Source organism: Felis catus, chromosome F2 (genome assembly GCF_018350175.1).
Source record: "Felis catus isolate Fca126 chromosome F2, F.catus_Fca126_mat1.0, whole genome shotgun sequence".
NCBI lineage: Eukaryota > Metazoa > Chordata > Mammalia > Carnivora > Felidae > Felis > Felis catus.
In genome coordinates this window covers 14,627,064-14,915,421 of record NC_058385.1, presented here as the reverse complement: position 1 = coordinate 14,915,421, position 288,358 = coordinate 14,627,064, and the positions used below count along the sequence as shown (strand labels likewise).

General features: G+C 36.9%; 2 long non-coding RNA genes and 1 pseudogene across 2 annotated transcripts; 1 reads left to right on the top strand and 2 right to left on the bottom strand.

The window, feature by feature from the left end:
- Window positions 1-31,540: 31,540 nt before the first annotated feature.
- On the bottom strand, window positions 31,541-36,885 carry LOC109491367 (annotated as a pseudogene).
- Window positions 36,886-94,932: 58,047 nt separating this feature from the next.
- LOC123383241 lies at window positions 94,933-226,100 on the bottom strand. Its single transcript, XR_006592794.1, has 4 exons — window positions 225,835-226,100; window positions 225,363-225,708; window positions 187,892-187,969; window positions 94,933-95,506 (listed from the first exon to the last, which is right to left on the bottom strand). It is a non-coding gene; the product is annotated as an uncharacterized LOC123383241 (long non-coding RNA).
- On the top strand, window positions 187,743-217,055 carry LOC109496014. The gene is made up of 2 exons (XR_002151779.3): window positions 187,743-202,027; window positions 216,759-217,055. It is a non-coding gene; the product is annotated as an uncharacterized LOC109496014 (long non-coding RNA).
- Window positions 226,101-288,358: the final 62,258 nt, after the last annotated feature.

Sequence of the window (288,358 nt, the reverse complement as noted above, 5' to 3'; positions counted from 1 at the left end):
GTGGTGCTTGACATGGCAGTAAGAATAGCTTGTCTGTGACTTCCACTGTGAGAGGCGCTGGGGTTTTGTTGGTCAGAGGGTGTATTTTTCAGTTATTATGACACAGCTTCTGTATTTGAATGGTCTAGTTAGGTTTAACCTACACACTCTGGCTGTATATATGGATTACTTAACACCTAAATTGTATCTTTAAGAAATTTTCAAAAGCAGAAAGGGGAAAAAAATAATGCCAAGTAGGTTTTCCTTCAGGGATCACAGAAACAAAGCTGGAACAAACTTCTAGGGTTTATTCTATTGGCTTAGATATAAGACCGGAGCATCTCAAATTTCCTATATGCATAATAATTTTTTTCTTTTGAAAACCTTGCCCCTGAAAAGAAGCCCTGAAATGGTCACAGTAAAGCCCCTTTTGAAGGACTCTCAGCACCGGTCAAGGAACAAACAATGCCAAGGGGCAAGGTCTTTGTTATGCAGGAGGCTGCTGGCCATTTCAGAGCAGCTCTGGGTGTCAGGGAACCCGGCTGATGACAGATGGTGTGACTGTCCTTGCAAATTTTTCACCTTAAAATGACAGCCTATGTGGAAATACCCTGTAATCATTGGGGAAGGATACTCTAAAAGCCTCTTGAAAATTACATAAAGGGAAACAATTTTTATTTCAGATACAGTTCTGGGTTTTTGATATTTAAGAAAGCTTAGATGTGTATGATGAAGAAAAAAGAAAGAAGGTAAATGTGTCAGTTCAAAGGGCCGTTCCTCTACACACAAAGTAATAAATGGCAAAAAGAAAAATAAAATATAATCAATACCTTTTCAGATTCGATCTTTTAAGTGCATATATTGTTTAGTTTGGTATACTAAGTCAGTTAACCATATAGTCTCCATTTTGGATGAAAGACAGTCTTTAGGGAGATTTCCCAGTTACATCCCAGGCCAGATGTATAGTACAAAATTAAGCAATAAACTGCTTCAAGCAGCTTGCTTCAAAAGTTATTATCAGTATATGGTTGGAAGATTAAAAAAATCTTTCTCCTTTCTCCTTTTGTTCTCACTAACTCTACAAAGGAAGATGAAAATGGGGAAAGAATGCTATAACTTTAGCAGCAGTTTTGTAGTTCCTGTACATCTTTTAAATTTTTTAAATTATGTGTGTTTGTTCAAAATCATCAAGGAAATATTGCTAAAATTCTGAACGACAGTGAGGGCTTTCTAGCTTATACACTCTATAGATTTCCAATGATGCTCAGCATCACAAAATTAAGATATATTAAAAAGGCTTGGTTAATTCTGAATGCAAACATTGTTTTAGGTTGGTTTTAATGAAAAAAATCATAGCTGTCATCTCTGCTTCACCTTCTCCTTCATGTACCATAATTTGTTCACACAATACCAGGCGATCTCAAAGTCTATGTGAAGGAGCAGAACAAGTTCACAACAAAAAAAATCAATAGTTCATTATTTTTTGACTTAATTATTTGTGTGTTCCTTTAGCAACTTTGTTAAAATTAGAAGACTGAAAATTAAAACAATATTGAGATCAATTCATTAAATTGTTGGTTTATGTTCTTAAATGAGATTTTGCTTTAAGCTTTGTGTAAGGAAGGTATTGGTTTTCTTTCTATAAAATATGAGACAGTAGCAGTTACTAAGGGAGGTGCACTGTTAATGGGGGTGAGTGCCTTCCCCACATATCCCAGACTGGCCAATTTTATAAAATACATTATTTGTCCATCAGTTACTTCTGCTGTAAATCCCCATGATAACTGAAGCCTCCTGTGGTTCACTATCAGGATTATGATTCTTGAGGTATGGATGGAGTTTAGCTGTATTTTGTAGTTTACTATCTTATTTTTAGGGAATGTAAACATGACTAAATTTGGGGGACTTGCCTTTGACTGACAGCTATGTTATGAAAATGTAAGGAAAGGCAAGGAAATAGGAAAAAAAAGAAAGAAGAAGAGAGGGATGAGAGGAAAGGGAAGAAAAGGAAGAAATTCAAAGGCTTCCATACAGATATGGCCAGTACCACTTTAATTTTTTAAACAATGTTTGAAGCTATTTATTTACTGATTTTAAGAGATAAAGAGCACATGAGCATGTGGGAGTGGCAGAGAGAGAGAAGGAAAGAGAGAGAGAATCCCAAGCAGTCTCAGCACTATCAGCATGGAGCCCGATGCAAGGCTTGATGTGGGGCTCAAACTCAGCAGTGGTGAGATTGTGACCTGAACCAAAAACAAGAGTCGGAAGCTTAACTGACTGAGCCACCCAGGCGTCCTGAATTCCACTTTAACGTATAGGAATTCTAAATTAGCCATTCTCCTCTATATCTAGTGTGGCCACTTGCAATATATATAAAAATTGTGAAACTGTCTCCCAAAAAGCCTAAAAATTGTCTTCAGAAATGGTCACCTCATGTCTTTTCCCTACATGGAGAAGTGTGCTCAGGTGACAAAAAAGGACTGGGAGCTCAAAGCTCTGCTAAAGCTCACCTTACTGTCTGTAGCTCACTCCCATCCCATTTTCAGTGGTCTTGTTATCTTTCCCGTCATTGTCCAACCTTCTCTATCCAAAACGCAGTACATTGTTCCATGTGCCATCAGTTTTAATATGTTAAAACTGTTATGAAATTTGCTAAAGTTGAAGTGTGCTATTTAGATAAATTTAAATAGGTTTCTCACATACGATACTTCTCAGAACTCTTATGTGTTGAAGTAGATTGTGAATGGCAAAACTGAGGCTGTACTCTGTAGAGTGTTTCCAACTTAATTGGCCATCGAGAGATACTTGACCCCATTCTGGAAACAGCTCACTGGAATTCTGGTCCAGGGACACTTGGGGGAAATTCTGACTTGTGTCATAGTGCCCTGAAGTTATACAACAGAAGTGCCTGAATAAGGGAGGGGAGCTCAAAAGAGAAGGGTGGAGACAAGCTTCATCTCAGTCCTGGTCTGAAAACCTAGTCTGACTGCGTTCGCTAAAGGAACATCATGCACACAGAATCAACATGTGTTTGTCAGATAAGAAGCCCCAAAGTAGGTACCCACTTAATACCTAGTCACTTAAGCAGTCTTAGCTGTGAGATCAGCTAACTCTGTCAGGCTTTATTTACAGTTATAAAGAGTAAATTATGTTCACACAAGCACTGTAAAAAATGGCAAAGCACTAATACCAATTTAAATTATTATTGCTGGATGCAGTCATAGAGTGAAAAAAAGCACAGGATTTAACTTTGTAAGTTTGTGATCCAGTTTTGCAGTTATCAACAGGTGTAACCTTGGGCAAGTTGTATGATCTCTTTGAGTCTAAATTTCATCATCCATAAAATGGGCATAATCATGTCTCCATCAGAAGCTGTTGAGAAAGCCAGATGAACATTATGTTTCAAAGCTAACATCATGCAAATGTGATACACACAATTCTGTTAAGGTTTCTTGCTGAGAAATATTCTTTTGGGCCTGACAACTCCTGGGACCCTCCGAGAAGATGCTTAAAGTTCCTTCTTATCAGGCTTCGAGACTTTAGCCCTACTGCATTTATGAAAGAACATTCAAAAAAGTAATAGGGCCTGAATAAGGAACTAAGATTTTAGAAGTAAGGAAATAAAGAAGTAGCATAAATGGGAGTCATCAAAATAACCTTAAACGCTATTAACCACCTGGTAAAATGCTCTGAAAATGGCCAAATATTCCTATCTGAGAGGATTTAAGTCTTATGCAATTATTTGAGAGAAAAGCTCTATCTCATTCACTCTTTCAAAGTTCCCTGTGTTGCTTGTATGACTTCACCAAAAGACTAAGGAAGATGAATAAATGCTATTTAAATCAATCACTTAGATATCATGTGATACCATGTATTATGTGCTTTTATATTTAGACTTGATTGTATTTGTTTCCCATTAGTCTATGGGGAAACACAGAATGCACCCTTCATTAGTAATATTTGTTGTAAACTGTGAAGGGAAGAGCCTCCTTTGCTGCTCCAGATTGCCATCTTTCTTCACACTCCCGTGAGTAGGGAGATGCAAACTGGGCTCCAAGGACATAAAATGCACATGGGAGAGAGAATGTGAGACTTGTTAACAGTCCCATAGAAGTGGATTCTCAGTTTTATTTTTTCGTTTAGATGTCATACACAAGTTAAAAATGTATATCTTCACAAGAGTAGATTAAACATCCATACAATTAGAAATGGACAATGTTATCAGGCTTTTCCTCCTCAGAGCCTATATGCTTGTTCCCATTCCTGAGAACACTGATATCTCCCCTGGAGGCTTTCCCTGCTCCTTTTTTAGTCTTGGCTCAAATGTCAACACTTCAGAAGGGGTTTCCTTGACTACCCTCTCTATTCTGCTCCCCACCACCTGATCCCTTCTAGGCTTTACTTACTGATTACATGTTTACTTTTGATTATTTGTTTGTTTGTTTCCATACCAAGCACTCTTTTCTTCCCCTGGAAACTAGGTAGGTATTTAAAAAATTGTTGAGGGGCACCTGGGTGACTCGGTTAAGCGTCTGGCTCTTGATTTCAGCTCAGGTCACGGTCTCAAGGTTTGTGGGTTTGAGCCCTGCGTCAGGCTGTGCTGACAGTGTGGGGCCTGCTTGGGATTCTCTCTCTTTCTCCCTCTCTCTCTCTGCCCCTCTCCTGTTTGCGTTTTTTTTTTCTCTCTCTCTCTTTCACAAAGTAAAGAAATAAACGTGAAAAAAATTGTTTTAAATTGTTGAATAAAAATGTGTACAGATTTGGACTAACATTTTTTTATTATTTTGCTATATGATAATTAATAATTGCTGAATATGCATTGCACTAAAACCTTGGTTTGTGAGCATAATTTGTTCCTGAAATATGCTTGTAATCCAAAGCACTTGTATATCAAAGCAAATTTCAAGAACCATTGACTCAGTTGTGATCATGTGATGTTTGTCATTGTGTGCTACTCATGTGGCAAGGCATCACTCCTTTATCAAATCAGAATTTATTAAAAATGTTTGCTCATCTTGCAGAATACTCACAGAACAAATTACTCTCAATCTAAGGTTTTACTGTATATGTATTAAGTATTATGTGTTCGACATCGTTATGAGCCTTTTGTTATGTACAATTTCATTTAATTGTAAGAACAACTCTATTAGTAGATACCACTGTTAACCCCACTTTAAATCTGCATTTTTATTAAAGAAAAAGAACTCTATAAGGTTCAAAACATTGAATAATGATTTTTCCACTGAATAGTAGTATAATCTTGGACAAGCAACTTAATTTTACTATCTTAGTTTCTTCATCTGTAAAAATAAAATATTAATACCTCCCACTTGGGGCTTTCCTGAAGATTGGCTAGACAGGGGCACAGGACTTCATCATCAAGGACAAATTGCTGTGCAGAAAAAATGGGTATTCTTCCAATGTTTTGATTCCTCTACTTTTCACCCTGTTCCCTTCATGATATCATTGGAATTTGCTCAGTTTCCAGACAGCTCACTCCTGGTTACAATCCTATTATAAAACACAGCTAAGATGGTAGGAAAGATTCATCTGGGTTAGATATTTCTAAATATAAAGAACTGCAAGCTCTGAATGAGTCCTACCTGGAGTTGACCTTTCATGAGAAAAATGGGGAGTTAAGACAAGGTGAAAGCTTCCCACCATGGAGAGATTTCCTTGAGAATAGAACTCCTAGACTCTGTGCATGACTGGTATCCATGAACTGGTAGACAGCATACATGAAAGGCCAGAGGGAGCCAGGCAGCAATAGACAAGAATGAGGCCCTTAGAGCCTCCTGCCTTTGGCTCAGATTTCCTAATGTCTTATGTATTGAGATTATGGCTATAAATTTAGCAACTGAGCAATAGTGCAGAACTCAGAAAGTTAAACTGAGACATTAGAGCTCAGTTGGTGATAAAATGTATACAGCTTAAACATATTTATATATCTGAATAAATATGTATATATATGTATGATATTATATATGTATGTGTGTGTATATATATGTATATATATGCATGTACATATCAGCATACATGTGCCCACATATTTAGAAAAAATAGAATTAAGAGAAAAAAAATGAACTTTCCCAGGATCATAAAGTTAGTTTGTGGCAGGCATGGGATTGTAATCTGTGTCTGTCTGCCTCTAATGCTTGTTCTAGAATATTATACTACCATTTGTAGTTTATAATTCCACATATACATAGAGTTACAGTCACTCTTTTTTCAGCATTTTCTCATTGTCATGTGCTTATGCTTATGCTGTGTCATATAAGCCTTCTAATTAGTTTACAATATAGGTATTTTGAGGTTCACTTTACAAATGAAAAAATGACTTTGAAAAGTTTATCCAAGATTGCATAGCTGGTAAAAATCACACTCTCAAAGCCAAACCATGTTGTTTCTTATCCCAAGTCTTAACCAGGCTTTCTTTTTCATTTTTTTTCCTTTCCACTATGCTGCTGCTCCTAATTTACTAACTGTAGTGTAGATCTGAACTGAAAACATGTTTTTGTTCTTAATGTTCCTTCCAACATGATGGAGCCTACTTACTAGTATTAATCACTCATGTTGTTTTCTTTCTAACCACATACAGGTATTTGATTTAATGGTATAGTGGGGAAATGTTAAAAGGAAAAAAAAAAAACCGAGGTCAAGCAGTTTCTATATAAACTCCACTGTCTCTTTACTATTTGGCTGCTTTATAGTAAATCAAATCCATTTTATATAATGAAACCTGTCTTTATTATCCCATTATAGCTGCCTTAGAAAAGAAATCATGTGTATGCTTCAGTTTGGGGTCATTTGTAATTATAAAAAGATATACAGGAAAGCTATGTACTTCTCGGATGCTTTTAAAATCTTCTCCTTTGGTTGTTCTGCACGTTTTTACTGTTTTATAAAGAAAGTGTTGGAAAGCTGTGTTTTTATTGCCTTGATGCCTTTAATAGTACATACTGTGAAACTAAGCTGGATACCTGATTGATGCCATTCCTACCTGTCTAGGAAGATAATGATCAAACATCGAGGGGTCTGTTCTCCAGGTGATGTGTGCATGGAACTCCCATTAATGTTAATGGGAGTCCTGCAGCTAAGCACAGTGACTGGAGACAAGAGGCTGAAGGTGTGGTAGGTCCATTAATACTTCTTTCTTTCATAGCAGCTGGTTGGAATATAAGTGGTAGGCAGTCCTTTTGGAGCTAACGATCAGCCATATTTAAAAAGTGCTGCTTGTGCAAGATACACAAATGTATTGTCAATAAACTCTTTGTATGGAGGTATATTTATGCTAAATTTTACTATACAAAAAGTGATCATATGACATGCTTGCTTTTTTAGGTAATGATTTCATACTTCATCTTCCTCAAATGGCTGATTGTAAGTTTATAAAGAATGTTGATAATTAGTGCTTAATTGAAAGATACCAATACAAAATTTAAGAGCCCAAAAAAAGGTAGTTTAAAAAGTTGATGACAGGGGCGCCTGGGTGGCGCAGTCGGTTGAGCGTCCGACTTCAGCCAGGTCACGATCTCGCGGTCCGTGAGTTCGAGCCCCGCGTCAGGCTCTGGGCTGATGGCTCAGAGCCTGGAGCCTGTTTCTGATTCTGTGTCTCCCTCTCTCTCTGCCCCTCCCCCGTTCATGCTCTGTCTCTCTCTGTCCCAAAAATAAATAAACGTTGAAAAAAAAATTAAAAAAAAAATAAAAAAAAAATAAAAAGTTGATGACATATAATGATTAAAATCTAGACAAGAAAAGTATAATACACAGAAAATATGAAATTTCATGCTTAGGCTGAATTATTTAAAACTATGACTTTTTAGGGTACCCAGATGACTCAGTTTGGTAAGCATCCAACTTCGGCTCAGGTCATGATCTCACGGTTCATGAGTGCAAGCCCCCCATCGGGCCCTTGTACTGACTATGCGGAGCCTGCTTGGGATTCTCTCTCTCTCCCTCTCTCTGCCCCTCCCTCATACTCTCTCTCTCTTTCGTTCTCTCTCTCTCTCTCTCTCAAAATAAAAAAAATGAACTTAAAAATGTAACTTTTTATATGCTCATTGTAAAATTCATTTTAATGGTTGTATAATGTTATACCGGGTAAATCTTTCAAAATGTGTGCTTACTACTTATGTTCCTACACATTCATAATTGTTATGCTTTTCAGATGGATTATTCTAGTTAGTAGTGACTCTTTTAATCCCTAATAAATGTCTTTTGCATTTAAGTCTACTTTATTTGATACGTATATGTAAATACACATGAGCTTTCTCTTGGTAGTAATTGCCAACTATGCTGTTTTCATCCTTTCACTCAGAAATTCCTGATGACAATATGCTTTTGGTTCATCTTTTTGTATATAAAACTAGACGTTGTTAGTTGAATGTGAAAATATCTTTTAAATAAACATATTATATAATACTTGATAAATGAAGAATAATATATTTAATATCTATTCATGTTTATATAGATTTGTGTTATACATATATTTATATAGGCATACTTTTCCAAGAATAATACTATAATGAATACTTGTGAATTCAGGTATTACCAATTCATAATAAATGAATAAGTAAATAAATAGCAAGTGGAGAGTCTATATCCATGGAGGGAATGATGGAGAGGGAGTATTGGAGGTCAAGTCTCAAAAGATACTTTGACATCTGGTTGTCAGAGGCACTGAATACTATGCAAGGAATGTGGGCTCAACATTAAAAGCATTGAGAAAGCATTACAGTTGGGAACAGAGACAATGCAATCAGATTAGTGTATTTCAGCTGATATTCTGATGTTTGTATGAGATGCACTGAATTGAAAGATGGTTGTCAGTCATCAATTTTGATATATAAGTGATATTTGAGGTAGGAGATAATAAGGGCTGGAAAAGGTAGAAATTGGAGTGAAGACAAATTTTAATTGAGAAATATTTGAAAGTGGATTTATAGGCATTGGTGGCCACTTAAATGGAGAGGGAGGAAGATTTAAGAAAAGTTTTAAGAGAGAATGGCATCTTGTGAGTTGTCAAAACCCAACGGGTAGGTGAAGTACCACAGAAAAAGTGAAGAGATCTGAGGACAGGATGTGGAGGAAAACAGATTGTGAGGTTACTGAGAAAGAAAAAAGGGCATGTGAAAATGGATAAGGAAGAGTTGGTATCTGAGGTCTTTTGATTGCTTATTTCCTATGATGAAAACATTTATTTCTTATGGATCTTAAAAGTAATGGTTAAAACAGAGATTACACTCTATTGTTGTAGATAAACAGTTGTGTCGGGCTTTAAGCTACCTGAGTTTAAATGAACCTGTAGTAAATAATAAAGATTGTTGATAGCCACAATATGAGATTGATATATCTCAGATTAGATTTGAAAGTGCTTTGAAGAGTATATACTTGTAAGAATGTAGGCTGATATCATCAACCCAGTTTTACTTTTCATAAGAGGTCATACATGAGGTGCCTGGGTGGCTCAGTTGGTTAAGTGTCCATCTTTGGCTCAGCTCAAGATCTCATGGTTTGTGGGTTTGATCCCTGTGTCAGGCTCTGTGCTGACAGCTCAGAGCCTGGAGCCTGCTTCAGATTCTGTGTCTCCCTCTCTCCACCCCTCCCCTGCTCATGCTCTGTCTGTCTCTCTCTCTCAAAAATAAGTAAACATTAAAAAAAATGTTTTTTAAAGGTCTTTATAAGAGGTCATACAATAAACTAGCAGTAGAATGGTGCTAGGCTTAGGAAACACATAATATATATTCTAAATTAACTTAGATACTTGGAGTATATCAGGCCATAAAGATAAGCTACATATTAATCCAATAGTATGGAAGCTTCAACTTGATCATATTTTTAAAAAATTCAGTGTGATATGGGATATATTTTTTAATTGTCCTACCCACTTTTTTTCAATTAATTAAAAAATTTTTAAGTTTTATTTATTTTGAGAGAGAGAGGCATTGTTTGTGAGTAGGGGAGGAGCAGAGAACAAGAGCAAGAGAGAGAGAGAGAGAGAGAGAGAGAGAGAGAGAGAGAGAGAGAATCCCAAGCAGGCTCCACACTGTCAGCGCAGAGCTCGACGCGGGACTCAAACTCACAAACCGCGAAATTATGACCTGAGCCAAAGTCAGACGCTTAACTGACTGAGCCACCCAAGCACCCCTGTTCTACCCACTTTAAATGCATCTGTCATACAGTCTTGCCTTATCACAAGCTGGAAATTATGGTGGCAGAGTGATATTTTTACAGTCCAGTTAAAAAAGGAAATTACTAATTCAACCCTTTTCTGATGATGGTTAGCTGCCCAGGGTCTCAGTGGTTTCACTTCATTTAACATGAAGAAATATAAAACTGGCAAAAAAAAATTCCATGGAGGGCCCATTCATAATTGTTATTTTTTTTAAAACTTAATAAAAATCTTTATACTCTATGTAAGGCCTTTAAAATATCAATATTCTTTTCTAAATAAGCACACTAATTTATGTCTCATTGCAGAAGGCTGTAAATTTACTTTTTCCTTTATGTGTGCACTTGTTTTTGTGCAGTCTTAAAGAAGCCATAATATCATTTTATCTAGCCATTGTCAAGGGTTAATATAATAAAATATTAATAAAGCACTTATGAGATTCTTTAAATCAATGTTATTGTACTGTAATTCACATAAAATAAACTGAACACACCCATTTTAAAGTTAATACTTTGGAGAGTTTTGATACATGCATATACCCATATAACTACCACCCGAATCAAGATACAGTACATATGATTATCCAAACACTTTTCATGTCTCTGATGCCCCTTTCTGGGTGGTCCCTCCAGCACCCCACTCCCTCAGGTAATTTTGATCTGATTTCTATCTCTATATATTAGTATTGCTTTTTTAGAACTTCATATAAATGGAATATCTATGCTTTAATGCTTAGCTTCTTTCACCCAGCATTTTGTTTTAAGATTCATCCATGTTGTTTATGTATCAATAGCTTATTTCTTTATACTGCTGACTAGCATCTTACTGTATGAATGTGTCACAATTTGGACATTTAATTTCCATTTTGTGATGATTGCTAATAAAGCTCTGTGAACATTCATGTTCTAGTCTTTTTGTGGTTAGGTTTTGCTCTCTTGAATAAACACAAAGAGGTGTGATTTTGTGGATTCCTGTAGCAAGTGTATATTTAATTGTATAAGAAACTGTCAAACTGTTTTCTAAGGAGATTAAAACCTAGTAAAATCCAAGGAGCAAATTTTTCCAACAGAAGTCCTGCTCCTCACCAACTCTTGGTGCTATCAATTCAAAACATTTAGGCATTCTAGTGTTAAGTAAAGATAAGTCACTGCAGGTTTAGATGTTTTTTTTTTTTTTATTGATTTTTAATGACATTGAACCCTTTCTCATAAGCATATTGATAGTTTTTATCTCTTTTGTGAAGTATCTGTTTTATATTTTTGCCCATTTTTATTAAATTATCTTTTTATTTTCTTTTTCTTTTTTAAAAAAGTTTATTTATTTTTGAGAGAGAGAGAGCATTCAAGTGGGGGAGGGACAGAGAGAGAAGGGGACACACAGAATGGGAAGCAGGCTCCAGGCTCCCAGCTGTCAGCACAGAACTCAACTGTGGGGCTTGAATACATGAACTGTGAGATCATGACCTGAGCAGAAGACAGATTCTTAACCAACTGAGCCACCCAGGCTCCCCTTAAATTGTTATCTTTTTATTATTGAGTTGTGTTTACATGTATTCTGGACACAAGGTTTTTGTTAGGTATATGTATTATTGATATATTCTTTCAAGTTGTGTTTCACTTTTACATTTTCTCAATAGTGTCTTTTGAAGAACAGGTTTCCAGTTTATCATTTGTTTCTTTTGTGGTTTGTGTGTGTGTTTTTTTGTTTGTTTGTTTGTTTTTTATTTTTTGTTTTTTTATGTTCTGTTAAAGAAGTCCTTGCTTATCTCAAGGGTGCAAAGATTATCTCCTGTTTTCTTCTTAGAAATTTTAACTCTTTAGTTTTATGTTTTATTCTATGATCTGTTTTGAGTTTAATTTTGTGTATGGTGTGAGACAGGTTTGATCTTATTGGATATTTCATTCCAGTTGTTCCAGAAACATTCTTGAAAAGATTAATTCTTTACTCATTGTATTGCCTTGAAATCAATGGACTTATATGTGTGGGTCTGGTTTTGTCTTTTCATTCTGTTGTATTGATATATATGCTATTTTTATGCCAATTTCACATTGTCTTGATAATTTTAGTTTTATATTAAATATTGCAAGTCTAACAAATTATTCATTCTTTTTCAAAATTATTTTAGCTATCCAAGGACTTTTGTATTTCCATATATTTTTTTGGAATCAGCTTTGTAGAATCAGTTCTACAAAGAACCTGTGGCATTTTAATTGGGATGACACTGAATTTATATGTCAATTTGGGGAAAATTGACACCTTAAAATGTTAGTCTTCCAAACTGCAAAAAGGTATATTTCTCCTTATATTTAGGCTTTCTTAATTTTACATGACACTGTTTTGTAGTTTTCAGTGCATTTGGGGGGTCAAATTAGCCATTAAATATTTTATACTTTTAATGCTATTGCAAATGGTATTAACATTTTTTTAAGATTGTTTATTTATTTAATTTGAGAGAGAGTTAGAAAGCGAGAGAGAGAGAGAGAGAGAAGCGGGGAGGGGTAGAGAGAGAGAGAGAGAGAGGGAGAGAGAGAGAATCCCAACCAGGTTCTGCATTGTCAGCGCATAGCCTGACATGGGGCTCGAACTCACCAACCATGAGATCATGACCTGAGCCCAAACCAAGATTCAGACGCTTAACCTACTGAGCCACCCAAGTGCCCCATAAATGGTATTAAAAAAAATTCTGTTGTCTCATGCCATTGGATTTAGAAAACTTTGATCAGACTGTGTTACTCCTCTGCTCCAAAACTTTTAATAGTTTCTGAGTTCACATATTAAGAATTAAATTCCTTCAGTGAACTAAAGGATTTAACCCCATATAATCTTGCCTTTGCTACTCTACTGGTTCCTTGTCCTTCCTGCACGAAGCATAGTGGCTTTCTTGCTCTTATTTAAATATACCAAACACTCTTCCACCTAAGAGACTTGCTCTTTTTTCCTCGAAACCTCCTGCCTGTATTCACACAGTAGAGATGCTCACTTTCTAGGAGGCCTTCTCTGACTATAGCATATAAAGTACAGCCTTCTCCTCTTCTCCTCCTCTACTTCCTGACTCCATACCCTCACTTGATTTTGTTCCACGGCCTCACATTCTCTATATTTATTTGACTATTTTTCCATTTCTTGTCACTTCCACCAGAAGCTCTTAAGGAAAGAACTTTGTTTTGTTCACTGCTGGAATTATAACAGTGCTTGCATTTTGTAGTTGGCACTCAATAAATCCCGCAATGAATGGCCTGATAATGAGAATTATTTCAACTCTGAGGGCAGAGATCAGATTGCTATGGGTTATAGGGTGACAAGGCAGTAGAGGAAAGGATGGCTAGTAAATAATAGTACTTCTCAAGGAGGCTTGTTTGAAGGGAGTATCTGGGTAAAACGGAAGCCACTTGGGGATTTGGTGGCAAAGGAAGACTTCAGTGCTCATTATTTTAGCTATAGAAGAGATTTAAGCATGTTTAGTCAAAGAATCCAGGAAGTTCTCTTAATAAAATCAAATGAAATCCTTAAGTTTCCAAAGTTTCCAAATGAAGGGGGAATTTCCACATAAGTTAGAGCAATGGACCCTGCAATTTTAATATCTAACTCTTGTCAGTCTTCCTACTGGAGCTGCTTGTTTATCTCTGCTGGCCTTGAGGTGTGTGTGTGTGTGTGTGTGTGTGTGTGTGTGTGTGTGTGTGAATGCTCTTCCCCTTGTGAACTGGCCAAAGTTTAAACCCATAATTGTTCCTTCAGTGTCACCAGCTGAGACAAGGATAGTCAGCATAGGAAAGCCACGGTTCTCAAACTCATTTGGGATGGGACAACTTCAAGGCTTGGAACCAGAACAATTTATGATGGAATCCCAATTCTGTCTTCTTAAATGTGGGTTTTAAATCTCTGAACCTCAGTCCCCATAGGCTTTCTATAGGCTTTCTGCATAGAGCTATTAAGAGAATAAAGTTAGATATTACATGTAAAACAAAGTTTCTGGCACATAATAAAAACTCATTAATTGGTGTTCACATATATCACTCATTTTGAATGAGCATTAAATTCTGATATAGTTTTATCATTCAAATTTTGACCTGGCATACATATTTAATTATTTATTGCTTAAAATTTAAATTTCTTTAACATGTTAATATGATTAACTTTGTAAACTGAAGCACAATATAAAATCAAAAGCAACATTTCCATTTAAGAAAGCAAGCTTCTGACTTTAATAGGGCCAGGTATTTGGAGTTTGTGGCTCATACTTTTAAAAATATTTTTCATCTGTTTTGTTGCCTGTTAATGACACTAACATGTAAGCAGGAATAGGTACCAAAAATTTAAGATAAGCATTAAGGTCAACAAAACTTAAAATCTAGAACATCCTATTCATCATATAATTTTTTGTCATTTTAAAATAAAAGGTCATAATTTTTTGTTTTTAGTATTCCAGCACAAAGCCCATGAGTGTATTGTGGTAGAGTAGCTCAGTAGTCCCCACACTCTAGCATGCATCAGAATTACCTGGATGATTTGATAAAACATTCCTGGATCCCACACAAGAGTTTCTAATTCTGTAGGTGGGGAATGGAAAGCACAAATTTTCATTCCTAACACATTCCCAGGTAATGATGCTGAAACTGGTTTAGAGACCACACAGTTAGAACCACTGGTGTGGACTTAAAGCAGTGGTTCTCAAACCTGGCTGCACGTTAGACTCAACTGTGAGCACCCCTTTGGGTGAGTCTGAGCCCCACTTCTCTCTCTGACTCTTGCTCACTTGCACCTACTCTGTCTCAAAAAAACAAAAACAAAAACAAAACAAAACAACAACAACAACAACAAAAACTATAGATGCCTGGGTCTTACACCAAAGGTGTTGATTGGTTCTGGAGAATGTTCTGAGCAATAGAACTTGTTTTTTTAATATTGATTTATTTTTAAGAGAGAGAGAGAGCGCACAAGTGGGGCAGGGGCAGAGAGAGGGGAACAGAGGGTCCCAAGTGGGCTGTGCCCTGATAAGAGTGAGCTCAATGTGGGGCTCAAACTCATGCACTACAAGATTTTGACCTGAGCCAAAGTCAGGTGCCGCTGAGCAATAGAATTTTTAAAAGGTATTGATTTGATTTTTAATTTTGAGAACTATTTCTCTTGTTTTTTTTACTGTTGTTGTTGTTCTTTAATGTTAGGCTGTTTTCTTATATGCCTCTTTCTGATGATATACACATATTAAAAATCTACTATGGGCAAAGTGTTATGTTAGTTGTAATATAAAATATGAAAGGAGAAGGTAAGTCTTTGTCCTCAAGTAGACTACAATCTAATTGAGGAGATTAAACGCTATGGACATGAAAAGTTAACTAGAAATATGAAGTGTCTGGGATTACTTCTGCCTGGTAAGATTATAAAAGACTCATGTAATACAAGTGAATTTAGTATTTCAGTTCTAGCTAACTGAAGCTTTGAAGATATTTGATTTTTGGATTTTAAGAGTATAACATTTAAAGAGAGATACCAATAAGAGGAAAGAATTGCTTAGTCACTCAAATATATTAAAATATAATGAATTAATTTTAATGATAATAGTAATTATGACATAGTTTCTGGCAAAGACATCAATAATTGAAATACTATTTTTAAAAAGTATGTAAAATAATTCTTTATTGTGAATTTCCAGAATATTCATTTATATTTTGTCTTACAAAATGGTCAATGTGGCTTCTTTTTCCTGTGTAATTTGGAGTTAAATTAGCACATTTGGCTAGAAGTTTGTGCTAATGATGCCAATCTAATTAGTTTGTTCCCCCATATAAACTAGGTAGCTTTGCTTTGTTTTCTATCCCAAATTGCACCCCAGTGGCCATTTTGAAATTGTAGGACATTTTTACACAAGGATGTCTTAACAAGGAAATGTGGATGTATTAGTGAAATCCGTAAACTTTTTTCAAATAATAAATGTGCTTTGCTTGATTGATGCCGAGTCAGTCATGTAATCTTCACGTGTTAATTTCATCTAGTTACCTGTCTGCCTCTTCATGTGGCATCTCTTCGTGGGCACCCGGTAATGTGAAGCTTATCTGGGTGACCCACAGCTCAGCTGGCAACACTTCTGTGTTCTATTTAAGGCTATAGTTAAAAACTATTGTGCAAACTTTGTCTCTTGAGAAATGCCATGGCCTGTTTACTTTAGAATTCACAGGTCCTGAGTTTTACAGTATATTAGTGGATTTAAAACTTAGAAAACCCATTATCCTCATATGCATTCCTTAATATGTATACCTAAATGCTTTTTTAGAATGTAGTGGATGTCTAATTCATGTCTCTGAGGTTGCACATCATACTCCTTGTGTTTTTTAATCACTTCATGCTTTAACAAATTAAAAAGAGTGGCAGTACTTTTAGTAATCTCACCATACCATAGTAACAAACCATTGTGCTCTTAAACTGGATGGAGAAGAAAATAACTCAGTTATAAACAACACAAAAAAAGAAAGAGGGGGACTGCTTTAAAATAGCCCTTGTTTAAAGGCTAATGTTGAAAGCTCAGAAAAGGAGAGAATCAACCACTTAACAGCCTTCATTCCTAAAATCTTGAAAGAAACATAACCTTCTCCCAATATTTTTAATATACCACATGTGAGTTTTTGATATTTCATGGAAACAAATTTTTGGACAGCAATAGTGATAGCAATAGTATGCCAAGGAGTGGGAAAATATGGGATTCATGCTGGAGTCTGAATAGACAGAGGACTTAGTAAGTGACTGAATGTCACAGCATCAAGGATGATCCCCCAGGATTCTGTCTAAGTAAGAGCATGGATGGAGTTGCTATTAACTGAGATGTGGAACACTGGAACTGGGCAGTGATAGATCAACACTGTTTTTGATATAAGTTTGAGATCAGGAGATCTCAGTTTGGCAGTTGGATTAAACATTGAGCATATATCTCAGCTGGATATATAAATTGAGGATTTGTTGGCAAGTGGATAGCATTTCAAGGCATAAGAGTGATGACATAATCTAGAAAATATGCTATGGGTTGGATTGTCAAGCCTCCAGATTCACAAGTCTCCAATCCTCTCACTTCCCATTTCCCTCTAAAAAGAATTGTGGAAGCTTAACTTTCAGTTTCTTACAATGTGGACTTATTTGGAGATAGAGTCTTTATAGAGATCATCAAGTTAAAATGAGGCTATTAGGATTCTAATCCAATATGACTGATGCCCTTATAAAAATGGGACATTTCAACACAGACACGTGCTAAGAGAGATGGTCATGTGAAGATTAAGGCAGAGATCGGGGTGATGCTTCTCAAGCCAAGGAATGCCAAAGATCGCCAGCAAACCACCAGAAGTGAGAAGAGAACAGATTCTCCTTCATGGCCCTCATGAGGACATTTGACTTCTGACCTCCAGAATCATGAGAGAAACCACCCAGTTTGTGATACTCTGGCAGCCCTAGCAAACTAATACAGAATGCATATTCAATGAGAATATAAAATATTTCAAAACTGAGCCCTGCTGTGCTCTGATATATAGAGAGAAGAAAAACCCCTAAATGAGGCTGAAATTGAGAGGTGAGAGAATTAGGAAGAATTACAATGGTGTGATGTCATGAAAGCCAAGAATAAGGAGCAAGTCTCAAGGACGGATTGGTCAACTCTCCTGCATATTACTAACAGACAGGCACTGTGTCTTTAACGTGGTATTTGGTTCTAAAATGCTATGATTCTATGGGGCAGCTGGGTGGCTCAGTCAGTTAAGCGTCCAACTCTTGGTTTCAGCTCGGTTCATGATGTCATGATTAATGAGTTTGAGCCCCTCACTGGGCTCCGCACTGATAGTGCAGAGCCTGCTTGGGGTTCTCTCTCTCCCTCTCTCTCTCCTTCTCTCTCTTCTCCTCCTCCCCAGCTCATGCTCTCTCTCTCTCTCTCTCTCTCTCTCCCAAAATAAATAAATAAACTTAAAAAAAAATAAAATTCTATGATTCTATTATTTGCTTTAGGGTAGAGGTTGATCAAGGAAGAATAAAGTCATTTTTTTTGTTTGTTTATAAGTTATAGTCCTAAGAGCAAAATCACAGGGTGTCTGTCTGTTTGGCTCAGAGCTAATCTATCTTCTCTAGAGACCCTGAATGATGTTTTCAAAATTTTATCAGTAGATAACTCTAATTCTGACACCAATTCCAATGTGTGGGTTTTCCAATACCACCAAGTAATTCTTTGACACAGCAGGGCTACAAGGCAACTCGATTCTGACCCTATTTACCTGTAGAAAGCCTCTGATCCCACAGGGTAAGGGCTCACCTCAGTCCCACAAGACTGTCTCCCACTTCAGATGCCAATTCCAAGTTGAGTGCTTCTGACCAATTGCCTGTTGGAGTCATTTAATTCGCTATAGCAGTTTACACACTCTGAGAAACATTTTACTTACCCGATTACCAGTTCATTATAAAAGAATATAATCGGGGCGCCTGGGTGGCTCAGTCGGTTAAGCGTCCGACTTCAGCTCAGGTCACGATCTCGCGGTCTGTGAGTTCGAGCCCTGTGTCAGGGCTCTGGGCTGATGGCTCAGAGCCTGGAGCCTGTTTCCGATTCTGTGTCTCCCTCTCTCTCTGCCCCTCCCCCGTTCATGCTCTGTCTCTCTCTGTCTCAAAATAAATAAACGTTAAAAAAAAAAAAAAGAATATAATCATGGGCAGCCATTTGGAAGAAATGCACAGGGCAAGGTGTGGGGGTGGGGTACAGAGTGTCCAGGCTCTCTGAAGACACCATCCTCCCCAAACCTTGAAGCTCTCCAAAAGTCTTGCTTTAGGGTTTTTGTGGAGGCTTCATGACATAGGCATGCTTGATTACGTCATTGCCTGCTGGTGATTGAGCTCCATCTCCAGCCCCCCTCCCCCTCACTCCCTCTCTGGAGGATGGTGCTGAAAGTTCCAACCCTCTGACACAAGTTTGGCTTCTTTGGCAACCGGTTCCCATCATTAGGTTACCTAGGGGCTTTCCAAAAATGACCTTATTAACATAACAAAAGATACCTTTTCTGCTCTAATCTCTTAGGAAATTCCAGGGATTTTAGGAGCTCTGTGACAGAAATGGGGATAAAGACCAACTATATATTCTTTACCATGAATCACAATAGCACAATAATCTAGTAATTTGGTTCAAAACTAAAAAGTGAAAAGTCCCCTTCTTATCCTTCCCCGAGTCATCCAGTTTCCCTCCAAAACGGTACCTGTGTTACCATTTTATTTTGTATGCTTCCTGAGATACCTTAGGCGTATACAAGTATTTATAAAAAAATGTGAACATGTATATTCTCCCTTCTTCGTAATACAAAAAGTGGCATGTACCTTACTTTTTCCCTTGATAGTGATGTGGGGAACAAAGGCAAAAGAAAAAAAATTAAATTTCCTTACAACTTAACCATTGAGAAGTCCTTGAGATAGGCAGAGTGACCTTCCTCTAGGAACTCGACTGCTCTCTCTCTCTCTTTCTCAAAAATAAATAAACATGAATGAATGAATGAATGAGTAAATAAATAAATAAATTCCTTTGGAAACTTCCTTTTTCTCTACATCCCCAAGATAGATGGTAGCAGTCATCCTCCAAGCCTATGGCCTACTGATATACATCAGAAGCGTCTCGTGACTAAGGTTTTACTAGACAGTAATAAATTTCTAACAATAGTGAGCCCCTCAAGGTCCTGGAAAACTTGCTTCCAAAATTCCTTACAGACTTCTGCTTTACCTAACTCCCTCCCAACTTGAAAGTATATAATCAGTTGCTTCTCATAATCCCAGAGCAGCTCTTTCTGCCCGTGGGTCCTGTCCCTGTGCCCTAATAAAAGCACCATTTTACACCAAAGATGTCTCAGTTCTTTCCTGACCATTTGCTCTGAACCCCACCATTTCTACATCACTAATAGATTTCCAATTTCTTTCCTTACCAGTATACGAAGAACTGCCTTATTCTTTTGTATAGTTGAATTACGTTCCAACTTCTGAATATAATTTTTCTAATCAGTCCCTCAGTGGATGAATAGTATTCTGTTGTGAATATTCTTGTATATTATTTGAATGTGATCAAGTTCATCTGTAGGATAAATTCCTAATAGTGGAATCGCCATGTCAAAAGATGATGAGGTTTTAATTTTGATGGCTAGTGTAAAATCGCATTGTGTATGGGTTTCAGCAATTTGAATTTACACCATCCAAGTAAGAAAGAATCTGTGTGTCCTATACTCTTACCAGTGCGGTTGTTACCAAATTCTTAATGCTTGTCAAATTGGTCAAAAATGTCATGTTAGGATAGTTTGAATTTGCATTTTTCTAATTCTGAGTAAAACTGAACATCTTTTTTCTGTTGAACCATTTGCCCATTTTTTTTTCTACTGGGTGGTTAGTATTTCTTATAATTTTGTAAAGAGAAAATTATATATTAGGGAAATTGGTTCTTTTTCTATGATGTGAATTGCAAAATTTTCCAAAGTTGTCTTTTTTTTTTTTTTTACTTTGCTTATAGTTCCCTCCACCCCCTCATGGACTGTTGATTTTTACAAGGTCAAATTCATCAACCTTTTCCTTTGTAGGCAGGCCCTGCTTTTCTATCCATTGGGCACACTTTAGACTATGGTGTAAACTGCTCTTGCCTTAACCTCAAATCATACTATGATATTAACTGCACAGAGTTGGGATATTAAATGCTTGTTAATATATGCCATAGAAGTTCTAAGAAATCACTATGATTCCTTAAGTCACTTAAGATTTTTCTCCAATCTTACTTTAGTCTTAAAGATGGTTTGAAAAAGGAAAGAAAGTGGAAACTGTAATTTAATTCTGATATTACTTAAATAAAATGGAACTTAATGGGGATGAAATAAATAAAATCTTAAAACATATTTGTTAGGCATAGCTAGCATTCCAAGTGTTGATTTTTTTCTTCCTTTCCTCTGGTGTATATTAAATTACATGTAGCCAGCCAATTTTTTTTTTTGGTGGTATTATGAAAAGATAAACAAATCTCTTCAGAAGTAAAATTTTAAAAAGGATTCCATGAAGAAGTCCTTTAAATTATCATTAAATTTGAATTCTGATATAGAATCAAAGTATATTTTTGTGTGTTTTCTTGTTTTTTCTGACATTCTATTTAAAACATATTGTAAAATAGGTAATATTAACAAGAAAAACCCAGGTTAGGATTGCTTAACAGTTCACTCCATCCTGTTCATATTAAAAGAACTTTGTTGTAACATGTACTCGTTATAAAAGAAAAATGATTTCAGGAACCACATTTATATGCTGACCAAAGTCAGAAGTGAAAGATTAACCCTAGAAGCAGAACAATTGTCCTGTGACTGAGAATGAGGCAAGTAGAACTGATATTTGGTGGGTCCAGGAGGAAAGATGTATCTTAATGCTTAAAGGGAGAGTTTTGCAAATGATATCTGATAATGTGATTTTTTTTATCTGGATGGAGGTGAAGAATCCCTTACTGTCCACTGGACTCTTCTTTGATAATATTTAAAGAGAGGTGGATTTTGCTAAATTTGTCCCAGGCAGATAAAAGGGAAGAGGACAAATGACCAGAATTTATATTATCTTATACTTGTGTGCTCCTGCTTGTAGACTTGATTGGAAGAGTTATTAAAAAAAAAAACCAAGGCTTTAAAAAAAAAGGGTTAGATACAAGGCGAAGCATAAATTCCAGACAAACAAGTTCATTAGGTCTCTGTGGGTTTAATTCACTAGAGGTTTGAGCAGATCAATGCTTTTGTTGTAAAAGGTATTTAAAACTCTATGTGGTTTTGGAAGCCTGTCCTGATGTGTAACACATTACAGTGTCTGGCAGAAGAGGGTGAGCTGGTTCACTGACTTACTGCCTGACCTTGGCCAAGTCACTCTACTGACTGTAATTCTGGCCACTTGCAGAATCCACACAAAGGGACACATTCCATGTCAGGGAGGATTTTATAGAGCCAGACTTTACAATTAGTTTAAGTTAGTCAAAAATTCTTTTGCACAAACTTTTGTTTATACAGTCATGTATCTGCTGACGGGATCCATGTAACTTTGTCCATTTTGTGTTTATGGATACAATATATTTCACTATATTTAAATTCATTATTTATTTATTTGTCCTGAGAAGTTTATACTCAGGTTACTGCAAATAAAAGCTGTAGCTTAATTTCAACAAAATCTGTGTTAAGATAAAAAGAATTGCCCTATGTTACGAATGACTCCATTTAAACATCATACATTAACTCTATGCAATTGATAGAGTTTAACACTTTATTTGCTACTCCAGCCACATTTTTTTCCCACAGAAGAGCAAAAAACGAATGAATATTCACACTTAACTTTTAGCTTCAGGCTAAAATGTATTATGCACCATATTTTGGTTTTTAAAAATAATCACCTTGTCACAGTTCAATGGCAAAGTGAAGTCAACTCTGTCAATAGAGACAATTTGAGGGGGAAAAAACATTCTTCACCCCCTTGAGTATCATTTCATTTGAATGCTCCTGATTTTTTACCTGCTACTTTTTTGGGAATGCACCATGGGAAAATATAATGAAGTCTAAAATACCATACACTGAAAACTCATCTTTGCTGACAGCAGATAGCTGACAAGTCCTGGTGTTCTCATACATTGTCCCTATTTGAACACTATATTTTATGTACCTAAAATGCATGTCTAGAAGGTTGCTTTTAAACTCCACAAGCGCAGAAAAAACCTGGATGCCCATATGTCTAACAATGTATTGCATGAATATATTAACACCATCACAGCACCAACTGCTTTCATTGTTTTGCTATAAATGGGATCATAGTCAGGATATACATTACTTAAAGGGTATTTTTCAACACATCTGAGAAGAAAGCAAAATCATTTGTTAAAAAATATTTAGGCAATAAAAGAAAAGGAAATAAAAGTAGTAGACGTTATCTTTAGTAGAAGACATTGGCAATTGAATACAGCTGACATGATTATTTTTTTGACAAGAGGGTGATAGGGTTGTAGAGGTTTGTATTCTATTATTTTAGAATCTACTCTCCAGGAAAGACCTGAATGGTTTTCACAATTTTGTGTTGATATTTTAGAGGCCAGAGACTTTTCAATTTGCCTTTGTCTAAAATAGAGTAAGAATAAATTAAGATTGTTCCTTAAGAAAATCAAGACATCTTTAATGACTTTAGTGGTTCAATTTTCCTATTATTATTGTTATTATTATTGTTATTATTCTGAGACCAAAACCTTTAAATAAAGAATTGTTACTACTCTGGCATATTTTCAGATAATGCAGAGAAAATATGAATAAGTAAATCAATGAATTAATGCATAAGAACAAATAGAAGAATTCCAGGGTCCTTCTACAAATTATAGAAAAAAAAGATTATTCCTCTTATGAATGTGAATATCATTAATATAGGTTTTGCTTTAATATATATATTTTTTTGCCTGGTCTTGGCACTTACGAAAATCACTTAAGCTTTCGATGTTTGGGATGACGATGCTCACAGGACTAATGGTGTCAGGCTCCACCTTCTGAGAGTGATATCCTGAGGTCGGAAGAGAGATTTGTAAAGACTTTGAGCTCCCTAGAAGAAAAGCTGCATATGAATTCAAGTGGCAGTCACTGCCAGGACTTAAATATACTACATCTAAGAAAATCTTTGGTTTACTCTTTTCTTAAATTTCAGGAGAAAAAGTTAAGAAAACTCATATTATGACAGGAGGCAAAAAGCCAGAAGTAGTTCAAAATGGTTGATCCAAGAAAGAAATTGTATTGAGCTGTGGTAAATGAGCAGGGTAAGAATAACTTCAGTGAATTTCACAAAGGTCAAAGACAGCTTTGAAGACGAAAGTCCCAAGCTGTGTTCTGTAGCTCCTCATGAATTTTTTGGTGTAGAATCCCATATATGTGGACCAATTTTTTCCTAGTGGGTTATAATAAAAGCCACCAAGGCAAGTGTGGGCAACTATACAAATTAATAAGTATATCCATAGATAGATAGCTCCATAAATGCCAAATACATACACATGTGAGAGACAGGTACAGTTTGTGATTTTTTTAAATTCCATTTTACAAACTTATAAACTTTCTAGACAGAGTGAGAAAGATATGCAGATAGTATGAGACTGTCAATGTGAGAAAGATTAATGAATGAAGAATATTTTTGCCATGGTTTAAAACAGTCATCAGTTACATGTCATTTAACAAAATCCAGCTAGGTAGTCAATTATAGACTTTGCTCATTTCTTTACATTGTGTCTCCTTTTTCTTCTAAGACGGTTTATTAACAAGATAAACTCCTTGTGTTATTTGAGAACAAAGGAGGTGAAAATCATATCTCGCTGTGTGCCTTGTGTCTCTTTTTAGTATCACTAATGCCTGTGCACAGTGTTTGGGGATTAAGTATTTTTTATTGAATTGAACTGAGTGCTGTCCATATGCTCAAGAAATACCACCGAGATGGTTTCTCAAAGGGAAGGTTATGCAACTTTAGTAGCAGCTTAAGAGAGGCATGGACATCCTTTAAACTATTAGGGTAACTATGGTCTGCATTAATCAATACATAACAATGAAAGGTAATGGTATACCTGTTCTGGGAAGACCATATTTGGAGGAATGCATCTATTTCTCAATCATGCATTTTGGAAGGTCACTAGTGTACGATGTAGTTGGAGAAAGGTTTGAGAAAACTGGAAAAGTTCAACCTGGAGAAGCCTTCTGGGGCATTTTCTTTCTTTTAATTTTGTCAGTTTCTTATGAGACATGATTATATAATGTTTTGTGGCTCCAGAGGAAAGAATTAAATGAGTAGCTACAGTTAGAGAGAAGCACATTTAGTTGTATCTAAGAAGGAAATTTTGATTTTTCAATATTTTTAGTAGTTAAATAAAAATAAATACATAATTCCTTCTGCTATTACCGTTTTATAAATGTAACAATGTATTCACGCTAAAGTAGAACAGACATAATCTCATAGTAGAGGATATTCTGTTAATATGAATAACTTTAACTTTAAGAAAAACTCAGGGCATTCTTCTTATTTCTCTCAATTTGTCATGGGCCAATAAAAACATCATGATTGGCCCTGATCTAAAGACTAATTTTGGGAGCCATTGGCCTCAATTCTGTGAATTCAATGCAAGGGCAAAAGACAACTATTGGTAGTAGTTTTAAATCAAATATTTGAAAGTTACTTTAGAGTATGAAAACATATTTTATCTTTTATTAATGGCTAAACAAAATATTAATCCTTCTAGAAATGGAAGAGAAAGATAGGGTTAAAAAAAAAAGTCTTCACTTGCGTAGAGCCCTCTAAAATGCATCTGGCTATTTCTTCTCTTTGCATTAGGCTCTATTTAGATGTTGGTGCAAATTGGTTAGTGAAATGGACTTTTCTGCTTCCTCATTTTCTCTTCATTCTTTTGATGGGCCGACTGGTTTCAAATATCATGAACTATAATGATAGGCCATAATTTATATGTCAGAGTTAGCAAACTCTAGATGAATGGTCGTAAGAATGGCAGAATGTAGTCAGTATTTTTCAAATGTCCTACAGCCTTTTTCAGCTTAAGAAAGAAATGTGAAGCTATACAGAGAGCTAATAACTTCTTCCACTGGAAAGTAGCCACCTTTCTATCCAATTGTAACTAAAAGAAAATGTATTTAATTTACTATTTCAATTTACAGAAGTGCATCCACAGCCCAGACCTCAGTGTAACATAGAGTATATATTTCATTTCAGTAAGGAAAGACTGAACTGAATCAATATTTGAAGGACCTGGCACTGTATGGAGGTCAACAGATTCTGGATCACTCAGACAACCAGGCTATTGGTCTGTTGGAATGCCTGAGTATGTGTTCCTCACTCATTGCCCTACATATTTAAAAATGACACACCTGTGAGTGTTATTATCTGAGTGCACAAGAGTCCCTATGAAATCTGATGCATAATCAATTCCTGGCCATCGCCTCCATCATCACACATGCAGCTTGCCTGATGCTTAAAGCAGAGTCATTAATTTCAGAGCCTTACTCTTTAGTTTCTGGGCTGAACAATTCCCATATTCAAAACAATTCATTTATTTCCAGATTGCAGGCTAAAGTAACCTATTGGAACAATGTAAATAAAGTTCTAAGTTTCTTCAAAACATTTCTTTAGAAGTATTCATGCCCCACTTTTCTTTTCTTTTCTTTCTCTCTCTCTCTCTCATTTTTTTTTTGAGTTTCCATGAAGTTCTAGGAATTTAAGTAGTAGCAGTATTACTCACTACCTTTGTTTAAGCACCCCCAGAACCTTGGTTTCTGTTATGCACTCAGTCAGTCAATCTTGTTTCTGTGTTAAAAGTAACGTACTTTTTCCCATGGTCATCACAAAAGTAACATAGTGATTCCAGCGGAAAAAAAGATAATCACTGTTATAGAGGATCATCCCAAAGCCACTGCTGATAGGAATCTCCTTGCTAAGTTAAGCAAAAAGAAATAGCACAAAATGAGTCTTCTATAAACAAAGACATTCTGAGATCTAACTTAGAAACTTAACTTCAAGATCAATCCTCCATCATGGTACCCTGTTTTGTATGTGTGTTTTGTTTTTGTTTCTGTCATCCCATCCCCCAGTTCTTCTCAAAACTTTCCATATTCTCAGTAGTGTGTGTGTGTGTGTGTGTGTGTGTGTGTGTGTGTGTGAGAGAGAGAGAGACAGAGAGACAGAGAGACAGAGAGACAGAGAGAAAGTGTGTTTTCTCCCTTCTTAGAATCAGTTATACCATAGCATTCTGAAGGGCAGTCTGAAATATGTCATTGGAGTTCAGGGACATGATCAAAGTCGTCTATGTAAAAGTTTGTGAAAGGCGTGAGGTAGTCTGAAGGAAGCATTCCATGATTCTTTCATGGTTTGGCACTGGAGCTCTGTGATAGGCATCCAGAATAGGATTAGCAAAAATGAAATTGTCTCCAACTGAAGGGTGTATACACTTACTTTCATCTTTATCTTAAGACTCATTACTTTCTGATATTGGCTAAGGTATAGCCACACTGTTGTTTGAGTGCCAAACAAAATAATGTGCTAGCTGCTTAGTAAGAAGCCTCAAACACAATCATGTCTAGAATGGAATTTTATTGCAAAGTAATTTCTAGGCATTTATTTGGAATGAAAAAGAAATATTCTAATAAGTTGTTAAAAATATCATTTTAAATTGTTATTTCTTTTTTGAGAATATTTTGGTATTTTGGACATTTTAGCTGATCTATGTCATTTTCCCTTCAGTTTAGGAAATTTTCTAAGATTTGAGGCATAATTTCTTATAGCAGATGCTTCTCTTTGTTTTCAAGTAAGGCATTTGGGTATTTCAGGAGAATTTTTTATTATGCTTAATCACTTTCATGCTCATTTGATTCTAGACCCTAAATAGACTCTAGTTTAATCAATGAGCCTTAGGCCAAAAGAACAAATGGAATATTAAATCTGCACAGACAGAGAGGAATGGAGAGACCGATTAAGAAGATATGAGGAACTCACTCATCAGAAAAGATGAAGAATGGATTAAGGCACTATCTGGAGAAAGTACTAGAAAATTACCATTGTGGGGTCAGTAGAAGCATTTTTGCAGTATTCTAGAAGCGCTTTTGTTCTAGTAGGAAAATAAGAGTCTATATGGCAGAGTCACTTCTGTGGCCTTACTCGCACATAAAAATTAAAATTCCAGAGATAACCTACCTTATTTTTATTATTTCTAGACTATAATTAGGCTGGGAGATAAATTAAAATATAACTATCTAATTTTAACTATTTTACAGATGTTCCAAAAATGTCTTTCTCTCTCCTAAAAGATTATCTTTTTATATATGGAAATATTTAAATAGATTATAATTTTTCTTTTACGTATAAATTGGTTACCAATTGTTAATTTCTTTAGCATTGTGAATCGATTTGAGAAGCTCAACGAAAGGTTTGGACCCTGCCCCAGATAAATGCTTACATACTCATACAATCTTAGAAACAAATTTATGGCCTTTACAAAATGCTTGAAGTTCATCCATGAATGTGTAAGAAGCCCTACATTAGAATAAGATAAGATTTCAGGTTAGTTGACAGCTTATCATGCTTATCATGACTGAAAAAAGTTTTCTTGGTGAAAGAAGTAAAAACAGCTGACAAGGCACACAATCCTGGTTGTAATCTTTAGAAATGATTGAGTTTATTAGCTAGCCTGTAATGAATGTTCAGGGTTTTTGGAGTTTCACCACTTCAGTTTTAAAGTGAAACTTCACTGCTATCCTATGCCGCATTTATTTGAGAAGTGAGAATAATTACCAGTGTGCATTCCAAATAGAGTCCAAGTTAATTTCTATTAGTGACAGGATGTGCAATATCATATGTAAACAACAACAACAAAAGACTACCTAATTAAAAGATTTCAGAAGGAGATTTCAATTTTCTAAATGTTGGTGCTCATACTAAATAATATGTCTCAACTGAGCCAGCTTATATCTTTGCCAAGTTTCTGTCATTTGGCAGGTTGTTCCAACATTTAAATTCAAATATTCAATGAAAAGAGCTCTGAAGAAAGGACATTTTTTTCTGAATGAACAGTCTTACCTGCCATCTGTGTATAAAATGAACTCTTGCCCCACCCCTGTTATCATTGGACAGCCAGTCATTAAAAATTGATTGAGTGCCCACTATGTGCTAGGTATTGAAGTATAGCATACAATTTTTATCTTAAAAAGCTGTGGTCTACTGAAGAAGCAACTAGGGTTTAGTGTGATAAATGTTATCATGGGGCAATATGGGGCAATCTAGGTTCTCACACTTAGTTAGAGAAGATTTATTGATCCTGAGCATGTCTAAATTTAGACATAAAGATGAGTAGAACATAGGATGAGCAACACAGAGGTATTTGGAAAAATGAAGGTAGAATGGGAAAGTGACTTTGGGACCTAAGAAGAAGATGTAACAAGTTTAGAGTACAGAAAGCTAAGGATTTTGATTCCAAAAGCAATGTGAAACTAGTAGGGAATTGTAAGCAGAAGAATGACATACACTATTTTGAAATTTAGAAACATCACTCTGTAGTAGAAAATAGTTGGAAAGTTGGATGCCACTGAAAAATTGTAGGTAAAAGATATTGGTGACCTCAGTAAAGGTAGCTAATGGACAGGAATGGAGTATTAAAAGATTCATCAAAATTAACATGGGAACAATTGTGGGGGAGGGGGAGCAAAGAGTAAAAAATGACTCCCTCACTTCTGTTTTATGTAACTTGGTAGTTTTAACTTCTGTTTTTATGTAAATGGTAGAAAAATTTACAGTGAGTGGCAGAGGTTTTAGGAGGAAAGAAGATGAGTTCAGTTTGAAGTATGTTGCATTGTAGTTGAATATGGAAAATCCACAGAATGTCCAGTTAGTAGGTAGCTATGTGGACTTGACTTAGGCTATGTATGTAGGTGTGGATATTATTCATATAGACACAAACAAATTATGGTGTAGAGAGGATGAGATCAACTAGGGAGAATGGAGACGGAGAAACAGAGACAGCGATTGGGATTGAGAGAAGGCAGGGAACGTAAGGGAAGAGATGAGATGCAATCAGATTTGAGGACAGAATTCCTCAGATGCCAAGTCTGTAAGGGATGGTGAAGAAAATGAAGGCTTGGAAGAGGCGGCAAGCAAATGTAAACAAATCTACCTGGTTGCCCGGCTGCCAGGGAAAAGAGTTCATCAAGAAGGCAAGAATTACCAGCAGTGTCAGATCCAACAGAGGTGTCAAATCCCAATTAAAGTACAAATGAAAATGAGTCACTGGATTTCTTGACAAATGTCATGAACGTCCCGACAAACATGAGCTTCCGAGAGGAAACTCAATAAAGGTAAATGTATAAGCTGAAATGTTGCAGTTTGAGAAATAGGAAATGAGGAAGTGAAAGCAGTGAATGGAAGCTACTCTCTCAAGTAGATGGCTGCTAGTTGGAGGGCAGATACCGTTAGACAATGCTCACTTAAAAAAATCTCCTGTTTTGCTCATATGAGCTGCACTTTTTCATATATGTTAAACAAAATTCTACCAGCTATGTATTATTGTTAAACTAGAATTAATCCACTAAGCATAGGTTAGAGATTTATTAGGCTTGGTATATTTTATTTTCCTTCCTCCGTCAGGAAAATCAGCATGTTTGCAATCACTGTGAATACTATTTGGCTTTTATTTTCATGTGTAATGTCAAGTATGGGTATAAGAGTCAGAGACAGATAAAAAGAAGAGAAACCCAAGCATATTTCTCTTGGGTTTGGATCAGCTGAGGTTCTCCCTGAAGGAAGGAAGGAAGCTTATTAAAATGAAAGTGCCTGTTCCCTTTTAATTATTATTTCAAAATGTCAGATCACTGGCTTGAAGGCCTGACTAGCTGAGCATTAGCCCTTGAAGCAGTCAAAAGGCACAGGGTAAGAAAGTAAGTTCGAGTGTGATGAAATCTCCCTGTTCTATTGGATTCTAGCGGTCAGAGCCATGGTAGCTGCCGTGGTAGAGAGCTGTCCCCGAGAAAGTTCAGCAGAATCTGGGTGCCAGTGCATTTCTGTATAACCCACCATTAGCTTAGTGTGCAAGATACTGCATATCAAATTTACACAGCACAAGGATTCTGATCATAGGTCTTTCATCTTTGTGAGGGGAACAATGGACTGAATTTTGCATCCAATGTTGACCTGATACTGTAAACGTGTAAGTTGCTAAGTTAAGAAATTTGTCAGACTCACGATAATTATTTTTAAGCATGTAGTGATTCTGATTCATTGGTCACCTTGTTGAGAGTGCCATACCATGCCATGACAGCAATGTACTGATAAGATAATTAGGTGAAAATTCTTTGATCATTTGAGTTGAAATAAGGGAAGTGATCTAAAACATTTCAAAAACTATTTTCAATATACTTGGTTGAATTAGTATCTAAATTTGCTAACTTATCTAATATACATCATTATAATGGCATTTACTCGTCTCTATTTAGCTAGCAATTTCCTTCCCAAGTTATGGGGGATGAGGCTGCACTATAGGAGTTAGGAGGTTGGGATCTAGAATCAGACAAGCTTAGGAGAATTTTTGTTCTCGTATTGACTAGCTGGGCAATCTTGAGTGAACTGCTGCTTTCCTCTGTGCCTCAGTATCCTCATCTATGAAAAGATGATAGGAATGGCAGTTCTTGCCTTGGGATATTGCGGGGACTGAATGAGGTGACTCAAACCTCGATGTAATAAGCATTCAGTGAGTGTCACTGAGTCTGACTTTGGTATTTGCTGCATGCTCTGATTCCCAACAGTTCATAAATAAGTTACCTTGCATATCTCACAGGTTGAGCTGGGGGAGCAAGCAAAATAGCCATAGCCTCTGAACGAAGGAGCAGGGCAGCTTCACACTGGGCAGGCGCACAGGAGGACACGGTCTGCCTCTTGCTTCAGCTGCTGCCAACTCTCCCCAGCTGTGCGTACAGATGGGGCTCCTCTCTCCTGCAGTGACGGGGCTCACATTGGCACAGGCTGGATTGCTTGTTGCTGTATGTACTCCTCTTGCTGAAGTTGCTGGGCCAGCTCCAAGTCGCTAAGGCCCAACAAGCCAGGTGGCTGCTCCCACTTTTTGCTTCCGGCCAACTTGCTCAGGGAATGACTTAAGTTCAAGTCAGAGTCACAAAAGCAGCTGTCACCACCCACATTGTGCAACTTTCCCACACAACTTGCTCCTCCTATGCAAAGTCCTGGTCGGTGACCATTCGGTACAAGCGACTTTCATGTTTAGTCAAAGTTTAGAAAAAGACACTAAGTTCACTTTCCTGGGCAGCTGCCATTAGCTCACAGAGACTATTGTAAGTCCTCGCTGTGTCTTAGCGGTCTCCAGGAACTCTCTGCAATCAGGCTTTCTGTTAGGAGGTTGGTGTCGCTGGCGTACTTGCAGGTGAAGATCTTCTCTACCAGCTGGTTATAACGCACTTTCCAAACTGCACTCACAGCCTCAGAAGTCCGGGGATCAACAAGCTAGCCATGGTATAGATATGCCTAGCAAGTCAAAGGTCCTGCACTCCGATGCCTACTCAAAATCTGAGACTCCTGTGAATCACACATTGCCATCCAGACCTGTGGCCAGTTTAGGCAGCATTGTCACTGCACTGTCCACACTGCTGAAAATAAAGCTGAAGTCCCTCTGATTTTTGGGGATTGGTGGATTGGAGACCATCTCCGGGATGAGCTAGTGGAGCTCATTTTATATAAAGATAGTATCTTTACCAACAATTGTTGTTTTGGGTTTTATTGGCCCTTACGATGTGCTCAAAGAGTTCTTTTAAAGTAATGCTTTCAATGACTTTTTAAATAATCGTCTAAAAAATGTTATATTTTGATATAACTTATTTTGATTTCTAGCCTCATTATCTTTCACATTACCTTTAAAGTATAGTGAAGTGAAAATATTTAACATTTGAGAGAGAAAATAGAGAATATTTCATCTTCTGCTATAGAAACTAAAATACATGTGTGTATATTTATGTATGTGTGTAGACAAACACATACATATAGACATATACACGTGGGTTGTATATACATATATGCACATGCATACAGACATATACACATTTATGTATATGCATACATATGTATGCATGTATATATGTGTGTAAGTAAATTAACGTTATAGGCATATTTTATGCTGCGTGAAATAGAGGTTTTCCCTTATATTTTAACAATGGAAATGTATAAATTTTAAAATGGTAAAACATAAAAAGACAAAGTGACTTACTTAAAAGTAATTATTATCTTGGACAATAATTTTATCTTCTTCTGACAATTAACACTAAAAGACTTCAAATCCAGGATGCCTGGGTTGCTCAGTCAGTTAGCAGTTAAGCATCTGACTCTTGATTTTGGCTCAGATCATGATCTGAGGTTTGTGACTTTGAGCCCTGTGTTGGGCTCTGTACTAACAGCACAGAGCCTGCTGGAGACTCTCTCTTCCTCTCTCTCTCTCTCTCTCTCTGCCCCTCCCCTGCTCTCTCTCTCTCTCTCAAAATAAATAAATAAACCTTAAAAAAAGACTTCAAATCCATCTCGATGTCACATAAGTTATGTATGTGACTAACATATTCTGTGTTTCTCCTGAAGGAAAAATAAAAGAATCTCTACATAATCTGATACTAACTTCATAATGGGCTCAAGCGAAGGAAATGTGAGAATTGGCAATTCTGAATTTCATTGTTATGAAGTTTGCTTACTCTTCTCAGCCCCATATAGTTAAATTTCACTATTGAATGTTACAAAGAATTTGATTAGAATAATTGAAATGACTTTTTTCTATAAAAATATTGTCGACAATTTTTAATCACCTTCGACAAAAATTATTCACAAATGTACATCAGACCATCATCAGCAGAATTTCAGTAAAGACAAAAAAAAAAAAAACCTCTGTGTGTGTGTGGGGGGGGGGGTGTGGGTGTATGAGTGTTTTAATCCATTAGAAGATTTAGTCTGGTCTGCCTGACATAAGGGTGATAGGTTTCTATCTCTTAGTCTAATTAACACCTTTAATCTTTTTTAACGGTTAGGCATTCTCTCTTTGGTTTTGAGGCATGCTAGAGATAAAAGCACGGGAGGCTGGAGGTTAATCCTTCCTGTACTTTATTTCTTAATTTCTGCCACAGGGATTCCCTTTCTATCATGGCTATTTATTCAGGAACCCTGATGATATGCTTTGAGTAAGAGACAACAGATAGTTGGTTTAGAACTATCATTCAATATTCCTTAGATATCAAATTACAGGGGCTGTAATTAAGAGCTGTTACATGAACACAACTTCAATTTCTTATATGTCTTTTTTATTATTATGTCTCAGAAATGAATCAAATTAGTGCTTTTAGAATTGATATTGAAACCAGATAGCACCATACCTTGGATTATTCTAGCAAAAAGGTAACAATGGTGGCAAACACCTCTCAGATTTAGTTAATTAAGGATGTTATAGATAGATACTAACATATCGATGATGATTTGCCTTTTCTCACTAAAATGAAGAGTGTTGAATTTCCTAGTATTGATAATAGAAATCTATTAACTCAAATTTGGCAATCAGTGCATAATAGAGATTTGACTTGTCATTTTAGAATTAGGATTTTTTAGGGTTATATCTTAAGTTTTTTTTTAAGCTTATTTCTTTATTTTGAGAGAGACAGAGAAAGAGAGAGTGAGCGGGAGAAGGGTAGAGAGAGGGGGAAAGAGAGAATCCCCAGCAGGCTCCGTGCTGTCAACACAGATCCTGATGCAGGGCTCAAACCCACAAACCATGAGATCATGACCTGGGCTGAAACCAAGAGTCTCTTGGATGCTTAACCAGCTGAGCCACCCAGGCTCCCCTGTGATTAATATGTCTTACATAAGGTAATGTTTTGACCATTTGCCCCAGAAGCTTTAACATCGTTTCAAGACAAACTTTTTTTCAGAGTTTTTGAAAATATACTGAGATTTTATTTGTAAAAATGCATTCTTCTTCAAAATATTCCATTTGGAATTTTAGGCAAACTATAGATTTTTAAATATTTTCAAATTAATAAAAATCTCTTATATGACTTGCGATTTCAGCTCAAATATTATATACTTGATATATATACTTATATATCTTTAACAAATTTTGCTGTAATTGAATCAATGTCATCTCTTCAGAACTGTAACTGAGGAAGAGTTTTTGAAAATGGACCATTTCTTGAAAAAAAAAGAATTAAAATATTCTCAATTTGACTAGAATTATTAATGTAATATTCCTGTATTACACACAAACAGATTCTAAAGATCTTTAAATAAATTTAGGTAGAAAAAGCCAGGAGTCAAGGAGTGCTAATTAAATATTTAAAAATGGACCTGGGTGGCGCAGTCGGTTAAGCGTCCGACTTCAGCCAGGTCACGATCTCGCGGTCCGTGAGTTCGAGCCCCGTGTCAGGCCCTGGGCTAATGGCTCAGAGCCTGGAGCCTGTTTCCGATTCTGTGTCTCCCCCTCTCTCTCTGCCCCACCCCCGTTCATGCTCTGTCTCTCTCTATCCCAAAAATAAATAAACGTTGGAAAAAAAAATGGGACAAATTCCCTGGCGAACGTACAAATATAGGAAAATTATAAATTAAAGCACTTTCAGAATTCTCGATTATGAGCTATTTAGAATGTTTGGTAAAATATATGTGTGGAATACATTTGCAAAGAAAAGTATAATGACCAGCTCTACCCTTACTTCCTGCTAATGAGCAATGTGTTTATATTATGCATATATGACTATATAAGGTACAATATATTGATCTAAAAGAGATTTACTTTCTTTCCATAACATTCTCTTTAGTGATTTGTGAGGGAAAAAAAAGAATGATGAGTAATATAAGAGTGGTCTAATGAATTTGTGCATTACCTGCTTTGTGTCTTCATAAATGTAACTTGCCCAGTACAAATAGATGATTAGCATTCATTCTAAATTTTCTTTACATTTTTTCGGACTAGCAACTTATGTGCTTATTGAGGAAAATCTAAGTACAAAATGAATTTTTTTTTGTCCTGTCTCCTCTCCTGCCATTCTACTTACTAGTTACTTGTTCTTGACCAGAATAATAATTGACCTAGAGTAACTGTTGAATTCCGCATCTTTAACTGACAAGTGAAGATAATGTCTGCTTTAAATATCGTGTTGTGTGTAAACTAAATATAATGTTTTTCAAGTTCCTAGTATACAGACTGCACTTAACAAATATTAAGCATGCCTTCTCATTTGAGAGATTTCCTATCTTTTAAGTAGCTTCGTTCATATCACATAACCTAGTTTGATAGTTAAATGGCTTTTGCAAAACCAGAAAACCATGATTTAAATAAGTATTACCTTTCCCAGGGAAGATTGCCTTTGTTCTCCTTTTTACTTACCTTCATTATTTTTATTTATTTCCTTTTTAAGTTTATTTATTTATATTGAGACAGAGAGAGAGAGAATGCCCATGTGCACACATGAGTGGGGAGCGGGGGGAGTGTCAGAGAGAGGGAGAGAGAGAATCCCAAGCAGGATGCACACTGTCAGTCCAGAGCCCCAGGTGGGGTTCGAACTCATGAACCATGATATCATGACCTGAACTGGAGTTGGATACTTAACCAACTGAGCTGCCCAGGTGCCCCCTCATTAGTTTTCATTTTTATTTTTAAGTGTCTGAACGAAACACTTTGCTATCTTTCCAGCTTCTTTTCCTTTTTTTTTTTTTTTTATAAATCATTGTCTCATAGCACTATAGCAAATTAATCTGCAATAGAAAGCAGAAACCACAGCACATGTTAAGTCTGCAGGGAAATTAGATAGTGCAGTTGGATGTGTTGTAGTGATGTGGGTCACCCACAAGAATAAACCTTTGTGCTCTACCCCTCACTGTCCTGTCAGGAGCTAAAAGACCTAGCCCCTGGCTTTGTTTCCCTTTGGAGGTTTCCCTCTGGAGGCCATCTTCATGGGAATGGTCACACACATGCAGGAAGGTCCCATTGTTGGGGTTTAATGCTTTGCTCTCCAGTCTTGAAATTCTTGAGAATTTTATCTGTAAATTTACAGCTTGTAAGTGAAGTGATATGGGACATTGGAGCATATGGCCAGAACTTAGAGCCTGGCTCACACACTCTGCTCCTCCTCAGGATGGGTTCTCAGGCCAGCTCCCAACTCCTTGTCCTCTGCTTCCTCAGGCCCTGGGCCCTCCTCCTGCCCCTCTCCCATGACTGCTGTTGCCCTCTGCCTGGGGCAGCCGCTCATATGAGACTCTCATTTCTCTTTCTTGCTTTGAGCTCCATGGGGCCTGGGCAAGGACTTGGGGTGGGCTGGGATAAAGGGTGCCCACCGATGTTTCAGGGCAGGCAATGGCAGCAGCATCCCTGCTCCAGTAGGTGACTCAGTGGTGCTGATCCTGCCACTCATGGTCCAGGGTCCAGGGGCACAGTGTGTACAGATGTAGGAGTTCCAATCTCTAAGGATGCCGGTAGGTCCTGTCTATGTTGGGTATCAGTGGTGAGAAGGGGAGGTTGACTTCCCTGTGCAGTCAGGTCTGCAGGTCTGTCAGATGGCTTTAGGTAGGCATCCTGGAAGTGGTGGCCTGCATGCCTATCAGGTTCAGGTGGGGTCCCTGGGCTCCTGCAAGGGTCTGTACTTTGTGGGTGAGTATTTCTATGGCAAATGAGTGTGACATTAAATAACAAATAAAAGCAACGTGAGAGGTCAAGAAAGAAACCCCAGAGAAAGGGACAAGTTTTATATTTTATTACCTTTAATGACATATATATATATATATATATACATTTTTTTTTTTTGAACAAGAGATTTTCATTTTTCACTGAGCTGAAATTACATAATAGGTACTACCTTTTGGGTTGTTCTCTGAATCTTCCATTCACCTTCCCTCCCTGTTCTCTCTTTCAACCCAACCGGTTACTTTGAATCCTAGCCAGAGAGAGCTGATCTGCTGAGGGTCATGTGCAGCTACATTGCCCTGTGACTTTGCATGCCCTAATGGTGCCTGAGTATTTGTTCCCTAAGAAACAGTGCCTTGAGTCAAATGCTAACTCCAAAATTATAGTAGTAGTTCTAAGGGGTCCTTAAAAGTGTATTGGAAATATTCACGCATATTCCTACCTTTGACCTCACCATGCTAATTCTTAATGTTTGTCATTTATTGTTTTTTACATTTAATCAATATTTCTTGATTGCTTACTAAACACCATGCACTCTGCCAAGTACGGGGGTACATTCATTTATGCAACAGCTATTTATTGAATGTTTACTAGACTCAGAGCTCTATTCTAGAGATTAAGGATACAGTGGTAAACAAGAGAGCCAAGACATTGGTTCTTGTGGAGTTTATATTTTAGTGGAATGAGAAGCAGTAGACAGACAATAAACAACTAAATAAATAATGTCCAACTTTTATAAAGTTTAGCAATATTTAGAGATTCCTGAATTGTTTGAATTTTTAAATTACTTTTATAGACTAGTGCACACACACACACACACACACACACACTTGTTCTTTTAGTTACTAGAAAATATAGATTGATTTTTCTAGCATGAGGGATTATTTTTTCTATGTATCCTGTATTATCAATAGCCAATGGAAGTTAGTGATAGATATAACCAATAAGTCCCATGTGTCTCAAGGAACACAGGTTAAGGAAGACAAAAAGCTTGAGCAAATTATGAAAAAAACATAGGTATTAGGCAAAGAATTTTTGACATTAGTTTGTAGATCATATAAGACACTAAAAATCTGGGGGAGACATGGTTGGGAATGAGACTTCTTAAGAAATTAACATAGTGGTAATCTATTTGGTGGCTTGGCTCACATAGAAAGTAAAGGTGAGGGATCAGTTATGATGCCATTGAAACTACACAATTGTTAAGTGACAAAAGTTTGAATTAGGACAAGGACATTTGGATTAGACATAAAATGTGGGTTGACATGATTTGGGATGGGTGCTATGGAAGACAGAAGAATAAAAAATGACTGACATTTTGACCCTCAGTGATAAAGAGAAGAGTGGAAACTTTCACAGAATCAAAGATGATGAACTTAAAACAACAACGACAACAACTAACTAAAAACCAGTGTGAACCCCTGGCATCCCACCACCCAATGTTGTTAAAAGCTGGAACCTACCATTTTCCCTCTTCACTAGCTCCTTGACTGTGTCAACTCAAAATTTGACAATGTGGCTGACAGTCCCATTTGCCCTAAGAGGCCAAATAGCATTCACTGTCATTGCAAATAACAGCATTTCCTCAGTGAAGGTTGAACTAAATTACTTTAACAGGGCTAAATTAAAAATCAAACATGTTGATGCATTTAATGTGAGGCACAGAGGACACAAAAGATCATCAAAAATGAGTGACAGTATTGATTGTCATAAACAACCCTTCATGGAATAAAATAGATTCAGTGCTGACCCCTTGAAATGCAGTTACCCTATTTCTAGTATATTTACTCATAGGTTATATAATTTAGGAGAATTATTTCTTTTTTGGCCATACTTTACTTTTAATGTGTTACCTTAACCTTTCTTTTCTTACCACAATCTATTTTTCTCTTAAATGAGGATAGTGGTGATAATAATAATTTCATATTAAAGTTTAGAATTATATGAAAGCCTTTCACTCTTTTACATTAAATGTATAAAATAGGTGAAATATATCTAATTATACTTGCTTCACAGAAAAAAAATCTTATGGATTTTAAATATGTTCTGACAAATAACTTGGATATTATGAAGCAGCAACATTTTTATGACTCTGCCCAACTTTTACTTATTTCCATCCATTTTATAATGGAAGTATGTGCCATACCTCTGCCTTAATATTTCAGAAGTTTGAATTCTGTAAAACAGCACAGGATGGTCTCTTAATTTGGTTGTGTTATAAAATATTGGAAAACATCACGGGATTATCTGAGATTTGTTTAGATTAAATTTTTACAGAAGACCTTCTTAGATTATATCCAACAATTCATTTCTAAGAAAATTGAGATGAAATTAAAAGAATTTCTGGCAGAAACTCTGGGCATTAATAGAATTCATTATTGAAAATTTGGTGGTCTTCTTTCACAAATTTATAAAAATGTTTTTAATATGTATTATTTATTTTCATAGACAGTTTCCCCAACTACTAGAATAACATGTTATCATCATAAGGCTCTAGGTAGAAGAATTTAAGAAAATTTCTACATACAGTGTCAAGCTGTGGAAAGTATTGCTCCAAGAGTTTAAATATAAACAAGTACAACTTGGTTTCATAAATTTGTGATTGATCCAGCCATAGTAGGGTATTATAAGAAGTTAGAAGTATTTTTTAAATAAATGCCTAAGTCTTTTATGTGTTTAATTACTATAAAATGTGTTAATCATGCTTTCCTACCTAATATCTGAATTGCAGTACTGGGTAGGATATGAAGCAGATTAAGAGTTCTTATTTTTTTTCTTACTGTATATTCAAAATGTAATTCAGCCCTGGCATACAACATTGCATGAATCATATCCCCACTCTTTAGCCTAATATCCCAGTAAATCCATAATTGTGCCTCCAGACATTTCTGCCAACCCTACAACAAATATATCCCATCTTTAGTCCATCAATTAATTACTTTACCCAAGTTTTCTCTCTAACACATGGATTTGATTATATCCCTCCTATGCTTCAAAGCTATGTCTATAGAATAAAATTCCTTTTTGTGATATTCAAAGCCCTTCAGAATCTGGCTTTGGCAACCATTTTATTCTTTCAAAAAATAATTACTACACCCTTACTCATGCTGGAAACTGTGTGGCATCAGGGTTTCTGGGGACAGGGGAGGGGAAGACTGGTCTCTGCCCCCATGTAGTACATCGTGAACAAGCAGTTACAATCCAGTATGGTCAGTGCTTTATACTTGTGCATATGTAAAGATCAGCTCAAATTGGAATGGTGTCCAAGACTTGTTTAATGTTCATCAGAAGGAAAAGAAATGAAAGGATCTTCTGGAAAAGGCAAATCACTTACACAAAATTGTCAAGGCATTACCAAACATAATGTGCTCCAAGAAAGGCAAATAGTTCCATACATACACTGGTGGGTAGGGTTTCAGGAGAGCCTTGGACAGGTAGGATGTTGGAGGGAATGACAAGTAGCTTTCTGTTCAAAGGGATGTGGTCTTTATCACTCTATGGAAGGAATCAGTAAAGGGTTTTTGAAAAGGTACATGAAAGATTGTCGGTGGGGAAATAGAACAAAGGAGAATATACAGAATAAAATGAGGATCTGTGCAGAGGCGAGCAGGTAGTTGAGCTAGAAGGTGTCAGCTGACAGGATATAAAGGCAGGGCAGACCAGTGTAATGTAATAAAAGCAGCATTGTCATAATTTCATGATGAGGAGAGGGAAAAGGAGGAATGCAAGATGACCTCTCTGTTTCCAGCTTGTGCAAATGGGTCAATGCTGCTATAACATTCCAAGAAAGAGAATGCAGAACCAGGAGGAAATCTGGATCAAAGTAAGGCAGAGAAGAGATAAAAAGATTGGTTTGGATCCTGTTGAGTCTGAAGTCCCACTGGGGATGTGAGTGGAAATGTTGTACCATATGTTACTGGGTAGAGATGCCTCTAGTTCAGGAGATAATTATGAACTTAACTATTGCTCTGGGAATCACTGGGAAGCAGCTGAAAAGAGGCAAAAAGTGGCCAGTGATAGTTCAGAAGCCATATTCAAGACAAATTTTTTTTTCCAGATCCGATTTATAGGTAAATTTGGTGCACCCTTTATTTGTTCCTAATTTTCTCTCCTTTTTCTGTTTATAAAGTCCTCAATGAATTTGCTCACTTTTCCTTTTAGACACATTCTCCACTAGCAAATATATTGCAGCTGCTACATGATGTATCAATGAAGTTTACAGCTATCGGGTTAAAACAAATTGTTAGGATAAGGTTATTATCATAAGGTTATTACTGTAAGATTATTATCATAACTTTTAAAAGTGATAGCATATTTTTGTCTCTTGTTTAATTAAGAACCCATCTTATGATGACCTTTTCCATTTGAGTTGCAGCATTCATTGAAGGTGTACTAATTTTACAAAACACACCTTCAACACATTGTAGCCCTCAAGTCTTCACTACTTAAAGTGAGAAATTTACTTCAAATGCATATAGTTTTTACTTTGATAATATGCCTGAATTATGGTATGTATTTATTGTTACTATAGATTTATTCTTTGTTCATCTCCTTAATGTTCACTACCACGTATTAGTCTCTATTTGACCCAATTCCACAACTACTTCAGTTCATTTACTTGAACGCCCTAAATCACCCACAGTGTAAAAAGAGAAAACAATTCCAAGGGATTAAGCTAAAGTTGATTTTAAAAAATAGGTAACTACACATCAAATTCTCATTCATAAAATCTAAAACTTTGGTAAATTGCTCTCAGGAGATATAGACAAAAATTCAAATCTCACTGGCATTCAGTGAAGAGCAACATGAACATTTTTTGTAAAGATAAAATTCTGATAAATATTCTAATATTTTCACAAAGACAGCGTCATAAATAATAACATTATAAACATAGTATCCAAATACAAAGAACCCACAACATAAGATATATAAGTGTAAATAGAGGAAACTATATTTCTCCTTCTCTAAAACTACCTAATAAATCAGACAAACAAGGAAACACTTCAGTGATTCTTACATGTGTCACTTCTTTCAGCCATGAATCAAAATGTTACACAGTAACATTTATCCTTCAGTAAAAGAGCAGTTTTAGGTTTACAGATAAACCAAAGAGAAAGTACAGAAACCTAAAGCTGGTGACGGATGTTGAGTTTTAATTCTTTCTTAAGACCTATATAAAGTCTGTTGATTTGTGTGGGCATCCATATCAAGAAGATTTGAGGCATTGCAGAGCTTTGCTCTTCCTGTGCTTGATTTGGCCATCATAAAGAATACAACTTCTTGAACTCGGTCATCCAGGCTTCCATGGGCTGACACTACCATGGAATTTAGGAGGAAGACAAATGATGCCATAGAAGTAAAACCCGAGCTTGAGTCTAAAGAACAATGCAAAGAGAGAAACAACTTATATAGGACCTTTCCCTGCAACATGAGAGCATGTCCCCGTATGAGAGAGAGGACTAGACTCAGGGAAATTGGACTAAACTTGTCTCATACACTCACCGTAAATCCTTTATATATGTGATGATTATTTGCCTTTCAGAGTTTATTTTGAATTTTTAGGGAAGAAAAATTATTCTGTGTGATAATGTAATGATGATACATGACATTATTCATTTGTCAAAACCCACAGAATGTACAACACAAAGAGTGTACACTAATGTAAACTCTAGAATTTAGTTAATAATAGTGTGTCAATATTGGCTCATCAATTATAAGAAATGTACCATACTAATGCAAGGTTTTAATAATAGAGAAAAATGTGTGAGGGAGGAGAGAGGCATATTGGAACTCCATACTTTTTGTTCAGTTTATGTGTAAACTGAAAATTGAGCTTTTTAAAGAGTCTATTAATTAAAAAAAAATCAAATCACTCTCTGTGAGAATCCAAACTCAAAAAACTGTAAGGAAAGAAAAAAATTACCTAAAATCTTACAACTCAGAGATAACTGCTCTTAAGATTTTCTTCCTATTTAAGTTTATTAATTTTGAGAGAGAAAGAGCATGAGTGGGGCAGAAACAAAAAGAAAATCGGAGGAGAAACTCTCTTAGCACAGAGCCCGACTCAGGGCTCGATCTCACCAGCCATGATGAGATCATGACCCGAGCTAAAATCAAGAATCTGACACTTCACGGACTGAGCCAGCCAGGCGTCCCTTACGATTTTCCGGTCATCATTATCCATTGTCTATTTCTGTCTCTCTGTGTCTCTCTCTCCTTTTCCTTATCCTCTCCCACTCCTTCTCTACCTTTTTCCCTTGCATTTTATTATTTTTCAGAATTCAAGGTAGAAACAGAAAAATACTGCCCCTGCCTGTGTTTTGCGCCTGGTTCTGCTTCTTAATAAATGTATGGACTTAGGCAGGTTATCTAACCACTTGTACTTCAGTTACCTCTTTTGTAAAATAGGAACAATTGCAGTTTTTACTTCATTGGATTGTTGAGGGGATTGGACATAATACTTGATAAAAGCTGATCTCGCTGCCTGGGGCATAATGAGTACTTATGCTATTCTCTTACTCCTTCATATTCTTATTCTTAATACAGTGTTATTCCATGTCAGTGAGATGGAGTATGTATCATCATTTTTAAGGCGGCCAACTCCATCCATTATTTTTTATCAATCCCCTTTTAATGAACACTGAGTTCATTTCCATGGGCACAGGAGCATGGGTGGCCTTTATATTATGCTGTAGTAAAAATCCTGATCCATGAATCTTTATTGATTTATTATCTCCTTAGAATAAATTTCTATTCATGGAATTGCTGAACTCCCAATTAATTTTAGGATCAATTACCTTTACGTGGTATATTTGGCTCTCCATGAACTTTCACTTACCTGCTTCTCCAGTTTCACCTCTGAGCCGCTGCTTCCATTCCTCCTTCACCTTCCAATCTTACTGAGATAACTTGCAGTTCCTCCAATGCACTATACCCTTTTTTTCTTCTTTGGGCACTTGCATAAATTGCTCCCTTTGTCTAGGACATAGTCAGCATGCTTTCTCTTCATCATCTATTTTCTTATGTATATTTCTTACTAGACTGCAAGCGTCATGAAAACATCTATTTCTGTCTTTACAGGGTGTCTCATCTCACTTTTGACACCAACGGAAGTAATGCTTCTGGTGTTCCAGACCAGAAATCCCCTGCTGTCCTGAAACAAATTAAGATCCTGATTTAATTATCCATATAAATGAGATTTTATAAAAATTGGTGTGGTTATGTTGTGTATATCTCACTTACCAGTGTAGCTTCCCATGGCTTATTGAGACTCTAAAAGCAGCACATAGTTTCTGGCCCAGAGTAGGATCTTGGATTTGGGAGGCTCCGTTCTGTAAGAATTTATGCTAATAATCTACATGTTTGTCTTTATATTTACCGCATCAATTTCTCCTGTTCTTGAACCAAAGTCAGCATCAGAAAGACCATGGTGGGGATGGCTTTCAAAACTTTCTGTCTTCCTTTCTCATGTGTATGAGTCCTGAATAATCCCTAGGACTGTGAATATGATGAATTTTATTTTTGTGATGAGCTTGTCTTAAATGCCACAGTTGACCTTAAAGAGATTATCTGTGTGAGACTTAGCTAATCACAAGTCCTTTAAAAGCCAAGAGTTGTCTCCATCTGGTTGTAGAAGAGGAAGTCAGAGATTGGATGTATAAGGAGTTGACACACCATTACTTACTTAAAGATGGAGAAACCATGTGACGAGGAATTTTGATGATGTCTAGCATCTTAGATCAGCCCCAGACAGCTGGGAGCCAGCAAGAAGACAGAAACCCAGTCCTATAACTGCAAGAACGATATTGTACTAATAACAGAAATGATATTGGGACTGCATTTTTCTTGAAGCCTCCTCCATGAGAACTCAGTTTATCCAACACCTTGATTCTAGCCTTGTGATATCATAAAGCTCAGCCAACAGATTTATACAGTGATAAATGGATGTTGTCTTAAGCTAATAATTTTGTGGTTATTGTGACACACTAGAAAACGAATACAGTGGAGGTGAGGAGCAGGAGTGGAAAAGCAGAATAAGTGCCCAGTTGTCCCTGAAAAATATCTCCGGTTCCTATTTTGAGAATTCTTGAGAGTCCATAAGTATTTGTCCGGTGAATGAACAAGAATCACATCAGTGGGGGACATAATAAAGAAGACACACACTGGGAAAGAACTATGGCCTACAGTGGGTGGTACCAAGGCTCTGCACAGCTACAGAACCCCTGATTTCCTCTCAACTGATGATAAATGACAAGGTTCTACTCATGAAGCTGATAATTGGGAGCTCGAGACTTTTAACCTCATTTTTTTTTTTTTACTTTTAAACTTAATGACTGTTAAAAGTTTTCTTTATTGACTAAAAACATTTCTGCAACTGTGTAAAAGATGTGATAGGGACTGGGATGAGGAGAGAAATCCCCTCTCCAGTAGCGTAAGGTATTATCCTGAATACCAATGCATGTTAATGGTAGGGAAAAGACCTCCCCACTGGTAAGGGAGTCCTCACCTAGTAAGAAAGTAAATTAAATTCAAAGACTCAGAAATATTTGTTAAATACTATTAGACATATAGCAAAATAAAAAAATAGGCATATTTGTGTACTTGAGAATACATTTATAACCATAGATTGGAAAGAAAGAACTAAGAGAAATATCTGATGCCTTATACCAGAGGCATGAACTAGCTCACTAAAGACATTATTAAATAGTCAGGGATTTTGTGATCTAGTGGTCAAGCCATTGGTGGCTTGAAATCAGTCTTTTACTTTTTTTCCAGCTCTACCAAGATATAACTGACATATAACATTATGTAAGTTTTAAGGTGTATAATATGATGATAGAAATCAGTCTTGTTGGGAGTAATCAGCAAACACTATAAATCAGGGCTTTTTTTGGAAAAAGTTAAGCCGTCAGCACCCTAACACTTCACTGCTTTGTTTCCATATAATGTGCCACGTGCCTTCCATGTCTAACTTAAAATCAAATGATTGTGCATAGGTAATTCAGATGCTAGTAATATGTAGATGGCGTAAGTACATTCTAAAGAAATCTCCAGTCAGAATTAAAATGACCTGAGGATGGAGTTAGTTTGGGGGAGGGGGGGACTTCTTGAGGGTATTCGTATTCAGGCAGGACTTCCTGTGTCAGCAGTGAGGGAAAGAAAGGGATTTCCAGATAAGTAGAGAAGTATTATTCAAATCAGAGATGTGAAAAGAGCAAAAAAATCATAGTGATATGACTGCATGGGTGTATTCATTTCATTTCCTATCACAGTTGTAACAAATTGCCACCAATTGGCTTAAAACAATACGAATTTATTATCTTACTGCTCTGAATGTCATAGTGAAAAAACATGGGTCAGCAGGGTTGCATTCCTTCTGGAGGCTCTAGGGGAGAACTGTTTCCTTGCAACTTTGGCTTCTAGAGGCTGCCCACATTCCTTAGATTGTGGCACACATCACTTTGACCTCTGTTCCCTTTGTGGCACCTTTTCTCTGACTCTCCTGCTTCCTTCTTTCACTTAGAAGGACGCTTGTGATTACATTGGGCCCAACTGGATAATCCTGGATAATCTCTACATCTCAAGAACTTTAATTTAATCATGTCCACACAGTCTCTTTTGCCATGTAAAGTAACATATTTAAAGGTTTTGGGATTTAGGCTATGGACATCTATCTTTGAGAGGCTTGTTATTTTGCCTAACACAATGGGTAACACTGGCCAGTTGATTATGGGTCTTACGTGGCAGACTGCAGAGATTAGAGATTTATTGATATAGAGCAAGGGAGTGATTTAGTGAAAATAGTATTTTAATAAAATTAATATTGCGACAGCTGGCTCATCAAAACTGGAAACAGTTTCTGTAGTAGATTATTCATAGTAATCTATGTAAGGGTGATTAGAGCGTGCACTAGGGGCTAGCACTATTGTTAGACTTTGGCGTGGATGGATATAAAAAAAGTTATCTGCTTTTTCTAATATATACGTAACAGCTTTTTTGAGACAGAACTCATATCTCATACACCTAGTGCATTTGAAGTACATCATTCGATGGTTTTTAGTATATTCACAGAATTTTACAAATATGTGGTCTTTAGTGACTGATGTCCTTCATTAGGCTTGTTTTTAATGTTCATCCGTCCTGTAGCATGAATCAGTTTTTTGGTCTTTTATTGCCAAGTAATATTCCATGATATAGAGATGCCATTTTTATTTATCCACTCATCAGTTGATAGACCTTTGGGTTGTTTCCATTTTTGTGCTAAAGTGAGTAATGCTTTTAGGAATGTTTGTGTACAAGTTTTTGCATGGACATATGTTTTCATTTCTCTTGGTATATACCTAAGAGTTGAAATGCTAGGTCTTATGGTGACTATGTTTAGAGGAACATTTTGAGGAACTGCCAGCCTAATTCCCAGAGTTGGATGCAACACTATACATTCCAACCAGCAGTGTATGAGAGTTCCAATGTTTCATTCCCTTGCCAAATTTGTCAAAATATGTCTTTTTAATTTTAGCCATCTTAGTGTGTGTGAATTGGTATCTCATTATGGCCTTGATCTGTATTTTCCTAATGACTAATGGTGTTGAAGGGCTATCATTGTGTTTATTTGGTCATTTGTATATCTTCTTTGGAGAAACAGCTATTCAGATCTTTTGCCCATTTCAAAATTGTGGGTTATTTATTTTTCTACTACTGAGTTGTACATTTCTTTACATTCTCTGGATACAAATCCCTTATCAAATGTATTATGGAAATATGTTCTCTTGTTCTGTGAACTGCCTTTTATTTTTCTTGGTGCTATTCTTTGAAATACAAAAACGATTTAATTGAATGAAGTCTAGTTTATCTATTTTTCTCTTCTCACTTTTGCTTTCATGTCATATTTAGGAAGACTTTGGCTAGCCGACGTTCCTGAAGATTACTCCTGTATTTTCTTCTAAGTTGTAACTCTTACATTGAGGTTTATGATACATTTGTATGGTGTGAGGCAGTGCTCCAGCTTTATTATTTTGCACATGAATACTCGGTTATCCCAACACCATTTGCCAACAAGACTATTCTTTCACGATTGGATTGTCTTGGTACCTTCGTCCAAAATTAACTAAACTGTTCATGTGAGAGTTTATCTCTGGATTCTCAATTCTGTTGCATTGGTTTTTGTGTCCACCCTTATTCCAGTACCTCACCCTCTTGATAACTATAGCTTTGTTGAAATTGTGAAGTGTATCTTCCAACTTTGTTCTTCCATTTCACGACTTTTGCCTATTTTGGGTACCATGAATTTTTACATGAATTTTAAGAACAGCTTGTCAATTTCTAAAAAAGAATACTGCTGAGGTTTTCAGTGGAGTACATTGAATCTGTAGAACAATTTGGGGGAATATTGCCATTTTACCAATATTAAGTTTTATGATCCAGGAACTCAGAATGTCTTTGAATAAATAAATTCAAATCTAAATAAAGATCTTAGTTTCTTTCAACAGTGTTTTTTACTTTCAGAGTATATGTTCTGTCTTTATTTTAAAAGTTTATTCCTGGGTGGCTCAGTTGGTTAAACATCTGATTTCAGCTCAGGTCATGATCTCACGGTTTGTGGGTTTTTCCCTTGCATCAGGCTCTATGCTGACAGCTCAGAGCCTGGAGCCTGCTTCAGATTCTGTGTCTCCCTCTCTCTCTGACCCTCCCCTGCTGATGTTCTGTCTTTCCCTGTCTCTTGAAAATAAATAAATGGTAAAAAATTTAAAAAAATTATTTCTAAATATTTCATTCATTTTGATGACATGATAAATGGAATTGTTTTTTCTTAATTTCATTTTTTGATTGTTCATTTCTAGTGTATGGAAGCATAAGTGATTTTGTATATGATGTGAATTCTGAAAGTATCTAGAATTCACTTATTAGTTCTAATAATATTTTTAGCTGCTTCCTTATGATTTTCCATATATAAGATCATGTCACCTGTAAGATTAAAGAGTTAATCTTAGTTTTCTTTTCTAATCTGGATGCCTTTTATTTCATTTTCTTGCCTAATTGACCTGGCTAGAAACTTCAGTACAATGTTGAATAAATGGGCTGAGACAGGACATATTCTTGCTTCCAACCTTAGGGAGAATTCTTCAGTATTTTATTATTAAGTATAATGGTAGCTTTTTGTAGGTGCTTTTGTAAGGTTGAATAAACTCCCTCCCATTTTCAGTGCATTGAGTGTTTTTATCATGAAAGGATGTGGGTTTTGTCAAATGATTTTTCTGAAACTATTGAGATGATTATCTGGCTTTTGTACTATTTTCTATTAATATGATGTATTATATTAATTGATTTTCAGATGTTAAACCAACTTGCATTTCTGAGATAAATCCCACTTACTCATGTTGTATAATCCTTTTTATATGTTGCTAGAATCTATTTGCTGGTACAATCAATCCTCATTATTTGCAGTTTCCATATTTGCAAATTCACTTACTCACTAAAATCTACTTGTAACCCCCAAATCAATGTTTGTGGCACTTTTGTGGTCATTTGTGAACATACACAGAGCACTGAAAATTTTGTTAACCAATGTGCACATTTCAAGTTGAACTTGAAAAAGACAATATTCTTTTCTTTTTTAAAATTTAATTTTGAGAGAGAGAGAGAGAGAGAGAGAGAGAGAATGCGTACAAGCAAGTGGGGGAGGGGTAGAAAGAGAGGGACACACAGAATCCAAAACAGGCTCCAGGCTCCGAGCTGTCAGCACAGATCCCAATGTGGGGCTCAAACCCACCAACTGTGAGATCATGACCTGAGCCAAAGTCAGATGCTCAACGGACTGAGTCACCCAGGCACCCCGAAAAAGACAATATTCTGCTTTCTATTTCATCTTTCATATTTTAAACAAGTATCCTTTTGTGGCCTATTTAGTGTCATATTTTCCATGCATTTGTGCCATGCATTTGTTGATGATTTGGTGTTTAAAATGGCTTCCAATATTAGTTCTCAAATGCTATCTAAAGCTTCTAAGTGCAGGAAGGTTGTGATGTGGCTTACATAGAAAATGTTTGTTAGATAAGGTTTATTCAGGCATGAGTTATAGTGCTGTTGGCCACGAGTTCAACGTTAATGAGTCAGCAATATATATTAAATAAAGTGCCTTTAAACACAAACACACATAAAACAAAGCTATTATTGATCAATTGATGAAAATGTTGTGACCAGAGGCTCTTGAGAACCTAACCCTGTATTTCTCTTATGAGCAATGGCTCACTATTCACTTATTCAGGGTTCTCAGTGACTCTATAGAACATAACTTCTGCAAATAGTAAGACTCGACTCAAAGGATTTTTTGGAGAATTTTTGCATGTTTATTCACTAGAGAGTTAATTGATGATTTCTGTTCTTGTGATGTGTTTTTATAGGTTTGATATCAAAGTAACCTTATTAGGTCCTAACCTAATGTACTGGGACATGTTGTCTCCTCTTTTTTGGAAGAGTTTGTGAAAATTTGTTATTAATGTTTTATCTATCTATCTATCTATCTATTTACTTTTAGTGCTTGGTAGAATTCACCAGTTGGTGGGGGGAGACTGGATATTGACTTCACTTTGTAGAAAGTTTTAAAATTTTTAATTGTGCAGAAATTAGAAAATTTCTAATTGTTCAGAAAAAAGTTAAGATAGCAGAATTAAGATCCTTAGAAAGGCTAATTTATAGCCTTTGGCTGGTATCTGGGAACTTGGATTTGGGGAGGGTTCCCACCATTCCCAGAATTGATAAAGAGTGGCTCACTCTGCTTTACCTATTTGTGCACACAATGTGGTTTATGCTGAACACCTGCATTTCTTCTGGGAGTCTAGAATTTTGATATGTACTAGGCAGATGCTGTCTAAATGGCCAGTCCCAGGATGTTGAGTCTCTCGTGAGCTTTCATTAATCAGCATTTCATGTGCGTTGTCACAACTTTTTATTGGGAGAATTAAGCATGCACTTTGTGACTTCCATGAAAGATGACCCTTGGAAACTTATGCCTTGTTTTCCTTGGACTTTGCCACATGTACTTTTTCCCCTTGCTGATTATGTTTGGTATCCTCTTACTAGCCGTGGTATCCTCATAGCCACGGATACAATCATATGTTGAGTCCTGTAAGTCCTCTTAGTGAATCACTAATCCTTAAAGTGGTCTTGGAGATCCCCAATTTTTATTCAATCTCTTTACCTGTTGAAGGCTAATTCAGGTTTCTTATTTCTTTAAACTTCAATATTTTGTTTTTATTTTTCAGGAATTTTTCTATTTCATCAAAGTTAACTAATTTATTGGCATATAATTATTCATAGTATTACTTTATAATCCTTTCTTTCTGTAAGGTTAGTAGTAATGTCCCCTCTTTCATGCCTCCGTTGAGTCCAACTAAAGGTGGTCAATTTTGTGGATCTTTTCAAAGAACCACTTTTTAATTTCATTGATTTTCTCTATTATACTTCCATTCTCCATTTCATTAATTAACACTCTAATTTTTATTATTTCTTCCCTTCTGCTTGCTTTAGGTTTAATTTTTTTTCTTCTTTTTCTGGTATTTTAAGATAGAAAGTTAGCTCACTGATTTGAGAACTTTATTTTATTGTTATTTTCATTGTGAAAAGGTCTTTATATATTATAATTGGATAACTATAAGTTAATATTTCTATTCCTATCAGATGCCAAGTCCTGTACACAGCAGCAATGAAATATCCCTGAAATTAGTTATCTTACCAGTTACCAACACTCAAGCCCTGCCATGCTATTTTTTTAAAGGAGATATAATTGACATATATTATTTTTAAATGAATAACATAATGATTCTATATACATATATATTGTGAAATGACTACCACAATAAGTCCAGTTAACATCCATCAGTATACATAGTTAACAATTTTTTTTCCTTATTGATGAGAACTTTTAAGATCTGTTTTAGCAACTTTCAAACACACAATACAGTATTTGCTGTAGTTATCATGCTGTACAGTATCTCCCCAGGGCTTATTTATTTTATAAGTGGAACTTTGTACCTTTTGATCACCTTCACCCATCTTTCCCACTCCCAACACCCACCTCCGGCAACCAGCAATTAATCTCTGTATCTATGAGATTTTTATTTTTCCCCCAGATTCCACATATAAGTTAGATCACACAGTATTTGTTTTTCTCTGTCTGACTTATTTCACCTAACATAATGTCCTTCGAGGGAGCATTTTCAAGCTAATTGATTCTTTTGTCTGTTTAAATCTATTGTTGAGAATTTTTAGAGAATTTTTTGTTTCAGTGATCTTGTCAACTCCAGAATTTCCATTTGGTTCTTTTTAAGTTTCTTTCACTTTGTTGATATTCTCTATTTGATGAGACCTTGTAATGATGCCTTCATTTACTTAAGGGTGATTTCCTTCAGTTCTTTGAACGTATTTATGATGACTGCTTTGAAGTCTTTGTTAAGTCTGACAACTAGACCCTCTCACAATTAGTTTCTATTGCCTGCTTTTGTTTCCATGTGTAGGTCACACTTCCCCATTTCTTTGCTTGTCTCATAATTTTCAGTAGTATGCTGTAGCAACTCGAGATCCTATCTGCCCTCCTCTTAAGGGCTTTTTATTGTTGCTGTTTGCTTGCTTGTTTGATTGTGGATGTTCCTGAACTATTTCAGTAAAGTCTGTTTCCCCATAATATGAAGTCTCTGGTGTCACTCTTTAGTGGGTACAAAGTTGGGCATGCACAGTCACCCTGAGATGACAGTGGTTTTATCAGGCTGTCTTAGACTTTTCTTATTTTTCTCTGGTCACTCCAATACTAGGTTACTCTAATTGCCAACTAATTGTGCTACTGTTTTTTATGACACTCTGGAATCAAAGTGCCCACACAGGCCAATTAAATTTGAATCCCTTTACAGGGATAGTTTTGAGACCAACCTTTAAGGTTTATTCTAATCCCAGGAGAGCTCTTCCTATTTTTCTCTCACCCTGATTCTCTTTTATAGACTAGCTGGTGTTAGGTCTTGCTTGTTGCTCTCATGGATTTCTTAGCCTCTTCTTACTGATTACTACCAAAATCTCCATTAGTTTTGAGAGCAATCTTAGGCTTGAACTTTAGTTCCTTTAAGAGAGATCCTTGGAGGTCTCTGTCATGGCCTGCCTCTCCCCTTGGAAAAAATATCTGAGCCACTGCTCTAGAACTGGAAGTGGAGACGGTAGCCCACTTCTTCAGACTGACATTCCTGCTTCATTGGTGGGGTACTAAGGAGGAGAAGTAGCCTCTTGTCTTTCCCACTCATCTTTCCCCATGTGAAATCTCCCCCGTATAAGCAACCTGGGGTGTTAAAAGGATATTATTGTCAGTCTGCTATATCTGGGGTAAAACATCTGACCTACAAGTAGGGGGCTTGGTGGAGAAAGGGAGTCCTTGAACTCTTAGATGCAGTCATTTGGAATTTAGTTTCTATAAAATGGAGCTAGGGGAAATGAGAAATGCTGGTGGCCTGCCCCTTCCAAGGAGCTATCATAACCCTTGACTAGGAGCATGGGGGAGTGGGAGTCCTATCTTCTTGGCCATCCCTGCCCAAGTAGACCTTCTGTCATGCTGAGCTGGGAGTGCGAGAAGGAGGGAGACAGTAAAGGCTCAATAGCCACAGACTCTTGTTATTTTTTTTTGTCTTTATTTTTTTTTAATTTTAAAAATCTTTATTTGTTTTTGAGAGCGAGAGAAACAGAGTGCGAGCCCGGGAGGAACAGAGAGAGAGGGAGACACAAAATCGAAAGCAGGCTCCAGGCTCTGAGCTGTCAGTACAGAGCCTGACGTGGGGCTCAAACTCACCAATTGTGAGATCATGACCTGAGCCAAAGCAGGACGCTTAACCAACTGAGCCACCCAGGAAACCCCCGCCGCCCCCCCCCCTTTTTTGGTCAAATCTACTGTTGCAGTACATTTTCTTGAAAAAGAAATGTTTTTGGATTTGTTGTAATCCCTGGGACAGCTTCTAGATATTTAAAGTTCTTTCGTGTATGTGTATAATTTCCATCAGTTGTTTCACTACGGAGGGGGTCTGCAGAGCATCTCTCACCACCATCGCCAAAGTGGTCAACCCTCAGTGTTAAGAAACTTGCGCTGGTATTACTTTGGAATGAAGGAAACACAATATGAGACAGAAGAAACAATAGTTGAATAACCTTGAGTAAATTATTGAACCTCAGTTTGGTCACCTGTAAAAATGCACATAATAAGAGTTCCTACATCATAATGTTATTTTATGAATCAAAATTAGACAGTGAATATAAACATTTAGCATAGTGCCTGTCACACCCCACATACCTAAAAAATGTGGTTGAGCAACTGAATGAATAAACATTTGGAATGGAATAGGTGTCTTCCTTGTTAATCAGTCCTGCTTACAGGTCATGTTCCCTCCTTCTTCCCTAATGATCACCACTTTGCAATTTTTATCATTAGATTATGCCAATGTCACTGTTTGTAGTAGTCATCTCTACACCACACTGGGTCACTGTCATGCTCTCTAATATGCCTTCTTTCATAGTTCTTAATGATTTCAATGTCCACACAGGTAAACTTTTTAATGCTTTGTCTCCTCAGTTCCTTGACTTTCCCCCCACCAAATGATGGTGTTTCCTTCCCTACCTGAACCTTACCTCATGTTTATTCCTTTGACCCTTTTTTCCCAATCACAATGACTCTCCATCAACTCTATTTTAAATATCCAACTTCTGATTCTTAACTCCTATCTTTGAGTCACTACCCTTAAAATCCCAACTACAACATTTCTCAGTGCCACTGAGACCTTGTTAGCATCAACCCTGCCAGCTTTATACTTTCCCTCATCTCCTAATAATCTTTCATTTCTTCCATACTGACCTTAGATTTTGTATTCAATCATTGTAATCTCTCCTTTGCATATATCATCAACCCTCATGGCTCTCTTGTTTCATCATATTATCCTGATGAAACTATAACTCTAGTAAAGTAAAACTTTCTGTGATGCACTTATAGCTATACCGTTCGATGACATGGAATACACGGCTATGATAACTGATCTCACTTTAAATTAATTATCAATAGCTTCAAGGGAGTTTTTAATGTAAGCATACTATATTTTCTTCATCCACTCTCCCTTCCACTCTCCTGGATGATTTTTCATGATTTCTTCTATTTCTTCAACCTGCCAATACCTCCTCCTTCATTCTTATTTCCAGCTGATGTCTTAGCATTCCCCAACAAATGCTATTGTTGGAGCATTTTAAAGAGAATTTCTGTAAGTTCCTAGTAATGCATCATCCACCTAAGAGTACCTATACTATTATATTCCAAAGAACCTCCTTTTACTGTGTTCATTTATGTTTCTACCCAGGCTCTGTCTCCATCTGTGCATAAAGACCATACTCTTTTGCCTGTTCTGGATTTCTCCATACTTCCAACAACATCATGTTTTTTCTGTCTCATTGCCATATTGGCATACTACTAATTCACTCATCATAACATCATCACTTGATTACACTTAGTTCTACAGCTGTGTTCCCAAGTTTTACCTTTATAAACAAAACTTCTCGAGGAGTTTCTCTGTCTGCTGTTACCAGTTTCCTTCTTGCCTTTCTCTTTTGTATTTACTTTAATCAGGTTTTTCTCTCCTAGTCCATGGGAATTGCTTTTGTCAAGGTCACCAAAGACATTCATATTGGTAATTTTAATTGCCAGTTTTCATATTTGTACTATCTGTAGCATTAGACACAACTGATATCCTTCTCCTAGAATCACTTTTTTTCTCATAATGTCCATCACTTCTCTGACATGTCTGACTACTTCTCAGTTACTTTGCCGGTTCCTCCTTATTTTTCTGAATTCTATTCTAAACTCTAATTCTTTGACCTTTTTTTTCCTACCTTTATTCACTTCCAAAGTCATATGATTTTCCTCTCATGGGATTTAAATACCATTTTTATATTTATGACAACAAAATTTGCATTCTGCAGCTGGGATTTTCCTCTTAATTTCAAATCTATCAATCCAACTGCCCAGTCAACATAACATTTATCTATCAGACAACTCCCACAGAAAATGCTTCAAACCCTACCACTAGCATGCAGTTTCTTCTCACTTACCTATATTGGTTAGTGGTGGTGACATATTTCCAGGCATTGGATCAAAAACTTTGGTATTAATCTTGATTCCTTCTTCTTATGTCTGGTCCATGGTTTCATCATCTCTCTCCTGAATCATTACAGCATTTTTAAAATTGATGCTTTAGCTTCTGCATTGGTCTCTGTAGTGTATAGTTGACAGCCTTTAAAATTTTAAGCCCACCCCTGAGATTTCACATATCCCTTCTTTGCTTTATGTTTTCCCGTTAACACTCATTTCCATGATTTTAATGTTTTACTGTTATCCTGTTTATTATCTCTCTCCCTCAATACCAGACAGACTGCATGAGGGCAGGTAATTTTTATTTTTATCGTTTTCACTACTCTATTTTCAGTGCCTTTAGGAATGCCTGGCATATAGGTAGAAGTGTGAACAGTTCTTTTTTTTTTTCTTTTTAAATAAATAATGAAGGGCCCTATAATAAATTTTGGAGAATGGAACAGGAGAGAAAGGAGGAAATAAGATGTCCAGGAGGCAAGAATTTTGGTATAGAGGAGATAATTAAAACACTTGAATGGAAAAAATATGTAAGCGTAGAGGAAAGTCAGCAGATAGACAACAAAGAGAATCACTAAATTGGAGCATAGAAAGAAGAGGAAGCCCAGTTTGTGAGACATACAGAGAAAAAAAATCACAGACAATATCATGGAAACTAAAAATGAGGTAAACTGTATAAAGTGTAGGGGAGAATTTGAAGAGGGTCCGAATAAAGAAATTCAATTCCATTAGAAAAATGATTTAATTGAACAGTGTCAGGATATTGATGGGTCCATAAATCAGATGACAGGAGATTAAGGAAGTAAGGGATGCTTGTAAGAGCAGTGGGGTCTGGAGGTAGGTTGCTTGTTTAAGGATCTTAGCTGTAAAATAATGTCAAATAATAGGACAGTGATTAAAATGGATCAGTAGTTTCAAATAGGAAGAATTTTCAAGGTTTTGGAAATTCAAACATATTTCAAGGAGAAATAAGAGTTAAAGAAAAAAAAAACTAAAATAGAGTGAGCACTAGTAGGGATGTGGTCTCTTTGAAGGATGGATCCCATCCAAGACAAAGGAGGTCAGGTTTTACTCTGAGAAGGGTGGTGGTGGTGGTGGTGGTGGTGTGTGTGTGTGTGTGTGTGTGTGTAAAGGGCATCATGGGAAGGGAACTGCTGTGTGAAAGTGAAAACAGTGAACTAACGGCCAAAAGTACTCTTAGATATTGATTAGAAAATTCAGTATAGGGAGAACATAGTTTTAAGTGTCTAATATTAAACTGACATTGTGAGTTGCCTTTCACTTTGGTGGGGGCCTCTCATGAAGTCAGTAACTCTGACTCTCAAGTAACCAATACGTGTGCATAACTCTGCAAGCATGTAGAGAGATTTTGTGGTCCGTGCACACATGATCCAAAGAGTCCGAAAGCTCTCAGGCTGTGAGTAGATGTTAGTCTGAGGCAACCACGATCGGTGCTTGCTTGGTTAATAAAGTAGTGGGGTTCTCCCTCTGGACTGTCTGCTCCAGGCAAACTCCTCCTTTGACTCTGCCTGAGGCAGGCCTCAGGTCTGAATATAACCTGGGAGGAAAGGAACTGCTTGAAAGCCCTGGTTCCACCACTTTTATTTCTCTGATCTTGCCCCCTTAACCTGCTGGTGCCCCAGGTTTTTGTAATCTGTACCTTATCTTCCTCATTGCCCAGCCTGAGAGCTTAATGAGTGAGTAGTTTTTATAGTATCTAAAAAACATAAAATTTAAGCACTGCCGATGTGGGTTAAGATGGAAGATTACTCAGTTTATGAAAAAAAAATCCTAGTGATGATTGTGATGTTGAATATGCTGATTTACTTCCAAAAATATATTTGTTCGTTTGTGAGTTCTGTCGCAGTAGTTATTTTAATACAAAATTGAATGCTATTCCTGGCTGGGTAGAAAAAAAGGCTGGTCTTTGAGGGGGTCAAGAATAATATTTTGTGGTGAAGACTGATGTTGGTTTAGTGCAGTCCATTCATTGTTATTACTATTGTTATGTTATGTAAATAAAACTGGCCTTTCTCTTCAGTGTGGTGGTGTCGTGGATTTAATTAAATTTGAAATTAGGGAAGGGCAGGGAGGCTTATCAGTTTTAAAGAAATTAAAAATGGGTTCCAACAATTTAGAGTGTAAAGCATTGTCGTCTGTTTAAAGTTAAGATATTAAAATAGGTTCTTTAATCAACCACTGTTGTATTAACAGATTCAATCCATTAAAAGCATTCAATAGAACTATATTTCCTACATAAAATTATCCCACATCAGCATTGCTGCATGGTATGGAATTGACCAATGAAATGAGTTTTACTTAATTGAAGGTCAGAATAATTCGGATTTTTGAGTAGGATACAGAAATAGTTTCTGGTCAGCTATAATATCTGGAGTAATCTCAAGTAACATAGTGGGATAATGACCATTTTGCTATTTAAAATCTTTCTATTAAAGGCAGTTTGGTTTTCAACTAATAAAAATTCCCTTTTTTTTGGTGGTACTTTTCTGAGTTGAGTGTTTTACCTTCCTGGAACATGGAGTTTCTGTCCAGAAAAGGAGATAAATGTGGGGTTTTTTGTTGTTTGTTTGTTTGTTTTGTTTTGTTTTTGCTTTTTGGGTTTTTTGTTTGTTTGTTTGTTTTTTCACTTGAGCCCAATGTCGGGGCATCTGTGTTCAATATTCAGTACTTACATATTAAATACAGTTCATTCATTACAGATTATTTGCCTCCCTTTCTAATTACAGAAGATTTGTACCTAGTGAAAAGTCATTATTTATAATCTTTGGCCTATTTAGTTAGGGCATTAGTTAAATCTTTATTCTTTCATATTATGAGGAAGTAATTATGATAGAAGAAAGAAATGCTGATTTAAAAATAGAGGCATTCTTACGTGGTTTTTTTATGGGAACAAAAGGGTTTTAAAATAGTTTTAGTTTAGATTAATTCATAATGCAGTGTACAGCTAAGAAAAGAGTTCATGTTTGTGATTAAAATGTGAAAAATCCATAAGCACTAACAGTGAAATTATGATGCCCAGTTGATCATGCAAATTTGACTTCACTGGAACTTTTGTGTATTCCTATAAAACTAAAAAGACAGTTGGTCATATCAATTATAGTATAAATAATGATCAGTATCAGCTGAGTACAGCCAGTGAAATCCATTGTTCAGTTAAGAGAGCTAGCGATTTTTAATCCACATTATAAGAACTATCTTTCTTTCATTATAGTTCAGTAACAACCACTTTATTTTCTTTTTTAAAAACGGCCTATGTTTATTTTTTCACAATTAAAAAAACATTTTCAACATTATTTAAAGTAAAAGAACAAAATCTGGGATTAAAACAGAAACAGCTGCCCATCTGTCCCATCCCCACACAATTGTTCCAACTGACAAGCACTTATTCTGAGACTTTATTTCAGCAAATGTGGAAAATTGTGCATTTGCAAATGACTAAAAAATCATACTGATATGCTGGTAGCATTTTATGCTGCCTCCTTCATAGATGAAATATGGTATTCTTTTCTTAGAAAAAAGAGAGAGACCTTACTGTGTCACGTGATTGATTGCTGTAGAGTTTTCCTTTAAAAGACATATCTGACAACACAGAATAGCAGATTGCATAGATGGTATTCATACTGTTCTGCTTTATAACAGAAAACTTGTTAGTAACGTACATTTTAAAAATGGGGATTGTGTGTTGGGAGCAGAACAGTGTTGCAAAGGTAGCTAGAAAATAGGCAATGTGCAGTTGTCTTTTGGAGAAAGCAATAATATGGCTACTAGAAGATTTCTGAGACCGTCTGGTATAAATTCCAGCCTCTGACCATGTGACTGAGTCTAAAATCAGCAGAGGGAAAATTCCTTCTGTGTTAATATATTTCCGCTTCAAACATTCTGAATAGACAAACTCACCTTGCCGGGGTATCTCATGTATGCGATTTTATAAACAGAGGAAAATTACAGAGTCCAAGCCCCAACTTGAAGATAAAGTGTTGAGGATATAATTCCAATATCTTGCAGGTACATGCGCATGCCTTGCTTTTCAACATGCATATAAAATGGCTACATGTAGAAAGGCGTTATAACCATGGTAATTGTCGGGATAAATGAATACCGAATGTAAGAATTGTCACTATGACATGTTTTACACTACCTACATGTTAAAAATCCTTTTATGCCAATAATTTGCATAACATGCTTAGACAAGCATATGTTGTCCCTCAATTTCTTAAAAAAAATGACCCCAGTTAACAGTGCAGTAAGAAATGTCTTCATATTTCATTATACACAGATAGTGTGAGCTATGGACGATCTCACACAAACTAGAAGAAAAAAGAAATAAGAAATTTAGAGAACCGTTAAACTGGTAGCTTAACAGCAATGAATATATATACATACTTTGTTTATATATGTATATGTACACACAAACACATATACATATATACATATATATTGCAATTTTAGGAATTTATCCTTATGAATATCCTTCGTGTTCTGTTTCTTCTGAAGATAATTCCTGCCTAGATGATCAAAACATACGTTGAATATTTATATTTGCAATACTGTGACAGTACCCACTTGATGTTTAATCTGAAAGGTTTAAATCTATTAATCTAAGTATCTATAACCAGTACAGTAGTTTTCTAACACATACATTAAATCCAATTGTCAAATATGAAGAAAAAACAGGCTCTGGAGATTCTTGCATATTTTTAACAACTGATAATCAGTTTATTAAAATAATTGGTTTAAGCACCCGCAGTGGTGACTTTAACCTCGACCCCTGGCTCTATCACCTATCATGTACTTTTATTCCAAATGTCACCTGCTAAAAAGTAAGCATGTTACTTTAATAGACCTACTCCGGTAATATAAAAGGTGTTGTAAAAAGACTTTCTGCACAGCAGTCCCGGCTAGCTGTGCTGCAGTGAAGCCTTCACACAGTCTGCAAAATAGCACAGCCGACTTATGTGCTTGGAGATTCACGCCCAGTGGAACAGCTGCATTTACCTTCTTCTGACTTTCACTGTTTACCTGAACTGCAATATAAAAGTGCCATTTATCAACTTTAGTTTGACGTTGTACACCACTTTAGTTGAAGAAGGGTAGCAAACGCAAATAAAGACTTTTATCAGAAATAGGAGCGTCAGTGTCATTACTTAATAGAATGAAATATCATGGGGATGAGAAGGTTGACCTAGATACCATATTTTTGCCAGAGATTTTCTATATAATCACCTGAGAAATAACTAATGAAATATAGGGAGGTAGTTCTGTGTTTCGTACATTTTGTTCTCAGATATTTCAAAGCTGGCTTCTTACTGCACAGATTTTGGGTCAGGTAAACTCTGTTGTGAGGATTAAAATGTCATATAAGGTATATAAAGGACCTAGTTGCATACAACACAGAGATTTTTTAATAAATAATAAATTCATTCCCCCCTTCACCACTTTGGATTTATCTGGAATCTTGTAATTGTGACACCTGTAATCCTTAGATTTAATTCAACAGTACTAGATTTTGTGTGAATTCCCCTTTTCTTCTAATGAAGCTTTGACTTGTAAACTTCTCACTAAAGCTCTCAGTAAACTACCTCTTTCCTAAATAGGGGTCATCTGGATAAAGACTCATGAGTGATCCTTCTCTTCCCCTCCACTTGGGATGCGAGCAGCAACCATCCCCACTCCCCATATTACTCCCACTCTACCTAGATACCCTGTGTGAATCAAGTATATCTTTGGGGGCGGGGGCAGGAGGCTGAGATGAGATTCATGGAACTGAATGACGAGCTGAGGAGGAAACATCTTTTCAGTAGCTGTTCTCAGACAGCTGAGGTAGATGTTACCTGTTTCATATGTCCTAGGCTATGCTCCATCCATCCTATATGCCTATATTAAACCAACAGATGTCAGCGTCAGGAAGCGCACCAGCAGTGTTAACTCCTTGGCAAGGCTGCAGATAAATCAGTGGAAGGTACTTTGTTTGGTACCTATTTTCGTACTTCACGATCAGTTTCTGTATAGTCAGAAAGAAAGAACTCTTATAGTGTGTACACTGGTATATTAATCTACATTATTTTCCTTCTTTGCTGTAGTAAAGATAGAGAGTAACTGGTTGGATTGAAATGAGTATCTTCTCTTTAGGATCTGCTATCATGTGGTAGGTCAAACAGCGGACTAAGCGTAAGGTTCTTGGGGTCTGGTATCATCACGGCCTTACCTTCTCATTCAAGGCAAGTTGCTCACACTTTCGGAGACTGTTCCCAGCCTATAAATTGGGTTAAAATAGTGTTTTTAATTGCCCGGAATACTGCCTCTCACATAAAATATGTTATAAATGGACAGTGAGATATTCTATTAACTCAATAATCCAGGCCCTTTCAGCCTTTTTCTTATAAAAATTCACATATATATTTTCACATATACATGTACATACACACATACATCCTGATTTAATATTATAATACTGTATACTGTACCTTCCTTTTGTTTCCTTGACAATAATATGTTGTGGCTGTAATACAACTTCAGTTTTAATTTTAGTATAGTATTTCATTATAGGTATACACTGGGATTTAATTAATTGTTCCCATACGGGTGAATGTATAGACTGTTCTTAATTTCTTATTATTACAAATAATGCTGCAATGACATAATCATGCCATCCCAGTTTTCCATTTTATTTGCTTATGTTTGTCTTGTTTTTCAAAACACAGTTTTTATGTAATCAAATTTGTCCACATTTTAATTTTTCTTTGTAGGTTTTATGACATCGTTAGAAGGCTTTCCCTAAAGCCAGTTTATAAATATTTTAGACATCACTTTCTATGGGTAAATTCATGATTGCGTTGATGCAAAATGAATTATTACTATGTATATTCTCATTATTATTGTTAAGTGGAAGAAATGAGGAAGAGATCCCACTTTATTTTTTTTTCCAAATGGCTAACCAGTTGTTCCAATATCATTACTGAATAATCTATTTTCCCACTAATTTGAATATTTTCTTATATACAATTGCACTTATTTCTGGATTGTCTATTATATTCATTTGTTTTGCTAATGTTTGCACTGGCACTACACTTTTCAAAATACTGCAGGTGTTGTGAATAAAATCATTATTTATCAATTATTAACATAAGGATTTCATAGGGAAAATTCCCAGCTAAAATTGTGCCTGGAAATATTGGTTCTGTGATTTCAGGACTTTGAATAATGTCTGGAAAAGGTAGGTAGGAGCAATGAGAAAAGTAAAAAAAGGTGGGGGGCTGAAGAAAAATATAGACGAGTAGCGTTGCAATTCCAAAGGCAGTTGGAAACCACATGTATATTGAGGTACTGACTTGTACTTTCCCATACAGCACGGTGTGTATTTGTATGAGTGTGAGGAAGGGATATGATTGGATTGTTCCAGCACTGATATGGGCTCAAAGACACCTACAAAAGGCTAAGTAAAATCATGACCTATGGGGCCGATGCTAGTTTCAGAAGGACAGAAAACCAGGAGAACACTGACATGTTGGGAAAAGAAGAGTCTCATCATGACATTGTAGGTGTTGACAAAATTCAAGAACATGTTCAACATAACTGAGAGTAACAGAACTGAGTGGGTAGAGTCGTGGTCAGAGACAAGAATATTGAAGCTTATGTGGCTGTGACCAGAATAAGGAATCCATTGTTCTTTCCTTTGTGCTGCCTATTTGTATACAAGAAACCTATCAGAGGGGTGAGATACAGCTTGGATAAAATGGGAGAATAAAAGCTTTATGGACAGGGAAAGTATAGAATTCTTCTGCTGTAATAGGCAGGAAAAGGTTTAGAAGAAAAGGAGGGCAAACTATATGTTTTTAAAAACGAACTCGTATTAGGATTTGGTGCATGAGCAATATACTTAATAGAAAAGGGGGAATGGCAAGCATTTTGGAAAAAAATAAAAGTGGACCTGATCTAAAATGTGGTGCAGAATTATTGATGATATGGCAGGAGGAGAAAGAGAAAGTGGGTATAAATATTTGAAAGGAGTTCTTCAAGTTCAATTAAATGCTTAGGCAAGTCCCCAAATTAAATTAGATGCCAAGAAATAGTTGGCAAGCAAAGTGTAGTAATTAAGTGCCATAGGGCCAGGAAGTGCTGAGCCTCACCACATTATGCCACCTTTTCGTGGCCCTGTTCACCATTCCGTAATGGGAAACTTAGTAAATGAAACAAACACATCAAAGTCCAAAATGGCACAAAAAAAGATAACTGAAACTAGATACTAAGGATAAACACAACTGTGGCCAGAGATGTGGATTCCAAGGACAACTTTGCATTGGCCAAATGGGAATTTACTCTCTTGTATAAAAAACGTGCCAGGCTCCTGGGGTCCAGCCTGAATGAAGGAAGATGCAGTGTTCACAGATGAAAGAAAAGCAGACTGTAAGTTAATAAGCTATTCATGTCCTTCAAATAAAGATATCCATGGATTCATAGCCTAGGCAATAACAAGAGTTTCCACCTTTTAGTATAAGTTCTAGCAGACAGATACTGGGTTCATGCTGCAGGCTAGCTGGAAGCTCTAAAGCACCGACAGTATAGGCCCATTCTCAGATCGGAACGTAAATATCAGCATCTCGAAATATCTAAGAGCTCCTACCAAAGTTCCAATGTTAATTCACTATTTGTAAACTCTGTAAATACATATATTTCACACATACTTTGCCTTTATTTTGATTTGGATGTTATAATGGGGTTTACAAATTAACGCAAGCAGTCCCACCTCCGAGTCATTTATTTTGGTGTTTTATATAGTTGTTTTTGTATAGTAGAGTGGCCTTTCTGGTGGAGTTGAGGAGGGATTAAACAAGATTGCAATTGGCAGAGGGAAGTAACTTGGAATTTATTTGTGCCTTAGATCAGAGTATCTAGCAGACACGGTGAATTACTTCACCTCTAATGGGTAGCATTAGTTTCACTGTTTACGAACACAAAGAGGAAATTGTAGCAGCTGGAGGACATTTCTATTGCCACCCAAGCATTTTGCAAGGATCAGAAACCAGTTAACCCGATGAATTAGAGTTGTACGTATTATAAAAAGTAGATATTCAGAAATTACTTTTTACTTATTATTAAAAACCAGTAGAGGATCTACAGCAGAGCAAGTCCTATGCATCATCGGTATAAAATAGGAAGTGTTTTTCTTTTCTTCCTTTTCGGAAGACAAATGATTGCATCCATTCACACAACGTCTTTTGGATGAAGTAGATATAGGGACCATGACCTCTAATTTAGAGATGTGCGAGTGGGTGCAGAAAGCTCTCTGTGAACTGCCCAAAGAAGTGCAGCCAGTGGCAGAGCTGAGACTAGAGCCCTGCTACCCATTTAAGTGTTCTTAAAACTGGCCCTCATTCCTTTATACTCCTTAAGATATATATTTTTTTAATGTTTATTTATTTGAGAGAAAAAGAGAGAGTGAGAGTGCATGAGCGGGGGAGTGGTAGAAGGAGAGAGACAGAATTCCAAGTAGAAAGAATCCCTCTGTGCTGACAGCACAGAGCCCAAGGTGGGGCTCCACACTACAGAACGTGAGATCACGACCCGAGCCAAAATCAAGAGTTGGTTGCTTAACCGACTGAGCCACCCAGGCGCTCCCTCCTTAGATTGTTAAAGCCTAAATGGTCACTGGAATATAATTCTTTTATAAAGCAGACTGGACTATTAGAATATCATAGAAATTGTAATATGGGATTGCTCTATACTTGATAAATGTCACCACATCACCAACAATATACTAAATTTCAGGTTATAGCCTCAAGTGTCTTTAACTGAGTTGCAGAAAAGCATAGCAAGCAGAAAAGTTTTCCAATTTTATAAATGACAACCAAGAATACATGTAATAAGTTTTGTAGAAAAATTACTTTTGAATGGCATTATGTGTTAGAGAATTTTGCCTAAATAAATAAATTATCTGTGAAATGGGAATAAAGCCTATGACTGCTTTGCTTTATATAGAGTGAGGATTAATGAATAACCCTGACAGACTGCTCTAAAATGATTGGAAAAGACTTGAAAGAGGGATTCAGGGTATTGTCAAAACACTAGGATTAATGGGGAAAGAGATTTTGTCCAAGAGGAAATGTTAATTTATTTATAATTTAAGTAGTAAATCCAGAAGACACTCATGTGTACTCTCCATTAGAACCACATCCTAAATATAAGGTTAAAGCAGTTTTAGTTCATCTCCAAAGAGAAACAAATAAGAGAGAAATTTAAATTTAAGCAATAGAGATTAAGACTAGATATTTTTAAATCTCATTACTTCACAATCTGCTAATTTATAATTTGTTATAGCTCAACCAGGAATGGATTGAGCTTTAATGTAACACTTATCCTTTTTTTTTATTTTTTTTAAGAGACTTCCTAATTAAGTTAATAAACAAAATTGTTCTGTTCTTCTGAAGAGAAATATTTATCTTACTTAAACATTCAGGCTGGTTTTAAGTAGCTTAATAGTACCTACTGGCTACAAATAATAATTCTTCAAATGTTCTTTCTAACAATCCAAACATTTTGTAGAATGTCTGCTTCTCAACACTTTGTTTCCTAGTATTTTTTTTAAATTTTTTTAAATTGTTTTTTATTTATTTTTGAGACAGAGAGAGACAGAGCATGAACGGGGTGGGGCAGAGAGAGAGGGAGACACAGAATCGGAAGCAGGCTCCAGGCTCTGAGCCATCAGCCCAGAGCCTGACGCGGGGCTCGAACTCACGGACCGCGAGATCGTGACCTGAGCGGAAGTCAGCCGCTTAACCGACTGAGCCACCCAGGCGCCCCTGTTTCCTAGTATTTTTATGTTAGTACCTGTAATTGAAAGTCATTCAATTGCCTTTCAATTTTTAATCATAAACTTCAAGCTTTCTAGTGTTCAAACTGACCAGTCTCCTGAGAATCCAGCTTTTCCATAACAAGTCTCATACCTTCTGCTTCTCTCCCAGCTTTTCCTAATGGGCTCGGTTTAGACCTCTTGATCACTCAAGTAGATTACTGCAAGCCTTCTGTATGTCATAGTTTCTCTGGCACAGACACTGTATCTCACTGGTCTCTCTCTCTCAGTGTTCATCTCAATACACTGTTGCCATAATATTTGGAAATGGCAGCCATTATTACTACCTTAAAAAGTTCTTTAATGATTCCCTTTTGCCCAGAGAGTAGTTTGACACCATCATCATGTCATGCATAAGGCTCCATGCCTCACCCAAGTGTTCCTTTACATTTTCATCTGCTAGCCACAGACTCCATTCACAGAGCTTACACTGAGGGTTATTTGCTTTTCCTGGATCCCTACCCCTTCATTTTTCATGCTTCATTTTCTTTTCTTTTCTTCTTTTTTCAAACTGGTTATTCTTCTAGAAATGCCTTTGGTTGCTATCCTGGTCTTTTCTACAAATAGGTGAAGAGTTCATGTATCCAGATACATTCAAGCTTTACCATTTCTGTGTTGACTTTCTCAACCATTGTTTTTATGCATGCCTCTTGAACTTTGTAAACACATTGGTAAATAATAATGATAGCAATGTTTATGGAACGCTTTCACCAGTCACTTCATGGATTATCGATTTAAAACTCACCACAATTATATGAGAATGATCCATATTAGCTCCTGTCACTGATGCAGATCCTAAGGCTTAGAGAATGTAGGTAATTTGTTCAAGGTAATTTGGTTAGTAAGTGAAGGAGCTGAAGTCAGATCCATGCGCTGCTATCATACTGCCAATGGTATTCATTTGTTTTAGGTCTACCTCTGCATCCTAAAGCAAACTCGGAGAAAAGAAACAATGCCTCTCCAGTATTTTCCACACCCAGTAGACATTGCAGAATGAAATATAAGAATATAACAATAATTAAATTGTGACAGGAACAATTCAAAGATGTACTGAAATCATTAGTAATGTGATTGTAAGATTTATGATTATGGTCATCCTTGGCTTCCTACTGCATTTGTAACATTTTATTTTAACAAACGCCACATCTGGTTTTCTATCCAACCATTATACCTTGCCTTTACTTCTTTGCCAGAAGAAGTCTTGTTTGGACAAAGGTGTGAAGGGCTATATAGTTTAGGAGAGACTTCAGGAGTCAATACTAATTAGTCTAGGCCAATCAATTATTTCTTCTTTGCTGGTGATTACTTTAGGAGTGAGCATGTGATACCATTCTAGCTGGAAGAACTAATGTTCCAGGAAGTTTCTGGGAAGATTTTATTACTCTTAATAGGGGATATAAGAAAGAGATCCTCACTTTTGGCATTTGGATGTGTGCAGTGATGTGTGTCCTGGTACTCCTGTAAGCATCTTTGATCACAAGGGGAACAGACTCTGCTAAATATTACAAAAAGGAAAGATGGAAAGGGTATGGGTTGTTGTCCTGTGTTAGATGCTGAACTAGTCAATTCTGGATCTATTCCATTTCCAGACATTTTATGATGTGATGATACATTTTCTTTTCTGCATATGTTACTTGATTTTTTTTTCTAATTATTGGCTCTTAGTAGTTCCATTATAAAATGCCTAGGTGTGGTTTTTTTGGTATTTATCCTATTTGGTTGGGATTTTGGGGTGACGTATTTCAAAAATTTTGGCAAATTCTTGTCTATTACCTCTTCAAATATTCTTTCCAGCTTGATTTCTCTCTTCTCTCTTTCTGCAACTCCAATTATTCATACATTACATTGTTTGCTGTTGTTTCACAGATATTAGATGCTCTGTTCTATTTTTTTCCCTCTTTGTTTTAGTTTGGATTGTTTCTGTTGGAAGTGTCTTCAAGTTCACTTATTCTTTCTATTCTGTGACCCATCTTCTGATAAACTCATCAAATGATCCCTGATTTCTGGCATCTGATATCATGGTTTTTATTTCTACTTTGCCCATTTGGCTCTTTCAAAAAATGGTTTCCACAGCTCTGATGAAATTTATTCTCTATTTACTTATATTGTCCACTTTTCCACTTTCATTAACATATTTATCATAATTATTTCAAAGTCCTTATCTGATCATCCCAATATCTATTCCATTTCTGTATCTGCTTCTATTAATGGGTCACATTTCCTTGCCTCTTTTTATGTGTCATCTTTTTTATTGCATGCAAGGAATTGCATCTAAAAAACGGTAGAGATTAAAGTGAATAATAGTAAGACTCAGAAGCATGAAGATTCATTTTTCTTTCAGGCCACTAGGGTGAGGGGTTGAGTCAATCTAATCTCTAGATGAGCTGAGATTGTTGTTACTATAGTTGGATCCAATTCAACATTGGCTTCACATGATTTGAGATGGAGATCAAGACATTTCTTTCAGCAGGACTGGAGATCTAAGCACCAGGAGACTCTTGATACATCTTGTGCTTTATAGTCCACCCCAAGTTTTCAAGCCATGTGACATCTCATGTTCACAGCAGGTTACTACTTGGTTGGGTTATTGTTTGTATTCCTAGCTCTCCATTGTTGATCCCAGCTTTTTGTGCCTCAGGACACTGCCCCCCCACACCTCCCCCTCCTGCTGCCATGAACCCAGGTTTTGGAGGACTAAAGGGGTAGATTCTAGGAAGGCCTGAATTACCTTTCAGGAATTTTCCCTCAGTTCTTTAGCTCTGCTCCCAACTTTGCTGGCTCTGCCTGCCTGGTCACCAGGAAGTCGTCCCTCTCAGTTCTTCTGCTCTCCCCCAGCCCTGGGCAGCCACTGATTCATACTCTGTGGGGGATGGGATTGCTCACCCTGCTCTTAACCTCCTTCAGGCTTTTGGCTGTACTCAGTCTTATATGTGTACTTAGGAAAGGCCTACAGGAAAGAGTTTGTGGGTGGGTGCAGATTCTGTATGTGACTGTTACCCACTGAATTCTAACCTGTCATGCCTGTCCATATTGACCTTAAAAGTTTCTAAAAATTACAGTGATTTCTCTTTACCTTTGTCCTTCTTCCTTCACTGCTCCTCCAAGAATGACAGTGGTTGTGGGAAGAGCTTGTCACTCTCTACATTTCAGTTACTTGGGTTTCTTTGCATCCTCATTCTTTGCATCATGATTAACACACACACACACACACACACACACACACAAAGTTATGACTGTATAGATTATCTGGGTTATTCTCATTGTTAGGATGGAAGGACATTATCCTGTAACTGTCTTTAACCTAATTGAAAGCAGAAGTCTCTTTAAGACACTTTTAATTGAGTTTTCTGTTACTTGCTGCTGAATTTAGCCTAATCAGATCTATACTATATTTGAAATTGTTCTTCAGGATGAGAAAACCATAGATCATTTAAATTACTTTTTTCCTCATTGTAAAATTAATCTATTTTTGTGGGATGCCTGGGTGGCTCAGTTGGTTAAGAATCCTACTCTTGATTTCAACTCTGGTCACAATCCCAGGGCCATGGGCTCAAATCCCACATGGGGCTCCATGCTGGGTGTGGAGCCTGCTTAAGATTATCTCTCACCTTCTTCCTCTGTCCCTCCCCACTTGCACACTTGCTCTCTCCGTCAAAAAAAGAAAGCAAGCTAAACTAAACTACAATTAACCTATTGTTGATATAGAAAATATAAAAAATACAGAAAAACCACAGAGGAAAATTAAAATTACCCATAGTCACTTTTCATAGATATAAGCATTAATATCATTTTGTTGTATATTTTTTCAACTTTTTGTAATATATATCTATTTATCCATAGCTTAAAGCAAATGTGCACTTTTATAAACTGCTTTCTATTTATGCGAGACTATATCACACACATTTTCTGTATTATTAAATATTCTAAGAGCATGACTTTTAAAGCAGTATTATATTTTATGATTTTTTCAAAACTTTGTATTTAATCAATTACATATTATGGGGCATTCTGAATGTTTCAGATTTCTCACAATGCCAAATAGCCCTGTCATGAAAACTCTTCTATTCTGGAAACTTGTTGGTGGCTAATCCTGCACCAGTTGTGAAGTCCATGCCACTGTTCTTTCCTCTGCCACTGCTCTTGACTCTACCACACACATTACTTGTAATGGAGCAATAGGAAGCATACAGGTCAAAGTAAAAATGAAGATCAGGGAGTTTATTATGGTAAAAATTAGGACCTAGTCTAGGAGACCAAAGTGTAAGGAGTCAGCAACTCTGGAACTCAGTATTTTTTATTACTGCAAGAGCATCCTCATTGCATTTTTCAATTGTGGTCTGGTCTCTATCTAATTTATCTAATCATATTATTCCCTCTGTTCAAATCCTGTAGTGTCTTTTTATAGATTTTAATAAAAATCAAACTCCTAGCTTGCTAGGCCAGACCGTTCATGATTTTGTCCCTGCCTCGCATGTTGGCAACATCATTGGCCAATAGACCAATATAGACCTTTAATCCAGTGAGCTTCTAGTTTCCCAAACAAATGTGCTTAATTTCTCTATGCATTTACCTATGTACTACTAAATGCCTCAAGTATCCTTCCATGTCTCATGCCAGTTGTTATTCTTGTTAATTTCCATTCATCTTTCGAAAGCTCCAGCTTCATCTTTATTGGAAATACTTGATAATTCCTCAAACTAATATAGATTCCTTCCTTTTTGGTGCTCAAATATTGTATTCATACACTTATCATGGTACCAATTATACCATAGTACAATTTCTAGTTTTGTTTTATTTTTCTTTGCATAAACACTGGTTTTGTTTTGACTTTATATTCCCAGCACTTAGCACAGAGCCTGGATCCTAGCAATTTCTTGGTCAATGTTTATTGGAATGCTATAATAATGGTAATATATCAATCAGAAAAAAAAGTGAAAGTGCCTAATTACCCAATCACCCACCCTGACCCTCTCACCTCAAGCCTTCCACGCATCAGTAAGAGAGGCTACCCACCATTTATAGAATTGTTAGGACCAAAAATCAAAAAAATCATCCTTGATATGTCTTTTCCCTCCATAATCATAACTCATAACCTCCATTAGCAGGCCATGTTGGGACAAATGTATCATAACTCTAACCATTTCTCATCCTTCCATCATTGCTATCCTACACCAAGCTATTTCTTCTTGTCTTGGCTTCATACTAGTCTCCCTCTGTCTCTTTCTTTCTTTCTTTCTTTCTTTCTTTCTTTCTTTCTTTCTCTCTTAAATATTTTTATTTCTTTTTGGTGGAGAGAGAAAGACAGAGCATGAGCAGGGGAGGCGCAGAGAGAGAGGGAAACACAGAATCCAAAGCAGGCTTCAGGCTCTGAGCTGTCAGCACAGAGCCCGACATGGGGCTCGAGCCCACAAACTGTGAGATCATGACCTGAGCCGAAGTTGGATGCTCAACCGACTGAGCCACCCAAGCGCCCCTGTCTATCTCTATCTCCCTCCCTCCCAATTTCTCTCCTTTCCCTTCTTTTCTTTTCTTTTTTTTAACTCTAACATTTCACCACAGTCTATTCTTTACATAATACCTGGAGAGCTCTGTTAGAAATGGAAATCATTCCATAGTTCTCCAAACAGCTTTACCATCATATTTAGGATGAAATTCATAGTTTTTGCCAAGCCAACAAGGTCCCACATAATTGGCAACTGCCTCTCTCTCTCTCTCTCTCTCTCTCTCTCTGTCATTTCAAACACTCCCTGCCTTGATCTTTCCTGTCTAATTGTCCTGATTTTTGTACAGTTCCTCAATACATGCTAATCTAGTTCTCACCTGAGGGACTTTGCATTTGTTGTACTCTTCTTCACACCATTCAGGTTCCTGATCAGAGGTTACCTCCCCAGTGAACTTGAAGGGTCCTGTTGCTCTAGCCTCCATCCTACTCCCTAGTTTCATTCTAATCTTATCTTTATCTTCCTCTTATCTTCCTTTGTTTTCTTCATGACACTTATCCCTAGAGACTACATCATGCATGCATTTTGTTTACTTGTGTACCTTCTGACTTTTCACCATAATATAGGTTCCATGATTCCACAGGCTTTGTCTTGTTCACTGCAGTATTAATGATAAAAGTTTACTGAACATATAAATTAAGGGATGCATTTCATAGTCTAGGTTCTATTTTTTCTATACTTTTTATATGCTGTTTTATTGGAAGATCTTCCCAACTGTTATGAACATGATTCCCTGGAAGAAATACATAATACATCACAATATATACACTCAGAAACCTACACATAACTGATAAGTATGTCTCACAAAACAGTACTTATCTTTACTGTATGAAATGCATTCTCTTTTTTCTGTTCTTTTTTTTTTATGTTTATTTTTGAGAGAGAGACAGAGCGCAAGCCAGGGAGGGGCAGAGAGAGAGAGGGAGACACAGAATCCAAAGCAGAGCTTCGAATCCAAGCTGTCAGCACAGAGCCCGACGCGGGGCTGGAACCCATGAGCAGTGAGATCATGACCTGAATCTAAATTGGACACAACCAACTGAACCACCCAGTCACCCCTCTTTTTTCTGTTCTATTCTATTTTTCATAAAACTGATTTTACTACTGGGACACCTGGCTGGTTCAGTCGGTTAAGCGTCCGACTTCGGCTCAGGTCATGATCTCACAGTTCGTAGGTTTGAGCCCCACATCGGCTCTGTGCTGACAGCTCAGAGCCTGGAGCCTGTTTCAGATTCTGTGTCTCCCTCTCTCTCTGCCCCTCCCCCACTCACGCTCTGTCTCCCTCTGTCTCAAAAATAAATAAACATTAAAAAATTTATTTAAAAAACTGATTTTATTACATAGAAATGGATTATAAACAGGGTTACTACTTATGGCTTTGCAAGCAGTATCTGCCAAAGAGGTTATAGCCATATTCATGTATCTATCTGTATGAAAGTAAGAGTGTAAACATATGCGCATATTTGAAAGTGTTATTACATTAAATTTATTTTCAGAGTAACAGAGTTACAATAAAACATAAATTTAGTAAAACATTTCCTAGAAATTACGATTTTTATTCAACTAGCCATTTCTTTTGAAATATTGACTTAGCTTTGAGACAATATTCATTTTTTTTAATTGGGTTAACCATAAAATTAGTTAAAACTAAAAATGATTAAACACAATATTTTCTACATAAGGAAAACTGTTAAAAACAGGGAAAATGTTTATAGTTTTGCTAAGAAAATATGTGCGACAAAAATCTAAAAGTAAATATAAGAATAAATGAAAGTCATTCTCTTGAGTTCTGATCTTGGCCCCTTTGGACAGGAGTCCAACTCCAGGAGTAAGGAGATAGGTGTACCCTCTCTGTGAACTTGTCTTTAGAATTTAAATCTGGCAGCAGGGGGAGTACACATTTAGGGGCTCTGTGGAAAAATGGCACTGATGAAGGAGGGTCAGAAAAGTTGGAATTAGGTCAAGGAATTATCTCTGTATCTTTCTTTTTTTTTTAAGCCTGTAAATTTCACTTTGATTTGTCATGTTCATTCATCTTGTTGCATTTCTCAGGCAGAACACTGGGGAACAGCAAAGAGAATTTTATTTATATAAATTAATGTGCTAATTAGCAACAGTCTCACAGCTCTTGGAAAATTGCCATTTCATTTTATTGCGCATTAAAGATTGGGTATCCCAACCCTTGTATGCCATTGGAAATGAAGAAATAACCCTCCTAAAATATTTTTGCCTCTCCAAAGGGAAATGTCAAATATAGTGGCCTCATGCTCATTTTCTGAGTGCCTCCTAGTAGCCTATTTTTTTTTTTTACTATTTGTGCTTTTTCTTTAGACAAAGAATCTTTTTCTTTTTTTATGTTTATTTATTTTGAGAGAGGGAGAGTGTGTGCGTGTGTGTGCGCACACACACACGCACCCTAGCAAGTGAGGGAGGGGCAGAGAGAGAGAGAGGGAGAGAGAGGGAATCCTAAGCAGGCTCCACACTGTCAGCATAGAGCCCGACACGGAGCTCAAACTCACAAAGGTAAGATAATGACTTGAGCTGAAATCAAGACTCAGACACTCAACTGACTGAGTCACCCAGGCGCCTGTCTCTCTCTCTTTCTCTTTTTTTAGCTCTTACATCTTATTATATCAATTAACAATTGCGTTTACATATAAAATAGCGTATGTGTGTATGTGTAGCGTGAGTGTGTGTGTGTATCCTGCTATATCCAGAAAAAAGTATTATGCTAACAAACAAATAAACCATGGAAAAATGCATAAAATATGAATCTCAAAGGCTGGAATATTTTAATTAATATTTAAAATTTTTGGATGCCATCCCTTTAAAGGATGAGTTCCAGAAGGTTGTGTGCTGTGATCTATCCATATTGAGCTGAACGATCTTCATCAGCTAACTGGACTTTTTTTCAATTTGATGATTGCACAATGAGTGAAATAGTTACATCCTTCCTATTTCAGAGTAATATTTTGGGAAGAAATAAAAAGTGCTTCGGCTTTCTTGGAATATCTCTGAACTTTTGTAAATTCAATGATATACACTTGAGATATTCACTACCACCACATATACCAAAAAACTCCAACTGCACTAATATGTGTAAGCATTGGTTATTAATTAATGCATCATTTAATACTAAATTCATACAAATGTCCTCTTTGTTTCTGTCCATCCTTCTTATATTTAAGATTTAGAACAGCCGGCCTGTTTTCTATTTTATTTTGTTTCCTTCAAATGCTGCTAAAGGAGGATTTGTTTTTTTCCTGCATCTCTTATGATTCCTTTCTAGCAAAAGAGGCGTAAGACTGGTTTTAACAGATAGGTAGTTTGTGAAGTTCATTTGTGAAATTTAATCACAAAATAGGCTAGGCCTTCTGGAAAACTCTACTCCTGGTTTTCTTCCCACAGGAAAATCTCAGTGACTGCTGACAAGGATGTCCTATCCTTTCTATCTCCTCTACGTCTTCGAAGTTGAAGAAATGTTCTTGGGTTGAAATAGCTTAAATTGTTCTTGTGTATCCCAGAAAAAGAACAACAGCATTTTGATGATCCTTTTTATCTTCTGTGAAATAGAAAGAACACCAAAGAAAATGTCATGCAAAGTGTAGGGGATGAAAGCAATGATTGTGGAACATAGAAGTGTTACATGTTGCCATAGGGATATAGGATTATGAGGGACTCAGCAGAATGCAAAGAGGGTAGGTATGCTTCTTAAATGGCCTGTTCTCATTCCCCTTCCTGCCAAAAAAAAAAAGGAAAAAAAAAAGTTCCAGAAAGGTGAAAGTATAATATAGTATAAAGAGCACTACAGCAATCAGTGTGTTACGTGACCTTGGTTCTGGTCTTGGCCCTCCTGCAAAAGAGTTACTTCAGTTCGGGCCAAACTGTGTTATTTTACTGGCACAGTGGTCTTTCACCTGTTGAGTGAGAAGGCTGGCCTCAGGAAGTCAAGTCCATTCCAGTTTCATAATTCTGTAGCTGTATTTTTATTTTTCAGAGACTATATAACCTGTTGACAAACCTCTACACACTGGCTATTGCAAACCATTAAATAAATTATGAAAAGCAACCGTGGAAAAGTCTGCAGTGTTAAATTAGGCAGAATTCTCCAAAAACATTATATAATGAAAGTGGTAAGGTAAACAAGTAGTTTGGTAACTCTCAACAATTCTTGTGTTTAAAATATTCTGGAGTTGAAATAAAGCAGCTCCCATCTGTTAATATCTATGTGCAGTATATAACATGTTTTACTATGAATGCTGTCCAGGGAAGTAAAAACAAAGGAGATCTTACAGAAGTGATAAGTGATAGGCTAGCAGCTTTTTAAAAGCTATTGCATACTTTATTCTGTTTTAAGTCTTTTCTCTAAAAGCCAATCAAATGAGGACTATTTGGGAACATCAGCATTAGCTCACCAGACAATGGCATTTGCATCTTGAATTATTCTATTAGATTCTAACCTTGGCACAGTGTAACCCTTTTGCTGAAATATTTATAATTGCCTAGTAACATGGGAAATAAACAATTTATTCCTATTATCTGTGTGCATGTTTTGATACAGAAGAAGCAAACTGTGAATGACTAGATACTAATAAGATCAAGGAGTGTCCCCAGCTTGTCATAATGGCTAGTAACAAATATTTGCACCAAGCCTTGGTTATCCAAATATTCCTTGTGAAGAGTGGCTGAGTGGATTTGATTTCTCTAACCTTGCAGAATCATTTTATTCTATTGTTCCTGTGATAGATATGGAGGGTAATGCAGTCCAAAGCCTCCAGGCAATGCATGAATTGAATATTTGCTATTTGTGTAGCATGTTGTTTCTGAAGCATCTAATTTGGGAGTGATTTAGTAAATACAATCATCGAGAATGTGGTGATGTTTTCCCTTTAGTTTTGCACAGGGAATTTTGAAAGAGTCTCCCTCCCCCCAATCATTTGTAAGAAAATGAGAAAAACAGCCTAATTTAACACTTGTATTTTGAAAAATGAGATGAAAAGCAAGATATATGTATTTTTGGCATTAGGGTCACCAAGTTGGAGGGGAGAAAATAGTTTCAACTAAATGCATGGATCCACATTATGAAGTAGCCACAGTAAAAAAATTGAATGTTTATTTTTGAGAGAGAAAGAAAGAGAGGCTGTGTGTGCAGGAGAGGCAGAGAAGGAGACAGTGGATCCCAAGCAGGCTCCGTGCTAATAGCAGAGAGCCCGACGCCAGGCTTGAACCCAAGAACCATGAGCAGAGAAGTCTGACGCTTAACTGAATGAGCCACCCAAGCGCCCCTAAAATAGCTACATTTTTATGTTTACTCTCATACCACCAACAGAAAAACCCCGAAATTGTTACACAAGAGTGCTAACACTACCTTACTTGGTTTAAAAAATCATCTTTGCAGGGCACACATGTATTGCTACGGACAGTATCTGCAAACCTGAGCTTAGCATCAAAAAGAAACGGCTTTATTGCAAGTCAGAGCTGCTTGAATTTAATGAACTAATATTAAAAAGATTCACATAATTTATCTCTCACCGTCTTTCAGCTGGAAAGTATTCATTAAGGAAAATATGTGCTAATGTTAGCAGCATAAACAGAATTCCAAATAAGGAAGAACACAATGAACATACTGAAAGCCCTGTGCTTTCCTGAAAGGATTCACTGCTTACCTTGTCCCTGTGGCAGTGGGCCACCCCCATCACAGCCACCCAAGTCCCTCACTGCCATTACTTTAGTGCTGATGAGGGCTCCAAAGACGAGCCTGTTGCTGGCTTTCATGACACTGCTCATAGTGAGGGGATGCTAACTGCTTTGGAAAAGTTTTGAATCAGTTCCAGTTTGGTGATTTCAAAGCTTGATCTATTTTAGTATTGACTTCCTTTTTATTCCCTCTAGAAAAATGGATCTTTGAATTATTAGAAAAAAAAGTCAGCCTAAGTGAGTTCCAAATCTCAATCTAAATAGCATTGAAGCAGCTAAATACAAATAGATCAAGAAAAAGAGACTATATTTTTCTTTCTACTACCCATTGAGTAGGGGGTGTGTCCTAAGACATATTAGAAAAATTCTTCACATTGCACGTGGCACATTTGCACCAATAAACTAAGTGACCTTGAGCAAAGTCTCATTCTCCTTCAGCGTCTTGGTTCCTCATATACAGAATATGGCATTAGATGAAATTGTTGCTAAATCCCTTCTTACTCTGAAAATTAACTACTAATCAATCATATTTTTATAACTTTGCCTGATAATGTTTGATATTATAGGAAATGTATGGGAAATCTGAAGGAACAGGGAAGCTTTGCCTAAAATGTTCAGAAAATTCTTTTTTTTTTTTTTTTTAATTTTTTTTTCAACATTTATTTATTTTTGGGACAGAGAGAGACAGAGCATGAACGGGGGAGGGGCAGAGAGAGAGGGAAACACAGAATCATAAACAGGCTCCAGGCTCTGAGCCATCAGCCCAGAGCCTGACGCGGGGCTCGAACTCATGGACCGTGAGATCGTGACCTGGCTGAAGTCGGAGGCTTAACCGACTGCGCCACCCAGGCGCCCCAGAAAATTCTTGAGTCATAGAGAAGTTGTTCTTAAAGTTGGCTTTTAAGCATTAATGGTTAGGACATGAAATAGCGTATTAACAAATTATGAAGATTTTCACAGCACATTTATAAAGATTATCCTCAAGTGAAATCTGTAGACTCCTCCATTTAAGTAAAATAAAGCAATAGAGAATTAAAAAGAATTAAAATATTCCACATATTTACTTTTTAAAATATCCAAACCTACACATAAGAAATTGGCCCAGGGGAATATATTAATCGATTTGATGGCTCCCTTGCCAGACAATGTCCTATATAACCTATGGACATTTACCAAATTTAAGTTAGTCAGTAGATAAAATGTTCATAATTGTATATTGATAAATCTAATATTACCAAGGGTTTTTTTTTTGTTTCTTTTGGAGGCTTTTTTGTTAAATTTATTCTCCACAATGCATTGAAATATATTAGTTCTTTCATATTCCAAACTTCCCTGGTCAAAAATAACAATTTCTCCCAACAACACATCCTGGAATAGGAAGAGGGGGAGAGAAAATAAAATATTAGATCTTATAATGATTTTATTTTACAATTAAAGTTAGTTTAGTGTACCTTTTAATCCAGCTTTTTTTCTGAATTGATTTTAACCCCTAAGTAAGAGATTATTCATATAGGAAGCACTAATGTGATTTACAGTCACTACATTTAAAATTTTGTAATTGTATGTTTTGCAATAAATAGATGGTGAAAATTAATTTTGTGGAAATGTTTTAGATGCCACACATCAAAAATTAGAGACTCGGAGTGCTATCCTCTTCAAATAGTAGGGCTCTTAAGCCAATGAGTGGGCATTGATCAAAATAGTACTGAAAGTAATTTTTGGAATTTTTTTCACAATCTGTGACATGTTCCTTAAACTACACAGACTGCCATCAAAATCTGAAAACGTTTTTCCTTGGAGAATTATTTTGGTTCGAGAAACAATGAGAATTCATTCCAAGTCAAGTCTAATGTATAAACTGAGGATCGTATAATGCCATTTTGAGGATCTAAAATAATGATGCTAAGATAAAAAGACTGACCTTCTTGTGTGACTAATAGAAGAAATGTCCAAATCAAGGATTCTGTAGGCAAAACCCAATGAGTTGGAACCAAGTGTAAAATCTCTCTGTATACAAATGGCAAACCTGGGAGAAAATAATCAACTGGCTGGGACCCAAGCTTCAGACTCTAGTCTTGGTCCAGTTTCTAACTACTGAGTTCATAATTTTTTTTCTCTTTCAAGATACAAATGCAGGAAAAAAACATAAAAGTGTTGCCATAAAGTAATGAGTATATAGTATATTAGAAAGTAGCCAATTAGTATGGATAGACCCAAATGTGTAATGTCCTTCAAATGGGCTGGCTATCTTGGAGCCCATACATCCAGTTCACCAATACTACTCTTTGTTAAAAACTTATTTTGAAGCTCCTTTTTAGAATGATCTTCTGAATATGTTCATGAACCACACAAGAAGTTTAACCACATGGTTATATCACCCAGTCTCTTGTAATTTTTCTCTTCTTTTTCTTCCTCTTCTTTACCTAAAACAAGCCAGGTCATGTATCTTTTCACCAGTATTGTCACTGAATGATAACACAAATCCTCTCAATACACAATAATTGGACTTCATTGCAGATTTGTAAATAGGACGTCCATCAGGAGAGTAATTTTAAAGAGAAGAATGGTTACACAAATGGAGTAAATACAGACTCTTGAGGTGATGCCTTTGAATGAAAAGACTGATTTGAAAATGTAAGTTTGGGTCTGTTGGTTAGATTGATCTCAAACTTTATACTCAAACCTGATATGTTTTATACCATTTTGGTACCCAAAGTCAGGAGGCAATTATATGGTGCACAAATGGAATTTGCCAGTGGAATTGCTTATAGCATCTTAGAAGGAAGTAACTAAATGGAAAAAAAAAGATATTTAGTGAGTATTTTTAAAGGATTGGATATGTTCTACTAGATTAAGACATGAATTTTTAATTCACACATATGTTCCCTTAGAAAGACAAAGATTATATTCTCAAGGAATTAGCCTCATGTGAAAACACTAGCATTTCAAAGAGTTCTATCACATATCCTATGTGAGATACAGGGAAAAGTGGGAAGTGGAAACATTCCTTGAAAAGTTCTAAATCTATGAGGGATAGAAGGTAATTAAATTATCCACAAAATAAAGTTTAACTTCCTGGTACAAAGCAAATTGGAAAAGAACAATCTCCTTTTACACCCCCAAGGAAAACAGGAAAAAACATCTTTAGTTTTCACTTTCCTTCAAATTTAGTAGTGCACATTCTTCAGTTTGATTATTTGCTGGGGAAAAAATGGAAACTATTACTTTTTTCATTAAGTGAAGAATGAACACTGTGTAACTTTACAAAATGAGGGTTGCAATAAAATGGATACTCAAGCTTAGACCCTTCCTTTGTGTTTGGGTTCATAATTTTTTCTCTGCTTTTGCATGTCTGGAACTCACACAATATCAACTGTATCCTAATTTTAGATAAATTAATACATTACACAATCTTCTTAACAAGCAGAGATTTGATTATTTTTTTCATATTAAAATAAACCAGCACAACAATTAAAAAGGCACAGCATAGGACATATTTATTTTTTATAGAATCATTTAAATTAACCCTGTTCCCCTTTGCAAGCATGGATATATCAAACCATATTTCTAAATATATCCTGAACACTTTGCTTTCAAAATAAACTCCAATGAGAAAGAACACAATTAATACCTCATTTAGATCTTTAACATGCACACACTATATATTTTGGCTTTCTAAAGTAATGGAGTCAGGATCATTTTATAGTTTAAACATGTGAGAAACATTTGACACTTGTAATCAAGGCTTCAGAGATGCCTGCGTGTGTTATTTTAAATACTTTCTGCATCTGTGATCATTTCTACTTCTCCTTAGGCATGAAGCTTTCCTGCCCATCGTTCCCTCTCTCTCTCTCTCTCTCTCTCTCTCTCTCTCTCTCTCTCTCCACACACACACACACACACACACACACACACACACACACTGCATCCCCCAAAGTAAATAAGATGATCAATTAAGCAAAATAACTGTTCAATTAAATACAAAAAAATCAATCAACTTGTTAAATTGATCATTACACTTATTTCAAGATATTCCACCATATCTTCAGCATCAAGTCATTTCAGTCAATTAGAATGATCAGTGAAAGGGAAAAAAAAATGTTTGCCCATATGCCAGAAATCCTATGTAATAATGACTAGAGATTGTGTTGGTTTTTCGACAAGATGTTCCTAAATAACTCAAAAAAAAAAACTATTGATATAAATGCGACCATTTTGCTTTCTTTGGGGGAATTATTTTAGTGAGAAAGTTGGCAAGGAAAAGAGATCTTGATGTTACCTGAAATATTCTTAAGTATACTAAAATGGGCACCTTGTTCACACACCTCATTGCACATTCTCCTCATTATTTCATTTAGCCGTTCCTGTGACTTTGATTCTCACTACAACACTTTAAGGTGAATGTATATACATCACACACAAATATCATCTCAGCATACAAAACAACAAGGTTATCTGAAACAAATATGGAATTCATAGCTATGTGTCCTTTTAGAATGATATTTGCAAATGGTCACATTACACATCTGTGATTTGCTCCAAATAAATTTAAGATGATAGCATTACCTTTTTAAACCTGCAGATTCTTCCTTCTGTAAGCTTTGGCTCCAGCAAATCTCAGCTATTCTTATTACAGCCCTTTCTCACATGCTCCCAAGTGAGGAACGATTTGCAAAGCTTTTTGGCAAGGCGTGTTGTTAAAGCTGAGCTCTTCATCTGATAAACATTTTCGCTATAATACAGTGGTTTTTTTTTTTATTTTAATCTTTTGTTTTAAATAACTGACAAAATTTTAAACTATACAAAGAAAAGAAAAAAAAAGCCAGGGGTAATTATTATCTTCACCAAAATATTCACCATAATATCATTCGAATAACAAATTTCCTTTCTTGCTTCCATACAAGTGGTCTAGCTAACATTTTCATATGATTGACTATCCTATAACCTTTACAGTTTTGTTTACAAAGGGCATACAGTGATGTGGGAATGTTCTAATAACATGCTTTGGAACAAAAGAGCCAAATGCCAATTATATGAAATTTTTAATATAAATTTTTATAAGAAGTAAAATCCTAAGAGGAAAAAAAAGACTGGAAGGAAATATTTTAAAATATATCCAGTAGTTGCCTATGGTTGTTAGGATTGTAGATAATTTATTTTCTTATCACACATTGGTCCTATTTTTCCAGATTTTACACAATGGGTTAAAAAAGGAAAAAAAATAATTACGAATGTGTTTATCTTTGAACAAAAAGGACTCAGTGAGAAACTTTTCAAGTGTTACTTCTCTTGTAAAGTCAAGGGAGTCATAAAAGCTTTTTTTAAAGTCACAAAAAAGTTTTCTTAACAGACTCAAACAATTTGAGTAGAGGCTAGATCATCTGTGTGATTTAAAGCCTCTGCGAGCAAATTCCTAATTGTATGGAAAATTGTATCAACCAAATACTACCAAAGGAGAGTGTGTTCATATTTTAGAATTCTTGTTTGACAATGCCATTATTATCCTGCGATAGTTTTGTTATTTAACCAAACTATTTGTGTCACAATTTAAAATTTTTATATACAGCTAAAGATAATTTTAAAAATACTACAGTCTTTTCCCGGCATATACTTAAAAAATTCCTAGTTGACCAGCAGAATTCTCTCTTCCTTGAATTACATTCTACACTTTTCTAATTTTGAGGTATCATCCGTATATTTGGTAAGCAAATTGTTAAGGGACTTTTTTCAAATAGAGATAATAGTATTTTGGGTTTTTATATGATTAGCAATTCTTTCGATACTACTTTCATTAAAAGAAATCAAGGTCTTATGCCAATTTAATTTTTTACAGGAAAAAAAATGTTACATCAATCTTCCTCATACGTGCTTCTTGATTCTTTTACATAGACTAAAAGGGAATTTCTAAACGTTAAGTATTGATTATATTGTTTAAAGGCATACATAATAATTTAATACTCTCTCCCCAAATTGTATGCAGAAAGTAGATGAAACCTAGAGAGAAAGGCAAGTGAAAATGTTCTGGGGTTCATTTGTGTAGTGTGTACTCAGCAATTTTAAAATACTAATTTTGTTCCATTTAATGGTAAAGAAATATTTCTTTCCCCTCCTTTGCCTAAAGGTCATCTGTAATTGAAGACAAGTTAGCAACAGTCCAGAGGCTGAGTCTGGCTTTGATCTAGGTGTCCAGCCTTTCTAAGTGCAAATCATTCTGGGCAGAATGGGAGGAGTCACATCAATGAATTGGTTGCCTTACTAAAGGTTATCAAGATCCCCTCTTCACCCTTCCCTGGCCTCCTCCCTCTGCCCACTCTTTGTGAACACCTCTGCATTTCTGTAGCAGTTTGACTTTGTCTTGCAGAAGTTGTATTCAGGTATAACACTAAGTCTTAATTCTGTTCTTCTTTATTTATTCTTGGTTACCCCGATTTTACTCTGAGATTCATGTTGTGTGTTTTCATCTCCAACCACCCTTATCAAATCATTTAAAATATATATATATATATATATATATGGCATATATATATATATATATATATATATATATATATATGGCACATGTTATTTGATTTTGGATAAGCAGAATATTCTCATGCTCAAAAAAAGAGTATGATATCATTTGTGATTCATTATAATGCTTTCATTCAAGCTTTAGGGCAATAACATTGATACTATGGGTTTTCTTTTGAAATAAAAGGAATAGCACTAAGTGTTCTGAATTAGAATATATCCTGGAAAATGTTAAACCCATACATGTATGGACCTTTTTGGAAATGTTTTTATTTATAAAAAATTAATAAAACCGGGCAAAAGATTAAAGTTATTCTAAATAGCCTTTTACTGATTATTTAGGCTGCCTTGTACAATTTGAAAACTTGGCAGTAATTTTATCAAACCTCTTATAAATCATTGTCAGAGTAATGTTGAACAGTCATTTTGAATTACACTATATCCAATTATTTTTATAATCAAATATTTCATCAATTACAACATGCATTAATCTTTTATCCCATTTAGGTAAAAATAAGTGAGCTATTTCCAAAAGCATTGCTTCTTGTAGGTGATTTTGCACAGCCAATTTATGTTCATAGAATTTTGCACTTTTTCCTATTACACAAACATCTTTTCATTGAAACATTGATAGCTTTACTTTCAAGTTACCTACTATTTAATAAACTAAATGTATTTACAAAACACTTTAAATATTTTTCTAAACTTAAAGACATTAAGATGCTAGCCATATATTTCTTTCAAGTGATGTCGTAAAGTTGTAGGGCAAATTCTTTTGGAGAAGAATACATTCTTGTGACAAATAGTTACAGATGCTTCTATTTATTTCTTCAGTGATTCAATTGTCTCAAAGAGTTTAGTACAGATACACTAAATTTTGCATTTCAAATGTCTATAGAATTTTTGTGGTATAAAGTGTTTACTATTGCCTCACTAGAATGACAATATGTATTTTTTATATTACATACCTTTCTTTTGGGGTAATTCCATTTCCTTTAACACACTGATTCTGCAGCGTGTTTTAATAATGACAAGACTCTAATTGCTCGTCTGTCTGTACTATGTGGTTAAGATAAAGTGAAATATAATTTAATGGAGCATTGTGTGTCAACTATACTTCAATAAAAAAGCAAAATATAATTTGAGTATATGTTGAATGGATTTAGTTTATAGGTTTATAATTTTTGCACTATTTACTATCAGTGTGAATATTTTTCTATTATGACCTATGCTATGATCACTTTTGTGGTAGCATCATGAAACACCAAAATAAGTTTATTGCCTTTAATCAGTTGTGTAAAAGCAAACCTCAGGGTACATAGAAAATAATTATATTTATACACGACTCTGTACTTATTATATTTATATATAATTTTTGTTTTTAACATTTTAATAACAAATTCTTTTTAAAAATCTATCAACATAGAAACATGCATTTACTTTTTTAATCATGGCAGGACCATTTTCCAAAGCACTGTATCTTACAATTGAACCCAATATTGCTATTGAATAATATTAAAGTTAATAATTGAAAATAAATTTTCATTTTGAAAAATTCCCTGCATTTTCCTATTTTCTAATAAAATATTATTTCATTTTTATGGCACCATAATTAATCACCTTTGCCTGTGTAGCCTGATCATATATTACACGTGCTTTCCTGCAAATATCCAATTCTAATGCTAACAAATAGAGAAGGATTTTGAGTGTAATACTTTATCCCCAGGAAAAATTCTTCTTGGTTTTGTCTGAATGTCATCTATAAAGCAAGAGATGGTTATTTTCCCAAACATGTGATCAATAAGTGTCCATTTTCATATCATTGTTAGTAATAGGTGCAATCTCATTTAGGAGCAAGGCCATTTTAATGTAAGTGTATCCTAGTATAAAAAGGAGCTTGTCACACTCCTCCCTAAGAGTGAAGGATTTCAGTTCCCCTTTATGCAGACATTTGCACCTAGTATTTTCCAATTCTGTAATGCAAACATTCACGGAGAGGTTAAATACAATGTTGGCTTTGCAATATGTAGCAGAAGAGCCGCACGCATTTTGCACAGGCTTCGTTGAATTTAACCCTGGGTCAACAGACATGTTTAAATGTGGACTTGAACACAAATGATGTCTACCAAAAGAAAGTAAACGAGTGTGAAGTTTTTACAAAATGTCACAATTGATATAAGAGCAAGATCTCAAAGCGGGGCGTGGGGGGTGTGGGGAAGGTGGGGAATGATGTTCCAAAATCACTGGGTTGAGCGCATATTTCATCATTTTAATTTGGTTACTATACCGAATCACAAGTAGCCAAATTGGAGTGACAACTATCCACTAACATCCCCTCTCCTACGTTCCTGATCTGTTCTCTCACTTTCCACCTCTTCTGTTTCCAGGCAGTTGTACCATATGAAACTGACAGCAATTGTTCTGATTCATGGTTTAGGAGGAGTAGCTGATTAATCCCATGTCAGCAGTCTTGACCCTATGTGGAAAATAGAACCTCAGACGGCCCCCTCAACAATCTATCAGGGAGTAGAGTGCTGTTGCTTCCTTGCTCTCAAATGTAATGAAAGTTTAGGGCAATACTGAACAGTGATTTGATCGCCCCCCACCCCTTTTAACCTATGTTTCAAAAGAACATCCTGGCGTGGGGTGGCAATGTAATGAGGGGAGGGAATGAACGATTAAGATTCCGAGGCGAAATCTTATGTTTCCAACTATTTCATTTGCGTTTTCCACGAAATGCCTTGAAACATGTTTTTTCCCTTAAGCATAATTACGGATTAAAAAAAAAATAGCCGGTCGTATGTGTTTCTTTCAAATCTTTACGTTTTCAACCTAGCCACTTATTTTCCCCTCCAATGACTATAGAATGTTCTTCCACCTTTTAGGGAGAGATCTAATTGTATTTATTAGAAAATAATTGCAAATAAACTCCCAATGTTAGAGCCACGTGCAATATGACATGCTCAATTTTAAAGAAAAAATGTACATGTTTTATTTTAAAAACACAAAAGACAAGCTTTGAGGAACCAGTTTGATGTTTAAGATCACATTTTTTCACAAAAGCCCTAACGTGGGCATGGATTTCTGCTATGAATTAGGAGAAAACCTAAGACTCTGTATTATGTTCTTGGAACTTACGATTAAAATAAAGGGATGAAGTGGAATTACATCTTTTTAAAAGGGGACCGTGTGCACGAAGGCACTAATGTGTGAATTTTATTTACTACTATAAAGCAGATTGAAATGCCAAAGCAACTTGAAAATCTGTCAAATAATGCTAAATCTTAAAGCACAGGGTGCTGTAAATGGTGGTCACACCGTCCAGGTCGGATTTTAGTATTGGAAGCCATGCACAACTAGTAAAAGAAAAGAAAAAAGCCCACGACTACCCGGCATAACTAGACACAGCTGAAACGTGCTGAAATCTTCCTGTGCAAACTGCATAATGGCACTTCCAACGGCCCCTTTCTGTCACCCGCCGTAACCATCAAGCCCCGATTCTGCTGCAGGCAGGTGAACGGCCGCAGAGCACTTAGGGGTAGCTGCCTAGAATTCTGAGGCAAAACACATTTGTACAGTTTTTCCTTGGACAATAATAAACAGTACTTTTTGGTACGTTTAGATTTTTCCCAAATACCTTTGAAGCGAATTAGGCCGGATTTTCTTCTGCATCTTCCTAGAGTGAAGGTTTTATTTTGACCAAATCCTTCGCTATCAACGTGCAGCTCTTTGATCAAATAACATTTGCATTTCTGTATGGGGTAGGGTTTTATGTTCTTTTCATACATATTGTCTACTACGTGTATCCTGTTGGTTTATGCTAGTCACCATTTAAAACACTAGGTACCAAGTGTTGCCTTGTGAACACAATCCATATGTGTAAGCAGAAGACAATGGAATAGTGCAGTTTAAAATTCAGGATTAATAGGTCTTTTGAATGAAACATATTTTTGGTGTGAGTATTTTAAACATTATATGTTCAGACACAAAATGCAGTATTTTGCTTCTTCAACACTCCGTCTTCAGATTAGCCCTGTCTCCTATGTTTTAAAAAAAGGAATGCTTCTCAAGGCTTTTCTTCAGAGCCAAGCGCTCTGCACATCCCCGTCAAGGTGGGTAGATTTCAAAAATAATAATAAAAACAAACCGCAGGTCACATTATGTTGTCCGAAGTGTTCCTAAACACGAGGTCCCAGTGTTTTCGAAAAAGTGTCTTTTGAGGGATCAGCAAGCACCTGCATTGTCTCCAAAAATGGAAAGAATTTCTAAGGGCATGCGTGTGAGGTGATCTTTATCTTCATCAGTATTTTTTTTTTTAAGATGGCAACAATTTTTTTCTTTGCTGCAAGGAGAAATGTTCTTGTACTTTCCCTCAAAAAGCTAGTAGAAAACAATGTTCCCTTTTTCTCCGGTTTTGAAGGCATCTTTCCGTAAAGAAATAGCAAAAATCCTGTCTGCTTCGTTTATCCATGTGTGGCTATTAAGACTGTGCGGATCTCTAAGGCATACAAACACCTTGTCAATAAAGTAATAAATTAAACAACTGGCATTAAAAAAAAAAATCTTCCAGCGAATTTTCTCATTAGCAGCCAACTATTTTGGGTGCTTTCAGGCTTAGAGCTTTAACATTTGGGGAGATTTAAATAATACAGGCTTTGGGTTTATGGAGAAGTATAACAGACATTGAGTGAACTCATTCATTTTGTCATTTTTAAGAAGAATATTTCAATTTAACTTAGTTTCTCTTCAAAGAACAACAGCTTTATTTACTAGGTTTCACATAGCACATTCTTCTCAAAAATATGATTTAAGTTTGCATCTTGAAGCACTGTGAAAGCGTTCATCAAAAATAAAAGCTAAGCAGAATACAAATTACATATCCCTCAATCAGAGAGAGTTTAGGCTCTAATGTCAAGAATATATTATTGGAGGGGAGCCTTTGCGTGTCTTCACTAATCGGATGGTTCTTTCTGCTTTTCCTCACCTACCGAGTGAGGCAGCATGTAGTATCGATGAAGAAGCTTGATGTTTCGTAGATAATATGGTTTGGAAGATGCTGTTTGTGAGCTTATTTGCTTCTGTGTTGTGTTCATAAGCAGGAGAATATAATTCATTTCTGCATATCTGCTAGACTGGACAAATCAAGGTGACAATCCGTGGTTAGCTCTGTCAGGCCCTTTGTCCCACTGCTGCTGTGAATGGAAGTACAATGGAAGCAAAGTGGAATATGTAAGAGTCCAGCTGCCTTGTTGTGACAGCCCAGTCCCCCCATTGCAGTGTCAGCTCATGTTTGTGTACCGGTAGCCAGGCCGTAAGATGACAATGCAAATTGTGTGAAAAGTCTTCTAGAAGATAACAAATCATGTTGGGGGTTGAGGTACAGGAGGAGAGGAAAAGGGGAGGTTGGACACATGTCTTAGAAAAATAATGACCCGTAAAAGGTTATATTTTTGGTACAGTGATTACATTCAAATGCAAGGCCCTTATCCCACTTCTGGCGTGTGTCTCAAAGACGCAGGTAGTCGCTTACACTTGAATCTATCACACCATTTCTGCGTGCAAGGTTCTGCATTAATGTTACTTTTAGGGCTGTTTATATTTCATTTACGCACGCAATTAATCATCTTTACTGTGTTGATGCTACTGGCGTCAGCAGTGTGACTTAATTAAATTTGAAATTATAGTACAGTAAATATAGGCTTCCAACTAGCCACTCCAAATTAAATGCTGTGGTCTATTTCTTACCCATGGTGTTTTCCAATTTAAGTGTTCATTTGAAAGGTTACATTTCAGACTGAAATCCGTTTTTTTTTTTTAACTTAACTGTTGCTAAACTAGAATAGCTCTCTTTCAATGAACACTTTATTCTACCTGTTATCTATATTCTTAGTATGTGAGTGCAACGCCATCTGTATTTATTATATTACCTTTAATACTGATCTGATTAGATACCTAATGTTCTTTAAGGAATGTTTTCACCCCCTTAAGACATTTCCCTCTGATACGTCAGCCCTGAGCTGCTTTAAAAGGTCTCGCCTCCATTTTGTTTCAGGCTGGTAATCAAGCAATTAGCCCACAAAATGGAGGTTCTCAGCTCTGCTCTATATACCGGCTCTCAGATGGGTGGCTTTACCTGTCTGAAAGCTCAGGCAGCACGGTTTACTGTTGATCTTGTTAAATTGGCCTCTGAAGAATGTTCTTATGATGTCACATAAGTGACTCTTGCTTAGAAGAAACCTTAGTTGCTTGAGACCTTTATGGTATTATCACTAGAGAATTCTTCTACCTGCAAGACGTGCACATCTCTGTTCTTCTTGCTTGATAGAGTGAACATTTAAACCATTTACTCACAAATTCCAGTGATATAGTGCCAAGCTCTAAATCACTGCTAACTTAATTTCTTTAAATGTTTATATATTATGTATTACAGTCTTCATCAGACAGTTCATAACATGTCTAGCAAGGCATCTGACCAGAAATGCAGGCACTCTCCCATCATATATACAATACAGGGTTTGAATACTAGCAAATTTGTCATCCGTAAAGTGCAGCACAGGACCTGTGTGTAAAAAGCACAAGTCCCCCGCCCCCTTTTTTTTAATGCAGTGCTGCCTTGTCTGCACTTTTTGAAATTGCATATTTATCAGTTCATGAATTATTTATGAGATTGGAAAAGTGGGGGGGGGGGTGGCGAGAGGATGAGGAAGAGCATACAAAAAAATGTATGCTTGAAATACTTGGGGTAGAGATGCTTTTAATGTGCATGCTAGCAATTCTGCTCAAGGATAGCTGTATTTTGATTTTTTTCTGTATGTCATGGTTAGATTCGGTGTTGTATATCTTGGTATCTAAAAATTGTTATGCTGTGTTGTCTACTTGCTTTCCGAGTAAATTCAGAAAAGTGCAGTTGTTTAAAATTAGGTGAAATAGGGACTCAAATGAACAGAATGTTTCAAAACTTTTGAAGTGTAGAGTATTTAATAAATTTTAATCTTTTGTCTGTCAGCCTCTTTTGTCAAGAAAAAGCTGACAGATTGAGGATTAATGAAATGTTTCATAAATTAGAAATGAAACTATCAGCAGAATGTCCAAAGTAGGACTCAAACATTGCTCGGGCAAGAGCTTTGGGCCAGTAGAATAGTCCATTCTTAAATCCAATCCCTTTTCAATCACCTGGGGCGAAAATAAACCTCTCATATCCACTGGCCGAAAATGTCTCTTCTGCTTCTTTCATTAAATAAACGTCGTGTACATGTTTTTAACATGTCGGTATTTTTCGCTTTTATTTCTTAAAAGCAAACTAAACACAGAAGGAACAAGAAAGAAAAATCTCAGAAGTGCCTTTAAAACCAGGAAACTCAATGCTAAGAGTACCATTAAAGAGTATAAACATTTTAACAGGTAAAATAACAGCAAATATAATGTGGGATCGTACGTCTCCTATTCCCAGAGTACTTTATGGTGGGGGTACATGTGTGCTGGGGTGGAAAGTATGTGTGGGGGTTATTGGGACAAGAAGGGGTGGCGTATTTAGGACCATGCGGTAACCTCCTATTATATGCCACAATATAACATCATGATGAGTCACCAGTCCCCAAAACTAGCCTCACTGTTAAAGATAAATGAATAGTGTGATATTAAGTTATAAAAACACCGCTTTCTTGTTCTTAATTCCCACAGAATTTTTTATACAAAGCATGCAACACAGGAAACGTGTTAGCCGAAAATAAATAAAGAATGTGTGATGTGTTGAGCCCTGAAGATATGCTATGGTAAAAAGAAAAATATTTTGTGTGTGTGTGGTACGTGACAAACTCTCCATTTTGGGTTCAGAAAAATCCTGATTTAGGTATTAGCAGGTTAAAGTTGAAACAAGAGGCCATTTAATTCTTTCTCTGGCCATTCTATTCATTTGGATTTCTGCGTGGCTGTTCTGAACACTCACCTGAAGTACCTTCCCTGCTATCGACCAGAGATATATAATTTGAAAGTGGGCTAGGAGAGTGTATAAAAATGTTTAGCCTAATCACTCCCTAATGACAGCGACTTATGTCCTTAGTGCAGTCGATTTGTTTCCTGGGTTTTAAAAGTAGATTATTTCCATGGTGCAGGCTTAGTGTAAGCTGTTGAGAAACTACAAGGCCTGCACTTCAGCCTGAGTTTGGGACGTTCGCCAAGGGTAATCTGATTAAAAGGGCATTTTTTACAACACTGTGCTGCTTTGAAAATTCTGTGCAGCCCGATAGAGTGGGGGCCAAAAAAAATTGCTTTTTGAAGATGAGTTTTCTTGAACCAAATTAAAAGCCTGATGATTCTCTTTACCCTAAGTGCAACGGATAAACAAAAGTCCTTGGTAACACATCTGTTACCCACCCAAGTCATTCCATGATCCAGTCGATGCAGCTGTTCAGCTGGCTTTGCTTTTAGTCACCTGAACTTCTGACATAGACGCACCGCTCTTTAGCCCCAGGTCTGTGCAGAAGTATGAAAGAATAAGGTTCTGGTTCTAGTTTTGTGAGTGTGGGGCCTGCATCGCGGTCTGTACTGAGAGCCGGTAACAGTTATGGTTACCTGAGAAACTTAGCGGGTCCAAGTTGTTAAAAAGTAATTATCATATCTCAAATCTTGCGTGTCTTTTTAAAAGATGGAATATAATACTAATGAGATATGTCATGTTTGCACACATCAGACTGCACTCCAAAGACCCTTTCTTGCATCACTCATTTTATTGAAGTATTTTCATATTCTTCCGTGGGATCTAAGTAGGCAGGTTAGATAGATAACTGAATCTGTTCCCATTTTCCGAACATACCCAGGGTAGGATGCATAGGAAACTCCTGTGGGAATCCATCCATTTAAATAGCATAGGGCTGTTTGCACCAGAGCATTTGTATACATGGCCTACAGATGAGTATTTGGTTTCTGTTGCTTCTTTAAATGTTTATTTATTTTTGAGAGAGAGAGAGAGGGAGGGAGGGGCAGAGAGAGAGGAAGACACAGAATCAGAAGCAGGCTCCAGGCTCGGAGCTGTCAGCCCAGCGCCCGACACGGGGCTGGATCTCACAAACCACAAGATCGAGACCTGAGCCGAACTTGGAGGCTTAACCGACTGAGCCACCCAGGCGCCCCTCTGTTGCTTCCTTAATAACTCACTCTGCTAATGGAACTTATTGCATTTTGACTTTGTTGGAGGGGCCTTTAATAGGCTTCTGCTTTTCTCCCCCCAAATCAAAGCTTTTCGAAATAATGGAAATGTAATGAGATGCCATGACACAGTTCTAAGAAAAACAAAATACATTTTAATTCCATGCACAATTGGTTCAGCAAATGTGCCAGGCACTGCGTCAGTGCTATATAGGAATCAGTTCCTGCCCACAAGCTGATCATACTCTAGTGAGGGAGAGATAGTATGATGCAAAAGGAGTAAGCATTCTATTTAATCTAGAAACCAATTGCTGAGGGACCAGAGAGGAGGGAACAGAATTACTTCTTGAAAGAGATTGGCATTAGTGAACTATTGTTAAAAAAAAAAAAAAGTATTCCTTTCAAGAGTGGAATGTGTTACAATTCCCAAGTTTTTCCTATCACAATCAAAACTAATGTCAACGAAAAGACATAGACGAGGTCATGTACATACTTCCCAACATTTTTTTCTTTTTTTTTTTTTTCCTTTTTTCAACGTTTATTTATTTTTGGGACAGAGAGAGACAGAGCATGAACGGGGGAGGGGCAGAGAGAGAGGGAGACACAGAATCGGAAACAGGCTCCAGGCTCCGAGCCATCAGCCCAGAGCCCGACGCGGGGCTCGAACTCACGGACCGCGAGATTGTGACCTGGCTGAAGTCGGACGCTTAACCGACTGCGCCACCCAGGCGCCCCCATACTTCCCAACATTAAGACCTCTTATTTGTCTGGCAAAAGCTTTCCTACATCTTAGTGGTATCCTAAAACATGTTGGATTCTTCTACATTGCATGTTTCTAAATTCTGCAGTCTACATTTTCATGGAAATAAATCCCTGAGCATGTTGTTCTCAGTAAATATAAAAAAATGGTGGCATTTCTTAAAATATACTTTCTAACTTTTGGTAACATGGAGAGAATGTGCTGAAAACAACTTGAGTCAAAATAGAAACCCAGAGACACTGCAAATTGAATTAGGCCTTCTCCCACGACAAACATCTATTGCATTTCTTTGTTAAAGACGACAGTTTTTCTTCTGAGCTGTCTTTAACTTCCTGGGAACATCACGAGAGAATGGTTGAGGAGTGTGTGCTATGGTAAAAGATGGGTCGGTGACAGAATATGGTGTTTCCAAAGAAACCCTTTACAGTTATTAGTTCATGTTCTGGGAATCAGAGCAAAATTCCCATCTGTGCCAACGGAGTTGTCCTTATGGATTCAGAGAGCATTTTATGGTCTTTCTTCCCCCTGCAGAATAGAAAGGGTAATTTGACTCAGGCACATTAATATGAATGGCTTGGAGTTCTATGATTGAAGATTTTTTAATACTAGCTCTAACGTCAGCGTGTAGGGTAGAAACAGTGCTCCAGGGTGCGAATGAGCCAAAGTACATATTCCTGTGACCAGAGAGACAAAGAGAAATTATTTTATTCTGTAGAGGTATAGGTAAGAACGAAGAGGTGTTTTCTCGCTTTCTCTGTATTTGGCATGTTATTTCCGGAGCAGTTTCTTTGAAACCTTCTAGGAACAATTGACCAGGAGAGGTCATAGCTCTACTTAGCTGCCTGTATAACCCTTTTGTAGTACCAGTGATGTTTGTTAATCAATTTTACCCTTTGAAGTTCCATGGTAGATTTTTTTTTTTAATTTTAGGTTTTGGATATCTCTTTAAGATTTTTGAGTTTTGTGCCACTTAAAATGAGATATTCATGTCAGGGAGATGTCCTGCTGTTCTAGGGAAGGGAGGGGGACACCATTAAAAAAAATCTTGATAATCAAGGCCACCTGTGATCCTGCGCTGCTTTCTGGAACACAAAGGCACCGAGGAAAGCTGTTCTCCAAACCAAAGCAAAATTTCTGTGATCCACAAGACACTTCAGCCTCTTCCTACTAAGAAAGAAAGAAAATCATACTACAGCAGGATCAGCTGCTCTCTGTTCCTTCTTTAAAAAAAAAAAAATCGAGGTGGTTGCTATTTAACACAAAGCCCTGTGACCTTAGTACCGTGGCTGCTTTGAAACACCGAACTATTTAATGATGCAAATTACAAACAGAGGGAAAACATCAGAAGAGTCTGTCTGGAAATTAGCTTGTTGGACTGAAAATTAGCTAGCTTAATCGAACTTGCAGGACTCAGATTTTCTCTGCGGATGCCTGGCTTGGAGCTTTGGTCCATTTGCATTATCTCACTTCTCAGTAGAACCCTTGGAATTGTTGAAAATTAGAGACAGGAAAAATCTATCTTCTATTTCCATGATTGAAATGACCAACCGACTTCTTGGATTTTTAGGAAAGGCCTTATATTTTCCGAATAACGTGACATTAGATGCTTGCAAAATAACATGACATTAGATGCTTGCAAAAAGTCAACCTAGAAAAATTAAATTACGACTGTATTTCAACAATTCCTAAAGTGCTGAGTCAAATTGTTTTTTTCATTCTGAAGAACTAGGATGAATCATATATGTGTTGATACATATTACATTTTTCTTTGGTTTGAGGACATGGTAACAACATGACCCAATTCATGCAGAGAGAATCCTTGTAAACATTGAATCTAGTCAAAGACTTCAAAGACATGCTTAAAACATAGGACTATGTTTGAGGCTTATGAATAATTCCAAAGGTCAAAAAATAGTATCATGTAGAGATAACAGCATCAGGTCATCAAGGTCTGTATTAAGAACGTTAGTTCTTAAATTAAGGGAAGGACTCAACAACTTTAAAATCATGATTTTATTTTCTAAGAGCCATTTCTTTGAATAGCTTCAGAAATATTTGTGCTTTCATATTATTTTGATAGATGAAATGACCATTTTTAAAATAATATCAAAGAAGTGAAAGTCCTAAACCATTTGCCAAGCAGATCTGCTTTGTGTCCAGCCTAGCAATCAAACGTCTCTCTCTGAATGAAAAACATAACATACATAAATGATGACACCCAGTACAGTATATCCTTTAATTAAAAAATAATCTTTAGGTGGTGAGGTATAATTCATTATAAAGTAGCCTCATGTCTGCCCCCCCAACATGTAAATAAGTTTAACTTGAGAAATGTAGTTCAGAATATAGTTGGAAGCAATGTAACACCAGAGAGACCGTGGAGAGAAATGTACTGTTATCATAATAAAATAATATTGATGACTTTAGGCAGAATTCATCAAAAGGAATTGATAAATATTTTTATCATTTTTCTATTTTAAAAAGTAAAATATGCCATTGTTTGTTATTTATGGACTTTAAATTTTAATGAAAATCTCTGGTAATAGTTTCTGAATTTCTATTGAGGCTACTGACAGTTCATAAACATGTCAAATTTAGTTATTAGGAACATAGTGTAATTCCTAACTTCTTATAGGATGGGTAATGTATTCATGTTACAACTATTTTAAAAGAGCTGACATTATTTGAAAACTTGGTCCTGTTAAATTTTTAAATTGAATGTTTTTCAGTGATGAAATAGCCCATAGGCTTTCACAGAATGCCAGTACCAATCACACCAGGTAGCCAACGAATTTAATTGTGATATTCTAGTCTCTCGTAGCTAAAGTGGTGGTAATTCTACTTCTGAGCAATTTGTGCAAACTAAACAATAGATATTTTGGTTAGTATTTTGGAAAGTGTTGAATAACATTTACTAGCTCTTATGAAATTCTTATAAAATCCTATTTTACAAATTAATGCACAAATCTTGCTTGCAAAAACTGATGCTACCAACATCCGCAGTCTGTGGGTAACTAGCCCTTAATATTTTGAGTTGTTTATTTATTTACTTTGATGTCTTTAAAGGGATAGAAAGACAAAAGAGCAGTGGTTCTTAAAGAAAACAGACCGTGAAACCGGTGTATTAAGTCTGAATTTCTTTGACATGTACAATCTACTGTTTGTTGATTGCATACATCCATGGTTTCTGGTTTCATTCTCTTACAACTATGATAAACACCCAATACAAAAAACAAAAAAAAAAAACACCACACAGTTATTTAAATAAGATAATCCCTTATGTCTCTGAAACTACATTCAGGGGATGATAAAGTGTCTTTTCTTTCATTACTGCTTAGGGTCAATTTTTTGCAGTGCTACTCAAATTTGGGTGCTTGGTTCCCAACAACGCTCATTTTGAAATCTGAACAATTTTCTGAAACTATTTCACCTCTAGAAGGAAATTACCCAAGATCCTCTGCCTTCACCTTCCCCACTGCTCTATCCTCTATCCTTTGCTCTACCTCTCCAATTTTCTGAATAGGTGAATACATTATCGCCTGACTCACTGTTTAAATCCATTGCCCTCATCTAACTATTTTAATACATCAGCCTTAAGTTTTATCATCCCTGGGGAATCCTTAGACTGATAACATAGTGGTCATGCCAACAGAAGAATGGTAAGGCACAGAACCATTATCTTTATTCTATGAGATATGATTTGCCCTGTGAAATTCACATGGGTTCATACATTTTTGTTATTATTCTATTTCGTTGGCCTTGATTCTTCAGCATTTGGTGAGCAGAGCCCCGGCCTCATGAGTTAAAAGCATTGAATATGTCCAGTGACTAAGCTAATTCTGAAGCCTAACTTGTTTACACAAAGAATGAGTTACAATGGCATCTATATCTATCTATATCTATATCTATATCATCTATATCATCTATATCTATATCTATCTATATCTATATCTATCTATGTCCATATCATCTATATCTATCTATATATGTCTATATCTATACATATCATGATATACTTAGACGGCATTATTATATGTGTATATATGCCACTGTAGGTGAACTAAATGTATTTAGTCCACGCTTTTTCATAAAAGGTCTCACGTGCATTAAAACTGCTAATGGTTTTTAGGCAGAGTATGTATACATTTGCCAACGGGGGAAAAAATCTTCCCTTAAAAGATCATAATAGTTGGTAGCTTTTAGCATCCATGTTGATAGATTCTGAGTGACTCGTCCCCAGAAGGTAGTAGCTGAGGGGAAGGGGTCAGGACGCCCTCCCCTCCCCCCCTTTCTGTGCCGAGCAGCCGGCCGCCCTACCTAGGGACGTGGCGCAGACCTGCAGAAACGGCCCCTGTGCAGCACTGGCACATCCATCCTGAGCCCAGGCTGTGGACAGCTCCTCCGTGGAGAAACAGCTGAGGACCGCACAGCCCTCTTTCCTCCCCCTACCCTCCATCCCCTGGCTACGTTCATAGCAAGCTGAGCTCTGAATGTGAGCCGTGATGTCTGACATTCCTGCAGCAGAGCCTGCGGGAAGAAACAATATTGGGTGCGTGTGCGGGGTGGGAGGGCACAGGAGATCGGAGGGAGAGATGGGGTGGCTGGCAGAGAGGCACAGGCAGGAAGGAGTTGGGGCGCGGGTGAGGCTGATCTCTTCCCACTAGATTCCCCCTTGATCTCAAGGCGGAGAATAGAACTGCCTATTAATAAAAGCAAATCCTATTTAAACACGTTGCCTCCTCCACCGACTAGGACTTTGGGCTTCAGGTATCAGACTCCACTTATCATCGCCTTAGGTGGGTTTCAAAGGCCAGCAGCCCACCAACATTTTTTTTTTTTTCCTTACAGAATTGTGTTTTCTAGAAGGCTTTCCCATGTTTACTTATTCTGCCACCGCCAACAGGTCATTTGTGTTTCTGGCATACCATAGTCATTACATAAGAGTAAATATTATTAACAACAAGAATAGGAATTCGGAACTACTTTGCCCACATGTAAAATTAATGCCCTCCTTCCTGCAGGAACAATGAAAGCTTGAGAGGCTTATATAAAAAGTGCTACAGAACGGTAACACTAAGCATTACTGCGATCAGCATCCTCTTTGTTAAAGAAAAAAAAAAAAACATGTAAGAAGCAATGAGCAAAGAAAATGCTACTTATTGAAAGATAGGTGACACTTTAGTCAAATAAATTCTGTATATTCTAAACTCTTAACTTTCCAGCATGTGATTTCCCAAGCAGTGACTCTCACTGAGCATCTTCTAATTTTCTCAGTGTAGGCATCACTTAGACTAATTCAGCGGCAGCGAATGCATTGAGTGTATACTTTCACCCTTCATAAAAAGATCTGATGGGAGGCAGACAGCCAGAGAGAACTTCAGGGATTTGGCAAAGGCGAGGACATCTCCTAACCTATCCCGAATTCTCATTTTGAACATGTAAAATTTCAGTCACTTAAAAAAAAATAAATTTAATTATGTGTAGCTCAGTACTTTCTTCACAGTACTGGTACTAGAAATAGTTTAAGAACAAACTGTTCTGGGTTTTATTTTTACTGGATCTGTAGGTAAGACTGCCAAAACTGTCACTTAAAAAATGTTGTTTGCAACCAGATTTTGGAGTCCTCATTTCTGGTTCAGAACTTTGAAAATAGCAGCCAAATGTTTGGATACTTGTTCAATTGTGGAGACAAAAATTCCAGGACAGTCCAAAGCATTCTTATCTCTAAATGGAAATAATAATAACAACAACAACAATGACAACAACAGCAATAATAAAGAGAAGGGAGGGAGGGGAGAAGGGCAGAAAGGAAGATAAAAAAGCAACCTCATAAGAAAGTTACAAAAACACTGTGCTTTGACCTACTTTGGAACTTTTCCTCTCTACCAGACTATATTTTCAAAGACAGAGTCAGCTTCCTCACAGAGTAATATGATTATTCTTTCATGGCACCTTAGAATTCCAGAAAGAAAAGACCTCTGGGGTCACCTTGACGTCTCCCGCCACTGCAGGCTGGAGTCGGGCCTCGTGGATTGCGCCGCGTGATGCATTACAGCAGGTTCAGATGTTAATGTAGCTTCCATGATTAGAAGGGGGAAAGATTTCTTTTATAAATGAGGTTTTGCAGCTACCATTTCCAAATGACTCAGCCACAGGCACGGGCTCTACCTTCCTCCTGCTCTTGCCTCCCTCCCACTGCAAACAAAAGGAACGGTACTCTGAACATTTTTTGTTGTTCTCTGGGTTGCTCTGGTTGGGCAAAGATCATCATGCTCTGATTTAGTGTTTTCAAATAAGTGTGCCCTCTGTTGCAGCACTCTATTGAGAGACAACACAGCCCAAGCGGGAGAGTTCAGCATGGCCACTAATAAAACACAAGCACGGCTTTGTCAGGCCACGAGTGATTACTTGAACAAGTGCCAACGAAGAAACCAAACATTAGAGCTCAGCGCTTCAGACCCTCAAGACAAAGGGCCAATTGACTTTCCTCATTAGTTTTTGTGCCAAACATGTAAACACAGTTTCCTCTCTATCTTTGATGCTCAAAACATGCCAGCTTGTTAACATCTTGGGTGGTACTGTGGTTTATGAGGCCATAAAGACTATTATGTTGGGTTAGGTATTTTTTTTCTCTTCTTATTGGAAAAGATTGGCTTATCCTATTTAATTTTTTTTTTTAATGAAAGCAGAGTCTTTGGGGCACTACTCACGTATCACTCGTCCTGTTGATTCAAATATAATAACCCAATAATGTAAAAAGAAAAAGAAAGAAAGAAAGAAAGAAAGAAAGAAAGAAAGAAAGAGAAAGAGAAAGAAAGAAAGAGAGGGAAAGAGAGAGGAAGTAGGAGAAAGAAAGAAAGAGAAAGAAAGAAAGAAAGAAAGAAAGAAAGAAAGAAAGAAAGAAAGAAAGAAAGAAAGAAAAGAACCTCAGAGAGACATGATCCTTACTATTACCTGCTGAATGTATAGGGTAGAAAGTCTGTTACAAATGTTTCAAAAGGAAAACCTGTAAATATGTGACTGTGAGAATGAGAGTAACGAATCCTGAGGACTGACGAAGGAGAGATATTAATGGTTGTTGAGCCAAATCGAAGCTCTGTGTTGGGGAGACTGACACCACACCTCCTCAACCATGCTCTTTTAGTCATATCAGTATCTCAAGCTCTCACTGTGTTATTTCAGCTGAGATTTTTATTTCTCGTCTCTTCCTGTTCTCTATCGATGTTGGCTTTCTTTCATACCTGTGCTTGTCAGTACTTTACACCTCTCTCCCTCTTACTCCTGACTTCTCAGGCCAGACAATGTAGATGTCTACACATGTGTTGTCACTTGTGTGGTCATACAGAAAACACTCTTCCCAAATTTGTCTTCATAACCAGGCTAAGAGGAGCAAAAGGCATTGGTGTGAGTTGGTCAGAATTTTGAATCTCGGCTCCATGAGTCAGTTGTATTAACCTCTTCAATGGAAAATCATTTTTCACCTGTTAAGTTGACCAACACCAAAATGTGAAAACACAACAGATTGCTGAGATAATTTCAATTGTTACAGACTCTGTGGATAATTATTTAATCATATGGATCAATATTAAAAATGCACATATCCTTTGTTCAGCAATTCCATTTCTAGGAATTTATTATACAGGTATACTCACACATATGTATAAAGGCTGATACTGTATGTAGCATTTTGTTTGTAACAGAAGGTTGGGGAGGAAAAAAATTGTAAATGTCTCTCAGTAGGGGACTAGAGAAATTATCTAACTAGGTTTAGATAAATTATGGTACATCCATACAATGGAAAACTACACATCTGTAAAAAATAACATCACTGATCATCAGGAAAATGAAATTAAAAACCACAATAAGATATCACCTACCTGTTGGAATGGCTAAAATCAAGAAAATAAGAAACAACAAGTTTTGTCAAGGATGTGGAGAAAAGGAACCCTCATGTACTGTGGGTGGGAATGCAAACTAGCACAGCCGTTGTGGAAAACAGTATGGAGGGGGGCACCTGGGTGGCTCAGTCAGTTAAGCATCCAACTTCAGCTCAGGTCATGATCTCACAGTTCATGAGTTCGAGTTCTGCATCGGGCTCTGTGCTGACAGCTCAGAGCCTCCAGCCTGCTTTGGAGCCCCTCCCTGATTCATGCTCTGTCTCTCTCTCAAAAATAAATAAAACGTTAAAAATAAAATCAGTATGGAGGTTCCTCAAAAAGTTAAAAATAGAAATACCATATGATCCAATAATTCCATTATTGGGTATCTACCCAGGGAAAATGAAAACGTTAATTCAAAAAGCACACACCCCATGGGGCGCCTGGGTGGCGCAGTCGGTTAAGCGTCCGACTTCAGCCAGGTCACGATCTCGCGGTCCGGGAGTTCGAGCCCCGCGTCGGGCTCTGGGCTGATGGCTCGGAGCCTGGAGCCTGTTTCCGATTCTGTGTCTCCCTCTCTCTCTGCCCCTCCCCCGTTCATGCTCTGTCTCTCTCTGTCCCCAAAATAAATAAACGTTGAAAAAAAAAAAAAAAAAAAAAAAAAAAAACACACACCCCTATGTTTAATGCAGCATTATTTACAACAGTCAAGACACTGATGCAACCTCAATGTCCATCAATAGATGAATGGATAAGGAAACTGGTATGTATACACAATGGAATATTACATAGCCATAAAAATGATGAGATTGTGCCATTTGAAACAACATGGATGGACCTATAGTGTATTATGCTAAGTGAAATAAGTTGGCCAGAGAAAGACAAATATCATATGATTCCACGCATAAATGGAATCTAAAAAAAAAAAAAACAAATAAAAAAATAAAAAAACAGAATCAGAGCTATAAATGCAGAGAACAAAATGATGGTTGCCAAAAGTTGAGTGTGGAAAGTTGGGCAAAATGGGTGAAGGAGAATGGGAGATACGGGCCTCTAGTTATTCAATGAGTAGGTCACGGGAATAAAAGGCAAAGCATGAGGAATATAGTCAGTGATACAATAGCAATGTCATGGAACAGATGGTAGCTACACTTGTCGTGAGCATAGCATAATGTATAAACTTGTCAAATCACTGAGTTGCATACCTGTATCACTGTATTGCATACAATACACACAATTGTAACATTGTGTGTCAACTATATTAAAAAAAATAAGATTGCTGCTATTCTGCATGTATTAAAATCGAATTATCCCCAATTTATATTTTTAAGTGAAAGAGCAAGGTATAAAATAATGTCTATAATAAGGTAACATTTGTGAAAAAATACATATATATACACATACATATGCAGACATATGTTCACATATTTTTGAACATGAATAACTGGTAAAAGGAATTGGCTCAGATTATAGGGAACCTGGACTCAGGATTAGATCAGGGAGGGAGATTTATGTTTTACTCTACAACTTTTTGTACCTTTTGACTCTCTTATAATATTCATGTATTCCTTGGTCTAATGGATTAAAATACATGTTTTTTTTTTTTAGATACATGGTTTTAAAGCATATCTTAGAGGCAATACTTAAATTCACTATTAGCTATTAACAGCATTATTAAATGGCTTAATTTTATTGAATGGTTTAGTGGTTAATAATTAAACCATTATTAAAATCTTAATATGTTATTTTATCCATTAATATAAACTGGCTAGTGTAGACTTTTCTGGAAATGGGACTGAATTTTGTATATTTTGACATGTAAAAAGTGATTACAAGTCTTGATAGCACAGCAAAATGAGCACCTGGAGGAAGGTGTATGAGTTAGATACTGGGTGAACAGGAAAGGGACAGAGGGAGAATCACTGGAAGCAGAAGTAAGACCCCTGAAGACACAATTTGATACGATGCCAACCTTGGCCAGAAAAGCTTAATACATGTCTAGATGTTCTATGAGGTGAAGGGGTTTCAGGAGCCATCCCTAAGCTTTGCAGCAAGTTTAGCACTAAGGAAGGTGCATTAGGTCTTTTGGGCCACTAGGGTACCATTTAGAGTAGCGTACTATCATTGCAGCCAATGGTCTAGAAACAAACGATTTCAAAGTAATGACACCCCAGTGGCCTGGGAGAGTTAATGTGCCTCCTAAGTGACTAATTTACCATTAGGGAGTTATTTAGCCTCTGGGGAAGATAGAATTTGTTCTCACAAAGGCAGAGTAGTTTACCAGATAACACTGAGAAGTATAACACAATAGAAGCATGTTCTATTTTGACCCCTTTGTAGATTTGTTCTGCTACCTTGGCCAGACACTTAACATCTCTTTGTTCTGGTACATCTGTGAAACAGGGGCCACGGCTCTTTATTCTACCCAAATCTCAGGCATGATACATGGATTGCTAAATTAGCACCTCCACAGGACTTGAAGGAGAGTGGCAACCTGTCATAGAGCCCAGAGTCATGTTCTGGGAATCAGGTGACCAGAATTCAGTCCCGAGAGTGATACGTAGCTCACTCACCTTGGATATTGTTCCTAATGTCTCTAGGCCCAAGAATCCTTATTCGTAAAATAAGATCAAACCTAATGACCTCTAATACCTGTCGCAACTCTAACGTTCATGAACTTTAGCCAAATACCTAAGAAATAATTGATCAAATGGAAGAGCTTATAAAACGTACAATAAAATTTCAGCATTTTCATTTTATCTCAAGTTCTTCTATCATTTGGGCAATAACATGTACCAAGAATGTAAAATTTAGAGAATATGTCTTGACCAAAGGAGATAAATATGAGTGAAAAAAAAAAAAAAAAAGATGGTGCCTATCGGTGATAGATTTCTTATTCCGTTTTGAAAGATGGGGCATGTACTCTTGAAAAAGGCAAAAGCGGGGCGCCTGGGTGGCTCAGTCGGTTAAGCGTCCGACTTCAGCTCAGGTCACGATCTCGCGGTCCGTGAGTTCGAGCCCCGCGTCAGGCTCTGGGCTGATGGCTCGGAGCCTGGAGCCTGTTTCCGATTCTGTGTCTCCCTCTCTCTCTGCCCCTCCCCCGTTCATGCTCTGTCTCTCTCTGTCTCAAAAAAAAAAAAAAAAAAAAAAGTTAAAAAAATTAAAAAAGAAGAAAACTTTATTAAAACATATCCAACAAGACAAATGATATAAATAATCCACAGCCACATTAAAAAAAAAAAACATAAAAAAATCAGGTGTGGTTAAACCAAGAAGGCTTCTTGGAAGATACAGAGAAAAGAGGATATTTGGGTTGGCAGAGTAAGGAAACAAGGTATTATAGCGGGGAATAATTAATATGCGGAGGCAAGAATTTGAGAAGGACACGTAATATAAGCAGAATAGTAAACAGATTGCCAATATTATAGTAAGTATTTGGCATAAAAGATTAATAAAATATTGGAATGAAGAAGTTAAGGATGTTATAGAAGTAAAAGTGTGTTGATAAAAAAGCGTAACAATGATTACAGAGAGAGGTTTTTATGTGAAAATATCAAAAATTTAAGGACAGTAAATGTTTTGGGACAGAATCAGGCCATGATAAAAAGGTCTGTGTAAAAGAAAATAATTCATCAAGGCTGAAAGCAAATTCAGGGAGTCCACCACCAAACAAATACAGGTTGATTATTGTAATTAATAATGTTCAGTGTGTCGCATTGTGTTTTCTTCTTCCTGTCTAGAATACTAACAAACAAAAAAGTCTGGAAAGGATTTTAGACGAGATGAAAACAATATGAAGTTAAAGAGAAGAAACATTGTTTCAAATTTTCTACAACCTGGTAAATTTTAGAATCTCATCCAGTGAGGAAATACGTTGAAATTGACATTAAAATATTTAAAAATGGTTTAGAGGAATTAGGTCACCATTTCTCTTCTAAGGATGAGATTGAATTGCAAGAAAAATAATAACATTTTATCGTATGTGTTATGTTTTATGCGTTGGAATGAACATCCTTTAAGAGATTATTCTCTGATAAGCGATTGTCTCAAATACTTATTTCATCTTTCCAGTAAACCTGTTGTAGATGCAAAAAACCACAGATAAAGGGCACCTGGGTGGCTCGGTTGGTTAAACGTTTGACTCTTGATTTTGGCTTGGGTAATGATCTCACGATTTGTGGGTTCGAGCCCTGCATCAGGCTCTGCACTGGCAGTGCAGGGCCTGTTTGGGATTCTCTCTCTCTCCTTCTCTGTCTGCCCCTCCCATGTACTCTCTCTCTCTCTCTCAAAATAAATAAAAAATAAACCTAAAAACATTTTTTAAAAACCACAGGTAAAATTTCTGAAAATATTCCTAAATAACAAAGCTCTTATTCAATGTCTTGTCAGCACATAAATTTGCACAACACCAAGCACAGACAGCCCAGACTCCAGTGCTGTGGTTTACAACAGTTTTCCTGCTTCAAAATAATTTTTTAAATCAATTTATTTATTTTGAGAGAGAGGGAGAGAGAGAGAGAGAGAGAGAGAGAGATGGGAAGAACATGTGCATACGTGCATGAGCAGGAGAGAGGCCTAGATGGAGGGAGAGAGAGAATCCCAAGCAGGCTTATGCTGTCAGAACAGAGCCTGATGTGAGGCTCGATCCCATAAACCATGAGATCATGACCTGAGCCGAAATCCAGAGTCAGACGTTTAACCAATTGATCCACCTAGGTGCCCCTCAAAATAATTTTTTCTATAATCTCCTTTCGGGCATTTAGATATTCCAAGTCAACATTGTTGTAAAGTTGAATGAATTCGCAAAATACATTAATACAGACCCTTTTGAAACAGGGAACACAAGTGAGTGTGCAAATGGCCTGTACAGAGCCAAAAGAGATGCTATGATGCTCACATATAAAGTGTATGGATTTTACTTATACTGTCCTTCAGGTCTCACTCAGATACTGCTTATTCTGATTGCATGATTATAATCACTCTGTTTGTATATACTTATTTCTATCAGCACCACAGAACATGTAGAATAAACATTATCAGGAGAAAGGGGCTGCCGTTGGTAGGCACACTGCCAGCAGTGGCCTGTGAAGGCTGTGGCCCAGGACAGAGGAGGAGGCGCAAAACTATAGAGCCACAGATCCAAAAACTTGAATCGATGCAAGCCAGGACCATTAAGTGAAGGAGCAAATTTCTCTCTAGAACTCACTAGCTCTTCAGGGCATGATAACATGGGCTATTTTACCTCTGTACAATAACTGATAGAAATAATGAGCCTGAATTACAAAGAATAAAATACATTATGTTAAGTGCATGTTAGATTGATGAACATACGGAGTTGGAACCAAAAGAATGTTGTATTTACAGGGATTAAGAATCAGCTGTCCAGAAAATTCGGCTGTTTTGAAAAGCTTAGTTCCTTGAGGTTTTAGGTTGCCAAGGTTTAAATATAATATACCTTTTTTCCTGTTCTGTGAAAGCATTGTTTGTGATATATGAGCAAAATCTCTGTGCCTTGAGTTTGGAGTTGAGTTTTGCTATGTAACACATGACAATTTTCTGTATTTAGGTTTAGATCTTCCCAGGTGAGTAATGGTGATAGCAATACCTCCCTCAAAGGGATGATATACCAGTTAACAAATGATGATAAAAAAATGTAAATCACACTTAGAAAGTGTTTATTATGTGCCAGTCTCTGTGCTAAGGCTTTTTAATTTTTTTTAACGTTTATTTATTTTTGAGACAGAGAGAGACAGAGCACGAACAGGGGAGGGGCAGAGAGAGAGGGAGACACAGAATCTGAAACAGGCTCCAGGCTCTGAGCTGTCAGCACAGAGCCCGATGCAGGGCTTGAACTCACGGACCGCGAGATCATGACCTGAGCCGAAGTCGGCCGCTTAACCGACTGAGCCACCTGGGCGCCCCTGTGCTAAGGCTTTTTATGTGTTAACTCAATACTCACAACTATGTCAAGTAGGTCTGTGAATATGATCCCCAGATTACAGCTAATAAAATTGAGGGTTAGAGACATCACATAACTTGTCCAAAGTCACACAATTACGCAGGGGCAAAGCCAGGATCCAAATTCACATGTTTGGGTTCTGATGTTTACTTTTTAAATCACTAATCTCATATGAATAAAGACTAATATGAAATAGTGCCCAGCATAAATTTGACTCCAACTAGCTTCTTCTGCCTTTCCATTTCCCTTCTATAAAAAGTTAATACTAAAGCAGGGAGCAATAATTTTATATTTCTAATCACTGTTCTTTTATTGATGCTATGGCTGTCTCTTCTGCTGTATCTCACCAAGCAATGATATGACTCTGCATTGATTACTTATACCACTCTTGAGTATGTATTAACTATGCAACTTCTTTGTGCTAGGCACCAAAGAGTAGAGACCCCTCGTATATGTTCTGGTCTTTGAATTGGATGTGACCCGGGGGTGAGAGGGCACAATTTAGAACTCTCAAGCTTCCCAGTTGACACTGCCTTCACAGAAAGGAAAGAAATTCTGTCCATGGATATTTGGGGGTTTTGTCTAATACAGGGGATACTCAGTCAATAGAAGTATGAAACTCTCCATCTCGTTTTGACCATGATTTTCAAATGTGTACTTGATTTATTGCCTATAGGTTAAATCACATAGATGCTGTGAGAGTACATTATTATACAATAAAGGACTGCTTTGAAGGAAAATTTAGGGAAAAACGAATAAGAATTATTGGTGGGGGAATCTTTAAAAAACATGATTAGTTTTGGGCAGTTCTTGGACTGTTTGGAGACAGCTTAGAGACTACAGAGATGAGTTACCAATAACCTGACTTTGGGGGTTTGTGTAATTAAGTTAGTATAGTTTGGCCCAAACCCTTGACCATTTTTCAACCAGTCTTCATGAGGAAGCATTTCTTAGGATTATATATTCAAGTGATTTTGAAAGAAATTATACACATGAAACCAGATACACCATTGAGAATCATGTAACCATCTGTCTCCTAAAATAAATATATATAAATACATATAGTTATAAAAGAAATTTGAACACTTGACAGAACATTTGGAAAAGAAGGAAGAGGAGAGGACAAGAAAGAAAGAGAGAATGAGAATCACTTCAAATTTTAATATCCTAGTGAAAAAACTTTAGCAATGTGTATTTTCTTCCAGCTTTTATTCTAAGTACGTATGTGTCACCAAGTTACATGCATAATATAAATGCAGTTTTGTGTCTTGCTTTATTAATCAGTTTTCATATACACAGGCTCATACAGGTTTTAAGGCTCATACCTTAAAAACCTATATTAATAGAATTAAATAAATAAAATTAATGATTGATGGTTTTATTCATTTTATTCCTTTTAAAGATTGAATAACACATACTTCCCAGATAGTCTAAGAATGCAAAAATTAATAAAGTTGGTTCTTTAAATCAAGTAACTTATAGCTTTCTTTTGGAGGAAAATAGACATATAATCAGGGAAGTACAATAGAATTTCATAGGTACAATGGTAGATTTATGCAGAAAGTAATTTGAAAAAAAAAGGAAAATGGTCAATTTCTTTTTGGAGAAATGGCCATAAAATGCTTTATTTTAAAAAGTTAATTTTAAAGGATGGTTACAAGCTCTTTAGGCTGAAATGCTGGGGAGGAGAAGAGAATTTGAACTTTCATGCAAGGAGATAACATGAAGAAGGAAACTGAACATGTGGCATGTGCAAGGCAACTATAGTCATTCCCAGAGAAGTTTCTGATATGAGAGGGCTTGCGAAAAAGAGGTGAGCGTAATGTAGGCAAGGGCATGATGAGGAGGTCTTATGAAGTCGCCGAAAGGTGCAAGTCACCTTTAAATTTGAGTAACGTCGCTCTGGTATAAATGCAGCAGGTGGTTGAAGGGAAGCCCAATGAGAGGAAGACTGGTAGTGAACTATGGTTATACTGGGCTTCAGATAATGACGGTGAAACTACAGAGGCAGCTGGATGTGCTCATATGGAAGAAGCTAGAGAATTATATGAGGAAGAAGGGAGTGGGGCTGATATTACAGTGTGTGGGATAGGTATTGAATATTCATTTGGAGCTCAGGAGAAACCTGAGCTAGGGATAAAGGTGTAAAAGTCATCAGAATGTATGGAGAGTGTTAAAATTGGGCTCCTCCTGATTACAGTTTGGATTGAGGGTCAGAGGTGAGAAGAGTAGGTGTTCAAGGGCTCACAGACTCCTACAGAAAACATGGCTCCAAACTGGTTTTCCCAAGTTCATTCATCAACCACTTCCAGACTCTATGATAGAAGAGCAAGTATTTTTTATACAAAGATTAGACAATGTAGGATTTCTTTGAGGGAAACCCTAAGCCAAGCAAGAGGAACTTGGAGGGTCTGGCATGTGTGTTTTCAGTAGTGGCTGCTACTTAATTCTCACTAGAACGTTGTCCGACAGGGATCCTCTGACTGGCAGGATCATTGGTTATCTTAAAAGGAACCCCTCCCCATGCTACAACATGGATGAACGCTGAGGACATTACGCTAAGTGACATAAGCCAATGATTCCATTTATACAAAACACCCATAGTAGTAAATTTTATATAGGCAGAAAGTAGAATAGTGGTTGCCAAACACTGCAGAAAAAGGAATGTGGAGTTTCAGTTTTGCAAGATGAAAAGAATTCTGGACATGAAAGGAGCCTGCTTAAGATTCTCTCTTTCTCTCTCTCTCTCTCTCTCTCTCTCTCTCTCTCTCTGCCTGTCTCCCCCTTCCCCCCCTTGCATTCTCTCTCTTTCTCTAAGAAAAAAAAAAGAACCCCTTCCAATAAAAATAGATCATAGCACAAGATACATTTGAACTTCCCAGATGTAGAAGCTAGGACTAAGAAGTGAAGAGGCCGTGGAAGCGTGCTCACATGGCCTCGTAATAGACGATTGTTAATTTTTCAGGAATTTTGTGAGTTAGTTGTTAAATAGGGCTATTATTAAAAATGATAGAAACTTAAATCATATTGGTCGGTTTAAATTAAGTCAATTTCATTAAAAAGAAAGCTAACGCATATTCAAAACTCATTACTTCCTTTTCATTTCATTACATTTTTACTATTACCTATTCTCTTGTGTTTATGATGGAAATGCTGTAAAATTCTGTGGTACCCTGCAGTTAGTGACATCACATTGATATCTTAAAATCAGCCATGACAGGAGTATATGCATCCTGGAAATCAGAATTTTTCCTCCCGGAGAGCCAGTTGGTAAACTTTTCACCAAACTACCACTGGGCATAGTGCATCTCAGAGAACTGTGTATTTCTAGCAACTAGAAGTGCTGTCTCTAAAGAACAAATAGGTGCTCCAACAGAGTTAGTATTCAAGCATCAGCCTCACGCAGAGGGCACCATCGGATCTGCTCTTTCCAGGAAGATCTCTGTCCTTCACCACTGGGCCCATCATTAGCTCTATCCTTTCTCAGTGGTTTAGGATATTTTAACATAATTTATCTATTTCTGTATACAATAAATTTAGGATGCTTTCAATGCTTTGCTGTTTCAAATAAGAATTCAATATATATTTTCATGAGCATAGCTTTTTCTATAGCTTGGAATTTTTGAAGGAAAATTTTTAGAAATTGCATTAGAGACTATAGATGTTTTAAAATTAACACTATTTTTGTAATAATTAATTATATGTTTTCTAAATATTTTGTACAAAATTGGGTTATATTATATATTGCTCTTCTGTCATTTGTTTAATGAAATTTGTGTTGTATTTTCTGACATTATTTCATATTTTGGGGGATATTAATACATGGTAGGGAAAGTCACTCCTCAAAATACCTTGTTTCCTTTTATCTTTCCTGACATTTGTAAGCTATATATTCCATTTAAAATTCGCTGAGTGGTTAACTTGCCTTTTAATAAAAGTCACTTTTATCATAAAAGTAAAACATGTGCACCATGAAAAACAATTACAACCCACAAGGTGTTAGTGGAAAGAAAAGCTTCAATCCCTATACCTCCAATGTCCCCCTCTGACACCATCAATCTCAATCATTTTTGTGTTTTTAGTTGCTCTGGTGGCCACCACCACAATTCTAAATCATATGGTTCTAACTCTATGTCTTACCTTTTCAACTTTAAAGCATTTATACTTTCAATGCACTGAAACTATCCCTACAATTGTTAGTTACATAATTATTTTTTACTGTTTATGGATTCTTTCATTCATGGTGTTAAATGATGTTTAAAAGCTTTCTATCTTATTTCATAAACCAAAATTATTATATAAATATTATTTTTCACAGAACAAGGCGCCTGCTGGGCTTGTATAGAAGGAATGTGATTCCATGCTTTTATATCTCTGTTCCTTGAAAATGAATTGTGTTCCAAGCATCAGATTCAAGTGTAATCTTTTTATGTCTGACCAACAATTGCTCATTGTTCTGCCACATGTTCATTCACTTCATATTAGACTATGACTTTACTGAACAACTTTTTCCCTAGAATTTGTAATTTCCGTTATTTTTTTAATTGGCAGAAGAAATACATGCTTTCTTCACCGTCTTATGGAGATCTTCCGGCATTTTTTTTCATACACCATTTTGAATAAAATCCATTGTCTTTTTGAAAGAAAATCCTTGTAAAGCCTTTGACGATTCCCTCTATTTGGATCGACTGCTTTTCACTTCTATTGTACAGCTGATATTCTAGGAATTGTTTTCATCATAGAGTAGTTGCATTTTTTTCCTCTGAGCTCATGTCTAACGGCTATGTAGTAAACGTTTAGCAATCTACATAATTGTAAACTATAATTTCTTTCTGGAACTCCTCTTTCTTGTGACATATTGGCATTCTAGATTGATGCATATTCTTAAATACATGTTTTTAAATTTCTATCATATTTTCCATTTCCCTGTCTTTTTGCTCTACTTCAAAAGTCGCAAAATTAGATTATAATGCTGGATCTGGTGGACAGATGTTATTGGGTTGTATGGATTTTTAAAAATTATGTAATTACAAACATTTAAAACTTAGCAGATTTCACATCAAAACCTGCAATGCTGGCTTCCTCTCGAACAACAACAGGCTTGATAATCCACACAGATTTGGATGTGAATAGTTACGTTGGATGGTATGGTAGCTGCCATGGATTTTCTCTGCACGAATGTAGGTAAATTGGGCTTTTGTCAGAATAGCAGAGCTGAGTCTGAGGTCTGTGTATTTGCCTGGGGCGAGTCCACCTGGAGGTTTCATGTTTGGTCAGCAAGCAGGAGCCAGCTGCACCTCAACAATGCCAAAAGCAGGCATTTGTTTTAGGCTATCGAAACCCACACCCAGCTTACCTTTCCCTAGGCAGGGTTTTCTACTTCTTTTACAATGTGGATCTCAAGTGCAAGCCCTGCGACAGCCAGTCTAAATTTCAGAAGACAAGAAGAGAGATGTACCTAGTTGTTTGACATTGGTTTCTCCTGTCACCTGAGTTTCCTGCTCCAGTCCTGTTAGTCCAGAGACCCTTTTGAGTTGATGTGACTGCTGTCTCGTTTTGGTGTATCTTTCAAAAACCTGCTAATTTTGTTTGTTTGTTTGTTGTTTGGTGCTTTTTCTTTCTTAAGTGGGAAAGAATTCTTCCCAACAAAGTGTTTATCCCAGTCCCATTTTTTTGTTCATCTGGGTGCTCATTAAATCTCCTTTTCATAATGCTGGCCAGAGGGCTGGTCGATATGCTCTGCTCCTAAACCAATTTCCAGCATCAGCACACATTTATCCTGTGGATTCTATAGCACCGAGGTATAATTTTCTCCTATTCCCATTGCCTGGATATCTTGCGCTGATGTAATGGAGTTTATGAGAAACTACAGTCCCAGGGATGCCCTAGTACCAGGACTCCTCCTATGCCATTCAGCTTCTAGTAATTTACTCACTTGGGATTAGGCCTCTAAACATGAAACCTTGCTATGACCCCTGCTCTCAACCCTATCGTTTGGTAGGAATTATCCTCTCCAAATATATGTGAAAAGAAAGTTTCTAAAAGGCAAAGGCAAAAACCTACTGATCTCAAATAGTAGTAGAGAGATGGTCAGCCATGTTTTATTTCTATAAAAATTGAGTGTCTGGGGTAGAGATTGGATGGGGGCATCTCAGGAAAGGAAAGATACTAGATTTCATCATCTTCCTTTAAACTTAATTTCTTCTGGGGTGGGAGTATTACAAATGAGTCATCAAGTTTCATTCTAAAATGATGTGGATATAAAATTCATAAAAAATTTTCTGGTTGTGTCCACCAGTTGGCTGTCAGTAGTTTTTGGTTTCTTTTTCTTTTTTTTTTTTTTTAGTTTGTTTGTTGATTTAGTTTTTTGTTTTGGTTTTTGCTTATGCCCTGGGTATTTTTTAGTTATGAAGTGAAAGAGACTGAGCTAAGTGCCATTTTTTAACAGATATCTGTTCAAATCTATGGTGAACACAGTTATGAATTTTGAACATAACCAAGTAGTTTCCCATAGCAATATAAGAAATATTGATTTCACAATGCTCACAAAGAAGTAATGATTATATTTACTTCCACTGATTTAAAAGATTAAAAGAATTTTATTCTTAGGAAAAATCTTTTATATAAGCTTCTCATGAAATAATGATACTAACTTTTCCCCATATTTTCTGTTGTATAAATACATATTTTTAGTGTGTTTCCTCAACTTTGTTACTTATCAGAAGTCACTAAGATTTAAACTATTTCTGCACAATGTAGTATTTAAGTGCAAAGGGTTAGAATCAGCAGGGGTGAACATGGGCTGTGATATTAACTAGGTAACCTTGCACCCATCACGTAACCATTCTTAGCATTTGTTATCTCACTTGTAAAATGGGGGTAATAGTATTACTTTTGTCATAGGACACGTGGATATTAAGTGAGGTAACACAGGGAACTTCTTAGGACCAAAATAAACACCAATATACACCAATGTTTGGCATTATTATTCTTATTTTCTTACTTTCTAATTTCTTCAGTATATTTTTAGCTTGGTACAAACTTCTCAGCAGTTTCACTGCTGAGAATACCTCACTGCTTCCTTCAATCTTTTCTATAATATGATTTTTCCTATTTAATTATTTAATATATATAGGGTTTATTTTAGGATGAGGTTAGAATCTTTAATACCACCCTTTCTCAATCTTCCAAGTATGGAGCTTTTAAATACTTTATAGAATATTATTCTTCATATTGATGTATTATGTTAATTTCATTAAATATTAAATTCTTACAAAAATAGTATCATCTATGTGGTCTAATTATTCTGATCCGTTGAAATGTCTATTCTTACCTCAGGGTCAAATTTTTCAATTACGGTAGCTTTATAATATGTTTGATTACTTAATAAGACAAATTCTATTCGATCTCACTAACAGATGTGGAGGCCTGAATTCTGGGTCGAATGTAGGGTGTCTCCTACTTTTAGTTGAATAACATGGAGTAACCAACAATTAAGCCAAGAAGCCTCATCTTGTGTAGAGGCTTAAAAGAAAGAGAAAGGAAAAAAGACAAAACAAGATAAGCTATTCAAGTTTGACACAAGCCCATGGGGTTAGATGGAGAAAAGCAGGTAAATAGATAAGAAAAAGAGAGGAGTCAAAACTAAGAATCAGAGGTATATCCAGGAGAAATTACAAGCGTCAAGAAGAGTAGCTTAACACGCTTTTCAGAGCCTAATATTAGAGAGTGAAGAGCAGTTAAAAGTGCCAATAAAACTGGACATTGCCTTTCTACCACGCTGCTTCTTTTTAGGAAGTTCAGTGTTATTTGTACTTGTTAATTTTCTAACTGAACTTTAGAATCTCATCTTTTCCATTTGTTGGCTGAATGGCATTCCCAGTCACCCACCTCTCTAACTCTGCATTCTCATCTACAAGGTAGAGACAATGAAGTCCACCTGTAGGGGTGCTTAGATGAAAGCAACATACATCCCGGGCAGTAGACATTAAAAAGACAGCAAAACAACAGCTTCAACACAATAGTTCATCTTTTTGCTTTTATTACCTTTTTTTTGTATCTAGATAAAGGAACCTGAATCTCAAACCAAATGGCAAAAGTAACCTAATTCATGAAAAAGAGGGAAAGGATTTATTTTTCTTTCTCAACCCACTATCTTTGGGGTTGCAATCCTCTGTTCTCTCCTATGTCCACTCTTACCGCAAGCTCATATTTCAGATCAAAATGGCCAAATCCAGACAGACCTACTCTGCTGCCCATCATTGACAGTTGATCATCGTTTGCTAGACCCGGGAAGAGCAACAGTTTTGCATGCTTGAACTTCTCAGCAAATGATTGGTTGGGGGCTTCTCTGACTAAAAATTTTTCAGGAGTGTCAAAACTATGAATGTGAGCCTCCAAAATCATTGGGAGTGGTCAGAGTTGGGACCCGAAGGTCATAATCACTTTATCATCAGATCATCAGTCCTTGGGTCCCTTCTGTCGCCTTCTCTCCATGGGTCAGAGGCAGGACTACCCAGTTCCAGTCAAGAGGCACATGCTCAGAACTTAGTTTGTCCAGTGGTTATGGCATTCCGCTTTTACCGATATCACTTTGGTTAAAAATAACCAAACAGTAATTTTACATTTGCTTTCAGCAAAGCTATAAGAAGAAACCCGTACCTGCATAATTTATAGGGGAAGGGATAGATCGATTGGTCTGTGAACAGCTGCACGATCTCACAGTATTCGTGTGATGAGACATTTGGTTTGTGCTGATGTTGGTGGCGATGGCATTGCAGTTACTGAACACGAAGGCAAGATTTTATTGAAATTTACTGTATTCTTTGGTCACAGTGAATAATCACTCAACCCTTGAGCGGGTCCCGGCCAATGTGAAAATTGAACTGAGAGCACAAGTGCTTGGCAGTAGAGTTCATTATTGTAACTTCCAGGTTTACTTCAGACCATGTTCTTGTCATTTAAAGTCTGATGGAAGAGACAAGCCAAAGATCCACTTTTCTCTGTTTAGAAAACAATGCTGCATAGCATATTTTATAAATAGATTAGAATGGTTACCAATATGCAACAAATGCTGTTCTTTGTGTGTTCAGGATTTTTCTAATACAAGCTTAGAACTGTGCCAGATCAACACACCAAATGTTTTACCAACTGCTCAAAGGGAGTGATGCTGTCTCCTTTTGGATCACTTAGTTTGGAACCTTTATCTTAACTCTACCTTTAAAAGTAACACATATAGTTAGTTCTGTGACTGTATTTTCTGATCCAAGAGTCAGTGAACATGAGCTGGTGAGAACTTGTATAAATTAGAGGACAAAATGATACATTTTTATTGATGTGGACTATTCCTGAAAGTGACAGCTGGGCTGTCATTTTTACTCTGTGTCTAAGTTTCTCCATGTGTAATATGAAGACCATAATGCCATTCTCAGTATCTTAATGAAGTATTTACCAGATTAACCAGTTTATTACTGATAATGAATGAGAAATCACTCCATAGGAGAAATTGAAAAACATGACTAACAGAGAACAGACATGGGGAAATGTATAATCAAAATAATCTAACTATTAAGAAAAGAACACTGAAAATCTATTGATTTGATTGTTGATTTCATTGATCACCTTGTTGAAGTATATCAGTATGATTATACACTAAAGACTGAATCATTAGATCATGTATGCATTTTTTTGACAGTTAAGTTTTGTATTAACGAACATTGGGGTTTTACTGGAAGTCACTTTTCTTTCGATGAAGGATACACTGTACATTGACAGCCTTCTACAGCAAGGGTATTGAGGTCTAACAGAGAAAACATCTAATTAAAATAATAGTATATAGAAAGTTTTATGAGATCATGTGGTTTTTTAAACATCTGTATATACTGTTGTCATGGCTCTTGGATATTGCTTTGTTACCTTCTTATGGAGATTTTTTTTTAATTTAAACACTGTAATATTAATTGAGTACCTACTATGTGGTACTCAGAATAATAAATGCTGTCATTTACCCCATTTGATTTGAATGAACAATAGGACATGTTTACAAGTGAAAAGACATGGACAAATGTGTCTAATTGTGCCTTTTCAAAGATGCAATGGGGCAGTAATATATTTGAGTTCTGAACTAATCAATCACCTAGAACACAAGGCGAATTTTGATTAGTCTCATGCTTAGAAGCCTCTTTTAAAATTTGCAAGCTTTACTATATATTGGAATTCCAAATATCATGCTGTTCTTCCTACCTTTGTTCTTCTGCACTGATAGTTTTTAAAATGAAAGCCCTAATCTGTATTATATAGGATCATTAATTTCTGCATTTTACACTTGAGCAACGGCACTCTGATTATCTGCTGCAATGAAAAGTAAGCAGCCCTGCTTTTGCAGACTTAATTACCTACTGCAGGGCCTTTCTTTTACCCGTTACCACAAACAGTCTGGAAATGGGGTCAAAAGCATGATTAGAAACCAAATTAGCCACTGAATCCAGAAAACAAACAGGGAAACAGATCCAATAAGCCACTCTGATACAAAAATCAGTTTCCTATCACACCTGGGTTTATCCAGAGAGTCTCTTAATTTCGTGTTCTTTACAAGAACAAAGCCACATAACAAAGGCTGTCCAATGACTTTTACGTCTGAGAAAATAAAATGAACTTAATAATGAGAGAGAGATCAGTATTGTAGGGGATCAGAGGCAGTCCAGGTAATAGGATCTTTTAAAGAATTTGATTTATAGGTTATACAAATGCCTCAAAATACCTACATAGTTTTTAAAAATTGATCCTTAGATTTTACCTCTAAAAAGTCATAAAATAGGCAATTTGTTGGTTTATAAACTAGTTTTACAGTAGTTTAAAAATAATTAACATTAGTCTTGATTTCTTTTTGTATATCTGTCCTTTATTTTTAAATCTCATTATGTACAATTTTATGGGTGTTTTCTAAGGCTTGTCAATTGATATGGCAAATTCTATCCATTTAGTGTTTTCCTTTAATCCCACATAAGTTCTAAACACACTAAAATGCCAAGAGAAATTTGGAGGTATTTCCTAGCTATGTGGAAAAGAAAGATGTCTCATAGATTAAGGTCTTCCTTTTCAGAGAATTTAATGGACAGTAATAGAATTTTATAGCATAAATGAAATGCTGATCAATTTATATTAACAAAGATAATAGTGTTTACTTACAATATTGATAGGTACAGTAACATGATGATCTAATTTAACAGATTGTGTGGCAAAATGAATATTGTTTAAAAATATACATAAAATGCAACAGGAAAAAAATGATAAACTATTTAAGGATCATACAGGGAAGTGAGTCAATAAAAAACATAGTTAAGATTAAGAGATCATTCAGTTCCATTTTGAGTTTGCTTATTTGAATATATTGTACACAATTAAATGCAACTAGCCATGCTAGCTAAAGTTTAAATATCAAAGCTAATCCTGTTTTATTTAGAGGATGGATGTTCAGAAAAGCAATAGTTTAACAAGATTTACTTATCAGTAAAAAGTCTTCACTAAAAATCTGACTATGTTTGAAAGTCATTGTTTATATATTTCAGGTGGCTACATATCTGTAACATACAAACAAGTGTTCTCACACAGTCACTTATAGCTTTTTAACCATTATCTATAAATCCCAATTTCCCTTGCAAAAATGAAGAAAATACATAGTTTTCCTTAGGATAGCTATTCCTTCTCTGAATTTATGTCCATTTCAATTGTATTTTTGTGTAATCTCTTTAACCTAGTCATACCAGGGATGAAAAATCTTACACTTTATAATGAAGATATCACATTTTCTTGACGAAAGAAAAGGAAAAGTTTGAACAGTTGTGGAGTGAATATATGGGAAATATATTGAATAGAAACAATGAACTAGGTCACAAATCTTTTCCTTTAATCAAGTTCTTTTATTCTTTTTCTTTTGGGGGGTATGTATTGGGTTAGGGGAAGGTTCTTTCAGGCTGCATTGTCTAATAATTTGATAGATGCTTCCATTTTGTGACTGCAGCCTTGAGTAAAGTGAAGACTGAAAGCTCACTGAATTAGTTTTGAAACAACCTCAGAGATGGTCTACTATTTCCTGAGTTTTCAGAAGATATCAGTAAAATATAATGTCCAGGCATTATTGAACTGAGGACATTTTTCAAGGAGAAAATGATCTCATTGTTACTAACTCATTTCTCTAGAGCTATTTTCTCTCATCAGGGGACCATTGTCCAGTGAGTATAATTTTGGAGCAAGAGAGCCTTACAGTCTTACACCTCTGCTACCTGCCTATTCTTATTCTGAGAAGTTCTGTCACAAAAATTCAATCAATCGATCAATATTTATTGTCTGCTGAGGCAATTTGTGCTTGAATGATACAAAAGAACTAAAAGACCTCAAAAAGCTTACAGTCCAGTTGAAAAGACTTAAAAAATAACAAGATTCATAACACAAAACACATTCTATCAAGGTGAGCTAGGGCACCTTAGAGAGTATAAGCTTTGGAGCCAGGCAGATGTGGACTAGATTCATTCTTCCTCATATGAAGCCTGAGAGCTTACACAAATGAGAGGTTTTTGAGACTCTGTCTTCTCACCAATGAAATGAGAGTAGAATTACCCAACTATTCCATTCCAGGAGATTTTTTGAATATTAGAAATACTACATTTTTAGCACCTGGCATATAATATGTGCCAAGTACATAGTTGCTAATTATGACTATGATTGATTACTCCTAGGAATGCTGTATATAAACACATTATACACATGCATGTGTTCTAGCTACATATAAAGTGGTTAGAAAGGCAAGGAGACTGAGGCAAAAACACACCGAAATTGCAAAAACCTAAACAAGTAGTGATAAGTGAACTGGAAATTCACAGGATTGAAAAGCAGGCTAATTTGGAAACAGAAATGAAAAGCAGGATTTAGTAGACAGTATAAAGAAAGATTCAGAGAAATTTAGTGGTAATTTAGATACAGGTACAAGAAGCAAAATAAGCAATGATGTAAAAGTGAAAAAGCAGCAACAATGTAAAATTCACAGTGTTTGTCATTCAAGCAAAGATTACTAGGCATACAAAGTAGGAAAACACAGCAACATAATAAGAAAAATAATCAGCCAATTGAAACCTCCCCAGAATTGACATTTGTTATAATTGCAAAGATTCTGGATATTATTCAGATTGAAAAATAAATTGCATTTCTAAATACAATGAGAAATTAGGTAAAAAATTAAGAGACAACATTACTTAAAATATCAGTATTTTAAATACATGGGGATAAGTCTAATCTATTGGAGGTAGCACTAAGATAGTACTGTCATGTAATGGAATAATCTTCTAGGCCGATTAGATTTCCTATGGAATAATATTAATTCTGATCCCTATCTCACGCCATATACAAAATTTAATTGCAACTAGACTGTAGATCTATACATGAAAGTCAAAAACATTAAGCTTCTTAAATATAGTATATCTCGTCATAATCTGGAGTAGGAAAATATTCCTTAGAACATTATTTATAAAGGAAAACATTTGACAAATCAAATTAAATTAAAATTAAGAATGTTCTTCAAAGAGAATGAGAAAAAAAATCACAAAGTAAAAAATATTTTCACACATACAACTACTAAGAGGCTCTCACCCAAGGTATCTCTTCAAGTTATTAATAAAATATCACAAAAGAGAATAATATGCAAAAAACTAAACTCATACTTCACAAAAAGGCTATCCAAATAACTAATTAATACACAAAAAGTTTTCAACCACAGTGATCATCAGGGAACGACAAACGAATACTAAAACGAAATATCACTATATACTTACCAAAAAAGCTCAAGTGAGAAAGATGACACTAGAAAGAGTTATTTGGATAAGTAGGGCAACTGTTGCTCTTATACACTGGTAGCGGGACTATTAACTGGTATGATAACTCTGGAAGACCTTTTGAAGTTATCTGTTAAAGTTTAACAGGTGCATAACCTAGTATCAACAAGTGTAATCCTTATTATATATGCAACAAAAATGTGTGAAAATTTTACCAAAAGATATGCACAAGAATATTCAAGGCAGTGTATTTGGTAATAGAAAACAACCAAATACCTTTTTCCACAGTAGAATAGATAAATAAATTATAGTATATTTATAAAATGGAATATGACAAAGTAATGAAACAGATGAATTGCTGTCATATGCAACAACATGGGTGAATCTCACAAACATAATATTGAGTGAAGGAGGTCAGAAAAAAAACTATGTGTAATATAATATCAATTATACAATGTCTAAAACTTATAAAAACAAACTCTAGTGTGTGAGAAGAAACTATTACTGAAGGCCAGGGTAAGAATCATCCGAACAGTACTCAAAACTCACAGAGGGCTGTGAATGGTGTTCATTCACACAAATTAAGCTGGAGAAGCTCCTAATTCACAGAGAATTTGGTAGAGTACTTAGAACGATTATGCCTAACTCTTTGGGAATAATTACCTTAGACTGAATACTGCTCTGGATGTGCTTCCTGAATCAGAAAAGCAAAACTCAAAAGAATAAAACTGTTTCCAAGTAACATAACTATATCCTAAGGAAAAAGACTCAAGAAAATTTATAAGATATGGAAAAGTGCCAACACTCAACGATGTAAAATTCACGATTATCAGGCATGCAAAAAGTAGGAAAACAAAAGCAATAATAAGGAGAATGATCAGTGAATTAAAACTGCCCCCAAACTGACACAGATATTCAAATTACCAGACAGGTATGTTGAAAGAGTTATTATAATTGCATTCCATATGTTCAAAAGTTATGTAGAAACATGGATGTGTAAGAAATATTTTAAAGAAAGCAATTATGTCTAAGATGCAATCGACACTAGGAGGATTAACTGCATAGTAGCTGTTGCAGAAAGAATGATTAGTGAACTTGAAAACATAGTAGTAAGAAACCCTCCAAATGAAAGAGAAAAGAGAAAAAAAATAGATATATTTCCTATCTTAGAGAGAGAGTGTGTGTGTGTGAGTGGGGGAGAGGGACAGAGGGAGACAGAGAGAGAATTCCAAGCAGACTTCACAGGAGCCCAATGTGGGGCTCAATCCCATGACTTTGGGATCATAACCTGAGTCAAAATCAAGAGTTGAACAGTCAACTGCCTGAGCCACCCTGGTGCCCCTCAAAATAATTTTTTAATAAGAGAAAGAACACCAGTAAGCTGTAGGATAACTTCAAGGAGACTGACTAATAGATGTATAGTTACATCTTCTTCTTCAGTGAAGAAAAGAGAGGAGGACAGAAAAAAGTATTTGAAGAATAAATGACTGAAAATCTTCCAAACTTAATCAAAACTATAAATCCACTTGGATATAAAACTATCCGAGGAACTCATTAACTTAAAGTACAGGAAGTGTAAGTAAAACTATATCAAGGCACGTGAAAACCAAATCACTCAAAACCTATAATGAACAGAAAATCTAAAAAGTAGCCAAAGACAAAATAAATGCTACAGAGGAACAAAAATAAGAATAATAGCAAATTTCTCTTTGGAATCAATGCAAATGAGAAGACAGTGGAGCAAAATCTTTAAGGTACTAAAATGGTAGAACTGTCATCCTAGAAATTATACATATATATGTATGTATATAATACACATATATACGTAGGTTTTTTTGAGGTAAAATCCACATAACATAAAATTCACAATTTTAACTCTTTTAGTAGTTTTTAGTATATTCACAATGTTATTCACACTTCACCATTGTCTAATTTCAAAACTTTTCTATCACCCCAGAGGATCCCTATATGTTTGAATTCTCCCTCCCCTTTTCCCACTAACCTACTGTCTGTCTCTGAAGATTTGCCTATTCTGAACATTTTATATAAATAAAATTATATAATGTGTGGTCTTTTGCATCTGGCTTTATACACTTAGCACAATGTTTTTCAGGTTCATCAATCTTGTAGCATATATTACTACTTCATTCCTTTTTGTGGCTGAATAATATTCCATTGTACGGATATATCACATTTGTTTATGCTTTTATCAGTTGGTGGAAATTTGGATCGTTTCCACTTTTTGATGATTATTAATAATGCTGTTAACATTTGTGTTCAGATTTGTAAAAAACAAAATTAATATTTGTTTATTTTTGAGAGAGCAAGAGAGAGACCGAGCATGAGCAAGGGAGGGGCAGAGAGAGAGGGAGGCATAGACTTTGAAGCAGGCTCCAGGCTTCAAGCTGTCAGTACAGCGCCTGACGCAGGGCTCGAACCCACAGACCATGAGTGGGATCATGACCTGAGCCAAAGTTGGACGCTTAACTAACTGAGCCACCCAGGAGTCCCTGTGTACAGAGTTTTGTGTGATACGAGTTTCACTTCTCTCAGTTGCACATCTAAGAATGGAACTGCTGGATCATAGGATACCTCTATGTTTAACTTTTCGGGAATGGCCAAATTATTTTCTGGAGAAGCTACACCATGTTACACCTTAACCAGGAATTTATGAGGGTTCTAATTTCTTCACAGTTTGCCAATTCTTGCTATTTTCTATTTTGTTGATTATAGCCATCCTCATGTATGTGAAGTGGTACATCTTTGTAGTCTTGAGTTGTATTTCCTTAATAACTAATGGTGTTTGACATTTTTTGTATGCTTATTGGCCATATGTGTATCTTACTGGGAGAAATTTCTACTCAAATCTTTTCTCCATTTTTAAGTTGGGTAGTTTGCCTTTCAATGTTGAGTTGTAAGAGCTCTTTGTGTATTTTTGATACTAGACATTTATCAGATATATGATTTACAAATATATTATTTCATTTGTGGGTTGTCTTTTTACTTGTTTGATAGTGTCCTTTGATGCACAAAAGTTTTAAATTTTTATGAATTCCAATTTACCTATATTTTACTTTTGTTGCTTGGGCTTCAACCTAAAACTCTTTGCTAAGTGAAAATAACTTTTAAATTAAGATAAAAAGAAGATGTTGTCAGACATAAAAATGTTGAAAGTATTTGTCACCAGTAGATTTGCCCTCCGAAAATTTAAAGGAAGTCCTTCAGACAGAAGAAAAATGACATCAGATGGAAATATGTATCTACACAAAGGAACAAAGAATATCATAAATGGTCCCTGCATATATAAATGTAATAAAAACTTTTTCTGATAATTTAAATTCTATTAAATTAATTGGCTATAAATAATAGTGATAGCAATGTATTATGGGACTTATGTGAATAAGTAAAATGTATGAAAAAATGGGATAAAGAACAGTAGAGGAAAAACAGAGAAATAATATTTATATATAAAGTGGTATAATATCACTTGAGGGTAGACTCTCAGTTAAAAGTGTATACCGTGATCTTAAAGCTAAGTTTAATAATAATAACAATAATAATAACAGACGTATAGTGATTGGCAAGCAAAGATAACAAAATTGAATCATAAGAAAGAAACAATTTAAAAAACGAGAAAAGTAAAACGGAAATAAAGAAAAGACAAATATAAAAAATATGAAATTGGTATACTTGATCAAGCCATATGAGCAATCGCTTTAAATGTAAATAGTCTAAGCTCTATAATTAAAATCAGAGATTGTCAGCATGGATTACTAGGCACAAATATGTGCTGCTGCCTACAAGAAATAAGTGTTAAGTATAAAGATACTTATAGGTTTAAAGTACAAAGATAGAAAAAAATTATAGAATGTTAGTGCTATTCAAAAGAAAGCTCTGGTGGCTATTAATATCTTTAAAAAGTGGGGCGCCTGGGTGGCGCAGCCGGTTAAGCGTCGACTTCAGCCAGGTCACGATCTCGCGGTCCGTGAGTTTGAGCCCCGCGTCGGGCTCTGGGCTGATGGCTCGGAGCCTGGAGCCTGTTTCCGATTCTGTGTCTCCCTCTCTCTCTGCCCCTCCCCCCGTTCATGCTCTCTCTCTGTCCCAAAAATAAATAAACGTTGAAAAAAATAAAAATAAAAAGTAGATACCAGAGCAAGGAATATTTGTTAGGGATAAACAGTGCCTCATGATGGTGCTTTAATTAGGTCAAATCACCAAAAGTACATAAATATCTAAATACTTACGTTCCTAAGAAAAGTTTTAAAATACATGAAATCAAAATGGACAAAATTGAGAGGAGAAAGAGTCAAATCCACAATTATTGTCAAATGTTTAAGTATCCCCCTCTCAACAATTTATAGAACAAGTGAACAGAAATTTGTAAGGATATAGATTTTAATGACACTATCAACCAATGTAACCTAATTGACATTTATAGAACAATCCACAAAACAATAACAGAAAATACATTCTTTCCAAGTGCACATAGAGTATGCATCAGGAAGAACAATTCCTGGACTATAAAACAAGTCTCCATAAATTAAAAAAGTTGAAATCACACAACGTATGTTCACCATAGTGAAGTGATACTAGACATGAATGGCAGAAGGAAATTTGAGAAATTCATAAATATGTGGAAATTAAATAGCATACTTCTAAACAACATATGATACAACAAGAAAGAAAAATGGTAATTTGAAACATTTTTTGAACTGAATGAAAAGGAAAACAAACTATATCAGAATTTATAGGATTTCACTAAAGAAATAATTAGAAAGAAATGTATAGCAATAAATGCCCATGTTATTGAAGAAGAATAATCAAATTATGATCACAGCATTGACCTTGAGAAACCAGAAAAGGAAGGACACAGACATAAAATGAGAAGTGAAAAGGAAATAATGGATTAAAGAGTGGAAATTGATGAATGAAAAAGCAGAAAAACACTAGAGAAAATAAATGAAACCAAAAGTTGGTTCTTTGAGAAGATCAATAAAATTGATAAACCTTTAGCCAGACTAAGGCAGGAAAGCAGAGAGAGAGAGAGAGACAAAGGGACAAATGACCAATATCAGGAAAAGATAGAAGTGGCATCATTGAGGTTCTGCAGAAGGCATGCTGATAAGGAAAGGTTATAAACAACTTACTGCCTATAAATTCAATAACTTAGATGAAATGGCTTAATCTCTTGGGAAACAAACAAACAAACAAACAAACAAAAAACCCACCACAGCTCACTCGAGAAGAAGTAGATAACCCGAATAGCCCTATATCTATTAAGGAAATCAGGTTTATTGTTTAAAACCTTGGCACAAAGACAACTGGAGGCTGAGACAGTTTTACTAGTAAATTCTCCCATCACATTTAAATAAGAAATCAGATCAATTGTACCAAATCTCTGCTAGAAAATTGAAGAGCACGAAATACTTTCCAACTCACTCTAAGAAGCCAGCATTATCCTGATTCCAAAACCAGAAAAGACACTACAAAAAAAAAAGATAACTAAAGACCAATTTTCCCCATGCACATGTATAAAAAAATAGAACAAAATTTTAGTATATCAAATCCAACAATAACTCAAAAAGATAATACCTCATGATAAACTAGCATTTATCCTTGGAATGCAAGCTTGAATTTACATTTGAAAGTCAATCAATGTAATCCACCATATTAAAAATAAAGAAAACAATCCTCCCAATATGTGTAGAAAAATAATTTTAAAAACTCTAACATCTTACTAATGAAAACCCTCAGAAAACTAGGAATAGAGGAAAATTTCTTAAAAACCTACAACTAACCTAATACTTAATGATCAATGACTGAATGATTTCCCCTTGAGATAAAGAACAAGATAAAGATGTGTATTGTCACCACTTCTATTCAACCATTCTAGCCAGTATAGCCAAGAAAAGACAATAAGCGCATCTCAACTGCAGCAGCAGAAATAAAATAGCCTTTATTGACAGACATTACTGTCCACGTAAAAAATCTAACAGTATTTACAAAAAAGTTACTAAATCAAATAAGTGAGTACAGTAAATTTGCAAGATATAAAATCAATATATAAATATCAATTGCATGTTATGTACTAGCAATAAAAAATTACAAATTTGATTTTTAAAATACTATTTACAATAGTTTGAAGAATATGAGTGGGGATAAATCATAAAAGCTGTGCAAGATTCATACACTAAAAAATCATTGTGAGAGAAGTTAAAGACCTAAATCGAGAGATGTACCTATGTGTTCATTGATTATAAGACTCAGTATTGTTAAGGTGTCAGTTCTCCACAAGTGGATCTTTAAACTCAATTCAACCCCAGGCAAAATTCCTTCAGGTTCCTTTGTAGAAAGAAAAATCTTACATTAAAATTCATATGGAAATGAAAAGCACCTAAAATAGCCAAAACAACTTTCAAAAAGAAGTTGGAGGGCTCACACTATCTGATTTCAAGCTTATAAAGCTACAGTATGGTATTGGCACAAAGACAGAAAAATATATCAATGAAACGAAATAGAGAGCCCAGAAATATACCCACCTATTCATGTACAAATAACTTTTAACAAAGCTGCAAAGCCAATTTAGTGGAGGATAGATCTTTCCAACAAATGTTGCTGGAATGATTGGATGTTCATATGCAAAAAAAAATATTGACTTTTATCTGTACTTCACACTATATATACAACAATTAATACAAGGGTGCCTGGGTGGCTCAGTTGGTTGAGCAACTGACTTTGTCTTAGGTCATGATCTCATGGTTCGTGGGTTTGAGCCCAGTGTCAGGATCAGGCTCTGTGCTGGCAGCTCAGAGCCTGGATCCTGCTTTGGATTCTGTGTCTCCCTCTCTCTCTGCCCCTACACTGCTCATGCTCTTTCTCTCTCTGTCTCTCAAAACTGAGTAAACATTTTTAAAAAGTTAAAAATAAGCAATTAATACAAAATGGATCTAAATAGAAAATCTAAATATATTATAATTGTGGAAGAAAACAGGAGAAAACTTCTGTGATTTTGTGTTGGGCCAAATTTCCTTAGCTATGACACCAAAATTACAATCCTTAATATAAGAAATCGATAAATTGAACTGATTAAAAATTAAAATTTTATGTTCTTTGAAGGACAGATATAGACCATGAACATACAAATCACTGATTGGGAGAATACATGTAGACGTATTTGATAAGGAATTACCTCAGGAATTTATTAAAAAAATTTTTTCCAAACTCAAGAAAAAAATTAAAAATAAACAAAAACATCACCAAAAGAAAATACATGGCAAAGAATACATGGAGAGATGTTCAACATAATTAGTCATTAGGGAAATCCAACATAATCAGATACCACTATATATCTATCAGTATGACTAAAACTAAAAAGCCCAATCATACCAAGTGTTAGTGACAAAGCAAAGTGACTGGAACTCTTACACAATGCTGATGAGAATATAAAATTATGCATCTACTTTGGAAAACAGTGTATCCATTTCGGAAAGTCATACATACTCTTCCTATACGATCTAGCCATTTTATTCCTAGGTATTTACACAAAAGAAATGAAAGCATATATACATGCAAAGATTTGCACATAAATGTTCTTATAAGCTTTATCCAAAACCTAAAAACAACATAAATGTCAAATAACTTGAGAACAGATATACAAATAAAAACATGGGATTATTTATGAGTGTTGGAAATCTATTAATCTCAAAATAATTATTCTAAATGGAAGAAGCCAGACAAAAGGAAATACATATTATATGAATTCATTTTTACAAAATTCTGGAAAATACAGACTAATTAGCATAACAGAAAGCACATCATTACAATGGGAGACAACAAGAGGCATACATGAGGAATCTTAAAGGGTACAGTGGATATGCTTATTCCCTGATTTTGGTTATTGTTTGACAGATATATACCTATGTGAAAACTTCTCAAACTGTGCATTTAAACATGCGCAGTTTTGTTGTATCAAATATATCTCAGTCACGTGGTTAAAAAATTGAGTTTACAAATTGGGTGGAGAAATGGAACAGTATGAAATATATGAGATAGTTCTCAAAGAAAGTAAATTTGAAAGCATAAAACTGTAATTTTATGTCAAATACATGTAATTACACAAAAACATTTAATTTAATTTAAAAAGAGGAACTCAAAAGCAATAGCTGGTTATAGTTTAATAAATTAAAGGCATTGCATAGGACTGAATGATTACTTAAACCTTTAAAATACATGATTCACAATAAAATATAATTTTCATAACACTGTGTCAAATCATTTAACATTAAATAAATGAAGCTAAATTTGTTGGAAATATACAGAGAAGGAATGATAAATAATCGTAATACTAGATGTTTATACTCATTTTGCAGTCATTGGCAGTTTAATTAAATTATAACAAACGCAAGATAGGGAATCTAAAGTATGTAATTAATAATGCTGATCTAATAAGCATATATTCAATTCTATAATCTGCTAAAAAAAGTGCCTTCTATTTAAGTGCTATATAACTTGATTACATAAATTACTAAAACTAGACAAAATACAAACCATATTTTCCAATGACAATTTAGCAAAGCTCATACTGGTTTTTGAGAACCAACTGCCAAATTTTCAGAAGTTTTACAGCCATTTGAAGTCAGTTGATAGCCTGAAGTCAACCAGACTGGGAATATTTACACCATAGAAATCAGCACACCTACATATCGAGAGGCTTTCCCCACCTCGAGAGCCACTTATTTTAAACAAGTAAGTGAATGAATCAGGAACTTAGAAGAAATAAGGGTGATACTAGAAGAAAAAGAAAACTTCTCAAAATATTTGTCAGTATTCTCAAAGAGAAAAGTGAAGAAATATCCAGAAAAACCGTAAGAATATGAAAAAAAAATAAAGAGCACTCAGAAAGCAAGAAAGAAATCTTGCAAATATGCTAATTGAAATGAGGAACAATCAATGGAAGTGTTGCTAGATATAGTTAAAGAAGTTCCTCAGGAAGAATGTCTAAATGACAGCAGTAATTAAAGCATTACTCTAGGTTTGTACCACGTGACTTACTGAGAGAACAGAGCAAATGTGAAAATATCAAGAAGAGTTGATATTTCTATCAACTTCTATCAAGAACTTCAACTTCTATCAAGAAGACACAAGAAAAGTTTTCAGAACTCTAGAACATGCCTTTTCATTGAGTTTGCCAAATGTTCAAGGCAATAAATGAAATGCACACACATACATGCGTGCTAAGGCATAGCACCGAAAACTTTCAGTATAATTGAAATTAAAGAAAATGCTTCAAGTTTGAGGAGTAGAGGGGTAGGTCATAGGAAGAATAAAGAAACAAAATTGCATTGCGTTTCTTAATTACAGCACTGGAAATTAGAAGAGACTGGAGTGATGCCATCACAACTCTAAAGGAAATTTGTGTTTTATGTTATTCTGGACTCAACCAAACTACTAAATGTGATCAGAGAACAATTAAGCCTTTTCAATAGATATCTATAAAGAATATTTCCACAGACTCTCAAGAAGCTTCTACAGCATGAGCTAAAACATGAGAGAGTAAACCAGGGGCAAGGGAGACATCAGGTCCAGGAAAGAAAGGATCCCACATGGGAAGAAATGGAAGGGAACTCCTAGAATGAGTGTTGTACAGACAAAGTGGCTAATCCTAAATGAAAAAGAGGACAGAAACTTCCAGCAGGGATGAGATCAAAATTTATTAAATCAACAAATAAAGTTATAAATGATATTATTTATAAATAAAGTTATACTATTATAAATAGCTACAATATCTATGTATGATGTTATATTATTTAGAATTATAGAAATAAATACCAGAAGATAGGGCTAGAGGGGTAGAAATGATTGCCTCTATTGGGTTACAGTGGGACAAAGTGGAGGAAAAGATGCTACTTTAAATTTTTTTTTTTGAGAGAGAGAGAGAGACAGAGACAGAGAGAGAGAGAGAGAGAGAGAGAGCGAGCGAGCAAGCAGGGGTGAGGGGCAGAGGGACAGAGAGAGAGAATCTTAAGCAGGTTCCACTCTAAGCTGGATCTGACATGGGAGCTTGATCCCACTATCCGGGGATCATGACCTGAACCAAAATCCAGAGTCAGATGCAACCAACTGAGACACCCAGGTGCCCAGATGCTACTTTTTATTATAAGACCTCAGTATTTTATAGTGTTTTAAAATAGATACATGTATTACTTTCAAAAACACAAAAAAGTTAATATCAAAGCCCACATAGCCATTTCTAATTAATAAAACCTATATTCCATTAATGACATGTGTTTTAACAGGGAAATATCAAAGCCACAGTACTGTGTTAACTGAAACGTGTGTATATCTGAATCATGTCCTTGTTCAGCACTTCAGTTACCATGGAGTCAAGCAAAGCAAGTACCCACCTCCAACAACCATTTCATTAACATGGCACCATGCACATCAGATGCCTATACCAATGATAATAAGTCCCATTCAGAAATTGATTCTTTATTACTATTTAGTTTCCTAGAAGGATATGTTTTCTCCCCAATCCATGTAATCAACAATTTTAGAAATTTCATTTGGAAATAAATTCCTTTAAGAATACATAGGTCTTAGAAATAAACCTAGAAGATTCCTGCCTTGTCACAAGTAACATAATATCTTTCCTTGAGGAATCTTCTGCGTACAGTCTTCAGTGAAAATAGGGCACTTGGAAGTGCACTGATGTGTGAAAATCAATTAAAAACACAACTGAAGTTTTAGGATTTTGTTTAATTTAGTTTTAGTTTTAGATTAGGGTTCAGGTCAGTTCTTACTTTATCCCTATCAATTCATCCATCAGAAATTATAATTACCTTTTTTCTAGCCTTTAATTACTTTTACCAATAATCTGTGTAATATTCAAGATGGTTTAAATTGTATTATCCAGAAGAAAATGTTTAATTCAGAGTGATTAGTCTGTACAGTTGATAACTACATTGTTTTCCCTACAGGGAAGGGGCATTTGTTCAAGATAAAGAGTTTTAGCACAAGCAACAAAGTAAATCCATCGTACATCGTATGAAAGTGTGAAAAAAAACCTTAAATATCATTAAATAGAGTGAATAGAGTGTGTATGTGTGTGTGAGTGTGTGTGTGTGTGTGTGTGTGTGTGTGTGTGTGTGTAAAGAAATTGATACACTGAAGAGTTTAGGTATGTTTAAACATTACATTCTTATATGTCATGTTTTATAAATGCAGTTATAAGTTTTTATGGTTCCTTGCTACTTTTTAATACAACTTTAATGCAGTGTTATTAAGAATAGAGATAAAAGAGTTTTTACACACGTATACACAGCTCTGGTACCACTCCCACAATTGACACATGGAACATTTTTTACCCCCATGATTTATCTTATGCCAATCTGCAGTCAACCACACTTCCTCCCACCGCAAACAACCACTGTTCTACTTTCTGTCACTCCTGGTTAGTTTGCCTGATCTAGAATTTCATATAAATGGGATCATAGAATATGTATTCTATTTAACTCCTTTTGTTCAGCATAATGCTTTTGAGACTCATGCATGTGGTTACTTGCATATCAATAGTTTGCTCCCTTTTACTGCGGAGCAGTATTTCATTGCTGATGGGCTTTTGAGTTCTTCTGAATTTGGGCTATTACAAATAAAATTCCATTGAACATTTGTGTATACATCTTTGTGTGAACAAATGTCTCTATTTCTTTTAGATACCTAGGAGTCATATTACTAGGTTATATGCTAAGTGGGTGTTTAACTTGCAAGGAAACGGCTAATCTGTTTTTCAAAGTGTGGACTGTTTTATACCACCACCAGTAATACATGGAGTTCTAGCTGCTCGCCATCCTTGCCAATACTTGTTATTGTTGGTCTTTTTAAATGTAGCCTTTAGTGTGTCCAGTGGTAAATTGCTGAGGTTTTGATTTACATTTCCTTAATGACTACTAGTGACTAATTATATTCACCATCATGTTATGTGCTCGTGGGCCATTTATATGTCCTTTTTTTGTAGAGCGTCTGTCCAAATCCTTTGCACATTTAAAAATTTGAGTTGTTTATGTTCTTACTGAGTTGTAAGACTGCTTCACAGCTTTTCTGGATAGAAATCTTGTCAGATATCTGTTAACAGTTTCTTTTTGTCTGAAACATGCTTTTTTATTTTCATAAAGGTGACCTTTCTTAAGAGACACTTTTAATTTTAAGAAGTCACTTAATATATCCTTTTTTTTTCTTTTATGGCTAGTGCTTTCTATGTCCTCCTAAGAAATCAGCCTACCCCAAGGTTGCAAAGACTTTTCTCTTATGTTTTTTCACCTATAAGTTTTATAGTTACAGCTTTTAAACTCTTTTCTCTTGTAGGTTTCTTTCTTGACATCTTCCAATTCCGTACTATGTGCAGGCAGCTTACTATTCAGCGAAAGATGCATTCTAGAAGCCCCCTGTGCCATTGTCTGATGCTCTTTTTCTGTGTCTCTCCATGCTCTCAGCATTCTACTGTTCAATGTCCAGCCACCTCTGGCTCCTTGAACTTCAATCTGTCTCGTCAACTTAGTTTTGCTTGCAGTTGCCCTCCCTGTGCCACCGTCTTTAAGATGCCCAAGGCAGCAAGCTCAGGGCTCAGCTCTTGTTATTCTCTTTTCTTTGATATCACAGTCTGAAAACTGTTGTTTGGGACATTTTGTCCAGTTTTTTAACTGTCCACAGTGGGAAGTCAAGTTTGCTTTCAGTAACTTAGTCACAGCCACAAATGTAAGCCCTGTTATGACTTCCCACCAGCCAGGCAGGTGGGCTCATAAATAAAAATACATGAAACATACAGCGGGATGAACAACAAATATTCAAAAACACTTGATATTCTTCAATTCTTACATTCCTAAATGATAACCAGCATCAGAAGGAAATAATATGAATACAGTGATAATTTTAGGATGTTTTCCAGGTAAAAAACCAAAAATATTGAAAGATGTGACATTCATATTCCAAAAAACTACGGTCATTAAATGAAAAATAATAAAGCTGTGGGAATTATAATATGTACAATAATACCAGAGTGCAATGTACTTATTCTCTAGATAGTATTAATGTTTTTTATAAACTCTCATCAGTCAGCATTGTGATAATAGATATATTAGGGCTGAGGTGATTATTAGTTTTCCTTCCCATGATGTAAGAAGGCACCCTGTGGTTACCGTAAGATTTGAGCTGGTTGCTACTTCTGATTAAAAGGCATAAAAAAAGTTTGAAAATGCAGAGAATTGATGTTAGTGAGGGGAAGAAAGAGAATATTGTAAGATTTTCCATGTATGTACTTGTGGCTGCCTGCTTATTCAAGTGATTTGGATGAATTAATCAGTTTCTTCAAATTTACCAGCCAATTTAATCTAACATCTGTTTTGACTACCTTTTTATCACTAAAATTTGACTGTGAGCATCCAAGTATAGTTTTTAACATTATGCAGAAATGGTTGGATGTCTTTTCAACCTTAGATAGCATATAATCTATTTCTCTGTCTCATTTGCATTCCCCAATCCACTCCGTTAATTTAGTCTCTTTGCAAGCATGTGAACTTCTTCAGGCCATTATGCCGTGGAGTAACAGTGATGAAATATTTAGCAAATTCTGTACTAAACATCCACTTTGCTGTCTAAATTCAATGGCACTAAAAAGAATTATTATTAATTACAATGACCTCTGTTAGCAAACAATCAATATAGTAAGATTATAGCAATAAATAGGTTGTATTGGACACTTACTAATGCTGCATACTCTGCCTGTATTTTCTGTCTTGTGTTAATTCATTATTTTCACATTTATAGCTGAGTACCTGGAGCTCAGAAGTTAAGTAACTTATCCAAGCTGTCACACATCGTAAGTGACTGAAGCTAGGATTCAAACTTAGACTTATCTCACTCTAAGTCCAATGGTTTTTTTGTTTGCTTGTTTTTAATGCCATATTGTTATTTTACCTGAGTTCTTGTGGGTACAATTTGATTTTAATGAATTATCTTAAAGGGCCTAAGGGGTTCACATGAAGAAAGCTATCAAACATTGATATTTTCCAGGAAATTTACTCAAGGCTTGGCGTGGAAATTTCCTGGAAAATATCAATGGATATTTTTAATATCAATTCCATTATAATCAATGGAATATAGAGGTGCCTCTTCATCTTATCTAATACAGGAAAGGAGAAAGCATGATACAGCTGCACTTAAAACACTGTCTCCCTGTCCTTCCCACACTGCAAGCTCTTGCCTTCAAGTGTCACTTACACTCTGGGTTACATACTCCCAGTTATGTAATGATATTGCCAGGTGGTGAAATTTATATGTATATTATATAGATATATATAATATATATTATATATGTGTATAAAATATTATGTATATAATAGATAATATCTATCTATCTATATACATATATATAACATATATATGTGTGTGTGTATATATATATATATATATATATATATATATAATAACTAGGAATTTATTCCACTTCACTAAAATATATTATATTCTTTACTGTGACTTGTTCCTAAGATGAAAGGTTGCTTTAATGCCATGTCACTATCTGAAAATAGGAGAAACATTAGAATTATTTCATTGCCATCTTGGCTACCATGACTTTGGATAAGTTACCAAATATTCTCCTTCAGTTCCTATATTTTGAATATGAAAAGAATAATTCTCCTATTCCAGTCAAATGATATGTCTGAACAAATGTGATTCAAAGGACTAAGGCTTTCTTCAACAGAGCTTTGAAGAATCCCAAAACATATAGGATCTGGGGCCCTGCCTATTAAACAGTTTGAATGAAAAACTGAATGGCAAAATTGATGGGCCCATGAGAGGTATGATAGTTTATGGGGGAAGATTTAGAATAATAGGTAGAAAAGAGGGACTTAAGTATTTTATTGTCCATTCAGTGCACATGAAGATTCTTTGGGGGTACCCAGACATCATTTTGTTCATGTTCTCCATTGTCACAGATACTGTCTCTGGCTAATTTCCTCTTTCTCACTTGGAGAAAAAGGTAGAAACACTGCTATTATCTGAAATGCTATGTCCTTTGGAACATGTGTTTATTGAAACAATATAGATCTTCTTAGGTCTGCAGTTTCCTGGTACCAGATATCCAGTACTGGTAACATCATTACCTATGTTGGTTCTGCAGCCTTGAACAGAGGCTTCCAGTGATCCTTTCAAAGGTTGTTACAACGACCACCAATGCAAGGAAATATAAATGGTACTTTCTTTTTTATCATTTTAAATTTACCACTCAGAATTTTATAACATAAAGTTAAATCTTTTGTCTTAGGTATATCTCTTTTTTTAAAAAAATATGGCTGTTTTTTACTTACATTTTTACCTTTCAATAAGCTTTTGTCTTTTGGCTAAAGCTTTTAAACCACTTATGTCAATAGTTGCTATGGACACATTTGGATGCATTTCTAAATTATAACCTGGTGATTTTATTTTTTTATTACTTTCCCTCGCTATCTCTACTTCTTTCTTCTTTCCTTCTTTGCCTCTTTTGGATTTAGTTAGTTAGTTTTCATTTATTTATATATTTTTCTCTCCATTCTAGTTCTTTTTCCTGCTAGATGGAAAGTTATATATGATTTATATTTTTCTGTGAACATCCTCCAAATCTCTATGGGCCCATTTACCTCAACAAGATCTAAATTTCATTACTATATTTTGTCTTCTTCCAAATAATACTTAGACACCTGAATTCCAAGGGTACCTGGGTAGCTCAGTTGGTTAAGCATCCAACTCTTGATTTTGGCTCAGGTCATTATCTCACAGTTTCATGAGCTTGAGCCCCACATCAGTCTCTGCGCTGACAGCACGGGACCTGCTTGAGATTTTCCCTCTCTCACTGTCCCGTCCCTTCCTTGCCTGCACTCTTTCTTTCTCAAAAGTAAAATAAAAACAAAACAACACCTGAACTACAGTTATTCCTCTCCTGACTCATATGCCATCATTGCCTAGGATTTCAGTTCTGTATGATTATGTTTTTGTACGCAGTCAAATTTTTTTTATTTACCTATCATTTCTTGCATATCAGATATTCTGTCATTGTTTTCTTCGTTCTATATTACATAATGTAGACAAAATTTGGAATTTGTTACAGATTGCATTGTGTCCCCCAAAGAGATGCTGAAGATCTAATGAGGGTACCTCAGAATGTGATCTTATTGAGAAATAGTGTCATCACAGATGTAATTAGTTTAAATGAAGTAATATTGGAGTAGGATATGCCCCTTATTCAATGTAACTGGTGTTATTATAAGAAAAGGAGACACTGGCAGACACAGGAGAGGAAAACACCATGAGATGATGGACAGATAGAAATTCTGCAGCTAACAAGCCAAAGAATGGCGAGGATTGCCAGGAAACCATCAGATGCTAGGAAAAGGCAAGAAGTCTTCTCTCCTACAGGTTTCAAAGGGAGCAAGGTCCTGTTGACACTCCAGTTTTGGACTTCTAGACTTCAAAACTATAAGACAATGCATGTCTGTTACTTTAAATCACCTCATCTGTGGAACTTTGTTACACTAGCCATAAAAAACTAATACACTAGCCAACTATCTCAGTTACTATCTCATATTGTGCCTTTATTCTAAAAAGATAGCTTTACTGAGTACAGCATTCTGTTCATTGCTATTTTTGTCATATTAAAGATATAATTTCCAAGAAAGAAATAAAAAGGGAAAATCCCATGTTTTCAAGGAGTTTGTAAGCCAGTGAGGAGAGATAGACAACAAATAATTGTATATTAGCAAGCAATAAGTTCTGTGGAAGAAAGGAAAGAAAATGGCAGAGTAAAGTGGATTAGGAGTGCAGGTAAGAGCTGGGCTGGGCTGTAATTTCAGGTAAGGGGGTGAGGGAGGTCTTACTGGAAGGAAGTGAGGAGACCATACAATTGATATCAGGGATGGGGGGGAAACAGTTCAAGGTGAAAGGAATAGTCATGTTTGAGAAACAGAAGGCCAGTATGACTGAAGTGTAGGAAGCGAGGGAGACAGTAGTATGAGATAAAGTTCCTCAGAAGAGGAACAGGATTCATGTCATGTTGAACCTTATAATTCACTTTAATGATTTCAGTTTTCATTCTGAGTCAAATGGGAGCCACTGGAGGATTTTGAACACTGGAAAAGCATGATCTGATGTACGTTTTAAAAATATCTTTAGTATTGGTGAAAGAATAGACAAATAGATGGATAGAGCAGAAGAAAGCCCAGAAATACACTATCCACATAGTCAATTGACTTCTGTTCTAGTTTTTATTTTAATTCCAGTTAACATACAGTGTTATACTAGTTTTAGGTGTACAATATAGTAATTCGACAATTCTATACATCACCCAGTGCTCATCACAAGTGTATTCCTTAATCCCTATTTTGCCATTACTCCCACTCACTCCCCTCTGGTAACCATCAGTATGTTCTCCATTATTAAGAGCCTGTTTCTTGATTTGGGTCTCTTTTTTTTTCCCTTTGTTCATTTGTTTTGTTTCTTAAATGCCACCTATGAGTGAAATCCTGTGGTATTTGTCTCTCTCTGACTTATTTTTCTTAGCATTAAACATACTCTAGCTCCATCCATGTCATTGCAAATGGAAAGATTTCATTCTTTTTTATGGCTGAATAATATTCCATGGTATTCCACATCTTCTTTATCCATTCATCGATAGATGGACACTTGGACTGCTTCCATATCTTAGCCATTGTAAATAATGCTGCTAAAACATAGGAGTGCATGTATCCCTTTGAATTAGTGTTTTTATATTCTTTGGGTAAATACTAAGTAGTGCAACTGCTGGATCATAGGCTAGTTCTACTTTTAATTTTTTGAGAAACGTCCAGACAGTTTTCCAGAGTAGCAGCACCAGTTTGCACTCCCACCAACAGTGCAAGAAGGTTCCTTTTCTTCCACATCCTCACTAACACCTGATGTTTCTTATCTTGCTTATTTTAGCCATTCTGACAGGTGTGATATCTCATTATAGTTTTGGTTTGCATTTCTCTGATGGTAAGTAATGATGAACATCTTTTCATGTGTCTGTTGGCCATCTGTATGCCTTTTTTGGAGAAGTGTGTTCATGTATTCTACCTATTTTTATTTGGATAGTTTTTTGGGTGTTGAGTTGTATATGTTCTTTATATATTTTGTATACTAACTCTCTATTGAGTATGTCATTTGCCAATACCATCTCCCATTCTGTAGATTGCCTTTTAGTTTGGTCAATTGTTTTTTTGTTTTTTGTTTGTTGTTGTTGTCGTTTTTTTTATTTTTATTATTATTATTATTATTTTTTTTTGCTGTATACAAGCTTTCTATTTTACTGTAATCCCAATAGTTTATTTTTGCTTTAGGTTCCCTTGCCTTGGGGGACCTAGCTAGAAAAAAAGTTGCTACAGCCGATCTTAAAGAAATTACTGCCTGTACTCTCTTCTAGGATTTTTATGGTTCCGGTCTTTAACATTTGGGTGTTTGATCCATTTTGAATTTATTTTTGTGTATGGTGTAAGAAAGTGGTCCAGGTCATTCTCTTGTATGTTGCTGTCCAGTTTTCTCAATACAATTTGTTGAAGAGACTGCTTTCTCTAATGGGATATTCTTTCCTGCTTTGTCAAAGATCAGATATTTGTGAGTTCATCTGGGTTTTCTGTTCTATTGATCTATGTATGCATTTTTGTGCCAGTACCATACTGTTTTAATTACTACAGCTTTGTAATAGAACTTGAAGTCAGGAATAGGATGCTTCCAGCCTTGCTTTTCTTTTTCAAGATTGCTTTGGCTATTTGGGGTCTTTTGTAGTTCCATACAAATTTTAGAATTGTTTGGTCTAGTTCTGTGAAAAGTGCTATTGGTATTTTGATAGGAATTGCATTAAATATGTAGATTGCTTTGGGTAGTATAGACATGTTAACAATATTTGTTCTTCTACTGTGTGAGCACTGGATTTCTTTCCATTTCTTTATGGCATCTTCAACTTCTTTCATCAGTGTTTGATAGTTTTCAGAGTACAGGTCTTATACCTCTTTTGTAGGTTTATTCCTAGGTACCTTACTCTTGTTGGTGCAACTGTAAATAGGATTCTTTTGTTAATTTCTCTTTCTGCTGCTTCATTATTGGTGTATAGAAATGCAACAGATTTCTGTACATTGATTTTGTATCCTGCAACTTCACTGAATTCATTTATCAGTTCTAGCATTTTTTGGTGGAGTCTTTGGATTTTCTATACGTAGTATCATGTCATCTGCAAATAGTGAAAGTTTTACTTCTTCCTTACCAATTTGGAAGAATTTTTTTAATTTTTCTTGTCTAATTGCTGTGGCTAAGACTTCCAGTACTACGTTGAAAGTGGTGAGAGTGGAGATCATTGTCTTGTTCTTGACCTTAGGTGAAAAGCTTTCAGTTTTTCCCATTGAGGATGATACTAGCTGTGGGTTTTTCATATATGGCCTTAATTATGTTGAGGTTTGCTCTTTCTAAACCTACTTTGTTTAGGGAATGGATGTTGTACTTTGTCAAAAGCTTTTTCTGCATCTATTGAAATGATCATATGGTTCTTATCCTTTCTCTTATTGATGTGATGTATCATGTTGAATTTTTCGTGAATATTGAACCACCCTTGGAGCCCAGGAATAAATACTACTTGATCATGGTGAAGATTTTTTAAAAATCTTGTTGAATTCAGTTTGCTAGTCTTTTATTGGGGAATTTTACATCTATGTTCGTCAGGGATATTGACCTATAGTTCTCTTTTTTAGTCATGTTTTTATCCAGTTCTGGTACCAGGATAATGCTGGCCTCATAGAATGAATTTGGAACTTTTACTTCCCATTGTGTTTTGGAGAGTAGTTTGAGAAGAATGGGTATTAACTCTTCTTTAAATGTTTGGTAGTAGAAGTTATCTGGTCCTGGACTTTTTTTTATTGGGAGTTACTTTTTTATTACTGATTCAATTTCTTTACTTTATGAATTTGTTCAAATTTTCCATTTTTCCTGTTTCAGTTTTATTAATTTGTATGTTTTTAGGAATTTATCCATTTCTTCTAGGTTGCCCAATTTTTTGGCATATGGTTTTTCATTATATTCTCTTATATTTGTATTTCTATAGTGTTTGTTGTTATTTCTCCTCCCTCATTTGTTATTTTATTTATTTGAGTTCTCTCTCTCTCTAGATAAGTCTGGCTAGAGGTTTATTAATTTTGTTTATTTTTTTTTTGAAGAACCAGCTCCTGGTTTCATTGATTTTTTTTAGTGTCTATATCATTTATTTCTTCTCTAATCTTTATTATTTTCTTCCTTCTGCTGCTTTTAGGTTTCATTTGTTGTTCTTTTTCTGGCTCTTTTTAGATGTAAAGTTTGGTTGTTATTTGAAATTTTTCTTGCTTCTTAAACTTCTCTCTTAGAACCACATTTCCTGCATCCCAAAGGTTCTGAGCTATTTTGTTTTCTTTTTCATTTGTTTCCATGTAACTTTTATTCTTATTTTATTTCCTGGTTGACCTATTCATTGTTTAGTAGCATGTTACTTAACCTCCATGTGTTTTCAGTCTTTCTAGATTTTTTCTTATGGTTGACTTCTAGTTTCATAGCATTGTAGTCAGAAAAGGTGCATGGTATGACTTCAGTCTTGAATTTGTTGAGGCTTGTTTTGTGGGGTAATATGTGATATATTTTGGAGAAAGTTCCACATGTACTTGAAAAGAATGTGTATTCTGCTCTTTTAAGATGTAATATTCTGAATATATTTGTTAAATCAATCTGTTCCAGTGTGTCATTCAAAACCATTGTTTCCTTGTTGATTTTCTGTTTAGATGATCTGTCCATTGATGTAAGTGGGGTGTTAAAGTCCCCTACTATTTTGGTATTATTATCAATTGGTTCTTTTATGTTTGTTATTAACTGTTTTATGTATTTCAGTGCTTCTTGTTGGGTGCATAAATATTTACAATTATTATACCCTTTTGTTGAATTGTCCCTTTTATTATATAGTGTCCTGTCTCTTGTTACACAATCTTTATTTCAAAGTCTAACTTGTTCTATATAAGTATTGCTACTCTGGCTTTCTTCTGACTTCTATTTGCGTGATAGATGTTTCTCCATCCCCTCACTTTTAATCTTCAGGTGTTTTTAGGTCTAAAATGTGTCTCTTATAGGTAGAATATTATTTTTTTAATCCTTCTGGTGTTTTTATTCTTCTTTCTTGTTTTTTTAATCCATTCTGCCACCCTGTGTCCTTTTATTAGAGCATTTAGGCCATTTACATTCAACTAATCATTGATAGATATGTATTTATTGTATTTTATTATTTATATTGTGATTGTTTCTCAAGGTTTTCTCTAATCCTTTCTTGGCTTTCTCTTTCATGATTTGTTGATTTTCTTTAGTGATATATTTTGATTTCTTTCTCTTTATCCTTTGCATATTTGTTAGTGGTTTTTGATATATGGTTACCATTCAGTTTGCATATAACCTATTCTGGTATAGCAGTTTATATTAACTTGATGGTCATTTAAGTTTGAGGCCATTCTTTACTCCTCATCTCCCCACATTTTAGGTATATCTTGTTGCATTTTACATCCTTTTATTTTGTGAGTTCCTTGGCTTATTTTTTTTACAGAAAAATACATTTTTACTGCTTTTGTATTTCCTCCTTTTATACTTTTACTTTTGGTTCCTCCTTTCCACTCAAACAGTCCCCTTAATATGTGTTTAGTAGTAATGAACTGGTTTAGTAGCAATGAACTCCTTTAGTTTTTGTTTCTCTGGGAAACTCTTTATCTCTTCTTCTATTCTGAATGATAGCCTTGCTGGATAGAGTGTTCTTGGCTGCAGATTTTTCCCATTTAGCACTTTGAATATATCATGCCACTTCCTTCTGGCTTGGAAAGTTTCTGCTGAAAAATCTCCTGCTAGCCTTACAGGTTTCCCTCATAAATTACAGTCTTCTTTTGTCTTACTGCTTTAAAATTTTTTTTATCTCTATATTTTGCCAATACAATTACAATATGTCTTGGTGTGGATCTGCTTTTGTTGATTTTGATGGGAGTCCCCTGTGCCTCCTGGATTTAGATAATTTCTTTCCTTCACCAGATTAGGGAAGTTTTTAACTATTATTTCTTCAAATATATTTTCTACCCCATTTTCTCTGTTTTCTGGGACTTTTATAATATGAATATTATCATGTTTGATGGAGTCAGTGAGTTCCCTAAGTCTATTCTCATTTGCATAATTCGTTTTTCTCCCTTTTGTTCAGCTTGATTACTTTCCATTACTCTGTATTCTAGACACTAATTCATTCCTCTGCTTTTACCAGTCTGCTATGCATTCCATCAAGTGTGTTTCTCATTTTGTTTATTGAGTCCTTTTATCTCTGCTATGTTATTCCTTATCTCTTTGTTAAGGGTCTCACTCTTGCCTTCCACTCTTTTTTTTTTTCTTAATGTTTATTTATTTTTGAGAGAGAGAGAATCCAAAGTGGCTCTATGCACACAGCCAGATGTGGGACTCAAACTCATGAACTTCAAGGTCGTAACCTGAGTCAAAGTTAGACATTCAACCATCTGAGCCACCCAGCTGCCCCTCCACTGTTTTCAAGTCCAGTGAGTATCCTTATGATCATTGCTTTAAATTCTCTATTAGGCATGCTACTTATATCTGTTTCACTTAGATCTCTGGCTGTGACCTTTTCCTGTTCTTTCTTTCTTTTTTTTTTAATTTTTTTAATGTTTATTTATTTTTGACAGAGAGAAAGCATGAGTGGGGGAGGGACAGAGAGAGAGACACACACAAATCTGAAGTGGACTCCAGGCTCTGAACTGTCAGCACAGAGCCTGATGCAGGGCTCAAACTCATGGACCGTGAGATCATGACCTGAGCTGAAGTCAGACACTTAACCGACTGAGCTACCCAGACTGAGCCTGATGAAGAAGAGCTCCTATAGTGCCTTGTGTATTGTGTCTCCTGTTCCCCAGGGTATGGCATTTCCAGTAATGTCTCCTAAATGTGCTGAGTGTTCTCTACTATTTTGTCCTGGCCACTTTATCCTTCATGCCAGCCCTCTGCTGAGGTTCTCTTTGCCTGTTATGGGCAGTGTCTTGTCCCTGGACTGAATGTGGCTCATTTTAACTAGAGGTGCTCCGGTCTATTTGTGAAATGAGACCAGTCACCATTGTCAATGGAACCAAGGCTGATCTCCCACAAAACTCTGGCATTGGGAGATGGGGTGTGAGCAGGAGTTTGGGCTGGTCTTCTTGGGGAAAGGGCCTGCCTCATTGAGACTTAGGTAAGTGTGACTAGGAGGGATGGTCCCAACCAGAGCATGGGGGTGCAGGACTTAGTGTATGCAAGTTAATTAGCAAGTGTCAGCACTGTGCTGGTTCCCACAGCTGGCCCTGAGCTTATGTTGCAAGAGAGAGAAATGGTGCTGGCCAGTGCCTTTGTTCCAGGAGAAGTGTCTCCATTAATGTTGCCTTGCTGGGATGCACTTTGAGATAAGCAACTAAACCAACCTACTGTGTGCCCCAAGCACTCTTAAGATTGCTATGTATGTCCATGGGTTGTTTGCCTGCCTTCTCTCCAAGAGTAGACCCAATGTCCTCTGAGCTCTCCCAGAGTCAAGTCTGCTCAACTTTAAAACTCCAGGCTTTAAGCCTTGCTGGTTGTAAGAACTCATGAAATTTGTCCCCTCTCATTTTCCAAGCTAATGGGGATTCATTTTCCCTGTGTGTTTCCTTGTGTGCTCATCTGTCCATTGCCCTTCTCTGTGTCCAAAGTTCCCTCCCCACTGTGGTGGCCACAATTCCTTTCCCTCACAAATCACATCTCTGCACTTCATCCTTTATTCAATGTGGTTTCTTCTCTACCTTTAGTTTTGGAGTCTCTTCTGCCAATCTTCAGGTCAAATTTCTGGGATATTTAGGATGTTTTCATAGTTATCTAGTTATATTCATGGGTCAGGGTGAGTCCTCCTACTCTGCTGCCATCTTTCAACCACTAGTTAAATGATTTTTAACAAAGAGCAGAAGCAATACAATGAAGACAAAATAGTCTTTTCAACAAATGGTGCTGAAATGACTGGACATTTCCATGCAAAAACACAAATCCAAACACGGATCTTATACTCTCCCCCAAAATGAACTCAAAATGGATCACACACCTATATGTAAAATGCAAAACTATAAAACTCCTTGAAAATAATGTAAGAGAAAGTCTAGATGATCTTGAAATTTGGTGATGATTTTCTAGACACAATACCCAAAACACAATTCATTAAAGAAAGAATAAATAAACTGGACTACATTAAAATTAAAAATTGGTGCTCAGTAGAAGACACTGTCAAGAGAACAAGAACACAAGTCATAATTCACAGTTGTCAAATCTTAGACACAACCAGAATGTCATTCCATAGGTGAATAAACAAATATACTAGGTTACACACAAACAATGGAATATTATAATTCAACACTAATGAAAAGACATGGACATCAAAAGATATTATTTTTCAAGCTATGAAAATACATGAATAATCTTAAATGAATATTACTAATTGAAAGAAGCCAATATGAAAAGGCTACATACTCTGTGATTCCAACTCTATGACATTCTGGAAAAGGCAAAATATGGAGATGGCAAAAAGATTAATGGTTGCCAGGGGTTGTCAGGGAGAGGGGTGGGGAGGCATAGCACAGAGGCTGTTTAAGGCAGTAAAAATACTCTGTATGATATTTTAATAATGGATACATGTCATTATAAATTTGCCCAAACCCATAGACTGTACAAAACCAAAAGTAAATCCTAATGTAAAGGGACTTTGGATAAAGTGATGTGCCAATGTAAGTTCATCAAATGTAACAAATGTACCACTCTGGTGGGGACTATTGATAATAGAAGAGGCTATGCATGAGTGGAGGCAGGAGGTATATAGCAAATCCTTGTCCCTTCTGCTCAATATTGCTGTGAACCTAAAACTTCTCTAAAAAACAAAGTTTATATTTTAAAAATGTCTTATAGGTGATGTGTAGGTAGTCTTCTAATGAGGAACAGGGATGGAGTCAGGAAGACACATTAGGAGTCTTACAATAATTCAAGTAAAACTTAACAGTAGTTTGACACTGGAAGTGTCATGTGGCCCAAGGAAGTCTTTGGATTCTGGTATTTGTGGACTAATAGATGTAGGATCTGACAGAGCAAGAATTATGAAAAAAGAATTTTAATGTTTATTTATTTGTGAGAGAGAGAGACAGAGAGTGTGAGCCGGGGAGGGGCAGAGAGAGAGGGAGACACAGAATCTGAAGCAGACTTCAGGCTCCAGGCTCTGAGTTGTCAGCACAGAGCCCAACACGGGGCTCCAACTCACAGACTGTGAGATCATGACCTGAGCTGAAATCAGATGCTTAACCGACTGAGCCACCCAGGCACCCCAAACAGAGCAAGAATTATGAAAGATAATTCCAAGATTTTTGGTCTGAGCCACTGGTCTGGAAGGATGGAGAGAAGGTGAGAGAAGACTGTGGTTAGAGAACAGATAGTGGGGAGAGAGGTAAATTATTCCGAGTAAAGTTGGGGGCCTGTTGCTTTTGAGATTTTTACTAGGCCAAGTGCAGAGAACGTGTCTAAAAGTAGGGAGTGATAAACTATCAAATGTCAGTATTAAGAAAGACAAAGATTTTTCATTGGATTTATGATGTAGTGCTCATTGGGAACTTGACAAGAGCATTTTGCATGGAATAGTTGGAGACAACCTGATTGAAACAGATATAAAAGAGAATTTGAGGGGTGTGTGTGTGTGTGTGTGTGTGTGTGTGTGTGTGTCTAAAGAGAGAGGAAAACAACTAGAATAGACAACTCATTAGAAAAGTTTTTTTCTCTAAAGGGGGCACAGAAATGGAACAGTGGCAAGGAAAATGGGGTCAAGAGAACTTAATTTTTGTTTTATTTTTAAGATGGAATCAATGAGAGCATCTGTGTGCTGCTAAATAGGGAAAGAGCAGAAAGAAAGCTGTGGGGGTAGGAGGGAGGAGAATTATAGGAGCACTGTCTTTGTATAGGCACAAAGATAAGGGAGTAGATATTCTATTGTAATAGGGGGTAAGGGCAATTTTTACTACAAGCAAGATTAGCTCACCTAAGACAGAGGATATCCATGCAGGTACAGTTATGGGAGAGCATGTGGCTGTGGACATTTGGAAAAGTTCTTTTGGTTGTAACATTTTTTTAAAAAATGAGATACACACACACCCACACCCACGCACATATATGTGTACACACACATATATATGTACATACATATATGTATGCATATACACAAATACACACACACACACACACACACACACATATATAATAGTTTGATAAAATGAAATTTAACAAGGAAGAAAAACCCTGATTCAGAAGGAACAATGAGGAGTAAGGGGGACACTCTCACTGCCTCTAACGTATAGTGATTACTGAGGAGATAAAAAGAAACAGAAACAACCACATGAGGGACTCTGGGGAAGAAGTATCCTCAAGATTATTTCTGTTGGAGCAAGATTTTGGAGAGAAATGTCAAGGAAAGGTTGATGACAGAGCAGATTTTGTTAAAGATGGATCACGCATGGCGAAACGTACGGAACTGAAACAGGATGGGGAAGAGGACAGCACAGGGGATGCACACAGCCTCAAGAGGTTACAGCGGGGATGAGGGAGCCTGACAGTCTGGGGCTTCTTGAGATGCCTGAGATGACTTGAGATGACAGGTTCCTTAGAGATCAGAAACAGAAAGAAGGCAAGGACCCCCGGGGGCAAAGAAGTACAGCCAGTGTTTTCCTGGGTGGCGTCGGCAGATCCACACAGGTGAAAGCAGAGGCTGCACGCAGAAGGTCACTTCCGGCAGGAGACAGAACTTGGGAGTCTGAGCAGGGTGAGCGGGCCCATCACTGCATGGGGCAGTTAAAGTATGCTGGGATGGCATGCCTCCTCGTGCAGGAATGACGGAATGAGGGGTGTGTTTGGGGGCCTCCCTCTTGACTCCTGTGAATGTGACCCAGGGAATCCAGGTATCACTGCTCTTGACCCCCCTGGAAAGCAGCTCAAAGGCCTAGGGAGCTCTTTCTTGACGCCTGTTGGGAGAAGGGCAGTATAACTTTGTTCACTGTTTTGTTTCTTCATCTATTTCAGCGACTTTTAAATATGAGTTCATGGTACTTGGGGTTTTCTTTGTAGGGGTTATTTGAGGTGTTTATTTAAATTGCATTTCTGTAGAGAGCATATTATGATACAGACAACATGGAAGCAACATTATGTAAAACATTGGATTGTGGTCATCGGGACCCACATTCATTACAAATTTATGCCACAAATCGTCATGAGTCAAGATTTGTGGTTAGAAAACCTCAAGGAATTTTTTCCTTTTTTTTTTTTTTGTTTTCTTATTCTTTATTGGCCAAACCTGGGAGAAGGAGTGATGTGTACTCTCATTCTTTGTTGGATATAATTTTCTCTTGATTCTCCCTTGAGTGTTGCCCTTCAGGAATTTTCCTTTCATGCAGTGATGGGCCCGCTCACCCTGCTCAGACTCCAAGTTCTGTCTCCTGCCCGGAAGTGACCTTCTGCGTGCAGCCTCTGGTTTCACCTGTGTGGATCTGCCGACGCCACCCAGGAAAACACTGGCTGTACTTCTTTGCCCCCGGGGGTCCTTGCCTTCTTTCTGTTCCTGATCTCTAAGGAAATTTCTTTCTTTAATACAAGCTCAACTATAAACTTAATTTATAATGTCTGATGTTATTCTTTCAGTGCTTTTAAAAAAATTCTTTTTAACGTTTATTTATTTTTGAAAGAGACAGAGACAGTGTGAGTGGGGATGGGGCAGACAGAGAGAGAGAGAAAGAGAGCGACAGAATCCGAAACAGTCTCCAGGCTCTGAGCTGCCAGTACAGAGCCCCACGTGGGGCTCAAACTCACGAACCACAAGTTTATGACCTGAGCTGAAGTCGGACGCTTAACTGACTGAGCCACCCCGGCACCCCTATTCTTTCAGTGCTGTTGTGTGCTATACTTAAAAGCGTTGGTCTAAACATCTAGTCTAGCATGTTGCCAGAAATATAAATTCCCTCTTCTTTGTCACGATAAATATTTCAAACCTGTTAAAAAGTGGCAGCATTAACAATGAGCACTCATGGCTTGACCACAGAGTTTAAGGATGTATTATAAATACAGATGATAGTCTCTGATTGCATTGATTCCATTTTTCCCCATTGCCTCTCCAGAGCTAACTCCTATTCTGAATTTGTCTTTAATTTCCATGAATGTTTTCCCACTTTTATGCTATGTGCACATTCCCATAAACAATATATTAATTTTGTACATTAAAATATATATAAAGTTTTACATAAATGCTATGGTAAGTAGCTTTCACAACTTTCTCGTTTCACTCAATGTTATGTTTTTACAGTATATCTTTAGTTCTTTCACTTTCAGAAGTATGCAGCATTTCATGTAGGTTTATTCCACAATTTATATATCCATTCTTTAGTTAATGTACATTTAAGCTGCTTTCAATTTCTTGCCATTCCCAACAGTTACCACCACGAAGTTTCATGGATGTTCACTGTATTAGAGTTCTGCAGGGAAACAGAGTCAATAGTGTATATGTATATAATTTTTATATTTGTATGTACAAAATAGGATGCATGGATACATCTCTCTAATCTCTCCATCGATGGGAGGAGAAAAGAGAGAAAAAGAAATTTATTGTAAAAAGTTGGCTCCCCAAATTACAGAAGATAAGCAGGTCCAAGATCTGCTGTCAGCAAGCTAGGGACCCCGGAGAGCCAAGGATCCAGCTCCACTCTGAATCCGAAAGCCCGGAAACCAGAAGAGTTGATGGTGCATGTTCTCCTTTGAGAGCCGTCAGGCTCCAGACTCAAGAAAAGCTGACATTTCAGTTTGAGTCTAAAGGAAAGAAAAGACCGTTGCCATAGCTCGTATAGCCGGGTGAAAGGAGTCCCTTCACCCCCACCCATTACTTATAGGAAGGTCAGCCTTTTGTTTTATTCAGGCTTTAAATTCAGGTGATCTGATAAGGGTCACCTACATAAGGAAGAATAATATATTTTGCTCAATCTGCTAATTCAAATATCAATTTCACACAAAAACAGCCTCACAAATACACAACAATAATGTCTGACCAAATATCTGAGCACCCTGTGGCTCAGCATAGTTGACACATAAAATTAACCATCGCACTTTCCTCGGCAATTTGATTCAAACTTCTCTGGTGTATACATAAAAATGAAATTGTATATGTACGCTCAACTTTACCAGATATTGTCAAATTGCTCTCTAAAGGTATTTTCCCTATTTATATTCCTCGCACTTCTCCCACACATTTATTTGATAGACTTCCCCTTTGTGAAGTATCGTTTAAATTTTATTTTTCAAGTTTTTATTGGATTGAACATGTGCATTTTACATTTTAATAAGAATTGTCTAAATTCTTGGGAAAGGGGTAGCAATTCACACTCTGATCAGCAGTGCATGATAAAACTGCTTCCATGCATCCTCATGAGCAATTGATATTGTCAGTTTTTAAATTTTTTCCTAACCTAGTGAGTAAAAAGTTGCTTCTCATTGTTGCATTATCCTCATGTTTTTATTCCTGGAGAAGATTATCATTCTTTTGTGTTTATTAGACAAATTGATTTTTTCTCTTGGGAATGAGCTATTCATATGTAATAGATAAATGTTTATCTAATTTAATATTTCTAAGCACTAATACCCAGAGAATACACATCAAGTTATTAGAGAGAGCAAGCTACTATAAAAAATGAGCTGGAGATATAAATAGGCTAAATCCAAAAAATGAAGAGTGAACCATCCTTGAATTTCCATTTGATCATGTTACATTAGCTTTTGAGTGCATTGCTGACTTCCTTCTGTTTTGAGATAGATGATAGATAGATAGATAGATAGATAGATAGATAGATAGATAGATATAGATAGATAGATATAGAGTTTTTTATTTATTTTTATTTATTTTTTATTTCTAACTGAAATCCACTGAACCTAGTAGTTCAGTGTTGACATTATAAGGCGATTTTTTTCAAGCATTAGAACTATATATTCAAAAAAGAAAAAGAGCTATATATTCATTGGAATTTATTTTTAGTGTAAATAAGAATTCCAAACATCAATTTGAACTGAAATAAATCTGATCTCAACGAAAATAATCTTTCCACAATATTCTGAAATCTATGGTTAATTTATATTTTTCTCCTGAACTTTGTGGTTTCACATACATTTTTGAAGAATTACACACACGCATTTTTTTTTAATGTGTGGATTAGCAGAAAGAATTTTATTTGTAGTTTTCAGCTAAAAGTGAAAACTATTCTCTGTCATTATTGACTTATACATTTGCAACTCTAAGTAATTAGCCCTTACATATTGCTTAAATCCCCTTTGATTTGAATATCAAATTAAAAAATGGATGAATGTGTTGGTATATATAGCTCAGCTATAGTCAATATTGTACAGTGTATCTCACTATCCCCGATCAGAGATTAAAGCTCATTTCTAGAGGTTAATTATAAATTTTACACCTACAGTTAAAGTGTCAAAATCTGCCTTTTTCAGTATTGAAGGAAACGAATCTCTTCCCCAAGGGTACATTGGTCAGCTTTGTCACTACAAAGACTGCTTTTCCTTGCACATCCTGTAAGAGTTGAAAAACCAAAAACAGAAGGTTGAAAATGAACTATTAAGTTTCTGTATACCTATGTCTCTCATTATTTCAAGTTTCCTTTGTCATACTACAGAAATTTTGATGACAGCCATGGAGAAATTATGTGGGTTCATAGAGAAACTATACAAGGAGGTAAAGTCAATAAACATATGGAAACCTTTCGTTTCCAATTTATGCAATTCTATCTAGTTATGGTAAACTGGTAGCCAACAATGAAAAAAAATAATAAGCTTTAGAGAAAGGCGATTCATAAATGAAGAAGGGAGTACATTCAAGAAAACAATATTTAAAATGTAATGCCAAAAATATATTTTTTTAACTATCAGTAAGTTGAAATTTAAATAAATTGTGAAGAAGAATTGACTTACTGATAGATAGACAAAATAGATGCATTATCTTCATACATTTTCAAAGAATCACTCTCGGGGACTATGTCTTTAAGATCATACTAAAAATTATACATAATATGTCTCAGTACATAATAATTTTTATGAAGGTAGGAATTTATTTCTATTTGCAGAAGTGTTGGTCTTCAGGGAAAAAAAATCCTAGACTACCATATTTCATGGCTTTTTCTATTCTTAGTGCCTACTTTCACACTTTGGCCTTGAAAAATATGCATTTCCTAAGTAAGTTATAAGCTGATATTTTAACAAGGTAAAACTATATTATAAATTTATATGATTTATATTAGAAGAATTTCAGGTATTTGTTTTCTTTTTTAGAGAAAAGTTATTAAATTACGTATATAAGTAACTTTTGCTGGATAATTGGTTCTGAAATATTCCAATACCAATTTTGATTGACTGTTGTTGAAATGAATCTTTTAAAAATAAACAGAATATGTACATGAAAAATACTTGAAAATATTTTTAAGTAGAAATTTAGTTAATGTTAAGAAAAGCACCTGTAACTTCTACTTATTAAAATTTACAGTTTATTAAAGTACCAAAATCTTATATTTATTAAAATGCTAGAATCATATGCTAGAAAACATATTTGGTATGTTTTTTGAAAAGAGCAATTATTATTGTATGGTTAAGATCTTAAAAATGTTCTCATACTGAGTGTATTAAAAAGTGAAATAGCCCACTAGCTATAATCACTAACATTTGATGAATTAAAAAAATTTTAATTAGAGAAAGATAGGAAAAAGAATCTGAAACTGAAGGAAACCTTGAAATGTATAGACTGCTCTGTAAAAAACCCATTCTCTTGGCATTTTTCACATTTTCAGGAGACCAGTCAGAACTTTGTCAAGAACTCATTCCACCCCAGGGCCTGACATTTAGAGTTAGTAGTTTCCCTCTTCTTCTAGTCCAGCTCTTTACTAATGAGCCCTATTGAGGCTATGTGCTTGGGAATCTCCGGGAATGCTCTCCACCTCTGCCTCTTTACCAGTGTCTACCATCAAGGGCTTGAACGCCAGTTTTGTCAAAATGATTAGCATTGTTGGGGCACCTAGGTGTCTCAGTAGGTTAAGCATCTAACCCTTGATCTCAGCACAAGTCTTGATCTCAGTGAGTCTAAGCCCCACTTTGGTCTCCATGCTGGTTGTGGAGCCTACTTAAAAAAAAAAAAGATTAACATCGTTACCCACAGCCGAGAATACCCTGGGAGCCCAGTAAAGGCACAGAACTATTCTGCTTATGGAGTGTCTGCAGAAGGGCTGCTACAATTGTCTGTACAGTTGGGCTGTCCCTGCTGAGAGCCCAGATGTGTCAGCCATATATCGAGTTCAAGGACCCTCAATATTCTGTTCCTCACTATGCTCTTTCAGGGAGGAGAGAATTCTCTTTTTCGGCTTTGTGTTGTACTCCAGAACATTGGTCACAAAGAATTCTCTGAATCCCCAGTACCTAAAGTGTGTGTATGTGTGACATTCCTTTATGGTTTGTTTGTTGGTTGGTTTTTCAGAGTGTCATTCCATAGTACTTGAATACAGATTCTTATATTCTAGCCTATAAAATGAATCTAAATAGTAAAAATAATGTCTATTCTGACAGCAAGGGCATTAGCAATTTGTGCAATAGTTGCAGTCTTTCCATTGTGTATCGTATTAAGACAAGTTCTTTCCCAGATTCTCTCTCAATGAATCCCTTGGCACCATCACCTTACCATTCCTCCAAAAATGCATATATGTATTTCTGGATGCGGAAAGCCCTGATTCATTATGTATATTGAGGCAGTTCTCACAAAAGAGAGTTTGCAAATCAACACTATGTATCATTGTCAATCAGTCACCAAACTCCTGCCTCCTAGTAGAAATTATTACTGTAAACCTTAGGATTTTCTATGAAAACATTGTACATATGGGGATATTTTTAAATACTAATCCAACATCGAAGAGTGTGGTATGGATTATGAAGCCTACCAAGATGTATGGTAGGCACTGTGGGAGAGAAGTCATTATGGGACCTCATTATAACAAATGCCAGAATCGAGTGTTTTGTTTAAACAAGGGTCTTTGGGAAAATAAGATGCCTTTTCTATCTGTAGGAAGCATTATATACACTGAATTAAGAGTAGGAGTTCTATACTCAGATAATCTCCAGAGATAGATTGAAATCCCAGCTCTGTCATTTACTGAGTAGAAATTCCAGCTTTATTTAATACTTGTTCTATAAACTTTTAACACATTACTTGGCTTTCATTTCTCACCTGTAAAATGAGTATAATATTAGTTCCTAATATTATCTCCTCTTCTACAGATTTATTATAAAGATTAAATGCCTTAGTGTGGAAAAGATGCCGGGACAAAAATTAAAACCACAAGGTCTGCTTGTCAACGAGCTCCTACCATTCTGGTCCCAGGTTTGCATGGAAATCTTGGGCAGAATGGCCACTGAAATTAGTGATGGGACTTGCTACAGTCGGATCTACGTTTTTCTCCCTGAGAGAAAAAAATTAAAAGTACACCAATTTCAATAGATAAATGTCCTATTGAGTTGATTCCTTTTTCATAAATATCTCTAATATGCTCTGACTCCTTTTTCCTTAAACTTCCTCTTCATCAGATGAATACTTCCTTTTCACCTACTCACATATAATGAATGCATTAAGATTTTAGAAGCTATGAAAAAAATCAGTGCCAATCAGAGATTTTCATATTTCAAATACACATTGATTTGACCATATACAAACACAATTTGGCAGTAAGTACCGTATTTCAGAGTTTACACTGAGCATTGGATTTTTAATAGAAAAAAAAGTGGGCAATACTTGAATCCCTGGGAAGGTGTCTATTAGTTTCTGGTTGACGTTTGACTGTACAACATTGTAATGAAGTTAGTTGTTCATAGTAGCATCTCTGTTTATATCTATTTGATGCTTTTTGAATGATATAATATACTATAACTAGCATTACCCTCTTGAAAAACCATCAATAATTGGTAAGAGAGAAACTGCCAGATTTCTTTAGGACACACACATGGGTTAGAATTCCAGTTCTTCAATCCATCAACATATCCATAGCAAAGACCACAGTGTAGCTATTTCTTATTAACCTGTCCTCCCAAACACTTCTCACATATTCAATTTTATGACTTCAAGTAGTTGAATTCTATGTCTCTTCTCACCCTACCCGGTCAAACCACAAGCCACTAGGACATACTAGTTGTACATAGACCTGAGTTACTCTGAATCCCTCAGCTTATCTGAGTTCTTATAAACACTCATTTATGCTTTCATCTGCTTTTACACGTCTTTTTTAAAAAATAAATTTAGGGGTGCCTGGGTGGCTCAATTGGTTAAGTGTCCAACTCCTGATTTCGGCTCAGGTCATGATCTCAAAGTTAGTGAGTTTGAGTCCCGCATCTGTAGAGCCTGCTTGGGATTCTCCCTCTCTCTCTTTTTCTCTCAAAATAAATAAAAAAGTGTTAAACAATTTTTAATTAATAAAATAAATTTAATTATGGATGTTAATACCTTGCATCTAAAATGTGTTATTTGTATGTCAAACCCACTGCATTCTTCTTGACCTGTTACCGATTAAGATGATTTTTTTAAAAACAATATTCTATTTCACTTATGCGATGGCCCTCTCATGAATTGAGATAGTCAACTATCGTTTTAAGCTTCCTGAAAACTTTTATTCTGACATTTGCCAAGTCGTTGCTAGGAGAAGAAAGAAATATTTTGACCAAAAGCCTAACTAGAAATTCCATACCCTATATTTTCAGTTCCAGACCACATGGGAAAATACTTGATTGCATTTCTCACATTAAGGGTAAAACTTTGTTATGTATAAAATCCCTTGATATTATACCAATTCAAGCCTCTGATTTTGGATAATTGAGAAATTGATAATAACTGGGAATTGAAGATTTCCTGTGAGATTCTTTGTTTCTCCTAGAAAAAAAAAAAAGAGGAGAAGGTGTGGCAAACTAAAATTCACAAAGTTTTGCCCTTTCTACTTCAACGATTCTATTTCTTATAGAGGTCTATGGCAGAGAATGCCTAAAGATTGTTTTGGAATTGCCAAAGTGATGGTTACCACAAAGTGATGATTTTCACTTCACATTATCAGGCATGTCTACCCTCCCATTGACACAAGTAAATGTCTACCCTCCAAGTGGCAGAATTTTACAATAGAAGCATTGGCGGGTCTGTTCTGTTTCTTCCACTGATTCTACAGACGCTCTTCAGGAGAACCTTCGTACCAACTGAGTCTTGAGAAATGTGGTGCCTCCTTTTTCAAAATGAGGAAGGTAGAACTTCCTTAGAAGCTGAGTAGGGATTAATGAGATCTCAGTAGTAAAGTACTTCAAGCCTAAAGATGAAAGATCTTCTTTGAGAGCAAATAATTATCTTTCCAAACTAAGCTACCCATCCTGTGAAAGCCTCCACATTTATTGGTTGATTCAGATCTATCTAAATTAAAAAGGTCATCTGAAGATGAAGGTTTTTCATTTTTTAATTTCTTGATGGTAAAGAAAGAAATGAAAAGTTTAAGTCCTTTAAGTACATAGCCATTTATCTCAGTATAAATTAAACGGTTCCCATTGGAAGTAAATGAAAGCGTAAGATTTTTATCACAAGTGTTTTAAAACAGGATGATATTTTTGTCAGGGAAAGTAGCAAAGAGATCTTAAACTCCTTGCCCTTCGTGAAGAAATGTGAAGTTGCTTTCATTTCTATTGGCATTTTACTGAGCAGACTCTCTCTTCATTCTAAACTGGAGGTCACAATTTGTTTTGAATTTGAGCTGGAAATAAGATAACAAATATTGCCTAGGGCTTTATGGGATGCCTTTTATCTCTGAATTAGATTAGACAGTCAGAAACTATTCCAAATCCTTTATTATTTTGTTTTTAAGCCCTAAAAAAAAAAAAAAAACAAAAGCAATGCATGCAAAGTACATTTAAAAAGTTAGCATTATACCACAAGAGTTACATATATATTTTTTCTTATATTACTCAACTTATATGAGGAATAAACAGAAGTCACCCTATTAAGCCTTACTTTTTAAAAATCATAGGTTTTTGCCGTCATAGGTTATCACTTTTCAGTGCAGGGTGAGTAGGGGTGTAAACTTTAGTGTTACTAGAGGAAAATAAGTTTTTTTTTCCTTTTCATTGGAAAAATTCATGTTAATTATTCCTCTGCACCTGCCTAATGGGGCTGAAGTAATTCGATTGTCATATTGTTGTAGATTGTTGCTTTGTGTAATGTATCACCCCTGCTGTTCCATTAAAAAAATTCTATACTCTTCCATTATTCAGCAAGGCCTAATGATTATTCCAGCATTTGTACATGCTGCACTGTTATTTTAATTTTAATTGACTTCACTTTTTTAATTAAGCACATTGGTTTTAACGCTGTTGTTGACAAGCTTGGTTTTGTCATTATCAGCTTTTGCTCCCATATACATTCCATACCCATTGACACTCTAAATGATAACAGCAATATAATATATACATAGAAGTTTATCACCAACTCTAACATTAATTCATGTCACACATTATTATTACATAATGGTGTGCAGAATATTTTAAAGGACCAGTTATTCTGTTTCAAGTGTCTTTTAAAATTAAATTATTAAATCTTTACTTTGCAAAATAGAAAAAAAGAAAGACTTGGTTGTCTTTGAAGGTGTAAAAATCTGTTAATAAAAAGGACGCATGCTTTACCCTATCAGTTAAGTATAATCACGTGTAACAATCACACATGGTGATAAAATGTTGTTGTCTATATTTTACTGAAACATAATAAAATCATGGTTTGTATAAATGTTAAAGATTATCCATTTATGGTGAGCTCTTTTGGGGGGGGAGACTAAATGTTTTATTTCTTTAAATTATTTAAAGATTTATTTTCAAAATTCTTTAAAAATATTAACTGATTGTAGACAATATGTTCTTTTAACTATAGCGTGTAACCTAACAGAAAATAACACCCTCGCAAACCCATTGAAATGTCCCCTTTTTGAATGATAGCTCAGTCGTTTATCACAACACAAGATAATGAAAAATAGCTCAGAGACAAAATAAGGCAAGCTTTGTGTTCTGAGATGTTAGAAATTGCTGAACTGAAAGGAGGAACTGGAAAGAGAACAAAATAGTGGCAGATTCTAAGATGAGTATGTTTAAGTGTGTGTGTGTTTTGTTAACTATATGGTAATGTTTCATGGTTTTCACCTTTCTCTGAACACAAATCTGGCAGAAACTAGGCTTGTGAAACTCTATAAATGGCATAGCCATACCTTATTTTTGGAAAGGGTTGACATGAGAACGCTTGTTTCCACTCTGCCATTTTTGTTTTGTTCGTGGATGTAAATGAATGAATGAATGGCGGGGGGGGGGGGGGGGGGGTGAATGAATAGGTCACATGGGATTTGCCTGCCATTTGGTCATCTGAGGGACAGAAGACAAAGATTTCAAAGTGGGCCCTTCTGCCCTTGTTCGGTGCAGCTTCACTGCTGCAGTCCCGACTGTTGATGAGCTGCCACCTGGGATTTATGTTCAACCTCTCCTTCTGCCTTGGTGTGCCTGACCCAGCTCTATTAGCATCACTTCCATTCCCGGCGACAACATGAATAAAAGATGACTTGTGTGACCTCAGAAAGTGCCAAGATAGTATTGATGTAATGAGCCCAATATCCACTGTTTTATGCATTGCCGTACAATAGCAATCTTAATAAAAGGTTAAACAGCATTATAATATGTGTTTCTTTGATGTCTCTCTGACTCACTGACTTCACTTTTTCATTCCCTGCTGCCTCTTTGAGGATCATCAATAATCAAAATTGTTCTCCCTTTATTTGGGTGAGCCTCCCACAAAACAGGACAAACAAGGAAAGTCGTTGCTTTCAGAGTCTTCTCAATTTCAGAAAAATAATTTTTCTTTCATTTGGCCTTGGTTTCTGTTCAACAGCAACTAGTATTGCTAATAGACTAGAGAAATGGCAGCATATACGCTGACTTCAATCTCTTATTTTACTATTCAGAAATCTGTACTACCACATCATGTTTTTTGGGTTTCCACATTTTATTTTGATTGTGAAAAATCTAAAATACGATCTTATGACCGGAATACCAATTTTGTATTGCATTTTCGTCTTTTTGCACCTTCATATATTTTAAAGACTCTTAGATACGGAATTCTTACATATAGATACTCTGATTACCTTGCCCAGAAAACCCCTCTGAAAAGAATCACAAATGTGCATAGGAACAGGTCAAGGAATTCCCTTGTTCTGGAGCTTCTTGAACAAAGCCAACACCAAAGTTTTCATCATCCTTCCCCTTAGCTGTATACATAGTCAGGAAGTAAGAAGGGGATGAAACACAGCAAGCACACACGTCTAGAGTAATATCACACCTTGCCAACAGCATCCTTTATTATATTTTTCTTTAAAAGCAAAAGCACAACATGCTAATATTCACCCTTTCAACAACAAAGAGAAAATGGTGTGCTTTTTATAACTTCTTTTAGATAACAAATCATAGGTGCTCTTGTAACACTAGTCTTTGTTTTCTTGCAAGGTCTTTTACTTAGATGATCTGGAAATATGACAGTATATTAACAGCTAACACTCTGCATGTTTGGGCCTTATAGGTAGATTAAAAATCATTTAGAAGCAAGCAGTGGCTGAAACATCCTACCTCAACTCTACTGCTTGACATATTGGTTGTGTCATTCTGCATTTTGAAGGAGTGACGATAAAGCAACAAAGAGGATACAAATTGTTCAAATATCGACCACGTTGCCTTGATCATATCATGTCTTATTGGCGCATTGCATATCTAACATAGCAGGAAGTGATCAGATGTGATGTGACGTGACATGATGCAGGTAGACGCTACTGTCAAAGATGTGAACTGGCAGTTTAGGTATATCGAGATGTAAAGTTAATTAGACCACATTCAGTGGGGCTTTGTCTTGGAAGAAAACAAACCACTCTTGTATCTCCAACCTCTCTGGGATGTTTGAATAATGAGAAAATCATGTAGTATTCCTATGTCTACAGGAGACTCAGGGATGATTTATTTATTTATTTAAGAAAATTTTAACAGTATTTCTTCATTTGTCTCCCTTTTCATTTGATAGTGACGCCAGCAAATGGTAGTTCATGCGGTTTCTTGTATAGAGAAAAGTTGTAGGAAAACGGAGATTCTCCTAATCACAATTAAAGTGGCATTTGATGTCAGAAAGGGGCTAGAAGAGTCTAAAGCACATGGTGTGATGTGGGTCACTACACTACTTAGAGAGGGATACTTGATGAGGACTAAGTAGATAGAAACACAGCCCTACAAAACTCAACCTTGAGATTGCCAGGAAATTAAAAAAAAAAAAACTGGCTGCTCAAAAAATTGAAGCAGATGTCAGATGCAAGCAGCTGTGGCCTGGGAAATTCAACAAAATTCCAATATTTAAATTGCTTCTCTGGATAAAAATTGCTTGATAGCACAGTTTCGGATGTGATCTGGACTGCCAGTGAACCATCTGCGTAAAATGAAAGTAATCTGCTGACGCTGTCGATACAGGTAGACATCAGCATCATTTGGTTGGAAAAAGAACATGGCTAAGATGTTTTCTGGTGAGCTTGTCAAGAAAGTATGATAATAGTGAAGCCCAGTTTTTAGAATATTGGGATACACCAGAGTAGAGATTAAAAAGTATGTTTGTCCTACTGTTTAAGGATTATTTGCAACAAAACAAAACAAAACAAACCCAACAACTTTCACTCTGATTTTAGGCTCAAAATGGAATGCTCTGGTCGGGATTGAGACTGGGTGAGAGTATCGAGGAAATCACATTCCCAGCACCAAGGGCAAGTGACGGTCAATGTGTTAAATCTGACTGTGAGAACAATGGAAACGTTCAGCGGATTAACAAGCAAATAGGCAAATTGTAAGCTTTAAAAATTCAGTTTTACAGGCAAAGGAATAATTCCCTAGAGGGTTAGAGAATACACTTTTGCTTCTACCCGGCTATGTGGTGGATAAAATAAACATATGTAGATGCTGAAAGGTGCTCACAAATAGGTCAGCTTGTGGCGGAAGTCTTTCATAATTCAAGATACATCAGCTTTAACAGTAGCTGAGAATAAGAGCGAGTAATCAAAAGTGACCCAAACAATGACACCAGAGTTTCCAGATGGTATAGAAAAAAGTCCATGATTTATGATTGCCGGTGCAGTAAATAAATCTAAAACAATAGGCGTGGATGGGGAAGCAGTCACAGCTGACCAAAAGAGCAGTTGTAATGCAACCCACAGAAAGCTTGGTGCCAGAAGTAATTGACATAGTCGTCAAATCAATTTCCTAGGGTGCAGACACTCAAGCACTCAATCTGATTCTGTATGCTGCACGACACTTGGATTATACAGCTGCCTCTAATTCAGATAGCCTTAGCTCAATATGAATCCAATTCAAGGAACTGTCTGGAAGTGAGCAATAATTATTTAGGCTTCCTTTCTGCAGGTTACTCTTTTCTAGTCAAATTAGTCTATTTCAGAATTACATACGTTTCATGTGAATTATTTAACATTTGTCTAATTTATTTTTATTTTTATTTTTTTTGCCTCCCGTATCACCAAACTTAATGGCATCTCTGAAATCCAAGGTCTTTCCTCCTGGGGCACCAGTGGGACAGTATTTCAGGACAGGAAAGGCCTAAGCACAGTATGATGTTCTTTATGTCGACTAAGGAACCGGTCACTTGATTTCAAATGTGCAATACCCATGTGGAGGAGCATCTATCTATTTACTTATCTTTCTTTCTGTATTTCAATGTAATGCAATTCAAAGGTAAGATTAAATAATCTTTTGCTGCAAATAATTTTATTGGCAGCCACTCATTTTTCACTCACCCAATGTTTATAGAATGTTTACAGCACATCAGATACCTAATTAGACACTGGGGTATCAAGATAAGACACAAAGACTCTGCCTTCAAAGAACTCACCTCAGTGAACTGATGAAACAGGTAAAGAATCATGTAAGAGAAGAATTATAGAGAAAATACAAAGAGCAGGGGGGAGGACAGAGGAAACCTCTAACCCAGTTGTGGGAAGGGTGAGATTGGGAGAGAAGTAGAGGAAGGGTTTTAGACATGCCAAGTTTCCATTGAAATGTGGAGGATGAGGAAAACTTTGCCAGGTTGAATGAGGATTGATAATATTCCAGACAAGCCCAACAACAAAAAAGAACATGGCATTTTCAGGTAGTCACTTTATTCTTCAGTGCAGCAGCTGGAACATAGGGCCTGGCAAAAAAGAGAGTGGGCAGAGTGGAGGAAAGAAGAAGGGAGAGGCATGAATCAGATGGCAGACGCTAAGGCTGGAGAACACATTAGGGCTTACGGAGCATTTCCACTCACTCTTCTTCACTTGATGACCACAGCAGCTCATGAGAACACCCTTACCACCATTTGAAAATAAGCACTGATCAAGGTTGAGAGAAGTCTGGTTGTCTACCAAAGTCACATAGCTGGTAATTAGGCCCAGTCTTGTCTGCTTTAAAGACCCCAATTACAAACACAACGTTCATTATTTGGCTTCTCAGTCAAGAGGTCCCCTTAGCACTGCTCAGCTACTTATCACAAGTTTCAAACTTTTGGACAGCAGAAGGGTGAGATGATGGGGCTGACAGCAGTATACAAGAGAGTGAAGGAGAAGGAGTAGGCAAAATAGAAAGTAGGAGAACAGGGGGAAGGGGAAAATAATGTATATTAATTTCAAAACACCATAGAGACAAAACAAGCTAGCCAGTATCCTCTGAGGTACATAAAAGGAAGGTAATTCTACAGGGGTACAGAGTCAACAGAATTTCTATTGTTGCAAAAGATCTTTGAGAGAGCAGATTAGAAGACGATAAATCACACCATTAACAAGCTATTTGTTTGCTATTAATTTAACATTCCATCTTTAGAGATAGGGAAGTCTGAAGGGTCAGGAAAAAGAGATAGCAAGTTGATTATGGGTGCAAACTGGCTGAGCCATCATCAAATGCAGAGATGAAACAAAGAATCAGCAAGAAGCAAGCAGTGAAGACAAAGGCAATGATAGGAGTGGAGATCCAGAAAAATTCTGAGAAGCAAATGAGAAAGAAAGAAAGAAAGAAAGAAAGAAAGAAAGAAAGAAAGAAAGAAAGAAAGGAAGAAAGAAAGAGAAAGGAAGGAAGGGAGAAAGGAAGGAAGGAAGGAAAGAAGAAAGAAAGAAAATAACATTGTTCACAAAAGCAAAAAAAATCAAAACAGAGGAAAAAGTGTTACATTGAGAAGAAATTTAAAGTACAAAAAAGGCAACTAAAGAATTAAACCTAGATCTTTTAAATAAAAATTTTATATATCTATAAAATAATACTGCCAACTGTAGAAAATGTTGGTAAGAAATAATAGTAAAAAAGACAGAAAATACTATTTCATTGATCTGAATAATCTGTATTTTGATGTCCATCCTTTCGGTCATTTTTCTCCACTTTCACATAATTGTGATCATAATAAAGGAAATTTCAGTTTATTTTTACTTCTAGTATTTTAGAATAAATATTTGCAATTCTGCATAATCAATCTTTTTTCCAGTTTTATTGAGAAATAATTGATACATATGGCAGTACATGTTTAAGGAAAACAGTATGATGATTTGACTTACATGTATTGTGAAATGATTACAAAAAGTTCAGCTAACATCCATCTTCTCATATAGCTGCAATAAAAAGAAGAGAAAGAAAAAGGGGACAAAGTTTCCTTGTGACGAGAACTGTTAGGATTCACTCTCTTAACAACTTTTGTGTATATCCTACAGCAGCATTAGCTGTATTCGTCATGTGGCACATTCCATCCTCAGTGCTTATTTATCTTCTAAATGGAAGTTTGTACCTTTGACTGCATTTCTCCAATCCCCCCTCTGCCCACTTTCCACCTCGGGTAACCACAAGTCTGATCTTTTCTGTGAGTTTGGGTTTCGTTTTGTTTTGAAGATTCCACATATAAGTAGGATCATACCGTATTTGTCCTTCTCTGTCTGACTTATTCCACTTAGCATAATGCCTTCGTGTCCCATCCATGTTGTGGCAAATGGTGAGATTTCTTCATTTTTTTTATGGCTGAATAATATTCTTTTGTATAAATACACCACAACTTCTTTGCAGAAATCTCCATTCCCACCACCAGTTAACAAGGGTTCCTTTTTCTCTACATCCATGCCAGCTTTTGTTTTCTTTTATCTTTTGGATCATGGCCATTCTAAAAGGTGTGAGATGACATCTCACTGAGGTTTTAGTTTGTATTTCCCTAATGACTAGCGATGTTGAGCATTTTTTTCATTTGAGTACCTGTTGCCCTCTCATGTATTTTCTTTGGAGAAATGTGTATTCAGATCCCTTTCCCATTTTTTAAATTGGGTTGTTTGTTTTTGCTATTGTGTTGTACAAATCCTTTATATGTTTTGGATATTAACCCCATATCAGATATATGGTTGCAAATTTTTTCCCACTCCATAGGTTGTCCTTTCACTTTGTTGATGGTTTCTTTTGCTGTGCAGAAGCCTTTTAGTTTGATGTAGTCCCACCTGTTTATTTATTATTTTATTGCTTGCGCTTCAGATGTCCTGTTGAAAAAATTATTACCAAGACCCACATCAAGGAGCTTTGTTCCTGTTTTATTTTAGGTGTTTCATGGTTTTAGGTCTTACATTTAAGTTTTTAATCAATTTTGAGTTACTTTTGTCTGAGTGGTGTAAGATATGGGTCCAATTTCATTCTTTTACATATGAATATCCAATCTTGAGGGAGTTGTCCTACTTCTCATGGTTTATGCCCATCACAAACATGGAGGCCTCAGCAGAAGGGGCAGAGCTGATGACCCTCTTCAGCTTCACCCTTCAAGTGAGCCCCAGCTTCCTCACCAGTGGAATCCACAAACATATTCAGCACCAGCATTGCCCCATTTGATGTTGGTGGGATCTTACTCCTGGAAGATGGAAGTGGGCTCTCCGCTGATGACAAGTTTCCCATTCTCACCCTTGACTAGGCCATTGAACTTGCCATAGGTGAAATCATACTGGACCATGTAGACGATGTAGTCAAGGCCAATGGAGCAGTCATTGATGGCAGCAATATCCACTTTGCCGAAGTTATAAGTAGCCCTGACAACCAGGCGCCCAATATGGCCAAATCCATTTACTCTGACCTTTACCATTTGTCTCAGGGACCTGGCTGGCAATGCACCTAAGTGTGGCTGTCTATTGAGTGAGGAGGAGCTGAGAGCCTAATTCACTTACGTTTGAAGTAATTATTAAGGTAAGAACCTAACTATTGCTATTTTGTAAACTGTGTTCTGGTTGTTTTGTAGATCTGCTGTTTCTTATTTCTTATCCTACTGTCTTTTTGTGGTTTTGATGTCTTTTGGTATTAGTATGCTTTGACTTCTTTATTGTATTCTTTTTTGCAATTACTGCAGGATTTTCCCTTGCAGCTACTATGAGGCTTACGTAAAATATCTTAAAACATATAGCACCCTGTTTTAAACTGATGGCTTCAATAGAATTTGTTTTAATTCTTTTAATTCTCCTCCCCCTTACATTTTAGGTTATTGCTATTACAACTCATATGTTTTTTTATATTGTGTAACTAATCACAGATTATTGCAGCTATGACTTTTTTACTAGTTTTTTTAACTATTTTTTTTAACTAGGTTCTTCTTTGTCTTTTTTTTTCATTTTTCGGTGAATTGTAAATGAAGTAGTCACCACTATTAACATATTGCAGAACCTAACTATGACTACATATTTACCATTACCAATGAGATTTACGTTGCCTTTCTATGTTTTCGTAATGTTAATTAGTATTCACTTCCACTGAAAGAACTCCCCTTTAACACTCCTTTTAAAGTAGGTCTGGTGGTAATGAACTCTCTCAGCTTTTGTTTGTTTGGGAAAGTTTTATCCCTCTTTTGGCTGTATTCCTCTTTTGGGTATAGAATTCTTGCTTGATGGTTATAGTCTTTCAATATTTGAATATGTAATGCCATCCTATTCTGGCCTGAAAAGTGTGTGTTGAGAAATCTGCTGATAGTCTTATACAGGTATATATGGTGGGTGGGAGGGTCCCTCTTATGTAACTTCTCTCTTTTCTCTGCTCTTAAAATTCTTTCTTTGTCTGATTTTTGACAATTTAATTATAATGTGTTTTGATGTAACCCTATTTGGATTCAACCTGCTTGGGATCCTATTGGCCTCTTGAATCTGGATGTATAGTATAACTAATCTTTATAAATATGTCATTTCCAGCAGGATCTAATGACACTGGAAAATAGTATATTGTTATTTCTTTGAAAATAAATACTTTAGTTAATAGGTAATTTCCATATGCATAGGATTACCTTCCTGTTGTTATTTTAATCTAAGATTTTTATGGCTACAGAAACAACCCTACTGTCAAAGTTAAGAAATATTTAAACACAACTGATATTAGAAATTTTAATGAATAAAAGAAGTAAACATGAACAGTATGCTTAGGCATCTTCTGTTTTGCCAAGTAATTCAAATAATGAAGGATATCTATTTTCTTCTACTCTTTTTCAATTTTACGAAGACAATTCAGGAAGGTTGGAACACATGGCCCATGTTATTCATACATATGATTTATGCTTGACATCAAGCTGCCTAGAAAGTGAAAAGGATGTGCCCTAGGGGAATTCATGGACTTATTAATACAGAAATGCAAGAACACACAAGGCAGATAGTGTTTAAAGCACTTAATTCTCTGTTCTGTCTAATAAAATATCTAGGATTACGGTAGACCTTTGGCTTATCTCAGTGGCTATCAGATTCGAATATATTGACTCTCTAGTTGCACAGCAATTTGTAAATCCATGGTAGATGCATTCAATCAAATTAATTTTGTCTTATCCTAAAATAAGTTTATTATGATTATAATAAACCATTGCCAAATTTAACTAAATGTTATCTTATAGTCTCTTTATCAATTAAATTATTATTTCAAGTTAAGTTTCAATGGAATATACCAGAGTCTTTTTTACCTAGCATAAACAAAGTAACTTATCAGAAGAAGAGAATGGTAACACTAGCATTTTTAAAAAGTGTAGATGAGATGATCTTCTGAATTTCCCCAAAGGAGACAAATTACTAGTGAGATAATAATCTATTCACAGTGTTTGCATTGAAATATACTACAAAGAAGAAGGCTATGCAGACCATAGTGATTTGGACCAGTAGAAAAGAAATATGGAACTGTTCAGATTCTTTGCATCACTTGATTTAAGGTTTGAGATGAAGCTTTGAAAAAAGATACCTTTAAAAAAATTTAAAAAAATTAAAAAAAAATTATTGTCTGATGTTCCAAAAAAAAAAAAAAGATACCTTTAAGATATGCCTGCTTCTCAGTAGAATCCCATTGCCACAAAATGGCCACTACAGTAGTTCATTTAACAAAATTTATTTCCATTACATGTCACCCACTGAGAAAACAGAAGTGAAGACAATAAACATAGGCTCTACTGTTGTGGTGCTCTGAAATGATACATTTTCAAAATTTATTTAGAATGACAAAAACAGTCAAGTTCATCTTATTATATGCTAAGAAAGCGCACAAGCTACACATTTTTGACACCTGTATACGTATAACAGTTTGCTGGATTGGTTGTAAGAGAGTGAGGACGATCGATATTTAGAGTTTTATGTGAGAATGATGACAAACAAGAAGCCTAAACCTGAAAACATTTCAACCGTTCAAATTATACATTTCAATTGCCCTAGTTGTGTTTCTTGCCATTGAAAGGAATTGGTCAACCTTTGAAGGGCGGATTTCCCTTCAACCTTTAACATTTCTTGCAATATTTGGTAGTTACACTTTATATCCATCTCCTTCCTCTTCCTCAATTTCAACATATTGATTTAACTCAAAGAGTACATTTTTAAACTAGTGAACTACATAAAGATGTTTGAAAACATCATTTTCTTCATTTTAATTCATATTACCTATTCCTCTCAAATGAATATCTTAAGTTCCAAAGCCCTAGGAGCAATGAAACATCTTTGATGTAAATGAGAATAATCTAATAATTAACCCCAGATGTTTTCAGCACTAAATGTAAAAGCAAAACGAATCAGTGTTAATGATGAAGAAAACTTCAGACCTAATGGCCCTAAGGTATCAAGTTTTTTTATTCATCTAGAAATGTATCAATTATATTTAGTTTTTCAGTGAGGTTTGTTTTGAAGGAAGTTCTCTATTTTGTCACGTGCGATGATCATGATGGTGTGACTTTCAAAGCCCAGGCTGAGAAACTATTTTTTGTGTGATTTGTTTTTTCTGTTCAACTGACATAGTACATTTATCTATGTGAGGTAGAAAACTAATCTCTAACTCCCACCGCCAGTATCTGGTTTCAGAAAGTACTGCTCACCGTGGAGTATTTATTAAACACTTTCTAGTGATGCAACTACTGGGTCTTATTGTCAAACCAGTTCATAATCCTCTTGCTGCTAATGGAGTGTGCTACAAAATAAAAATGTGAGAAATAGTGCTTCATCTATCTTACTCCCTTTGTTTACTCCCTATGGGGTACCTCAAGATGTCACCACCATTCAGTAATTCAATTTCATTAAACATAGAATTGATTCAATTGTACAATTATTCAAATATAAAATTCAAAAGAAGGATGACATTTGTCTTTCTTATGAGAAAAACAAACATAGATGTGTCACTGGGTACTTTAAAACATTTTTCTACCATGATTATGAAATTAACATATTGTCCAGGAGAAAATGTATTTTTTATGATAACCTAAGTGATATATTGTGAACATGCTTATATATAGATGCATAATACATGCATAGTGAGACAATTTCTTTGAAATGAGAAGTCTACCATGTATTTCCACACCATCCATGGAACAAGAAGTTACGGAGTGAGTTTAAAAGAAGCCAAGTGGAAAAAAGAAGAAGGAGGAGGAGGAGGAGGAGAAGAAGAAGAAGAAGAAAGAAGCAGCCAAGTGATTAGCTAAAATATCAATTAAATCAGGAAAAGATTAATAAAAAAGTCCTAGATTTTATGAAAATGGCAGAGTAACTTGTTAGGTACAGATAGGATAAAATTTCTGACCCTTCAGAGTCTTGATACTTCCCTGTAGAATTTTTTTATGGTTTATGCAGGTACAATTTTTCACTCTCCTCCTGAAACAGTTTACTTACGTGATCTCTTAGTATTTTGAATTTGTCCCCATTCTTTTTCTCTTCCACCTTTCCATTCTTTCTCTTCTTTACTTTGCAGTTTCCACATCTGATTGATTGCATTTTCTGTGCCGTCCATATTACTCTCAAAGCTCATTAAGGCCTTTGCTGACAGCAGCACTAGACCAACATGTGCTTTTACAATGTGCATCCTGCCTGTGCTCTCACAACACCAATTGTAAGGAACTCAATTGGATTAGAATAGTTTTCTCTCATGAATAGATGTAGGATGTCTCTGTGCTCTCCCAACATGCTCTGCAGGGCCCCCATCAAGAACCCAAGTGGTAAAGACAGGAAGAAAAACCTCTACCTTTGAGTGGGATTATAACCATCCAAACAGGGAGTACCTTGCCACAGATGGGCCGTGTGTCTCTCGGAATGCTTGAGCTAATTTATTTCCTTTTAATATAGTGACCAAGAACAACTAAATATTGTGTGTAATATAAATATGTGGCATCAGATATTAGAAGAAAAGTCACTTATGGAAAATCTCTGCATAGAGGTTGCACAGCTAACCACAAGAGCCACATGTCACCCCACATATAAAGGATTTCTATCTCTGGCGAACATTAACATGGCATCCCAAGGTAATTGACATGGGACTCTGTGTGCAAAAAGAAATTTTTGAGATTTTTCTAAAACTAATATAAAAATACAAGAAATAGGTTTCAGCTCAGATAAACACCGGCACCTGATTCTCTTAGTATTCTGCACAGGCATCATAGAGGAGTTTCAAACATCATGCCTCTCAGTGTGGCATATTACATTGAGTCAATGTGTGAAATCTCTGCAGAAAATAGGTGAGAGAGAGAATGCAATTGTATTCTGCCAAATGATTTTCTGAGCCATGGAACTAAACACTAGCCATGAGTCTAGTATCACCATGACTAAAACCAGGGTGATACTAATCAGAACACTCCATGGAGTAATTTTATATGCTTTGGCAATTTTATTTTGGTTTTCTTCTGGTTTTATTTTCCAGAGGTTCTATTGGATTTCCCACAGACAAGTGTTGTATGCTCTTAGCTTTTAGGAATTTATTGATTAAAGAAGACACAAGAGAGGTGAATAGGGCTATAGAATATAGATGCACATCAGGGCTTTTCTACAATATTGTTCTTGGAGTCTATGCCCTAAGACTAAAGAGGCTTTATATGAGGTTATGTGAGTGGTTTCCAAACAGAGGTCCAATGGGTAGGGTTTCATTTGATTATTTTACATTCCAGTATAAAGCAAAAGATAATCACATTAATAAGTTCCAAGATATTTGCAAATGGAAGTCAAGTTAGTAAAATTAAAAAAATAAACATGAAAGAAAAAAAAAGAAGGAAAAAAGAAAGGAAGGAAGGAAGGAAGAAAGGAAGGGAGGGAGGGAACTTAAGCAAGTTCAATAATTTTCTTAACTTTTCTTCAAGATCAGATTAATTGAGATCTTTTTACAAATATATCCTCCCTGATCCAATGCAGGGATCCCCCAGTATATGATCCTAGCGTAAGAACAGAGAGTTTTGGCCACACCACAAAGAATTACCTCAGAGTTCCCTCTCAATTTAGGCTGAGAACTCTTAAGAACTTACCCACAGAACAGAGAATGCCCTTCTGAATTATATGTACTATGTGTTGAACGTGACCCTGAAGAATTTCACGTCTATAATTTCCCCTTCAAAAACGACAGTTATAATCAAGGTCGTGACATTTCCTCCAACAACACACAATTGATTCCTCACTTCCGTTTTGTTTTGAAAATGCAGAACAGGCATTCAGGGGCTAAATATCAATACCATGAAAAATGGACAGATGTCAGAAAGAACAATTTGCAGCCGACCATGTGCCTGCTCTGAGAGCTGGTTACACAACTCAGCAAATACATGGCATGCACTTGTCTAGAGGAAGATGGACTGCAAATAAATTATTAAGCTTTCCCTACTGGCGGATGAGACATTTTCACATAGACTGCAATGTGTGATCACATTCGACAAAAGGATAAACAGGCACGGACCAGCTTGAAGAAAATTGATAGTGACCTGTACATCCTTATTCATAACCACTTTTTTCCAGATTAAGAAAGCTTCAAACAGCAATTTCTATATTAATCCTATAGAATGCTTTACCGATCTCCAAAATCTCTCTCTCTCCCTCTCTCTCTCTCTCTCTCTCTCTCTCTCTCTCACACACACACACACACACACACACAAATCAAACACCAAAACAAAAAACAAAATATTGATTAAAAACTGAGAATTTTTAATTTGCCAGGTCAGATTTGCTGAATAGTCTAGATGGTAAATAAGGGAGGGGAGTGAGGCAGAGCATATAGTTGCCTGGAAGGTTAGAGATGAAATCTTATTTTCTTACTACTCTGTTATGAACATCTGAATGGCTCTTTTCATTCTTATGAGCAATGCTGTTTCTCCCTTTGTCAAGAATGTCTATTTCCCTCTCTCTGTGTTAATAAAAGGATATTATTTGAGGCAATAGGTGATCGACAACTTTAATTTAGAATAAGGAAACCAAAGAGGCTAGCATAGAAATGAGACCTAAGCAAATGTATATATTTTTTGATTTCAGAAAAACAGTAAAAACTGTTAAGAAATAGGTCCCAGAACCAAAAAAACAAATAAACAAACTATACTGCAGTATGGAAAATGTGTCAAGGATTATAAATTGTGGAATATAAAGAAATAAAATGTTAGGGGTGCATCCTTTTGAAGAATAGCAAAGAAAGCTAGAAAGAATTTCGGAGGTAGCCTAAGCCTCAACTCAAGACAAGACCACGGAGTTGAATTTATGCTCTACCGTCCGCATTCTTGTTTCAGTCAGGGAGCATGCGGTGAGAAGATACTTTTGTAGCGTATATTGTCTGTAATAGTTACCCATCAGATCTTACTTGAATCTGTACGTGCATGAAAGATTAAGAAGTTTTTGTTTCTGTTCTTTCTCGCCTAAGGATAAAGATCTGCTTTCAATTTGAATTGTATAATAATAGAAAGGAATGGATTCTATTGAATTTAATATTCCAAAGAGTGGCATATATACCATTGCTGTATAGAATCTAGAATCTAGAAAAAACAAGATGAATCCTAAATTCTGACTAAACTTTTCAATACGGCCTCACCATTGCCGCTCGCCGCTTAGACAAATACATTAAGGAAGAGACAGGAGATTGTACTTAGAGAACTTCCTACCTTCACTAGCACCTAATTCTGTAATTTCTTCAGGGAAGACACATAAAGAATATGAAATCATCACCCTGGGGGCCCATTTTCTCCTTTCTCAGTAGCTCAGCCAAGAGCTGGCTCAGTGGATGGGACTTCATTCAGTAAAGAAGTGCTGACACCAGAGGCTGAGCTCAGGAAGCTTCCATTTCTGAGGCTATTCCTTAGACCAGGATGTTCCCACTGTGTTCTCTGCCCCTCTGGGACTGGGGAAGCTGGGTCCCTCTTCTGGAATCCTGCCATGGTGCACTCTGCTCAGCTCCACCTGGCTTATTCATTCCAAGGTAACCAGAACTACCTGACCTTGTGTGATTTTCTGCTTCTCAGGCAATAAGTTTTTCTCCCTAAAACCCTGTATTGTATTCAGACCTTGTAATGTTGGTGGGGGTGGTGTAGGTGTGTGTCTGGCCCCTTTTGGAACAGGGAGTGTAAGCTGGCAAAACTAAGCTGATAAATATCTGAATTCTCTTTCTCAGAAGTTCAGTGGCTATCCGAGACACTAAATTCTGGTCTTCAATCCAACTTGGCTGTGATCTCTTTCTAGAATGTACTCTGAGCCCAGTTGGTTCTGTTTTGGTACAAATACCTGATGTGTCTATGCCTATGCGTGCTTTCCTGTTATTATCTTAATGAGAAAACACTAATAAAGAACTTTTCTATGTCAAGTACTCTAATTGTCATACATGTATTAATTAGTTTAGTCTTCATAACAGCTTCATAAGGTAGGTAGGATTATTATACACATTTTAAAGATGAGGAAAAATAGGTCACATAGAGTTGAAGTGTCCAAAGTCACCCACACAGGAAGTGACAATTTGGATTGGATCTAGGTGCTCTGGCTCCTAATTTCCAGTTTATGCTAACTCTAATATGCTGTGCGGCTTCTAACACTATTCTTCACCTTCTTAAACAAACAAATCAACAAACAAACTCATGGTCTAAAATTCAAAATGTACAAAATACTCTATGAAAGGAAACTTTTTCATAACCCTTCCTCCCAGCCTTCCTGTTTCTCCAGAAGTAACCACTGCTGTTGTATCGTTGAGTGTTCTTTCAGAAATATTCTGTGTAAATATGAGTAAATACAGCATATATACATTCTTTTCCTTTTTTTAAATGCAAATTTCAGCTTACTAAATATATCATTTAACATCTAGAGGTTTTTTTCCACTAACCGTTGCAGCATTTTAAATATCAGTTTATAAACCTGCTTCATTCTTTCTAAATGGTCGAATATTTTTCTAATATACTAATGTAGCAAGTTTATTTGACCCATCTTCTTTAAGTTATACAGTTAAGTGATGGTAAGTCATTTGCCATGCATGACATCTTACACATCAGGCTACAAATCTGTGAGTTTTCAATTGGACAGATTTTTAGAAATGGAATACCTGAATTTAAAAATATCTGTCGTTTTAATTATTATTGTCAGATTGCCCATTACAGAGGGTTGCATTAATATACATTCCCACCAGCAATGTGTGAGAATGTCTGTTTCCCCCATACCCTGGCCAACACAGTACGTCATCAGAATTTGCCAGTGTGCATTTGGGTCTTTGCCAATCTAAGAGGTGAAAACAGTATTCCATTGTGGTTTCAGTTTGAATTTTTATTTGTTTTCCTTTTCCATGAAGTGTTTTTCATCTCTTTTGCACTGTTTTCTACTGTAGTGCCAGATTTGTACTTGGGGATTTGTAGGAAACTTTTTCATGTTAAAGTCTACGATAGTCTATAAATTGCAATTATTCTTTCTGATCAGCATTTATCTTCTGATATTATTTATTTTGAATCGTGAAGGATTTTTATGCAGTTGATTTAATCAATTATTTCTTTTAATGACTTCAAATATTTATTTCAGACTTAGAAAAGACATAGCTTTCCTGGAGTAAAAAAAAGAACAGTTTTTCTAATAATTTAGGATTTTTATTTTTACACTCATATCTTTGACTTATCTGGAATTCATTCTGAATAAAAAGTAGAGTTTTTTTAATCTTCTTTTAAAATTTTGTTTTACATTTTATTTATTTTTGAGAGAGAGAGAGAGAGACAGAGAACAAGTGGGGGAAAGGCAGAGAGAGAGGGAGACACTGAATCTGAAGCAGGCTCCAGGCTCTGAGCTGTCAGCACAGAGCCCGACGCGGGGCTCAAACCCATAAACCATGAGATCATGACCTGAGCTGAAGTCGGACACCCAACCGACTGAAGCCACCCAGGGGCCCCAAAAGTAGAGTTTTAAGGCCAGTATTTTGTTTGTTTTCCCAAACAACTATCCTGTTCTGTTTTCTTATAGGTATTTTAAAAATAATATTGCTTTCTTGAAAATATTGAAATACTGATAGTATCCATTATATATATATATATATATATATTTGTTATTTATGTATATATATTTGTATGCTCTGGTGTATTTTTTTTTCTGTTTTGTTGATGTATATATTCATTTGCCAGTGCAAAACTATTTTAACTGTTATTACTTTATAATGCACCTTGATATATGGTAGGGCAAGTCCCTTCTCATGACTCTGGAGAATTTTGGTTATTATTGCTAGTTTACGTTTTCTGTATGAATTTAAGAATTAGATTGTCTCATTAAATTTTTTGGAAGGGAGTCATGTTAACTTTATGTATTAACTAATAGACGTATTCACACCTATAAGCCAATGAAAGTATGAGATATGATAGTGAGTATATTTCAAAAAATATGACTTTATATTTAAGTCATCTTTTGGGTCTTACAGTAACATTTTATGGGTTTTTTTTTTTTTTTTACAGATCATGAATTTTTTTTTACATTTGTTGCAAATATTTCATCCATGTTGTTACCACAGAAATTGTGGAGTTTTCTTCCATCCTATCTTCATAGCGGCTGCTTTTGTGTATGAAGGTTATTGATTTCTGTATTGATTTTTCTTTTACTTCTTTCTTGAACTCTACTCATGAACAAGTTTTTTTAATTCCTGAAAAAAATGTTTCATATGTTTTATGGCAAGATTTTTTTCTGTTAAACTTTCTCAGTTTGCCTTTTGTGTTTTCTTCCTTGCCTCTCTGTAAATGTGTGTGTCTTTCTATATTTTCTGTTACTTTTTACAACACTGCTAATTATTGAGGGATACATTTCTTCCCGACAAGCTCTTTTTAGATTTGTGTCCGAGAAGAGCAGTATCATCTCTCAACCTACCAGAGACTCTTCTTAGGACACAGAATGATGGTGTAAGTAATTTTTCTTACCGTCTTCACTCTTTGGTAGCCTCCAATTTGGCATTATTAGGCTGGCCACAATGTGGAGATTCTGCAGCCCAGAGCCTTTGCCTGATAGATTTTTGCAGATACGACCTGTCTGGCAATACTTAGCTTCTCCTCAGGGCTCAGCCAAATTCAGATACGCTAACCAGCTCATGCAGGCCATTTCTTTTGTCATAATGAGATTTCTGGTTTTGAGCATCATCCTGGAGAAGTATGCTGTGCTAGCTTTTCTGTGATCTGCTGCAGTGAGTATCTTCTCTCTGTATGCTCTTCAGCGCTTATGTAATTTTCACTGCTTTGGGGGTCCTTGTTCTGATCTTGCGGTTCACATTTTAGCTGTCTCCTAGTTTTATTGAAGATCGAACTTGCATTTCTATCTCATGGTTTCTTTGTAACTTTAGAATATTTTCGCTGAGGAGAGGTAAATGTTAAATTTACACTGCCCCACCCAGTACCTTTTTTTTGATTGGAGGTTTAGGACATTTGGTGAAGTAACACAAAACTCAAAACAATAACTCATTTTCTATTGATGGATAAATAATAACATTTTGTCTAAGAAGCAATATTATCTTTATTACTAAATATATCATCAGGCTTAAATAAGGGAATAACTATTTCCAAAATAGAATTGTGATTTCTTTTCAAGCATAATTCAATTCATTCAACAACAATAATAAAATGTCTATGTTCCAAAGACTGGAAGAGACACAAGAAAAAAAAAATATTAGTTTTCTTGAAGCACTTACAAGTTATTGGAAAGAGAGACAAAAGCTCATTCAAGAGTACAGAAGAGGACCACTTAATGCAGCCTGAACAAAAAGGCAAGACCTTCTAGAGTAGGGGTGAACATTGAACTAAGTCTCAAATAGGAAATACCAGTTAATCAGGCAAAAAATTGAGGGAAACAGTTTCCTGTCAAAATAAGTCTATGAGGAAAGGCACAGAAGCAAGAAACATTGTATACAGTGGTAAACAGTTTTATGTCTGCAGCTATACCGATTTGAAAATCCCAGATGTTTGCCTTAGAAATAGTATGACATATTAGCATCTCTAAAACCTTATCTTTTCTGGTTTAAATTTTAAGATCTTCACTGCATAGAGATTTCTTAATGCTACCTTGTCCCCTTCCCTACCTACCAAAATAATAATGATAGTAATAATAATAATAATAATAATAATAATAATAGTTATAACTTTATTCTGGATTTAGTTTATTTCAATCAGTCTTTACTGAAAGCCATTATTTGACCAAGAAAGTAAAAAATGTGTGGAGGGTATTGTGGAGAGTAAGACTTTGTATCCTTAAAAGGTTAAAATGTTTTTACTCAGAGTAAGTCTAAGGCAAAGGAAACTCTCCGGTTGTCAGTTCATCTGCTCATACTGTTTATCATATCATTTTTATTGGCAAAGAAATAATTCATATAAATACTCCTTGTATATTTATATCTCTTATGGTTCACTTTCTACACAGCAAGGTATTTTTGATATAAATATTAATGTGCATTTCTTAATGCTCTTTTATCCATGACCTAATTTGCTTTGGCATTTTGCTTAACCAACTTGCAAAATTGGAAAACGCTTCATGTGCATTATTTTAATGTTTATTCTGCTTATTTATCTGTAGAAATCAAAGCAATTCTTTAACTTTAACCCAATCAGCTAATGATCTTTCTTAATTTCTCCCATTTATTCTTAACTTTTTCAGTCATTAAGGAAAATCAAGTTTAACTACATCATCCTTAAAATTTTTTGCTGTTTGGTTTAAAATTAGAGATTCATTTTCCTATGTTTTTCCTTATAACCCAAATAAATTTCCCTTAATATGTACTTTTGCTACAAGCAAGAGTTAAAATGCAAACTAGAGAAAACACATGTTAGAGTTAGGGTCTATCTGATTTCTGGATCCTATCTTATTTTAAGAAGCTCTTTGGGACACTAAACCTGAGACAATCACCTGTCTGATCATGTGGATCAGAACCAAATTGCCTCTCTAAATGCTGATCAACATTTACATATTGTAGTAACTTGGGGGAAAGGTTAGTGAATAGAGTCGCTATGTTGGGTCCACACTGTACCCAGGTCTCAGAGTGGAAAATACTCCCCCCAAAATCATTCTCATGAATTAGGATAATGCAATGGAGGGCTGAAGGGGAGAAAGAAGAACATTTTAACTCAAATGTAGATGCTGGTCATCTATAGATCATCCCAAAATGTGTAATCTCCTAAAAGGAGATGAACTGACAATGTTTTCAGTTGGCTCTGAGTTTCTGAGGGTTAATTGGTACTACAGCATTCCTGAACATGCTAGGCAGAAATACGAATGTTTAGCAAATCGAATGCCATGCTTCCAAGAAATTAACTAGCTATTCATTCAGTCTTTAAGCATTATTGGAATAAGAATTACATTTGAATTTTTAAAATGATTATGAACTGGATAAAGGCTAAGAATAAACCTGCATTTTTCTACCACTGCCGTGGGAAAAGGAAACTCTTAATTACAATGCTTGTCTTTGAATAATATTTCAGTTGTAACAGCACGTTTTTTCCAATTTTGCATGATAAGTGCATTAATATTTATTCATATTCTATGACCTTTACATAATTCTCCCGGGCACTATTTTCCAAACTATGATGTTTGCTCTTTTTTTCTCTCTTTAATACTTATCATTTATGCACTTCTTCCTACTCACATTTTATGAGCATGTTAGGATTATTATGGAATGAGTTGGAATGAGACACTAATTCTAATTCTTTTTCATCACATTTTTCTTATGGTGATGGGTACACAAATGTACACACTTGTCAAAAATCATCATTGAGTGATGTCAGCAAAAATACAGAAGAGAGAATTAAATAAAGTCTATCCCTCCACAAAAGCAGTGAATACAGTAGTAAAAAAACTATCAGAATAGACTTTTTTAGAACTCTGGAAATTAACCAAATGCTTGAAGGAACCAGGGAAACACTTTATTAGGAAGACAAAGAAGTTGAATCATGGTAAGACAGCTTTCAGGCATTTTAACTTACCCTGGTCTCATCCCTTGTCCTACTGCTTGGCAGAGGTTTTGAAAAACAGCCCATAGCCAGCACAAGTGCCTGTGCCAGAGAATAGCAGAATGAGCTTAATTCTCAAAGAATTGTGATAATTTGTTTTGACCTCTGGTGTTTCTCTGGAGGACTGGCTCCAAGGGTTTGCTTTATCTCACCTAACTGTGAAGTCTCCCAGTGCTGTGGTGGAGCATTTGCTGCAAACATTTAAAGAAAATGTATTCGTTTCTGCTGCCTTGGACAGACATGAACAATGGAGTAGCCAGATGCCTAGGAAGAAAGGTTGGATAATGAGAAGCTTAGAGAAAATGGATGCAAAAAGCTCTGACATATTCCTGGAAATCTAGAAGGCCATGTGCATGCCTAGAAAATATCTGAGAAGGCTCTAACTTTCACATCCAACTGCCTTTCAAGCTCAGTGAAAGTAAGACTATAGCACAGTGGTGAACTGCCTAGTTGAGTGGTGAAGGTGAAGTCCCAACACATTCACAGAGGTCATCTGCAAAGACTGAAGGAATCATTTTCCTTTTGTTTTTTATACAGGTGTTAAAATCCCTGTCCAATTACTAGCTGACCATTATGCTAATAAAATATAGACTTCAGCAGCCACAGAGAACAAAGAATATAGACTTTACAAAATTAGACCAGAATGATCCTTAAGTGTACAACAACTATAACAAACAGAAATAAGAAACCCTTGCAAGGGGAAGATCTGACTTTCAGACTTGCCACATTGGAACATTCAAAGTGTACAATTTTCAATTTTCAACAACACCAAAACTATGAGGCGTGCAAAGAAATAAGAATGACCAATTCACAAAAAATAAAGAAATTAACAGAAACTGTCCGGAGGAAGCCCAGAGATTGGACTTAATAGACAAGATATTAATCCAACTGTCTTAAATATACTCAAAGAGCTCAGTTAATCCATGAATCAAGAGCTAAGGGAAACCAGAACAACCCCACCAAATAGATAATATCAACAAAGAGAAATTATTTAAAAAATAAAGTTGAAATTATATGGTTGAAAAGTATAATAACTATAATGAAAAATTCACTGGAGGGGCTCAACAGCAGACCTGAGAAGGAAGAAAAAAGAAGAAGCCAACTCAAAGACAGTTCTATTAAAATTATCTACCTTGAGAAGTCAAAGAAAACTGATGACAAAAAATGATCTGGGGAATAACATTAAATGTACCATGATATGCTTAATGGTATTCACAGGAGCGAGAGACAGGAAGGGCAGAAAGAGTATTTGAAAAAATAATGGGGGCACCTAGGTGACTCAGTCAGTTGAGTGTGGGACTCTTAATTTCAGCTCAGGTCATGATCCCAGGGTCGTGGGATCAAGCCCCACATCAGGCTGTTCACTGAGCATGGAGTCTTCTTGAGATTCTTTCTCTCTCCCTCTGTCCCTCTCCCCAACTTATACTCTCTCTTAAAAAAAAATAATAGACAAAAAACTCCCAAATTTATAAAAAAATATTAAGCTACATATTCAGAAACTCAACACACTCTAAGTACGATAAAGTAGAAGCAATCCACACTGAGACAAATTGTAATCTGTTGAAAGGCAAAGTGAGAATCTTGAAAGCAAGGAAGAAGCCACTCATTAACTATAAATGAATGATCCTCAGTAAAATTAATGGCTTATTTCTCTTAACAAACCATACAGGTCAGAAGGCAGTGGGATGATATACTTAAATCGCCAAAAAAAAAAAAGCTATCAACTAAGAATATTACATCTGGCAAAACTATCTTTCATAAGTGAGGGAGAAATTAAGACATTCTTAGAAAATGAGGGAGTTCATTACTAGTAGACCTGCCCAGCAAAAAACACCCATAAGTGTTACTTCAGGTGTAAGTGGAAGGGCACAGACATTGGTTCTAATCTACACAAATAAGAAAGAACATTGGTAAAAATTACTACGAAGGTAAATATGAGTCAGTATTAATGTATTTTTGATGCATAACTTTTATTTTTTCCTACATGATTTAGAAGATAATTGCATAAAAATATAAATTAATGTTGATAATCATTTGATATATAAAGATATAATTTGTGAAGACAACAAATGGGGTGTGTACAGAGCTATAGGTTAGCAAAGATTTTACCAAAAGGACAATACACATTCTTCTGAAGTGTATACACAGTATTCTCCAGGATATCAGAATTGTTAGGCCACAAAACAAATCTTAATCGACTAAAAAAAAGATTCAAGTCATACAAAGTAACTTTTCTGACGACAGTAGAATGCAGTTAGAAATCAATCACAAAAGTAAATCTGGAAAATTCACAAATATGTAGAAATTAAACAGTTTAAGATTGTTTAAATACCCAATTAGTCAAAGAAGAAATTATAAGAGATATTAGAAAATACTTTAAGATGAACAACAACAAATATATATATATGTATTATATATAAATATAATATATACAAATATAATACATATATATGGCTCATAAATACCATATATATTATATATATAATATATTATATATATATATATATACACATTATATATATATATATATATATATATATATATATATATATATATATATATACCCAAACTTATGGAATATAATAAGAGCAGTGCTCAGAGGGAAACTTATTAGGGTAAATGTATACATTTGAAAAGAAGAGAGATAGCAAATCAACAACTTAAACTTCCATCTTAAAGACATGGAAGAAAGGCAAGCTAAAACCAAAGCAAACCAACAGAAAGAAGCAATAAAGATTACAGCAGAGGTAAATTAAATTTGAAAAAGAAAAACAATTGAAACAAATCGATGAAACAAAAGTTTGGTTCTTTGAAAGGATCAACAAAATTGACATTTAGTGAGACTTACTAATAAAAAAAAGAGAAAATCTGAATAGACCTATAAAAAGTAAATATGTCTAATCAATATAGAAAAAATCTCCAACAGCAACAAAAAAATCTAGGACGAGATGGCTTCACTGGTGAATTCTGCCAAACATTAAAAAATATTAAAACCAATCTTTTTCAAACTCTTATCAAAAATAAAGAAAAGATAAAAAATTGGGGTGCCTGGGTGGCTCAGTTGGTTAAGTGTCCAACTCTTAATTTCGGCTCAGGTCATGATCTCAAGGTTTATAGGATCAAGCCCCACATCAACCCACTTAGGATTCTCTCTCACCCTCTCTCTCTGCCCCTCCCCTGCTTGCACTTGGGTGCTCTCTGTCTCAAAAACAAAACAAAACAAAACAAAACAAAACAAAACAAAAAGAAAAGAGATATTACAAGAAAACTGCATGCAGAACACTCTCTTATGGTATAGAAGCAAAACTCCTTAATAAAATATTAACAAACTAAAGTCAACAGCACATTAAAAGGATTATGCACCATGACTAAGTAGAATTTATCCCAGGAATTTACTGCATGAGCTTATACTAATATCTATCTGAAAGTGAAAGTAAGAAAATAATTCCATTTAGAGTGCTTTAAAACAAAAATACTTAGGAACATATTTAATCAAAGAAGTGCAAGACATGTGCATTGAAAACTACAAAATAGGGGCATCTGGGTGGCTCAGTCGGTTGAGCATCCGACTTCGGCTCAGGTCATGATCTCATGGTCCATGGGTTCAAGCCCCGCATCAGGCTCTGTGCTGATAGCTCAGAGCCTGGAGCCTGTTTCGGATTCTGTGTCTCCCTCTCTCTCTGCCCCTCCCCCGTTCATGCTCTGTCTCTCTCTGTCTCAAAAATAAATAAACATTTAAAAAAAATTAAAAAAATAAAACTACAAAATATTTTGGAGAGAAATGAAAGAAGACCTAAGTAACTGGAAAGACATCCTGTGTTCACAAATGAGAGGCTTAATATTGTTAAGATGGCAGCAGTCTCAAAATTGATCTATGAATTCAATGCAATCTCTATCAAAATTCCAACTGCCATTTTTCAAAAATGAACAAGCTAATTCTAAAATTCATACTGAACTGCAAGGCATCCTAAATAATAATGTTTTTAAATAAAAAATTAGAAAAAAACAGAACTCATACTTACTGACTTCAAAACTTACTGCAAAGTTACCATAGTCAAAGCAGTGTGGTATTACTGTAGGGAAGGATACATAGGTCAATGCAAGTGAATTGAGAGTCCACAAATAAATCCATAGGTCTTTGGTCAGCTGATTTTTGACAAAGGTGCCAAGTCTATTCTATGAGGGAAAAACTTAATCTTTTTAACAAACGGTGTTGAGATAATTGTGTATCGCATTCAAAAAAAAATTTTGGACACCTACCCCATGCCATATATAAAAGTTAACTGAAATTTTATCAAAGACTTTAATGTAAGAGCTAAAATTGTAAAACTCTTAGAAGGAAACGTAGATGAAAATCCTCATGATTTGGGGTTAGGAAATAGTCTTTTAAATGTCACGTAAATAAAATATAAATATAAATAGTTTCTTAAAAACAACAAAAGGAAAAGTAAAATGTATTTCATCAAATTAAAAACTTTCATGCATCAAAAAATACTATCAAGAACATAAAGACAATCCACAGAATGGGACTGGGAGAAAACATTGGCAAGTCGTATATTTGATAAGGTCTTTTATCCAGAATACAGAAAGTATCTTTAAACTTGACAACAAAAATGCAAACAATCCAATTGAAAAATGGGCAAGGGATTTGAATAGACATTTAACCGAAAAAAAAAAGATAGATGATAGATAGGTAGATCGATAGATAATAGAATATAGATGATAGATAGATAGATAGATAGATAGATAGATAGATAGATAGATGATAGATGATAGATAGAAAGGGCCATTACACACATGAGAAATGTAAATCAAAACTACAATGAGATATCACTTTACACCCCTAGGATACAATTCTCAACCAAATGGAAATAGCAAGTGTTGGGAAGGATGTGAAGAAATTAGCCCCCTTATATGTTGCCAGTGATAATATAAAACGGTGCAATAGCTGTGGAAAACAGTTTAGTGGTTTCTTAAAAAGTTAAGTATAGAATTACCATATGATCTAGCAATTGTACTCTACCTCCTAATATAACCAAGAGAAATGAAAACAACTGCCCACACAAAAACTTGTACACAAATATTCATAGCAGCACTATTCATGACACCCAAAATGTAGTAATAATACAAATACCATCACCTGAAGAACAGTTACATGTTTTATATTCACCAGTGCTCTATTATTCATCCATAAAAAAGAATGAAATACTAATGCATGCTATAACATGACTGATCCTTGAAAAAAAACAGGCACAAAAGGTCACATGTTGTATGATTCCATTTGTGTGAAACGCCCAGAATAGGCAAACTTATAGAGACAGGAAATAGAGTAGTAGTTGCCAGGGACTGAAGGAGAGGTGAATGGGACCAACTGCTTAATCATAATAATAAGTTCTTTTTGAGTGATGAAAATGTTCTGGAATTAGATAGAAGTGATGGTTGTATAACATTGTGAATCTAATTTAAAAAAAAAACACTGATTTTCACACATTAAAATGATTAAATTGATCAATTTTATGTTACATGAATTTTATCTCAGTTAAAAAATCATCAAATTGTGGACTTAAAATTAGTGATTTTTTACTTGTTAATTATACTTTGATGAAGTTAATGAAGTTTTTTATGAAAAAACTATTATGTACTTAAAAGTACATAAATAAAGTGCCTAGGATCACATGTTAACAGAAAATACCTGTTATTTCAAATATGAAATAAGGGTTTTATTGTATATTTAGTGTAGATATTTTATAGTAGAAAATGTAAGATATATATATATATATATATATATATATATATATATATGAATTTCTTCAGAAGACATGGCCTCATTTTCTTTTAAAAAAATTTTTTTTTAAATTTTTTTTCAACGTTTATTTATTTTTGGGACAGAGAGAGAGCATGAACGGGGGAGGGGCAGAGAGAGGGAGACACAGAATCGGAAACAGGCTCCAGGCTCTGAGCCATCAGCCCAGAGCCTGACGCGGGGCTCGAACTCACGGACCGTGAGATCGTGACCTGGCTGAAGTCGGACGCTCAACCGGCTGCGCCACCCAGGCGCCCCTAAAAATTTTTTTTTAATGTTTATTTATTATTGAGAGACAGAGAGAGAGCATGAGCATGGGAGGGGCAGAGCGAGGAGAAGACACAGAATCTGAAGGAGGCTCCAGGCTCTGAGCTATTAGCACAGAGCCCGAAGTCGGGCTGGAACTCACAAACTGAGAGATCATGGCGTGAGCCAAAGTTGGACGCTTAACCGACTGAGCCACCCAAGACCTCCAGCCTCATTGTCTTATTTCAAAAAAATTTAAACCATTGTTTATAAAAAAAGTAATAAATTAACTTTTTTGTGCCATAAAATTAACTTTTGTCCTACTTTCATCTTCTCATTTTGTAGCTTGCTGTTAAATAGCAATACAGGGTGTTTCAGACTCCCTATCTGGTATATTGTACCTGGAATTAATTGCCTACATTTTAGTCTAGAATTTTTGACCTGAAAATGACCTACAGTTTTCCCATTGCAATCTCTTGATATTCTACCAGAAAAAACAGGCGACTACATATACCAAAGTGCTTTCCATAGGTCATATAGCTTAAATCAGAGGCCTGGCCTCACTATATTTTAAATTAGTTGTTTATAATACAGTCTAGATTAAAAATTTTTTTTTTCAATTGCTACTTGATTTGCTACTTGTTCACTTGTAAACTGCTCATGGAGGGTTAATCTATGGCAGAAAGTATGGTAACTGGGTGTGTCAGTCAGTTGAGTGTCCAACTCTTGATTTTGGCTTAGGTCACGATCTCACAGTTCATGGGTTCGAGCCCCACATTGGGCTCTGCGCTGACAACACAGAACCTGCTTGGGATTCTCTCTCTCACTCTCTTTCTTCCCCTCCTCTGCTCTCTTTCTTTCTCAAACATAAATAAACTTTAAAAAAAGATTGTGATAATAAAGATTATTTTTTTAATAATTTTCTTTTTTATTTTTTAAAATTTACATCCAAATTAGTTAGCATACAGTGCAACAATTATTTCAGGAGTAGATTCCTTAGTGCCCCTTACCCATTTAGTCCATCCGCCCTCCCACAACCCCTCCAGTAACCCTCCATATTGTTCTCCATATTTATGAGTCTCTTCTGTTTTGTCCCCCTCTCTGTTTTTATATTATTTTTGTTTCCCTTCCCTTATGTTCATCTGTTTTTTCTCTTAAAGTCATATAAAGATTATTTTTTAAAAAAGAAAGTATGATAACTTATAAATACACCTAGACAGAGAAAATATAACAAGAAACCATACCACAAGGGTTGATACAGAAGAATCTGAGAGCAAAGATGGCCTTAGAAGACTTTCTAGCTCTGATAGAATCTGGTCATTCTGAAAAACAAGAAATAATTAGATTGCTAAATTCAGTGAGATTGTTGTTTTATGATTCTAAACATAACCAGCTTTTGCTTTTGCAATGTTAAACATCAGGAATCTGATTATTAAACAAAACAAAACAAAACAAAACAAAACAAAAACCATTGAGGATGAGACATTCTCATAATCTAGGGAAGTAGACTAAGGTCAGAAGAAAAAACTATGTAAAGGAATGTTATCTTTCTTTGATTTTACTATTTTTTCTTTCTCTTTTCCCCATTCTGTGCTGTATGCTCTATATGTTTGAGTCATTTATTTCTGATTATAATTTAAAAACATAACTTATGTAAATACTAATTGTTGAAGACATGTGCTTAGAGTTTGCATTTTTCAAAAATAAATCGTATTACTCTGCATAACCAGCAACATAGAGAGCTCTGAGACATAATTGTGCAGTCTTAAGAAATAAGACCTCAAAGAAATTAAAGACCTTTAAGAAATTAAAACCTCAAATAAAAATGAAAATTTAGTCTTTCTATATGGGACTGAATTTCCTATACTGTGGGTATTTTATTAGGATTTACAATGACCTAGTATCTTCTGGAAAATTCTTTATCTATGGCTGTCCTGAATGCAACCGAAGTAGAGTAAGAACAGGACTAAGATTCCAGAACTTGAAGAACACATCACTAATAGGATCATTCCTTGCACTGAACTATCCTTATGCTAGATTGTCCATCAAAGTTCTCTTCAATGGCCTTCCTCTTCTTTATCTACATTCTCTTATCAATTCTTTCTCCTCTTTTGTTGGGTGAAAAAATATCTTTTTGACCTACCACGAATTAAAACATGCTGAATTTCACAAAGGGAGTTATACATCCTTTTGCATACATTCATCTAAAATGAACACATTTTAAAACATATCCCTTCCTGGACGTAATTGTATTTTATCAGGTAACAGAAGACCTGCAAAAGTTTGGATCTCTATAGGTGACGTTTCAAACATTTCATGTAGAGTGCTTTTAGGTTTGTGGATGTTTCCGGGACTCCTAAGATCTACCACATGGTGTGCACCTGCTCTGACCACCTGCAAGGTTAACCCCGTGTCTATTTGGTGCTCAAATCTCCCCTCACCACCTGGAATTCTCCCTCCAGCAAAGCCCCATAATTGAAACTATTCTCATTCTGTGCTTCTGTTCTGTTTCTCAATGTGATAGGGGGATGTGAGAAGGGCGTTGGTGTGGGTTGAGTTGGTACGAAATGCGTCTAGCGCTTCTGGAGTGTATCTTTCCATGCCATAAGGACTTGTGGGTGCCGGAGCTACAGCCAGACAGATTGCCAAGTCCGGCTCTTGTAGCCGGCTCTCCGGCAGATGCCGCAGGCCACTTCCACTTGGTGCCTAGAACTTGACAATGCCAACAGAAACACACAGCAGGGATACGCTGATGGGCAAAAGAAGCGACTGCCCTTGTCACAGGCCAGAAAGGCTAGTTCTTTACATTGAAGAAAGTAGGGCAAACAGGGTAGGGAGGCAGTGAAAAGCTAAAATGTTCTCTTTGATCAGCAACCTCTCGAGATGCCTTGCCCTTCCTATCGGAGCTGATACGGACAGGGTTTTACACTCTTTAACATGAAATATTCAAAAGAGAATGTTTCCTTAGCCAGTATCAGCTACATGGATCACCATGAGGGAAAGATAATAATTATCCCTTTGGGAACAGAATTGTAAAGAGGGAGGCCTCACTTTCCGGCTGGCAATAACATAAACGAGGTAGATGGAAGTGCAAGGAAGAATGAATGAGGAGTGGCCCAGCAAGGGCAGCACCAGTCGCCAAACAAGAACAAGCAGTAGGACTGACAGTTTGGGAAACTGAGGACAGTGAACACACTGGCCTTGACACTGGGACACCCAACTTTTGTCAGAGGAAAGGATATTCCAAAACTAAGCCAAATACATCTGACTGGAACTTTCATTTAAATTTGAATAGTTCATTCAGCCTTTGTTCTTTCTTTTTCAGTGCCTCCACATTCAAACCCTGACCTGTCCTCCCAGAGAACACCTTGTATCAGTGTTTGAAGAGGGTGAATTTCCTTTTGTGGAAGAAAAGGGAGCTTATCTAATTTTCTTATTTCCTAAGGGTGCCATCTAATATCTGATATTTATTCTTTAGGAAACAAAATTCCTCAATTTTTTTTTTTTAGCTTCAGAATTCCCAGAATGGCAGAAAGATATTCAGGCAGGTTGGTGCTGGCTAAATATTACCCGATATTTATCTGCATATCAGCAAATCAGCCAGTTATTTCTGTTCCGGATAAGTTAGAAAAACAAATCAGCATTTCTCTCAAAAACTGTCCCTCTAGATAAGCCCATATCTCAATGCTGTGTTAAAGACTGTTCCATAACGTAGAGAATCAAATTAGTATCTAATCTTGCAGTTGAACCTGCATAAAAGGTTTTTGTAGAAAAGAAGAAAAACAACAGGGGCGAAAACTCTACTTTCTGAGCTTTTCAAAGTCTTTTCACGGCAACATGCTTAAAGGTTGCTTCCTGAGTAATGTCCTTTGTTTTGAACAATTGCTACAATTGTTTTAATGTAAATTTCACAATAAAATAAATGGGAACCAAAACAACGTTGAAGAAGCTCATCAGCTGCAAATTCTCTTGGCTGCCTGGATACCTTAAACGTTGCCTTGGCAGACAAACGGGACAAATAGCTTAGGCACTTAGAATTGCCAAGGAGCCTTGAGGTCATGGAGTCCCACCCTCTTCTTTTGTAAATGAGTCAAGTTCAAAGAGATTAGGTGAGTAGCTAGGAGTGTTGAGCCAGTTACTTGTACTAGTGTGATTTAGGTCTCAGGATGATTTTCCTCCAGACCAACTGTACGCATTTATGCTCCTTGCTCAGATATCCTTTGCACGTAGCTTTCTCCACTGAAAGCACTTGGTATATGGTTGTAAAATGCACATTTAAAGGTCTCCCTTTTCCATTAGGCCGGAATCCCTATGAAGGTGGGAAACAAAGTTGCTGGTTCAATTTTGTACGCCTTGATGAGGTTTTTTTGGGGTGCTGGTGGGGTTCGTGGGGTCTGGGGCTGACGACCAAGAAAGAATTCTTGAAGACGTCTTTGGTGCAAAAAGGCGGTTTTATTAAGGCACAGAGACAGGACCCGTGGGTGGAAAGAGCTGCCCTGGACCTGGTGGAGAGACTGGTTATATACCATGGGGTTGGGGAAGTTTCCAGTAAGACTTTCATATGCTGAAGAAGACTCCCAGGATAGTGGAGGCCTAGCTATTGTCAAGCTAAGGTGGTTTTTCCCTCTAACAAAGCATTTAGCATTAAGACAGTAGGGAGTTCCTAGAGAAACGTTTTACTCTGCCAGCCTCAAGTAATTGTCAATGGGCTGCAGGTTATAAGGAAATTTAATTCTGTCATTTCTTTCTGCCTTTGTTTCCCACATCACTATGGAGGGGTGATGGAGACTTAGGTCCTATGGGACTAAGGTCCTAGGACTATGATCTCTAGCTAACCATTTGTTTTTCCCCTTTTCTTTGTTCTTGGGCAGCCAGGAGTGCCAGAGGAATATCACACATATCCTGGGGGTGGGGAAGGTGGGGGGAGTTGCGGACTGTCAGTTTGCCTTATGCTCTCTCATCACTCTTCTAGCCCAGTCTCTTGCAGAGAAAAGGGATCCATCAACAGCATCTGATTTATTTGAATTACATTGAATTTCACATACATATCCCTACAGGGTCCTCACCTCATCATTGACACTCTTTGTTGGCTCTCTCCCTGGTAACAATGTATATTTTTTGGGTCCCTCAAATTCTTCACCTCCTCTGTAAGCTCAGTCGAAGCAATTAAGTAGTCACGTCCCCTCTGCCTTCTCATATTCCCCTTCCCACTTAAACTCAGCCCTGACACCCTCCTCACTACATTGCTTTCTCTTCTTCCTTCTATCATTTGATAACTAAGAGTTGTAGATAAAGTTAATTCTTATAAAAAGTGGACAGAAGACAATGATCAACCTAGCCTTCTGTCTTTGAATTTCCATTTACACATTCCCCACCACACGCAGCAGACTCTACCGTGAACTTGCTCCTTGTTTATGAACAATGACGTGTGCTATTTTGACTACTGTTTACTTTGCATCTGGACTTCTTTATTGGTTGCATCTCAGGGAAGTAACTCAGAGCCCGGTGTCAGTGAAGCCAAGGTCCTGGCTGATCTACTACCCTGGTCCAGCCATCTTCAGCTCTAGCCTGGTTTATTCCAACAGCCTCTTCACTGCTTTTGCCCTTTCTTTGCCTCTGGAACATAGTTCATAAATCAGACTAAGTCTCTCCTTCACTCTGAGCTTCTCACTAACAAACAGGAAGTCAAAGTCCTTGTGATAGCCTGCCCGGCCCCTGGCTGTTAGCTTCCTGGCTTACAAACCACTCTTCTCCCTTGCTCACTGTCAGCTTCTAAAAGGCAGACTCTACCTACCCCTTCCTCAGGGCCTTTGCATTGGCCTTCTCCTTTGTCTGGAGTGCAATTCACACAGATATCCCCAGGGCTTGCTCACTCACCTCCTTCAGGTTTTGACTCAAATACCTCCTGTGTTTTGAGGCTGCGCTCACCACCCTATATCAAACTGCCCATACTTCTTCCCAGCATTATTTACATCTCTTCCCGATCACCTCTGATAACCTCCTGAAAATTCTCCCTATAGAGTTGTTCTGAAGATTAAATGAACTAGCATATGCAAAGGGCCTGCAGACTTTAGGTACACATTAAATGTTAGGTCTCTCGTGGCATTCCGTGGTATCTAGTCGCAGCGATCTTGGCTGTTACCCCTTTCACGCACTTAGTCCTTCAGTGCCACAAAGTAATTTACTTCTCCTCTGCTTCCTTTGTTCCTTACACATCCTTACCTGTCTCTGGGATATCTCTCTCCTTCTTATCAGTTCAAATTCTACTGTCTTTGATCACAAAGTAAAAGGAGTTATAAATTCTTCCTATCAAAGGCAAATATTGAAGCCTGGCAATTGTTAGTACATTTTCTTTTCTTAAGACATTTAAAATTTCCTGTACTATAGTCAATTCTGTGAAGGCTCTCTCTCCTCTCCTTGACTGGAAGCTCCTTAGAGGAAACCTACCTCCTCCATTCCTCTCACTTATCTGCATCTACATCCCCCAGTTTCTAGAATAATGTCTTATACATGAGAGATATAAATAGCTGTAGATGAAAGGGAAATCATTCTCTACAGCCAGTGAACATGTTATGTAACCTGGTCTGGATCACCCGGCGGAAGAACCAAGCGGCACTCAGAGATCTTGGAAGGCAGGAGGTTTATTTCATACCGGTGGGCTCAGAGGAGATCATTCTCCAGAGGTCTGAGTTCCGACTGCAAGCATGGGGACAATTTATAGTCTGTTCCTTCAGCATTAGTAGTAATTTGGCGCATGCTGCAAGTGGGGTAGGAAGAAGGGCCCGGAAAGGGAGTCTTTGGGCAGGGACTGGAACTCCCCTAGCATTCCTGTCGGCCACCTTATAACATAATTTTTCCCTATAATTGCCTCCTCTTATGCCCCTTTAAACAGATCTAGGCTGTATTAGAGGGCATCAGCTTCATTTATTATGGGCTGGTCCTTTCCCGTAGTCCCCTGACTTTGGTTGTGACTATTCCCGACTGGTTTACACAGTAACAGCATTCTTCTCCGAGGAAGATGCAGGTGCCCCCTTTCTCGGAAGTGAGGAGGCCAAGTGCCCGTCCGTTCTGGAGGTCAACTCTTGCCAGAGAACTTATTTGACGCTGCAAGGACACTAGGGAGTTGGCCACCTATTCCATGTCTTCATTGAGTTCTCAGGACAGTTTATGTTACAGTCCCACAGAAGAGCCTGTGCCTCCTATGCCAGCTCCTGTCCCCATGGCTATTCCTGCCCCTAGGAGGACAGGTGGCAGCACCACTCATTTAACCTGGGCCTTAGGGCTGAAGGTTTACAAATGGGGCCCAGATTAGAGGCAACAATACCAACGAAACATCCTACCCATAAGAGGAAGGTGAGTGCGAACAGGAACCTCTTGTGGTTTCCCCAGCTTTCTGGGGAAATTTCTGCCAATCAGATGGCAAGGAGTAAGGACACTCTATTTATTTTATCGGACCGGTGATTCCTCAATCTTCTGCCGGGCAGCAGACCAGGCAGCTTCCGGGGTGTGGCTGGAGCAGGGCTGAAGATCCTAAGAATCTAGGACTCTCCAGAAGATCGCTTTGAGTGGGTTCATCAGACTCGGGTCAACCTTCCAAGTCTGGGGCTCCTCAGGATAGGCCCTTTTGACTCTGGAGTGGTGGACTCATGGAGTGATGTCTGTGACCTCAAGGGCATCAGGAGTGGTCAGAATAATGGTATGAGGCCCAGTCCACTGTGGTTTGACAGGGTCTTTTTTCCAATCTTTGACCCAGACCGAGTCCCCTAGTGAGAAGGTGTGTACAGGAGATCCTAAAGAGAGTGGGGCCCTCTCTATGGTATATCGTTATAACTCATTTAGGGTGGCCCCTAAAGCTTGAAGTTGTTCTCTTATTCCCTTATCCCTTATTTGGTGTAGGTTCCCTGGGAGGCTCCCTAGACATGGAGGGGGCCTCCCATATATTAGTTCAAAAGAAGAGAAATCTTGACTTCCCAGTGCAGGAACATACATGCAGGAGGGCCAGGGGCAACAGGTCCAGCCATGGGAGGTCTGTTTCCTGATAGAACTTGGCTAAGGTTCCCTTGAGGGTGCAATTCATCCGCTCTACTTTCCCTGAACTTTGAGGCCAGTAAGCAGTGTGAAGCTTCCAAGTGAAGTTGAGGGAGTTGGTTAAACTTTGTATAATGTCCGCCATGAACACAGGCCCGTTATCGCTGTGGATTGTGGCCAGTGAGCAGAACCAGGGGACAATTCCTATTCTTTGGACTCCTGGTGGGGATCACAGTGTGGATTGGGCATTATTCTTGGCACAAGTGACACATCATTTGCTTATTGTCTGACACAACATGGGCAGCAGACTGATGTAATATTGTTTTTTGAAGAGGGCCTCTAACGGAGTTTTTCCTAGATGGGTGAGTTGATGGTATTCGCTGACTAGATGCCCTCCCATTATTTCTGGGATGAAGATGTGTCCATCTGGCAGTTTCCACCATCCTTTCTTGGTCTGGGTGGACCCTTCAACCTCAGCCCATTTGTTCTCTTTTTTAGTGTATCTGGGTGGAGGGGTTTCTGCTGGGGGTGTCAGGGTGTAAGGGAGAGAGCTATGTCTACCTCCTTATTAGCTGCTATCTTGGCTGCTTTGTCTGCTAGATGATTCCCTTGTGTTGCAGGTTCGTCTCCCTTCCGGTGTCCTTTGCAGTGTAGAACTTCAACTTCTTTTGGAAGCCAGATGGCCTTGAGGAGCTTTAGTATTTCCTCCTTGTTTTTGATGGTCTTCCCCACTGCAGTGAGGAGGAAGCCTAAGTATCAGACTTGCTTTTGGCATATCTGTGCCTTTCTCCATGAGACCCGATACCCTGAGTCCAACAGAAGTTAGAGGAGGGCCCTTGTGTCCTCTGTAAAAGTCTCTCAGGTATTGCTGGCAAGGAGGAGGTCATCCACATACTGGAGAAGGGTGTGGCATGTGGCCTCCCTTGGAAAGCCAGCAAGATCTCTGGCCAGTGCCTCACAAAGAGGGCAGGCAAGTTTTTAAACCCCTGTTGGAGGCACGTCCAAGTCACTTGCATCTGATGCCCTGTGTCTGGTTTGGTCCATTTGAAGGGAAACAAGGGTTGGCTCTGGGGGGTGCCAAGCGGAGGCAGAAGAAAGCATCCTTTAAGTCTAGGCAGGTGAACCAGCTGTCAGAGCCTGGGATCTGGCTGAGGAGGGTGTACAGGTTTGGGACCACCGGGTGCAAGGAGATAGTCACTTTGTTGGTAGCTTGTAGGTCTTGAACTGGTCAGTACCCTCCTCCTGGCTTCTTGACTGGCAAGAGTGGGGTGTTCCAGGGTGACTGGAATTCAACCAGAATGCCTGCTTCTTTGAGTCTGGTCAGGTGTTCTTGGATGCCTGTCCTTGCCTCTTGTGGGAGGGGGTATTGCTGCTGTCTCTGCATTTGAGCCCCTGAGATTAACTCTACAATGACAGGGGCCTGGTTGCAGGCAAGTCTGGGGGTTTGTCCTTGGCCCATACAGTGGGGAAGGCAGTCCTGAATTCGGGCAGGCAGCTCGGTTGGGCCTGGGCATAGATTAGCCTCCATTCTTCCTCTGTTGGTGTAGTGATTGCCATTATAAGGAGGCCTGATTCTTCTTATCTTGGATCCAATTGGAGGCTGGTACGTCCCATTGGGTCAAAGGTTATTTGGGCCCCCAGCTTTGAGTGTATATCCCAGCTGAAGAGAAGGATAAGGCACTCAGGTAGGTAGAGGAGCTCATGCCATACCATGTGGCCCTCTAGTTCACACTGATGGGCTTGGCAGAAGGGCTGTTGCATTGCCCATTTCCCTGTGGCCTCAAGGATGGTTGAGGTCTTCTCACTAAGAAGTGAGGTGGGGGAGGTGACCCCAGAATGTTCAGCCCCAGTGTTGACCATAAAAGTAATAGTTTGGCCCCCTACTTTCATTTTGACCATGGGCTCATGTGGGCCAAGAAGAAGTAAGCCTGGTCCCCCTCAATCTGAATTTATTCCTGCTAAGCCTATGAGGTCTTTTCCACAGCGTTCTTCTACATATCGGCTGGGTTTCTGGGACTTTCCCTGGTTGGGACATCCATTCTTCTCATGTCCTTTGTCCTTGCAGTAGGCACATTGATACCTTGCTAAAGAGGTTCTGGGCTTTCCCCCACCTCTTGGCAGCTGGACCTTCCCTGCCCTTTTGTTGTCCTTTTCTTTCAGAGCAGTGGTGAGGAGGCTGACCTTTTTTCTCATCTTTTTCTGGGCTTCCCTCTCAGCAGTGACCTCCCTGTTTATGTAGAGCTTGTTAGCAACTCGATCAACTGGGTGAAGTTAATTCCAGAAAAAAAAACCCCTCAATTTTTGTAGCTTCTTTCTGATATCTGTGGAGGCTTGGGCCACCAAAGAGGGGTTTACCATCTTCTGGCTTTCTTGTACCTTGGGATCAAACGATGTAAATGCAGTAAACCTCCCATACCCTCCCATAATAATCCTGGGGAGATTCCTCTTGCTGCTGGGTGATTGAGGATATCTTGGTCATATTCATGGGCTTCTTAGGCCCTGCCTAGATCCCCTGGAGGAGAGAGCTTCTTGCTACTTGGTACTTGGTACTTGGATGTGGACTTGTCCTTCTTCTGTAGTGGAGTCCCATGTAGGACATTCTTCAGGTGCAACTGTCCTAGCCCAGGTGCCAGGATTGACAACCCAGCTGGTGCATGTTCCTCAAGGTATTGCCAAGCTCCTCTCATGAATCTCCATCTCTCTTCAGTGTTAAAGTGTGGAGCAGCTGTTGGCAGTCTTCCCAAGTTGGTCGATGGGTCTGAAAGAGGGTCTCCATTAGGTCTGGAGAAGGGCTGGTAATACATCATGGAGTGGCCAAGCTGGAGGATTCCATTTTCATCCCGTCTCTCAGGTTCCCATGTCTCTCATGCCAACATCTGGAGAGCGCCTGAGCCTGGCTGACAGTGCAATCTGGCCGCTGGCCCGGAGGTGGGGGAGAGGATTTGCCAAGTCCAGAGATGGTGGGGAGACCAAAGGTGGCAGAGTATCGGAAACCGGGGGGTTAGGTGCTGACAGTCTCAGGGGAGCATATGGCACGGGCAAGATTGGTTCTACCTCTGGATCACTGGCAAGAATTTGTGGAGGTCAGGACTTCTGTACCCTACCCTGTCCCTGTTCATTGCAGGTAAATTGCACCCAAGGGGGAAAGTTTTCAGGAACTGATCAGCGTGACCTGGGTCTCTGGTGACAACAAGCCAGACACGGCAGACTGTTAGGACATCTAAAGTTCCTACCAAGAGCCATCCTACACTAAAAGTGGGCCATTCCAACTCACATAGGGTCCTTAACTTTCCAGGGATCATCTTAATTCCATAGTCTCCCGAAAACCCCTTTTTGAAGTTCTTGATCATAATTTCAAGAACTGTGGGTTTGTTCTGTCCCGACCCCATAATGTTCCCATGAGACGAAGTCGCAAATACAGACAGAGGGATAGGGGTGCCCCCCTCTAATGAGAAGACCAGTCAGATGCCCATCTGGCCGTGTCCTGAAGGAACTTAGGTGACGCTTAGCCATAGTGGTCTCAGCTTTGTGACTTCTGATCAAAAACTATCTGATGCCGCCATAGACTGTATGCTGTTCACCACAGAATCGCAGACAGGCCCACTCAGATTCCGTGGGCTTTTGGAGAACTTAAGGGTGCCCACCGGTGGAGCCACAGATTCAGTCCCAACTGGAGGACCAGGTTGGGCTGCACATTCACTCACACAATCAGACCAGATGTTAATATGTTCCCTCCCTAAGAATCCCTACTTGTGAGACCTCTAAAAGGACTCCAGGAGGTGATCAGGCTCCCCATCCACCCTGACAGGTGAGTCTGACTGGGTCCAGGGGCCCCAGACCTTACTGTTATCTGACATGGGGTCCAGATCCTCACCTACCAAGTCTCCTTACCTTCTCCATTGCAATTCCTCTTTCTGTCCACTGCCTTGCCATTTTTCCAAACCGGTGGCAACAATGGCCTAATGCAGTTGGGTTTCACTCAGTCAGGGAACCAAATGTCAGGCAACCTGGTCTGGATTACCCGGCGGAAGAACCAAGCAGCACTCAGAGATCTTGGAAGGCAGGAGGTTTATCATACCAGCGGGCTCAGAAGAGATCACTCTCCAGAGGTCTGAGTTCCGATTGTAAGCATGGGAGACAATTTATACTCTGTTACTTCCGCATTAGTAGTAATTTGGCGCACATGGCACGTGGGGTAGGAAGAAGAGCCCAGAAGGAGAGTCTTTGGGCAGGGACTGGAAGTCCCCTATCAGTCTTGTCGGCCATCTTAGAACATAATTTTCCCCTATCAAACAGAGTGAGAGGACTCCCTATTTCTCAACATCTTTCAGAGAACTTTAATAAACTATGATTTTTCTTTTCATTTCTTTGTGTTTTCTCTAAATTTTCAAATCATCAATGTGAATGAGAAGCCAAATCCTTACCTTGCCTGTATTACTAAAAAGAAAGAATAAAAGAACCAACCGGAAGTTTCAAAGGTTGATTCATGGTCCTGTTGTTCTGAGCTCTGAGGAAAAGTATAATAGTTCCTACAGTCTCGTGTGGGTTTCTGGTGAGCACCATCAGAAACCTTTCCATTCTTCCTGTCTCTACTGATTTATCTACCATAGTTGCAATTCCACAGCCAACCTAGAACAGTCCTGGAATGCAAAGTCACGAATGTCACTAATGTCACTGAGTCAGGGCCTGAATTTGTTGTTCGGACTGCTCGCTTCATTCCACACTGAAGAACTTACAAGTCTGACAGACTCTCTCCTTGGCCAAATTTTAGTCAGGCTCCTCTGACCCTTCTTTTTGACTAGAAGTCAATCTTGGTCTATAGAACTGCAAATTCTCAGCACAAATGATTTCATCCGCATGCTGTCCCCTGCACCACCACCCCTTGTGTTCCCAACGCCTACCACACACAGTAAGAGATGGGACTAGTATACTTGCTAAGGGCTCATAGTTTCCAACATCCCTGGATGTATCCAGCACCCCCGTTTAAAGTTCCTTCCTGGGAAAGCTCAAGACTGCCGAAAGCATTTACTGTTGAGATATACCTAGATCTACTAGCTGCCTGTCATGATAGTTCTTAAAAAACAGCATCCTCCCCGCTACTAGGGGCACCTGGACGGCTCAGTCAGTTAAGCTGACTCTTGATTTTGGCTCAGGTTATGATTTCGAGATTGGTTCATGGGTTTGGGCTCTGTGATGACAGTGGGGAGCCTGCTTGGAATTCTCTCTCCTTCCCTCTCTCTCTGCCCCTCCCCCACTGATGCTGTCTCTCCTCTCTCTCTCTCAAAATAAATAAACATTTAAAAAACCCAGCACCCCTACCTGATTTTTGTAAATTCCACTTCCTAAACTGCTCCAGCCCTGTTCACTCCTCCTTCGTAGTCCTTCATCCTCCTTTTAAAACATCACATCCTCTCCACACAGATCAGGTTTGGACTCAGTTTACACTAGAGTCTCTCTCCTACTGCAGTAGTCTAAATAAAATCTGTCTTGCCACCTTTAACAAATGGCTCACTCTGCTTGTCTTTGACAAGTCTAAACTCTACAGCTGAGAGTAGGAAACAGGAATGTCTCAGCGATTTCTGGGCTGCCTCATTCCCGTGGAAATTTTCCTAGAGCAGAGTTTCCCCAGGAAGTGTGTATGTGGTTGTTTACACACAAAATTTACTAGATCTTGCAATAGCATTTTCAGAAAAGCTATATGGAAATATAAATATAAATCATGGATTTTTCCATTAAATATTTTGAAAAGAAAAAGCATTATTAGGGAGCAGGACACAAGGAGCCTATTACCATGAATAAATACATATTTTTAAAAAACCAATAATTTTGAAAAACACTCATCTCAAAAATTCAAGATTGTTGCCCTCAGGCTTTAGTTCAATGAATGCAGCTATAGGACAGGATGCTGTCATCTACTTCTGCTTAATAAGACTGTCTAATAATTCTTTTAATTTATCTGGGTTTTCAAAGCACTTGCTTGACAGATTTTAGATGAGCAGCTAATCTGTCATTTACAGAAGGGACAGTGATGAGAGGGAGCAATGCCTAATTCATCCATATGCTCTTTTATCTGTTGATTTAATTTATTTAGTTCATTCTTTACTAAAAGTATTGACAGAGGGGAAAATATTTAATCACAATCTTGCAGGTTAAAAAAAAAAAGATGCTGATATCAGGCTCGGGGAAGCAGGAGAAAGCTGGGTTGTTGATGATCCCAGGAGGAAAGGAAAATGTGATTGAGTGATGTTTATCTGACCTATTTTATTCTGAATTGTTATGGATGCAGCAGTAGTGGTAGAGAGCTCCATGCATGTGACAGGTATTCACCAAAGGATTTTATTCTGCACTGTGTGTAATCAGAACATGATTTCTTATCCACATCCCACTGTAGAATTTTTGTAAAGGTTGTGATTGCAGCAAACCAGAAGCCCAGACTTGTGATTATATTTTACAGACAAGTAATGGTCACTTTGTGCTGCTTAGACTTTGAAGGTATTTTCTCGTGGTTTGTTCTGTTTTAAATTTTTGTTTATTTATTTATTTTTGTTGTTAAGCTCTCAGAATTCTTGATCATCTGGCAGAGGAGATACCCCAAAAGGTAACAATAAACTGTCTAAGCTACACAAACTGTTTTTATTTTGTTTTTACTTTGTTGCTCTTGATTGTTTTAAAACCAGGAGTACAAGTATTTGAGATAACAGGAATAAATTTAAATTTCTACTCTTGGAAAATAATTATTTGCTCCTCAGTAAAACTGAGGAAAAACATCCCCACTAATGATGAAGCCATTGGTGGTGGGGGGCAGTATTCTGGTTGACCTTTGCTCTAATTGACTCTGTAGAGTGGGGAATTTAAAAATCATAAGAGATGTGTAGAAATAATGGAAAAATAGAGAAACTAATTTAGACATTGCTTAAGAGGAAATAATCTAAGGTCCTATGACTTTTCTAGAGGCTGGCATGAGACTTTGGCTTGCTTTTGCATGAATTTCTTTAAGTCTTATATCTTCTAGGGGAGATTTCTCTCTCTCAGATGTCTGTCTACACGATCACATACTCACAAGGTAGAGTAGTTTTCTCGAAAGTGTCAAATATCTTAGAAAGGGTAACCCAAAGGATAAATGTTATTTATTTAACAAAGATGTAATGAGCACCTACTATGCTCTGAAAACTACTAAATTCTGGGTGTTTGTTGGTGAACAAATGAGACTTGATCTCTGTTGTCATGGAGACAACAAAGCTGGTGATGTAGTAGCTGAGGCTGCCCTGGCTTGTCTCTATGTCTAGAAGGTCTTTCCAACATAGCAACTTTAGCACAGCCAGCCTTCTCTCATGGCAACTCAGGCTCCAAAGGTATGTGTCCTAAGAAAGTCAGCCTTATATGACTGGACTTGGCAGTCACATTGGCAGTCTCACATCTGCCTCGCTCTAATGTTAGGAGTGAGTCACTAAGTCCAGCCCATGTATAAAGAGTGGGGGTTTAGATTTCATCTGTTGAAGAGATGAATGTCAAAGAAGTGAAGATAAGGTTTACAACCCACACAATAGCTTAGAAAAAGAGGAGAATGCAGCTCTCTGGGAGTCCAAGGAAGACGTGGTTTAAGATTTCCTTTTCAAGGCTTTTATTTTGGCAATCTAGTCTTCACACTCTTCTTTCTGACCTTCTCGTTGGTGGTTTTGTAGAGAAATTGATTTGTAGCAAACGACCTGTGTTACCTACTTTAATCCATGACTGATTATGTAAAAAGAAAGAGAGTAACATTTGCTTTCAAGAAAAGCCAGTCTGAGGCAGAAGTAATTCAATTTATGAATTTAATATTGGAAGCTACTGAGCCAGATCAGGGAGAGACAACTGTGCTTTGAAGATTGTTTGTCCTCAACTGAATCGACTTGGGGGGTGTCAATCATATTTTTTTTCAAAGCATTTTGATGAAAAGATAATGGAACCAAAGTAAAACATTTGATTATATGTCAGTGTGTGAGTGAGCACAACAGAACCAATCTTCAAGAGGTGCTTCGTGCTCTCACTGAACTGAACAAGCCAGAAAGAATGTCAGCTGTGAGTGGTTAAGAGTTGGAGGCAGTCAACAAACACTTACTGCCGCCCACTCACCCCTCACCTCCACCCCGTGTACAGACATTGGACAAGCCCAGGAGTCTCTTCTCCAAGTTCCACTTTGTCTAGTGCACCACCCTCCACCTCTGTTTATTGGTTTGTTTTTACTTTAAGGGCACGCTGGAGCACTTTCAGTATGTTATTGACATGAAATAATCAGATAAGAGTCCAGAAAACGCTAGTGATTATGCTCTACTTCTTCGTCTACCCTGATTCACTCCTCACCATTCGCCACTATGCCCTGTGTCCTGAGAAGCTCATGCTCTAGGATTACATGGACAGTTATGTTTGGTTTTGTTTTCTTGACTTATGGCTTCAGGAACAGTGGTGGGGTTCTAAGGTGCAGAGCAGAGTAACACTGAGATATTGTTTCCAACCTACACCCCCACACTGAGCTAAGGGCTGCCTGTATCCATTGACTGAAAGACAAAAGATCCTAGTAGAGCCTTTTCACAGCCCTCCCTGCCTTAGGTTTCAGTAACCACTCTTTTCTGTTGCCCCTTCAGACCTAGGAATGGGTTCTAGGTTGTCAATGTCATTATTTCAGAGATACTACAGTGTTACTTGGTGGTTTCTTTAGATTCCATCCTTACCTTTGAGAACAGTTTTTTATCAAACCCTCTTTAAATTGAGTAATTCGAGTATGGCTAGCATGACTTCCAATTTATTGCTTAAGTAACTAGATAGATACAGGTACCATTTCCTAAAATGAAGAAGACCAGAGGTTGGCTTTGGAATGCATTAAGTTTCTGATGTCCATAATACTTGATAGGCAAACAGGAAGTTGAAATCAGAAGAGAAATCTGTGCTGAAGATAAGAAGTTCAGAGGAGCGCCTGGGTGGCTCAGTCCGTTAAGCATCTGACTCTTGATTTTGGCTCAGGTTGTGATCTTACTGGTTCATGAGATTGAGCCCCGTGCGTGGCTCTGCACTGTTAGTGCTTGAGATTCTCTCTTTCCCTCTCCCTCTTCCCCTCCCTCGCTCATGCTCTCGCTCTCTCAAAAGAAATAAACCTAAAAGAATTTCAGAGATGACATATACATACTATATGTGAGAACCCTGTCTTACGCATTTGGATGGCAGTAGCCAAACCGAGTGGCAAGCACAGACAATAGGAGGGTTGCTGAGGTGCTGAATATCGCAAGGTAGACTGTAGGCACCAGACGTGCCACATCCAAGTCCCCGAGCAAAGGAAAGAAGAGTGCCATCACTCCAGTGAAGGCTGGTATGTGAAGTGGCCTGTGAGCTCTGATTCAGTTCTGGAGACTTCTGGGCCCTAGTACAAGACCTCTCTGGGGCCCTTTACTCGGTCCTGCCTCTCAGCTGTGCCTGAGCTTTCTCTTGTTGGCCATCCTCCCTCCTACCTGCCCCTAATCCTCCCAGGCTTCTTTTCTGTAAACTTTCTCTTTCCCTGGCCCACTGTCCTGGACTTCCCTGTAGTCCCAGGGAAATCCTTTCCTTATTCTAGTTGATCCCCTTTTACCTTTCTTTAGAACCCTCTTTTCTTCCCTTTATTACTTAATAGACTTCAAGGGACCATTAAACCCAGAGTACAAATCATTAGCCACTGAAAAACTCATTCTCCTTCCCAAAGCCTCCCTGGTGGGAAAATATTTGCATTCCATCCTTTAAGTTGTAACAAAGAAAGAGGAGAAAGGCAGAGGCTCTGCCCCACTAAGCACCTTAAAGAATTTCCAGAAAAATGGAAGAAATTTTGCAATCTGATGGAAGGGAGTGGTTAGGAGGGAGAGGTAGGATGGAGACATGAAAATGTAAAGTTTGCAATGACATCCATCGTAGCGTAAGTTAATCAGTGTATAAAAATCTACCTAAGGAGGAAACCAACAATCGGATATTAGAACACTAACTAAGAAGATTTTTAGGGAGAAGGAAATTTGGGATAGCAATTGAAGAAGAGGAAAAACAAGAATCATAAGAAAAGAAATCATATCTGGTGAGAAAAAAAAAGGAGTGTTCAAATGCACAAGCAGAAACAAGAAAACTGTATTTTGAATATCCAAGCATATTTTCTTTATGTGACTGGTGGTGAGGAGTAGAAGAACAAGCAATGAAGAGAGTTCATTCATGAGACTGAGTTTTACATCTCTGGCCCAGCATTTAGGATAAGCCAATAGAATGTTCTGCTCTTAGGTCAGTGGCTGTTGTGTAGATTAAATGAGGCTCTGAACTTCCCGGTGACTCCCTGCTGAGACCTGTAGGTATAGAGAACTTTGATTCATCTGACTTCCTTCCTCAGGTATGAATGGAATACTGTGTCTCCCTAAGAATAAAGGTGAGAAGGGGCGTCTGGGTGTCTCAGTGGGTTCAGCGTCCAACTTTGGCTCAGGTCGTGATCTCATGGTTCGTGGGTTTGAGTCCTGCATTGGGCTTTGTGCTGAAAGCTCGGAGCCTATAGCCTGCTTCAGATTCTGTGTCTCCCTCTCTCTCTGTCCCTCCCCCACTCATGCTCTGTCTCTCTCTCTCTCTAAAATAAATAAACGTGAAAAATATTTTTTAAAAAGATGAGAAAACACAGAAATCCCTGGGTGAACCCCCAGACCTGAGGCATTCAATCAAGTTCAAGCCTAGTCGACAAGGAAAGAGTTCATTCTAACCCGGAAAGTAGCAGCCAGCCACAACTTCTGGAGCTTTAGTAAACTCACATACAGAGAACACATCTATTAGAGAAGGATGAAGCTCTGACTTGGTGAGATTAACCAACAGTGTTCAGGGAAGGATAGGTCCGTGATTCAAGGTAGCCTATCTGGATTGGGAGGACTGTTGGACTGGGAATTGCACAGAAAGCTACTTTTCCCTGAAGATATTAATATTACATTTTATTTCTTAATTCTTTCAAATTGTAGTTGCAACATGTTATTTTATGCCTTCTGTTATGTCTTCATAAAACATAAGCATCTGTCAAATCAACAAGCTGAGGGAAGAAATACAATTGGACAAACTCTTTGTTTGAGTGAATTGACCTATGTTTGAATGATAGAATAAATGGGTGCAGTCCAAGAGAGGGATCTTGGAGTGACCTTGTGTTGATCTAGGCTTCTGTGATTATCAGGAAAATACCACCAATGTTATTACCTTTGGAACTTGGGTTCTTATGTTTCCCCTTGTAAATAAGTCACCTAGAAAGTATTATGTTTTCTTTTAACTCAGAAATAAGAAAACAGCTTGAAGAAAACATTTTCCTTTGAAAATGTGGTACAAACTAATTTCTAGTTTCTCTGACTATTGAATTATATACATTAGCAAAGGAAACATGTACAGGAGAAATAAACCCATCTGTCTGTCAGGGAAAAATGGGAAAATGAGTAGAGGAGTTAATAAAAATACAAAAGAAAAATTACAAATACATTAAACTTAAAGTACCATGCACTGCAAACATATTGAGTGACAGGTACACTGTTCCTTGACTACCAAAGTCATATGTCCCAGGGCTACATGAGCTGGAGTACGTATCCCCATTTGTTCTGGTTGTATGTAAAAAACGTACTAAGAATGATTAAATACATAATAATAAATAACCAAAATTGACTATACACTCCACAATATCCAAATGAAAAGTAATTAACTAGTTAATTTAAAACAGTAAATAAATAAGCTCATATGAAGGTATGCGCAGACTCAGAAAAATGAGCAGCGATGTTAAGATATTCTTAGTAATTGCTATTCTTTATAGTATCACACATTTCTTTAGTGTCGCTTGCATAAAAAGTATTTTAAAAATAATATTAAAAATCAATCAGAATGTGTCTCCAGTCATTGAATGAAGAATTAAAAAAAGAGAATCTAAAAAAAAAAAAAAAATTAAAAACCCTGCTCACTAGAGGATCCGCATAGCTTGTCTTCTGTGTAGAGACCGGCAGTTGCTAGCGTTTAGTGGCTTTAGCGCAGAACGTGATTTTTCAAGCATGAACCAAAGACCACAAAAGCCATGAGACACTGCAACTAAGAATTGTTGCTCAAATCATTTGAGACAAATCTAGATTAAATCTACAATGTAATGTAAACAAATTTTGTGTGTTTGTTGTTAAGTATAGGTCATCATCAGTCTTTCCTAATATGCCATAGCACATCATCATATCTAAGAGGGGACAGTGCATTTCCTGACCATATTGAAACATGGGATTTTTTTTTCATAGACCTGTCAGTATTCTTTGGTATTATTTTTGTTTCACACAATGCCTCATAATCTTTCATGAAAAATATTTTGGGAGTTTTAGTGTGGAAACTCTGCTCATCAGCAAAAGAACAACAGATAAATTGTATGCCAATGTATGATCCTGGAGTTTACTCTGCTGTAATCAAGACTCTGGCTCAAATATAGGAAAATTAAGAAAAAAATTTTTTTTTTGCCAAATGTGCAGTGACTTTACCAGTCTTTGTGAGTGAAAAGAGAAGGTAAAGACTGAGGAGGAAAACTATAGGGAGGGAAGTTTAAAAGAGTGCTCCTATGGACGATTCCAGTCCTCCACTCTTAGCCTGTTCAGTGTAGTATCTCTGGTAAATGACCGGTGCTCAACTGTAGAAGATACAGATCCTCCCCCAAGGAGCTACTAACCTATTTATGGAGAAATGTAAGAGGTTCAGCAAATACATCCAGTGGGATGATTTAGTTAAATACAGGGTTCTGAGGAAGCAATTAAGTGGGGGGTATAAACCAATCTTAGAACAGCTGTGAGTTGAGAGTTTGCTCAAGAAAAGGTTTTTTTCAAATAAGGAGTCATAAATTAAGCTGAATCCTGGAGGATGAGTATGAAGCAGCCAGAACAATCTTGAGAGTAGGAATGCTTCATGCAGAAGGATTTAAATACACATGCAAGTATAGGTAACTCAAAAAGGGCCCCAAAATTATTAAGAACCTTGTACTCAGGTAAATGGAAATATCCACAGATGTTGAGTGAAAGAAAAAGATCTTGCCTAAGAATTGGGGGATTATATTTTAGTCCTAAAGTATCTATTGATGGGCTCTGATTTAGGTCATGAAAACCCCTGGAACCTTAGTTTTCCTGTCTCTATTGAGAGTTAACTGTAGAACTAGAGGCTCTAGAAAGTTGTTCTCAGCTTTAACAATGATATGAAATCAAACAATATTAATAGTTAATGCTGAATGAAGTTTACCAGGCACGATTGTTAACTCTTTGCATGTGGCAACCCTAGGAAACTGAGACCTAGAGAATTTAAGGACTTTCTCAAGGTTTCAGAGCTAGTAGGATAGACTTGGGATTCAAAATGCAGCAAGCTGATTTCAATATCTGCACTCTTAACCATAGGTCAAGTCGCTTCTCAATGTAGAAAATATAAGTAGGTAATATTGAAAATTATCAGATTTTATTATTTTTTTTCCTCTTTTTTCAAACTGTATAAATCCCATCTTTGTAGGACAAGGGAACAACATAAGCAAACTGCTTTAAGCATATCATATTTGGTTCAAATTTTTCAAATATTGAAGAACTATGAGTTTAGATGATATCAAATAAACGGATAAGTAAATACATTTTAATCACTTAGAAAGAATGATGCTATGTGGTAATCCCAAGTCTATTATTTCTAGAGATTCACACTAACATTTCAGGTGGTTTCTATGTAAAAGTTGTGGAATTGGTAAGAGTTGCTACAAACACTGGAACAAAGACAGAGAATGATAAGCAAGTCCCAAACCAACTTGTGATGTAAATGTTAAGGATAACCTACCCTGTGGCTTTAGTGCTATGCTGTCTTCCAGATGTCAAAGGACATCTTTAAAGAATCTAGTTATCACAGAACCCTTTTGTCCTCAGTACCTAAGTCTCTATGCATGAGTTTCAAGATGGACAAGTATGTCTGAGAGTAATAACTCAACAGTTATGGTCAAATTGCATTATTTCTAAAACAAATATCACACAAATGGGTGAATATCTTTAACCAGTTCTTCCAGATATTTCTTTAAATTAACATTATTCTTGATTAAATGTATGTGTGTATACTTACATATATACACATACTTTTAATATATATACATATATATATATATATAGTGTGTGTGTATACACTATATATAGCATGTGTATATACATATATATAGTATATGTGCATGTATTATATATGTCACATATTGTATATGTACCGTATGTGTGTACAAATCATATATTGCATATGAATATATATACTCTATATATTGAAGTGGTTAAATATATAAATAAAAACACCAAACAACACAAATAATGAACATTAGATTACCCACTCACCCATGAGACTCACCCATCTTTCAAACAACATTTTTTTAACAATTTATAGCAATAAGAATATTTTTCTTTGCAAGAGAAGACATTTTTTTGAAGACTACATAGCAGGGTGAAAAAAACTTGAATGTTGACTACTACACATTTTTTACTTTCTTAGGGCAAGTTATTTCATTCCACTGTGCCTCAATTTTTTCGTCTTGAAAATGGAAACAATAATACCTATTTTGCAAAATTGAAAGACTTTTAAATGAAATCGTTAAGTGTGGCAAGGACACATAAATCTGGTAACATATTTTCTGCCACAGAAACAGCATTTAATTAAGAGTTATATTACCATTGACATTATCCTCACAATTATTAGAATTCATGCCCAAATCTCAAAGTCATCTATAAAATCTACATTTTGATTTTTAGTTATCTGATCATTAAAAAAAAAAAAAAACTTCTACAAGAAAATCAGAAAAATTTGAAGCCAATACAATTTATCTAATTCTGTTAGACATCCATGTAGATGGGCATACTATTCAGCACACAGAATTGTTGCTGAGTATCATGAACGGTGAAAAAAAAGAAATAAAAAAAAAAAACCCTAGTTAAAAAAAAATGGAAAAAAAGAATAAGGATGTTGATAAGAGCCATTTGAGGATTTTCAGTTCACCACTGACAGTAAATATGTTGCAGCTTCTTTGTTCTAGATGAAATAAAATAGTCCCTATTGAGTAATGGAACTTAGTTTCTGTCTTGAAGGAATAATTACAGAATAATAATGGGATCACTAAGAAATTTATGAGATGTAGAATAAGTGTCTTTAGTATAATACCAAGATATGATGAAGTAAAGAAATTCAACAGACCCATTTCATCAAAGCCACTTGAAAGTGTTAATGTCTTCCAAATGTCAAAACAACACGACAATTTAGTTAAAAAAGAGTCAAATTCCTTGAGTGTGTGTTAACAAAACACATGAAATATATGTTTAAAGAACTAAAGTTTTAAGTTTTAAACCAGTTTCTTTGAAGTCTTAAAAAGAATTTTAAAGCATTGCACCATTGTGTCCCTAGTGCCAGGGACAGCTTCACAGCTCAAGACCAGGGCAATCACACAGGGTGCTGTGCTAAACCGGTCTTATCCTTGAAGTTGAATGCTTTGCAGTTGCCATATTACAATGCCTAACAACTTTATCTTTGAATTTATTTGTGTTTTGTAAGTAAAGTCCTCTAGGACGATGGAATGTGCACCACAGGTGTGGAACTGCCTCGTCCCTGGCTCCCTATCGTGGGTGCTCAGCTGCCAGGACTCCCATCCCTGGCACCCTGGGTGCTATTTAACCTGTCCCTTGATGCCCCTGCTCAATGATATTTGTTGCCTTCCACACCTGGTGGGCCCCTGCTGTGGGGATTAGGTGTATGGCCTCCTGTGTCTTAACACAGGGCCTGGTGGCAGCTGTCCCTGTCCACGGCTGGGAGCACCTTGGTACATTCATGGGTGACCACCAAAGCCCTTATCCATAGCTGAAGACATACCAAGAGTGCCCTGATACAGAAACTGTAACCCCCGTGGATTGTGGGCTCTGACACGACACTGCGGGAAGAGAAGGTGCCCAGGAAGTGGAGTATCTCTTGCCTAAGGGATTACAACATTAAATAGCAAATAAAATATACCAGAAGAGGTCAAAAAACAGAGTAAAAGAAAATAAAAGAGTTGACATTGTTCCTGCTTTTTGAATAGGAAGCTCCACATTTTCATTTTTCACTGGCACCCACAAATTATGTAACCAGCCCTGCCTAGTGCCTAATGTGTCAGGCACAGAGCAAGCACCCAATATATTTCTTCAATGGATGTTGAATGCAACCTTCATTGAAGAGAGTGTCACTTTCAGTCTTGACAATTTCACTTATCAGGTAGTGAGAGGTCACTTTAGAGTTCACCTTCAAGGAGAATGTATTCTGTTACACACAAAGAGTAGAGAGTAATAGTAGTGTCCCATTTTTGGAGGATGAGAGAAAACTGTTAGAGTTCTTATTCTTGTCCTTGTAGTAGCTATAGAAAAATGAAACAAAACAAAACACAACACCAAGACTCAAGACCACACTATGCCTACATCTAGCACCTTTTACTCTTGTTTCATTGTGAGAGTAATACTCTTAAGGAGTCCAACTGTGGATCTCAAAGCACATTCTCTTTAAATAAATCAAGCGATTCTCCTAATTTATGGAGCTCAAAGCATCTTTTCTTCAAATAATTCCAGGTTTATCTTCATTCTAAGCTCGTCTTTTGTATAAGATTTCCTTTGGGGGGAAAATTTTTGAAGAAAAAAGCTTGACATTACCAGAAGAGACATCTTTAAACAATTAAATCTTCTTCTGGGAAGATGAAGTAAACATAATTTTCTCTATTCCTTTCGCTAATTACAACTACAAACTATGGGAATATATAAAACAAACCAAAAAGGACTGTGAAAGGTGTCAAATGAGATGGCAGACCAGCCAGGGACCTCAGGACCTGAGGAATGACAAGGCAGTAAGTTTTCTGGATTTTCTTTTTGCCTCAGAGAAGGAACTGAAGAATCTGGCAACCCAGAAATGCCAACAGGTACAAACACAAAAACGTCCCAGGTAAAGCTTACTTTCTCTAGCCAAAAGAAAGGGGCAGCTGGCCAAGATAAAAACTTTTTAAACAGTAACTAGTCTACTCCAGCCAAACATTACAGGAAAAACAAAAAGTGACCCCACCCCCATCTATGGCAGCAAAGGCTAAGTGGGGATTCTAGACTTCCATGCTCATGAGGTTCTAATGAGGTGCTCCAAACCTGTGCCAGAACATTATCAGAAAAGGCTTAAGCAGGGAGCCAGGACTTTGATTTATCTGGTCGTAGCACCTCCTTTATCACCTCCAGTGTCATTGGGGACAAAATAGGAATCCTGAACTTCCACCCTCATCCAACATTAATAAGAAATACCCAAACCCCACACCAGTGACGGGGTGTCAGAGGAATCCTGGTGAAAGTTCACCTTCACCATCACTAAGCAGTAATGAGACCATACCACTGCAGTACCAGTGGAGACCATGCACTAAGTACGATTTCTTCTTTGATGTTGGTAACTCTAAAATTTAATATATTTTTTTTGTTTAAACGTTGTATGTAGAGGTAATTGAAGAGTTACATGTAACTGTAAGGAACAATACTGAGAGCTCCTCCATAACCATGCCCCTCTTGCTCCCGATAACATTTTGCAATACCATCTCACAATATGACAACCAGAATATTGACAGTGACACAATCTAGATACAGAACATTTCCATCACAAGGATCACTCAGATCACCCTTCTAGAGCCTCATTCTCTTCCCTCCAGCCCTTGTCCCTTTCTTAGCTCCAACCAACAATGTTTTTCATTCCTAGCATTTTGTCTTTCAAGAATGTTACATAATTCAAATCATACAGTATTTAAACTTTTGGGACTTCAATGGATCCCACCATTGCCCAAAAGTAATGAGCCCCCCTACCTTGGGTGTCAACATAAGCCAAGTGGCAGTAATGGGGTGGCACCCCCTTCCTGCAAGAGCAGAGTCATAGAAGTCCAGCTAAAACAGACAATCAAAATAAGATCGAAAGTCTCAAATTATAATATAACAATGTCCAGTTTTCAATAGAGACTTACTTGCCAAACTAAGAACTAGAAAGATCTAAAAATACATGCAAAAAGATAATGAATAGATGCCAACACTGAGACACCAGACATCTTAGAATGATGTCATCAAGATTTTAAAGCAGCTGTGATAAAAATGTTTCAGTGAGGAATTAAAAACAAGCTTGAAACAAATAAAAAAGTACAAAACCTCAGCAAAGACACAGAAAACTTCAGCAAATAATCGAAGATATAAAGAAAAGCCAAATAGGCATTTCAGAACTGAAAAATATAATAACCGAGGTAAAAAGTGCAATAGATGGGCCAAAAGCAGAATGTATGTAGGGGACAGAGGAAAAAAATCCATGCAATGGAAAATGAAACAATATGTATTACCCAATCTAAGCAACAATGAGAATATAGACTAAAAAATAAAAATAATCAGAGCTCCAGAAACTTGTGGATTACAACAATAGGTATGCCATTCATATCATCAGAGTCTCATAAGGGAAGAAGAGTTAGGGTGGGGCAGAAAAAATACTCAAAGGAATGGTAGCTGAAATTATTTCACAAATTTGTGAAATCGGCAAGTGACATAAATCTACATATTTAAGAAGCCCAACAGATCCTAAAGAGGATTAACCCCACAATATTCATGATAGGACACATCAGTTTTATACTTCTGAGAATTAAGAACAAGGAAAAAAATTAAAAGCAACTAGAGAAGAGGACACCTTACATATCAGTTTTGAATAACAGTATCATTCATCAGAAACCATGGAGACCATAAGAAAATGGCACAGTATATTTCAAGTGCTGAAAAGAGAAGAACTGTCAAACTAAAACCATATACCCAGTGAAAATATCTTTTAGCAATTAAAGAGAAATGAAGCCATTCTGAAATGAAGGAAAACCAAGAGAATTTGTGGCCAGCAGACGTCTTCTAAAGAAAGCTTGAAGGAAGTTCTCTAAACAGAAGAGAAATGATAAAAAAAAAGAAAGGGGAGAAAAGTGAACTTCGAGAAAACAAGAAGGAAGAAAGAGCATGACAAAACTATGAGTAAACTCAATTTGCTTTCCTTCTCTTGAGGTTTTAAAATTATGTTTGATAGTTGACATAGCGGTTATAATATTGTCTACTATGGTTCTAAATATATGTACAGGAACTATTTAAGGAAACTACACTGTAAACAGAACAGGGTAAAGGGAGGTAACGTTTCTATGTTTCACTTGAACTGGTAAAATTATAACACCAGTAGATTGTAAATCGTGTAAATATAATTTACTACCTAGAGAATACTAAAACTACATGTACAGAAATAAAATAAAAAACAGGAAGGCTAAATCAAAATGAAATTCTAATAAACATATCAGTAATGCACAGGAATGGAAAAAGAAAGTGAGAGGAGTCAGTCTATCTGATTTCCAGACTTCTAATCATGACTGTGTGGTTTTTGTGGAGAGAAAGATACATGAGTCAGTGGAACAGAGGAGAAGGCACAGAAATATACCCAAACAAATGTGCCCAAATGAATTTTGGAGGAAAGGCCATTCAGTGCAGGAAAGATAGCCTTTTTAATGTATGAAACTGGAGTGACTGGGCAGCAGTAGAGAAAAATGAACCTCAATGTAACTTGCACATCTTAGGCAAAAATTCTCTCATTATGGACTGCAGACTTGCATGTAAAACACAAAGCAGTAAAAGTTTTAGAAAACAGAAACAGAAAATTTGGGGGATCTGGTCCTAGGCAAAGAATTCTTAGACTTGACACCAAGAACACGATGCTTAAAAGAAAAAAAAATGATAAAATAGATTTCATCCACATTAAAAACATTTGCCATGCAAAATACCCTGTTAAGAGAATTAAGAGACAAACTGCACAGTTGGAGAAAATAATTACAAATCACGTATCTGATAAAGGACTAGAATCTAGAATATATAAAGAACTCTCTATTTCTGCAATAGGAAATACCAAACAATACAATTAACACATGGATAAAACATTTAAAAAGATAATTTTCTGAGAAACATATGGACAGGGATAAGTGCACGAAAGAGTGTTCACATCATTGACCATTAGGAAAATGCAAATTAAAACTACAAATAGCTACCATTACACATCTATCAGAAATAGGATGCAGAGAAAATGGATTACTCATATTTTACTGGTGAGAATGTAAAATGGTACAGTTACTCCAGAAACCATTTGGCGAATTCTTTAAAAACTAAGCATGGGGGCGCCTGGGTGGTGCAGTCGGTTAAGCGTCGGACTTCAGCTCAGGTCACGATCTCGCGTTCCGTGAGTTTGAGCCCCGCGTCGGGCTCTGGGCTGATGGCTCGGAGCCTGGAGCCTGTTTCCGATTCTGTGTCTCCCTCTCTCTCTGCCCCTCCCCCGTTCATGCTCTGTCTCTCTCTGTCCCAAAAATAAATAAACGTTGAAAAAAAAAATTAAAAAAAAAATAAAAACTAAACATGTAGCTAAATACAAAGCCAGGATTTATTCTCCTGGATTTTTATACCAGAGAAATGAAGACTCTTACACACAGAAATCCATACTCAAAGTTATAGTGGTTTTATCATAATAGCCCCAAACTGGAAACAACCCAGATAATCTTTCAACAGGTTAATGGTTAAAGTTTGGTACATCTATACCATGGGGTACTACTTAGCTATAGAAAGGATTGAGGTACTGATACATGCATCAAATTGGATGAATCTCTACACGATTATCCCGACAGAAAAAAAAGAAAAAAAAAAGAAAATCTAGTCCCAAAAGTTTAAATACTGTATGATTTGAATTATGTAACATTCTTGAAAGACAAAATGCTAGGAATGAAAAACATTGTTGGTTGGAGCTAAGAAAGGGACAAGGGCTGGAGGGAAGAGAATGAGGCTCTAGAAGGGCGATCTGAGTGATCCTTGTGATGGAAATGTTCTGTATCTAGATTGTGTCAATGTCAATATTCTGGTTGTCATATTGTGAGATGGTATTGCAAAATGTTATCGGGAGCAAGAGGGGCATGGTTATGGAGGAGCTCTCAGTATTGTTCCTTACAGTTACATGTAACTCTTCAATTACCTCTACATACAACGTTTAAACAAAAAAATATATTAAATTTTAGAGTTACCAGCAACAAAGAAGAAATCGTACTTAGTGCATTAAATAGATAATGCTTTTCAACAAGTAGGTTCATTAATATCTCAAGAATTTTAAAACATAAAACCTTACCACCTATCATTTTATAAGACCTTTCTTTTCTGTCTTCAAGTGCTTCTAATAGACTCTAATGAAATCTGGAGTAAAATGATTCAGAACCCCTTGATATAAAATTGCAAATGATTATTTAGTATTTCCTAGCAAAGCAAAGAAACTAGAAAGCTTTGGTTCAATCAAAATCATTGCAAAATTGCCACAAATTAAAATACAGTGAAGATGAGAGTGATAAGCAAACCTAGAAGAGGAATTTATTGAGCACTCTGCTCCAGTCATGAAAGTGTTAATGTACATTTCTAAAAATCCCAGTTCACATGTTTATGTACTTCCCAAAGACCTTCATGTTCTAGTATTTTAATATATGCCTTGGGTGTTTATTAATAGGCACTTTGGAAAATCATTCAGGCCACTGGCTTTCTTCCTTTTAGTGCTGGGAAATAGTAATTTACTAAATAGCAACTCATTAATGTGAAAGAGTTAATGGAAAAACTGTGTTATGCATTTTGATAATCTACTTCAATAAATATAACCGCATAATGATGATTATTTAGAAATATAAGTTGCAACAGTAAATCTAAATAAAGGCATTATTTATAAAGCTAGGGCCAGTCATATTTTCCTGCATATTGGTAGGATAAAAGTTAATTTTTTTTTGTCTTTGTTATTCTAGATTGTTGGTAATCTGGAATTAAAGACAAAAAGAAATGATTTCTGGGGAAGTCCAGAGAAAAGAACTGGGACTCAGGGTGATTATGGCATGTCTTTATTCTTGAAATTGTTATGGGTATTATCAAGCGATCTATATTTCCTCTCCTTTTACTGCACTCAGAGGGCAAAGCATTCCCATCATCACTATGTTGGTGAGCGTCCTCTACTTTTTCTGTATCACAGTTTCCCAGTGAGAAGGAACATGGCAAGGCGCAGGGGTGAGGGACACATCCTATAAGCCTGCTCCTCTCCTTTCATTGGAGAGAAGAGGAGGAAGAGGAGCAGCTCAAAACAGATGATGGGAGAAAGGAAGTGACGTGAGAAGAATGGTCACCCAAAGCATCCTGGGATGAAAATGAAGACATTGAAGAATCGTCATTTTCGTTGTCATCACTGTTATATTGTAAATCTGAGAGCTTAGATGGAGGGGGTATGTGTGCTTATACATAATGGTTTAGAAAAGATCCATCATTAGTTTAATGTCCCTGTTCCTCATTGGATTTTTAAATCTCTTTATTCCTGAGCACTAAAAAGATTCATAAGCAAAAACAAGACAAAGCAAAGCAAACAAAAAAAAAGCTCCCTGTACGTGAAATGGTGAATTCTAGTTATTTTGTGAATTTGTTCAGGTATTATCGTCATGGGACAGCTATATATTTGCATTCATCTTTTTCCTAAATACGTATTATTTAATTGAATATTCACTGATCTACCTAATTTACCACATTAAAAATATTTATTTATTTTGAGAAAAAGAGAGAGTGAGAGCTGAGGAGAGGCAAAGAGAGAGGCAGGGAAAGCGAGAATCCCAAGCAGGCTCCAAGCTGTCAGCACAGAGCTGACACAGGGCTTGAACTCACAAACTGTGAGATCAGGACCTGAACTGAGATCGAGTTGGATGCTCAATCAGCTGAGCTACCCAGATGCCCCTAATTTACCACTTTTTAAAAACACTTTCCATACTTCTTGTTTGTAGTTTTGAAGACTGAAATCTTAGAAAATGCTTCTGACGAGACTATATTTCAAGGTGGTAGAAGTTACCATTGGTTGATAACCATGACTGATCATTGGTCAATAACTGTGGATGAGCCATGGATTGATTTGTCCTTGATAATGAGGTCTTAGCCCCTATGACAGTCATTTCTATCTCATGTGGGGTTTAGAATAGCATCAAATTTTCCTCTGATGCTCTGTGGACTGCTCTCATCTACTTGCTAAAATAATGTGCCAGTCCCAGCCTAATGATGCCTAACTTGTAGCATTATTCATGAGACTAGTACCTAAAAAGATACTCTATTTGGATATATGATGCTTCACAGAGACTGGATCTCCAAAGCCTGCACTCCACTTGCCCCTAGGATTGAAGGAAACTGGTGGGGGTATTCTGCAAGGGAGGAAATAATGTACTTGCTTCCCCAAAGAGTCTTTGAGAAGGTAGAAAGGTCTGGCGGGGAATTACAGCACTATGTGCATAATCTGCTCTTTTGCCTCTCCCTCAAAGAGGACCTAGGCTATAGTCCATGCCATACGTATACCAGATCCACTCTTCTTCTTCCGTTTGCACCCTGCTCTCAGTGCCAGGAGGCTGGACCTAGTGAACTGCATCAACTGGCTCCCCAGTAACTGGGGAGTCTTAGCGAGAGAAGGAGAGAGAGAGTGAAGGAAGGGCACGTATTCCCTTGGCTCTCTACTTAAGAGGTTGCCTCAGACCCATGGGGTTTCTTGATGGAAGGTCACTTCTCTCCAGTACTCCTTCTGTACATTTCAGCAATTCCTCCTCCCACGCACCATCCCTGGGGACCACGGGTGATACCATCCCACTACTCTTAGCCCCAGGGCCCTCAGCTATTCCTTGGGCTTTCCCTATAATGTACAAACACACTTTTGTGAATAGTCCTTTTGAAAATAGATCCTCCTTGAGTTATGATAATTTGTATGTGTTATCCATTTCCTGTTGAAATCCTGGTTGATAAATATAGTCAATAATGAATAGTTTATTAAATGTTTACTCTTCTAAGAGATTTATGGGTATAAATCCTCCTATGAGGACAAATCAGGAAGTGCTATTATTATCCCCATTTTACAGCTGAGGAGAGATTCAACCATATGCCCAAGGTGCACAACAAGAGGGTGGTGGGATGTGATGTGCACCAAAGTATTCTGTCTCCGGAGTGTGGGCTCTGCACAAATACCCATTCAATGAATGAGTGCAGCTAGAAAGGCATGAGCTTCACTCTTCCTTCAGAAGTACTGGGTGTGATAATTTACATTTTTAGCTAATTTAATCTATAAAGAGTTACTTCATTTTAATTTGCATTTTGTTGATTAATAATGAATATTTATTTCCGTATGTTATCCCTAGCTACTTGTCCTCAAAAGAGATTGTCTTTTTGTGGTCTTTGAGTATTTATCTATTGAGATCATTGAGTAGTTATCCTATTTTATGAGCTCTTTATATAATCAAATTTCCCAGGTATATACATATTAATTTTTATATTTTTTGACACAATATTACATTTTTATTGTAATTCTATTCATTTAGAAAAATGATTTTATTACTTAAGAAAGACATGGTCATTGAAATATATTTATTAAACACATAGAAGTAAAAGAAATAAGGTAAAACTCCTTTAGAAACATGCCAATCAGAGATAACTGTTGTTCCCAATTTGAGCTATTTTCACGTAGGCTTCATTTAATGTTTGTAAATGATGTTTTACAATATATGCTGTTTTGAAACTGTTAAATTTAAAACGCTGTGAATATCTTCGCATTTCTTCATATCTTTGCGTATGGTATCTGATTTTATTTCCATGTATAACATTTGTAATTAAAATGCAGGCTCACTGTAAAATATTCAACTAATAAAAGCTTTCCCTCTGTCATCACTGCCCATACGCTCCATGGGGAGATGCTTACAGCAACTTGTTGTCCAGTCTCAGGATCCCTTTTTATGTAGATACAAACATACATACATGCGTCATCACATGGGCACGTGGCTGGTTTAATCAGTCTTCTAGTTTTGAATATCTATGTTGTTTCCAGATTTTTGCTGTTACATTGGAACCCAAGACTCAATAGCTGACATACACAAAGGCATATAGACACTATCTTTGAGATAGAACTGACCAAACAAACCATAAATTTTTGTGGGGTACTAAAGTCAGACTGCATTTTCTTCCAGGACTCCTCAAAGAGAAAATGGTAATGAACCACATCTTGCAACATATTAATAATAAATAGCAATTTGTTTCAAAGGGGGGGGGCAGATATTTCCTTTTATAAAAGGTATGATGCTTTATAAAATATATGTTTATGGTAGAAAACTTAAAAACTAATTATAAAAATCTAAATAAAAATTCCCCATACATCTCAATATCGCCAAATATTCACATTTCTCATTTTAATGTAAATTCATTGATAGTATTTTCTCCTTGTGAAAAGATTGCACTTTACGTATTATTATCAAACATTCAAGGTCAGGAACAAAGGACTGGAGTGAACAGTTTTGACCAAGTGTCACATGCTCAGTGAGATTTTGTGTTCCCCTGCATTTAAAAAGACCAGTTTTCAATCTCCATTGATACCACTGCCTCCTATTGACTATGATCACCAATAAGTTCCCAGTAAAATCCAGAATGGTTTCCATTACATGATGCCCAGAACCTTAAATGATACACTGTGTAAAGAGGATTTCCATATTATTTTTCCAAACTACTTTTTAGCTTTCACAACACCATCTGTTGAATAATCCTTATCTTTGTCCGTTCTCACTCAAAATATTCTCTTAAATAACTGAGTCTCTTCCTAGGCCATATTCTTCTTTTAATCTATCTGTGTAATTTTCAACTTTGGCATTTTTTTTATAGCTCCTTCATTCATCCAACGAGTGTTTATTGAGCAGCTATGTTATTTGCATTAGCATAGCAGTGATCAAAAGTGACAAAGTGGAGCAAAGACAGAGTGAAGTGGTCTATGCTATTTTATGGTGAGTGATAGAGAAGATTTCCTTGATAAAGTGACAGTTGAACAGAAAACTAAATAAGGAGGGAAGGAGCTATATGACTATTTAGAGAAAGGGCATTTTAATCAGAGGGAAAAGCAAGGGGGGAAACCTTGAGGTTCAAGCAGAAGTGGCACATTTCAGGAAGTGCAAAACAAGTCAATATGGTTGGGACTAAATGGGAGGAAGAAACAGGAGAGGAGGTCAGGGAGGGACTGGGGTCTGGTGACAATGAGCGTGTGAACCCCTGGAAGGTCTTTGGCTTTCATTCTAATGGAGATGAGAAGACATGAGAAGATTCTGAGCCAGGGAGTGAAATTCACTGACATTGCTGGCTGTTGTTTTGAAAATAGAACATGGGGGTTGAGGTGGGGAATGGGCATGGCAAGAATGGAAACCCCACCACTAAGTAGGAGGCCATTGCGATAATTTAGGTGAAAACTTTATGATGTATCAGAAATGGGGTAGTAACATTTGGAAGGGCTGGTGAGGATTAGTTGTGAGCCTCCAGAAACCTAGTGTCACAATCTAATAATCTTTCTATTCTGGATATTATCTAGCCTAGGGCTTAACAATATGTCCCACAAATACTTCTTGAATGAGCTCTTTCATTGGACATCCAAGATCACAGCTGACTGGACTTCCAGGCCAGAGGTCTCTCCTTTCTGCTACTGTCTCTCTACTTTTGGTCTCTTCCTCTCAGAGAAAGTATGCCACAGAGTCATCTTGTTTTGTGTTCTTCAGAGCTTTTCTTAAACACTCCTTCTTCTGGGATGCCTTTTCCATGGACAACTGTCTACCCTTTTAAAACCTGGTGAATATTGTAGCATTCATTGATTTCCCCAACAGATATTTGCTGAGCACCTCATATCCATTGGGCACACTTTTAGGGTCTTGTATTAAATATATCAGTAAGTAAGTAAACAAAATGCCTGCCTACAAGGAGATTACATTCCAGCAGAGGAAGAGAGAAAGTAAAGAATAAACATAAAATGAAAGTAAATGGTAGGGTAGGCTGCCCTGCCCTAGCAAGGTGAGTTATGGGCAGATGCCAGGAACACACCTGGGATCAGGACTCGGAGCTGGGGGCCACGGGCAAGGGCAGGTACAGGACTAACTTGGAGAGCAATTCAGATTCACAGGGAGCAGCTAGAGAGGCTCTGGCAAATATTTCACCAATGATTCTTGCTTAACCATTAAAACAAGTCTTCTGTGTTTCTTATCATTGTTCCTTTTCAATTCATTTTTTCTTTTTTTTTTTTAAGTTTATTTATTTAAGAGAGAGAGGGAGAGAGTACGAGTGCATATGAGTGGGGGAGGGGCAGAGAAACAGGGAGAGAGAGAATCCCAATCAGACTCCCAGCCCAGTGTAAAGCCCTTCCCTGTGCTTGATCCTACCCCTGTGAGATCATGGCCTGGGCTGAAACCAAGAACTGGTGGCTTAACCGACTGAGTCTCCCAGCTGCCCCTCTTTTCAATTCATTTTTTCATAGGTATCCCTGATATTAACTTTCTAATAAATGTTAAAATAAGTTTACTAGTTTTAAGAATCACAACATACACTTATGTAGCATTTTATAGTTTCTGTTGATTTTTAATATAATGATATTTTTGGCTTTGAGCCATGAGCCTACAGCATACACATAATGCCAGCAAATTGTGTAATTAAATGCATATTAACATGAATTAAAATCAAGGGAAGCAGTACTCACAAGGAGTTTATTATTTGTTACCTGCTATGTATATCCGATCAAAAAATCTTAGGGTTCACAAAAGTCCAATTTATTAAATGAGATTTGCTGTTTTGTCTTACATGTACCTAAAATTTTCTATTGTAAGCCTATTTATTGATTGAGTCTGTAATAATTTTGAACTCATAATAATGAGGGAAAATGTGAAAAAAAGTCAATAAGGAAGAATATTGCATAAGTGGCAAGTGGGGAGGAAATGGACTCCATTTCCAAGCAATTGTAAGAGCAGATGTTGAAAGGGGCCTGCTTACTACAGGTCATCTGCATAGTTGCATTGAATTTTTTTTGAGAGACAGAGAGAGGACAAGCACAGAGGAAGGGCAGAGGGCAAGAGAGAGAGAATCTCAAGCAGGCTCCATGCTCAGCATGGAGCCCAACACAGGGCTTGATCCTATGACCCTGGGATCATGACTTGAGCCGAAATCAAGAGTCGGGCGCTTGACCAACTGAGCCACCCAAGCACCTCATAGATTTTAGAACCCGCCCCTCCTCACACAAAGTCAGCTAGCTTCCTCCTAGAGAAGAAGCACCTGCCAGAATCTCAAATCAATCATTCAGTGTTAACCTACTACCTCCTTTTCTCTACACCATTCCTCCTATTTTGCTCTAATATTTTCAACCTGGTTCTTGGTAAGTTGTTTTTGTCTCTAACACAGAATCATGTGTCTTCAGCTTGCTCAGTGTGATGATGTAAACGAGGCTTTGCTCGATAAATTAACATTATGGAGAACAATGTTTCATCTGATTTGAACACAAAGAGTAAATCCCTAACCTCTCACTTTCATTTTTCGCAGAAAGATTTTATAATGCTTGGGGGAAGGAATCTAAATTAGCCTGGTCTATGTAGTCTTCCAACACAGTGGATGATGCATGACCTGTTCTAGAAGAATGTCAAGTGACAGTCACAGAGTGACTGGTCCAAGAGAAATCAGAGGTATCTCCTGATACCACTATGGTCTCCTGCACATTCCATGGTAATCTTAATGCCAATAAATCTCTCTTTCTTCCAGTTGTAATACCATCCTAGTGGGTCATTTATTGGAGTAATTATCCCATCTCCCCCTACTATGATATTATAGGAAAATACGTAGTTTCCAATAATCACATTTTCTATGCTGTGTCCTATCAAAATATGAGCTAATACTCTCTTTTGGATAGTGTTTTTATTTAAGAAGCAAAATTACTACTTTAAGAAGAATTAGAGAGTATAATGATTTTTTTTTCAAAAAAAGACCTAAACATTCCATTGCCAAATGCCGTACGAAATGCAGTATAAAATAGATCGCCAAACTCTCTGATTCAGTTATGGCTGTTAACCCTGCTGGTTATCCACAAAATGTGCATAACTGATGTCTTCTACTGAATTGTGTTGCATGGTTTCATATGACAGCAGAGGGAAATGACTTGGAAAATACAAAAAAAAAAAAGTATAAAACTTTAGAACAACAGCTTAAAGTGTTTAATGAACTATAAACAGCTTCCACTGTTTAAATGTCTATGAGCAGTGCAATGACAAAGAACAGCAAGGAAGGAATAGAAAACTGTGCAGTTTATAATTAGAGCTATCAAGAGTACGAAAGTGAATATAGAAAGCAGCTACTAAAAGCGAGCTGCTCACCAAACCTTATACAAAACACACACTCGAGGGTGCGTCTACACTAGCCCTTTAAAAGGAAACACATTAAAGCACATTTATATCTGTTCGGTGTCAGCATGTAGGCAACAAAAATGCATTACTCCCAAAGAATGCTTTCTATTATGTGCAATAACATCTATATTATACATCACAATGATGGGCATTATTGTGGTGTCATTGCCCTAGCTTTCAACATTAACACTCTGGGAAAATGGCCTCTTTTGGAGCACCTAAAACTAAAAAAAAATGCTTGGTGGAAAACATAATGTTCATCAGTGAATTCATGTTACTCCCAAATGAATTTTATTTGTCAATAATGCATAAATGTGCCTAATGTAGGTATGTCCAAGATTTTTCTCGTTTACTTTTATACTTGGAAGATGTTGAGCAACTTCATTTATTATGAATGAGTTGTTTTAGGGTTACAGTAGTGCTGCTTGGTGCTGCTACTCAGTGTGACTTAGAGTCTAAGAAGAGCCGCGTGTGAAAAGGGACAGAGAAGCTGTGCCAGAAACATGTCATATTCCTTATAGTGCCCATAACTCAGTGTCCATAATAAAACAAAACACAACAGAACAAACAAACAAACAGAAACCACTGCTCTACAAGGGTCAGCGCACAGCCTTTGTTCATACCCCAGTTATCTTAACTGCCTTGAAATTAAGTTGCCTATGAAACTGGTTCATACCCCAGTTATCTTAACTGCCTTGACGTCTTCACCACAGTCTGTTATAGGCCAAGGTGTCTGCAAACATCACTGGCACAATTCAAATACGGATAGGCTCAAGGGAAGTATGGTGAGCAGCCATTTTGATATGAACAATCTTTGATTGATTATAGTTGAGTCCCCTAAGGCCTTTGCATGCGAAAAACGCAGGCTTGGGGCGCCTGGGCGGCTCAGTCGGTTGAGTGTCTGACTTCGCTCAGGTCATGATCTTGCGGTCCGTGAGTTTGAGCCCCGCGTCGGGCTCTATGCTGACAGCTCAGAGTCTGGAGCCTGCTTCAGATTCTGTGTCCCCCTCTCTCTCTGACCCTCCCCTGCTGATGCTCTGTCTCTCTCTGTCAAAAATAAAGTAAACATTAAAAAAATTAAAAAAAAAGAAAAACGCAGGCTTGAGAATATGAACGTTGTTGGCCCGAATCATGTTCTATTACTAACAATGTGGCTAGCTTTGCATGTTGACTGAAACTCTTTGAGTCTCGGTTTCCTCTTTTATATAATGCAGATCGTGTTACTGAGTTCACAGGCTTTTATTAGACTAACTTGAATGCATACATACGTACATACATATAAAAAATTCATACATATAGTATTTGAATCAATAAGTAGTAGTTCAACTCCTTAGCCATGGTTCCTAAAGATAATAATGCTTTTTGTCGTTGTTGCTTTTACTGACCTTAGCGGTAGAATCAGAAATTTTCTGGTTGAAATATCTTCCTACCCACACTCAACATGGAGAAAGGAGAGGTCTCAGTGGTTGCAACCACAGCTATTTGGTTCTTCATCTGAATCTTATGTTGGTCAGCATGTAACTTTACAGAGTAGTTAATAAGATCAGGAAATGGTGCTTGGGGAGCCCTCCCAGGTTCCAAGGACCCTCCAGAATGCAATGGCTCCATCAGATCTCACCCTGCAGCGGAAGCAGAGATAGTCTGCATGAACCATTCTTATGCTGCAGGCAAAGGACCCGTTGGGAATAGATATTGGCGTGGGGTTGGTCATGTGCTGTATGGTGCATACACCTAAACAGAGCAAAGAACACATCTTTAATTACATCTGCCAAGACCTTTTTTTCCAAACAATTGTATGTTCTGAGAATTAAGACATGGATATAATCTTTTAAGGGCCATTCAACCCGATAAACTTACTTATAAGAAAAAATCAAGCTCTTTCACGTAGCATTAAAAGCCCTCCATCCAAATCTTGGCTCTGCTGAATCTCTTGGATATCGTGCTCAGCCATGCTAAACTGCTCGCCATTTCCCGAAGGCCGGTTCCCATTCACCTCTCAGGCCTTTGCTCACTGCTTATCTGCCAAGCAGTAGCTTCATCATTTTTCTGCTTACCAAATGCAATGCATCTTTTAAGACTCAGTTAAAGCATTACTTCCTTTATAAACTGTGTCCTGGTCCTGAGCCCGCTTTACCCTCTATTATCACTTAGCTCATAATAGAAGAAGTATTGTGACACTATTATCATCACATGTACTTTTATTGCATTAACATTTTGAAGCTCATTTGTAACTGTCTGGCTCCTCCCACTCTCAATCACCTCCCTTCATCCTCATTAGCCTTTTTCTTTTCTTTTTTTAAATTTACACCTCATAGAATTTTCCTCTCCAGAGCCTGGCATGGCACTTGACATACAGTAGGCTTTTAATACAAGATTGCCAAATAACATTGACAACTGAGTACCTGGTATATACTGGTCACCTTGCAGGGAATTTATGGATGAGATAATATTTGCCGTAATCCTCAGAACAAGTCTATAAGGCAAGGATGCCTAATCCTACTTTAACACTGAAACACTAAGACTTAGAGTGGTAAATAGCCTGCTCAAGGCCATAGAGAAAATGATTGGAAAAAAATAGTATTTGAACCAAGGTTGTCCAACTTAAGCCAATGTTACTTTCAGTTAAAAATATTGATCACCCAAACATTGTTATTAAAAATGTGTGTGATTTCAGATAAAGGTTTAGTATCCAAAATCTGTAAAGAACTTATCAAACTCAACACCCAAAAACCAAATCCAGTGAATAAATGGGCAAATGACATGATTGGACACTTTTCCAAAGAAGACATCTGGATGGCTAACAGACACATGAAAAGATGCTCGATGTCACTCATTATCAGGGAAATACAAATGAAAACCACAATGAGATACCACTTCACACCTGTCAGAATGTCTAAAATTAACAACTTCAGGCAACAACAGTTATTGGAGAGGATGTGGAGAAAGAGGAACCCTTTTTCAATGCTGGTGGGAATGCAAACTGGTACAACCACTCTGGAAAGTAGTATGGAAGTTCCTCAAAAAAATTAAAAATAGAACTACCCTATGACCCAGCAATTGCACTACTAGGTATTTATCCAAAGGATGCAGGAGTGCTGATTCAAAGGGGCACATGCACCCCAGTGTTTATAGCAGCACTATTGATGATCGCCAAAGTATGGAAAGAACCCAAATGCCCATCGACTGATGAAATAATAAAGAAGATGTGGGGTGTAATACACACACACACACACACACACACACACACACATACACCATGGAATATTACTTGGTGATCAAAAAGAATGAAATCTTGCCATTTGCAACAACATGGTTGGAACTAGAGTATTCTCTCTCTCCTCTCTCTGCACCTCCCCTGCTCATGCTGTCTCTGTCTCTCCAAAGGAAAGCAAGAAAGCAAGAAAGCAAGCAAGAAAGAAAAGAGCAGATGGGAGGGTGACCCTCAAATGTGGGGAGTCTTTAGCCTCTAAATGTTATCTCAAGTCATGAGAATGAGAGAGGTAACCTGTGGTGAGTGGCCAGTCCTGTGAAATGCCTACATTTATAACAGCATTTATAAACTCCTACATTTATAACCAATAGGAATATAATGAGAGCCAATGTGATCCACATATGTATTCTTAAATATTCCAGTAGCAACATTAAATCAAAAGTAACAAAAGGGGCTCCTGGGTGGCTCAGTCGGTTAAACATCTGACTTGGGCACAGGTCATGATCTCGCTGTTGGTGAGTTCAAGTTCCACATCCAGCTCTATGCCTGACAGCTCAGAGCCTAGAGGCTGCTTCGGAATCTGTGACTCCCTCTCTCTCTTCCCCTCCCTCCCCCACCTCTCTGTTTCTCGATACATAAATAAATGTTTAAAAAATTTTTTCTAAAGTAACAAGAGAAAATACATTATAGTATGCCCTTTGCTTATCTCAATATATCCAAAATGCTATCATTTCAACATGTAATTACTATAAAACACCGTCGATCTTCATTATTTGTGGATTCTGTATTTGTAAATTTACCTACTAGCTAAAATTTACTGTAACCCCCAAATCCATGCACTCAGCACTTTTACAGTCATTCAAAGACATGCACAGAGTGCTGAACATTTGAGTCACTGGACATACACGTTCCCAGCTGAAGTCAAACAAGATGATGCTCTGCCTCCTGGTTTTGGCTGTCACACTTTAAAACAAGTGTTCTTTTCAAGGTGTATTCAGTGGCACATTTCCCACATCTTTTTGTGATTTTTGATGGTGATTTTGCTATTTAAAATGGTCTCCAACCATAGTGTTGAAGTTCTGTCTAGTATTCCTAAGTACAAGAAGGTTCGGATGTGTGTCTTATGGAGCAAACACAGGTGTTAGATTAAGCTTTGTTCAAGCACAAGTTATGATGCTATTGGCCATGAGCTCAATGTTATGAATCAACAATATAGATTAATAGGATGTCTTTAATGAGAAACACATAACACAAGGTTACATATTGATTGGTAGATGAAAGTGTTGTGACCAAAGGATCACAGGATCGTAACTCTGTATTCCTTCTGGGAGCAATGGCTCAGTATTCACTAATTTGTGTTCCCAGAGTATTATGGAACATAACCACGGCAAATAATGCGAGTTGACTGTTTATTAATGAGATCATTTACATGAGTTTTTCACAGTAAGTGTTCAAATTATGGTGTGTATATTACACTAATTTGAACCAGCATCATTTCAAAGGCTAATACTCACCTGTGACTACTGACTACCACTTTGGACATGGGAGACTTAGAACTGCGAGAGAGGAGAAGGAAATAGCAGAGAAGATTAAAAAAGAATGGCCGAAGAGTGAGAGAGGAAAAAACTAGAAAAGTCCCAAGGTGTGGAAGAAGGCATGAAGTGAGAAATTGCACAAAGAGATAGTTTCATTCATGTGGAAAGTTACTGAGACATCAAGGACAATGTGTGCTTTATTTCTGGCCACGTGGCCTTGATCATTTATCTTAGCAAGTGATATGTGGTTCAAAAATGGTGCCTGAGAGCAGGTGAAATCATGATGGGGGTGGGGAGAAATTGGGTAGAAATCCTTTTGAGAAGCTTGGCTATGAAAAAGAGCTTAGATGTAGATTGTATACTTGAAAAGATATTAATGAATGCTAATTATTAGCACAAACACCTAAAAGTGTAGGGAATTGCTGGAATTACTTGTGAAACCCACTAAGAAGGAATCGCTAGAGCTTTAATGTTTTTTGTCCTACATCGAAAAACATCAACTGCTCTTTTTTTTTTTCCCTTGGGGAGGAACACAGTCATAATGCATAGCAACAGACTTGACAGTTGTGTAAGTTGCAACATGGAAAATGAAATTCAAATAAAATCGGCTGCCTTGTGGCAGGGCTTCATGGGTAAAGGAAAGAGCTCTCGTTTTTCTTCTCTAGGCATGTGATTGCAAAGTAAGTCTTCCGTGGTAATAGAATTGGACTGATTTTCAACTTGACAACTTTGCTCTGCAGGGTGATTGGAAGTAAGCAATTAAAAGCAAAAAGTGTCGACTTGCGTTGTTGCTGATTTTTTATTTTGCGCTGTGTTTCAGGTCAGTCTGTGTATACAGCCTTATGGCACTGCGCACCTGAGCAGGAAAAAATACAAGTGCGCGTGGACTGTCTCACAAATACCGTGTTGGCCAATGTTGGTGTCTCCTGGTATCTGAGGCTTAGTTTAGACAGCATGAAGCCTCCATGAGTCATTGGTTTCTGGGGGGTCACTGAAACCTGAGAGAGCCCTAAAAGTACCATTTTTTTCCATCTTATTAACTACTCTGTAAAGTTACATGTTGTCCAAAATGTTTTCAAATGGGAAACAAAATAGTTTCACTTATGCAACCAACTCAGACTTCTACTTTCTTCATTTTGAGTGTGGGTAGAAAAATATTCAAGGAAGGATTTGTGTGCAGCTTGATAAATAAGAACTCTAATGTTAATTATTTGAAGAAAGAATATAAACAGAAATTCTTATTATGTTTCAGAAGTGGTGATCAAAAACCAAAGCATGAGAAAATTGTGTAATTTTCTTAATAGATCCTGGTCACAAATGAGTGCTCCTAAAATATAGGTATTGATTTCTTTATTTAACAATAGTAATGTTACTATCTCAATGGTGGGTAGGAGAATCCCTTCTGAGAGAGCACACCCTGTGCCCAGTCTTTGCTGGTGAGAAGCTTTGAGAAATCTGCTCTAGGGCAGAGGATGGTTTTTCTGGGCACAGTGTAGAACTCCTCTTGAAAATTTCCTATTTCTCCAATAAAATTTTGCACCTGCTAATCATAAGTAAATGCCTTATACGAACTCGACAAGGACCTAGTTTTGAATATGCCAGGGTCAAAATGGAGCCATCTCATGTTGCACAGAGTGATAGTTGACATCAGGGTTTACAAATAAATTCATTCACGTATACCTCCCATTTCTTTTTTTAAAAAAGATTTGGTATACCTTATAACGGGCTACAGGAAAACTATTAAGGATTTCCGATGGACACAATTCACTAGGCTTTTGAAATATTTGCCAAGAACACTTTTCTGCAAATGCGTTGTACCAACACAAAACAGATGGGATCAAGTGCAACGCTGCTTTCCTCCTCTTGTGATAACACAAGAAAAGTAGAACAGGGCACCAAGAAGTTCCAGAAAATTAGCTCTATTATTATAGAACAAAATTCTGAAGCAATGAATGAAGCACTCAGTAGACTAAACCTACTGTGGTACATACAAGATAACACCTATCAGTAATCTGGTGCTGGAAGAAAATACATCACAGATGATGGAACACACTGGGGAAGTCAAAGGGTGAAACCATTAGCAACATTTGAAGGGTCACTGGACAAGAGCTGGAAGCTAACTGCATCACCCACTCAAGTAATTTACATGGAGCCCATCAGATTCCTTTCATATATATCTGAATTTGTAGCAGTGTATATTTTCTCTTTCACAAACTCTTAGACTCTTTCCGATCACGTGAGGTATGATTTTGCACAGGGAAGACAAATTTGTTAAACAGCTAAACGTTCTGAATATCGGATTCTTAGAAAGAGTTTACATTCTTCCATAGTGTTTAATGGATCTAAAATAGCCCCATACCGAATGCTATATGAGTTTATTTTATTTAGTTGCATTAACTTTTGATGAAAACTGGGCTTTCAGTTTCAGGGACAGCCCTATGTGAGTTCAATGAGCATTATGTATGTCGCACCACCTTGAAATTTAATGTTCATGCTTTAGTCACAAACTTACCATCTCCTTTTGTCTTAGAACCAGATCTTTGTGTGTTCCTCGTGATCGGTTAAGAGCGTGTTGGTGTGTTTCAGCAGCAACAAGAAAAACAACTGAATGGGGCGGGTGGGGGGGGCACCAATTGATTTCCACCCACAGTAATTATCCGATCTTTCTTACTTTGTGCAGTTCCTGTGAAAAGTTAATCATCCTTTAACAATAACCAAAATATTAATCTTTGTAACATGTTAATGATGTTTGGGCCACATTTTAAGAAAGTCGATAAAATGTTGTGCAACTATTTCAACATTTCTTTAGAAGCCTATAGTTTCATCTTTAATGCCTCCACATTCTGAAGAGGCTGACTGCCTTGTTGTCGAATTTTCACCTCTTTGCCTTTGCTGGATTTAGTCAGTACCAGCCAGACCTCTAATGTTATTTTAATGTTGGGGGGTGGTGGTTTAATTCAAATATATTTTCATTTTAAAGTTATAATGACTAAGTACACCTGCTCACTTAAAAATTAGCACCTAGTTAGGCAGTTTTCAATAGCCTAATCATCTTTTGATTGTCTCCACTTGTATCATAGACAGTTCACCTGCTCTTCATCTAAACTTAAATGTTTCCTGTTTACACGTCTGAAAACACTGAAAGATGATAATATTTAGAAAACAAAGAAAACTGAAACCTACATTCAAATACATTATTTATATAATTATCCTGTAATTAAAGTAATTATAGTTTGTGAAAAACTAGAGATTTTTTTTTTAATTTTCATTTAGATTTCTCATGGGATAAACTGTGAACATGTAAAAAGCACACACACACACACACACACACACACAGAAGTTATCCATGATGCTATCTGAGCAATAAATAAAATGTTACCTCCAGATTTAGGGATTTGAAATCTGCTTTTTTTCTTTCAGAAACAAATACACGCAGAAAGCCATTCAGTGAGTTAATCCTACAGAAGGGATTACCTAGATTGAACTTTGGGAAATCTTTAATCCTCTATAGTTTCAACAGCAACAATAAGAAAAAGTCCCAGTTACACCTTGCTGAGCTAAACACTGGCACTAAGGATAGTTGGCCATGTCATACAAATGATGAGGCTCCAGCATTTCCTACAAGATTGGGACAGTGTCAGATAAGGCCATGAGACACGAGTGTGCTTGAGGGTGTGCAGAGGAAATGCAGAATTTTCAAAGAGGCCCTGACAAGCACTCACAGTGGGATTTTCATTATCTTCAATGAGAAGGCATATCAGTCAGTTTTTTGCTATACAGTGCCATCCGCATTACTGCTTTTTATATGATTTCAAAGTGGACAGCACAGTTTGTGTCCAGTTTTTCATTCTAAATATCCTATTCAATAGTTATTCTTCTTTTCTATACCTTTAAACAGATTTTTTTTTAAACCACAGTGAGATCACATCACACTTTGGGAGCATTAGCTTGAAAGTGAGCTAATAGATCTGGCTCTTAGACCATCTTCAGAGGCTCCTTTAAAAAACACTTGGAATTGAACCACATAAGTTTTATTTCCTCTATGTTTTTGATCAAGTTTTATGGGAGGAAGTGAAAAGTGCTCAGAATATCTTCATGCCGTTTTCACAGAGAGATTCTATATTCTTGTATGTACCCCCACAACACTTTCCAAATACCTGGCTTGAATTCTGCGTGTAAGGACTCGGGTTGTCCAATTGTTGGTTTTAAGACTAGATCATCACCATTGAAGTCAAGGGGAATGCAGATGATGAAAAAACGTCTGTGTCTTTGATACTTTTGCCTTCAGGATACATTAGTGACAACATTCTGGTGACACCCATTGCCAGTTGTCCACAGGTCACCCAACACTTGAAGCAGCAGCCTTTGCTGTCACTCATTCCTTTGTGTATTGACTTCCACGGTTCCGAAATTCCCAGAACGAGAGGAGAGGTGAAGTAGTCAACAAGGCTGCGTTCCCAAACATCAGTATTTTCTCAGATCATGACCCCAAGGCCTGGAATATCAAGCCGCGATGAATATGCTTGGCCAGAGGGTCAAATTCACTGCAAATAAGAGGGCAGGAGCCTGAACATCGTGATCACTTCTCTGCCAAGCATCCTCTGTCTTGGACCCCTGGAATTCTGCCATCTGGAAGGCACACCGCACATGCGCCTCTCAAACCATCCTCTTATACTGCTTGGATTACTTCTCAGGTTAAAGTATTGAACTCACATTACCTGAAAATGACCTTCTGTGAAAATGGCCTTTACCAGGAACCATTGGTGTTGTAATTGGTAGAAAAACGACAGGGTATTGAAAGGATGTAAAACTTTGTCACCTGGAAAAACAAAGAGAAAATCAGATGCTAAAGATGCTGATGAAATTGAAGCGAAATTTAATATATTAGACTGTGATAGATGATCTCTATGGAGCTGGATTTCAACTGGAGTATTCTATGCTTTTGTAAACAGCTTTTTAAAAGAGATAGAGTAGCACATAATGTTTGATACACTCAGACTACCAGTTAGATAGTATAATCTTGGCAAAGAAAAAAAATTCAGTAGATCAAAAAACTGCTTTCCTAAAAATATAGGTAGTCTGTCAGGAAGGAAAAAATGAGAGGAAGTCTGGTGAATTCACATTGCCAGTAGAAACAATATTCCAGATAACTGTCTTCAGAAGAAAAAAATATAATATGGGATATATTATTTTCTATAATTCAGAATGAAAATTTAGAAGACAGCTATTTTGTTTTTGCAACATGTGTGTTCATGCATTCATTTGTTCATGAACCACAAAATATATGGAGTGACTTTTATGCATCAGACACTATTAACATCCTGGGCGCATAAAACGAAGTCTCTACCCTCAAGGAACTTGCATTTTAGTAAAGGTACATTTACAAAGTGATGAAGAGAAAGATTTATAGGTTTTATGCCAGATAGATTTTATCATGGGGATACTGCTTACCAAATTCATGCCTCAGGAAATTTCAGCAAAATAGATTTTTTGAAAAGTTTACTTTTATGTTGTGATATATTCTATATTGGTACACATTTGACTTCTTACATAAGGGAAAGTAATGGAATGAAAAATCAAGGAAGCATAAACTACATCTAGACATGCAGTGATCAAAATATCTGTCTACATGTTTAGTGAGATCAGATTTTATAGTCAACTTCATAATTTCCATGAAAATAGGATTGGATATCAGCCTGACCCTCCACAATAGCTTCAGGGGCTGGGACAATTCCTGATGCAGAGTTGGTTATCAATAGATATTTGTTAAATGAATAGATGGATAGATGAATGGATGGGTGGATGGATTAATGGATGGATGGATGGATAGGAATCATAAAATTAAAGTAAAAGTTCATCTCATTTTCTACTTCTAAACAAAGAATTAGTGAAATAAATCCCCTTTTCTCAAACAATAAATGTAAGGAGAGTTCCACTGATTGGGTAGTGTTCATGGCAATAATGTTCTGGAAGTAGCAAATGTAGAGTTTTACGTAGTTCAGTGAGCACCTAGGACTAACACTGATAGGGGGAAAGGCCATGAATACGGGCAAATATAAGGCGAGTTCCTAAACTATGTAGAGGTATAGTATGCAATCTAGTCTTGTGGAAATAATAGCCCAATTTCAGTGACCAGGGTAAGACTGGAGAGATCTTAAACGGAGTAAATTTCAGGGAAAGGCTGAGTTGAAAACAGAAGCAACACTGCTTGTCAGCTTAAATGTTAGAATTGGTTCCAGATGTGGTAGTTGGTTTTAGCAGTGGGTCCCCCAAAAGAGGCTAAGAATAAATATTAAGTGTCTGCCTGATTATTTTCTCACCCCTCCCACCCAAGAACATCCCTTTCAGTTAACCTTCACTGAGGTTTTCGTTGCATGGAATATATCTACCCCAGTCCCTGATCTTTGTGGGCCGTTGGTTTCTCTGAAGTTCAAGAACAAAACCACAGACTGGAAGGCTTTTTTGTAATAGTCACCACTTATTGTGCAGTCAGTGTGTGTTACTGTGTGAAGTGCTTTATGTATATTACCTCACTTAATCACCACAACAGGTAGGGGTTATTATTCCCATTTTACAGATGAGGAAACTAAGTCTCAGACAAGCTAGGTAAGTTGCCCAAGGCCACAAGGTAGAAAGTAGAGAATCCGAGGGGTGCCTGGGTGGCTTAGTTAGTTGACTGACTCTTGGTTTTATCTCAGGTCATGATCTCACGGTTTTGTGAGTTCAAGGCCCGTGCAGGGCTCTGCCCTGACAGCACGGAACCTACTTGCGACTCTCTCTCTCCCTCTCTCTCTGCTCTTCCCCCACTCACGCTCTCTCTGTTCTGTCTCTCTCAAATAAATAAAACTTAAAAAAAAAAGAGAGAAAGAAAAGAAGGTAGAGAATCCAAGATTCAAACCTAGATCCACCTGACTCGGAAGTCTGCTCTTTGTCTCCGTGGCTTCCCTCCTGTCTTCTGAGTCTCGGATCCACTTTGTAGTCATTCCCCCAGGGCACACTGATACCCACTGGCTCTACTCTAAACCGTCTTCCCCAAGTGTATGAAGAGATTAACATTCAGCAAAGAACAAAAAAGTAAAATAAAGGCCAAGGCCGGAACAATCCATTCCGTACACAAAATTCCGACTTAGCTCTTAGAAGGAACTGGAGGAGAAAGAGAGATTTTTCTTTCCTAGTTTATCAGAAACTCCATATTCCCTGGCCAAGATAAGAGAGTCTGCACACTCTTTTCACATTTCATGCACTTAAAAAGGCTTGATTTTGCATGGGACTTAGCCTGGCAAACTTACTTGAAAAAAAATGTATCTAAATGAATGTCTAAATTTAAAATCTACTTGCTCTTCCCTGATTGCTTCTGCCTAACAGAAGTTAGTGCGGGGAAATTCTTCTTGCTACCTGAAACTGACATCTTCATCTCGATTTGCACATATGTGTGCATATTAATTTAGCCATTTTGCCATTTTGGGATTGCACCTAGCACACAGAGTCTTGAATCTTTCCTCCTTAGGGGTTTGGATGTGATGACAACCCTGGGTGTGGAGCCCATTCATCACAGAGCACACATCAGTATTGGTTCCATGCAGTGCGTAGGTATTCTTTAATTAGCTTTTTCAGCTCAGGAAGAACTAATTAGGGGTGTGCACTCGAACAACGATCGTCCTGAAGACAACAAATATGTCATCACGTTTCTCCCAGGATGGCTTTGGATAGAAAGTTTGCACTTTCTTGATTTTAGACAGCCCAGAACCATCCTGCCCCTTCATTTACGTTTCCCTGACATGTATATGTACTAGATCTCTATCTATGTACATAGTATATAGTATATGTACTGTAGCCACTTCTGCGGTTCTCACCCAGGGTCTTCTTTGTCTACGTATTCTCCGTCTGAAATGGCTAAACGCTTTGTGTATCTATCTTCATGTTTGGCTGAGCCACTTAGAAGTCAGTCTCACAGTCTATTTAATCAATATGACAACAATTCGTCACCAAGTGTTCATCAAACACTTACAAAACTGTCAATAGCACTAGACTCGGCTGTAGGGAAAATAAATAGATGCAAAGTAAAAGTCAAATACAAAGCTTCTGTCCGACAAGAAAGTTACTGTCAGTAATTCATGTGTTTGTATGTTCCAGTTACAAAAAATTATCTATGTAATTGGCCCCACTCAACTGATTTTTACCTAACAAATGGAAAATTTGTGTGGTTCAAAGTAATATGTTCACATATATCATAAATATAAACTTTTCCCCCTACAGATAATTTGAGATTAGAATGGAATAAAGCATTAATTTTAGGTACCAAAAAAAAAAAGTGTGAATTAGGAATTGAAGAGTTCTGCTTAAATTAGAAACCATATTACTGGACAAGAAGTTAACTTTGTAGTGGACAAACATTTTAAATCTCGATTTCTCATCTGCTACCTTGTTGCATCCCATGCAATCAAATGACCTAAACAGAAAAAGTGCTGAGCTACAATTAGTGGGCCTCAGAAACAGAACAATAGGGGTAGACTGATGAGTCCTCATATGGCCACACATCCATGGATATTACAGGATAATTTTAGAAGTTCACATTATAGCCAGTAAATGGACATTGTAATTTGAAGGAATTCTACCAATTGTCCTCATTTATCGACAATATCCAAATAGTCGGTTTTGTTGCAAATTGGATGATGCTAAATATTTGAGGGTAGTAACATCTACTTCTGTTCATGATGTTCATGGCACCATACTAATAAACAGATTTCTAAACATTTCTCCCCCATATTTTCTCTTGCTATTGGGTCACAATTGCCTGGCCCGAGGCTAACAGATTATTTTACTGGGCTTCCACATTTAAAAGTTGATGGCCCATCTGTTTTCCTGTTTTACTGAGCTATTTGTCTGATTAAACCCATTGTTAAACAAAACAACTCAGTATGGCAACTCAGAATGGCAGTTGTGTCAGATTGCAATTCACACCTTTAGAAAGGGATTTAGGAGAACAATATTGTTTTGACACATCCCTTTCACTTTTAAATCTTCATTCAGATTTATGGCTTTGCTCCTTTGTTTTAATCTTGACAATCTGGAGGAGTTTTAAACTGGAAAAAAAAAAAGTTTTATGCTCATTTCATTGTTTTAAAAAGACACAATTTCAGGGGTGCCTGTGTGGCTCAGTCGGCTAAGCTTCTGACTTTGGCTCAAGTCGCGATCTCATAGCTCATGGGTTCGAGACCCACGTCGGGCTCTGCGCTGACAGCTCAGAGCCTGGATCCTGCTTCGGATTCTGTGTCTCCCTCTCTCTCTGCCCCTCCCCCACGAGTGCCCTCTCTCTGTCTCTCAAAAATGAATAAAAATGTTAGAAAATGTTTTTTAGGGGCGCCTGGGTGGCGCAGTCAGTTAAGCGTCCGACTTCAGCCAGGTCACGATCTCGCGGTCCGTGAGTTCGAGCCCCGCGTCGGGCTCTGGGCTGATGGCTCGGAGCCTGGAGCCTGTTTCCGATTCTGTGTCTCCCTCTCTCTCTGCCCCTCCCCCGTTCATGCTCTGTCTCTCTCTGTCCCAAAAATAAAAAAAAATAAAATAAAATAAATAAAAAATAAAAAATAAAAAAAAAAAAAAGAAAATGTTTTTTAAAGATATAATTTCAAAAGAATGGAAAGGACCTGAGAGACCGCCATTTTATACCAACTGAGGTACAAAGTTGTTAGGACCCTTGTCCAAAAGTACATAGGCGGCGAGTAGCATAGTTAAGGCCTCCTGATCCATGGACCTGTGATTGCTCTGCCCAGAACTCCCTGTTGAAGGGAGTTATTCCAGGTTCACTGAGACTGAGCTACCACTTTAAGAAACGAATCACAAGACTCATGGATTCTGCTACTTTACTTTTATAAATTCTTTATTTGATCAAAATATTTTATGATTGGCATTTAAGTGTCTCATAAAAGACTGCACTCTTTTATGGGTTTCTCAACATGTTAATGCTAGTAAAATATTACAGATTATGACAAAAATAATACCATATATGGTGCCTTTAGTCATTCCATGCTGAATTCAAAGGATACTTAAAATGGCATGTGGGGAAGAACTTTCCATCACTTCTGTTCCTGCAAAATATGTTAATTTTTTTTCTCCACAAGAAAGTCGTCGAAAGTTCTTCTCCTGTTTGTCATTTAAGCAGAGTAAAGTTCAGGTACCATCCAGTCTCAAGGCAGGAAGATGGGAGGCTGATTTCTGGAAGTCCTAAACACCTTCTATTTATAGACTTGTGCTGGTCTCAAAATAATGCTTGTGTTGGTAAATGTCTCTTGGTTTATGGATGTTGAATTCCAGCTTGTTTCAATTTAGTCCGAAGCAGCTCCTTGGTGTCCAGAGCAGGATTAGGCACCCAAGGAAGCAACACATCATTAACATTAGTTTTCTGCCAGTTCTTTAATATGCTTTGAACTGCCTCAGTTCCAGCCATTGTCCTCTCTGCTTCTTCCACTGGCAAGCCCCCCTACGTGTTGTTGAGGTCAACATTCTGCTCAGTTGTCAAGGTAGACCTTACATGTGACTATTCTCATGAAGCTTTACCTAGTATTTATCCCTTCCTAAATGAAATTTATCTGTATTTCTGTGAGAAGTGAGAGGATTCATTTTCAGAAATACCAAATAAAAGCTGTGCTATCTAGTTAACAATAGGTTTACAACCTACTGGAAATATATAAGAACGTAAGAACCGCTCCCACCCCCCCAAGCCCTCCCCTTCCCCCCCCCCCCCCCACACAATGGAGTCCCAAACCCTTAGACACTTCACTTCCTGGTTCTTCTTCCCCTCTCTGTTTCCCGAGCTTATTTTTCTCTGGCTTTGCAATGAGCATGCGCCAAAGAACTGAAGTTTCTGATTCACCTCAAGGAAGGTACATTTGCTCCCATCAGACTGCTTTTTGGCTTACCTGGGCATAGGCGACTTCCGGGTAAGGCTGTAACCTCTGTAGTACTCAGCCAATGAGGAATCAGAGATGGGATTTGTGTGCTAGGAGATAAATTGCCTGCTGTAACTGCCCCAGGTGTGTGTGTCCATCAGACACCTGCCCTTGCAAGAACCTTGATTCAAGACCTCGCGTCACTGTGCTCCGCGTCTCTGTGTCCCTCCTTTGAGGGAATGTATCTCATTGTACTTTTGTTTCTTTATAGCACCAAATACAATGCCCTGCATAGAAGACAATTATAACATATACTGGCTAAGTAAATAAATGTTTATCATTATTTAGTCAAATGGCCGAGTCCAGAATATTTTAATATTTCCGTAGAGGCCACTTCTAGGTAACAGACTTGAGCAACGGAAACTTGATGAAAGCAAAAGGGTCCACAGTGACCCCCTGCCTGGATACAAGGAGGCCCATCAGATGACCCACCCCAAAAGAGCCATAAGCCCTATCTAACCAATGGGCTATTTACAACCAGGCACAGGTACCCCAAAAAAAAGGAAAATTCCATAGGATTCCATACCTCCTCACCTTCCCCCTTTAAATGCAATCTCCACTCACTGCCTCACTGCAGTCTCTCTTTGCTGTCCTTCCCAGTGCTCACTTATGTTGTATCCTATAAACTATCTCCTTTGTTCTGCCTTATGTGAATCCTTTCACTGCCTGTGCTGGCAGCTTCCACAGGATCGGAAACCAGTTTCCAGGTGACAACATCCCTCAGCACAGTTATTCATTCTCGGCTCAGACATCTGTAGGGTTGAGGTGAATAACACTCCCTAGTTTTAACTTTTATTTATGTCTTAGTATCCTCACTTAAAACAGTACACATTGGGGCACCTGGGTGGCTCAGTTGGTTAAGCCCCTGACTCTTGATCTCTGCTCAGATCATGATCTCACAGTCATGGGATTGAGCCACACCTCGGCTCCTTGCTGAATGTCAAGCGTACTTGGGATTCTCTCTTGCCCTCTTGTTCTGCTCCTCTCCCTCTCACGCCTCTCTCTCTTTTTCAAAATAAATAAACTTAAAAAATAAAACAAGTAACACAGTACACATTGCGCCACGAAAGTACAAAAATAATCAGATATCAGGAAGAAATCATTTATTCAGGAATGAATTAACCGATTCTCTATAAGCATGAGGGAAATATATGATTTTTTTAACACTCTAGGAAAAGTAAAAAGTATCTAGTTAAAAGATTTTATTCCATGAGTGCCTTCAGCTTCAGCAGATGCGTCTCCTAAAACTGGAAATGTTCGATTCACCAATATTTACTGGATTGATAGAAGTTGGCAAGTGTAGTTGGCCATTGTGAAGTGATTCAGGGAGTAAATTTTACTCAGAAATTGCCTTCCAGATAAAGTCACAAAATTCTTCTGGGGCATTATAACAACGTTTCCCCCCTCCCTTTCAAACTGTGTAATGTGAAGTCTTACTTGAACAGTTCAAAGTTACCATCCATAAATCCACAGGTATCTGTCTATTTATGCATACACGGTACTTCACTTTGCAACGAACACTGAAAAGGAAATACTTTTTATTTTCATTTAAAGGAGAACCACCCAGAATGTAGTTTCAATGCTCAAATTTAGGCACCTTCGTGAAACAAAATACTCAAAAATTTTAAATTTGCAGGGTACTTAACCTGTCATTCTTGGTCAGCTCTGATGTGACCAATTTTGAGTGCTTGTTTTGAATTGGGGCGCCCAATTTTCATGAGTGTTATTGATAGAACCAAAACGATACTGATCCTTTCACCTCTAAAATGCTCTCCCTTTGAGAGGTTGCTAAGAACAACATGTTTTCTTTTCTGAGATTATTAAAGATTTGAAATTCTTTACTACATTCTTTTTACTGGCATACATGTCATGACTGGATTCTCAGAAATATTTAATTCAATCTTCTATATTTTGGGTTAACTTGTATCAATATTACAGTGAAGTCTTCCCCTTAAAGGAAAGTTTCTTTGTCTCTCTTATTCTCTGTGTATTTCCGGCATGCAGCAGCAATTCAAATACTTTTGAGAGAGGAGTGACTTATTTTTTTTATTTTTTTAATGTTTATTTATTTTTGAGAGAGAGAAAGAGAGAGAACGAGAGCACATGAGCAGCGGAGGGGCAGAGAGAGAGGGAGACACAGAATCCGAAACAGGCTCCAGACTCTGAGCTGTCAGCACAGAGCCCGATGCAGGGCTCCAACCCAGAAAGCATGAGATCATGACCTGAGCTGAAATCGGACACTTAACCGACTGAGCCACCCAGGTGTCCCAAGGAAGGAGTGACTTAATGATTTCTAGCAGACATGTAATGTGCCCAGCAGGATACCACCAGATTGCAATGATATTTTTTAAGGTATTGGATAAGCACATGATTTACCCTTTTGTTAAAAGGCCCTGATCCCCTGTGTGTTTTTCCTTAGTGTATCTTGGGGTTACCATATCTGAATAATGTATTTGCCCCTAGGATGAAGAGATATCCTGTGGAAGGCCCATCTATGGTATCACACAGAAATAGCCTTACTGTTAAACCTGAAATTACTTTGTGTCCAGCCTGATAGGTAGAGATGTTTTAATCTCTATCACTATCTCCAGTGACAAGCACATTGCCTAGAAACTAAATAGTAATAGTAATAGTAATAGAAATAGTAACAATAATAATAATAATTCATTGAGTTCCTCTTATGTTTCCAATGTTGTTAATAAATATTCTTCACAATAATTCTGTAAATTGGATACTACTATTATCCACATTTTACAGATGAGGAGACATTAAGCTAGTCATTATACAAATATATATATAAAATATACAAATATGCATACACATCCATATATATACATTATTATTACAATATATATAGTAATATATAGTGTATATATATACATATACAATACAATATGTATTGTACATATACAATATGTACATATACAATATATATGTTGTATATATAATATACATATACAATATATATGTAATAATATACATAATTATATAAAAATGTATGTATGTATACAATAATATACATAATTATATATAAAAATTATATAAAATAATAATATACATATTATTACCATATATAATATTATATATCATATTATATTATATATATTATATTATATGCAACATATATAATATATATAATATATTTTATTATATATATACATAGTTACAGCTGTGATAGTTCTACCAAGAAAGTATAGAATGTATGAAAGGGGCATAGTGAGGATTTGGGATCAGGAAAATCCTCTCCAAGGAATGTTGAACAAGAGTTTTAATGAGAAAAATTGGTATGAAAGGCAAACATGAATAGGATACTGTCTCTGTCCTCAGGGATCATATGGATTATTCAGGGAGACATACAGGAGTGAACTAATGCATATGACTTAAGTATTCTAATAAAAGTACAAAGAGCAAGCTATGTATGGAGAGCAGAGAAAACAATCAGTTACTTAATTCCCTGGACTTCAGCAGTAATCTTTTGTGATTATCCCAACCTTCCTATGAAGAAAGAAGGAATTATTATTCCTGTTGTCAGTATGAATGCAGAGAAAGGAATACTGAAGGCCAGTGACTTGCCAAAAATGCCCAGTAAGTTCATGGTGGGGTTGAGTATGCATTCTCATCAATTTCTGTTTTCTAAATATTACACTAGTAACTATTTTAATTAAATATTGATATTTTGAAAAGTAGATGTGCCATTTTGGCTTGCACACATTTAAGAACATTTCTTACAATAAAAAAATCAGACAAAGCAATAAGGTTTCTTTCATTCAAACTTTTCAAAATATTTGTCAGTAGAAGAGGTAAGTAAGAATCGAGTATTTATGTTAGCTCTAGATGAGATCATTTCGTCTTCCCATGATCCAGAAATTTCCAAATGCAAGCTTGCAAGAGTGAAACAAAATCTTCCTTCATCATCTTGAAATAGTCACCAAACCCATAGATTGGTAGATGGAGAATCCTTATTATGTCTGCTTTACAACAAACCCATTTTTTGATGCTGACAAGCCTACAGGTATATAAGCTGTCGCACCACCGTCCACGTGCTGCTCTCACTTCATTCATGGCCTCCTCTCTTCTTTGCTATCAGTTCCATGGTGTTTTCCACAACAACTACAAATATCTGTGCATTACCTTAGAAAGAAAATCTAATCTTCTCCCCCACCAAAAACAAAAACAAAAACAAAAACAAAAAAGAAGGCAAAGAAAGAATGTCACCACATAGGATGGAAGAGTAGACCAGGTATCTGATAGTTAGCTCTTCACAGACAGCAAGTACTCGAAAGCAGTCACAAACCCACACTGAATTTACATGGGTTCCATTTAACGAAAATTATCGGACTCAAAATAAATCCATATTTTAAAAGCCTTGTACAATATTTTATGTGTCAAGAAGAAGGAATATCGGGGCGCCTGGGTGGCTCAGTTGGTTGGGCTACCGACTTTGGCTCAGGTCATGATCTCACGGTTCGTGGGTTCAAGCCCCACGTCGGGTTCTGTGCTGACAGCTCGGAGACTGGAGCCTGCTTCAGATTCTGTGTCTCCCCTCTCTCTACCCCTCCCCTGCTCATGCTCTGTGTCTGTCTCTCAATAATGAATAAACATTTAAAAAAAATTAAAAAAAAAAAAGAAGAAAGAATATCTTTCTGAGTGTAATCCCTGGTAGAACATTGGAGCATCCCTTACAAAGCCCTTTAACAGTTAGCAGAATTTATATGTACCATGGAATTAATTAACTTCAAGACTGTGAGACTTACAGGGATAGAATTTCGAGACACAACCAAATAGCTGAAAATATGTGAAAAAGAAAGGATATTATAAGCAGGAAATATGAACAACAATAAACAAGTGAATGCCTTCAAATACAACAAAATATTTCTCAATGAAGATTGTGTCTCTTTAAATAGAAAACATAATTGTTGCTACTACATAAATGTTTTATTTGGTAGAATGTGTTTGCTAGAAAATTATTTTGCTTCTTTATATCTATAATTGCTTATTTAGAAGGTTTTTAGAATTATATCAAAAATTTTACTTTTGAAGCATATAGAGTTTATTTTTATGTAATTATTTGCCACACTAATAAAATTTTAGCTCTATGTAATTTTCTTTATTTCTATAAGAAGAAATTGCAAGTTATTCAGAGGGAATTATCTAAATATTAAAAATTTACAAATACAAAAAGCTTTAGCAGTCATATAGAACCTTTATCTTCTAAGTATCTTAGGGAAATAACTGCTTTAAAAACATTTCTACCTTGTGAAGGAATCCTATTTTTTTCTACTTTACATAAACATCAAGGAAAACAACTTAGATTACTGCTTACTTTAGTCAAAGAGGTTTTGGCTATGAGAAATAGATCAATTTCAAATTAGTTCAAGAAAATGGTGTGTGTGTGTGTGTGCGCCCATGCATGTGTGAGCATGTGTGTGTGTGCAGGGGATGAGAAGTGGTTGTCAGAGACTCAGGCTTTGGACAGCATCCAAGAAAAGCAAACGCAGTACAAATGGGTCCCATGGCCATTGGAAAGCTACCAGGAACCTAGGTCATCTTCCCTTTCACTTACAGGCCTTGAATTTGCTTCTATGCATATGCCACTCATTATTTTTCTCTGTGTGCTTCTCTATTCTTCAGTCTGCCTACCAAACACCTTCTTTTGCTTCCTCTTTAGTGTATGCATGATCCAAAATTGTCCATTCCATCTCTCAAGACCAAATGGATTTCTAATTCTAGAATACGCTACCAACTGACTTGAATTTAAAATTTTGCCTCAATTTCAAATTCCCAAGGAAGGAATCCAACTGATCTTTATATCTTTGCTTAAACTAGGTCTTATATAGGTTATTAAGACATGTCTACCTCTGCTTCCATCAGACATGTTAAAGAAGAGTTTCTCATTTTGAAAGGGCCTTGTGTGGAGCCCTTTGAAGAAAATTCTTTAAAACAAAACCTTTTAAAAATGAAACATGAGATCGTTGTTAAGGAAGACCCTCTAAAATATAACCCCTTAAAGAAAGCCCTTTAAAAATGAAGCATGGGGACCGAGGTATGGGTTTTAGGAAAAAATGGTGTTTCTATAACCACCTGTCAGGAATATGTGGACCATCTTACAGAAAGCCCATCGCTGTCATCAGATTGTCAAAGTGCCCCATTTCTTCTCCCTACCCCCACCCAAATTAAGAATCCCTTCTTTAAATCACTTCTTGTAAGCGTTTCCCCAGTTTTTCCCCCTAATTGCATCTTAAATTATTAGTAGCAATTATCGAGGGCCATGGAGCAAATTACCGAGATAGATAATTATCATGTAACAGATACTGTAGAGTCAGTTTTGTTGTGTTGTTTATTTTTATTTTCTTTTTCTCTATTAATTTCCTGGCTAATTGCTTTATGTATCCTTTTTTACACTAACAATATTGTTGGTAATAATGACGTAAAATGAAAATCTGCCCAACAGGGCTTCTGTAAACTAATCAATGAACATTTATTGAATATCTATAGTATACTTAGATTGCTAGAAGCTACGGGGTACAATAGAAAAAGAAGTCCCAGTGTACGCTTCTGGAAATCTTACAGTCTAATTAGAGACATGGAGCATCCAGACGTGAAATTGCTGCTGAGCAAGAAACATTATGAAAATGCTAAGCTATTTGTGTGAAACGGGTCATACAGGGTTTGGAGCTTGAAGGTCCTCTCAAGCTCCTCCCCACTGTACACAGCAGGGATCTGATATAAATATAAAAACGTAAAAGTCTAAGCCAGGGCTCTTTCCGGTATACCAAGGTTGGCATGATTCATTACACAAGGAATTAAAGAACCAAGGTACTTTTTTTTCACGTTTATTTATTTGTTCTTGTTTTTATTTAAAATTTTTTAAATGTTTATTCATTTTTGAGAGAGACTGTGAGAGAGACAGAGTGTGAAGAGAGGAAGGGAAGAGAGAGAGAGGAAGACACAGAATTGTAAGCAGGCTCCAGGTTCTGAGCTGTCAGCACAGAGCCTGACATGGGGCTTGAACCCACAAACTGCAAGATCATGACCTGAGCCAAAGTCGGTTGCTTAACCTACTGGGCCACCCAGGTGCCTCTATTTATTTATTTTGAGAGAGACAGAGACAGTGCAAGCTGGGGAGGGGCAGAGAGAGGGAGAGAGAGAGAACCCCAAGCAAGCTCCACGCCGCCAGCACAGAGCCCGATGCAGGGCTCAAACCCAGGAAGCTATGAGAGCGTGACCTAAGCTGAAACCAAGAGTTGGAGGCTTAACCAACTAAGCCACCCAGGCGCCCCACGAGCCGAGGTATTAATATGGGTGGACAATGAGAAAACCTTTAAACTGGACTTTTAGAAACAGAGGATCCATATTAATGAGCAAAAAGGTAAGAGGTAAAAGGAGGCAATCAAAGGGGCCATAGCTTACAGCAATGGTTAAAAGTAAGAGTCAGTATGGAGTGGGTGTGATTTGAAAAATCCATCATGTAGTGACAGAAGGAAGGAAAAAAGGGAAGATTCAGTACAGAAACCTGCTCAAAGGGAGGTGAGGTCCATGCTGGGGCAGAGGCAGGGTGTGAAATAATTTATGATTAATCATTTATCTTCTTTGAGATTTATGGTCAAAGGCTATAAGCGTTGTCGTGCATGCTTTTTGTTTAGTTTTGGGTTTAGTTCATGTGTTGTCACATATGTGCGTGCATTGAGATAGATGGTGAAGTTGTTTAGGGTCATTGAAGGGGAAGATATGTAGCTTCCCCATCTTGGTATGTCTGTGTGTGAATTTTGTGGAACTAATTCAACTGGTGGTACCTGATGTCAAATTACATAATCCCCTTATTCCATTCAATTGTATTGCTTTCCAGTTTTGTTTCGTATAACGACAACATTTTCTTCACACATCTTAGATTCAGTTTCTTCGAGTCTAAAAACGAGTTTTTCACATCACATCTTAAAAACAGTATCACTCATATTTTATAACAAGATAGCTAATCAAGGGCATTAAAGTTTTTCAAACCATGTGACTCCTGGAACAGAGGCTGTATTTTTAACTAGAAAATAATTTAAAGGGCTGTACCTATAAATAAGCTGAATGCTTTGAGAAAAGATTTCAAAAATGACCCTTCCTTGGGAGCAAATTTTATAATGAAACTAACCAAAAATATGATGGATATGAAACATTCACAGAGAACACCTTTTTCAACAATATCATACCAAAAAACGTACATTTTCAAACCTTTTCTAAAATAGAATTTTGTTAGTTTTTATTCCGGTATAGATAGTGCTATTTTCTTTCTCTAAGACTATTAATCTACAGACAAGAAATATGATGGGATATATATTGGGTATTCAAGACAGGACCCACCTCTGACCAGTCTCCAATTCTGCTGAAATTAGAGACTCCGTGAATAATAAACTTACCTTCTGCATTTTACTGACCACTTTGTGGAAAAGGAAGAAATAGATTTCAAATACCTAAAATCTTTGATTGCCCCTTCACATATACACTTTCTGTTATCTCAGAGGTAATTGGCTGAAATATAATTATTATTCATCATCTTTACTGAAAAATTTAAACAGAAGGGGCAAAAGGGTTTGCCCCCACCCATCCCTCCCTACACAAATTACTGCCTGATTCTAATTACAATTTTAACCACTAGCTCCTGATTATTTTATGGGTGGTGAGGTAATCCAATCAGGTGGATTGCAAGCTCATGTTAAACACACCACACACAGAAATTAAAGTATGACTGATGGGCTTTAAAGCTGTTAATCAATATGTAGAGATAGCCAGTTCAATTCCTTTGTTTCCTCCCTTGTAAATCATTGCCCAAAGCTTATTTGAAATTCTCATTCTTCCATGTAAGGAAATGTAGGTGTTGGGCTCACTTGTACCTCTTTTCCAACTTTTCAGACTCCAAGTTGGCTGAATTAGGTCTAACTTGTTGTTTTGTTTGTTTGTTTGTTTGTTTGTTTTTAATTAGAGGATTTGAGGGAATAGTATATTCACTAGGTATATTCACAGGTCAAGACGTTCCAGGTTTCATTAATGTGTAGGTCTACAGGAAATTTAATCTGCATCCATAAGATATTCACTCTAAGATACACTAGGTTTATTTCTTGAAGTACCTTTTTAACAGATACATTTAGAAGCATGCAAATAGCCAATTATCTTTACCTTGAAAGCCATTAAGAGTCTACCTGCATCAGGGACAGGCAACTGTGGTTAAACCATGATTACAAATTGGCAACTTACCCCTCAGTGCTTATAAGCACTAAGGCAGGGATGAGGCACATAAGCAATTAAAAACATTCCCAAAATCTAAAGTGTATTTTCCTTTGAGAAATGTTCTTGGTTTCGGATGATGCTATATATGGAGTTTTCAGCTGCACATTCTCTTGTGCATGAAAGCAAGCCATATAATTTGGAGACATCTTAAAAGAGCTCCAGTAGAAACAAATGGGCTTTTATTTTTTGATCAGCATACTCTCATTTTTCTTCTCAAAATTAATGGGACTTGGGGAGGTGGGGTCCAGATGGCTGGGTGAAATATGTAAGAAGAATTTTGGTTTAGAAAGTTATTTACTTTGTAATGAATTATTAATCTTTTTAAAGACTAAAGGTGAGAAGTAAACCTTAGAAGGAAAGAAGAATTAGCCATTTTAAGCAATGATCTTTCTCCTAATATAGATTTAGGACACCAGTTTCAATCCAGTGAGTTTTGGTTAGAACATAGAGTGTCGCATGTAGCAATGTCTGATTTCCAAAACTAATGAGATTTCCCCATGATCTGTTTCAAATAAAGTGAACATATATAGATTGATTTAAATACAAGTCCTTTTTAATTAATTTTCAGTGATTTGTAATTAAAGTGTATGACCATAAAGTGTTTTATTTGTGATCATAAATCCATACGCGTGAACCAAATTTTTAGACTTTTGATTTGGTCCACATCTCTTAATTATTGCCACATGCTTGGATTGAGGCATGAACTTTTACTGTTGCCTGGATGCATGGACTCCTCATTGCTCTAATGTCCTGCCCTGTCTAGACTTCCAGACCCAACTCCATCCTTGCGCTTGAACATTTCACATGTCTATTGGTTTGGTCCCAACCTTCATTTCTGACCTGGACTCCTTCATTGAGTGTTTTATATATATATATATATATATATATATATATATATATATATATATAGAGAGAGAGAGAGAGAGAGAGAGAGAGAGAGAACTTTTATATTTGAGACTGAATGTAACACATTCTGCCATAGATCCTGTCTAGCCTATGGTACCCATGGCGTGGCATGGACAGACTTGTAGAATTACTTTCCTGTTTTCAAGACAGTGGGAGGGCTTATAGTTGCTGCATCTATGATTTTATGAAATATTAAGATATGATTGCTCATTACTATCAGGTATGAGAAAATAAACATGGCAGAAAATTAAATATATATATCACGGATGATGGGGGGATGGAGTAAAGAAACATTGCTCAAAGACCTAAGTCTGGCATTTACTGTTACCAATGGCCTCAAATTCTTTCCTATAAAATGAAGGATTTCCAAGCTTATGATGGCTTTTACTTGCTCAGTGCTTACTGTGTACCTTGGCTTTCTTCTCAATTTATCTTCAATACAATTCTCTTAGGTATGTGCCATTTTACAGATAGGAAAAAAAAAAGCTTAGCAAGTAAGCAGTAGAGTCTAGACCCAATCCCCAGCCTCAGGTACATTTTCAGGCAATGGATAGACTCCTGCTTAATCATTTCCAATGAGAAGGGACTTTATCATAATTTATCTTTCAGGTCTACCTGATTGTCCATGGAATGTCTTTGGTGGGTCTCTGGAACTAGTGTTCACACTGACTTGAAAGCTCATTTAATATGAATTCACAAGGCTAAGTTATATATATATATCTTGCAGTGGGATAGCTTAGCTGGACCTAAACTGAGATCAATTGAGTTATAATAGATAGGGGCTAGAGGAAAGGGAAGCAGTTAGTACATGATACTTTAGGGCAGATTTAAGGAGATTATGAAAAAATAGAGAATTATGAAATAGTTCTCATCTAGTCTGATAGACTATCTCTAAACCCCTATATAGATATAAAAGGACCATGCGGATGAGGAGTCTTGTGAGATTTGGGATGCAAGCAACGATGTCTCAGAGTCCCGGGGACTCAAAAAGTATCAAAAGTGGGGGATGGGATTCTCCCATTTCTACATGGAATTCAATAGCTTCCTGCAGAGGATCTGCAAGGAACCCCACCCAGGACAGCAAACAGGTGAGGGGAACCAGTGGCAGCAAGGCCACTATGGAATCATTTCTTCAAAGGACTTGTATACAATGGGCTTCAGTGAAGACATCCAATGAAAGGAAAAAAGCAGACATTCCTGAACATTTGACATACTTTTAGATACTCCCAGAAGTAACTGGTGCGGATTTAATAAAGAGTGCTGATGTGCAACAGTCATGTACATAGGGGCCATAGCCAGACAAATTTGGTTATTATGTTAATATGACTTTGCTGATCATATCAGCTGGGAATGGAAAGCCTAAGGATATTCTCTCTTCTCTCTCTCTCTCAATATAAATATACATAGTATATGTTATATACTAGTATACTGTGTGTGTGTGTGTGTGTGTCTGTGTGTGCGTTTCCCTCTGATCATACTTTTCAGGTGTGGATGGAATTCCTAAAGCAATGCAAATTTCAGTGCAAATGAATATCACTTCCATTTTTATTGTACTGAGAGAAATGTTGTAAACCCTAACACTTTATTAATTCCATTAAATGGTGATAATATATGCCTGTTAAGTGCCTCTTTTTTAGGATTAAATCATTTCTTTAAGTGACCTGATTTTGGTCTCCTATCACAAATGATTCACAAGGAAAATGAAAGATGCTAAATAAGGTCCCTTACACTGCCTATGATAATAAGAGCTGCCACCTTGAAGTTAACACACCGCATGAAGGGTTTGGTCCTCCCAGTGCATCACTTGAATTCCTGAATTAGTAAGTGGTACACAGCAGGGCTAGAAATACTGTTCACTTTGCCCAAGTATCTGATGTGTTTGAGAGGTGGTGAATGCTAATGCACCTGTATCGATACGAGGGCCTTCTCCTTCTCTTATTTCTGGTCTGCCAGGGTGAGGGTGGCCTGTTGGCCATCATCTCTTCAAATTCCACCTCTAGTCTGTATTTCAGATACTCACGAGAAATGATAAGTAGGCAAAAGATAGACAACCTCTACCCTAAGATCAGAGATTCTTTCCCTAATTCCCTTTGGTTTTGCCAATTCCTCAAAACCCCATAGACCCCTGTACTCTGATTCTTGGTGCTCAGAATGGTGCTTGAGGCTTGCTGGACTCTTAAAGGTAAACTGTCAGATCATCAAACTCTGTCCGATCTTTCCTGGTGGCAGATGAACTTGGGTTTTCCTTTGCCTGCTCTCACTATGGAGATCTGCCTGATTTCTCATCTCTAGACTCCCATTTTTAGCCCTCACATATGATCTCTCTTTATTTATTCCCAAACAAGGTACCCAGAAAAGAAGTTGACTATAAATAAAAAGACATTAATAATTTTAAGTTACAACAACACTCTGAATCTAACACTTAAAAAATTAAAAAGCAAAACGTTAAATAACAACTTTAAGGAATAGTTGGCAACATCTCCCGGCTCCAGCTTCCTTTTATTAGCTAATACGAGTTATGCTAACAGCTATCATACTTTGAGTGCACACAGGTCCCAGTGGGGTCTGGCATTTCTCACACATAATCTCATTTAATTCTCTTTCCATCATGCGAGGTAGGTATATATAATATCATTTTACAGATGGCAAATTAAAATGTACTCTATCTTTCTTGCCTCCTACAATGAGGTAAGCAATTTGATTCAATGAATTCCTATAACAGTGTGTCCTTTTAATTACTATAGTAATTCTAACTTGCTAATTCAAATAAATCCTTAAATACTGGAATTTCAGGTTTGAGAAAGAAGTTTGGGGATGCCATTAGTTTCTCCTTAAACCACGCTTACTGCCAGTGTGGTCAATGCCAAAGTCCAGCTAGAATACATAGAAATAAAGACATATTTATGGGCCTTGTCCCTGATCCCTTGTACAGGGGGAGAGGAAAAGAGTGGAGGTCTGGAAGATAACTGGATGATTCTATGACCACCCTGGACTGACACAGTCCCTGAACTATTTCAGAAGATCTAACCCAAGGGGCTGAGCATGTTCCTGAAGAAAGTGGGGAGAGGTGAGCTTTTGTTGTGTTGCTACTGTCTGAGAGTTTAGGCTTCGTTTTGCTTCTACCTGTCACTCAGGCTTAGGTGATGCCCTTTGAGTTTCTCTGTCTTGCAATGTGGTCAAGTATCCTTTCAAATCACAGGGGAGGGATCTCATTTTACCCTAAACCTAGCAAAGTCACACACTTAAGACTCAAATCACTCATAATGCAAACCACCCTCGTGGGGGCTACTGTGGCTCCCGGCACTGGGCTGTCCTTGTGACCGGGCGTCGGGGAATTCAGAGGACTCAGTATGGGCTGCAGCAGAGCAAAATACCCTTCCAGTCTTCCCTTCTCCGAGAAAACTTAAAAAAAAAAAAGTTTCCCCTATAAAAGTTACAATAACTCATGTGATTGATACCAATCTCATTTGCATTTAGTAGAGTAATGAATAGATTTAATATCAAGCATTTACCAGAATTGATTGCGCCTTTATTAGATTCCATCCTTTCAGCATATTTTGGCTATAGAGCCCGTTGCTCATCTTGTATAGCCACCTGTTGAAAGGCTTTGTTTATTTTATTCATTTTAATGATTCTACACAGCATGTGTCTTCCAGCTACAGAAATCTTGGACCCTTGATCCTCTAACCAGTAAGGAAAAGCTAACTACTATGAAAGAAAAGTAGCTTTCTAGATTTCGGCCTCTTGACCTCTTGCTGTGTTCACTGTTGACTGCCTTCAATTTGAGTTGAAATTATTTCTAACCTGCCTAATATCCAACAACACAAATCATGTCCGTTGCATGTTTCCTCCCCGGGGTTCAGTTTTGAGACTTTTAGAAAAGTTTGGGAGACTAAGGAGAAAGCAGTCAGATTGGCTGAAACAGCCACCGATCAAATTGTCAGCTTCTTTGCTAGTCAAGACACAAAGTAGTTAACTGACCCATGACTTTTGGATTGTGAGAGAAAATAATTCTATGGATTCTATGGCATAAGACGGAATCCGTGGAGACGGGCTGTGCAGTGCTATAAAATGGGAGATCGCTCCTTTCCACTGCAACAATCACAGGAGATGCACATGCCCAGGTGGCCGGCAATGGCAATGATGAATTCTCGATTGGCTGGGAAGACAGCTACCGAAAGCCTGAAGCCAAATGTAATGAATATCATTATGGATGTGCCAATGCTGCGCACAGACAGAGAAGTTATGGCTGCAGCCTCCAAGATTTACCGCACACAGGAACTTTCCCCTCATCACAATAAACTTTAGGGAAGAATGGCTCCAATCTGGTAATCAAAGTTTCAAGGGTATCGCGCTTGACACTCTTCGACAATGGCCCCTTTTCAGGCATAGGCACGGTCTTTACCTCAGAGGTACTCAATTTTTATTGAAAGAATAAATAAATATCTCCTTGATAATTTTGTGAATAAATTGGGAAGTCTAATGCTTCCAAGCGTGCTTAGAAAAGTTTCCTCTAAGTAGCTTTCATTATGTAGGAGATTAAAATGAAGGTGTAATTGAACTTTAAAAGAGTTCTCTGTAGTAGTAGAAAACTTCCAGTGTGAGCTGAAATTATTTCAAACCAATGTACAGGTTTAGTCAAATAATCTAGTATCCCAAGACCTTATGTCCTTGGCAGATGATGGATATAGTTCATCGTCAAATAAAAGCTGGCTTGTGCTCAGGGAAGGCATTTAGTGATTCTGAACACTTCATAAAATGTGTGGCTTATATTTTATTTTAACTCATTTCTGTAACTTTTAATATGCAGTCGGGTTTTATTTTATTTTTAATGTCATTTTTCTGTTTAAAATTGTTTTAATGTTTTTTATTTATTTTTGAGAGAGAGAGAGAAAGCGTGTGCACACACACGTGTGTGCGAGCGGGGGGAGGGGCAGAGAGAGGGAGACAGAATCCTAAGCTGCCTCCAGGCTCTGAGCTGTCGGCATAAAGCCTGACGTGGGCCTCAAACTCACAAACTGTGAGATCATGACCTGAGTCGAAGCTGGACGCTCAACTGACTGAGCCACTCAGGCGCCCCTCATTTTTCTATTTTAAAAACATTGACATCATAGATGTTTCCCTTCTTTATCCTTGAAAATTATTGGAATCATCAGTAAATAATTTAAAATGATACAACATACATTTATAATGTTATACAAAATGTATAACCTGAATATTTGTTAGAATATTTACTGAATATAACTAGAAGGTATTTATGTTTCTGAAGAGCTATATTCCTACATGCAAGTTATGTAATTTGAACTCTCTTTCATAAAATATAATGTGTGGCGGCATCCACAACAATGACAAGATTTAGTGATTGTTTGAACTGGAACATCGACTTCAGTGTTCTAGTGGAGAGCTGTTTATACTTTCTTGGTTAAGTAGCAGAGAAGAGCATGCTGATCTTGAAGGGACTGGCTTATGGGTGGGAGAAGATGGCATCCTCAAAACTCCTTCGTCTTTCTCAGTTTTTAAAATAATAAATGCTGCAAATACTTTGATCCCGTAAAAGACATTGTTGTGTTTGGTAACTTCTATAATGCACAGCACGTGGGTAGTAGTCACATGCATTTCTGTCCTAGGTGGGCATTGCAGCAATAAGAAAAGTAGAGGAAGAGGAGAACCCTAGGATAGAAGCTTCGAAATATCCATATTTAAAGTGATCGGCAGAAAAGGAGATGTAGAAGAAAAGGGAAGACAATAGGAATGGATGGAGAAGAGAATAAAAGCAAAGCCAAGAAAAAAATGTTTTTCCTACACTAGGGAGTAGTAAAATTATCAACAATAAGTAGGAAGAACTCTTCTCTGGATCTGATAGGAGACAACGATGGCCCTAATAATAGTTTGAGCTCCAGCTCTAAAAGCCTCTGACTATTCTAAACCATTCAAGCTTAAGAGAATTTACCCCCTACTTTTTGCCACAATAACCTATTCCCGGATCCCTCTAAGACTCCCAAATAGTAATGGGAGGCCACAGAAAAATGAAGCACAAATGCTATCTAACTGTATTTTGATTAATTTTTCAAAGTTTATTTATTTATTTTGTATTTATTTTGAAAGAGAGAAAGGGCAGGTGTGGGGGCGGGGGGTTGGGGGGACAGAAAGCAAGGAGACAGCGAGATTCCCACGCAGGCTCCGCACTGCCAGCGTGGAGCCCAGTGCTGGGCTCAAACTCACAAACCACGAGATCATGACCCAAGCTGAAGTCGGATGCTTAACTGACTGAGCCACCGGGAGCCTCTCAATTAAACTTTTATGATGAAGTGCGTTCCTCAATATATTGAAAGCCACCTGATGATATTAACATTGCATCTTCAGATATGGAGATAATTTGAAAGATGTAAATAAGGTGAATGTTATTTGTATATAACAATGAACAATCAATAACTTTTGAGCAGTAAACCTTGTATGAGAAGCAATGATGAGTTAGCAAAGAATTAGTTGTTTCCCCTGCAATTGGGAGATTTACAATGTTAGCTGCGTGAAAGTTGAAAGAAGGGAACTTTACAAAAAAATTCATACACTGGATAACTTTAGACAAAGCTTGTAGATACCATAAAATAATTAAATGGACATAGGAAAATGTGCTTAATGAGTGGCCTCTACTATTAAGTAGTGGACTAGCTTTTGAAGAAAAAAAGGGACCAGTGATAATGCGTCAATCAGAGCTAAATCAAAGAAACAAAAATCACTCTCGCTTTCCGAAACAGAATTTAATGCCAAGAATTAGTTATATAGTTGATAGCAACTGAGAAGCCAGGCCCAAGGAGGGGGCGTCCATATGTAATTCAGAGAGTAGCAATAGAAGGAGGCTGCTATCCCCTTAGCTGGAGGGGCCAAAGAGAAGAGGCAATATCCTTAGGCTCCTTGAGGGCTTAGGCTGAATAATGACTAGAAGACAAGCAGTCTATAGGCCTAACTCAAAAGGGTCTTCAAGCTCCTAGCGCACCCAAGAAAACCTTTTGGTAGTTATGCCTCCTGGAAACACTGGTTAATGGAATGAGGGCAAAATCCTTCCAGCCTTGCAGTCTTAGAAAGATTTATGGACTATTAGAATAGCAGCGTGGGAGTAGATCATGTTATTTTTCATTTCCACTTTAAGAAATAAGTTATAGGAACAGTTTATATAGGCTAAAACCTGCCATTCTCCATGTATTATGATATCTTGTCAGCCAAAATGCCTCCTGTAATAATAAGAGTTAATTTCAATGAGATACAGAAAGTGTGAACCTGAAAATCTGACCTTCAATTTCGAATTTGGACATGGCTCCCAAGAGTTCTCATCAGGTAATCTTCACCATCTTTTGGTGAACTCTAGGTAGCTACGGCATTTATCACCCACCTACTAGCACAGGAAAGATCTCTAGTTCCATTTGCAATCATTCAATAATTTGTCACCTTAGTTAGATCATGCCAGTCCCTCATATGTAGCATCAGAATCAAGTCAAATATTCATTTAAGGACATCTTAGGTGTCTTCACCTCTGTGGTTAAGCACAGATCCTAATAGAAGTCCAGAAAACAAAAGAATAAAGCATCTGCAGGTCATTTTTACTCTGCATTCAGGATGAGACAAGCTGAAAGGGCAATGCTATCTAAGAGGTCAGCAAGACACTTCTGCTCTTTGTGGCCACCAGTGTCTGGGGACCCTGGAAGTGCACTTTTCCTGGACTGTGGGGGCTCTGGGATGGTGTGGCAGGATACATGGGAACTGAGGCTGGAGAAATAGGTCAAGATCAGAACCTGAAACACAGCTAAGTAAATGGTGAACTTTTGAGAGTTTTTGAACTTGGGGTATTCATGACTAAGGCTGTGTTTTAAGAAAACAATAATCTAAAATGGATGTTGGTGATAGACTGGCATTTGCCCACTGATAAAATTCTCAGTATAGCTGTTTAATTTTGCATTTTGACCATGCAGCTATTGTTTAATTGTACTTAATTCTATAAAGTTATATTTTAACTTTTAAAATTATTTCAAAAGGAACCAGAGTAAAAATGTGGTTGAAAGATGAAGAAATAGTGATTTCATTTTTTTTTCTTAAACAAAAATAATGTCACCTATACTCTTTGCCTTCAAAACTTTTTGGATATGTATCCAAAAAGAAAATACATATTTCTGAAACTCTATCATAAACATGCCACTGATGACCATTTTTCTTAGTTGGTCTGCTAAAATCTATGAACTTCTAAACTAACTAATCACCAATTTAAATATACCTATTTCCAAAAATGATGTAAGGGGGCTTATAGTTTAGTAAAAGAACAAGAAGAATCTGGTTTTTTCTTAGTAGTATTTACACGAAAACTTTCTGAACTATTTGTGATGCAAGGGACACATCTACAATGCTCAAAAAAAAAAAAACATCTCTTATTAGCTGGATATGAATTAGGTCAAAGAAAACATGCTTTATGTTTTAGTTTCATCTTAGATTTCACGGAAAAAAAAACAAACCCTGGGAATCAAAACCATGTGTGACATATCTGGGACAGACACATACGCAAACAATGATTTTGTTATACTGCATTATTTCCCCAGGAATAGTCACATAACATATTACATATCTTTCAAAGAATGAAGCTATTCAGAATTGATCTCTTTAGGCTAATATGGATTGGCATAGTCTGTCAGCACAAATCCTATCATTTGGGGAAATCTCAAGATAATAAAATAATTTCTCTGCATGTTCTGCAACATTTGGGACGCCACTTTCCCAATCTTTGAGTATCGTCATGTTCCTTTCAAGTCCTTCTCTTCTTATCTCCCAATCTTTGCGTTCTTATACTTTCAATCTGTCCTTCTCTTCCTCCCTCCCTCTTTGTAGTTTTTTTAGTCTTTTCATCTTTGAAATGAGATTGGAAAGCAGAGGCAGCCACAAGAAAGTACATGGTTCATTTTCTTCTAAATATACTCAAATTTCTATTCAAAATAATAGCTTCCTTCTATAATTGTTTTAGAAGCAGTAAGCTGACTCACAAACCACAGCTAATAACTAAAGCAACTCAATTTAGCCCTTTCTAGCAACTGCCTAAGGCACTGGCTAATGGTGAGAGAAAGCCACAAAGAATGTTCGAAGGGGGAAAAACAACTACCATTAAATAGCTTTTGTTAAACTAATGTTTTAAAAGGCATATACTACAATTTGAAGCAACCAAAGTTGGCAGAAGTTTCTAGAAGAAAGGAATGAGGAAGGTCATTCTCCTTCCTTCCCTCACACCCTGCACACACAGGACCATGATTCTAACTGATCAAAGCTAGGAAGATGGATTGGGCTCTAGTCAATGAGGTTAGAGTTTTCAAAGGATTACCCTGTTAGCAGGATTTGTACCTTCACAGTCTGTCTCTAGGACACACAAGAGACTGATAACCCCCAAGGAACAGAACTGGGGTTCCCGGAGAGATTTTGATACGTTTTGAATTGTGTAACATGAATGTAGGGGCCAACACGACTTTAAATATATGTCTACAAATTCTTGGACACTCCTCTCCTCAAGAGGCATTGCTTAATTCACCTCCCCACGAGTGTGAGCTGAACTTAGTGATTTGCTTTTATCAACCAAAATATGACAGAAGAACGGGATGTCACTTCTAATATTGGGTTATAACAAGCCCGCAGCTTCTGTCTTGAGCACTCTTTCTCTTTCTGGAATCACTCACTGGGGAGTAAGCCAGATGCCATGAGGTGTGAGCAGGATGAGAAGAGGTCCACGTGGAGTCACCTGAAGCGTCTTCTCTCCACAGGAAGTGAAGAGAGCTGAAAAGATGATTCAAAAAACTGCAGCTCCAGCCCCAGGTCAACAACCTGACTCCAACCTTGTAAGAAAACCTGAGTGAGAATCATCCAGTTAACCCCTCCCAGTTTCCCAACCTTGAGAAACCTGGAGAAAATTTGAAATAATAAATGTTTGTTGTTTAAACTGCTAAATCTAAATCTCAGAGTCATTTGTGATGCAGCAATAGATGACTAATACAATTACCAGACTAAAAATATAAGCAAACAAATTAGTTAGTTAATTAATTAAATGGAAATGGGAAGACCTGTACATGCATGTGTTCTCTTGGACGAACTTGCTTCTACTGTGCTTGAGTGATAACAACGTTGAAACTGTTCCCAACGGGGAGGTGATCTGTCTTTTCTTTCAGCCACTGTTTCAATCTCTCTGAATTTGAAGAGTAAAGGACTGCTCTGAGACTGACCTCTCTGGCCCAGTCAAGTTACTCTGTTTGGCTCCTCATGTGTCTTGCATTTGGCTTTGCAGGCATATAGGTTACCTGGCCCTGGCAGAAGAGATCTTTCCTACATCTGAAAAGACCTGATGACACTGTAATGGGATTTTTCTACTCCGTTAAAATGGAGAGAGGGGAGGAATATATATGTGTATACACACACACACACACACACACAGACATATGTATACATATATACATTTCATCTTCTTTTTTTATTTTAGAGAAAGAAAGAGAGTTCACAAGCAGAAGGAGAGAGAGAGAAAAAAAAATCTTAAGCAGGCTCCACGCTGAGCTCTGACTCAGGACTTGATTCCACGACCCTGGGATCATGACTCAAATGAAATCAAGAGTCAGATGCTGGACTGACTGAGCCACCCAGGCACCTCTTACCTTTCCCAATGCTTCTCCCCGATATCTGACCCAAGTTAGAGAAAGGAATGAGATATACAGCACTTTACTCAAAGTGGAAGCTGTGGCCGTCAGAATATGCCACTCATATCTATGACTTCAGGGAAGGTAATTAATGGATAGCCTTAGATGTTGTGTTCTGAATCCATCACTGAGCCCAAACTTCTCATGGCTACTGTCAGTGAAAGACAGAACACCGTAGGGATGCAAAGGTGGGTCCATTTTATTTCTGCAAAATAAGGAATTTGTCTGACAGGAGATTTCTCTGACAGGTAACTCAGGCTCAAGAGGTTCCTATTGGCCTGGCCAAAAAATTATTAAAGATTTATGTTATTTTTAGAAAGAGAGAGAGAGAGAGAGAAACATCAGGGGAGAAGAGCAGGGGAGATAGAGAGACAGAGAGAGAAAGAGAATCTTAAGTGAGCTCCACACTCAGCACAAAGCCTGATGTGGGGCTCGATCCCATGACCCTGGGATCGCAACCTGAGCCAAAATCAAGAGTCAGACACTCAGCTGACTGAGCCACCCAGGCACCCCATAAAATATACTTAAAACGTATTGGAATCTGCCAATCTGCCCATCTCACCTTCTCTTTCTCCTCCACAGGGGAAACTGTCCTCCTGACCCCCTCCAGGTCCCTCCCCTCTTTCCATCACATGTGTTTTTCCCAGTAAATCTTTTCACATCTAGCCTTGGACTCTCTTCACAAGACCCAACTAACACATCCTTCTTTCATTCTGAGGCACTCAGAATAGCTGAACCTTAATAAAAAAAAGGAGCTCTTTACTGGGCCATGTGCTATATCACTAGAATTCTGGATCATGGTCTGGGGCCAATAACCTAAATAGTGAGTAAGTATTAATTTGCCTTACTTTGTTCTCTGTGTACATATGTAGATCACAGTTTTAACAGCAAAGGTAGTTGATCAAAGCTAGGATGGACACAGATGGCTGGATTCCTACTAATTCTCCTTTGTCATAGCCGGATCCATTATATATCAGGGCAATGCTACACCCAACCAAAAATACAATTACTTTTTTCATGCCTGTCTTGCAGATATACTAGCCACTGAGGTGTAAAGAGAAATGATTGGATAGAGCTTTTTGGAACCTTCTGTAGAGAGAGACACAGCCTTTCCTCCCTTTTCTCTTTCCTCCTGTCTAAAATGAAGATGTGAGAGCTGATATTTGAGAGGTCATCTAGTGAACACAATGTGACTCTGAAAATAGAACTCACACTTGAAATATGGTAGAGAATTCTTCTTGCTAAAGATACAATTATTTGAAGTCATTGTTGTAATCAGTAGAACCCAATTCTAACTGGTGGACAGATTCAATTATTTATTAGTCTCTGAACAATTACCATCTCTATATGCTAACTCATTAATTGCACTCCATTGACCCCAAAGGCTGGTGTTGTTAATAGCACCCCATTTCAGAAAGGCTTACAATTTTATTTTAAGCAATACCAATGTAGAAAAATTTGACATTGTGAGTACTCCATATTAGAGAGTGGTTAGTCACATTATAAGAGATTTTATATCCCAAAGGGATTTACTTTAACATTCTATTAAGTAAAGTCTACTGTATTTCAATATTAGTTCCTATATCATTAAATTCATGACAGATACTGCTGTTGGGGAAAGGAAGAGGAAACCTGTCAGAGAAAGTTACAACTAAATTCTTTAAAGTTTTTCCCATTGAAGAGGAATGAGAGAGGGAGATAAAGGCACTGCTAATGGAAGGCTGTTATCACTACCATTAACTCTATCAATTTTTCACCCCTACCTGCAGTAGTTTGTTAGAGAGCTTCTGACTACATTATTCACAAACCTGTAATAGAGTCTTCTAGTTGCCTACCAAAATCTGCTTCCCTTCTCGCATTTGTCCATAGTGATAGAGTTAAAGCACAGTGATGATGATCCAGATGGAAGCTGTATTTTCCAGCCTTTCTTGCAGTTAGAGTTGGAACTGAAATTAATTTATCAGATTTATTTGCTAAGAAGAAAATATCTTTCACTAAACTTCTCCTCTGTCCTTTTCTTGTAAACTGAAAGAGAAAGGTGACCACCACCCTCAGCATTAACTATGTAGAGGAGGACAAAATGGAAGGGACTTGGATTCTCAAATTATTCATTAGAACAGAGCTGCCCCCCGCACCTAGATTACTCACCTCATGGCTCTTAGGGGAAAAAATATGTATCTTCTTCAAGTCACTGCAATCTGAAGCTTCTTTGTTCGAACAATTTCACCTTCTTCCTAAATAATAAGCTTAATAATATGGCTTTGCTTATTACCCTGGAATCATTTTTTTTAAATGTGAGGGTGTGTGTGTGTGTGTGTGTGTTTGTGTGTGTGAGTGTGTGTGTGTAGGCTAAGATGCTTTCCGGATCTCTAAGAACCACAGATTCACCCATATTCTATTTCCCATAGCACAAATACATTAATACCTTAGGAATTCAGATTAAAGAAACAAAACCGATGAGAACGTATTACAGTAATCTTACCATAAACAATAACCTCCTCCCTTTAGTTAACAATGTTTTAGCCAGCAAAGATATAGTCCGTTGTAGAATTATTTCTGGGTCAGAGTTTCTTAAAGGAGGGTGGGTTCTGGGAACCACCATGGATAAGATTCATGTGGTTTGAGAATTGTGGTCCTAGTGGATAGTGGATCACCATGGCCCTATTTCAATAATGGCCAGGGTGGATGAAGTGACAGTTTCTTTAACTTCAGTGCTCTTATGACTTCCCTGAGGATTGAGTTGCTCATCAAAATCAGATTGCCTCTGGAGTTGTGGTTCTTAGTCTCATCAAACCAAAGTGTTGTTTGCAACAGGTTACCTTCCCTGCTAAAAAGATACGCTATGAGATAAAGTTGTCGTAAAAGAGCTCCAAGTAGACTGCTTTCACCATTAGTCAACTTGGTGAGGACACGTTGGTCCATCTCAGCGCTTGGCCATACCAGTATTACTTTGGTCATTTTAGTCATATTGATAATAATCCATTTTGATATTTAGTTAAAGTACATCAGATGTTCCTTGTACATGATTACCCATTAAAATCCAAATTTCTTTGGTTTTTATGAACATTAAAATAGATGTTTTATGAGTAAAACCCAACTTTTGGAACAATCCTTTTTCACAGGACTTCTTGGACGTATTAACAATATGTAGAATTTTAATGTAATGTTTGTGTTATAGAAGTAGTATGTTATAATTTTTTTTGTTTTTATTTATTTTGGATTGAGAGAGAGAGAGCATGAGTGGAGGAGGGACAGAAAGGGACAGAGACACAGAACCCTGAGCTGTCAGCACAGAGCCTGATGCGGGGCCTGAACCCACAAACTGCGAGATCACAACCCGAGACGAAGTTAGACAGCCAACTGACTGAGCCACCCAGGTATCCCTAGAAGCAGTATATTTTAATTGAAGAACTCAAAAAAAAAATAAAGAATAAGACAAAAATTACCATATATCTGGCTACCCAGAAATATCTACTCTTAACAATTTTGGTATTCAGTAAATTGTAATAGAAGCCCTGAGAGGAGTCTGTACAGGACCCAGCAGATGCACAGAAGAAGCAGTGGTGTATTTCACACAGAGAATGAGACACGTGAGAGGAAGGGTGACCCTCAAAATTCAGTCCTGAGAAATTAGTAGGATGCTCTGAGTGGGAAGGAATGGGGATCTTCTCTCCCTGAAGGAGAGAAACAGCAAGTGAAGTAACTTTAAGAAATTTTCTTTGCAGATTGTGCAAAAAAAAAAAAATACAAAAGGCATACTTGGAGAATAATTTTATTACAGGTCATAGCAGGTGGCCCAGATTTAAATATGCCACTCACTGTGTTGTTACTCACTGTACCTAGAGGGTAATGTGTTTACAAAAGCCCCATGAAATAGATTTATCATAACTCCTACTCCATAAAAGAGGAAACTGAGACTCAAAGAGGTCAAGTGACATGAACAAGGTAATAAGTGGTATATATATATATATATATATATAGCTAAAATTAAAAATTATGTGAGCGTTGAGAAATGTATAGAGTTGTCGAATCACTACGTTGTACACCTGGAATGGTTACAACATTGTATGTCACTATATGTCACTAATAAAAATTTTACAATAAACAAATGAATAAATACTAAAAAACAAACAAGAAACTCAAAAGTGTTATGGGGCGGTGGGGAAGAAAATGATGTCTACCTGAGAAATTTTAACTCAAGGTAAAGTTGGAGATAGGCCAGATACAAGGTACACATCTGAGAGTTGGAACTTTGTAAGAAATGAGAAATTATTAGACTTGTTTTGAGAAGGGAATATAATCCAATTTGTTTTCGAATGTCAGGCTAGAGCAGTGACGATGGAGACCAAGAGAACAGTGAGGTTGCTGTTGCAGCAATGTGTCTCAGGGATGAAGAGAAGAACTGGGACCCCAGGGATAGGAGCACGAGGCCCATCCAAGCCACGGGGGGTGAAACAATCCATAAGAGTTTGTAACTGATAGCTGGGGGTAAGGAAGGAAAAGGAGAATGGTCTAGGTCAACAGCTCTCAGGCTTTATGTGAGCATCCGAATCCCCAAGGGGCTTGTTGAAGCAAAGATTGTGCAACCCTTCCCAGTGTCTGGTTCAAAAGTCTGGTGTGGGACCTGAGCATGTGCATTTCTAACAAGTTCCCAGGTGAGGCTGATTTCATTAGTACCAGAACTACATTTTGAGAACCCTGCATTTACTAAAAAGCTGTTCTGTACTTGTCGAACATTATGGAAAGATATCCAGGTGTGAGCTGTGTGTATCTTTCTGGAACCCAGAAGTGTGGTTAGAACTAAGGATACAGATTTGGGAGCTCTCAGTGTATAATGACAGTACAAGATAAGCACCCAGAATTTGACTGGCATTATATAGGCGTTCAATAAATACTAGTTAAATAAACTGATAAAAGCAGAAAAGGGAAGAGGCAAATATAAAAGAGGACTAACACTTAAATGCCTAACAGAGGAGGAGAAAGCCTGGAGGATAAAACGGATTAGAAGGAATCAAGGAGGGTCAAGATTGTCAGAGAGGACAGAGGAGGGTGGTGTCATTGTCAAGAAGGAAAGTCCCAAGAGAAGGGATATCAGAAGGGGTACTAGAAGAGATTGGAGGCTGGGAGTATTTTGACTCTGACGATTAACAGATGACTCATTACCTTTTCCAGTAATGTGATGGAAGTCAATTGAAGAATTAATTAAATAGGAAAAAATTTAAAGAAAACCACCCTTATTTCTAGACCAGGACAGTCGGATAGAACAATAAAGTGAACCACGTATGTAATTTTATGTGTTCTAGTAGCCACATTAAAAAGGTAAAAACAGTGGTGACCGGGTGGCTCCGTCGGTTAAGCGCCTGGCTTCGGCTCAGGTCATGATCTCTCAGTTTGTGAGTTCGAGCCCCGTGTCGGGCTCTGTGCTGACAGCTCAGAGCCTGGCGCCTGTTTCACATTCTGTGTCTCCCTCTCTCTGACCCTCCCCCGTTCATGCTCTGTCTCTCTGTCTCAAAAATAAATAAACATTAAAAAAAAATTTTTAAGGTAAAAACAAACAGGTGAAATTGGTTTTAATAACACATTTTCTTTATCCCAATATATCCTACATAGTAGCATTCCAATATTAAAAGTATTTATGAGAAATTTTATATCCTTTTCATATGAATTATTTAAAATCTAGTGTATATTTTACATGAATAAAGCACATCAGACCTAGCCACACATCTATGTAGCCACATAGAGCTAGTGGTCAACATCCTGGGTGCATAGTAACAGACTATCCTTCTATGGATTTGATTGTCAAGGAAAAGGAAGAAATAAGATACTAGTTAGAGCAAAACAGAGTTGAAAGTCATAATCATCCCCCCTCCCCTCTCTCCCACCTCTCCCCTTCCCTTCTTTCCATCCTGCCTACTCATTCAGCTGTAAATTTGCAAGTTTATATCCTGTGCACACAAGGCACTCAGTAATTTGTTACGCTTTGTTTTCAAAAACTATTATAAAACGTTGCATACATACATTGCATATATGAAATTCTATATAGCAAAAATATAGCAACATAGCATAGTATTTACCAACCTCACAACTTAAGATATAAAATCTCTTGACATCCTTGCATAAGTGTATAACCCATGTATCCCAGCATAAGTGTATAACCTTCCCATTCTCCCTGAGGGATCATGGTGCTAAATTCTGTGTTTATTGTTCCTGTAGTTTTCTTTATGTGCTACTATGTTTTTAGGTACAGTATCTCTAAATAAAAAATAATTTTTGTGTGTTTTTAAGCTTTATATATATAGTAACGTAGGTATATTTCTCCACATGCTATTTTTGTTCAAAAATGTTTTGCAAATGTTAATGCAAATTACTGGGGTTTATTTTTATAGTATGCTATCTTTTAAGTCTATCACAATGTGTCTATTAACTTCTCTGTTGATGGATAAGTTTCAGTTATTTATTACTTTATGCTCTTATGAAAGAATCTTATCATCAATCATCAATTTTCTTGCACTTAATACCTGGGTAGTGAGACAGAGAGAAACAGACAGAGAGAGAGAGAGAGAGAGAGAGAGAGAAACCCTCAGTTCTGATTGTTCTAGGTGTATATATATATATATACACACACACATACATACATATAAAAGTGAAATCATACATTCTGACTTTTATTAAATAATGTCAAATTATTTCCAAAGTAATTGTGTTAATTTTTATTTTGCATTAATAGCTACCATTAATCCACATCCTTAACAACATTTGATATTGTCAGACTACAATTTTTGTGAGTCTGGTAAATGTAATGATACCTCATTGTGATTTTAATTTTCTTTCCCTAGATTACTAGTGAAGGCTTTAATGTATTTTTTTGTTTATTTATTTATTTTTGAGAGACAGAGAGAGAGAGCACAGGGGAGGGGCAGAGAAAGAGAGAGAGAATCTCAAGCAGGCTGCACACTGTCATGCAGAGCCCCATGCAGGGCTTGAACTCACGTACCATGAGATCTTGACCTGAGCCAAAATCAAGAGTCAGATGCTTAACCAAAGGAAAGTCCCAGGAGAAGCGATATCAAGAGTCTAGAAGAGGTTGGAGGGGGCTAGTATTTTGACTCTGGCCCCCCAAGCACCCCAAGACCTTCATGTATTTAATGGTCTTTTCTGTTTCCTTCTCTATAAAATACATTTAAGTATTTTTTTTGTGTTTCTCTTTTGTTTCATTTTTTCTTCATTTGCTTTTTGATTTATAAGAGTTATCTACATAGCCTGCATGCTAATCATTTGTCAGTTTTATGTGCTGGAAATACCTGATCCCATTTGAGTCTTGGTTTTTTACTTTTTTTTTTTTGGTAAACTTGTTTTAAGTAAAGAAAAGCATGTCTAAAAAGATGCACAAATCATAAATGCCTAGCTTGATGAATGAAAACATTTTAAGGTAAACACTTCTGTGTGGCACCAACCAAATATTGCCACACCCTAAATCCTCCAACAGGTCCCAAGTCACTATTCCATGTAAAAAGCAACCAATATTCGGACTTTAACAAAAGCTGAGTTTTGCCTGGCTACTTTTACATACATTAAATACAACAGTATAAACTCTTTGGTATGTGGGATTCTCTTACTTAAAACAGTGCTTGAATTCACTGTTTCCTTAAGATTTCTTCCTTATATTTAAGGTTTCAAATCTATAAAGAACTTATCAAACTCGACACCCAAAAAATCAAATAATCCAAGGAAGAAATGGGCAAAAGACAGGAATAGACAGTTTTCCAAAGGACATCCAGATGGCTAAAAGTTACAGAAAAAGATACTCAACATCACTCCTCATCAGGAAAACGCAAATCAAAACCACACTGAGATACCACCTCACACTGATCAGAGTGGCTAAAACTAACAACTCAGGCAACAACAGATGTTGGCAAGGATGCAGAGAAAGAGGATCTCTTTTGCACTGCTGGTGAGACTGCAAATTGGTGCAGCCACTCGGGAAAATATCATGAAGGTTCCTCAAAAAGTTAAAAAAAGAACTACCCTATGACCCAGCAATTACACTACTAGGTATTTATCGAAGTGATACAGGCATGTTGTTTTGAAGGGGCACATGCACCCCCATGTTTATAGCAGCACTATCAACAATAGTCAAAGTATGGAAAGAGCCCAATTGTCCATCGACAGATGAATGGATAAAGAAGATGTGGTATACACAAACACACACACACACACACACACACACACACACACACACACACTGGAGTATTACTCAGCGATCAAAAAGAATGAAGTCTTGCCATTTGCAACAATGTGGATGGAACTAGAGGGTATTATGCTAAGTGAAATTAGTCAGAGAAAGATAAATATCATATGACTTCACTCATATATGGACTTTAAGATACAAAACAGATGAACATAATGGAAGGGAAGCAAAAGTTATCTAAACACAGGGGAACAAAACATAAGAGACTCTTTTTTTTAAATTTTTTTTTAATGTTTGTTTATTTATTTTTGAGACAGAGAGAGACAGAGCATGAATGGGGGAGGGGCAGAGAGAGAGGGAGACACAGAATCGGAAGCAGGCTCCAGGCTCTGAGCCATCAGCCCAGAGCCTGACGCAGGGCTCAAACTCAGGAACCGTGAGATCGTGACCTGAGCTGAAGTCGGACGCTCAACCGACTGAGCCACCCATGCGCCCCAAGAAACTCTTAAATATAGAGAAAAAACAGGATTGCTGGAGGGGTTGTGGGTGGGAGGATGGGCTAAATGGGCAAGGAGCATTAAGGAAGACACTTGTTGGGATGAGCACTGGATGTTATACATAGGGGATGAATCAATGGAATCTACTCCTGAAATCATTATTGCACAATATGCTAACTAACTTGGATGCAAATTAAAAAAAGATAAATCAATAAACTGGTTGGTTCAGTGCAAAAATAAATAAAAAATAAAATTCCAAATTAAAATTTTTATAATATAGTCTTATGATTTGAAGAATCTTCACTGATTCTTTTTTCATTCCTGAGATCAAGAATTTGTACCATCTTTTTTTTGATAAACTTGCCATATATTTATCAATTATACTATATTGTAATTTCGCTTTTAGTGTTTTAAAGTTTATTTATTTATTTTGAGAAGGAGAGAGAAACAGCATCAGTGCATACACACGTGTGTACGCACGCAGAGGAAGGGCACAGAGAGAAGGACGGAGAGAATCCCAAGCAGGCTCCATGCTGTCAGCGCAGAGCCCAATGTAGGGCTCGATCTCACAAACTGTGAGATCATGACCTGAGGTGAAATTAAGAGTCAAATGTTTAGCTGACTGAACTACCTGGGCGCCCCTCAATTATGCTATATTTTAAAGAAACTGACTTGTATGGGAATTCTCTCCATTTATTTGCTCTCTATTTCATTGAGTTTTGCATTGTCTTTATTTTCTTCCTTCTGTTTTCTTTGGGCTTCTACTGCTAGAAACCCAAACCTTTTTCTTCCTTCTATTTTCTTTGGGTTTCTACGCTAGAAACCTTTCTCTAACTTTTTGAGGCAAAATTGAAATGAGTGAATTTTCATCCTTTGTACTCTTCAAATATAAGGAATTTAAAACTATATATTGTATCCTAATACCAGCTTAGTTGTATCTTACAAGTTTTGACATATCTGTATTTATTATTATGCAATAAAAATAGTTTCTTTGATACTTTGGTCTATTGCTACTTTATTTCCTCTCATTTTCATTTGGGTTTATTTTGACTAGTTGTTCGCTTTTACTTTCAAGATTAATTCTACCATGATCAGAAAACATATTCTGAATTATTCTCATTCTTTGAAAATTTGGGGGATTGGTTTTATGCACAATAGATGATCAGTTCTGGTAAATCATTCATATGCACATTTACCTCTCCCTTACCAGCACATTTTTACACTGTTATCATGCCTCTTAATTCTATATGTATTTTAGGTGTAAAACATTACTCCTATGTTTTATTTAATCAATATTTGTTTTTGCCCACATATTTACCTTTATCTTGTTTCTTCGTTACTTCCTACAGTTTTATGTTTCTGCCTACAATAATTTTTCTTCTGCCTGAAAAGTCTCTTTATTTTTTCCCCTTAATTCAGATTTATTGGCAATAAATTAAATTGTGTCAGTGTTTCCTTATCTGGAAATATCTATATTACATTGGCACTGTTAAAAGATGATTTTCCAGAGTATAAAATTTTAGGTTATCATCTATTTTTTCTGCTCTTTAAAACTGTCAGTGTATTGCCACTGGCATCTACTGTTTCTGATAAGAAATTAGTTATTTTTGCTATTGTTTCTTCCTTGATGATAATGTGATTTATTCTCATCTGGCTTCTTTTAACTTTTTGGTTTGTCTTTCTCTTTCAGAAATCTTATTCTGATGCATCTAGGAGTAGTTTGTGTTTATTCTACTAAGGGTTCACATTTTTTCCTGAATTTGTGAGTTGACGTCTTTTCCCAGTTTTGATGATATATTTTTGTCATTATCTTTCCAAATACTGCATCTGTCATGCTTTCTTTTTCCTGACTTTCTGAGACTTCAGGTGCACATCTATTAGACCAGTCACATTTCTGATCTTTCTTATACTCCTTTACAAATTTTCCATGTTTCTTGATCTTCATATTTGAGTCAGATATTTTCCACTATCCTATCTTCTAGTTTACAAAACCATTCTTCTGCTGCATCCACTCTGGGTCAAACCCATTTACTAGTTTATAATTTTCATTATCACATTTGATGATCTTATCATTTCCATTTGATCTCTTTTATGGATGTCAGTTTTCTAATGTGATATTCCATCTTGAACATATGAAGTATATTGAAGTATTCAACAACTTTTCATATGTTTTCTTGAACATGATAATTGCCATTATTTTAACGTTTGTGTCTGATAACTCCAAAGATTGGGTTTCTGGAAATTTTGAATTAGTTTTCTTTCTCTTGGTCTTTCAGTATGCTTATAAATTTTTACACTTAATGACAGATACTGGACAAGAAAAATGGAGAAGACTCTCGAGAATGTGTACCTCACCTTTTGGTGGGCGGCCTGAGTTGGAGCAGATCACTTTAATCTAATGAAGGAATGGACCCTCTGAACCGAAGTTTTAGATGACACTCTATGCCTCTGGTTCTCCCCTGTTCTCAGGCTCTGTTCTTCTGGATCCTAACTGATTGTCTGGGATCCTTACTATTTGCAGGCCTTAAACTCTACTGAAGACTACTGAAAACTCAACTCCTGTGCAGTAGCTTTTGCTTGACTGTTTTACCTACCAGCTTCCACAACATTAGAATTTATCAAATGCCTCTGGGGGGAAATGAAAGTATCTTGGACTCCTTTCTCTGTACATTCTTCCTCTCAAGGATCTTTTCCCTATGCTTCTAGAACCACCACTATCTAGATCTGTATCTATCTACATCTGTATCTATATCTAGCTAGCTAGCTAGCTATCATCTATCTGTCTATAGTTAAATATTGATAATGTTTAAAAATTCAGACTCCATGTTGGAAAATGAAAGAGTTTTGATTGTCTAATATGCCAGAAGAACTTGAAAGTACTTTAGTTTAAATGTTTTGTTTCTACAGAAATCCACTTCAATGTTGTCACAAAAAATGGATCGCTCTGGTTATGAACAAACTAGCAGAGTCTTGGTAATAGCTAGCGCTAAACTTAATTACATCTAGGATATACATAAATGACCTTCTCAATAGGATGTACATAGAAACCAAATGGTCAGGCAATAGCAAAACTCAAAATGAAAAATAAGCACACTAAGAAAGAGGAAATGTTCTCTGGCATACACAATACCTGGCACTGAGATTTTCAAAATGGCGGATTTTGACTCACTGACGGATAGCGTTTTTAAAGTTGGTTGTTTTTATTAGCTGAAGAGTAAAGTTGGCATCCTGTTGAGATGAGTTTCAGTGAGGTTTATGGTTGTTCTTTCCATTTCTGGGCTCTTGTCCTATGAGATATTATCCATTTCAAAAAGTTGTGCTATTTCAGCAATTTCTTGTTCAACATTGACAGTTGCCATTTCACAAATATTAGAGAGATTGAAAAGGCCTATAAGATCATTAAATCCATCCCCCTGGCACTGTAGGCGAAGCAAGTGAAGCAAAACTATTTTTTTTGTGTGTGTGGGTTATATTTGGTCTGGCCGTTTCTAGTAAAATAATATGGAGTGAATTGGGTGGGGGTGTCTAGCTAAGTGAAAAGTTTCTGCTGGAATCTTCTTGTTTCCTTTCTCTCTTATCTTCTGAATATCACTAATCACTAGGTGCCTATTTTATATCTCAAATACATATTTTAAAACCATTTCTGAGGTTTGACTTCTACTTTTCATTTAAGTCTCATGTTCTGGCTAATTTCAGCCCTGATCAGATAGATAATCTGGAGCTGAGTGGAATACCACAACTAATAGTCTTGGAAACCTATTGTCTCAATGTGTAGAGTGATGAAAATATATAGACTGCATTACTTTAAATTTTACTGATTTTTGTATTTTTACTAAGGTTTAAAGGTGACCAAAGTGTTCTAGTTAATATTAAATAGCTGAGTATTATTGATTTTAGTCAAATTTACTCTTTCAAATTAATGTTCCACATGAGAATATTGCTAATGATAATTATATCATCACCAAAATATTTTCTGACTTTGCTTGTTATTAAATACTATTTAACTAAATCACCAAAATCATTTCATAACAGAAGCTTTCTAATACAAATCAGTCACATATAAGTGAATAACGCTCCTTATGAAAAAACTAAAAGAAAAATATTGCAAGAAAATAAAGGAGCTATCAACCAATATGCTATCATTAATGTCAGCTAGTTCTAACAGTTTTGACTTCTGAATTCTTAAAACTAGATAACAGCACAATTAAAGCTGCTTCTTTAGAGCTTTACCACATCATTTAAAAAATTTTTGATTACACCAATTGGAAAGCAGAAAGAACCATATATTTTATTAAAACCCTTTAGCAGCTCTCAGAATGTTACAGAATAAATTGTGGAACCACTGTCACGTGCTTGTTACTAAGGTTTGGGCACAAAATAGTTCAATATTATAGCACCATACACTCAGATCACACTCCAGTAGGTATCAAAGGGACTCTCAACTCTTCAGGAGACCTTACGATAACAATGTGAAAGTCAAGCAGGCATAGCTTGTGGCCACTCCCATTCTAGTACCAGATAATGCAATGCCACTTGCAAGACTCCACTCCTCGCACACTGTTTTGAACATGTAACCCAATATGTTATTTGAATACCTTAGCAGATCTTCATTAGTAAAAGCAGAATTCTGGCATAACATCTAAAGAATATGCACGAAAAGATTTTCATAGGTATAGAGTCCTTCTGTTGTAAGAATAACTATGTAAATCCACATGTGATATCATGCTATGGTGACGTTAGTACTTCGTCTCGAGTTTGTAACAAGATAGAGGCTCTTTGGCAGGAAACAATGGCAAATTAATAGGTAATCAAGGCTTAAGGTAAACCCATTGGGTCAAAGAAAGTCACTCTTGAAGGATAAAGAAAACCTTTCCTAATTAAGAGTTATACAAATATTTCACCCTCTGTAAGGTACATCGAATCCTACACTTCCACTTCCTAGGTTCTAGGGGAATGAGATGAGATAGGTCCCTTCAATTGGTCTCAGGAGCATGAATTTTTCTCATAAGGGGAGCATCCTGCTATATGGAATGCAAATATTTTAAACACCTTAGTACATATTTCTCACATATTATAGCCCCTAACGGAGAAACATCTTTTTTTTATATGATGTTCCCCCAATATGTAGTCTGCTTTGGAAAGAAAAACTTGCTATGCTGGATTTATTGAGAGACTTAATGTTGATTTCCAACACAATGCCCCCCCACAAAGAACATTCAAGTGCAAATTCGACCACACCTCAAATTCATCTTCACTACCTTCTCTACCTTCTACACCTCTACACGTTTTCCCTTCACAACATCTTCTTTACCTTTCATCTTCTACTTAAGAAGCATCCTTGGGGCACCTGGGTGGCTCAGTCGGTTAAGCAGCTCAGGGCAAGATCTCAAGGTTCTTGAGTTCCAGACTTGCATGGAGCCCTGCATGGCGCTCCACGATGACTGTGGAAGCTGCTTGGGATTCTCTCTCTCTCTCTCTCTCTCTCTCTCTGTCTCTGCCCATTCTGTGCTCTCTCTCACTTAAAAAAAAAAAAAATCCTTACTGTAACCATATGTGTTAAAATCTTAAATCTTTAGGGACTTCATAGATCATTTAATCCTATCTCTCCGGGCGCCTGGGTGGCGCAGTCGGTTAAGCGTCTGACTTCAGCCAGGTCACGATCTCGCGGTCCGTGAGTTCGAGCCCCGCGTCGGGCTCTGGGCTGATGGCTCAGAGCCTGGAGCCTGTTTCCGATTCTGTGTCTCCCTCTCTCTCTCTGCCCCTCGCCCGTTCATGCTCTGTCTCTCTCTGTCCCAAAAATAAATAAACGTTTAAAAAAAAAAATCCTATCTCTCATTCAAGGAGAAGCAAGACATAAGAAGAACACTTGATTTTCCCGTTGCCTTAGGTAATGGTAAAGCTGTCACTAGATGCAAAATAGTTTTGACTCCCAAGCCAATGTTGCACCAGATGGCCTGTAGTTGCTCATGAAGGACTTTGGCTTCTTGAGAGCTGGCACGTCCCCTCCCATTTTAATAGTTAGGGGTCACCCTTGTCCTATTGATGACACGCACCTCTTGACTTTTGTGTTGCTGCCCATCGGGCTCCTATATCGTCATGCCGCAAGAGATTCTAGATTTCCTGCTTTGAAAGAACAATAATTTTTTTAAAAAGATGTAAATTAAACATAACTGTAGAAATTCAGGATAATATTTTCAATTTCGGCTTATCGACATAAGAGAATACAACTTTGAATGTTAGAATGCTGGATGAGGAATCAAGAATCTAGTTTTGGGTTTGCTTCCAAGTACCTTTGAAAGTTTGGGTAAATTTCTTAATCGTTCTGTTTCTCATTTGCCTTATCTGGAACCTAAGAGGATTGTGGTAGATGATTCTTAAGGTCCCTTCTAGCTAGACATTTCTGTGATTCTTTATCATGCAAAGTAAAGTGGAAAACTGAGATAACCACATAGTTGTATCAAAGGGTAAACAAGGCTCAATACTTGGCTTTACTTGTCTGCATATTTCAGATGAAATTAACTTTTTAATCCTGAGTCACCAGTAAAATTGCTTCTGCTTTGACTTTACTCTGCGTGCTGATGCAGCCAGAACTCCATGCTTCATTCATACATAGAGTCTGGTAGACCATGTTAAACAGAATGCTAGATGGAGCTCTGTGAAACTGGCATACCCTGTACTTATATTAAAATGGATCCACATGCCCTGTGGCAGAATCAGAAAAGCAATGCACACAAATATAAATAAATGGAAGACTTCAAGGCTTGTTTATGTAACTACGTTCTAGTATATGTATGAAGCCTTGCAATTAGGAAAACTTGGCTTGTCAAAACTGGTCATTTAAAATTTGTTCTCACTTCCTTTTCCCTGTGATTTTTTTTTTTTTAGCAATGATTTTTAATCACCTCCTTCACCAAAAATACGTTTAAGTGTCTCTTCAATTCATTTGCACTTTTACTTTCCCAGCTTTTCCTGACAGCTTTTTCTTGTATGTAGCATTAAATAATTCTGCTCTGGTTCCCCTGTATTAACCCTGGGACTGAATTTTGCCTTTACGCACATGCTAACACATCGCTAGTATAGTAAACTTTTAGTCGAGTCCTTTAAATGAGATTTGAGCCTATTATGAGAACAGTGCATGCATTTAAACAATGATTTGTCCACCATTTTCTGTATTTCAAAAACTTTCCTGAGAATACTCAATTTTCCAAACCTCCACTGTTAAATCCCCTGTTTCCAATGAGGCTAAAATGGAAATAGGTTCCCAATTAAATGTTTCCCTTTACTGCACCCCCATCCTCAAGCCCCGTCTCTTTCATTTTCTGTTCAGCCCAGCAGTGGACACTCTACTGAAAGTAGGAATCAAGCAAATGCCTTAGGAAAGTGCAGTCTCTCTCTCCTCTCCTCCCCCTTTGATGAGATAACCTAGTAAATCCGGGTTGCTTTCTCTAATGCAGTTCTGCTCTATGCTGATGGTTTTGCAGATTTTCCCACAATATCCTCCAAATCCTTTTCTGGGTGTATGTTCTGCATAATTGGCTCCTTGATCCTGTGCTTCTCAGTTTGTATCTTTGTACCTGAACTGCATTTAGCATCCCCTGCTTTAATCACCCACAATTCAAATCCTTTTCAATCTGCTAATATTGCACCTTATTATTTGCTAAGACTTCAATTTTAGTATCACTAGCAAATTCAATGATCTTTTCTCCTCTGAACATGTCCCCAAATATGTGGGCCTTATTCCCAGAGCTCTGGAAAGCTTGCTGTTTCTAACCCTCTTCGAAGCTGAACTTGCCATCTATGACTGCCTTTCGTCTACTACTCTTAAATTAGTTTTCCGCTGCAATATGCTATTTTACCTCCTGTTCCCTGGGTCTGCCTCAGATATAAATCTCTGATGTGAAACCTTGTCAAATGTTTTTTGAAAACAATTTTTTCCTTATCTATTGAGGCAGTTGTGCTGTCCGAGAGCTGCGGACAATTAGAGAAATATGGTCTCCCATGTGTGAGTCCATCTTGACGATCTCGAAGCAATCTTGCTTGGATTCTCTATTTACATTCAGAGAAATCCAAGCAGTCTCTTAAAGAAGACGGATAAAGCAAGCAATAAGCTTTTTGTGTTTTATTTTCTTGAACTTTTAGAAATAGAAGACTAAAGTCCAATTGTTCTGTCTTTTCTAGGGACTACTATACGTTGATAACATGGGCTTTGTCACACAGGCTTAAATGTGGGGCAGAGTGTAGAGATGTGCAGCGTAGAAGATTTGTGCACACACGGGGTGTGGCCTGCCAAGGCAGTCTGGACAGACTGATGTTACAGTGACATTGGCAATAACTGACTAGACTTTGTTAAACATTTACTATATGCTCTGTTCTAAACCATTGACATTCTTTTAACTTAAGAACATTATTTTGAAATAAATACAGACTTTCAGAAAAACTGTGAAAATAATACAGAGAATTCCTGTATATCTTTGACCCAGCTTGGCTAGCTTCAGCATCTTGCGTCATCTAAGCACGATCATTGACACTTGGAAATTAACATGGGTGTAATACTATCGACTAAACTGCAGACAATGAACATGTTTACAAGTTTGTCCGCTCATGTCCTTTTTTCTGCGGTTAGTTGTTGTGCCTTTGGAGTCTTCTTCAATCTGTGACAATTCCTTGCCTCTCCCTGTCTGGTCTGTGACAATCTTTTCTTATCTCTTATAATTGACACTTTTGAAGAGTACTAGTCTGGTATTTTGTAGAATATCCTCTAATTATTTTTTTTCCTGATGTTTTCTTATGACTACTTTAAGATTATGCATTTTTTTGGCAATAATACCACGGAAATGATGTGACCTTCTCAGTGAGTTTCATCAGGGGATGATGCTAGCCTTGATCATTTGATAAGATGGTGTCTGCCAGGCTTCTCTACAGTAAAGTTACTATTTTTCCTTTTGCAATGAATAAATATTGGGGCTATATATTTTGAGATTATGAAAATACCATGTTTCCCCTCATACTTCTGCCCACTGATTTTAGTTTGCATCGGTAGAACTTATTTATAACAACTATTACCCTAGTGGTTGGCCATTGATGATTTCAACTTCCCTCTTTTCTTCCACATTTATTAACTGGAATTCTTCTGTTAGGAAGAGATTTTATTTCTCTTCTATTTATTTATTTACTTATATGATTTTGTACCTACATGAATATGAAGTCATGGATATTTATTTCAAGGATGATATACATGAGGGTCTCCAAAGAATTCACCAACATAAAAATATATTGCTAATTATGTGTGAAAACATTGGCAATGCCTATTTAGAAGAAAATAAGTCTAAAAAATATGCCTGGACAGGTATTCAGCGTGAAAAGATTGTGTGATGGATCTTGCCAGAACTTTCCCAACAACCACTAGATTTGTCTCATTGGGTTTAAAACAAAAAAGCATCATTATTTCTGTATCTTCCTTCATGAAATGTAGGGTTGAAGAAAAGTAAAACAGATATATATATAGATTTAGTATTGGAGATGATTGAGTAGCTGATAATTCTAATAGTTCAGGAACAGAACTGGTAGCAGGATGTGATAATGGAAAGAAACAAAAGAATTGCCCACAAACTGTCTATGAAGGAAGTCAAGTCTGCGAAGTGGGATGTACGGGCATAGAGCAGAGGAAATTGAAACTGATAGAGGGATGATGGAACACCTCTGCCAAATACACCTTGCCCACCCAAGGCTGTCATTAACAAGTTGCTGACACAGCCACAGAACTTATTCCTGATGCACCACAGCTTGGTAATCAACAAAACTAATCCCTGGAGTGTAGGACTGAGGGTATTGATATAATTTCTGTCTCTGTCATACCCAGCTCAGAACTGGCACAAGCCTGGGCCTACAGGTCTGTCTGCCAACATACCCAGTGCAGGGAGTAGAAGACAAAGGCAAGAGAAATGAAATAGATGGCAGAAAATCAACATTTTACCACAATCTTTTCATGGACGGCATCTGTCCAATGGATATTCATTATTCTATATATCCCTTCATTTCTTTGATAAATATTTATGGAATGCATACCATATTCCAAGCATTGTGCTAAGCTCTGAGAGCCCAAAGGTAAACACGCGATGATCCCTGCTCTCACGAGGTATTTGTAATCTTCAGCTTCTCGCTAAGCCCCTGTTTGAGAGCTGCTGCTTCCAATTTATTCATTCATCAAGGAAAAAATATATGTAATGAAGATCTACAATGATTCCTGCACTGGGCTACACTATGGAGATATACAGATAAAAGACTTTGTACTTGTTCTAAAAGAGTTCATGGGCGGATCTGATAAACTAAACACCGTTGGGATAATGGTGTGATAAGTGGCACGCTGGAGAAGTGCACAAGGTCTGGGGCAACAAATGGAAGAGGCACCTAACTTAGACCAGAAGTGTCAAGGTTTCTTAACAGCAAAGGCACTGGCCTGAGTCATGAAGGGAAGCAAAGGTTTGCAAGATAAGTAGGTATCGAGACGATGGCAATTCTGGGATGCAAGAGGCAGTAAAGCTTGTTTAGTATAGAAATGCAAGTCACAGAGTGTGACTGAATTATAAAGTTCAAGGAGGAAAGAGGTAAAATATGAGAGTGGAGAAGCAGGCAGAAACCAGATAACAAAGCATCTTGGAAAATATTCTATAGTTTAAATTCTATCCTGAAGGCCACAAGAAGCTATTTAAGCAAAAGAGGTGACTAAATCAGGTTTAGATTTTGAGCAATCTTTTTGGAAGCAGTGTAAAGAATAGATTTGAGAGACGTAAAACAATAGACAAGGAGGTAATAAAGGATGCCATTAAAATAAATCAAGCAAGACTTCTGGGTATATGTTCAAAGGAAATGAAAACAGGATATTGAAGAGATATCTGCACCCTCATGCTCATTGCAGCATTATTCACAATGGCCAAGACATGGAAACAACCTGAGGGTCTGTCAGTGGATGAGTGAATAAAGAAGATGTGAGATGATAGGTAGATAGATAGATAGATAGATGATAGGTAGATAGATAGATAGATAGATGATAGGTAGATAGATAATAGATAGATATCTGGTTGTATGTTATTCAGCCATGAAAAGGAAGGAAATCCTGCCATTTGTAACAACATGGATGGACCCTTAAGGGATTATGCTAAGTGAAATCAGCTAGACAGAGAAAGACCAGTACAGCATAGTATCACTTATAATATGGGATCTAAATAAAAAGCCAAACTCAGAAAGAGAGAGTAAAAAAGTGGTTTCCAGGGGCTAGAAAGTGGGGGAAATAGGAAAAGGTTTGTAAAAAGGTACAGACTTTCAGCTATAAATCAAATGAAGTCTGAGGCTCTAACGCATAACGTGGTGACTGTAGTTGATAACACTGCATTATGTAATTTAAATTTGCTCAGAGAGTAGAACTTAAAAAAAGACAAAGTTAAGTACATGAAGTGGTGGATGTGTTAATTAAGCTACATTGGCAGAGAAATCCTTTCACAATATAATCATGTATCAAATCATCATGATGTATACTTGAAATATTTTACAACTTTACTTGTCCATTATACCTCAATAAAGCTGAAAAGTTAATAAGTTACATACAGTGCTAATGTACCTACAAGGAATACATGAAGAACAAATAAATAATATTTTAAAATTAAAAAATAAGCATATCATGCAAGAAATGCTTAAATAAAGTATATGGAAGCCAATGAAAATGATAATACCACAACCCAAAACCTCTGGGACGCAGCAAAGGCAGTCATAAGAGACAAGTATATAGCAATCCAGGCCTTCCTAAAGAAGGAAGAAAGATCTCAGATACACAATCTAACTTTATGCCTTAAAGAGCTGGAAAAAAAAAACAGCAAATAAAACCCCAAACCAGCAGAAGACAGGAAATAACAAAGATTAGAGCAGAAATTAGTGCTATCAAAACCAAAATAAACAGTAGAACAGATCAATGAAATCAGAAGCTGGTTCTTTGGAAGAATTAACAAAACTGATAAACCACTAGCCAGTTTGATCAAAAAGAAAAAGGAAAGGACCCAAATAAATAAAATCAAGAATGAAATAGGAGAGATCACAATCAACACAGCAGAAATAAAAACAATAATAAGAGAATATTACGAGCAATTATATGCAAATAAAATGGGTGATCTGGAAGAAATGGACAAATTCCTAGAAATATATACACTACCAAAACTTAAACAAGAAGAAATAGAAAATTTGAACAGACCCATAACCAGTAAGGAAATCAAATTAGTAATCAAAAATCTGCCAAAAACAAAACAAAACAAAAAACAAACAAACAAACAAACAAAAAACAAGAGTCTAGGGCCAGATGGTTTTCCAGGGGAATTCTACCAAACTTTCAAGGAAGAGTTAACACCTATTCTCTTGAAGTTGTTCCAAAAAATAGAAATGGAAGGAAAACTTCCAAACTCATTCTATGAAGCCAGCATTACCTTGATTCCAAAACCAGACAGAGACCCCACTAAAAAGGAGAACTCTAGATCAATTCCCCTCATGAACATGGATGCAAAAACCTCAACAAGATATTAGCCAACTGGATCCAACAATGCATTAAAAAATTATTCACCACGACCAAGTGGCATTTATACCTGGGATGCAGGGCTGGTTCAATATCTGCAAAACAATTAACATGATTCATCACATCAATAAAAGAAAGGACAAGAACCATATAATCCTCTCAATAGATGCAGAGAAAGCATTTGACAAAATACATCATCCTTTCTTGATAAAAACCTTCAAGAAAGTAGGGATAGAAGGATCATACCTCGAGATGATAAAAGCCATATGTGAATGACCCAATGCTAACATCCTCAATGGGGAAAAACTGAGAGATTTCCCCCTAAGGTCAGGAACAAGACAGGGATGTCCACTCTCGCCACTGCTTTTCAACATAGTGTTGGAAGTCTTAGCTTCTGCAATCAAACAACACACAGAAATAAAAGGCATCCAAATCATCCAAGAGGAGGTCAAACTTTCACTCTTCATAGATGACACATGATACTCTATATGGAAAACCCTAAAGATTCCACCAAAAAACTGCTAGAACTGATTCATGAATTCAGCAAAGTTGCAGGATATAAAATCAATACACAGAAATCCATTGCATTCCTATACACTAACAATGAAGCAACAGAAAGAGAAATCAAAGAATTGATCCCATTTACAATTGGACCAAAAACCATAAAATACCTAGGACTAAATCTAACCAAAGAGGTGAAAAATCTATACACTGAAAACTATAGAAAGCTTATGAAAGAAATTGAAGAAGACACAAAGAAATGGAAAAAGATTCCACCCTCCTGGATAGGAAGAACAAATATTGTAAATGTTGATACTACCCAAAGCAATCTACATATTCAATGCAACCTCTACCAAAATAGCACCAGCATTCCTCACAGAGCTAGAACAAACCATCCTAAAATTTGTATGGAACCAGAAAAGACCCCAAATAGCCAAAGCAATCTTGAAAAGGAAAACCAAAGCAGGAGGCATCACAATCCTGGACTTCAAGCTATACTACAAAGCTGTAATCATCAAGACAATATGGTACTGGCACAAGAGCAGACACTCAGATCAATGGAACAGAATAGAGAACCCAGAAATGGACCCACAAACGTATGGCCAACTAATCTTTGACAAAGCAGGAAAGAATATCCAATGGAATAAAGACAGTCTCTTCAGCAAGTGATGCTGGGAAAACTGGACAGCAACATGCAGAAGAATGAACCTGGGCCACTTTCTTACACCATACACAAAAATAAAGTCAAAATGGATGAAAGACCTAAATGTAAGACAGGGAGCCATCAAAATCCTCAAGGGGAAAGCAGGCAAAAACCTCTCTGATCTTGGCCGTAGCAACTTCTTACTCAACACATCTCTGGAGGCAAGGGAAGCAAAAGCAAAAAATGAACTACTGGGACCTCATCAAAATAAAAAGCTTCTGCACAGCAAAGGAAACAATCAGCAAACCTAAAAGGCAACCGACAGAATGGGAGAAGGTATTTGCAAACCACATATCAGATAAAGGGTTAGTATCCAAAATCTATAAAGAACATATCAAGCTCAACACCCCAAAAAACAAATAATCCAGTGAAGAAATGGGCAAAAGACATGAAAAGACACTTCTCCAAAGAAGACATCCAGAGGGCCAACCGACACATGAAAAAATGCTCAACATCACTCATCATCAGGGAAATACAAATCAAAACCACAATGAGATTACCACCTTACACCTGTCAGAATGGCTAACATTAACAACTCAGGCAACAACAGATGTTGGCGAGGATGCGGAGAGAGAGTATCTCTTTTGCATTGTTGGGAATTGAAGTTGGTGCAGCCACTCTGGAAAACAGTATGGAGGTCCCTCAAAAAAACTAAAAATAGAACTACCCTATGGCCCAGCAATTGCACTACTAGGTATTTATCCAAGGGATACAGGTGTGCTGTTTCAAAGGGACATATGCACCCCAATGTGTATAGCAGCACTATCAACAATAGTCAACATATGGAAAGAGCCTAAATGTCCATCGATGGATGAATGGATAAAGAAGATGTGGTATATATACACAATGGAGTATTACTTGGCAATCAAAAAGAATGAAATCTTGCCATTTGCAACTACGTGGATGGAACTGGAGGGTATTACACTAAGTGAAATTAGTCAGTCAGGGAAAGACAAATATATGACTTCACTCATATGAGGACTTTAAGAGACAAAACAGATGAACATAAGGGAAGGGAAACCAAAATAATATAAAAACAGGGAGGGGGATGAAACATAAGAGACTCTTAAATATGGAGAACAAACAGAGGGTTACTGGAGGGGTTGTGGGAGGGGGGATGGGCTAAATGGATAAGGCGCACTAGGGAATCTACTCCTGAAATCACTGTTGCACTAAATGCTAACTAATTTGGTTATAAATTTAAAAAAAAATTAAAAGAAAAGAAATGCCTAAACAAACAAAAAAGGAATAGATTCATAACCATGGCCTTAGAAAGAATGGAATAGATTCCATAATTAGTGAGGGGTCAAGAGACGATAATTGATTGGGCAGTTTCTTATGTTTGACTTAAGAATCAGGATACTATCAGGGAACCTGGGTGGCTCAGTCAGTTAAGTGTCCAACTTCGGCTCAGGTCATGGTTTCACGGTTCCTGAGTTCAAGACCTGCGTCAGGCTGTGTGCTGACAGCTCAGAGCCTGGAGCCTGCTTCAGATTCTGTGTCTCCCTCCTTCCCTGTTCCTCCCCTACTCCCAGTCTGTGTCTTTCTTTCTCTCTCAAAAATAAACATTAAAAAAAATTAAGAAACAGGGTACTATTCTCAGAGAGAAGGATAACAAGAGGTGCAGCAAATATAAGTGAGAAATCAAGTTGCTTATATCAAATTAGAGGTGCCTGTAAAAAATAAATCGGGAAATATTTAGGTAGGAGTCATGATTCTAGCACTCAGGAAAAATGAGCCTGTTGTTGAGATTTCGGGAGTCATTTAGTCAACAAGTGGCCATTTGTCACTTACTGTACGTCAAAATACATGCCAGAATGCTTCTGAATGATCCTGATCCAGTCTATTGCCCTCAAAGAACTTACAGTTCAAGAAATGCAGATGATAGCCAAGCCAGAAAAGTGGGAAACCACTTTTTCCCCCTCAACTCTTATCTCATGTTATTTCTTACACAGGTCTTTTGGATACTCTAAGGTGCATATGAATCACTTGGGAATTTTGTTCAGATGAAACTTGATTTCGCAGAAGGTCTGAAGTAGGGCCTGAGGTTCTCCATTTCTGACAGACTGGCATACAATGAGGCTGCTCTCTGAACCACATTGTTCTTTCCTTCAGGTCACAGGAGCTAAGGGTCATCATCGAGTGAAATATGTCAGAAAAGTTAAGTGAGGGAGGGTCTGGCTGCTGGGAAAACAAGTGGAGAGAACCAGTGGCCATAGAAGGGAAAGAAGTTCTTGACTGAAGATGACCACTGCGTATTGGCCACCCTGATTTGGCAGGTAATTCTCACCAGACTCCCTGAGCCCGCTCAAAGTCACTTTGGATAATGACTCTACGAAGAAGTGGGATGAATTCTAATAACACCTTTTCTTGGTATGAAGTTTTTAAAATTTAATATGAGGACCCCAACAAAGAGGTCTGCAAAAGGTGCCCTCCACCGTGGGAAGCACCAGAAACAGAGTCAGAGTCTCACTGGGAACCTCAGGCCTGCAGCTTAGTCACGTCACTTGGGTGGTGTTTGTTCTTTCTCTATGAAACCTGGTTTCTTATTCTGCCAAAATCTGGTAATGCTTCCTTTCTCACAGAGTGCTGCAAAGACAAAGGATAAGATGCCTACTGAAGGGCCTGAAGGACAGTGTTTGCGGCTTCTCTTTATTTTATTTATTCTTTCCTTTCTTTGGAGAAAGGCTTTTTTTTTTTTTTTTTTTGCTAAACATGATTCCCTGATGCTCTGGGCACATGTGCTCACAATCTGGAAGCAGAGTTCTCTCACAGTGGGATTCTCAGACCAGCAGCACTGATGTCATGGCAAGCTTATTGGAAAGGCAATTTCTTGGGCCCAACCTGACCACAGAATTAGAATCTCTGGGGATGGGGCTTAGGAAAATGTGGTACAACAAGTTCTCCAAGCGATTCTCATGTATATCCAAGTCCAAGAACCACTGCTCTACACGATCCCAACCTCTTACCCCAGTATTTAGGTAACAGAAGACCTTAGAATATTTCCCCCAGCTAAAAGATCAGAGACCCAAACAAGCCTATGACATAGAACTCATTACATCCTTCCCACCCTTCACGTCCTGTGATCAAAGGCCAAGGGGACCAGAACTTCGCCAAATTCTGTCACCCAGGTAAATGTTATTAAATCAAACTTTATTTTCAGGGAATTTGACAATCACACTTTACACACTTAGATATAAAAAAGATTCCCCTTCGTATTTGTGAGATTTAATCAGAGGTCTCAGAGAAGAAAAATAACTCTGGTAAGTGGCTGATCTGGGGTTTGAATCAACGCTCTGACTCCAGTTTTTTTCCTACTTAGAAAAGATTCTTGATAATGGCTTCCAAGGTTGAACCCCACCCTTTTTCCCCCCAAAGATATCTCTTAAAAAATCAATACATTTTGTGGACCAGACTGTATATGGTGTTTGTTTTGAGAGCCTGTACAATTTGGGCTATCTTCAGAAAAATCTCTTAGCTTTATAGAAATTATCGTGCACACATCGCGTTTTTCCTCTAAATTAGCAAAAGATCTGCCAATGGCTCAGTCACCAAAAACAAACAAACAAACAAACAAAACAATATATGTCAGAAAAATGAAAAGCTATTGTTCTCCCTTGGCCACGGCAGTATTGCATAATAAGCACAGGGACAATAGAGAATTCTCCAGAAAGTCCTGCAGATTCCTGCATAGAGACAGGCCAAACCATTACCCAGTATTAAAACTATAATCCTAGCCTACCTTTAAAATATATTTCAACTTCACTGCTGTGATAAACCAAACTCTGTTTTAAAGAAGCCACCAAACTCCTAATGCATAATAGGGAAAGTATTTAAGGAGAATCTGTAAGACTTTTGTGTAAATGGTTCTCTCTCTCTCTCTCTCTCTCACACACACACACACACACACACACAAACACAATACACTGCCCCTTTCTCTGTCTTTCTCTCTCACATACACACACAGTCTCTCTCTCACACGTACTCACCCACACACTCATACGTGCACTCACATACATAGACCATCACTAAAAGGAAAAATTACCAATTATTTCCTCTTCACAAGATTAAATTCACTTTCAGTCTTAAGGCAATAGAAAGGGGTTGAAAACTTCCTCAGAGATCAGTGAAATCTTTCAAGATTCCTTATGATTGAGGAACTGAATGCTTTTAAGGCTAATGAATTCTCAGTTTTGCAAGCATATGGAAGCAGAAAACACCTGGGTTGGTTTAGATATTTGGTAAAACAGAGGATTGAGATCGTTCAATACCTTGTATCATAGTCATTGAGTATCGTATGCATGTAATATTTTACACTGTTCTTAGGTTTCTAGAAGACAAGTGATAATCTTTACATAATAAAATACAATATTTCAAATTATAAATTTTATCCATGTGTTTTATTAACCAATTTATCTATAATCTTGACAATTAAAACAATTAACATATATGTTTTTACTTTGAAAGTACTATATATATATGTATGTGTGTATATATATGTTTATACATGTATATGTGTGTGTGTGTGTATATATATATATTTAATTTCAAACCTCACCCCTAAGTTACTTTTAGCCAGTCATATTATCACCACTTTACGTATGAGCAAATTAAAGCAAAAAGGGATTAGGTGAATTTCCTACATTTAGAAAAGGAGCTAGTGCTACACTAGGGCTATAGCTCAGGTTGCCTGGGCTCCCATTTTCAACGTCGTTATCCCAACATACCGTCAAATTACGTGAAGACTTTTGGTATGCATACTGCTGCACACACCAGTCAGAATTGTGTTCTGTTGTAACTTTAATCGTTTCAGACAATCTTTAATTCCTGAGGTCAATTGCATCCTACATTGGTTAAGAGTAAGAATCAAATTCAGAAATTTAGACAAATAAAATATACTTGAAGAAGAAGAAGAAGAAGAAGAAGAGGAAGAAGGAAGAGGAGGAGGAAGAGAAGAATCCTAAGATTCCTAAGGATTCCTAAGAGAAGAATCCTAAGCACATTTGAGAACAAAAACGGAGACATCACCATCTGTACTATCATGTACTCATTGAAGTTAACTTAAACTAAAAATATGACATATCAGCCACTTCTAGATACTGAAAATGAAATCGTTCCAGACTGTAAGGGGCTTCTAATATGAAGTGGATATTAGATAAAATTAGAGGTGCGGAATATACATATTTTAAACAAGCTATAATCAATATTCTATGATGACAATTTGTTTTTGTGGTAGTTATCAGTCCATAGTGATAGCAACTAGATGTCACGAATGTTTTTCTGCTTCAGTTGAAATAAACAAATTATTAATAAGACACTGCAAATAGAAAAGTTTGTAGATAAATCAAGTAGATGTATTTAATAT